Raw genomic sequence first — 288358 nt, forward strand, 5'->3', positions numbered from 1 at the left:
TAAACTCTGTCTCCTTACCTAGGCCTATGGTACAGTTCACTAGACTGAGATAGATGGTTTTGAATTAAAATAGCAGTGATTTTGAATCATAATGAAAACATTGCATTTCTTTTCAAGGTAAAGCATTTAAAGAAAGTTTAAATGTTAACCTGGTTTGTTTTGAACTAAGGACAGATCTCCTCCAGTGAACAAACTTAGTGTTCGTGTTCTCTGTCATTGCAAAAAGGCTTAGAGACAATGTTGGAGGTTTGCATTTACTACTAGGAATCACACAGGACTCTGGATACTGACACTGTCGGTTAGGAGTCAGGTCATCTTCCTGGAAGTGTACATGGCTGGGGCTGAAGAGATGGCTCAGAAGTTAAGAGCATTTGCTGTCCTTCCAGAGGACACAGTTCAGCTCCAAGGATGGAAGTTGGACAGGTCACCAGCAGCTGTAACTCCAGCTTCAAGAGATCTAATACTCTTGGTGGGGCAAGCTCTCTCATTCCCTGCCCCTCCCAACATCTTGCCACAAGAAACCATATCTTACTGCACCTTCAGTGGTCAGCCTCCAGACTTGTAAGCAGTAAATATCGGTCATTTGTGAACTCCTAGTTGAAGTGTTTTATTATACTTGACTACATGAAGACCACAATTACTCCAACAATGCAAGAAAGTGTGGGTTTAGATTCAAAATGAATTCCAAGGCAATTCCTTATAAAGGGAGTAAAGAGTCATCATGGATACTAGTAAATATAAACTTATCCAAAGGCAACTTTAGCTATAATCACTAATATATGGCAATAAAGAAATAAATAAATATACTCCGCAGATTGAATTATATATTTTACTATACTGCTTTGAGAACAGGGCAGGTGACATGGACAGAAGCAAAGGGAGGGACTTGAGAGGAGCTGGGGCGGGGGGAAGAAAGGGAGAAAATTAGGTCATTATATTTTAATTAAAAAGATATATAAAAATATGATGTGACATTTCTGTATCCCTGAATTTCAGCTCAAATTCAAAGGTATAATGCATCAGAAGCCAGACCTAAATCTGTGCAGTCACCTTCCACTGCGCTCTGAACTCTCAATTCTTATCAGCCAATAATTATCATTGAAATCAGGAAAGAAGTTGAACCCTGTGTTTCTGTAAAACGTGAGCTGAAATAAAGATCTGGAACATCTCAGAAAGAGTTGATAAAATGTTCATAGCAACGAGTGCTTTTAAGCAAAGTTTATCAGGTTTCATCTACTGCAGATATTTTTTTTTAATTCTTGCTAAATGGAAAAACTGCCAAAACAAGCCTATCCATACTAAAGCCCCTGCAGACTCTCTCTCAGCCACTTAGAGTCTACGCAGAGACAAACCGTGTGAGTGGACATGAGCCTATGTGTTGTGTGTGGCTCGGAGTCTATTCGTTTGACACTTCTTGAACCATCTATAAAAAACCTAAGGGGCTGTGAGACTTAGAAAACTAACGTAATCCAAAAAAGCAAAGGGCGGAGGCAACTGAAAAACTCTAAGTTGTTCAAAAAACTATCTTGGATCAATGCGAGAGGAAAATCTGAGAACATTTTCTTTAAAAGAAATAAATAAAAGGAAACAGAGCATGGCAACTTCAGAGCTCGATTTGTGCCTAACTCTTTGTGTGGGATTTTTTTTTCATTCCAACTTGTACCTCCCAGGACAAGCAAAACAGCAATCTCTAAATCATGTTCATCCTCTGAGAATAATATGTAATAAACAGCCCTCCTTAAGGAGATATGTAGGCCAAGGCCAAACAAATTGTATATCTCTCGTTCTTCAAATCTAGAATGTTTAACAGATACTATCTAATGAAAACAAACACTAACCAGCCACTTTGCTAGGAAAAGAGGATGAGGAAGAGGAACCCAAGGCTTGGGGAATAGAGAGGGAACAGAGATGTTCACAGCCACTGCTCAGTGCATGCCTTTTATGTACAGTTCTTTTTCTTCCTGTAACATTGTCTACTTGGCGCCATTTCCTCTGCACACTCTGACTCACTCACAGGGTAAGTTTGGGCACCAGCTCCTCACAGCTGAAGCATTAGCCTAGAAAAATGGTCACACCCCTGATTTTCGTGGTAAATATGGTATCTGAGAGACACATCGTAATGTTCTCTTTTCAGATGATTCTGCGTCTTTAGATGCCCAAATAGACTGGGAATTGATCGCTCTGTCTTAGAAAGGTCCACCTCTCTAGAACGACAATCTTTCACACGTGACTGTGCCACTTCCGTGTCTTTTATAAGCTTCCTCCGAGTAATTTCAGAGCCAGAGAAGGTGGGACATGTCACTACTGCTGTTCTATGCTCTGGGGGGAAAAAAAGAAGACAGAACAAATGAGGAGCACTATTCTTGAGCCCTGGTGTTCACAGCAGGCACTCTGCGCTTCTCTGGAAACGCACCAGAGGCTGTGAAGTGCACGGAAAACAGTGAAATGCCTGGCTGTTCTCTGAAGAGAACAGAGGTGTCTCTCCGGGACCATCACTACACCTGTTACGTTTCACTGAACATTCAATCTGCACATCCCTCAGCCACCAACACCTGGGATCTGGCTGGCATAACCGCAAGTGAGCTGGGTGTGCCTGGCACACGGGATACGTCGGTTTCTGCTATGGAGCCCTTGTAAATCTCTCTTAAGTTTTCTATGTATAACCGAATTGTGTCTATGTTCGAAGTATCCAAACACACTTGTTTTCTCCCTCCCTCTCTCCCTCCCTCTCTCCCTCCCTCTCTCTCTCTCTCTCTCTCTCTCTCTCTCTCTCTCTCTCTCTCTCACACACACACACACACACACACACACACACACATTTCTAAAAGCTATTTGGCAAGGCATTTTGTTTTTAACATTTGCGAAGTGCAGCCTAACAGTGGTCTTCCTGAAAGGCTGCCTGAAAGTGATCGCTTTCCTGTACTTTTCTAGGACAAATTTATTTTCCCTATATGCTTTTGTTGGCTAGCAGCTCTGGCATGACCTGACCGACAATATGAGCCAGGAGATCTGAATTTGGGGAAAACGCATGGCTCTCAAGCCTTGGCACGGTAACGGGTAAGAACACACCAACACCATGCATTCAAGCGGAAACCTGTGTGTCGGATCTGCTCGGCCCACCAAAGAGCCTCGCTGACATCAGGCAAAGAAACCAGTGGAGCAAGGGGGAAGAAACAACCAGCCAAGATCTTCAGTGGGAAGACAATGAAATAATTGCTCCGAGTGTTTCTTAGCATAGTGAGGTGATCAACAGACGAGACGGCGCAGGCTTTGCTGTTCTCACAATCGCTGCTCAGTACACAGTCCCATAAAGGTCCCGTCTGATGCCTTTCCTCTGCGCTACGGGGAAGGGAGCTGTGTGTGGTCTGTCATAGAAATCTGATTTGGGTATCAGCATTTGGAATTGATCTTTCAATCTAGTCCTGCCAAGTTCACTCACAGGCAATGCATAAAAGACTTTAAGATACTACACCCTGGTTCAGGGTTTCCTTATGCTTTTTCCACTCACAAGCCCTTTTCTCCCAAAAAACTGTTTGTAAAATGAATATACAAATCAAATAGAAATGTCTTTTTAAAAAATAATAATTCACCTGAAGGTGGAGAGATATGCAGACAAAAAGGGACGTATTCTGGACGTGACACAGGCATCACACTCACAGACTCACTGCATTCGCCATCATCTGCGTGAGATTTGGCCCGTCAACATTCACCACAGATGGAGAAGGGGCCAGGAGGTCTCTGTCCCTTCATACAGGTCTGTAGGCTGGCAATGCTTGCCTGCCGGGAGAGGGTCGTTTCCTTCAGTGGTGTAGCTCTGATCAGCTGCCTGTCCTCCAGTAAACAGCCTCCCAACCATGCAAGCAACTCTAATAAAAGCCAGGGAAGCTGGGGTGGGGAGTGGGGGAGCCACTTGTTGAGAAAAGTGGGGGTTTCAGCAGGAGAGGGGGTAGAAAAAGATAGAAGAAGATGGTGAAAACACAACAAAAATTCATCATTTGCATTAAACCATCAGGAATTTAAAAGCCTTAGTTTTTCATACTAATGAGATGAAGCTGCTTAGTTAATTTGTACAGATAACTAAATGTTCACTGGATATTCAGTACTACAGGGTGTAGAACCATCTTTCAGAGCTGATATTTTTTATTTTAGCATCATCGATGCTGGGAATGAGGCTTTGCATAAACACATAGTACAAAACGGCAGAATTTTATTTAAGGACATTTAGGTTTTTGCTGGGAATTCTACCCTAAGACAAAACTGAAATTCACTAAACAATGTTTTGTGAAACTCAAGTAAATCAGCCATTCAAGCCACAATATTTTAAATCAGACACTCAGATATCTTTAGCAAAGAGTTATCATCTAAGTTTACTCAAAACTATCATTTTGCCGTAGCTTCTATCCCCAAAGATAAGTAACTCTTGATGTTAGAATGCTTAAGATATTTTAATTGAAATGATTAGTTTCCGTTTTTATTGTTGTGGGTTTGTAACCCCAAACAAAACTGTATGTGTAATATGGACTAAATTCAACATTGCCAGTAGGCATGCACTCTTTTTACCTTTAAGATCATTTAATGTTATATATTTTCTTACAGCGTCTGGATAAGGGCCATATACTGCATTAAATTTTTGTAAAATGTGTGAAAAAATAAATCAAACACTCCTCCTAAATGCAGTCCAAATATATACAAATTGATACACAGGACTGACAGTAGGAAAGATGTTAAAAATCATTTTTCATGTACATAAACCATTGTGTGTCAATAAGAGCAGAAATCCTTGCATATGCCAAAAAATACTGAAATACATAATATAGAATGCTCTTACATCTGAGTAGAGGTGTTTGAAGCAGCATTCTCCACTCTCTTAAAAGGAGTGACTGTAGCAAGCCATGAAAGGATGAGGGCAGTTGTTCTAACACCAAAAGAAATGAAATATCAAATACAAAATAAGAAATGAGGACATAAAACCAATCAGAATAGAGGATCCAGCAGTTTTTGCTATTTGGAGAGAACATCAGTCCTTTTAGGGGGACAATGGTTAAATGTTGGCTACCTTTTTTTTTTTTACTGGAGACAACTATTTTTAAATTTTTGTTATAAAATAGTATAGTGTTGTATTTTAAAGCATGGGAAATTTGAAAAGGATTCAACCCCAACCTGGAAGCAGGCACTGCATAGGCCATCAGCACTTTCACCAACCTGGAAGTAGGCACTGCATAGGCCATCAGCACTTTCACCAACCTGGAAGCAGGCACTGCATAGGCCATCAGCACTTTCACCAACCTGGAAGTAGGCCCTGCATAGGCCATCAGCACTTTCACTAACCTGGAAGCAGGCACTGCATAGGCCATGTGAACAAACTCCCTGAGGCTCCACTGAAATGACGCTGTGCTGGGTGGATATTCCCACTACCAGTAGAAATTTTGGAGGCAAAACACAAGCAGCCATGCATTTTTATTGACTCACTAGTTCTTTAGTTTGTAAACACCATAGAAAATATGAAGTATATCCACATAAGTCGTGAATAGTCCTCTAGAATATCCAAAGTAGCTCCTGCTGACCCCCGTTTGGAAAGGAAGTCACACAGACATCATGCACGTAACTTCTGTAGTTTCCCATTCATCAGAGCCCCTGAGCACCATGCTGGCTCAGGAAACAATGAATCATATTGTGAAATCTTCCCCCAAGGTAGCTGTGGGCAAGGAAGGCAAAAGTCCACTGATAATGATCCATTTGAGTTTAGCATTCATGCCTTGCCACGGTTACTCATCTGCTGTCAAGTTCACACTCTCCCCACTAGAACAATCTCTATTGTACATGTTATCGTGAAGCCAGGCACTAGTCTGCCTGAGAGGTAGCACTTACACAGATTCCTGAAATATAACATGGCCATTTTTGTCACTACACTTGACACATTGTAAACACATCCTCTCTTGTCCTCCGCCATGAATCCAAATGAGTCTCCATGGCACCTAAAGCCAAGGTTCCTCTCTGTTTTTTAAATTGTGTCCTCAATGTCAGACACACAGTGGTGACCAATAACCTCTGTTGACTAATTAGATTGATGCACCAAAAAAAAATGTAGCTAGAATGGGATAAGTGAGTGGAGTGTGGGAGAAAAGATTCTTAGCAGTGCTTATGCATGGCCAACCACACTTACTGTATTTCATCAAAGAAGTGTCACTTCCCACTTTCCATGATTTGTCAGAGGCAGCATCGTGAACAGAGACAGACCATGCTCAGCGAATGGTGCAGGGCCTTCCCGTGTCGTTCAAGAACACTTACAGTTGGCACCATAAACAACCCGGGTGTCTGTATAAGGAAGATGCTTAAGAAGGCCAATTACTTTGCCTCCCCAAAGAGATATGAGTGGGCACTTGGATGGTCTCCCCTGATAACTTCTGAGATTCTTGACTGTCTCCAAAAACAGCATTCCAGGCATTTAGAAGGCAGGTTTGAGGCCGCAAAGACATCATTGAACTGGATGATCGACACGGATGCTGAATTGAGAAGGCAATTATTAACAATAAACCATCAGCTTGGAGAAACATCCCACACCCTGTCACACACCATGTTTTTAATGTCTTCCACCGTTCAAAATAAAATATTACAAATGCACAGCTCAGTCTGTGTGAGTGTCTGTGTTCTGTTGCTTGTGTTCTGTTAAGAGGAATAAATCCCAAAGGACTTTGGTAAAACTGACAAAAGTCCTACAGGATGAGATGAACTATGTAAACATTTACAAGAGCTTTGATTTTGAATGTGGTTTGTCCTCCTTGAAATTCACGTTGAAATTTAATCCCCATTAGATGATATAAAGAGGTACAACCATTTTCATATATTAATTAATTTATTTGTCCAAGTAATGCACTAAACGGTAGGCAGGTCATCACCAAAGCAGGTCTGTTCGACAAGGCAGTTTGGCTAGGATCCCACACAACGACTGTCTCTCCTCACGTGATGTCTTGCACCACCTGGGGACTGCCGTCAAGAAAGTCACCCCAGAGGTGACCGAGGTGACCCTTCCAAACCTCAGCAGAACTATGGCCAAAACCACGCCCTTCCATTGTAACTTGAGTAACCTGTGGCATTGCTGTTATCACTCAAAACTGGATGAAGATTAAGCCTTAATAAATAATTCACGTGTAGAGTCAAGGACAGCTGTGCAATAAACATGACATAAAAAAGATCTGGTGTCTGAGGAGTGAGGCTTAACTGCAAGGGGCTGACCAAGCAACTTAATGCTCTAAGCTAGTGGATCTTAATCAGGGATGGTTTGTGCCATAGGGCACAATTGGTGACATCTGGAGACTTTGTTGTTGTTTTGTTTTGTTTTGTTTTGTTTTGTTTTGTTTTTCCAGACAGGATTTCTCTGTGTAGTCTTGGCTTTTCTAGACTCACTTTGTAGGCCAGGCTGGCCTTGAACTCACAACAGTCAGCCTGCCTCTGCCTCCCAAGTGCTGGGATTAAAGGTGTGCACCACCACACCCGGTAACTGCCACTGCTGACAGCTAGGGGACAGGGTTGCTGCTGAATGGCCTGCATACAACAGACGCCCCACAACAAGGAATTATCTGGTTCAAATTCTCAATACTGCCTAGGCTGAGAAACAAATCCAAACATTATCTGATATAGGAATTTATTAAAAGGCATGATGAAGAAGCATTGAAAGTTTCCTCTCAGCTACACATGGACCAAGAGGGTATTAAAATGTTGTGTTCTGTCTAGAGCAGTGGCCTTAGCATGTACAAGTATGTAGTAACAGGGTCTTTAGGAGCCTCCAGCTGTCAAGAATCATCTGTTTTTATCTCTGAAGATCTGGACGCCATGGCTTGTTCTAAAGCTGAATTCCATGTCTTGGGATAATGTCAAGAAATTTTAGATTCCTGGGGGGAGGGGTTGTTTTAATGTATTAGAGATACATCCTCTAATAAACAGATAAGGGAAAAAAACCGAATAACATTACATGGGATGTTCTGCAGTCAGTTTCATTACGCGCTAACAGAAAATCTCTGAAAGTTAAAACACAGAGATGAATATCAAATACACTTAAAAAACACAGACCCCACAAAGCTTTCCACGAATGAGCCAAGGCTCTTAACATTACCGACGTCAAGCTATCCCAGAGGTCCAACATGTTTTTAAAAATACGCGTTTTCTAGTTAGAGAAGTGATAGGACAAGAAGAGAGAAAGATTCCAAAGCAAACAAACAAGGCTTAAGTCACTTTAGAGCAGACGAGCGTTCAGAGCGTGAATGTGGTTCTGTGCGAGGCTGGACGTGAGTGTGCGAGAGTGAGGATGACAAGCAGGCTTCTGTGGGGAGGCGAGCCTGTTTCCTGAGGCTACGCACAATAAAAGGACAAGATGGGGACCATTTTGTGTGGTCCTGTTCATATTTCCACTGAAGAGGCAAGGTTCTGATGCCCAGATGCTTTGCTGCCAAATATGAAAAACTGTGACTCTAAGCATATATGTTGCTTATTATTTAAATTTCAAAACAAGTAGTACATTCAGAATAAAAACCACATACTGGTAATTTTTTTTAAGTACGCCCTCTGTACAGACAGAGCTTCAGTCTAAACAGTCTCTAAATGCTCTTTGATGAAAACATTTAATTAAGAATATTTTAACTCGTTAACCAATCCTATTTCATAAACGCATTAAACTCCACTTCCGTAGTATGTAGGCCGATAACAGGGCACAATGTGTACTATTGTCATGTCATAGGATCTGGGGATGTAGAATGTTTTAGGAAACCTAAGGGTGGGGGTGGGAACCTTTTTAGCCTCTCAGCCAACTTATTTCAGCCTCTTCACCAACAAAATCTTTTCCCAGAAATATCAATATAAAATTAAGGATCTTCTCAGAATTTCTATCCCTGAGCACTGGAAAGAAGCAAGATCCAGCTACGTCAGCCGTCGGGTCACTGGGAATTACTCGTGCTCAGCATACTGCTAAATCACTACCACACTCTGTTCTGGAAAACTCTTCAAACATGGCAGCCTCCCATCTCCTCATGTGGGACTCCCCAGGAGAGAAATGTCAGATTCTATCGTTTTACCCTTTCTGGGGTTTGGATTGGTTTGGGTTGGGTTGGTTTGGGTTGGTTTGGTTTGGGTTGGGTTGGTTTGGGTTGGGTTGGGTTAGGTTGGGTTGCATTGGGTTGGGCTTGGTTTTTTCAAAACAGGGACTCTCTGTAGCCCTGGCTGTCTTGAAACCGCTTTGTAGACCAGGCTGTCCTCAAACTCAAAACGATCGGCCTGCCTCTGCCTCCCAAGTGCTGGGATTAAAGGCATGCACCCGTGTTTTTAAACTTTTTTGGGGCCCCCTTTCCACCCATGCTGCATTTTTTGTCTGTTTTTCAAGATAGGGTTTCTCTGTGTAGTCCTGGCCGTCCTTAAACTCACTCTATAGACCAGGCTAGCCTCTAACTCGCAGAGATCTGCCTGCCTCTGTGTCCCGAGTGCTGGGTTTAAACGTGTATATAGCCGCCATCTGGCCCATGCTACACTCTTACTTTCGTCAAACAGATCTTTTTACTCTTGAAATCTTTCTTCCAAAGATAAGCACCCCACAGTCTACCGCAGGCTGGAGAGCTAGGAAAGCCAGTGGTTTAACTTAATCCAAGTCCGAGTGCTTGAGAAGCAGCGTCCAGGTTGATGGGGTTAAGTACCAGTGCGCCTCTAAAGGCACAAAGCCAGAGGCGCCAGGGTTTAGGAGTAAGAGAAGCTATCCCACCATCCCATCTCGAACGAAATCACTGATTTGCACTTCTCTTTACTTTTCATTGTAACCCCTCAGTGGACCGGATGACACCCATCTCTATGTAGGAGGGTAATGTCCTTCCTGGTCTACTAATTCAAGTGCTAATGTGTCTCGGAGACACACTTACAAATAACGGGCTTGTGAGTATCCTAGACAGGACCACCTAAGAGTGTTTGATTCCCAGCTTCTGGTGCCGGTTTTTTTGTTTTGTTTTGTTTTGTTTGAGAGATGGCTGAAACTTTGGGGAGATGGAGTCTAGCTAGAGCACGTGGGTCACTGGGGCTATGGCATTGAAGGTCATTTGCGGCCCACAGTCTTTGCTTTGTGCTTCATACGCATGAAGAGAAGAAACTCCTCCACGCATTCACTGTCTCTCTCCTACCTAAGAGCACAGGGCCCAGTGTGCTTGGCTCCTGCTGCCCAAGTGCACAGAGCCAAGGGAGCGTGATCTGCGCTCTCTGAACCAGGAACTAAAATAATTGCTTCTTTGAGTTGTTCTCTTGGGCATTTTGTCCGCAGCTATGCACAAGGAACTGCTATAAATATTTTACCGGTTGCTTGAGCATCCCCCAGCCTAATCAAACTTATACATAAAATTAACTGTTGCGCTCACCCACTGAGTGTTGTATTTCAAATAACTGTGTTTCTAGGCTTTCTCTGCTATTTTTTTATATCTACCCTTTCTTCCCCCTACGATGCCTTCTTTTTATCTTTATTCCTTATTTTATGTTCTTTTTTAAAACCTGATAATATCGCTTTACTTAATGTTTTGTTGACTCAACATTAAGTGTTGACCTATTTTTCCTTTTATTAAAAATAGATTTTTTTTCTCCTTACATAATATCCTGATTACAGCTCCTCTCCCCTCTCCCCGTTCCAGTTCCTCCCTTCACCTCCCCTCCTATCTGGACTCAGCTTCGCTTTGGGCTGTTTCACTTATTTTAAAGTGCCAGTGGGTAGTTCTGTTTCCTTACCATTACACAATTTAAAAAAAAAAAAAGATTCCAACCAGCGCACTGGAATGACACAGGACATGGTCTCTCACTTCCACGTATATCTAGACAAAACAGTTACTTCCAACGAGAGCAAATAGTGAGTTAATTAAGAATGGTAAATCTAGAAGCCTTAAGAACTAAGGTGCCACCCAGGGACTGTGATTGTAGGAATCACTGTGAGACACGCCCAGTCATGGCTCACATCACAGCCCTGGCACTCAGTGCCTTGACTTGGAGACAGATTTGTTGCTGATTGAATTAGTAAGTCAGAGCCCAGGCCACTCTGAAGCGGAGTGAGACCTTACGTGTATATCTAAACCGACAAACCCAATAAATTCTACGTTTTGGTTCTTTCACTTGGGTTTCATGTTTGTTTTCCGGTTTGGCAGTGCGTTCGTTCTAGCCAAATGCTGAGCTTTTGCTTTTTTCTTTTCTTTTCTTTTCTTTTTTCTTTTTTTTCTTTTTCTTTTTCTTTTTAACTTCAGGAGACTGGATGCTCTGCTTGCGTGTATGTGTAGGCATCACTCACATGTCTAGAGCCCAAGAAGGTCTGATCCCAGGAAGAAAACTGTCTGTCATGATTTGCTATTGTTGGCTCTGGGTACTTCCTGTATGACGTTTGCTACAGTGAAGTTACTTCCTTCTATAATTAGCACGAGTGTTTTATCATGAAAGTGTGTTGAGTTGTATCAAGTGGTTATTTTCCGGATCACTTAAGATAATTGTGGGGGTTTTTTCTTTCATCTATTCATGTAGTGTATTACAGTAAATGACTTTTATAGTGTGAGTCATATCTGTATTCTAGAAATAAGTATTATTTGGTCATGGGGTATGATCTTTCTAATATGGTTTTAATACCAATTATCCATATGGGACACTGACTTTTCTTTTCTTTTCTTGTACTATTTTTTTCCTTTGTTATCAGGGTAATGCTGGCCTCCAAGGCTGAATTAGGGTCTGAAGTGATGGATCAGCAGTTAAGAGTGCTTGCTGGTCTTCCAGAGACCTCAAGGTTTGTTGCTAGCACACACACACCAGGTAACTCACAACTACCTGTAAGTCCACCTCCAGGGCTACAACAGCCTCTTCTCACCTGGGCATGTAGTATACACAGACACATAAATAAAAATAAAAACAAACACTTTAAAGGAACTTAGGCATCTTCCTTCAATACTTGTTAGGTTTGAGGGCTGGTGTGAGTTCATCCCAGGTCTTAACAGAACTCACTAGGGAAACTACTGGGTCTAGAGTTTTTTTCTGCAGGGAGTTTTTATTACCGATTCAATCTCCTTATTGTTTCTAAGTCTATTCAGATATTCTGTCTTTCTGATGCAGTCTCGGTAGGTTTTCTTGTTTCTAAGAATTTGTTCATTTCATCTAAATAATCCTATCTGTTGTCAAAAAGTCATTCATAAAATTGTCCTATAATCATGTTTTGTTTCTACAGAGCCCATGCCGATGTCCCTGCTTTTATTTCTGATAATAATTTGAATCTCTCTATTTCCTTAGTCAATCTGACAAAATATTAATCAATTTTACTGAACATTAGGGAGAACTGGTTTTAGTTTGGTTTGGTCCTTCCTGAAACAAACTGCAATTTACTATCCACGTCTCCTAACCTCATTACTATATCATACAAACATTATTCATTATTTTTTCAAGATTTTGTGATCCAATATACAGAGGAAAATGGAAAGAATGAAATTCTGGAATTAGAGAAAAATAGTTAGATGCATGTGCACCCTGGACTCAGCGGAGTGAAATTTCACCCTACATCATGGGACAGAACACACGTGGGATGGAATGCACTGACTCAGTCCATGGTTCATCCATCTAGCCAAACATATAATCACTGTCTACCGTTATTCCCCCAAGTGATGCCCTACATATAGAACGTACACAATGATGATTAAAACTAAGTCTTGTGCAGGCGCAATGGCTCAGCCAACAGAAGCTCTTCAGGTCCAGCACCCTGAGCTATCTACCCCCAGATCCACAACAGAAGGGCACGACAACTCCAGAAAGTTGTCCCCTGGCTGCCACACACATGGTGGCATACATAGCTCTAATCTCACATACACACAATAATAGTAGCAGTAGTAGTAGTAGTAGCAGCAGTAGTAATTATTATTATTAGAATTATTTATATTGTTTAATTATTATAATTATAAATAAGTGATTAAGACATTTTAAAGCCACTTTCTCATGAAGATTACATACAGGTAGATGAAAAAAAAAGCAGCCATGACAGATAAGTCATATACTTTGTTCAGAGGTGGCAGAAACTATGAAGAAAATATAGTGAGGAAGAGAACAAGGAATGACAGGGTTGGAAGCGTGACACTGGTGCTCATGGAGTGTCAGGAAGGTCCCCAAACCAGTGCAGCGAGAGGCCTGTGATAATGAAACACAGTCCATCCATGAGGGAGTGAAGCCTCCTGTTCCATCATTTCGTAGAAAACGCCGAGTCTGCGGCCACACTACTCTGAACACACCCGCTCTCGTCACATGCAGTGTGGAAATTACGCTTTCTTCACCCGAAGGTTCTTTTGATCTTTTTTCCTTATTAAATGAAAATATACCAAAATCTTGTGCCTGTCGCTTACTGTATCAAGACCTCATATATATATATATATATATATATATTATTTTTTTTTTTTTTTTAAAAGGAGGAAAGAGAAACCCTGACTAAACACCCATAGCCTTCCCTTAAAGCTGGGTGCAATTATTGAAGTGATTCTTTAAAGGACTTGTTAAAATGCCAAAAGAGTGCCACAGAAAACACGTCAAATAAAGATTTAAGTTTTCGTTATGAAAAAAAAAGTGTTTAACGAGGGTTTATGGGGTCTTATAAAAACACCTTAACACCTTGCAGGCCTAAGGAGAAAGAGCTCTATTTAAGTGTCACACACCAACACCAGACCACCCAATGCTGGTGTCTAGAAGCCTCAAACAGGCCCATCCTTGGGAGCCTATGTGCAGGCCCTTAAGTTTATGGTCATTTTAATTGTATTTGGGTTATTACCTCATGCCCCAGAAAACACCTACACTATTTAATAAAAATGAGTGGAGAACACTGTTCTAGTTCAAGTATGTATTAACCAAAATCATAAAGTAAGTATGTTTCACCATAAATTAACTGGGTGTTTAGTGTTTTGCCTTCAAGTTGTATTTATTTTCTTCTAACATGGTATGGTTCAGTCTGTGCCAGATCCATGGTCTCTGACCTCTCCTTGAGGCAGCCTCTGCTATCTCTAGCATGTACACCCACACACACCTGCCCCACGTTACAAGGTGCAGGTGGTTAAGCTGGTTAGCTCCGCATATACTCTGCCTGATAGCTACAAAAGATCACTAGGGTTGAAAAGCAAACACACCTTAAGGAAAAAAAAAAAAAAAAAGAAAACAAGCAAAAATAATCCCTGGAGTTTTGCAGTCTTTTGCAGTGTGACTACACTGCAATTACTTCCCTTTACAGTTCGGATCAGAATGTTCGCATCTTTTACCATAAACAAAAGGAAAATATTGAACAATGAAAAATCCTCCTTACCTCTGTATTGGTGTGTAGTCTAGACAACAGATTATGAATTCTTGGCTTAAAAAAAAAAAAAGACAAGCAAGTAAAATTTAGAGTCACTGATCACGGCCCTTACATAGCTCCTCTGATTGCCGAGTTGGTCAGCTGCTCCCATTTCTGTGTCGTTGCAGCATCTGTTAGCCATGGCGCCTGAACACCTCCACCCACCACCTCGTCACGCCTAAAGAGCTCTTGCCAGAATCCTTCTAGAGTCCTAGTTTCCAGAACTATCGACCTCTTCTTCAGGGCTCCCCACCTCGGTCAGTACTGTCATCAGTGCTGGTGCTAGGGACCCAGATGCCACCGGTGGTGCTTCCTTTCCTTTGCTCCCCCATAGGGCAGGCAACTCAAGGCAAGCAAGCCAGCGTGGTACTTTAAAAATGAAAAGAAAGACAGTGTCAAGCATGAGAGCGTAGGGAAAGTAAATTTCACGAGAAAAATACACGATCACAGAAGTCCTGGAAAGGATGCTATTGTGCCCAACACAGTAGCCTCCCCCCCCCCCTGAATACTAACAGGACAGAAATAACAATTACTAATAGCCCAAACAGCCGGCAAAAACGTAAGAAACAGCAAATTCTTTCAATAATAGTTTAAACACAAATAGCCCCAACTCACCAATTAGAAGATGCAAACTTCACGTTCCATATCCCCCCACTGCAGGGAGTCTCAGCTGGGTCATCCCATAGACTTCCAGGAGCCTCCCGTGTCCCAGAGATGCTCCCACTGATTTCCACCCACTTTCCTGGTCCCCACCCCCACCCCACACCCACTGTCGCCAACCCAGTTTCCCTCTCCCACCCAGTTCCCTTCCCCTTTCTACTTCAGGTGTCTAGTTTATTCCCCCTTCTGAGTGAGATGCAAGCATCCTCCCTTGGGCCCTCTTTGTTACTTAGCTTCTTTGGGTCTGTACACTGCAGCATGGTTGGTTATTCTGTACTGTATGGCTAATATCCACTTATAAGTGAGCATATACCACGTTTATCTTTCTGGGTTACTTCACTCAGGATCATATTTTTCTAGTTGCATTCGTTTGCCTGCAAATTGCATGGTGTCTGTTTTTAATAGCTGAGTAGTATTCCATTGTGTAAATGTACCACAGTTTCTTTATTCATTCTTTGGATGATAGACATCTAGGTTGTTTCTAGTTTCTAGTGGGACTTCCAGTGGAGGGAGGGGGACACCAACCCACCCATAAAACCTTTGACTCAAAATCTGCCCTGCCTATAAGAATAAAGGATAAAAGATAAAGATGAAGCAGAGATTGAGGGAACGGCCAACCAATGATTGGTCCAACTTGAGACCCACCCCTTGGGAGAGAGGCAACCCCTGACACTATTAATGACACTATTAATGATATTGTGCTTACAGACAGGAGCCTAGAAGAGTTGTTCTCTGAGAGGTTCCACCCAGCAGTGGTTTGAAACAGATGCTGAGACTCACAGTCAAACATTAGGCAGAAATCAATGAGTCTGGTGGAAGATTCCGGGGAAGGATTGAGGAAGCCAGAGAAGTCAAGGACACCACAAGAAGCCTGGTCATCATGTATGTCCCCTAACGATGGAAACATGGACTGTCTCTGACTCTGTTCCCTGCCTCTGAGCCCCCTTTCCCCTATCTGGTCTGCCTTGTCTTGCCTCAGTGGGAGATGTGCTTAGTCCTGACGCAACTTGATGTGCCAGATTGGGTTGGTAACCATGGGGTTCTCCCCTTCTCTGAGGAGAAGGGAAACGGGGGGGGGGGGGGGGGGAAGCATGGAGTAGGATTAGGGGGAGAGGAAAGGAGGGGCTGGCATCACACTGTAAAGATAATAAATTAATCCATGAAGAAAAAAGATGTAACGTAAATGACAGGGATTTTAAAATAAGCTTGAGCTCTCTGCTGTCTCCCAGAAACTTACGTTAATGGCAAATACACTCACTGTCCAGTCATTGAGAGCCAAAGGGAGCTTTCCACCAAGCCGTGGAAGCCGTAAGTGAGCTGCAATGGCTCTTCTCACAACTAATTAAGTAGACATCAAACGGAAACTAGTCACACAAATACAGAAAACCTTTGAATGTTAAAAAAAGAAAACAGTTATTTAAAAGATATAGCAATTGAAATAAATGTATATATATATATATATATATATATATATATATTTCATACCTACATATGTATGCACATATCAAATGACGGGGTGCCAAGCCTAAGCGTGAGACGTCAGGCAGGTCCTGATATAATAATAGTGGGAGCCTTTAACCCGATTCTCACCTTTAGATATGAAACCAGGAATCAGTAAAGAAACTTCACAATTAAGCCCTCTCTCAGACCATTATATTTAATGGCCATATGCTGAATATCCCATCTGCCAGATAACAAATATAAATTCTTCTCCATGTCCCATGGAATACCCTCAAAACTCAATAACATTATAGGCCACAATGCCTATATGGTTACAAATGAAAATTTAAAATAACTTGCTTGAGCCCTGTGAGACTATGGTGAAATGAAACTTGAAATCTAGAGCAAAAGAAAACACAGAGACCACATGAATGTCAGATACAAAAATATAATTTTGACAAATAGGGAGGAAACATTACAATTCCTAGAACGTAATGAAAATGAGAGAACAATGTACCAGACACTTTTGGATACAGCTAATAAAGGTGTAAAAAGGAGGAAATGTTTACATTAAAAACACAGAAAAAGTCAGGCATGATGGTATGCGCCTTTAATCCCAGCACTCAGCAGGCAGAGGCAGATGGCTTTCTGTGAGTTAGAGGCCAGCTGGACCTATATAGCAAGTTCCAGGCCGGCTAAGGCTCTAATATAGCAAGACCTTGTTTCAAAAAAGACAATGAAACCTCAGAGAGGACAGGTGAGATAAAGCAGTGAGTAAAAATGTCTGCCACCAAGCCTGACAACCTGGGTTTGATCCCTGAGATCCATGTGCACACTGTGGCACACACATACACACATACACACACACACATACACACACAGAGACATACACACACGGAGACAGACAGACAGACAGACAGACAGACACAGAGACAGAGACACAGAGAGAGACAGAGACAGAGAGAGAGAGAGAGAGAGAGAGAGAGAGAGAGAGAGAGAGAGAGAGAATAAATAATATGTAATATAAAAGAAAACTAAGAACTTGTCCATCTGCGCCTTCAGATTTCAGGTTCCTAATAAGAAGGAGGAGGAGGAAGAGGAAGAGGAAGAAGAGAAGAAGAAGGAGGAGGGGGAGGAGGAGGAGGAGGGAAGGAAGAAGAAGAAGAAGAAGAAGAAGAAGGAGAAGGAGAAGGAGAAGGAGAAGGAGAAGAAGAAGAAGTCAGAGAGAACTTAATCATACAACCCAATGAAGCACCTCAAATCTCTAAAAAAAAAAAAAAAGTAGGAAGCCAAACCCCAAATATATCAGAAAGCAACTAATAATAAAGATTACTGCAGAACAGGCACAGCACACACCTAAGCCAGATGGGGTCCCACAGCTGAGAGGGAAAGTGAACTCACGCCTCCATCCACATCCTAGAAACTATCACCAATTGATAAGCACTCACAGAGGAAAAACTGGTTTTCTCCAGCAGAGTCTCACTGGGTGTACAAACCACGCTTAAGGGCAGGCCCAGCAGTAGATGCCCAATAGAAAATAAGCTCAGTGGTATTATTGGAGGTTTGTTGTCTCACAATGCTTTGGGCATTTTTTTCAGCCTTACAGATGTTTTGCTTATATTTTATGGTTTTCTGATTATTTTTGTTTTTATAGGTTTTCTGTGTGTGAGACTGTGGAAATCTCAGCATCTGCATGTGTTTTTGTGCCTTCTCTTTGGCTCCTTCCTTTTTCCGTGTTTTTTTTTTAAATCTCATTTTATTTTAGATACCCATATTTATGCTAATGAGAGGGAACAAGAATGTAGGTTTGGGTGGGTGGGGAGGATCTGAGAAGATTTAGGGGAGGAGGGATTGAAACCAGAATATATTGTATGAAAAAAAACGATTTTCAATTATTAAAAGGGTTATTGCAGAGAATAACCGGATAGAGACTAAAAGAATATTTGCAATCAAGCAAATATTTCATTCTTTGAAGTGATAAATGGGCTGGACAAACCCTAACTCAAGCTAATTAAGAGAAAAGAGAGGAAAGAACCAACTTAATACAACCAGGGATGAAAGGGGAGTTGTTACCACAGAGTCCTGTGAAATCCCAAGGCTCGTTAGAGAACGCTTTCAACACATAATCTAAAAAGTTGGAGAATGGAGAGGAATGGATTAACTCCTAAACACATGTGACCTGCTGAAACCAGACCCAGAAGACAGAAACGCAGCAAGTAATAAGGCTGAGCAGTACGTAAAATATCTCCCCACAGAGGAAAATCCAGCACAGAAGGGTTCACTGGTAAATTCTACAAATCTTTAGGGAAGACCTAACATCAATACTTCTTAAATTGTTCTGCAAACTAAAAAGGGAAGAAATGCTATGAACTGCATTTTACAAAGCCCCTTGTGTCTAGATATCAAAAACAGATAAAGACACTGTAAAGGGGGAAACAAACCTACAGATGAATTTTCCTGATTAATGCATATGCAAAAATTCTCAACAACAAAAATGAACAGAGAAAAGACTCTTTGTCTTCATTTTAGGGGCTAATAGAAAAATGAACAAAAATTAAACAGTTAAATTATATAATGAGTATTGGAAAATACAGAAATAATACATAACCAACTAGTCAGTTAGATAATAGCTCAAAGCCAATATCAAGACGGAAGTCAAATTAAAGGTGACACACATCTTCAATCGCAGCACATGGAAAGAAAAGGCAGGCAGGTAGGAAAGTTTCTGTGAGTTAAAGGCCAGCCTGGTCTACATAGTAAATAAAAATTATTTTTAAGTAATATATATATTTAAAAGAATGAATTAAGCTGAATGTGGTTGGCGCATTCCTTTAATCGCAGCACTGTGGAGGGAGAGACAAAAGGATCTCTCTGTGTCCGTGGCCAGCACGTTCTACACAGAGATTTCCCGGCCAGCCGGAACCACATAATGAAACCATGACTCAAACACAAACAAGCAAAAAAGAATGTGATACCGAAGTAAGTTACTGGTGACACTCATATACGATTCTTTTTGTCAACACAGTGTTATTCCTCTCTAAAGCACTATCTACATTATCGACTGTGTCTTGGGGGAAACTCAAAGAGCTTTTACACAGCGCACTGACAGTGGAGCGCTCTGAATGACCAGAGCGTGCTAGAGGAACAAGAAACCTCTGCATACAATACCACGCTTTGAAATACTGTAGGATGGTTTCTGCGGGGGGCCATGGGCTGATACAAATGAACTTAGCGTATGGCAGTGACGATACAGGACGGCTGACAAGAAGGAGGAGGACAAGGGGACAGGCCACTGATGGCTGAGGGAGAGGGCGCTGGGGTTTAAACTCTGATAGGCGAGTGGGAGAGGAGAAGCATGCTAAAGAGACTGACATTTTAAAGTTTAGGGCTTGGTAGCTACGCTTGAGAAATAAGAATGGAGCCACAGATGCTTAGCTATCTTCAAAGTCAGCAGCATCTTGATAGGAAGGAGGAAGTTGAGAGGGACAGATGACGAGCCCAATTTTGGCCATGTTGAACTTTAAGTAATGATGGAACAGTTGGAGATACGAAGACGGAACTCGGAATTAGAGAGCCAAGCTGGAAGTACATTTGTGTCACCCGCGAAATGTCAGCTGCTGAGATCACTGGCACGCGTGAACTCTTAGGTAGAGAAATAGCAACAAGGAAAAATCACAGGAACAGGGCTGCAGAGCGGGGGGGAAAGATGGAAAATGCATGCACGTGTGTCTGGGCTGACTATTAGCAGAAGACAGGCCAGCTTTAGCCTGACAGCTCTGACAGGCAACTTTGGGATGACACCTGCTCACGAAGTTGTGCAATCTCTGAGAACGGGCATGGCTATACGTGGGCTGCAGTGCCCGTGACTTCTACATGACTCTGTAGCTATTAGTTAAGGGGATGTAGGTCTGGCACGAGCAAACCTTAGTGACAGTCCCCTACCTCTTTGTCCCGTATTTAATAATCACAATGAAAAGACATTAACAACTTGGTATCCCACCCAAGGGGGAGTCAACCCTCTGTCTTTTCTAAAATTACTGACACTTCATTTCAAAGGCTTAAGGCACCTAGGATCGGTTTTCATTTCTACAAACAAAAGACACATACCACAAATGTGAGTGATCGCTATTGGTGCTTCCCAAACTTTGATGCGGATATTAATCACACAGGAATTTTGTTAAATGCTGTGCTGGGTAGTTTTATGTCAACTTAACATAAGCTAAAGTCATTAGAGAGGAGGGAGCCTCAACAGAGAAAACGCCTCCAATAGACAAACCCGTAAGGTGTTTTCTTAATCATAGGTTGAGAGGGGCTCAGCCCGTTACAAGTGGTGAGCTGGTGGTTCTGGGTTCTACAAGAAAACAAGATGAAAAAGCCAGGGAGAGCAAACCAGTCAGCAGCACCCCTCCATGGCCCCTGCATTAGTTCCTGCCTCCAGGTCCCAGGCCTGTTTGACTTCCTGTCCTGGCTCCCTTCAAGGATGGGCTAGAAGTTGGAAGTGTACACCAAATAAACCCTTTCCTCCTCAACTTCCTTTTTGGTTGTGGTGTTTCATCGCAGCAATAGAAACTTTATGACAACTGTAGATTCAAATTCATTAAGTACTGCCTGGAGCCTGGTCCACAGTCTTACCTCCCAACTGTTGTTTTGTTTCTTTAGCTAGCTCTAAGCTGATGCCTCTGGGGCTGGTCAGTGGACAAAGCCCCCACTGCCTCCATCACAGCAGGGCAAAGTGCGATGTTGTACTTGTAGCTACAGAAGATTCTGTGGCAAGCGAGGCAAATAAACTCGCCAGCTCAAGACAGCCTGGCAACACTGCAGGACTCTATCTCAGAAACAGAACGCAGCTGTGAGGTAAGTTTGTGGAGACGCAGCCTGTGTAACTTCCTGAGCAAGAGGATCAGGGTAAAAAAGATAGACTACAGGAAGAGTCCTAAGACTGGAGAAAGAGCTGGAAAGCGTGGAGAGTGATCAAGACACAAAAAGGTGATACAGATGAAAGAAAAAGCCTATTCCAAGCCCAGCTTTTCAGGAAAGCCAGATACCCGCTGGAGACAACAGACTGGCAGTCCAAGCAAAAACAGAAGCAGCCTTGTCCCTTCTGTTGTCCACAACCAAAAGACAGGCTCTCTAGGGATGTCACGGACACTAATACTCCATACCAGCAAGGTTACATAGGTGTCTGTGCATCAGCCAGGGAGCCTTCCAAGTAACTATACTCAGCGGAGCAACCGGCCATGCCCGAGAAACATTTCCCACTCCCTACTTGTTGGTCATGAGGAAACTCCAAATGCACCAACGTAATTTTGCATATGATTTTGCTGTGCTGAAAACATAGCAGCAATAACTGAAGAGGTGAGATGTACTCATTTTCACATTACAGATTAAACATTGTTCGTGAAATATCTTTAGGATCGTGTTTACTTATTTGTAAAATGATTGAACAACTTGCAATTACAATTGTGGGTAAATGTTGCCACCACCCAAAAGGTCGGGGACCTATGAAGGTGTCTGCACATGAGAACTTATAAGTGCTACTTTGGCGCTTTTAAAACAATCATGGGCCGGGCGGTGGTGGTCCACGCCTTTAATCCCAGCACTCGGGAGGCAGAGGCAGGCGGATCGATGTGAGTTTGAGGCCAGCCTGGTCTACAAAGCAAGTCCAGGACAGCCAAGGCTACACAGAGAAACCCTGTCTTGAAAAACCAACCAACCAAACAAACAAACAAAGCAATCATGGATAAGTTGCCTTCCCTAGTAACTTATTCCATATTCTCCCTTGAGGTTTATTATATCAAAGACAACTTCACCACAATGGCTTATCTGGGTTTTCCTCCGTGAATTCCATGAACAGACGATGTTGTTTCTCTTGCTTTTTCCCTGAATGTCTACTTCAAGGACTAGCTGACAGGAGTGACCATAAGCCTGAGCTGAACTATAGAGATTGCCAAAACTAGCTGCGCCGTGCCACTGTGACCCTTCAGCACCGCCTTTCCAGTGCTCTGCGGCTCTTGATATCCTGGAAACGCCATTTTGGATAAAAGTATGTACGATGGGCACCATTAAGAATAATCTTGAGCTCCTTTGAGTGCATGATAGCAGGAAAATGTGGACGAGGCGACTATTTTAAGGACAGCCTACCTTCCCCCGATGTCAAGCAGTCTCACGACATACAGGAGTGCGAAGATTGTCAACCCTCACCTTGGTGACACTCAGAAGCCCTGAAGCTCTCAGTACAAGGAGCAAGAGCAGCAGCTCAGAACAGTGTGGACAATGGAGAAACAACAGAAGCACCAGAGAAAACTCTAGAACCTCAAAGGCAAATAGTGAAGGCATCGTTTATGCTTGTGGTGGGGCATAAGCCGAGTTAGAATAGCACACCCCTTCCCCAGGGGGAAAAAAAAAACTACCTCAGAGGTCCCATAGGTCTCGTGAAGGACATTATATAAAATGTAAACAGCAGTTTCTCTTGTTGCTTCGTAGAATCTATGCCATAGATTAAAAAAAAAATGTGTCAAGCATCCAACAGAAGACGGTGGCTTAAAAAAAAAAAACCTGCAGCAAAGGGTACAGTGAGGATGCCGAACAGATACAAAAACGTATTCGAACACGTGAGATGAGGAGACCAGGAAAAATGTCCTGTCTGGCTCAAAGAAAACATGCAAACGTGTGCGATTCATATCAAGTAAAAGGATAATAAGACGAATGCCACCCACAGATAAAACCAAGTTCCCCACACGGCAGAGAAGAGGAGATAAAAATCGCCGCTTAGACCAGGCACATGCACGCAGTTGCCGCTTAGCTCCAGTTATAAACACTTATCTTACAACTCAAAATGGCACACAAAGCTAAGATCGGCTACGAGCCTGCACGCGCATGCGCTCTATGTTCCACGGTTCTCCAGCGAGACACATCGATTTTTCCTGGAATTTACCTCATCCTCAGTGAGACCCCCATCCGCAGTGTCTTAGGCTGGTCACGCTTTGACAAGTAAACTGCTGTGATCCTATAATTGAACACTGCTATCTGAGAGGCCGGTATTCCACGTCGCTCATTAAAAAGCAACTCCGAGCAGAGCTGATTTAATATTTTTAGAATTCCTACACACCTGGCATTCTTTACCCCTGGGCAGAAACAGGACACAGAAAATCACATCATTTCACCCCCCAAAGAAATATGGACTTTGTTCAAAAAGCCAAATGAGTATTGAATTGAGACTCCTGGGTTCTTTGGCCTAAAGTGGGAAGATGCTGTCAGGCCTGGGAAGCCCAGAAACCTGGTGTGATTCCTCTTCGCGATGGCTCATGCACCTTTTCTTCACTTTGCCCACAGGACGGATGGAAAGTCTTGTGCTCGCAAATGAAAGCCTCCACGCACAGGCAGAGAGCAGTGGGTAACTGAACTTTTCTTCCTTCCGGGCACGCTTGCGGGACACAAGGAGTGACCTCTCGCCTTGCCTATCCTCCTCAGGCACCACTGTGGTGGTCCTAGTCCAGCAGGCTGGAGGCTTTGTTTGCTGAGCGGAATTTGTTCTGAGTTGAGTATCTATTCTCTGTGCTCTCTCCAAGAGCGCCAGTTCCACACTCTCCTATGGAGGGGAGGCCGAGGCCACGCCTCTCCGCGGAATGCCTCTGCTATCTCTTTTCCTGTTCTCAACAGCTGACAGCTTTATTCAGAATCTAAAGAATCATGTAACCCTAAACAAGCAGGCTGGGAAAGGGATTAGGGATCCCTCCTGGACCAGGAGGAGGGGCGGATCCTAGGCACTCCAAACACTGCTACCACGGAATGCTTGCTTGGCCCATAAAAACCATGAATATCTTTCAGGCTTTTGGTGGAATGTTTGGGTTTTTTTGTTGTTGTTGTTTTGTTTTTTTTTTAATTCCACGATGGGCCCAATGGAGAAGTTAGATGCAAAATCCACATTCAAACAGCTGAATGAGCCAGCCTGTTGTGTGGGGTTACTTAGTATTGCTCCTTTAAATGCTGGAGAGAGAATGTCTGTCAAATACAATGGTCTCACTGTAGCTTGGTTGATGGTAAACTGTTCTGACAGTAAGTAGGCACCAGGTTCAGCTGCTCTGAAAGGAAAATCTTGCTTGTCTCCATAAAACCTTGTCATCAGCATAGAGAAAGGCTCTCCTGTTCACTAAGCCAGGAGGCATTCTTCCCGTTTTTTGTCTGAACAGTAGTATCAAGTTATTTCTGCATTCCCTACGATGTCAAATTAGAATGCTGCTTTTCTTATATTTAGAATTAGAATACCGCTCTGCCCCAGGAGAAACTCATAGTAAATACCAGGGTTGTAGAGCTAGATTTGTAGATTCATTCCGCAAAATAAAAAAAAAATAATAATAAAACGTTTACCAAATGTCTCATCTACGAAGTGGAGAGATACAGAAGTAAGACGCCGTCTCCGTCCAGGAAGAACGTACAGTGCAACGGATACAGGCCTGGCTGAAGGCACAGATGAGCACTGTAACGCCTCACAATGCTAGCACATGGCTGGTGTTATAGTCTGATGTCTAGAGCTGATCTGGATAGAAATAAAACATTGATGGTAGTAGAATGTCACACAGCTATATGGATGAACTAGCTATCGATCTGACCAGAAAATCAAGTTGGGACTGGAGAGGTAGCCTCCCAGTGAAAAGCACATATTTCCCTTACAGAAAAGGGCAACTCACATCAACCTGTAGCTTCTGCTCCAGGGGATCTGATGCCGTTATCTGCTTCCAGCAGCTGCACTTATGTGCAACACACACACACACACACACACACACACACACACACACACTCATAAAATTAATCATTTTCAAGTAGAAAATAAAGTCATTTTCCCCTTGATCTGTTTTAGTTGAAAATAACAATCCATGCTTTTTGTTATAAATTATTCATATCCCATCCCTTTTTTGTTATTGTTAATTGTTTTGTTCTAAATAAAGAAAATGATGGTTAGATTATGTGTGCTCATTCTCCATGTAGATATATATTTATCCGAGAAAAGGAGTTTCCTGAGGAGTGATTAACATCAGAACACAACACTGTGATAACGTGAAGCTCATGCTCACAAACAATGCAGTTCAGTTGCTTTAAAAGTCTACTATTCTGGTTCCGTGGGTCCTGGGGAGTCACTGTTCTGAACAGAAAAGGGGGAGGTAGGCAGGTGCCTCTTCGTGCGTGGGTTTCACTTTTGAGGCAGAACCTGGAGCTCTGGAACGTGGAGAGAGATGAGACAGTACCAAATAAATATACCAGGATTTGTGGTTGTAGAGGTCCTCAAGTGTGAGCACTGACTCAGCAGAGAGGGGGTTTTAGTGCACATTAGACTTCTAGTCCTTTTTTTTTTCCTGAGACAGAAACTCAGAGAAGGACAAGAACGAGAGCCAGTGCGTCTCTGGTTGATGCTCTCGGGATCTGTTCGCAGTCTGGGAGGTGGCTGTAGACCTCTCTCAGGAGGCACAGGAATGTACAGGTTGTGCTCAGAGGGCACTGTTCGTGGGTGTGATGTGGGAGAGTTACAATAATCTATTATTTGTGGGACATTCCTCTGACTTGGATCGCGAGGACCGCCCTCCCCCCAAAACTACCAGGAGTCCGAAGTCATATGTAAGATCAAAGAGCCTTTATTCCAGCACTCTGAGGTTGGCCGCTCAAACAAAATGGCGACGACTCCAAGGGGAATTTGCCGGCCTCTTTTAATGGCCAGACAGGGGAGTTCCAAGGTGGGTTAGGTAATCTTTACTTCTATTGGCAGAGATCAGGAGCAAGAGTAAAAGTACATTTGGGATTGGTTAGGGCTCTGGTCTGGCATTAGGGCTCTCTGAGCTGGTTCAAACCGGCCTAAACTGCTAGGTGTTCTTGAGGCTACTGTGACTCTGGTCAGGAGTTAGAAAGTTATTCAAACTGGTAGCTAGGCAACCCTACCTTTCCCAGGCCAGGCGTCCTGGCGGCTCCATTGGCTATCCGAAGCAAGTGTTGTGGCAATTTCTCAGGAACCCCCAAGACCACCAGGAAAACAAAAGTTCTGCAAGCACACGAAGATCTTTATTTACAGCTCGAGCTCGGCGGCAACCGTCACCAACGCAGTGGTATCCAGAGGCAACCCTGTGCTCTGGTCTGAGGGTATTTTATAGGTCTCTTTTTCCCCCAGCATCCCTGAGGCAACTTGGCAAATGCTTACGGGTTAGGATACAGAAAGGAGTCTTTCCATTCATCGTGATAGGTTATGAGAGGGTGCCAAAACCATAGCGGGTCTGACCTTCTCTGTTCTTTCTCTGGGCCAGTTCCCTGGCAACCTTATCTCCTGTAGGAGGAAGGGAAGGTGGCTACATGACTCAGGCTTAGGGGCCCTTCTAGCTGGTCACTTTGCAACTCTATCCCCAGTGGGCTAGAAGGAATGTGGCAAGGTCAGTCCTCCCTACAGCTGCGCCTCGGCCTTTAAGCCTATTTCTTAATACCTTGCCTCAGTGGCCCTGAGATATGGGTTCTAATTCTTTCTGGTCTCTCACAGTCAAGACACTCCAGCACCTCATGGCTCCGGGTATCCCATGCCAGGCTTCATCTGATGACGTCCCAAAGCCATGTGGTGCTCAGTGCACAGGTGACAGACACCACAGCTGAGGTGGTGCCCCTCCGGCTCTCTCCGTCACCCTTGCATTCCCAAGAAGGCACTACCAGAACCCAAGTCCCAGCTAGAGCACTTGCATTGCATTGAGAAACTTGGAGAAGAGCATCAGCGGGAATGGCTGTGTCTCTGGTAATGTGTCCTGGAGCATCGGTAATTTTTGTTATCAGAACCTTTCAAAAATTATTTGAAAGTAGATTCAAAATGGCAGCAGCTACTGTCACCATATACAGCAGGTCCTAGGTCCCCCTGGAGGCTTGGGCCAGGGTATCACACATAGAGCCACACTGCTGCAGCTCACCCTGTTAGCCTCAGGCACAATGGTCATGCCTGGTGAACTGGCCTTTGTCAACCACATAGAAATGTGCAGCGGCCTGGAGATCTCTCTGATTCTGCCCCTTGATGCCCTGCCAGCCAAAAGATCACCCTGACTCTGGGTAGCAACAGGATATCTCAGAGGCCATATCCCTCAGAGGCCGTAACATAATGCAGAAATGCATTTCAGTCCAACTTTACAAGTCCCCAGAGTCTCAGCCCTGTTTAAAAGCCTAAAGCCCAAAGTCTCTTCTAAGACTTGAGGCAATCTCTTAATTGTAACCCCCTATAAAATCAAAATAAAAAAGGAAATCATATACTTCCTACATACAATGACGCAGGATATGCATTACCATTCCAAAAGGGAGGAAATGGAGCAGAATGAAAAATACCAGACCAAAGCAAGACTGGAAACCAGCCAGGCAAATTCCAAACTCTGCATCTCCATGACTGATGTCAAAATGCTCTTCTGATCTTCAGTTCAGCTTTGTTCACTGCAGCACACTTCTTCTTGCTCTTGGGCTGGTTCACTCCCTGTTAGTAGCTTTCCTCAGCAGGTATCCCACAGCTCTGGCATCTCCAACATTTTGTGTCCCGTCCAGCAGGACCAGTAATTACGGGGTCGCGAGGGGAGCCATACCTGAAAAGATGGGACGAGAAGGAAGGAGACGAGACCAAGTAGAACTCCTATCAAGGTCTGTTTATTGAATCAAAAGCAAAAGCTTATATGGGGTGGAAGCAGGAGCCAAGCAGTAGGGGGTCTGAGAATGTCTCCAGGTGATCTCAGCAGGGGAACATCCTGTGGTTCATCTTGAAACAATTCCTATCTTACTTTAGCTAACTATCTCTTGGAAAGTCCCGAGCCAACCCGGCTAAACAACATCTGCAGAGGTCGAAAGGAGGAGGTTATGCAGAGGCTGAAATGAGGAAGTTATGCAGAGGCTGAAATAAGGAAGTTATGCAGAGGCTGAAATGAGGAAGTTTAGCTTTGGAATGGGGCATCAGAATTTTGCCTCAGCCAGTAGATTCTTTTAGCCTTGAATGACCCTGGGCTGGCTCCGGACAATTTTGGGGTCACCAAGGCAATCCAGGGTTCACCTTTACAGCTTCACATAATGACCTCTCTGTGCCTCCATGCAGGGGCACCCCTGACACATGCCTCACCTATGTTGCTTTCCTTAGTCATGGAGGGAGACTCTACAACCCTTTCTGTTAGCAATCAGGCACCTCCACAGCTAGCCTCAGGAACTTGGTGACAGGAGGACATGTCATCACCAGCCATCAAGATGCAACACATTTCCAACTACCTGCGACATGTCCTCTCACTGCGCATGTGCTGGGTCATCTTATAAAAGGACTTGTTCCTTTCCCTGCCTCCTCTCTCTTCTTCTTCCATTTTCTCTCTCCCCTTCTCTCCCCCCCCCCTCTCTTTCTCCCCCTCATGGCTCACTCAAACCCCAACTCTCCTCTCCCCTTCCCTTCCCTCAAATAAACCTCTTTGAACCAGATCTGTTATGTGGCATCATCTCTATTTATATATTATAACATTAGTGGTGTGAAACTTGGAGGGGTGGGCTCCTGTTGCCTTGGCACACTGGAAATCCCTTACCCACCCTGCTGCCCACAACAGATTTGCCTTCTGTCCAACCAATAAATAACCACTCCATCCAACACCAACGAATTGATCAGTAGGTTTTCCCTACTGCTATATGAATGATGCAACCCTGGTTCAAAGTATTCTTTATATGATGGTGAACTTTCAAAGTTACAAAGGGCTAGTTAAATTTAAAGTATATGTCTAACTAGTAATGTCTTTACTAGTTCTTGGATGCATGAATGAATGAACGCTGTTTCTCCTGTGGCCAGCAGCCTCTGCTCTGGGTTCACCTCCAGGTTTCCTGGCCAATGGATATGACATGATAAATTCAAGTATAATTTTAAAGTTATTTTATAATGTTCTGCTGTATTGCTGATTCTCTGAAAATGGTTGATTTCAAAGTTACTTTTAAATTGGTTTGTGTTAATTCTAGAGATATCTGTTTGTTTACAATGTTAGAGCTTAGTTATTATGCTCTACTTCCATTCTCAAGGGGTTTAAAAATTGCTGCCTTAAAATATGCTTAGCCTAGTTTTTCTGATGTTACTAACCTATAATATGGCTTTAGATTTCTATAAGTTATAGACTTTTTATAAACTAAATCAAAAAGGAAACTGCTATGCTCTCACTTTTTAAGGTTCTAGTTTAACAGGGATAAAACCTAAAGTCCTAGTCTTTAATGATTAAGAAATGAAAGTTAATAGTCAGCCATCCTAAAATGATCAAATCCTTTAACCATCTTCAAATGATCAAACCCTTTAGCGTGTTCAGAAATACATTTGCAGTCAGGCTAAGAACCATGTTTTGAAATTAAACAGATAGTAACTAAAAACAAGCAAAGCTTGTCTAATTAGATCTAATTGAGATGGTGTGGGAAGGATTGTAAACTTTGTGAAAACAGTCTTGGCGGGCTTTGCCCTTGGACACACCACAGATACTCCCTGAGATTAACCTTGAGATAGACTGGGTGGAGCCATCCTCAGCCTAAAATTCAGGAAGCAGACCTGGGGACTTCACCTGGACTATTGTGTTTCTAATCGACCCTCAATGGGAGAGGGAGACCGCCCCTTGCACGTGACAGGCAGGCGGAGAGGACAGAGAGAGGAGCAGGTTCAAACCGGGATTGAGCACACATGGATTGAAAAGAAGATCAGCTAACAGGCCAGACCTGTGCACAGGCCAGAGACACCTAGGGACCGGTCCCATGGAATGGATACTGGAAGGTTCACTCTTGTTTCCCTTTAACCTTTTTCCCCTTTTGTGTAAGCTGGTTGAGTTGTATAATAAAGTTTAATTGTTAAGAAATGGAGCCAACAAGATGGCCATGCTCTTCAAACACTTATCTACAGAATATGGCATAATTATAGATCATAACATTCTATTTCATGTTTGCAGGATGTAGTAGCAGATAACTAAAAACAAAGATTAACTCAGCTATAGTAGGCTTCAAGCTGGTAAAAAAAATCTGCTAAATAGTAATATATATATATATGCTTATTATGACATTCAGAGACTCCCAAATCCTAACAGTAGCTCCCCCAAGGTCTCAAGAAGATCTGGGCATGACAGATGACTTCAGCCCTGGACTGTGGTACCCTAACCTCTGGGCAAGGGTACCCCCAACAGCCTCGCCTACTGCTGAGGCCCAGCCTGAACTATGGACAAACTGGACACCCAGACACGTTGCTGAAAATGAGGTGAGATCAGTATCTCCCATGTTCTCTTCCACAGAAAAAGCCTCCTGTCTTCTGTGCCTGATGGCCAGACTGTCTCTGCCCATGTTGCCATGGAAACCACAGGAGCCTAGGACAACTGTCTAACTAGTGAACTATGTACTGACTAGTCATCTCTGGCATTTTTATTGATACACAGATTCATTCAGGTTACAATTTACCCTCAGGTCTCTGATCACACTGACTGTTAAGCTAATGGTAGCTTGACAGCTAGAGAACAGGCAATTAGCTCCTTACCCCATGGTAATCTACCATGTTAGTTCATTAGTCAACTCAATAGCTAGTTAAAACTACTAGCTGCGAGAGCTCTTATTTAAAAGGCAAATAGGTTTGCCTTACTCACAGACTTCATGGTAAAGATAAACAGGCTTCAGATGCCTTCTTAGTCTTCTTTGTGTTTAGAAACCAGGCCTTAAGCCTCATTCTCCTTGAGATGCTACCACTAGGTCTAGACGCAGTCCACCTTGTTACTTGGCTCAAAAAGCAGGTCTCATATGTAACTTTTTACCATTCCTTTAGCTAAAGGACAGTGACTCCTCCCAGCAGTCTCTCCTATGTCTTATGGTAAATAGAAAAGAACTCCTAAGAATACAGATGGTTAAATTAAGAAGATGTAAGAAAGTATTTTAGGGTCTAAGAATATGTTTTAATGTTAACAAACACAAAAGCCTAGGTCATTATAAGAAGGTGATGCTTCAGATTCCTTTCTCTTGCTATGCTAACACTGTTCAGAGATTTGACATTAATCAGTGGAACTCTGATTTATTAATATAACTCTGGTATAAAAACATTCCACTGTATGATCCATTACCATAGTTACAAGCTTAATATTTTTAATTTTACTTGGTTTGCCTTTTAGGCATAGACTTAAAAGTATTTCTCATCGTGCTAGACCTACATATATCCGGTCTTCTGGATTGAGGGAGGAAGTCCTTCTTCCATGATGTATAATCATACTGAAAATCAAGATCAAGTGAGGATTTGCCCTTTCCACTTCATAGAAGGCTTCTGCGTTCCCTGAGCTCGCCTTAAAGAGTGTTTATGCTATTAGCGAAAATATGTGTGTCTACTTCCTTTTTCCACACTGTGTATTTCACTGCAGATTGCAAACAATGGTTATGCTAACATGACTAAAGTTTATCTCCTTAGTAAATTCAAAAAGTGTTCTTGTAAGCTTCAGGAGGTCCACCTAAATCCAACTCTCAAATCAAATGGACTCCAGATAAGTACAGTCAATGAACAGCCTAGGTTTCACACCTATTGCCTATTTCAGAGGGTGGGATTCCTCCCTTTTTTTCCCCAGTGTTGGACCTCCCCTCTCCTAACTACCAAAACCATGGATCCAAAAGTTTCAAATGTGAACCTAAAAACTTTTTTTCCCCCTATTTAACTTTGTCTTCTGTCCATTCCCCCTCATTATTGCTCCATCTTTATCCCTGCACATCTTGTAGAGAGGACAAATTTTGAATCGAAAGTTTTGTGGGTGGGTTAGTGTCCCCCCCCCCACCTTCCACTGAGAGTCCTGCCTGGCTACAGGAGGTGGCCACTTCAGGCTTCGTCTCTCCTGCTGCTAGCAGTCTCATCTATGGACACTCGCATCAACTCCTGGGAGCCTCCCTATTGGGCCATTCCTATTCAAACCACTGCAGGAATGTAAATCTGGGAGAAATGAGAAGCAAGTGTGATTGGGATGCATTGTATGAAATTCACAAATAACCAATAAAATATTATGTTGAAAAAATTATATAATTTAAAGTAAATCTACAGCTTTGTGTTAGGCCAAATTCACATATTACCACTTGTGGTCTCTGGACCACATGTTGGACATGTATGCAAGTGATAATAAAAAGGTTACTACACCCCTTTTTAGCTGAAGTCAAGTGCATTCATGGTCATATGTGTTTGTTTCTTTTTAATATTATTTATTTATTTATTTACTTATTATGTATACAGCACTCTGCCTGTGTGTACATCTGAGGGCATCAGATCACACTATAGATGGTTGTAAGCCACCATGTGGTGGCTGGGAATTGAACTCAGGACCTCTGGAAGAGCCGTCAGTACTCTTATCCCCTAAGCCATCTTTCCAGGCCTCCATATGTGTTTCTTTATAAAGCTTTACAACAGAATATTGAGCAGTATAAGTCTGTTCTTAACCCTCTATTTCTCCCGACTCCATCTCTGCCACAATCCCCAAGTTACTTGCTTTTTAGTTCTTCCTTTGCTCCAGCTGAATCTTCTTCATCTCTCCTGCATCTCTCCCTGTGTCTTAATGCTTTGCTTGATCCCCTACTTCCTCTTCTAACTCCTCCTCCCCTGACTGACAGGAAGTTCAGCCCTAGTCCCTCCCCTGCTCAGTGACTGGCTGTAAGCTGCTTTATTGGCATGCAAGGGAACAATTGCAGAGGAGTTTATACAACATTGAGACAGGAGATTCTCAGAACAAGACTTGCAACTAGATATGGGGGTACAGAGATCAGGATTTGAATTATACAATAACCTTATTGCAACATATATGGCTATAGAATAGATCTTCTTTTAGTAGGTGATTTCAACTCTCATAACACAAAATTGACTGTGTGACTCTAGACCTCAAGCAAACATCTTGTAACATTGATGTCCATTACTAATCTACTGTACTGTAAAACCAGGAGATCAGGGCTTGTGGAAGGAAGTCGATTTAATCACAGTTGCATCTAAAACTAGAAGGAAAAAAATTCTCATGGCCTTTCTACCTTGCCACAGTAGTACAACAATTTATAGAAAGAAAGAAAAGCAGGGAAGGACATAGAACAAAGTCAGGAAACACACATGTAGTTGTCTGAACCTGAAAGTAAATCCTTCTTCCAGAAGACAAGTACCAAGGTTTCCAGCAGTGGCGCCTTCCTAACTCCAAGCATGGAGTTTCCTTGAGAAATTATTCTTAAGGCCCCATTACACTGGAGGTCATCTTAAGAGAAGCCTTTCACAAACTGCTCTGCAGGCTTTGGTGTTTCTAAAACCTATGTTATTTGGGGTTCTTAAGCCTCTCTCTCCCTCCTCCACCCCAGTCCTTTCCAATATCCCAACACCACATAGGAGAAAAAGAAGGCTAGTGAGAAGAAGGGGCGTAGTTCTCTTTGGCTGCTTCCTGTTGTTTAGGGTCATCATTGGGTTCTTTGGGGAAATACTGATCTCCATCATCAGCATAATCAGCCAGCAATAGTAAACACAGCAACAGCCTTCTCTTCCTCTTCCAAGTTTCTCCTCCAAGTCCTCCTTTCCCTCTCTCTCTCTCTCTCTCTCTCTCTCTCTCTCTCTCTCTCTCCCTCCCTCTCTCCCTCCCTCCCTCCCTCCCACCTTTCATATTTTTTTCCAACTGGCAAAGACCATGCCTCCATACAGGCATTTTCCTGTTGACAAAGATCACTCACCCTCTCATGAGGGTGTTACCAATGTGGACAAACTAGAGCAGCCCCCATACCTGACACCTCGAATTAAATTTTTAAAAAAATGTTACATAACATGACTGTGTTTTTAAAGAAACCAAAAGTTTCATAACACCACTCATCCCTACAACTGTGTTCATTATCAGTCTTTACATTCAGCTTCCAATTCTTCAGTGAATCAGTTATAGCCACCACTTCACATTCCCAAAGATAAGTGAGTTACAAAAGGATTCCCAGCGTCACTTGTGTTGGTTTGTTCTGATTGTCATTTTGACAAAATTCACAATCACCATGCCTATGAGGTAATTTCTTAGTGAGGTTGAATAACTAGGGAAGAGTCCATCTTCAAAGGCCCCAATCTGTGTAAATGAAAATGTATTTGAAAGCAGAGAGCCCGGTCTGAGAATACAGCTGAAGGTATTCCCTAATCCTTGAAAGCAACTGCCCAGGAAACAATTTCTCTAGGGTTAGCACACAGAAACTGATGCAGCTATTGTCCAAGGGGGACAGCCTACACCTTGAGCTGGCAGCAGAACTTGGCAACCATGTGGCATTGGTTTTAAAGGCATGAAAGCTGTAAGATTGAGGATGTATAGAGCCTTGTCCCAACATTTCTAAGAGCAGCTATAAATAGACTATTTGTGGTAGGGTCAGAGTCCCTGCAAAGAGAAACCCCACAAGACCACTGTGTGTGATACTACTGTGAGGGTTAAGTCTAAGTTGCATCAGAGACCTCAGGATGCTGGAGATGCCAGAACCATGAGACATCTGCCAAGGAAAACTCCAGGCATACAGTAGGCCTTGCCCAAGAAAACAGATCTGTGTGGTGTTGCAAAGCTGCAGGTAGAGCTACCACAGACTTTGGAACCCAGATGATTCTACCACAAGTCCCAGATGTGGGACATGAAGTTGCAGGATTTTGGTCTTGGTTTTTTTCAGATCATTCCTTGCTGTGCTCTGCTTTGCTATTTTCTACCCTTTTAGAATGAGATTATTTAGTTTGTACCATTGCATCATAAAATAGGCAGTTTATCTTATAATGTTAACAGGGCTCATGCTTAATTTTCTTAAAACAGTTAAATTCTGGAAGAGCCTTGGGAAGTTTGAACAATGTTGGAATTATTAAGGATTGTGGGGACTTCTGATATTTGGCTGAATGCATTTTTCATTGTTGTATGATCATGAGACTTTCAGACAAAGGATAATAGGTCTATCTTTAAAATTATGTTTGGGTGTCAAGTTGATAAGGGATGGGCTTGTGACAGGTTTCAGAATCACCCAGAAGATGTGCCTATAAGCACACCCTAAGGAATTAACTAGATTAGATCAGCCTCTGGGACCATGAGGAATTATCTTGATTAAGTTAAATAAAGTTGGAAAATTCACCCTACCTGTGGGCAGCACCACTCCTGTGGCCTGAGCTCCTAAACAAAATAAAAAGGAGAAAGCAAGCTGAGCACAAGCACTCATTGCAGTCTTCGTCCTGGCTGTCTGTGCAGTGTGACAGCTGCTTCAAGCACTTTCCCCACCACAACGGACTGTTGCACCTTCAAACTGTGAGCCAAACTGTGAACCATAAGTTGTTTTGTCAGGTTGGCCACCTGCTATTCCAGCTAAACCATCCACAGAGCTGATTTGCAAAGTCCACAGATTGCAGTTTTTACCTCTCAGAAGTATTTCTTGAGCAAGATGAAATATAAAATATCAACATGAGAAATTCACATTTTAAAAAAACAGTGTAAAGTCTTCTTTATAAAAGAGCTTCTCAACTAGTACACTAAAATTCCACATTAGGATCCCAGTGTGTACTCCCATTTAACCTCAGCAGTTGAAAGGCAGAGATATATGGATCTTTGAGAGTTCAAGGCCAGAGAGCAAAGTGAGCTCCAAGTCAGTGAAGGTTACAGAGAAAGACCCAGTCAAACAGAATTAATTAATTAATTAATTAAAATTCAGCATTATATTTGCCTCATTTTACCTCAACCTCTGACTTTGGCCAATTGGTTTCTTTGTACCTAGGTTTTCTCATGCACTAGAAGGTAATAAAAACCAATTCATTATTCGGTACTTACAAGAATAACTATATTCTTATATTTGATATAAGTCTCTTTGCTATGTATGATAAAGTCAACACAAGAAGCTGTTACTTCACATTTTCAGGCAATAATTTCTTCACTTCTGAAATGAAGTTTAGGTTAAATAATCTTCTGGGCTTGGTGTGATGTTAAAACTCTAGAGCCATGTTCTACTGCTCCAGTGAGAAGTATGTTCAGAAGAGTGAGTGAAAGAGCACAGGACACATGTGAATAACAGAGCAAATATCTCTGAGACAAGAAAACTTCAAAGGAGCTTGCCTGTGGTGATCATGTTCTTTGTGACCTATAATCAATCCAGAAACAAAGTCTGGAGTTAATGCAGTCAGAACCATGACAAAACAGGCATGCTGGCAGAGGGAATCAAAGAATATTGTAGAAAACCTTGCTGGGTTTCTCCACTTTGCTTTATTAAAATCAGTAAAAAAAAAAAAAAAAAAGTAAAAGTAAACTTCCTAAGAAACTTTTAAATTGCATTTAATAATAAAATGTCAAAGGAGAAACAGCATTAGGCACCCATTGTCCTCCACCCTAAGGAGGCCCGCAGGGACACTGGAGCAGCGCTCTCTCTCTCTGCTCAGAGATTGTTCTGCCTGTTCCCCAGCTGCCTGGCCCACCTGAGTCACTAACAGTGGGCCAACAGAGACTGTGAAGTCAGCAGAGGTGAGTAGGGCATGGGACCAAAGCCCCATTGTCTATACCTACCCCCAGACTTCCTCTGACCATCAGAGAACACCACACCTGCTAGCACCAGACATTACAATGGGAAGAGGTCAGCATGAGAACACAAGCAACAATTCCCAGGCCAATTTGACATCACCAGAAACCAGCAGTCCTACCACAGCAAGCCCTGGAAATTCTTTTCCACACAATGCATAAAAGAAAGATTTCAAGCCTGAGGTTATGAAAATGATAGAGGCCTTAAAGGAGAAAAATAAATCCCTCAACCTAGAACAGGAATATACAAAGAAAGAGGTGAAAGAATTGAACAAATCACTTAAAGAAATTAGTGAAAGGCACAAAACTACAATCAAACAGGAGAAGGAAATGAATAAAATGATTCAAGACCTACACATGGGGATAAAAGCAATGAAGAAAACACCATCTGAGACAATCCTGGGAATGGAAAACCTAGGGAGGAGGACCAGAACTACAGACACAAGCATCACCAACAGAATATAAGAGATGGAAGAGAGAATCTCAGGGGTAGAAGATATGACTGAAGAAACAGCATTAAGCATTTCCGTAGGCCACTCATCATTCTTGGGGTGGTTAAAAGCTTCATCTTCTGGCATACTTGAAGCAGGCATGAATCATTTTAATGGCATATTTACTGAATCAGTTAATCAGGTACTTTGGGGTAAAGAGATCAAGTGTATCCCTATGGAAGCAGAGAAATCCAACTAAAAGCAGTGTGTGATGCCTCTCACAGGCTGGGGTCTGTGGCTATTGGACAGCTTCCTAATGATCTCAACTTGTTCGATTCTAATTTGTCACCAAGCATTCTTAATCTGAACCTCAGACACATCACTCATACCTTCAATCCACACCTGCACAGAAAGTGGTGGGTTAACAAGCTGCCATAAACCTGCCATAGCTTGTTTTTCATGAGCTTTCTTTCTTTCGCCAGCTTCCAAAACAATCCAGCCAAAAACACAGGGATCAATAGAATCACTCTAAATTAAGACCAATTTCCATAGCTGACCCCTCAATCTATCCATCCACACATAGCTTCTAGGTCTTGGCTGACAAACAGGCTCTCAGTTTATTGTCAGGTAAAGAAAGAGATTAAATGTTTTTGAAGATGGGTCTCTATTGATGTCTTTTTGTGGAAGTGGGGGAAAAAGTTAAAACTTTGAAGGACTCTGAATTAAGCCAAATTTTCAAGTATCCTTCAAGCTAATTTTGTTTTTAACGCCCCCTCATCAACACACACACACACACACACACACACACATACACACACACACACACAATCATTTACAGTATAATAAAAATTAAAGGTAGTTGTTCTAGCCTAACTCCTTTACGATGGTATTTTTAAATGGAGAGCAAAAGTGGCTAGTACTCTGGGAAAGTCATAAACAAAAAGAAAATAAAAATAATTTAGAAAGGAATGGATTTTAATGATCTATTGCCACGTAGATGTGTATATTTTTAGCCTGTCTCTGTAAGTGTAAATATTAAGTCAGCCTTGTAGTGTTATAACCTAGCTTTCAGGTTCTCTAGGGAAGATATGTACACCTGAGATATCTGAAAATGCTCAGAACAAATGAAGATTAAAGAACACCCATGGCCAAAGTAGCCATCTCTGCAGGGATGGGAGGCAACAGTATCTTTCTGTGCTGAGATCAACATCTGCAGATGCCCTAAAGATGAAGACACTCATATGCTATGCCTCCCTTGAAAGTAACTTCTGTTGTGACCTAGGATCATAGCCAGTCGAACACCAAATACCCAAACCCAAATATACTCTTGAAGCCTGAGTCATAGACACCTCATGCTTGCTTGCGTTTGAGACTCAGTGGCCATATCCTGTGGGTTTGTTCTACAGTCTTTAGAGCATCACTGCTATAGCCCATTCCCACCGAGGGCCTGGAAAATGAGTTTTCTCTGAGTATGTCTGCTTGCACTGTAGACTCTCATTCCACAGCTGTTCTACTCTAGCATCTGAGCCACTTTCAGGTGTTAGCAAATAAGCCCACTCTAGACTCTCAGAGCTGCCAAAGCTCCATTCGTACCTGTGCTCCATCTCCTGAGTCGAATTGCTCCACAAGCAGCCATGTCTTCTTTATAGAGCATACCAGTCAGGAACAGAGGTGCTCATGGCCCAGGTACAGGATTACTACCTTGGACTCCTGTGTGGTGGTTTGAATAGGCATGGCCCCCACAGATTCATGTGTTTGAATGCTTAGCCATGGGGAGTAGTACTAGTAGGCCTTGTTAAAGGAAGTGTGTCACTGTGGGGTCAGGCTTTGAGGTCTAAGATGCTCAAAGCATGTCCAGTGTGGTACCCAGTGTCCTTCTGCTGCCTGTAAATCAAGATGTGGAACTCTCAGCTCCTTCTCCAGCCTTATGTCTGCCTGCCTGCCTGCCATCATACTTCCCTTCATACTGATAATGGACTAAACCTCTGAAACTGTAAGCCAGCCCGAATTAAATGCTGTGGCCATGGTGTCTCTTCATGACAATAAAACCTTAACTAAGACACCTTGGGATGCTGTTGCTGCCACATAGGCTCAAACTTCTCACTGTGTCTCTGCAGCCACTCCACAGACATTATATATTATATATTACACAAAGCCAGACAAAGGATCAAAATGGATTATATATTATATTATATATTACACAAAGCCAGACGAAGGATCAAAATGGATTCTCTCAACTAGAACTTCCTCAGTAGGAGATTAAGTCAAAAGAAACCCGGCAGTCTTTCCTACCCCAAATACCAACACCTTTTACCACTGAGACTGTCACTCACACCCTCAAACACTAAGGATACTTGCTTCCTGGGCCTACACTAAGGACAGCTGCCAGAGATGCATGAAAATGGAATGCTTTGCCATCACTGAAAACAGAACTATATGGCTCACCCAAACCAGTAGCATGGTACTCAGCTGTATGGGAAGGTGTTTCCATTCCAAAACCAGCTCGCAAATCCTGGGAGAGTCCACTGTCCCAGAACATGCACAAATGTCAACACAAAGGAGTAAGAAATATGAAAGATAGAGGAAATGACAAAAGCCAGGAACACAGTTTTTTAGTACCTAAAAATAAATAAGTGAATAAAGATTATAAACTGACTAAAAACAGAACTCAAAAGGTGTTTCAAAAAAGCTCAGCTCAGCAAGCTTCAAGAGAACAGAGAAATAACCCAATGAAATCAGGAAAACAATACATAAACAAAATGAAAAGTTTAACAAGTAGACTGGAATAATAAAAAAGAGCTAATCCAAACTGTGAGGGAAAGAGCACAATGGATGACCTAGAAAATGCAATAGAGAATGCCAGCAGCAGAAATGACCCAACAACAGAAAAACATATGTGAACTCAAAAAAAAGCTATTTGAAAAAAATTAAATAAACTCAGAGAAGAAAGGGAAAAGGCATTAAAAGGAATGAAGGCAAACCTTGGATTAATGGAATTGCATCATTCATATTATATGCGTTTAAGGAAGGCATAGAGGGGAAAGAGGCGTGGCTTGATGGATAAAGTGCTGGCTGGGCAAGCATAAGGACCTGAGTTTGAATCCCAGGTACCTGTAAAATACTCTGGGCATGGAAACTTGTGTTTGTGATCCCAAGCCCTGGGAGGAAGAGACAGGAGCATCCTGGGGGCTTGCTGGCCAGACAGGCTAGTCGGTTGGTGCGCTCTCTCAGAAAAAGGATGGAGAGCAATGGAGCAAGATATTTGACATGTTTAGCCTCGTGTACATTTACAGACATGTGTACATATGCAAAACACACCACACACACACACACACACACACACACACACACACACACACACACCAAGCAAAGGGGTGAGAAAAAATAGGTGAATACTCCCTAAACCTAAACCTAGCTGTACAGAAAGCTCAAAGTTCCCCAGTAATAAGACTACATAACATATTATAGCCAATCTGTCAAAAACTAAAGACAATGATAAAATCTGGGAAGCAACACAAGAAGAAAAGTCTTTATATACAAAGAAACCATAAGATTATCAACAGGCTTCTCAAGAGTCACCTCTCAGACTAGGAGAGAATGAAATATGTTCAAAGCACTAGGTTGTTAAGGGATGCACAGGTGGAAAAGTAGTAAATTGTGTTCTTTAAAAAAACTAAAATGAAGGAGTGGACACATAGAAATGATCAGCAAGAAAATAAAACTCATTGTGACTAAAAATTGGACCTGAGTTCATAAGGCCTCAGCCATACACAAGGAGATACAGGCAACTAAACAGTGCTGAGAGTGAGAAAACTGTCTTCGCCAGGGAGGAAGGAACACACCAATTGGTTATGCAAAAGTGAATGGTCAGCCCTGAAAGCATACACACGTGTGTTCTGAGAAGTCTGCAAGTGCTGGTTTCAGCTCACATTGCCTCTTGGAACCCATGCGTTTCATGCTGCCCATCTGTCCTGTGCCAGGCAGCTGGTGAACAGAACTCTATCAAATTGATTTTCCAAGATGCAGTGGACTGATGCCCTAAACAGCCACCACCTACATGTTACTAGCAAGTTGCTGTGAAGATCTTGCCATTAACTCCTGATTCTGCCTTTTTGTAACATTGTTTGTTAGAGCGAAAGCAGGTTGTTGAGGAAGGGGGCAGGAGTTGACAGATACCACTGTGTTTTGCATGCTCAGATTAGCAGCATGGTCACCAAAGTCTACCTGATTAAATTTTAATCCCTGGTGCACGGGGAGGGAGGGTTGAACTTGGCCAAAAATCCTTTCTGCAACTATTGAAATGACCCAGTGATTCTGTCCTTGCATCCATTGTGCTGTCTTACATTTATTGACTGTGTTACATTCATTGACTTTATATGTTGAAACATCCTAAATCCCAGGAATAAAATCAAAATATTTCCTGATATGTGATCACAATGTGTTCCTGGATTCTCTATTAGAATTGTATTGAGCATTTGTGCATCTGTGTTCATCATGGATATCATCTATAGTTTTCTTTCCTTCTTCCTTTCTTTTTCTTTTGTTATATCATTTTTCATCTTGGGTACCCAGGTAGTTACTGGCTTTTAAGACTTGAAATTATGAAACTACTAGAAGAAAACAGGCAAAACATTTCAAGAGATCAGTGTAGATAATGACTTCCTAAAAAGGATTCCATGTGAGCTAGAGAAATGGCTCAGGATTTAAAAGGGAGCCATGTTACCCCTGCTACTCAGTTTATCCTTGTAAACAGAATGGCCACATTGTCCAATAACATTAACTCTGGATAAACATGCTGGTGTAGTTTAAATCTGAACTGTCCTCAACCATCTCAGATCACACACTCAGTCCCAAGCCTGTGGTGATAATTTACTTTAATTAATCAATTAATTAATTATTTATTTATTAATTTTTCAAGTTGGGGGTCTCACTATGTAGCTCTGGCTATGGAACTCGCTCTATAGCACAGGCTAGCCTTGAAGTCATGGAGATCTGCCTGCCTCTGGCCTTCTGAGCGCTGGGAAGAAAGGCATGCACCACTATGCCAGGCTTTGTGGTGCTATTTTAAAGGCTGTGAAGCCTTTAGTGGGTGAGGCCTGGTTGGAAGAAGTAGGTTGTCACAGATGAGTCTTGATCTGTTCTGTTTCCAGTCTGCATCTCTGATCCATCACCTGGGACATGTCAAACACCTCTGCCACATGCTTCCACCACATAGAGGACATTATCCTGAAAGAATGAAGCCAGGCACAAAAAGAAAAACACCTGCCTGATCTCCCTTACTTGTGGAATTATAAACAGCTAAGCCCATTGAGGCAGTGTAATACTTAACAGGGACAGACAGTTTGTGAAGAAGGGAAGATGTTAATCAGAGAAAACAAAGCTTTGCTCGAACAGGAAGGATAAGCTCTAGAGTTCTATTGTAGGTAACTATATTAATAACAATGCTATGTAATACTTAAAAACAAGGAAAGGGGAGTTCTAAGACAGTGGTGCCCAATGTGTACCATATATGAGTAGCAGAAGTTCAGAGACTGAGGACCAAGTGAGTGACCTGACTGCTGACTCCAGCATGCCAGCGTCTGTGTTTCCCAGACAGGAGGAGACACCTCAGGGGTTGGGGATATGCAGTTCCAGGCCCCCCATGGTTGTCTCCCAGGTAGCCCGATGCCTTCAGGCATGGCTCCCAAGTTCCAGAAACACACAGCTCCAGCATCCAGACCCCAGACCCCAGAGTCCTCCTGCCTCCTTGAGGAAAACTCTTGGATACCAGAGATAGGATCCCACCCTCCAGTCCACAGTTCTACTGGTATCCCTGCAGAGACTAGCTGGACAATAGGAGTATACAGGATTCCTGCTCCAAGATGGCAGTGTCCAGACTGTGCTGCTAATTCCAAAGCACCAGTGTCCATTCATGTTCCCCCAGAGTGAGGAGAGACTCCCAGCTACCATATACACACACTGCTTCCTCCAACTTCCCAACTCCCCCCACCAATACTCCTCAAACTATTCCACAAAATAGAAACAGAAGGAACATTACCAAAATCATTCTATGAAGCCACAGTCACCCTGATACCTAAAGCACACAAAGACTCAACAAAGAAAGATAATTTCAGACAAATTTCACTCGTGAGCATTGATGCAAAACTGCTCAATAAAATATTGGCAAACGTATCAAAAAGATCATCCATCATAACCAAGCAGACTTCATCCCAGGGATTCAGGGATGGTTCAATGTAGCCCACCATATAAACAAACTGAAAGAAAACACCCATATGACCATCTCATTAGATGCAGAAAAAGCCTTTGACTTAATCCAACACATGTTGATGATAAAAATCTTGGAGAGATCAGAGATACAAGGCCCATATCTATTAAAGGCTATACACAACAAACCAGTAACCACATCAAATTAAATAGAAAGAAACTTAAAGCAATTCTACTAAAATCAGGGACAAGACAAGGAAGCCCACTCTCTCTATAGCTCTTCAATATAGTACTTGAAGTTCTATCTAGAGCAATAAGACAAAGGAAATCAAGGGCATTCAAATTGGAAAGGAAAAAGTCAAAGTATTGCTCTTCACAGATGATATGATGGTATATATAAATAACCCTGAAAACTCCACCAGAGAATTCCTACAGCTGATAAACACCTTCACCAAAGTGGCCGGATACAAGATTAATTAAAAAATTAATAACTCCTGCATACAAATGACAAATGGGATGAGAAAGAAATTAAGGAAACTATGCCCTTCACAATAGCCACAAACAACATTATGTATCTTAGTGTATCTCTAACCAAGCAAATCAAAAACCTGTATGATAAGAACTTCAAATCTCTGAGGAAAGAAACTGAAGAAGATATTAGAAGATGGGAAGATGCCCCATGCTCACGCATCGGTAGCATTAACATAGTAAAAATTGCCATCTTGCCAAAAGCAATCTAGATTCAATGCAATCCTCATTAAAATACCAACACAATTCTTTATAGACCTTGAAAGAACAGTTCTAGACTTCAGTGAGGAAAGGAAAACAGAATAGCTAAAACAATCCTGTACAATAAAAGAACTTCTGAAGGTATCTCTATCCATGACTTCAAGCTATACTATAAAATAATAGTCATTTAAAAACTGCATGCTACTGGCATAGAAACAGACTGGTTGATCAATGGAATCAAGTCAAAGACCCAGAAAAAACACCACACACCTATGGACACCTGATTTTTGACAAAGGAATCAAAACCAAACAATGAAAATAAATAAAGCATCTTCAACAAATGGTGCTGGTCTAACTGGATGTCTACATGTATAAAATGCAAATAGATCTATATTCATCACCCTGCACAAAACTCAAGTCCAAGTGAATCAAAGACCTCAACATAAACCAGACACACTAAATCAATTAGAAGATAAATTGGGGAAGAGCTTTAAACTCATTGGCACAGGAGACAACTTCCTAAACAGAACACCAATAGCTCAGGCTAATTTCAACAATTAATAAACGGAATGTCATGAAACTGAAAAGCTTCTGTAAGGCAAAGGATATTGCCTATAGAATGAAATGACAGTCTACAGACTGGGAAAAGATCTTCACCAATCCTACATCTAACAAAGGGCTAATATCCAAAATATATATAAAGAACTCAAAAAATAAATACCAACAAACAAAATAATACAATTTAAAAATTGGGTACACAGCTAAAAAGAGAATTCTCAACAGAGGAATCATGAATGGCCAAGACACACTTAAAGAAATGCTCAACAGCCTTAGTCATCAGGGAAATGCAAATCAAAATGACTCTGAGATTCCATCTTACTGTGAGAATGGCTAAGATCAAAAACCCAAGTGACAGCACAAGTTGGCAAGGATGTGGAGTAAGGGGAACACTCTTCCATTGCTGGTGGGAGTGCAAACTTGTACAACTACTTTGGAAATCAATCCGGCACTTTCTCAGAAAATTTGGGAATATCGCTACCTCAAGACCCAGCTATAACACTCCTGGGAACATACCCTAAAGATGCTCTACCATACAACAAAAAACATTTGCTCAACTATGTTCATAGCAGCTCTATTTGTAATAGTCATGTATGCATAAGGTTACTGTGTAGTTTAAAATGCTGATTTCTGTACACCCTCCTCCATGTCTGGTTGCAAGCTTTGATCTGAAAATTTACTGTCTAAATATCATGTAAACTCTGATCCCCAATTTTCCCCCTGATATGTCAGTAAAGCAGCTTATAGCCAATCGATGAGCAGGTGGGAGAATAAGGCTGGACTTCCTGTCAGCCAGTGAAGGAGAAGTTAGAAGACAAAGTAGGGGTTTCAGCAAGGATTCAGCCAAGGGTAGAAGCCCAAGAAAGATCAGGAAGAAGAAGCTGGAGCTAAGGAAAGCTACAAATTGCAAGTATTTTTCTATGTTTGTAGGGAGTAAGACAAAAATAGCATAGAGGATTAAGAATAGACTTAAACTGCTCAAGATTGTGTTGTGAAGGTTTGTATTATAAAAGAGTCTCAGTTAGTTGTGTGATTGCCTGGTTAAGAAATAGGCTAAGAGAAACAAACGTTGTTTCATAAAAATAACTTCAACATAGCCGGAATCTGGAAATAGCTTAGATATCCATCAACCAAAGAATGGATTAAGAAACTGTGGTACAATTGCACAGTGGAATCCTACTATTAGAAGCAAGGAAGTCATGAAACTTGCAGGCAAGTGGATGGAACTAGAAAAGATCATCCTGAGTGAGGTAACCCAGATCCAGAAAGTCACACTGGATATGTACTCATTTATAAGTGGATTTTAGCCATATAGGACAGAATAACCATACTACAGTGCACAGACCCAAAGAAACTAAGTAACAAGGAGGACCCAAGGGAGGATGCTTAATTCTCACTCAGAAGGGAAAATGGAAGAGACAGAGGTAGTGGACGAAGAAAGGGAACAAGGGAGGAGAGGGAGCACAGAGAGAAATGAGGGTAGAGATCAGACCTTGGGAGAGCAAGGGGCAGGGGACAGAAGGCCTGCAGAGAAAGAGAAACTACAGCTGGAGGCATCTCTGGGACAAGCTGGAGACCTAAGTCAGGGTATGCTTCTGGGAGGACATGAGGGGGACTGTAGCTGAGACTCCTAGTAGCAGGGACCATGGAGACTGAAGAGGACGCCATCTAACTAGACAAGACTCCTAGTGGAGGGAGGAGAACACCAACCCACCCACAAAAACCATTGACCCAAAAATTATCCTGACTACAAGATGTGCAGGGATGAAGATAGAGGAAACAGAGCAGAGATTGAGGGAACGTCCAACCAATACCTGGCCCAACCCAAGAACTACGTACATGGAAGAGAAACAACCCCTGACACTAGTAACAATACCCTGCTATGCTTGCAGAAGGGAGCCTAGCAGAGTTGTCTTCTGAGAGGCTTCACCCAGCAACAGTGCAAAACAGATGCTGAGACTCACAGCCAAACATTGGGCAAATCATATGGGAGCCTAGTAGAGAAGTGAGGGGAAAGAGAAAAGGACCTGGAGGTGACAGGAGCTCCACAAGAAGGACCAGCAGAGCCAACTAACCAGGGCCCAGAGGGGATTGTGGAGACTGAAGCACCAACCAAGGGCCATGTGTGGTCTCCCGGATGGGACTGCCTTGCCAGGCCACAGGGGAAAAGGAAGAACTCAATCCTGATGTGACTTGATGAGCTAAGGTAGGTGGGTAGAGGGCTCCCTTTTCTGGGGAATAAGGGAGGGGAGAGGGGTCAAGAAGGAGGGAGGATGGGACTGGGAGGTGAGGAGGGAAGGGGCTACAACCAGCACGTAAAATGAACTAATTAATTTAAATTTTTTTAATCAGAAAGAGTAGATTTTAAATGTTATCACCACAAAAAAAATCATAGCTATGTGAAGTGAAGGCTATGCTAATTAGACTTCCTCATTACAATGTAAACAAGTATAAAACTAAAGGATAGAAAATTATTTTAAAAAATTAAAATGTAACATGTGTTTGTCAATTTCTTTGCTAACGCTATTAAAACTATAATGTATTCAGCTTAATTGGTGAGCACAGCATATAAGTGTAACTATCATTATTTTGGTGCAAATGACAGAAAGATTAACTTTCCGGAGTAACATTTAGAAACATTACGTTTCCTAACTGTTGGCATAGGAAGACAAAATATAGAATAAAAACCAACTGCTCATTCTGCCTCATCCCACAATGAGGCATAGAAACAGGTCCAGTCTATAACTGCAAAGTCGGGCAAAGGAGAGGCAGTATTGGCAAAATTCAGCTTTATACTAGGAGTCTAATTTATTATTATTATTATTATTATTATTATTATTATTATTATTATTATTATTATTATTATTATGTATACAGTGTTCTGCCTGCATGTACACCTGCAGGCCAGAAGAGGGTGCCATATCACACTATAGATGGTTGTGAACCACCATGTGGTTGCAGGGAATTGAACTCAGGACCTCTGGAAGAGCAGTCAGTGCTCTTAACCACTGAGCCATCTCTCCAGCCCAGGAATCTAATTTAAGCCACAAAGAGAGGCTAGTTTTAGCAAAGTCAGACAGGCAGCTGAGCATCGTCCCCAACAAGGAGCTCACTCACATGCCGTAGTCTAGGGTCAAAGCCGTGACTTCCAAATTACACAAGTGGTCTTTGTTCTGTTGGTAGTTTAATTGTGACCACCAGTTTATCACAGACCCACTTGTAAAAGAGCTTACGTTCGCCACCTTCAGCCAGCTTATTCCACATTCTTTTCCCTCTGACTTCAGAGGCTACGTTTTTACTTCAAATACCTCACCTTTAAAAACACCTGATAGGCTATTAAAGATCAGTGAAGAGCAACAGGAGTGTTTCATAGCTAGCATTTTATTGTTGTTAGAAAAAAATCCCCAGTCCATTTTTCTCTACTATACTTTAAGCCCATTTGGGAAGAGCAGTTGGTGCTGGAATTTTTTTATTTGGCTTTTCTCAAGACTACCTGCCAGTCATAAAAAAAAAAAAAAAAAAAAAAAAAAAAGTGTCCCCAGCTGGGCCCATAGTTAATTAACTGGTCATTGCAGACTCCACCTGTGAAGGGTTAATATAAAACACCTTTTATTTCCCTTTCTGCTTGTGACCTAAGTTATTTGGTGTCTCTGTTAAGCCTGATCTTGACCTAAGTCTCGTAAAAATAAACACATCGGTGCGAGAGTTCACAGCCTTCAGAAACTACCAGTGCCTATTAGGGGCTACAGTAGGCTTGAGTCACAGAATTTAAAGTGCACCAAAGTCCCTGGGAGGAAGTCATCTGAAGTGCACATAGCCCAGACAGAACCTACGAATGACGATGGCATTTAATTAACTTTTATAATTAAGAATCTAATTCCACGTCATGATGGAATATTCTCTGCAGCAAAAAAAAAAAAAAAAATCTTTCCTCAGTGATGAGGGCTTTGTCTCCTTCCTTTGCACTCTGCTCCTTCACTCCTCGAGACCCTAAACATGCTCATGGAGAGAAAGCAGAGTCAGTTAACAGAAGCAGTTTATTAGGCTTCGATTGTCACAATTGATCATAGTCCCAACAATCCTATAAAGTTTCCAAGAGCCATATCATATATGTAAAAAAGCCAAAAATACATATGATAATTAAAATGTTTTTCACTGCCATATAGCTAAGGAATATGGTAAAGTATATAACTGACTCTAGGAGCCCAAGTTCCTGGGTAATTTATCACTTGAGCTTTCAGCCTCATCTCTACCACAGAGAAGATACTTGTTCATTGACCTGGTGCCCCTGCTCTCGACTCTTAAGTGTCGAGACATGACTATTCTCCAGAAAGTACTCCACAACACACATGGAAAGTATTTTCAAAGAAATTCGTATTAGATGGCTTTCGTCTTTCAGAATGACTTCTGCACAGTTTCTAGCTCATACCAGAAACCTAAGATGAAGAGTAGCAGACAGCCGGCTAAGAAAACAGAAAGCTCCAAATGTCACCTCAGACAAAGCAGGAGGAAAAATCTCAATATTTCTAAGACAGTCTAAGAGAGAGAGAGAGAGAGAGAGAGAGAGAGACACTATTTCCATAGGATTCAACCTAAATTTAAGTACTAATGTTAAAACTACAAAGCAGATAAATATTCATGAAGCCACAGAGCTATTTATTGGCCACCCTGGGGCGCTTGTCCTCAGCTTGGCTTCTTCTTGCATCTTTACAATGTTTTCGGACACCTGTGAAATTCTGGAGGAGGAAAAAGAAAACATCTGCTCACACCATACATGCCTGTGGGATTTACGGGTCAGCTTTGTTGCGAGGGTGAGGTGTAGTAGGACCCAGAGGGTGCCTAGGCAATAGGGCATCAGACTGAAGATCGATCTAATTGATGTGTTATTAGCTCGGCTGTGATTTATTACTCATATAATAGACTACCTCTACATGTCTAAGTGGTTCGTAAGCAAGGCTGAAGTAGTTAGAAAGTAGAAACCAGAGCTCAAGATGAAGTTTGGAAATAATGTTTAATTTCTCTAAGAAATGCTGGGGAGGTGATCCCTCGAGCTTTAGCAATTAGGTTAAAACACGTTGACTTAGTTTAAATAGGATTTCTATTGAACTAATCATGCTTCTCGTTTGCTAAGAAGTCAGAGAGAAAAGTGAAATTGGCATTTTCTCTTCACCGCATTCATCACTGAATCCTTCCATTCTTAGCTCACCTCTCCCTCCATCCTCTTCCCTACCTCATCTGAAAAGCAAGTAGAAAGGAATGTGCCCTGGCTAACTTTCCTTCCTTCCCTCTTTCTTTCTTTCTTTCTTTCATAGCCCTATTTTGCACTAGCTCCCCTAACAATAGTGAGAGAGAATGAAGGTTTCATTTGATTGGTGGGTCAAAGGTGAGGCTTCCAGGACAAAGATTTTTCTTTTAATAGTCTTTGGTATGACAGAAAACATAAAACCACATACCTAGCTTATCCCACACGCCATCAGCCTCTGCGGATATTCTGTACAGTAGCCTCGGGCAGCTCTCTCCGTACTCTGCCTCCAAACAGTCCTCTGTCCTAATGGCGTGGCTTGCTTTTAAAAAAAAAAATGCTCCTCTATTCCTTATATTGTTGCCATATCTACCTTTTATAAACAGGTTCATTTAAATCTTATGACTCAATACACCTAATTAAATCTTTGATGTCCAGTAATATTAAGTTGTTGTTACATGGTGTTTAATAGTGCTACTGAGATAGAGACACGGAGAGACAGAGAGAGAGAGAGAGAGAGAGAGAGAGAGAGAGAGAGAGAGAGAGAGAGAGAATAGATAAAAACCAGACATGTTGGCACCCACTTGTCACCCTAACCCTCAGGAGGCTGAGGCTTCCACTGGAGCACGGGTTCAAGGTCAGTCTGGGACACATACCAAATAGTCTTCAACAATGAGATAGATGGGCTTGCCAGAGAGAGCAAGGGCAACGGAGGTGAAGGAAAGCCTCCTTCTGTGCCTATTTATACGTGCTGCCATCCGAGGATGCTGCCATCCTGACAGTGGGTCTCCTGTTTATACGTGCGGCCATCCGAGGATACTGCCATCCCGACAGTGGGTCTCCGTGCTTCGGATGACCTCGCAGGAGTGCCCAGCAGCTTGCCAGATGCAGTTGACAAGGCTAATTAGTTATCTCAGTAGTTGTATGTTCTATTTTCTCCATCTCAAAGAGAGGCTAGTGAGAAAGCCTGCACTATAGGAGAGAGAGAGGCTAGTGAGAAAGCCTGCACTATAGGAATGTTGCAAAGATGAAGTCAGGTACTGTGTTCATCAAATGCTGGCACAAAAGGGGCAGTTTAATAATATGAACCAGTTTCGACACTGGAAACACGAAAGACAGTCTATGCAGAGAACAAAGGCTACAAGGACCCCAGGCCATCTAAATGACAGTCGGTCCTTCCTCCTCCTTCCTTCCAGGATTAAAAGACACAAGTGGATAGAATCTCTGGACTGCAACTTGTATTTGAAATATACAAGGAAAACTTGCAGAGAACTTCCTTGTCGAAATGCCTAAAGAAACCTTTCTCCAAAAAGAAGGTGGCTCAGATCCAGCCTGCTGCTGACATGGTATGGGTCTCTGTAAAATGGCAGTGTGCGCGCTGGTGTGGAGTTGTCTCTGTAACATGACAGTGCGTGTGCTGGTGAGGGGTTGTCTCTGTAAGGTGACAGTGCGCGCGCTGGTGTGGGGTTGTCTGTAATGTGATAGTGCATGCGCTGGTGTGGGGTTGTCTCTGTAACACGACAGTGCGCATGCTGGCTCTGCTTGCCTTTGTGCTCATTTCTGATGTTGTCTGTGTGCACAGGAAACAGAATCTCATACAGAAAGAACCAACCTAAGTGGCAGGAAAGAGAACGCTGCAAGTACGGAAAACCTGGGTTCAGGTCCCCAGCAGCCAAGTAAAAGGCAGCCACTAGCTGTGTATGACTGCAATCCCAGAAATGGGGAAGGCCTCAAAAGTAAGGTGTAATAAGGCATCCAACGTGAGCCTCTGGCCTGCACATGCATTAATGCACAACCACATGCACACACCAACGCAAGCAAACAAATGAAGACACAAAATAAAAGTATTTTTTATTTCACAGATAGACGTGACACATGAGATATGCTCCGTTCACACGTATACACACGAAGACAAAAAAAGACAGTGCTGGTTAAATGGCTCTGCAGTCAAGAGCACTGCCTGTTCTTGCGGTGTTACCTTGGTTTGATTCCCAGCATCCACATGATTACCCACAACCATTCAGTTCCAGGGAATTCGATGCCCTACTTGGACTCCTTAAGCACTCCATACTGTATATACACACATACAGGCAACACACATGCACACAAAATAAATCTTGCTTTTTAAAGAAATTTGTTAGGTCAGACATGACAGGGTGTGTCTATAACACCAGCACTGGGAAGGGAGATCCAGGTGGCGCTCTGTGGCTTGAGGCCAACCTGGTTGACAACAGGGGGTTTCCAGCCAGTGATGGTGAGACCCTGCCTTGGAAGAAAAAAGAAATAGAAAGTGTCATTTCACTCAACATGTAAGCAACCCCTCTGTGCTGAAGCTGCGGAACAGCTTGCTTGATGGTGATTTCCTTAACAACTTAGATAATGCGGTATCTGGGGCATCTTCTAAATGCCGAGCACACAACGAGCCCATGAGTGTACGGTACTCTGCTCCCGAGAGTAAAACACTTCCATGTAACTGAAGCTCCCTAATGAGCTCATTTCCCCCACTCTCGCCCCTGGGCCGCAGGTAATCAGTACCTGCATTTCGCGTTATTTATTCACGTGGGATGCATTCTTCAAGGCGACTTTCTCAAGTTAAAAGGGCCAGGCTTCTATCAATCTTTGGAGTTAATTATTCCCTTTGTGCCTCTGAGGAGAATTTATGATGTGGTGAGGTTTAATGATATCAGAACTAAGTATGTGGTTTTTATTAAATTAAAAGAAAGGGAAAATACTATTTTAAGGCCGTATAGCAACTATAAAATCGAATGTTCTTTTTAAAAGTTAAGAGAGGATATTTAAAAACATGTTAAGAAAACCTTTTATAGATAAAGGAAGAATTCAAGATTTGGCTTTCAACAATATGAAAAGTCCATTAAAAACCCTGCATGTAATAAGCTCGAAATGCTGAGGGGGAAATTGCACCAATGCAACAAATGCCCAGCTGGGGTCCTATTAAAAAAATTCTCCAGATGCCAGGACTAATGAAGGAACCGAATCTGGGTTAGGAAGTGAGGCGGCCTCTGGGTTGGCTTCATCGTGGGCATGAGAAACCGTCACGAGATGACTTTAGTTTCAAAGGGAATACACAGGGAAGCCAGCTCCGGCACGGTGGCAAATCCCATCGAAGACCCCAGCATGAAGCTACAAGGGTGAAGTCTCAGTTAGGGCCAACGTGCTCAGTAGCATAAGAAAATGGCAGACAGTAGAGACACTCAGTTGTCTATGCTTGGGCGTTAGAATAAATCTTGAGGATTCAAAGTGTGGGACCGAGTCTATCTCGAGTGTGGTCTGAGATGACATGCTAAAGAAATATAAAAGAGCCCCAGAGAGTGTACCTAGAAGTAAATTCAGAACTACTCTGGAATTTTTACTACTACTTTTTACTTTTAATTCTGTTTTTATGTTTGTGTACATTTGTGGATGGTGTGTTGTGCTGGCGCGCATGCGCAGATCGGAGGAAAGCTTTGTGGAGCTGATCCTCTCCCTCCACCCTTAAATGGCTTCTAGGTATTGGATTCAGGCCATCAAGCTTACACTGTGAGGGTGAGTCCCCTTTACCTGCTGAGCCATCTTGCCAACCCTGGAAGAACATAACTAACCCGAGCTGCTACAGATTTGACACACAGCCTTGCTGAACGCAAGTTCACAGTCCATGCTAACTGGACACAGCAGCCAAAAGCAGCAGACTGAAACACACATAATAAAACTGTCTGACGAATACTAGCAATAATTATGGCTGAGAGAATTATCACACATTTAAGTAATTAGTCTAAAATCCCCCCCAAAGATTTTAAATAACCACCGCAAATTCTGTATTCCTTAGTATATATAAAAGTGAAAAATGAGCAAATAACTAGTAGGGAAAGATAAATAACCCCACAGTGAGGAGAGATCAGGAAGAGGAAACACTGGATCACTCGCGGCAGCTTACGTCAGCACCCTGTAATAATATAAATCTGTGAGTATAGCTAACAGCTCTTACAGGAGAATGCCTCTGCTGGAAATCCCGTGTAATGAGGGTCATTTCTCAGCACTGCCTATGAAGACAGAATCGTACAGCAAGCTCTAGTATCGCAGGACGTAAAGCAGAGAGGCTCTCAACCCGTGGCTCACGACCTCTTTGGCAAACCTCTGTAGGCTCTGTTTCTTAACAATTAAACTTTATTATACAACCCAACTAGCTTACACAAGAGGGAAAAAAGATTAAAGGGACAAAAGAGTGAACCTTCCTGTATCCGTTCCACAGGACGGGTCCTTAGGTGTCTCTGGCCTGTGTGCTGGTCCAGCCTGTTCACTGATCCACGTGCTCTCAAGCCTGGTCTCAACCTGTTGTTCTCTCCTCCCTGCCTGCCTGTGTCACGTGGGAAGGGCGGCCTCCTTCTCCCACTGAGGGTCAATTAGAAAAACAATAGTCCAGGTGGGGTCCCCAGGTCTGCTTCCTGAATTCCAGGCCCAGGATGGCTCCACTCAGTCTATCACAAGGGTTTATCCATGGGGTGCCCAAGGGTAAAGCCCACCAAGATTGCTTTTACCTGTGACAAAACTTACAGTCTTTCCCACAAACCTCATTTTGATCCACATCACTTGCAAATTTACAGTTACGAAGCTACAACAAAATAATTTTATGAGGGGGTGGGGTCCCCACAGCATGAAGAACTGTATTCATGAATTGCAGCATTTGGAAGGTTGAGAGCCACTGCTCTAGAGGGGAGGGTGCAGTGTACACATGAGAGATCACATTAGGATCTGAAAGCACAAACTTGTAGCAAGTAAAAGAGTGAGAAAAGAACTTAACATTCAACCACTAGTCAAAAAGTTAAAGTAGTTTTGTTAAACCAGATAAAGGTAATTTTGTGGCAGAAAACACTACTAAACACAAATAACTAGGCTTCAAGAGAAGTCATTTCATAAATAAAGGCTTTATACTTCCTAGTATGATCCACCAGAAAGACATTATATGTATGTGCTTATGAAAAGTGACATAATTAAAAGGAAAACCAGACAAGTCCACATTGTGTGCAAGATTTTCACACAACTTTCTTATTAACTCAGAAAAAGCAGGAAAAAATCAGCAGGACATAACACAAATACACCTGACCTAATTAACATAATACGCCTGACTTAATTAACATAAAATACACTTGACCTAATTAACATAAAATACACCTGACCTAATTAATATAGATATAATACACTTGATCTAATTAACATATATTGAACATTGTCCAAACCTACAAGCTAAACATCACAATAATCTGATTGAGAATGGCTCCGAAATAGGGCTGAGGAGATGGCTTGGCAGGTAAGAACACAGGCACCTGGATGTCGCCACATGTTTCTGTAAGGCCAGCACTATGGAGAACAGAGGCAGCAGGCTGTCTAGAGCTGGCTGGCCACTAGAAGATTAGTGCAAGAGCGTGTGTCAGAGAACAAAGTGAGAGTGCTAGAGCAGAATAACTGGTGTCCTTCACTGGCCTGGAAATTCATGCAGCCTATACTACACAAGCATGTGTGCACACACACAGTAGGTACATAGATAGGTAGGTAGGTAGATAGATAGACAGACAGACAGACAGACAGACAGACAGACAGATAATAGATAGATTTTTAGGCTAAATATGAAACCTTTCCAAAATACCTGAATAACAGTCACTCAAAATGGTGGACTCTCCAAAGGTTTCCCACTGAAATCAGAAACAAGAATGGCTTCTCTCGGCAGTTAGGGCATCTAGACTCAGACTAAAGAACCTACTAAATACAATAAGGAACTAGAAGAAATAAAAGGGATAAGAAAGAAACTAAGTACCCACAACAGTGTCACCATGAAATTCAACCCCTGTCAGCACAGATGGGTTCTAAACACAAATCTGCTCGGCCACGCAAGGCTTTCAGAAGATAAATGGGAGGCCATCTCCACGGTGTTTGCTTAGAAAGGATATCCCACGCCACAAAAACAACAGTGCTGAAAAAACAAGAAGACTAAATTACCTGATTATAGGCTAAGTTAGAAAAGCTGTGATGTCCAAGTCAGTCCCCGCTCTCCACATAACTGTGGAGAATGTCCTGTCCATTGGCTAGATCAGAGTAGGGGTTCGATGTTTACTACTTGTATTGTCCTTGGTTAGTGCAAAGAAAGAATAAGCAGGCTACCAAGATGAGACTTGATAGCCTAGGACCATATAGAAGGGGAGGAGGTCCCCCTCAGTCACAGTCATAGGGGAGGGGAAGAGGGTGAAAGTGGGAGGGAGGGAGGGAGGAATGGGAGGATACAAGGGATGGGATAACAATTAAGTTGTAATCTGAATAAAGTAATTAAATAAAAAAAGGAAGGCTGTGATGTACAAAGTTGAGACAATTTTGGTTCAATTTACCAGACTTTTGAAAGTTCTGCTAGTAACAGAAACTAAATAGCCAATTCCTAGAAACAAATCTACAAAACAGACAGAAGATGCATCCTGAGCCATAGGACTTCACAAAAAACATTAGCAATTCAAACACATAATTTTCTTTGAAGAGAAGAGTCCCTTAAAAATTCTCCTGAAATGATGCGCAGAATCAAAGTAATGCCAACGCAATTTCTATCAGTGTTTGTGTCTGTTGAAAAGCTGACATTAAGAGTCCTAGGGTGTGCCGGGCGGTGGTGGCACACGCCTTTAATCCCAGCACTCAGGAGGCAGAGGCAGGTGGATCACTGTGAGTTCGAGGCCAGCCTGGTCTACAAAGGGAGTCCAGGACAGCCGAGGCTAACACAGAGAAACCCTGTCTCGAAAAACCAAAAAAAAAAAAAAAAAAGAGTCCTAGGGTGATATCTGACCACTTCCCTTTGGAGGGGAGGCCTGGTGGCACTCAGAGAAAGAATAGAAAGGCTACCAAGATGAGACTTGATAGGCTGTGACCATATGGTGGGGGAGGAGGGTCCCTTCTGTCACAGACCTTGGGGAGGGGTGAAAGAGGGAGGGAGGGAGGAACGGGAGGATACAAGTGAGGGGAAAACAATTGAGATGTAATCTGAATACATTAATTAAATTAAAAAAAGAAATCATAATATATGCCTTCAAAATTAAAAAAAAAAAAAAAGAAAGAAAGAAAGTCGGGAATTACTGAGACGCTGCTTACAGAAGGAACAAGGCAAGAAACTATGACCTGCCTGGCATTAAAATGTATTAGCAGCCAGCACCATCTCAGCCAGACCAGTGACAGACCAAAATGAACAACGTGGGTTGCTCACATCCACACCCCATGTCTACAGATACTTGATTTCGGATGAAAGTGGCATTACAGACAGAGCACGAGGAAAACAATCTTCAGAACCCAGCCCTGGAGCCAGTCAGAGGGTTCGGCGGGGTAAAGCACTTGCTGCCACACCTGAGGACCTAAGTTTGAGGCCCAGGATCCACAAGGCACAAGAGGAGAACCGACTCCTGCAAGCCCTTCTCAGACTGCCACACATGCACAGGGACATGCATGAGCCCTACCACCACACATGCATGCATTCACATACACGCACTAAAGGAATGAGTGCAATAAAATTTTAACCGCATTGAATGTTTTTAATTGCACTGGGTCAATTAGATATCTTGGTAGGGAGAAAACCTTGAAAGTCAACCCCTATCAACATAGGTGGGTGCTAAGCACAAATCTGCCCAGCCACACAAAGCTTTAAGAAGATAAACAGAAGGGCGCCTCCATGGTGTTTGGTTGGAAAGGATATGGTACCCCACAAAACCAGTTTTTATAAATAAATACTGATTACACTACAAATAAGTGCATTCACCTTGATAGCATATAACTAACATAAAAACAAGGTATGTTCAAGATATATATTTTTTCTTATGCATTTTTGAAATGATTGCTACAACTCAGCTAATTAACATATCATCTGTGAGTGTGTGTGTGCTGGTTTAAGGTCTCTCCTTGGAACTCACATCAGTCTGTGTGCATCCCTGCTCAGGGTCGATGCTAAACATAACCATACACTTGCTCATACACACATACATTGACAAACCTGGCCAAGAATTTCAGCGAGTGGGCTTAAGTGTCCACATAATTCCAATAGTGCTGAGTTACTGTACATACGTGGAAGATTTATACATGGGGTAGGGAACATGAGTCAGTGGGTAAGAGTGATTGCCAAGCAAGCATGAGGATCAGAGTTCAAATTCCCAGCATCCCCATAAAGAGCCAGACGTGGCTGCACATACCTGTAACCCCAGTAATGGAGGGCAGAGACGGGCAGGTCTGAGAACTCCGTCGATAGCCAGCCTAGCCAAAACTATGGACTTCAGGGCAAAAGGGTAGAGAGTAATAGAGGAAGACACTGGACATCTTCCTCTGGCTTTTTCATGTACACACAGCAGCATGCACATTCGCATGCATATGTCACATGCTGTACACAACACACAAAGCATACATAAAACACACTTACGCTATATTATAGTCACTAGATATACAAAGAGCGTACACAATCTGTTACTGTTACTGAAACCCCAAAGCTGTGCTCACACTAGAGCTTCGTTCCTGCCTCAGCTGCCATCCTATGTAAAGGGCCTTTGGGGAAAAAAAAAATCACACTTTTCGAAATCTTCCCATCTTTAAAGAAAATATTCTATTCTGCATCCAAAAAGAGAGAGACATAAATTGGACCAGTTGTACTTCTACTCAGGATGACTCTGTTGCATCATCCAGCATGATGTCACCCAAAAACAAATACTTTTGTGATAACCTCAGGAGAGACTTACTTTCTCACCCTCCTGCTGTTGTCTGAATATTTTCTAAGAATTCCACTTACTCTCCAAACCTCTGGAATGAAGAAGGGGCCTGGAACCGTCGATGAGACTTGGGTGGGTCTTTCTGTGACTCCAGAAGCATCATCCTCAGGGAAACGCCCTTTGGAAGGGCGTAGATCCCCACCCACTTCTTTATCCCTGAGTCTTCTCACGTTCTTCTCCACGGCCCAGCCACAGATATCGTATACACAGGAAATATTTACTACACGCTTTGATTTACACAAAAGTCACTGGCTCGAAAACAAAGCTTTTGTTCCAAAGTCTCCTTCAGAGCTCATGATGGAAGTGTGTTTGGACTACTCAGATTCATAACAAAGAAATGTGAAAACATGAATTGGTACACATGCAGACAGACATGACTTGCAGAAGGGTGTGGCTATAAGATCATAGTCTCTATTCTCCCAGCATCCTTATGTCTATTATTCGTGTACTCATGTTAACACCCTGATATACCATAGTCTGAATGTTCTTTCCAAGGCACTGTGTGTTCTGCTTTCTACCCCTAAAACAGACTCCAATTTCAATGCCTTCCCTCTACCTAACCTTTTATATTGTTCCAGAACTACAGAGTGAGTTCAGGAAGCTTCCTCCCTACTCCTATTGATTCCCAACTGAAAGAAAGCTCAGTTTCTTTACCTGAGCCACTCACTAACTCTCTGTTCCATCACTGAGAAGGTAAAGTTATGATTTGCATGTGCAGAAGGAATACTGCCTCAGATCCTCTTTCCATCTGAGGAAATCATCTATGCCATGAGGCTGAGAGTCACGAGGCTGAGAATCTTAACTTGGCTAAGATTTATAAACACATGCACCCAATTGTTATGCCAGGGAGGTAGGTGATATGTTGGATTTCACTTCCATATGCATTTTGTTTTGCTTCCCAGCATTCATTGAACCTCATATTTAAGGAGTGGGGCTCCAATTCTGTGGTAGAGCACTCTTCTAACGTGATACAACAAAACAACTTGTACAGAAAAGGATCCAGTCAGTACAGTAAGCATAAAGACCCAAGTTCTGTCCCTAGCAGCCACAAGGAGGAGGAAAAAAGGAAGATGGAGGGGGAGGTGAAGAAAGAAGCCAGGAGGAGGAAGAAAAAAGGAAGGAGAAGGAGAAAGGGGAGGAGGAGGAAAAAAGAGGAAGAGAAGGAGGAGGAGGAAGGGGGAGGAGGAGGTGGAGGAGGAGGAGGAGGAGGAGGAGGAAGAAGAAGAAGAAGAAGAAGAAGAAGAAGAAGAAGAAGAAGAAGAAGAAGAAGAAGAAGAAGAAGAAGAAGTCATTATCAGTATCCCACTACCCAGCCTGGAGAAGTAGAGACAGGAAACTTCATGAGGCTTGTTGGCCAGGCAGTGTAGCCAATCAGTGAACTCGAGATTCAGTAAGCATCTTGCCTCAAAAAATAAAAAATAAAAATAATTAAGGAAAATACGTAACATCAGTCTCTGGCCCTAATTGCCTTACACCCCCCCCACACACACACACACACATACACACGGCCTCTTTATACACAACTAAATACATAATCCCTAAGTCTTACCTATGTGTCTTACTAACTCAGCGGGCCTTGGTGGTATGTCCCTCCCTATTTAAATACCATAGTGCTCATTATCTATTTCATTATCACCTTATCCAACTTTTAAATGCTGCTGTGTGTTCTGAGCCAGTGCCATGCTTTCTACTTCAACGTACTCTACCTAGGACTAAAGGCATCTGGTGCTAGTGTTCTTCTCTTCCTGGGAGCTGTATGTAATACAACTGATCACAGAGTTCTAAGCATCCTATCCAACAGGGAGGAGCTGAGTTTGTGTACTAATTAAAAATTAAGGCTTTTGTAGTATTTATCTTTTATTAAATCTGCTATGTATTGCTTTCTAGGTATAAAAAAGCTTCATATACCAAACTCTCTTTTCATTGGTACAACTTTTAGAATTAATGCTACCTTTATTAGATATATCTAGACTAGGTATATCTGTTGGAAAAATAGTTATGGAGAAATTATGTGCTATTATTGCTGCCACTATTCATGATCAAAAAATTACAAAGTACTCAAAGTAGTTGGAAAGAACAGCACCAAGAAGAGACCAGTTTGGAACAAGGTAATCCTATGAACTCCCAAAGGCCAAGAAAGAATAGAAACAGGAGTAAGTGACCGCCATCAGCTTCAGGCTTCAGACCAGAGTCAAGATTAAGGATGGATCCAACAGAGCTGGTTTAGACCTACAGCTCCATAAAGAATGTGCTGGTGCTATCCTTATTTCTGAGAACAGTTTTATAGAATGTACCAACTGGGCTGGGAGGCAGGTGTAGCTCAGTTGAGAGAGCAATGGCCCAGTACACAGGAAAGCCTTGGCCCAATCTCAAGCATCCCATGAACTAGCTGTAGTGGTGCATGCCAGACTCCATGCACTCAGGATGCTCAGGATGTGCAGGCAGGAGGATCAGGAGTTCAAGGTCACCCTCAAATACATAGTGTAAAACAAACAAACAAAAAAACAGGAAAGGTGTCAGGTGAGGGTGTTCAGCTTGCACCCCCACAATTACCGAAATCTTTAGGGATTTAAGTTTCTTACATAAAGTAGTATAGTACTGGCATATAACATACACATGTATGTGTAGCCAGCGTTTGCTAATTTGTGGGTTCTTCTTTCTACCACCCTTCTCACCTCTTTTCTTTTTCCCTTTCAACTCCCTAACACTGGATATGAGAGAAAAAAGGATAGAAAGAAAAGGAAAGAGATTGCTGAATAAACTTAGGGGTCAGAAAAGGAGCGATGTTACCCTGAGACTACTTCCTGCTGATTAGGGGCATCGAGCTCCTTGGGGCCAGTTTGACCTTCACTGTTACCAACAACAACCGTCAGCCAACTAACAACACACTCCTGCATGACCACCAACCACCAGCCCTGCGTCTTGGAGTCCCAGCACTTATACACATCCTCTGAAGAGTCGCCAGAACTCCAGATGTCACACACTTGCAGAGACTATCTATCTGTAGCTGTCAAAAACCATGCCTCTGCTAGCGCACTAGGAAAATCATAGTCAGCTGCTGCAGAGCAGCCCCGTATCACTACACCTGGGATTGGAATGAAAACATTTACAGTATTTCTGTTTTTTAAAGAAAGCAAAATTCCAAAATTCTCACGACATGTGTGTACTTTAAATGACCTCTAACTTACATTTACAATGCCTAACTCTACGTAAATGCTTTGAAAATAGCTATATTATTTAGACAATAGTGACAAGAGAAGAGTCTAGCTACCTAAACAAGACCTCAGCAATGACATCAACCAAAGACTATGAAAAAAAAAAACTAGCAGGATGGGAAATAGTTGGGAAGAAAGTGAATTCAAGAGGGGTGGGGAGGAGGAGAGTATAGTGTGATGAATGTGATCACAACACATTGTAAAAGCTCATTGAAAATATTTTAAAAATTAATAATAGGGGCTGGAGAGATGGCTCAGAGGTTAAGGGCACTGACTGTTCTTCCAGAGGTCCTGAGTTCAAATCCCAGCAACCACATAGTGGCTGACAACCATCACATATAATGTGATCTAATGCCCTCTTCTGGCCTGCAGATGAACATGGAGGCAGAGCACTATATACTTAATACATACATACATACATACATACATACATACATACATACATACATACATACATTGAAAAATAAAATAAAAAATAATAAAGGCCAAAACATTGGAGTTACAAATGCAACCCTTTTCTTGCTTGCTTTTTTTCTGAGACAAGATTTCTTTGTGTAATCCATGGCTGTCCCGGAGCTCACTCCATAAGCAGAGTGGCTTCAAACTCAGAGGCCCATCTGCCTCGGCCTCCAGAGTGCTGAGATTAAAGGCATGGGCCACAAGACTGGCTTGCAAAACTTTTCTTCCACGTGACCTATTTTCCTTCTGTTTACTGTGTTTGTGAACACAGACAGCTTGTGGGCATCAGTTCTCTCCTTCTACCGTGTGGTTCCTGAGGACTGAAGTCAGGGGTGAAGCCATCTCATGAACCTCCAGATGTGGAACTTGCTCTCTGCAGCTGGCTGAGTGGCTGATGTGGAAGCTAAGAAACACAGTCTGACTGCATATGAGATGACAGAACCCACACACTTTAGGTAACTATAAGGCCACATACACGCTGCTGACTTAGTGCTTCTTTTCCTGTCTTTACTCTTAATTCATGGCATTTATTTTATTGTTGATATATATTTCTTAATATCAATTCAATCTAAATAGAGTAATTTCTGTGTGTATGATTTCAGAGCTGACTGTTTAGTAGTAATTAACCAATTGGTGGGCTCATACCTGGGAAAGCATGTAGTTATCTGTCTATAGTTGAGGCCCCATAAATTTTCCCCTTCCATGTTAGAGTGTCTGTTGGTGTCATCCTTGTTCGGGTCTTATTTAGGCAGGCATGTTGATGAATCTTTACGTGTATAGCTTCTCTGTCATTTCTAGGACATAAAAATCTCATAGCTAACTTCTCGTTCTTCTTTCTGCCTCTATGATCCTTGAGTTTTTATACAGTTGTGTTGTAGATGAATCAGTTGGGGTTGAGTACTACATGGTCACTTGTCCATTTTGATTGGCTGTGGTTTTCTGTAATAATCACATTCGTTGCAAGGAGACATTTCTCTAATGAGGATTGAGACATGTACTCATCTGTGGGTATAAGAATAAATATTTAGAATATAGTTAGGGATTGTGCTGGTTTTGTAAAGTGATGGTAGTAGGTATTCCTCCCAAGATTAATGACGTCACTGGTTCTGGAGAGTGAGCTGTTGACACTAGTTTTTTTTTAGTCTATTTTATTTGTGGTACTTACTGCCTTTGCCTCCCTTTCCACCTTTCTAATAACCCAACACTAGGTATGAAAGGTTAGTGGAGAGAGAGGTGTAGACCTCTTCTCCTGACTATTTAGGGTCAACTGAAGCCCTCGCTCCCCCCAACCCCCCTGAGCTCCTGTATTTATATCCCTCAGAGTCCTCAGATTTAAACTAACTGTAGCTGGCAAAGGCCACACCCCTCTTCATGCTCCATGAGGCAGGCCATTACCAGCTGGCAAAGACCATGCCCTATACAAGGAAATTATCAGCTGTTGGACAAACTAAAGCCCAAACTAAAATCCCACGCTTGAGATTAAAACAAAAACATGTTTACATAACTGAGTTTTTAAAGAAACCAAAACTTACATGAGTTAGCTATGTTTCAGGTGCCAGATGTGATTTCACTGTTGAGAGGACCTTAAGTCCAGTTAGAGAACTGTTGGTTACCACCAAGATATGTATGCCACTTTTACAGCATTAGAGAAATCATGCCATACTGGTCATTGTTTTAGTTCATAGGCACCATATCTGGGTAGGACTGGTTGCTTCCCTCACTTGGAAGCTTGCCTGGTACCTTCTGATACCATGGAATCCAGTCCTTAGGGAAGAGGCTCAATCCTCCATGTCCTGTGTCCAAAGAGTATAGTTGTCATCAGCAATAAGTATTGACCTTCAACCTCTGGGAAGAAACCAAGGGCAATGGCAACAGCCTATGTTTGGGAGTCTCTTGTACAAGCCTGACCAATAGCTCAATGGGAGACATTCCATGCTTGATTTGAGGATTTTTCTTAGTCTATAGCTCTTGGGGAAAGCAATGTCAGCCTACCTAGATTTTAAAAAAGTTTTTTTATTTAACATTTTACTAGTTATTTGCATGCGTGTACTGTATGTAATTTGAAGTAGCTATATATATGATTCCTAGTGACTTTTCAGACATCCTTACGGTTGTTTTGTCCTTCTCTTTCTTCTTATTAATCTCCATCTTCCTCCCTTCCCAGTACTTGTCCTAGTCTGTTCTGACTCTCACAGTCCCTTTTTACTTTTGCGGTTTCTGCACTGACTCCAGACTATACAGTCAACCCTGCAAATCCAGGCCTAGGAACTGAGGATGAGACAAGATGCAATGTTTGTCTCTCTGCCTCTGGGTTGCTTCACTCAAAACATCTTTGCCTTCCATCCATTTGCCTAAAATTTTCATGATCTCAATTTTCTTTACAGCAGAATAGTATTCTACAGTGTCTATGTGCTACATGCTCATTATCCATTCATCAGCTGAGGCACATTTAGGTTACTCCCACTTCCTAACTTTTGTGAATAGAGCACCAAAGAACATGGCTGAGCAGATACATGTAGAGCAGGATGTTGTGTCCTTTGGACATGTGTCAAAAGGTAGTAGAGTGGGGTCATCTGGTAGGTTCTTCCTCAAGGGTTCTCCACACAACTTGCAATCCCACCAATAGTGGGTGAGGGTTCCCTCTTCCCCACATTCTCTCCGGCATTTGTTACTGGCTGTTTTGTTGATCTTTGCCATTTTGATTGGGGTAGGATAAACTCTCGAAGTTGTTTTGATTTGCATATCCCTGATTACTAGAGACAACGAACAAGTTTTTGAGATATTTCTTAGCCGTTTTTTATTTCTTCTTTTGCATAATCTGTTCAGATGCAAAGCTCCCTTTTTTTTGAGTACGTTGTTTGGGTTTTTTTTGACTATGTTTTTTGTGAGACTGATCCTTTGTCAGAAGTATGGTTGTCTGTGGGAAGCCATGCCAAATTCTGCTAAGTCCCATCCTTAGGCTGCATGCTGTGACCTTCCAGCTGCTGATCTCTGCTGCAGGAGGTCTTTGTGCTCCAGGCCATCATTGGACTATTTACCTTTGAAAGAAGTAGGGAAGTCCTTACTGAGAAACACCTGGAGGGTTAAGAAAGTTCTTACAGAGAGCTATTCAGGCTGCTGTGTTCTTCTTGCCTTGGGAGCTAGGGAGAGAGGGATCAGATTAGATTCTATTGACCTTACTATATAAAGTCTTACTCGTCTGCATTAAAGGGAATCTTGATCAGAAATTTCCTGACTTGATTCGTTATTTCTTGTGTCTCTGTATCCTACTTTCAATCCCCACTCCCTCTTTCAGGTGAACCCTGATTGGATTTTTCCAGCGGGCCAGGACCTGACAGTTGTCAATGATTCTTATCCATTCTGTGAGCTTCCTCTTCAGTGGTTTATTTAACTGTACTGATGCTTTTTGGTTTACAAGGTAACATTTATCAATTGTTGGCCTAAATGTCTGGGCAAATGGAGTCCTATTCAGAAATCCTTTTCTTATACCTATATCACGTAGAATAATACCACCTGTGTTTTCTTCTAGCAGTATCAGATTTCAACATTGAAGTCTTTGACCCATTTGGACTTAGTTCCTGTGATAAATGCAGATCTAATTTACTCTTCTACATGTGGATATCCAGGTTTCTCAGCGACATTTGTTGCAGATGCTGTATTTTCTCCAGTACATGCTCTTGGCATCTTTTTGTTTGGTTTGGTTTGGTTTCTGGTTATTTTCAAGACAGGGTTTCTCTGTGTATCCTTGGCAGTCCTGGACTCACTTTGTAGGCCAGGCTGGCCTCAAACTCACAGAGATCCACTCTGCCTCCTGAGTGCTGGGATTATAGGTGTGTGCCACCACACCCGAAATGGCTGAAGTTACAAACATGAAGTACTCACATTTGGGTCTTTGATTTTGTTCCATTGTTCTATGTGTCTGATTTGTGCCAGTACCATACTGTTTTTATTACTATGGCTCTGTAATGTACACTGAGGTCTGGAATGGTAGACTGGAGGACATTTTTCAGTGCCTTCCTGGTGATGATAATACTGCTGCCCTCTTGGACTATGCATAAAGAATACGGGGTCTGAGACCCACAGGATGGGAGAGAATCAACCCGACACTGTTAACGGTACCCTGCTGTGCTTGCAGACAGAAGCCTAGCATAGTTGTCCTCCGAGAGGCTCCATCCAGCAGCCAACAGAAACAGATGCTGAGACTCAGAGCCAAGCAACGAGCGAAATTCAGGGAGTCTTGTGGTAAAACATGGTGAAGGACAGAAGAACGTGGAGGTGACAGGAGCTCCAGAAGAAGACCAACAGAGCCAACTAACCAGGACCCAGAAGGGCTTGCGGAGACTGAAGTACCAACCAAGGACCATGCATGGACTAGGACCTAGGGCCTCTACAAAGATGGAGCCAGTGGGCAGCTTGGGTTCTGTGTGGGTTCCCTAGTAGGGGGAGTGGAAGCTATCTCTGACATGGACTCTGTTGACTGCTTTTTGGTCACTTCTGCCTGGCAGTGTGCCTCACCAGGCCACAGGGAAAGAGGATGCACTGAGTCCTGATGCCACTTGATAAGCTGGGGTGGGCTGGGGGTGGGTGGCTCCCCTTCTCTGAGGAGAAAGGGGCATACGGGAAAGAGGGAGAGAGCGTGGGACCAGGAGGAGAGGAGGGAAGGGCATACGATCAGGATGTAAAGTGATTAACAATAAATAAAATTTTAAGAAAACAATACTGGATTTGTTTGTTCTTCCTTTCGTTTCTCAAGAAGCAATGTGCTGATCCCCAAGTCCTGAGAATTGTAATAAAAAATTACAAAAATGAATAAAATTAATTCGAAAGTAATATAGGCAGTTAAATGCTCAAATGATACCTAAACAACACGGCTGAGCAAGGACAATACCAACAGACATGCTATGTGGAAGGGGAAAAAAAAACCAACGAGGCCCACTCAGACAACAAAGTACAGGCAGCTAAGGGATGCCCAGAGTAGTAAGTAGTCTGTCACCAGCATTTGCTACTTTGTGGGTTCCGTTTTCTCTCTTCCACCCTTCTCCATTCCTATTAGTGTTCTAACACTACATAGGAGAGGGAAAAAGGATAGGAGAAAGGGGCGTCATCTTCCTCAGACGACTTCCTGGGATAGGAGAAAGGGGCGTCATCTTCCTCAGACGACTTCCTGCTGATTAGGGGCCTCGAGTTCACCAGGGCAAGTTTGAACTTCACCATCAGGATATCTACTTTCTTCCTGTTGTTTCTTTGCACACAACCACTTGACAAACAGCAATCAACAGCATCCAACCACCAACCAGCCACCTTTCGGGGCCTCAGCATCTAAACACCCTCTGAAAAGGCCCCAAAATTCCAATCACGCACTCATAGAAACTATCTGCAGCTGGCAGAACCATGCGCCTGCCAGAGCATGAGGCAAGTCATAGTCACCTACTGAGAAGCAGGCCCATATCGCCACACTTGGGAATAACATGCAAACAAATCCCCATAACATTTTTGTGCTTTTTTAAAGAAACCAAAAATCACACAACTCTCCCCTAGGAAGGAACTCTCTAATTGGTTATCCAATACCGAGAGGGTATACACGATACCATGCACATAGCCAGAACATGAAATACTGAACAGATACAGCAGGTTGCATCTATAGTTTTATGTTCATATGTAGTGATAGCAGGGAAGAAAAAGTAAGGAGTTGGAAGACGAAAAGGTGGGGGGAAATGCTTAATTATATTTTATTTTTAAATGTTAATATCATAAAGTTAAATTAACATAGTACTAATGGACTAAACAAGGCTAAGGAAATCAGCATAAAATAAAATAAACACAGAGGATTAAATTTAGACAAGCAAAGCCTTCCCGGCAATGCCCTAAGTAATACATACCAGTTAGAACAGTGGCAATATTATGTCATTAAACCATGAAAGGTTAAGAGAGTTATGTGATTTTTTTAAGTGTATTTATATGCTTGAATAAAAGAAAGTCTGAGAATAATGAAAAGTTCATTACATAAAAGACAAAGAGGAGAAACATGTGGCCTTAAGGTAGTGGCTCTTAACCTGTGGGTTGCAACCCCCTTTGGGGGCCACATATCAGATATCCTGTGTATCAGATACTTACATTATTATTTATAACAGTAGCAAAATTACAGTTAGGAAGCAGCAGCGAAATCATTTTATGGTTGGGGGTTACAGCATGAGGAACTATTAAGGTTGAGAACCACTGCCTTAAAGGGACCCGAGAGGTAAAATTTATAGTTAAAATGGAATTAATAAAAATATTTCTAGATGGTTATATGGATACTCTAAATAACTTCATCTGATAAACTAAAGCCAGTGGTCAGTCTTCTCGCAAGTGATCTAGGAGAATGTGGAAGAGATGAATGAAAGGCAATAACCAATGTGGAGAAAGGATCTGGGTGACCCAGGGCTACTAAGGACAGATAAAAGACAGAATCCAAAGTACACCCAGCTACCTGGAGCAGCTCAAAGTGCCAATAAAATAAATTATAAATGTTGGGAATTATAAAGGCTGGTAAACTTGAGTTGCCTAGATGAAAGCAATTAATGAAAAAGTTTTTTTTTGTTTCCTGAGATAGGTTCTCACTGTGCAGCACTGGATGGTCTGGGGTCTGGAACTTACTTTGTTGACCAGGCTAGCCTCGAACTTGCAGAGATTAGCTTTGCCTCTGCTTCTGAAGTGCTGGTACTGTATGACTACACCCCCATAAACTGCTAGCAAACTTAATTTTTTAAAGAACAGTACAATCTCTTTCCTTTATAGAGATTGGTAAACACCTGTTTGTATGCTTATTAATACCTGGATGGCGTGTCATCCGTTTACCAAGCTACCATGTGAGTCTTACAGATATCAACAACTGAGAGTCAGCTGGCTGAGCTCTACTCTAGCCTTCTGGACCCTCCACTTCTTGGTAAGGGCTCAGTGTTTTGATACTGCTGTAGAAACAACAGGAAACGATCTGTTAGAAGTCTGGATCTCCCACTACAGACGCGTGCCAGGGTAAGAAAAAGAAGTAGCCTACAAAACAGTCTGCAGAATTCGTTCTGAGACCACAGGGAGAGAACAGTAATTTGCTCTCAACATTGGCGAAGTGAATGCACAGTAGAAGGTTTTATGGCAACTGAGAACCACCTCAGAGGAAAGCTAAGGCTGTAATCACTGTAATTTTGACTAAGATGCTAAATACTGCAGCCTGAATAAGAGTCATGTTAAATAAAACAGCTTTTCCGTAAATAAAATTCTCCTCAGAAAGTTTCACAAGTTTGCATACTTGGAAAACAGTAAGTTGGTTGGGCTCAGCAGAGAAGACAAACAGTAATGAAGGCAGCCGTGAAATAAAGTGAGGGTACTTCGGAAACGAGACTCCTTAGTAGTAGAACTTTTCAATGTGAAAATTACAGTGGGTTTTCATTATTTTTATGGTTTCTAATATACTTTTCTAATTAATGAGACTTTAAATTCTTTGTGTGTGAATAGAGTCCATGCCCCAACTCTTCACAACCCTCCTCCCTCAAGGCTTTTTGGGCACAAGTGTGTGAATAGAAACAGAACCAACAAAATGGTAGACCAAGCTCGGAGAGCCTGAAGGCTGGTGCGCTGGAACTGATTGTCCCAATTCTGTGTCCAGGGAGTGACAGGGATGTGGATGCAGAGCGAAATCCTGACCTAAGAGATGTCCACATACAACCAAGCCACGGAAGTTATATTCCCTAATAGTTTAGTGTAATATACTCAGATTTTTATTTTAAAGTGCTAAATTTAAAATTACCAAAGTACCACTTTGTTACTTTAAACTTTAAACTTAAATTGGTTACAATTTTCTAAAACACTAGATAGATGTACTTAAATAAGTATGTGTGTATACATATTTCTTTACTTAAAATAGTACAAATGGCTAAGAGAAGAGACGGTATGCAGGCTAAAATCACTTTTAAAGATCTTCATTTTAATTGTTTAACGCTTTAAAACAAGAATAAATGTAACAATATGTCTCTTGGATCAGAATACACAAACCACACTTCCAATTACTTACTCATATAAAAAAACAATGATAGTTTCAATTCAAGAACAAATTTGAAAAGTCAAATGCTAGCCAGTATCACAGAGTGTCTCTTTCCAAACCCTGCCTCCTCCACAGCGTCTCTCTTGGCTTCACCTCTGTCTTTCTTCCAGGGTAAGAAGTAAATTTTCCAGTCTTTTTCATGGATCAGAGATCACATCCTTTTCTGGGTTCTGACTTGGTTGGTCAGGAACCTGCTGTTGTCCCAGGCAGACTGCAAGAAACTAAAAAACAAGGTATCTACCAGCCTCACCCTGGTTTCCTTATGCCAAGTCTAGGCAGACAAAAAGATCAGTCAGTTACACCAACTTCCTTTCAGAGCTGTGTTCTGTGATAAATCAAAGTTGAAATTCCACATTTTAAATTTTTCTTGTGACATTTTCTCTGATTTTCCAAGTGTCGCATACTCTAGATTACATGGGAATACAACCATACCTAGAAACTGCCAAGGGATCGGTGACACTCCTGCCTTGTTCTGACTGTCCAATGGCTTCTCAAACATACAAACATACATACATACAAACTGCTAAGGGAGCGGCAACGCTCCTGCCTTGTTCTGACTGTCCAATGGCTTCTCCACTCTCGGCATGCTCAGATTTCTACTCTTAGGACTACATAATAAGAGATATTATTACTTCATCTTTTAGGTGATTCCTAAAGTAGAGTGAGCTATTCCTATTCCCTCTCAGGTTTTTTTTTTTGTTTTGTTTTTAGAGACAGGGTTTCTCTGTGTAGCCTTGGCTGTTCTGAACTCGCTTTGCAGACCAGGCTGGCCTCGAACTCAGAGATCCACCTGCCTCTGCCTCCCAAGTGCTGGGATTAAAGATGCGCACCACCACGCCCCACTTCCCTCTCAGCTTTAGTAACATACAATTCACATACAAGAAGCTGTACAAATGAGGAGCATGTAGTTTGATGGGGTTGGGCCTGTGTGTACACATGTGAAGCCTTGTCACATGGGGTGCTTTTCCACCACTCACCTAAGCAGTCCACCTTTCTTCTGCCCGTTCCCTAGGCTATAGCATCACTGCTGTATTTTCTAGAATTTTATTTTAAAAAGAGAGAGCCACACGTACGCACTCTCTTGAACTTCTCTCTTCACGTGATTATGTTGAAAAGTGCTCATAGTGTTACACATGGTCTGCTCCTTACTGCTGAGCAGTCACCACATTAAATAGCTGGGCGGCAATTTCTGTGCATGCTGTCCTACTGATGCAGAGGTTTGAGACTTGAAGTACTGATTGAGCACCCTTAGTCCCAATATTGAAAATCTGGAACAATCTGAAACTTCCTGAGTACTCCACACCTGACTCATGTGATAAGGCACCCTACAAATACTACATAAAAATACTATGTAAAGTGTACACAAAACCATGTGCTACGTTGGGAAATCTCAGGTTTTATCCCCTAAAATGTCTTATGTGTAAGTGAATTATCATTTATCACATAATATCAAAATTATCCCCTAAAGTCTACACTTCCAAATCATTTCTGGTCCTAAGCATTATAAAGGCTATTGAACCTGTATTAGAAATGAAGCTTCAAAGAGCACACCCACGTGACCCTCACACTTTCTTCCCTTGGGAAAAGGTTAGGACACGGGAACAGAGTGACTGTAAATGGCAGAGCGGATGACAGTGGAATCCTTTGCTTGTTTTCAGTCAACTCATTTCTTTCTGCATATATATATATATATATATATATATATATATATATATCCTAAGGAGCTGGAGAGATGGCTCAGTGGTTAAAAGCACTGGCTGCTCTTCCAAAGGACCTGGGTTCAATTCCCAGCACCCACAATGCAGCTCATCCAGTCCAAGGGATCTGACACCCTCATACCAATGCACTTAAGATAATAATTTAAGTACATAGAGAGATAGATAAATAGATATAGATATAGATAGATATAGATCCATGCACACAACACTAAATCTAGAAGTGCTGGAACTTACGACTCTAGTCCAGTCAGAAACACAGCACAATGTGTTATAAACTAGTCAATATTCATTGTTAAGCCATGTTCTACAGAAAAACACTATTTCGTTTGTGAAATTCTCATAGGAAATACTTTCTGTGGAAGATGTTACAATGCCAGACATAAATTGAAATTCTTCTTATAGGTATTACATAGACAGAGATAAAATTAGCTTCCAGTCTCTTCAAGACAGGGTCTCATGTATAGACCAAGCTAGACAGGAACTCATACCCCTCAGCCTCCAGAGAGCTAGTACACAGGCGTGGGCCAGACGACGGAAACAGAGTGGGTCACAGCCAACATTTAGTGCCAGTTTATTTTCATAATACATAAAATTACATTAAAAACAATAAATTTCCTCTAAAATATTAATCTTTTACTACTGAAAATTACATATACACTAAGAAAACAGTTTTGTTCTCAAACATCCAACAACCATTATATGAAATAACCACCAAGCTGGTAAAAAAATTATGTACATATTGAAATTTTCAGTTTAACTAGTTTTCTTTTAATATAAAGAAAAAGGCAAGATTGGTTTCAAATTAATTTTTACCAATATAAAATATATGAGCTTTATTATATAAAAACAGACATGACCCAAAAGTTATTTATCTAAATTAAATTATTTTTAAATGTATATAAAATTGTAAAGTGGCATACTTTTCACTAAAGATACTTGCTACAATATGCAATGATAGGATAAAACAAATGTCTTTTCACTTCTGTCCCATTTTAAAGTCACCGTATTGAACGATACATCATGAAATCGATGGTTGTGCATCTAGGGAACTTCCCAATGGAGCTCTCCTCCACAGGGGTGTATATTTTAATCTGTCTCATGTGGGTATCTCTTCCGTTCTGGTGATTGGCTAGAACAGCAATCTGTATCATGAATGTGCGAGTTGGCTTCTTATGATTGTCAGTTAGAGGAACGTGAATCCATCCACTTGGTTCCACCAATTCAAGTTGCTGAGAAGGAAAAAAATCCAATTATGTTTTCACTCCATAAAAATACGTTTACAATAAACACATTCTAAAATTATACTTAAAATTCTGCCCACTGAGACAATAATAATACCTACAAATAACAATAACTACCTTGCTTGGCCTACTAACCCATGGCTTCTCAAACTTGTGAACCTTTACGTGACCCTGAGCACATAGATAAAAAGATAAAAATTATCACTTTTATAACTCAAAACCAGAAGAGGTAATTTTCATTCTTATATAATTGTCCTACTTTTCTTTGTTTAAAAAAATAAACACTTTCAAAAATTCTTAAAATGATTTATTTTTATTTTATGCATATTAGTGTTCCACCTGCTTATATATGTGTGAAGGTGTGAGACCCCTGGCACTGGAGGTGTGAGCTGCCATGTGGGTGCTGGGGATTGAACCCAGGGCCTCTGGAAGAGCAGCCAGGGCTCTTAACCACTGAGTCACCACTCTAGACCCTGTCCTACTTTTCTTGGTAAGAAATTTATAAGTTATAAAGATACTATATATTTCATTACTATCAAGTAAATGGGATCCTTCCTGGTTCAAAGTTCTTTTTCTTTCAACGTGTTGGGTGTGACCTAAAAAAGAAAAGGAAAACTTCCCTTTTCTCAAGGTTTGCTTCCTTCAGATACCCTTTTGCAGATTCCCCTCTTCTCTCCAGGACTTGCCTGTATATCCCTAAACAATTTGCCTGTTGCAGTCCTTAAAGCTCTGTCCTAAAACAAACCACAATTCCATAATACAGTCAGGATCCCTCACATCCCATAAAAGCCAGGCACTGTCTGTAACCCCAATGCTAAGGGCACTCCAGGTTCAGTGAGACCTTGTCTCAAAAAAATAAAAAAATAAAATAAAATAAAATTAGAAAACAATCCAAGAAGACCTGCAACATCACCATCTGGCACACCTGTGCACAGGCATATACACACATACCATACACATACACACACAACTACTCTAAAAAAACAATGACGCTCCAGGGATGGTTAACCAATAGCTTTCTGACTGGACTTGAGCCCCAGCTATCATGGGGAAACTTGTGCCTGTTAGTGTGAACTTGGTCAAGAACCTATCAGTGGGAAGGCACAGGCCTCATAGGGAACCCGTTCGCTAAATGGACATGTTATCAAGCTGCCATGCAAAGGCTAACGTTTATACCCACAGATCTGCACCGTTCTCAGCCCTGGTCAGAGACGTATCTTACTACAAATGGGCAATGGTTGATTCAAAGTCCCACAGCTGGTCAAAAAGCCAAATATCTACCTCATCCCCTCCAAGGTTTGGAGGACATCTCGGAGGAAGACAGAAAGGACATTAAAAGCTGGAGACAGAGAGGTACGCTGTGAAGTCCAGTGGCCATGACCCAGCTAGTGTACTCATGAACTCACAGCAGCTACAGCTGCCCACACGAGACCTGCACAAGACTGAGCCTGGAAACACTCCAGGAGTGGGAGAGGGGCTCAGGAGGCCCCACCATCCTCGAGGAACTGCTGGCAGATGGCGGGGTGGGGGGAGGTAATCATTTTCCTTAGAGGTAGGTGTAGCACTAATAAATTGTCCTTAATCTACAAACAACCTCTCACCCATGCTCATATAAGCAACCATAATTAAACGCAGACATGACGATGTGAGTGTTAAAAACTAACTAAAGGCAGACATGAAAGTAGAGGACTGTGCCAAGGAGGAGGGAAGGGGCTGGAGGATGGTGAGGGCAGTAACTCAAGTGTCCACTATACACGGATGACACTGACAAAGAGGAGCAACCCTCAGGCTGTGCTGTTATAGTAAGCATATGTCCAAGGAATACACAGATAGCTACTCCATTCGACAGCTAGATACTTTCCGAGTATGGCAGTGCACATCCCATCACTTGGGAGGCAGAGGCAGACAGATCTCTGATTTCAAGGCTATCCTAATCAACAGAGCAAGTTCGCTGTTACAATGTTCATAGAAACACTGTATATAATTGTTTGAGCACACACTGGTGGTCAAATAGATAAATAGTAGTGTGGTAACAACGTGGGACACTACACAGCAGCAAGGAGGGAACCTGTACTCATCTATATTGAGGACTACAACGAATATGATAGTCAGAGAACCTGCACAAGACTGTACATAACATATTCTTCCTCTATGAGCAAACAAAGAAAACGCAAACAAAAACGATGACAGGAACTGTACTAAGCTTCAGACTTTAGAAATTATGTAGAGGGCTGGGTGTGGTGGCGCACGCCTTTAATCCCAGCACCCGGGAGGCAGAGGCAGGCGGATCTCTGTGAGTTTGAGGCCAGCCTGGTCTACAAAGCGAGTCCACGACAGCCAAGGCTACACAGAGAAACCTTGTCTCAAAAAAACCAAAAAACAAACAAACAAAAAAATTATGTAGAGGATGTTTTTAGGAATTTTCTTTAACTGGTTATTATTACAAAGAACACTTTCTGTGAAAATTCAGTAAGCTCTTCACTTTGGTGTGTAGATACTTGTATCAGTATTAAAAACAACAAAAATTGTTTCTTTTCTTTAAAATGACCCAGATCTGCAAGTAGACATTCTTTTCCTCTTGCTCCAGATTCAACTGAAGTAACAACTGAGGCATTGGGGGTGGAGGTGGGGGTGGGGACCGCAAACCCATAAAAGCAAGGGAGATGGACAAACAGACAAAAGCCGATATAGGTAGGAAGCCGAAAGAGGCCACTGAGACAACTAGGGTCCAGCCCAGTTCCACCCACTGTACCACTGCACATGGGGGTTGAAAGATGAGGCAAGAGGGCTAGAGGCCAATAAGAAGCACGGTAAGTGAAATCAGGTATCTCTGACTCTGAAGTGAAGGCAGCTCTGAAGGCATGAATACCAAGTTGGAATAAAATGAAACCAACAGGCAAGCAATAAAACTGACCAGGCAGGAGTCAACATGAGAAGCGGTGTCCCGCTCCTGGCCGAGCGGGTCCTCCCTACTCTTACACAGCCACGGCATTTTATGCTGAGAACCTGGAGAAGGTGGACGGCTAAAGAAGGCAAACCAGGAAAAGATGGCAGCACCGCCCGCTCCAATAGTAGGGCCCTCTGCACCCTTCTTCGTCTTGCTCAGCTCTAAGAACAGCAACTTCTAGATAGATCCCTTTGTATCTTCCTACAGATCCTTCCACCCGGCCTGCCAGGCACCCAAATCAGATAAAGAACCATCTCTGAGCAAAATGAGAAGTCCATACATCAAGACCCATAGAAAATGACATGTAAATGTCCTGAATGTACCAGATCCATGTGGAATGACTGATCACTTTATCCTGGGCGCTATTCAAATTGATTGACCTATATTGATAAAAATAAAAAGAAACGCAAGCAGTTGGTATTCTAGTGGAGTAAGACAAAACAACCCAAATACATGGTTATCAAGCATATTAAATAATAAAAACAGCATGGGAGAAAATAAAGAGAAAAAGGCAAAGCAGAGGCATACAGATGCAGTACTAAATAAGGCGAGCACTCTGCACCTCGTAAGGGAACCGTGAGTAAGTAAAGGCTTGAAGGGCGTGACTGTCACACTTGGTCACACAATCTCAAGACCCACTGCGCAATGACCTCTATCATGAACACAAATTACCAAACTAAACTCTAAGAACAGAATGCTCTTCTCTTAAAACCAAAGAACAGAAAGAGACCCTAGAAACTAAAAAGCACACACAAAGATTAAAAGTTCTTTAAGAAATAGAAATTAAATTAATGGCTTGAAAAACAAAGGGAAATAAGAAAACAGGAATCAATGCATAAAGTATCATAATTTAAAATGTCAGCCTGAGTGTACAGGTAGAGCAGGTTTGCAGCTTCCAAAATGAGAAAATGACAAAGACAGTTTTCTACCTGAATAGTCACCCAACACTCTCTATAACATTGGAGTGTCATCTTCAGCCTTCTAGCCCAATATATCTGACGGACATATTTGTGAGGCAGAAACTATTGAAGACTTGCTTACCCTGTCTTGGCAGAGTTTGGCTATTGACTCTGCCTGCATCCAAGCTTGCCCATTTTTAGGCAGAATTCTGTGGTAGAAACGAGGATATTTTGCCCAGTAGCCTGTTTGTCACATTTCATCTTCTCATTTGGGAAGCTGCTAACCTGCACTCCCTGTATACTCGGGTAATTAATTTATTCCTTCTCAAGTCTCTGATGAGTTGAAGACCAGATAGTTTAGTTTTACAATTAAGCTTAGTTGTCTAGGGGTTAAGATGTTTTTAGGTCTAGATAGCTGTTTTAAGTTGATAATGATGTGATGATAGATATTGATTTACATTCAGAATTTTAGGCTCACCAAGATAGGAAAGATGTTTTCTTTAAGGCTGCCAAGTACAAATAGCCAAAACACTATGAATGTAACATACATATATATATATATATATATATATATATATATAATTCCTGATTGTTTCATGGTTCTTGCTATAGGTAGTGTACATATATATGTATATGTAAAAAATATTTAATAAAAAAAGAAAAACAAAAAAAATGTCAGCCCGACTTCTTGAGAACAAAACAAAAAGGAAAGTATCAAAGCACATACATGAGCATGTCACAGGGCTACAAGACAGATGTTCCCAAAGCGATAGGGACCAACAGTGGTAAGGAAAAGCACCGTAAGAGCTCAACGCACCAAGCATTAAGAAATTGTAAATGCGTTTAGAGAGAAAATAGGTCACATGTAAGTATCAGAAATCAAAAGTGGTATTATATTTCTCAACATTTACACAGAAAACTATGAGGTGGTGGAGACTGTGTTTAAAATAATGAAGGAAAATCATTTCCAAACTAGAATTCCATATCCAGCCAAATCATCCCTCAAGGGTGAGATTACAATAAAGTTTTCAGTCATGCAAGGTTTCAAGAATTTACCTCCCATGTGGAGGATGAATTCCGCCCAAAAGGGAAGCAAGACAAGAAAAATGAGGACCTGGGATCCAGAAATAAGGATCTACAAAAAGAAGAAGTGACAGAAAGTCCTCAGATGATGTTGGAGGCAAAACAGATAACAGAGCAATGCACATCTGAAAAGCAGACACAAAATCTGGATTTCAATTCAAGAAAAGTGCGAGAAGATGAGGTCAGAGCCTGGGAGGCAGTGAGAGCTGCCAGAGGGCGGTGCGGGCCTGAGCCCAGGGGAAGGCAGGCTGGCAGGCCGTCTGAATGTGCAGTAGGCTGCAGTGTAATTAGAGCAAACACTGAGCGGGAGGCACGCCTCCTTTAGCACCTGCTACACTCGGTCACCGGCTAGAAGCCAAATACGAGAGGGACACCCTCAGAAGAAACGGGACACCTGGCTCCTAACAGCAGTGCTGGGGCTATGGATCTGTTACTGCCTGTGTCAGATCTGAGAGCACCATTCTCATGGTCACCTGCAATATGTTAACGTGGGTAATCCACAGCACATTTTCAGGGTCTCCTTCTCCACATTGTTTCAGTAGGTTGTATAGAAGAGACATTTTCATCCAAAAGTCAGGGGATGAGGCAGGCGCGGAGCTCTGTGCCCACGGTTCCATCTACTAAGCAGCCTGGGCTGTGATGACCACGAGACAGGCCCAGGAGTTCTAGAGCAGCCAGGGCCACATAGAAGCAAGCAAGCAGAAAAATAACTGCTGTAAGGGGCCAGGAGTACAGCCCAGTGCTGGAACATGCTGGAGAGCCCTGTGGGTTTGAGTCCAGCACCTCCAACGGGGCAAAGTGGAGAGCAGATGACGGCTGCAGTCACTGAAGTCCAGGAGGAAGAGAAGACCTGACCATCGGGTTCCCCTGGGCAGCACCCCAGCCTGCAGTCGCCATTTCTTCTGCAGCGAGTACATGTCCAAACTCAGAACATCTGAGAAGAAGGGTACCAGCTGCCTCTGTAGGATACTCACATAGCAGGTTGGCTATGAGAGCGAGCAGAGTCTGGGTCCCTTCCAGAGGTTCTAGCTCATGCTCCTGGACTGCAGGCTTCCTGCTCTCTAGCCCTTTAACCACTTTTACACTTCTGTCCCCTGCAGGAAACCATCTCCTATGTGAGCAGGGCACAAGATCCCTGTGATAAATTCCTCAGTACATACTCCCTTGTACAGACATGCTGACACAGCGGCTGAGCTGGTGGTCCAGGAACTAAGCATGGCTATATCAAGGGATGCTTTACTGAAGCTACAGATACATTTATATACCTCATACATTCATAAGTAACCTTTTTTTAAAAACATGTTTTTTTTAACTAGGGTAGGAAAAGAAGACTAGTATTAAATTCAAGAAAAACAAAATAGTGCTCAAAAATGAAATTTAAGCATAGAACATATATAAACAATACAATAATAAAATGTACATGATTTCAGTAAATATCACAAAAAAACTATACCAGGAAAATGAAGAGATTTATATGAGGGAAAAAAATGACACTGAAGAGCTAAATCCTGATTAAGGACATCATAGCATCACACCTTTAAATACAAACACACATTACGGAACTGTGGACATCTGAAAGGGACTGAGGAGAAAAGGCAGTGGACTGACTCAGGGAAATAAGAGAGACATTCACCAAGCAGGGCTGAGCCCCTTAAAGCGTTCTCACTTTATGATTTCCTATTTTCGGGGTACTTACTCTATCAGACTTTCTTTTTAAAAGCAAATGGATGATAGTTCACCCTTACAGCAGCTCTATGAGGTCTAGTATTTATTTTGATTAATTTTACTTTTAAGTGTATGGATATTCTGCCTACTTGGGATGTCTGGGTACCACATGCATCCCTGGTGCCCACGGAAGCCAGAAGAGGGTGTTAGGTTCCCTGGGACTGGACTTAAAGGTGGTTGTGAGCTGTGATGTGGGTGCTGGGAATCAAATCCAGGTCTTCTGAAAAGCAACCAGTGCTCTTAATTGCTGACACATCTCCAGTCCCAGTACACTATTTTATATTTTGGTTGTGAGCCTGGCCTTTAACAGCTGAGCCATCTCTCCAGCCCCAGTACACTACTTTAATCTTCACCTTATATGCAAAGGAAACATTAGCAGTGGCATCTTACTGGGTACAAACCACACTTAAGGAAAGGCTCGGTGCCCAGTAGTAGATGGAAAACACAAAATAAACTCTGGTGATCTTGGAGTGTTTGCAGATCGCTTCTAGGTTAGAGAGGGCACTTGTGTGCGCTTCCACTTTCAGCACTGGCTTAGACCTGTGCAGGCCCTGTGCGTGCTGGCAGTCTCTGAGTTCAGGTGTGCGTCAGTCCTGCTGTATCTAGAAGGCCTTGGTTCCTTGGTGCCTTTCACCCCCACTGGCTCCTACAATCTTTCTGCTTCCATATCAGCAGAGTTCTCTGAGCCATGAGGGGAGGGACTTGATGCAGGTATCTCATTCAGGATTGGGGTGCCAAGGTCTCTCCTTCTCTGCACATTGTCCAGCTGTCGGTCTCTGTACTTGCTCTAGCTACTAAGGAGGAAGCTTCTCTGATGGCGGCTGAGCCAGACACTGATCTGATTCCCAGGCTGGTGTCTATACGATACTTTTAAAGCCATTCAGTGCTGTCACAGTGCGCCATACACTTGATTCAGCCACGCTACCACATCTCTGACTTACAGCTGAAAACTTTGTAGTTCAAATCAGGTGCACAATTTGTCTCAAGATCATCTATGTAGTAAAAGCTAAGCCAGGATATGTGTGTGTACACACGCGCTTACGCACATGTGGGTGCCAGAGATAGATGTCAGCTGTTGTCCTCCACTGCCCTCCATATATTCTTCTTAATTTATTTTTATATGTGTGAATGCGTGCTCTGCCTTTACGTATGTGTACCACATGGGTGCCTGGTGCCCAGACAGGCCTAAAGAGAGCACTGAATCCCCTGGAACTGAAGCACAAATGGTTGTAAACCACCACGTAGGTACAGAAAGCTGAATCCAGATCGTGTGTTAACTGCTGAGTCATCTCGCCAGCTCCTCCCTTATTTTTTGAGAGGGTCTCTTACTGAATGTAATGCCAGTTCAGCTGGACCAATCAGCTGGCCAGTGAGCTCCAGAGACTGGTCTGTCTCCTCTCCAACCACCACCCACGCCTGCACCCAACTTTTTCAGGATGCTAGGAACCCAACCTCAGGCCCTTGTGCTTTTGAGACAGTTATTCACTGAGCCAGCTCCCTATGCCAATGTCAAAATCTCAAAGTGCTTGTACCTCCAAACTTCTCAACATGACAAAAGAAATAAAATAACATTAAACCATGTCTTTCTAGCATAAGAATAAGACAACACATTCAGAAGATGAACAAGAACAAACTCAAAAGGCCATAACCCTACCCAGGCTTTTAAGGAGATTGGGGAGTCTCATGAGGTGCCCTTAGCCTCTGTGCATAGAGCTGGGCCAGGGCAAAAGACAAGCAGCACAGTTCTAAATATCTGAACGAAAGCATCTCTGAGTAGCATCAGTAACAACTGAAACAGCATCTCCAACACAATTTTCTTATAACATTTCTGATTTCCATTAGCCCTATAATTGATATGACCAATGTCTTTTATAAAAATACAAAAGCATAAAACACCCAACCCATAGCTTGCTTTCAAAAGTGTTGCACCAAATTTAGGTTATCTGATTAAGAATAAAGTGACAGGACACAAAGTGAGTGTTTTGGAGTGAGATACAGCAACTTTTACTTTGTATACATGTTAAAATCACTGGGCTAACTCTAATGCTTAGGGCTTGGCTATCATTTCCCTCCATCTTGATGTGAGCTGCCATCTTTCTGAGAAAAATGTTAACTTGTTTCCTAAAACTGCAACCACTGCCAACTATGCAGAAAAAGCAAAGGCATTTTTTGTTCTATTCACAAGCACCAACAAACAGCCCAGTGGGGAGATGGCAGTGTGCCAGGCTGCCCTGTGAGCAATTAGGCTTCATGGCAATCACGAGACTCAGACCCGGAGGCCCTTAGAAAACTAGCATGTTGAGGACGGGGTGCTCTCACTTGTCCCCAGAAGCCATACGTGAGATATGTTTTGCTTAGATGGCAATCTTTTCCATCCTCTGGACTGAAAAAAAAAAAAAAAAAAAAAGATTGTGACAACTTGTAAGTAATTAATTGAGTGTGACACATGGGAGATTAAAAAAAAAAGCATCACTGTCTACCAGATCTACTGACTAAAATTTAATAGCCTGTCTTTGAAATATCATAATCTTGCTCTAATAATCTGTATTAATAATTAAAAGGTACATAAAACTATCATAAAATGCAAAAGTTCATTTTAATTGATCAAGAAACAAAGATAAATTAGCCTTACATGATCTTTATGAGAAGCAAGTGAAATGTTAACTCACATGTACTCTTTTATTAACTTCTACAGTGGAAAGTTTCTAAGAAAAAAACAAATGGTAAATGACATACCTATAGGCAACTACTACCTACCCTTTCCATCTTACCAAATTGAATTCCCTATCACCGAGCGATGTTCTGAGTCTGAGGTGAAGGTCTGCCTGTCCATCCACAGGGCTACATCTGGTGACTCTGCCGCCTGAGTGTGACACAGCCTCACGTGTAACATAGGTACAGAAAGGAAGAAGTGGAGGAGCTCAAGGATGAAAATTACTCTTTGGGTCCATAAATATACTTCCTAACGTGCCTCTAGCCTTAGGAAGTAAGTGTTTAGAACAGTGGTTCTCAAGCTGTGGTCTTAACCCCTCTGGGGGTTTTTATATCCTGCATACCAGATATTTACATTATGATTCGTAACAGTAGCAAAATTATAGTTATGAAATAGCAACAAAATCATTTTATGGTTGGAATCACCACAACATGAGGAACTATATTAAAGGGTCACAAAATTATAAAGGCTAAGAACCACTGATTTAGAGTCAGCTGAAAACACACTTAGGAATCTGAATTTTGGGTTCCATTGGAAATGGCTGATCGATACAGAAAAAAAAAATCTGAATTTTAGGTAAACATAGGATATTTGAGATATTATTATATGTATCTAGTCAAAAGATCTCACTTTATAATAAAATAAAATTTAAAGGTGAAAGTTAATATTCACTCTTTCTCCATGCGTCTCCAACAAAAGGTCATAATTTCTCACCTATGAATTTTTAAAATTTCATTTAAAGTTGTTCATTATTTTACAGTATACATATATAAAAAAGCTCTTATTTTATGCTTTTTATTGTGCCGGCGACAACAGCTTTGACACCTTGTCCTATAAACAGCAGCCCTTGCAAACTGAAAATCCAAGAACCATCAAATGTTTTCACTACATCCAGAAAACACAAAGTTTTTATTCCAAGAGAGTTTTCAGGGGGAAGCTGTGTGAACAGCAGACACTGACGCCTGCACCAGCATCCTGCAGACGCCCAGCAGGCAGCTCTCCCATTTTGTTGGCTCATGTTGTAGAGGTGCTGGCACAATGGGGTTCAATGCCGTAATTGTGGTTTTCCCTGTATATCTTTAACATAACAGGTGAAGACAAAAGCTAAGCGCAAAAACAACAATATAAAATGTTTTAATTCTTTTCAAACAATGTAATTTATAACTACTACACAAATAGGGAAGAAACATTGGGGGGGCAGGGGGGGGAGAGCAATGTTCCAAAGGTCCAGTTTACAAGGACCTCACACTAAGGTTTTTTTTTTTGTTTTTGCCTCTGCAACTCTTACTAGAAACCGTATTATTTGTTAAAAATGCACCAGCTGCCAAGAGCTATGGTCCATCTAAAGCAAAGCTCCTAAGATGGAAATAGAGTGCTAATACAAAAAAAAAAAAAAAAAAAAAAAGAAAGAAAGAAAAAAAGAAAAAGAAAAGAAAAAAAAAGCAGGATTCTGTACACAAATTTCTGTAAAATCTATTAAAAATAAAGTGAAATTTTATTTTGCTCTATCTTTTTGCCTAAAAATGTATAATAATAGATAAAACATTAGACCATATACTACTGTATTAAAACAATCAGAAGTAATGAGATTTCCAACTTTCTAATTAAACCTTTTCTGTAAGTTATTGGGAATTCAGCACTAGCCTTGGTTCACATGATGGAACAATGGGAAAATTTTCCGAATGGTTGAACACTAACCCTGACAAGTGTGGAGAGCCAACTACAATACATTATATGGTAGCATAACCTGCCACCCACGTTGCTGAGAGAACAGCTTTCAGACACATGCACTGAGCTGTAAAACCACAAAATCCCTTATTACTCATTGTCTTCCTTACTCTAGGTGAAATATACCATCAATTCTTTCCATTATAAATCTTTGTCTCTCACTGTTTTTTGAAATCCATTTATAATGTGGCGGATGTCTTTTTAAAGGGAGAAGATACAGTGGCTTTCATTTCCCTGGAGTGTTACAAATAAGGACTGATGTGGGACAGTATCTGATACTGTCTTAGGGATCCATGCTATTGAAAATGGATAGATAAAACTCCATTTCTTTACCTTTCAAAAGAGAGCTCATTACAATATTAACACCAGTAACTAACGTGGACACAGCAGTACAGTGTGCGCACACACACAACTCTTTCAGAAATTCAAAGACACTAGTACTTAACTACTTTTTAGAGACTCAAAATGATTAAAATAATTGTTTAAAATATGCTTCCTATAACTTTTTTGCCTGATTTATTTCCCTCCCAATGCACCTCATGTTCTCTATTCCTGCCCACCATGACCCTTGTGCACCGACAGCCTGCTAACTGAACCACAGCACTCTGGGAGTTATGGGATGGTAGCAGTTTCCTCATTTACAAGGTTGTTGGTAAAGAGGATTTTATTTATACGTATTCCTATTATAATGGCAAGATCAATTAGTTATTCAAGTGGGCCTGTTCCTAAGCTACAAACTCAGAAAATAATTGTTGCCATCCAAGGAGAGTTTCTCTTAACAATCGATAGCTACTTAAGTTGCTCCAAGTTGACCATGCATTATGTGACAGAAACTCCAGCACAGACCCACACACACACGGGTTCCAACGTTCTCATCAAGATTTCTCCCCAATGGAAGAAAGTGCTGCTGAAACGTTCTATGAAAACAAGTGTGTGCTATGCTTCAAATATTGACAAACCTTCTAAATTATACAGCATCATTTATATTTTTAAAGCACATAAGAGCATATTTATTATAGGACAGACAATATGAACTAGTACATCAAATATGACTACAAGTCGCACATAGCTAGTAAGTGGAAAAATTAAGACTTGAAACCAGTTCTGCCTACTTCATGCAAAGCATCAGAAGGCCTAAAGCGTGTAAGATCACCCTTGATCATCTGCCGCTGTCATGTGCACAGCGCTAACGCCATCCTAGAAAAGAATTATACTCAATTATCAGTGAGGAACACTTGGAGGAGTAAGTGATGATTAAGTAAGGGTGTATATTACACTTTAAACTCACACGGCTAAATCAACCTCAAACTTGTATTAACGGTGAATAAATACTACCACTTTTTATATCACTTTCATATCACAGATATGAATGTGCATGTTATGTCCCCCCCAACACTTGCACCCATGCAAGCGTGGGCACGCACACATAACACACACACACACACACACACACGCTCACACTCATCAGTTTCTAAGGCAGTTTCCAGACCACAAGAACATGAAAAGCTGTATTAATGCCTCTAATTCCAAGGTGTCAATTTCTTTCCAAGACTGATTTTTTTAGTGGTCAAAACTGTTCTCTGGCTTTGTTTTATAATTTGTTAAACAATGTTAAAGAGGCATGCCCTGAGCACTCCTAAAACTCAAGACTCTGCCAGCTTCTCTACCTTCAAAATGCTAACTTGACTCTCTTGGCTTTGCTCACTGTTTAACAGAAAAGTTTAAGAAATTAAACGTGCGAGTAGGATAGACAAAGCATTTCTGAACCTTTTTGCATGGTTATGTCTTGATAGTTAAAATGCACATAAATCACCTCTTTTAAAAGAAAGTTTCCTCCAGGCATGGTGGTGCAGCCTTTAATCCCACCACTCCGGAGGCAAAGGAAAATGCATCTCTGAGTTCAAGACCAGCCTGGTCTACAGAGTGAGTTCCTGGACAGGACAGCCAAGGTTACAGAGAAACCTTGTCTTGAAAAACAAAATAAAAACCAACAAAAACAGCCATTGGTGCCCGTAGGTCCCTTATTCTATTATTTTACTGCTGTAAATTTTGCATTACCAAGTAAAAGGGAAAGGAAAAGTACAAGCGCACAGAGGTAAAACCCAAAGTTGTCCATACTGCTAAGTCAGCTTTATTCTAAAGTGACACTAATAAAAATAAAATGTAAAACATGAAACACCTGGAGAACCAAGAACAAAACTCAAAAGCAAGAGTTACCCCACCAGAGGAACATCAATGTTTTGACCTAATGACTCAAACCAGGCTCTATTCGATTTTGTGTTCACAACTAGCTAGCATGAAAAGGATTTAAGTGACTAAACTGTTTATATAAAACAGTAATCACTAATAGTGTGGTTTCAATTGATTAATCTGTACTATCCAAAACCAACAGAACCTTCATTTGCATAAGAAGCCGATGAGCCATTGGGGATGAACATCAAAGTGAGAAATAGTAAGGATTTTATAAGTCAACAACTGGCACTTCAAGGTTGGATCCGCAGGGAGCCCGACAAGCTACTTTCAATTAATCAGGCCTTAATACAGGTAGGGCATTTTCACTCAGCTCTGTGCAGCCTCAGGCAGCCACGTAAGAGTAGGGCTAGAGCAGCCGCCAACACAAAGCCAAAGGGAGGAGCCGAGGAGGCCGTGAGCCTAACCACTACGCCCCGTCACGTGTCCACTGCTGCCCAGTTCATGGTGGATGGCCACACAGCTATTAAAGGGTAGGGATACTGGGTTTTAAAGGACTGACAATTAGAAAGGACAGAGGTACACTTGCACATCACACAATAAAGAAGTGCTAATGCCAAGATTCCAGCTCTCATCTGAGGCTCCAAACCTCAAGCAGCATGTGCAAAGACGATCTAGAAACCTGCTCCTTTCTCTGGCTTGGGTTTCATCCTTCTGTCCTACTCGAGAAACATTTAAATCCCAGATTGCAGATTATGAAACAGACTGAATTTCCCCCCATCAGCCAAGGTTGAGAACTTGGAGTTCAATGGCAAGTACACTGTGACCAAGGGGAAAATCAGTGAGTTTCACAGGACGACAACAGCTCAGGTTAAATGGGGTTCACTGAGTCATGGGAATTCCATGCTACTCAATTCCCAATCTGTCTTAAGCAATTTCTTCCCAACACAAGGCAATTCTTCATGCAAAAGAAATACTCTAAAGCCAGGAACACCCCTCAAAGTCACACTACTAGACTCAGAGAAACAGTAACATGATTTTTGAAATAATTAATGAGACTAATGTTTCCCAACAAGATTTTAGCAACTAACTGCACATAGCTTCTGTATGATCCCATCCTTTTATGATCTTAAACATGAAACAGTTCCTCCCTAAATACTGAAGTCAAGGCTTTCTTCTCATTCTTCAATCTGTGCTTACTCTCCAAGATGCCTTCCTTTCACAGAACCAGAGTTCTCACCTTAGGCCATGATAAGATGTAAATTAAGAGTCCTCTAGGCTCCCCCAAGTACACTTGCTTCACTTTATCATTATTGTCTCTAAGATTACAAAGTTCTATCAAAAGGTGAGGTCAGAGGGCAGATTATTTAAGGACTAATCTGTCTTTAATCCTGTTCTTCACCAAAGCTGAACAGATGCCTCAGTGCTATTTTTAAATTAAATATCAAGAGACATTGCAGTAAGGAAAAAAATATCTAAAATATTAACTGAGTGTAGTAACTAAGACAGCTACTTAGCCATAATGGAAGCTAACAAATACATTCTCTCTCTCTCTCTCTCTCTCTCTCTCTCTCTCTCTCTCTCTCTCTCTCTCTATCTCTCTCTCTCTCTCTCTCTCTCTCTCTCACACACACACACACACACACACACACACATTATTTAATAGGTCACAAATTTGTGCCTCGAAATGAAAACAATATCATTCCTGGTTCTGAGAGTACAGAAATTCTACTGACAGACTAGCTTCCTAAGCCCCTATTAAGCTCACTTAATCACATATGCTAATTTTAGTATAGAAACAACGGTTATACCATCTACTGGGGCTAAGAAAGTTGGCATACTTCCCTTTCTCCTACACTTTGTACACCTATAGATCAACAGTAAAGAGAAATCCTAGCAATTCTGTAAAATCAAATTTATGCAGTGCTGCAGTCAATACAGAATATTTATAATTGCAAAAGAACATGTACACTCTTTAGGCAGTTCTTCATTTTAAAAGAATAATAAAGTAGAGGAATTTTAACCCTTGCAGGAACACTCTACAGACTCAAGAATCGATGTTAAAGCTGTGGAACCACAGTTACTTCTCAGACGTCTTTAAACAATTCATAGACTCAGGAAAATAAAGCTTCAAGATTAAATTCTGAAGTTTCGCAATTAGACATAAAGTATGTATAATGTTCAATGAAAATATGGCTTATAGAGGTAATTCATGTTACTCATGTATCTCAAGGAATATGTCAAAAGCTAGAGTCATGTGTACAATTATTATTAAAAATAATGACACTATGTAAACAACACACACTAACTACCCAGATACAACATAAGTAAAATGAGAGGCAAGGACAACATCAGGAGCTTGAAGACTGTTCTACTCTGGGTTATTGTAATTTTTTAATTAAGTAATTTAATTTTAATTAAATTATTTAATAATAATCCATCTACTATTGGGTTAATTTAATCTAAATTGAAAAGTTGTGAGCTAAAGAATATATTATTTTAATGGGATATTTTAAAATATCAGGGTGAAATATTATTATATTTGAATATTACTAAATGTGAAATTAAAAAAAAAACTACCAATAAAACACTTGAACACTCCTATTTATCGCTGCTGTATTCACAACAGCAAGAAAACAGAACCAGTCTAGATACCCATCAGTGTGAATTGATGATGAAAATTGTATACAATGGAACTGTATTCAGTCATAAAGAAAAGATGTAATTCTCAGAAAAATAGATGGGTAAGAAAAGTATTAAGTGAGTGTGTTAACTAGTTTTATAATTTCATGCAAGCTACAGTCATCTGAGAAGAGGGAACCTCAATTAAGAAAATGCTTCCATAAGATCAGGCTGTAGGCAAGCCCATAGGGCATTTTCTTAATTAGTGCTCAATGGAGGAAGGGCCCGGCCCATTGTGGGTCGAGCCACCCCTGGACTGGTGGTCCTGGGCTCTATAAGAAAGCAGACTGAGCAATCCATGAGGAGCAAGCCAGTCAGCAGCATTCCTCCGCAGCCTCTACATCAGCTCCTGCCTCCTGGTTCCTGCCCCGTTTGAGTTCCTGTTCTGGCTTCCTTTGATGATGAGCAGTGCTGTGGAAGTGTAAGCCAATGGTCATGGTGTTTCATCGCAGCAACAGTAACACTAAAATAGCAAAGTAATTCCGACTCAGACAAGTATTGCCCCTCTCATGTGGAGCCTAGCTTTAAGTGTCTTATGAAGGTATGTGGGGATCGATGCCCAGAATAGGGAAGGCCACAGGGGGGGAACAAGAGGGGTTGTGGAACACACATGACATGAAGGCATGGAAGACAGCACTGAGGGTGAAAGGGGGTAGGAAAGAAATGTGTAGAAGAGAGAAGGATTAACAAAAACCAGTTATGTTGAAAATACCATAAAGAAACTTCATAGTTTGTATACTAATTAAAATTCAAAAAAAAAATAAATGTAAACACACATATACATGAAACTAGAGAGTAGAATGGTGGCTGCCAGGGTCAGAGGTGTAGGGGTTAGGAAGATGCTAGTGAAAGGACACAAAACGTCAGTGTCTTGGCGGAGGGGCTGGGCTGGTGCTATGTACTGTGATGCTAACTACTGGCCCTCAAGATCTGGTTGCTGCCCAGCCAAGTACAAGTACACCTGTCCTTGTTGTGTAAACCTTGTTCTATCTCTTTAAAGTTGGTTGGTTAATAAACAACGCTGAAGCTTGGGATTTGGCCGAGGAGAGAGAGGAGGGGTTTGAGGTTCACAGGCCTGGGGTCAGGGGACCATGAGGCAGGAAGACAGAGGAGACAGACAGGTACAGGACGAGGAAGGAAGAAGGAAGAAGGGCTCAGGATGGGCGAGCATAGAGAGAAGCACAGGGCCGATGGGCATGGACGGAGGAAAGCAGGCCAGATGAACACGTTAGCAAGTATTTTGGGAGCACGGATGGGAAGTCGCCCAGATAGGAATGATTAAAGCAGATGGCCTGGGATGGGGGCTGGGAAGCTTAGAGGGTTAATATCTGCCCAGGCCCACGTGAAATGAGGCTATTTTAAAATATAACAGGTGTCTGTGTTTTTATTGATTTTGATAATGGGTTAGATAATACCGCCATGATAATTATACGTATTTAATAATAAAACATTAGTTTTTATTTATTACAACGTGATGGTGACTATGAATAATAATATGTTCTATACTTAACAACTACTAAGACAGTAGCTTTGTTTGTTTGTTTGTTACATTTACTTACTTATTGTGTATGTGTGTGGTGGGAGGTGAGAGGTTTTGTGGCGGTCAGCTCTCTCCTTCTAACCATATGGGTCTCACGTATTGAACTCAGGTGCACAAGTTTGTTAGCAAGCACCCTCACCCGATGAGCCATCTCACTGGCCCACTAAAATGGTAGGTTTTAAGATGGTCTTAGTACAGAAGAAAGAATAAAAAAAAGAAGAAGAAGAAGAAGAAGAGGAGGAGAGGAGAAGGGGGAGGCAGAAGAGAAACAAAGAGATTGTTGGTTCAGTGCTTACTGGGCAACACAGGAACTGAGCTCCATCCACCAGGACTGACATAAAAAAGTTGGATGCGCTGACACATGCACTAGGGAGGTGGAGACAGGCAGATCATGGGTCCTACCAGCCTACATCTTAGCTTACTTGTCACCTCCAAGCCAGAGAGACCCTGTCTCAAAAAATAGGAGGCTAAGAGGAGAGCCACAACCTGGCACATGGCACGCAGAGTCTCAAGCAAAGCAGAGGAGGAGCACCAGCATTGTGCTGGCTTCTGTTGTGTCACCTTGACACAAGCTATGCCATTGGGATGAGGAAGCCTTCACTGAGCAGATGCCTCTATCACAATGCCTAAAAGCAAGTCTGTGACGCATTTTCTTACTGGTCAGTGTGGGAGAGCCCCGCCCACTGAGGGTAGTACCATCCCTGGGCAGGTAGTACTAGATTCCATAAGAAAGCAGGCTGAGCAGACCTCAAGGTCCCCCACCACAGGTGTGCCATGGCATGAAGTACTCTGTGTGTCGTCCCCTACTCCACTCCTCCCCGTCTTTCCCTCCCTCCCTCCCTCTCCACCCCTTTCCCTCACCTCTCAAATCTTCTCTAACTACTGTCTCTGTCTACCAGATTAAGCACCCAAATCAAAATTAGCTGTGACCCACTCTTAAGCTAATTAGAACACAAAATCTTCATTTTAAAAAGTGGCCACTGAGTTACTGTTTCTGTTCATACCTACAAACCCTAGTATGGCGACTTTTAATTCCTTTATGAAAGAGAAACAGTCACTGCCTTTTATCTACAGCCTTACATTCCAAGTTTTACTCTAACGTTCTCTTTCACTTTGAAAACTGAAGATCCAAAGAACCTTTATTCACCTAAACATGTGAAACAAGCTGAGGAAAAAAGAAAGGTGCCTGGGTGGACTCCCTTCAATTAACATAGACTACAAATGTCACAATGAGTAGGTCTGAACAGCAGTTGCTGTGGTTTCTTCAACTCACCTACGTACTCAGGAGGAGACTGAGACAAGAGAAGCCCATGTTCAAGGCCAGCCTGGGCTAAAATGTAAGTTGGAGGTAAGCCTGGAGAAGGAAGGAAGGAAGGGCGAGCCACCCATGGTGGCATACGCCTGTATCTCATCACTCAGGATGCTTAAGCTGGCGGACAGGGTTCAAGCCAAGCTGGACTGCTGAAATCTTGTGTCAATAAACAAAAAGCCCGAGTCACCACCCTCCTGAGGGTGAGGGGTTACTCTAGTACGGCTGTGTGTTAAAAGGTTTAGTCCCCAGTGGCACTATGGAGCGGGGATGGACACTGGGGGCCGGAGAGCTGGCTCAGCAGTTAAAAGAAATGGCTGCTCTTGCAGAGAGCCCAGGTTCAGCTCCCAGCACCCACATGATGGCTCGCAGCTCTATGTAACTGTGGTGCTAGGGATGCAAAGCCCTCTTTTTGGCCTCCATGGGACTCAGGTGCAAATGTGTTACACATACACACATGCAGGCAAAAACTCATACATATAAAATAAGAAAACATTTTTTTAAAAAACGAGGAGGTATGGCGGTGGTGGCTCTGCAGCAGTGAGGTGGCTCGGGGGTTAAGAGCACTTGCAGAGGCCTGAGGAGGGTGGCTCCTAGCACCCACGTTGGTTGGCTCACAACCTCCTGTAACTCCAGCTCCAGAGGACCTGACACCTTCCTGTGTGACCTCTGCAGGCAACTGCACTCAAGTGCACTTGCTTACACACTCACACATCTATCTTTGGAAAAAAGAAGCAGCTTTCAGGACTAGGCCGCAGGCAGCAGATGGAGGCAGGAAACTTCCGAGACAACAGCTGAACCAAGAGAATAAAAGTTACGCTTACAGCGTCCTTTGCCATGCTTCTGCTGCCATCACGGGCTGCTCAAGCACGCCAGGGCAAGCAACTACGAACTAAAGCTGAAACAGTGGGCGAAAGCAACCTACCTTCCCTTTGCTGGGTATGCCAGCCAGAGTGAGGCCAGTGCAACCACTACGCTGTGGCCGGCACTTCCATCCCATCTACTTTAATCACACTGATTTACAACCCCGGCAGAACAGAGGGGGCACTTCACCTCATCTCCTTCTTTGTTTTTTTCCTGCTTCCCTGATAGCTTAGGATGTGAAAGACTTCTTCATATATCTGTTAGATACTTGAATGTCTTTCTGTGTATTACTTTTGTTCTTCGAGCCTAGGCTGTTATGTAGGCCAGGCTGGCCTTGAACTCACTATGTAGCAGTGCAGTCTCAAACTCAACTTTCTCTCACCTCCATTTCCTCAGTGCTAGCATGACAGGTGTGCAGTTGTGTGTCTTCTTTTAAGAAATGTTCACTAAAGTGCACAGCCCAATTTAAAATTTTTAAATGGGCTGTAGTCTGTTTAGTTTTTGGTTTGAGGGTTGTTTTTTGTTGCGGGGGTCGGAGGGAGTCATAACTTCCTTAAAACAGTCTGAACACTAAATTTTCATCAGATTACAGACTGCAAGGATCTGTTCCATTTGTTCCCACTGTTCTTTAGGTGGCCTTTCCATTCTGGTGATTTCCCCTATTGTTATGGAGGAGCTTTTGAATCTAAAATAATCTTACTTGTCTAATTTTCCCATTGTTTCCTGGGCTTTGAGATTATTAACAACAACAAGAAAAAGCAAAAGAAACAAACAAAAAACTCTTGTTCTTGTCCATCCAACCAAAGGCATTTCCTGTGTTCCAGTTTCAAGTCCTACATGTAAACTCTGTGATTGTACAGATGCTTAAAGATAGGAAATGAGTTCTAATCCTCTGCACATAAAAACCTAATTTTCTCAGACCACTGACTAGAGAGACGTCTTTCTCCACTGTGTGTTCCAGGCACCTTTAACAAAGCCGGATATACACACATGGATGACTTCTAGGCTCTTTACCCTATTCTCCTGCTCAATGCCTATTTTTATACCAATATTACACTTATTCCTTTTTCATGAAAAGGTCATAGTGTTTCTTTTTTAAATGTATTAATTTTTTAAAAATATTTTTAAGACAGGTCCTGAAACAGGTCCTGTAGCTAGGCTGGACTTGAACTTGCATATAGCTAAGGTTTACTGTTTATATATACTGCTGAAGAGACTCTATATCAAACTGTTTAAAATAAAACTCATAAAGCTAGTGAAATCAATAGATACTACCTTGCAACTTCTTACTCTAACACCATATTAACAGAACTCTAACTATAATAGTAACTATTATCTTAACAGAAGAACTGATTTATTAAGCGCTCTGGCAAAGAACCACACGTAGGTCCACGTAGCTGTGCTACTGATGGAAGACAAGTGGAGACAAAGGCTTTCTCTCTCTCATACATGGAAGAAACAGAAAATAGCACAACAGCTCTCCAGGCGTTAAAAACTACTTGAAGACACCTCTTTAAGGGGGAAAAGAAAAAACAAAACATAATACCTGAAGCCAAAGATAAGGCTTAAAATTCTCTTATATGTTCAAAATTTCAGTCCAGAAATTTTAGAGACAAAATGCTAACAGTGAACCAAAGGGCAACTTCCAAATTTGCTGAAAGTGCCCTAGTTAATCTTAAGTTAGCAAGCTGTTTTTCTTTTCTTCTTTCTTTTCTTTTTGTTTGTTTTGGGGTTTGGTTTGGTTTTTATCTGGGCAGGGGGAGTTCGAAACAGGGTTTCTCTGTGTAGCCTTGGATATCCTGGAAACCTCTCTATAGAACAGGCTGGTATCAAACTCAAAGATCTGCCTGCCTCTGCCTCTGAGTGCTGGAAATAAACACATGTGCCACTACCACACAGATGCTAGAGTTTAGAAGCAGCTGTGAGAGCCTTCAAGATATGTGTAAGAAATTGCTTCTGTTTCATATTTAAGACAAGAAGTTCTACAACAGTTTTACAGAGACATAATTAGCAAACTGTTGAGTTCCAGTGGATGTTTTCTAAAAGGTTTAGTTCCATCAACTCTATAGTATTCTTTGTAACTTAAACAAACAAACAAAAATAACATTATTTTCCTTTCACAGAGAAAAACAAAAGTAAGCAAAAATATAATGTTAAAATATAAAAGATTTACTGGACAGTGGTGGCACACACTTTTAATGCCAGCACTCAGGAGGCAGAGGCAGAGATGGGTGGATCTCTGAATTTGAGGCCAGCCTGGTCTGCAGGTAGAATTTCAGGACAGCCAGGGCTACACTCAGCCTGGGAAACATTAAGCAACACTGCCTTTATTTGAAAGCTCTCCTGGAAACGCATTAATTCTGAAGGAAGGTAACACAGAGGAAACAACACAGCAGAAAAGAAGTTAAAACAAAGACTCTGAAGTGAAAATCCTTACTTCTGTCTATGCAATTTCGCTCATAAAATCTTATCAACACCTTATAAAATTGTCTTCAACATCACGTTACAAAATTTTAAAAATAGAACTAGTGGCATATATCTAAATAAAATGTTTTAGAAAAAAAAAGTTCTCAATTTTGCCTAAGTCAGGTTTATATCAATAGAAAGTCCTTTTTTTTTTTTTTAAGAAAGTTTTTTTTCCCCTCCTCAGTTATATAGGTTAAAACACACACTGTAGATCTGTGGAGATCTTTCTATAGAGTCCTCTGTGAGACAACAAAAATCTAGCTCTGCTCTGTAACTGAAATGAAGGAAAAACACAATGGAAAAGAAGCGTTTTAAGATACATAATGTAGCCATTTGTCCTTCCCACCTTCAATTCTTAAGTTACTAAGTTCAAGTCCTAAGAATCTAGAAAATAAATATGTAAACTGTTTTAAGTAAGCACATCCATAACTTCTAGAAAAAAGAAATAAACCCTACTTAACACTTCAATGTAAACTAGAGCCTCTCAAAGACAAGATTCCACAAAAAAATATTAAAAGATTTATTTAAATTTTCCATTCAGTTAAATCAGTCCCATAACTTATGAAAGGATGGCTCCAAAACTCTCATAGAAGTTCAGGGTTTTAATTACTTCTTAGTATCTAAATTCAAAGAAATCTCTCTTCTTAAATATAAGTCATGTAGTGAAGAAATGTTTTAAAAAATTATCTACTTCATCTCTCCTTAAAGACACAAAATACTATCTGATACTTCTTGAACATATAAAAGATAAAAGTAAATATAATAAAAGTTATATAAATGAAAATATCATTAGCTATAAAGGTACTAATTAAAAGAACATCCAAAATTTGTGATGCGTTAGAGAGAATGAAAAAAATCGTATATTAATTAAGTTATTCTGGAAAACAGTTTAGGTTGTCACTTAGCAATACTTAGGATTACTAGTCTCATGAGGCCATGTCATCACCACACACAAAAATATGCAAGAGACAACTTAAAAAACTACCTGTAAGACATTCTTTTCTACAGAGTTAATGTTTTAGTATTTAAATAACAAAAGCAAAGACTGGATAGTAAGTATACCTCAAGGTTTCTCCTATTAACTGCTCAACCCTTACTTTGTACTATCAAACTTAAACGAGAATACAAGACATCTTCATAAACACAGAGTTTTTTTTATAAGGATGTACATTTCCCAAAATGCATCAAAGGGTTTCTTAATGTGAATATATTCTAGAAAAAACTACAACTAAGGCTACAAGTGCGGCACCAGTTGAAGCATTCAGCTGACACTGGAAATAGAGCTAGAAAGTAAAAGCCAACAGTGACATCTAGTGGGCTTTGGAGCACATACGCCAGACCAAAGTGTTTCATGGCTTTTAGCTTCTCAGTACTAGCAGTTCATTTAGATAAACATGAACCATGGAACAAGCCATACAATTAAATGCTCCAAGTCTTCACAGCACAAGATGCTGACTAAGTGTACTCGGTACAACACTAAAAGGCTATCTACTCATCAAATGTAACTGATTTTAAATTTAAATTCAAGATGTTTTGAATAAAGAAACTTAGAGCAAATGGAAAAAATAGCTGATTTACTATTTATTTATTCAAGAACAGGAGGTGCATAATGATGCCAGACAACATTTCAAACAAACAAACAAACAAAACCCCATATTATTTACAATAATTTTTCAAAAACTAAAATTATTGTTCAAGAAAAATCGTTTAGGGGGCTGGAGAGATGGTTTCGCGGTTAAGAGCACTGGCTGCTCTTCTAGAGGTCCTGAGTTCAATTCCCAGCATCCGCATGGTGGCTCACAACCATCTATAGTAATGAGTCTGATGCCCTCTTCTGGTGTACAGGAGACAGAGCACTCATACATAAATAAACAAATCTTTTTTTTTTTTAATTCTTTAAAAGTAAAGTAAGATGGGGGAAAGCAGAACTCTGGTCCCCTTGATTTGATCATTGTCCCTTGGCGGAGAGGCCCTGTGGGCACACAGAGGAAGGGGAAGCAGGCTACCCAGATGAGACCTGATAGGCTGTGGTCAGACAGTGGGGGAGGAGGGCCCCTTCTGTCAGAGGTTTAGGGGAGGGGAATAGGGCGAAGAAGGGAGGGCGGAAACAGGAAAATAAGAGCAAGGGGGTTACAATCAGGATGTAATGTGAATAAATAATAATAATAATTTTTTAAAATGTATCTAATGGATTAGGCCATGAAGTTAAATTGAGGTGGTTATTTTCTCACATTTGTAAAACAAGTTTTTTTTTGGTTTGTTTTTGGTTTTTTGTTTGTTGTTATTGTTTGTTTGGTTGGTTGGTTTGGTTTGGTTTGGTTTTTCAAGACAGGGTTTCTTTGTGTAACAGCTCTGGCTGTCCTGGAACTCACTCTGTAGTCCAGCTTGGCCTTGAACTCACGGAGATCCACCTGCCTTTGCCTCCCAAGTGCTGGGATTAAAGGCGTGAGCCACCACCACCCGGTGTATAGCAAATTTTTAAGTGACTAATTTGCATTTGTATGTTCTTTAAAAATAAAACTTTAAAATATATTTTTTAAAAAGTAAAGTAACACCACTGTGATGGCATACATCTGTAATCTTAGCATGGGGTGGGTGGGTATGTGAGTTCAAGGTCAGCCTCAGCAACATGGGGAGTCCCTGCTTAAAAAAAAAAAAAAAAGAAGGAACAGTATACAAATACAAGAGGCCACATAGATGTCTCAAAAACCAAACAAATCTGACATCAGCAAGATTATAAAATGGGACTCTGCAATACCTGTGAATTAGACCAGCTCCCTATACCGGAACACAAAAATACCTTGGCAAAAGCTAGTAAGGAGTTCTACCTCAACTAGATATGCCGAGACAGGCTACATCCATAGGAGGCCTCCCCTTCTCTGAGGATGAAGGGAGGGGAGGGAGGGAGGATCATTCATGTCACTCTTCCCACAATCCCAAGCAGCACAGTGAGAAGAGACGTCCTCTACCTGGACACTTCCTCAGACCCCAGTGTGTAGCGCAATACAGGAAAGGCCAGCCTGGGGCAAGACGCCACAGCTCCTGACTATGCAACACCCATGGATGCTTTGCTCATCGAGCTTGTGTTATGTAAGGACGGAACCCAGGGTTCGGATCCGCTTGGCATCCTCTGGCTCTGGGACTTAGTCCCTAGGCTAGACCAGCCCTGACATCCCTGAGCTCTGTCCCAACAAGCTGGATCCCAGGGACAAAGGTGCCAGTCCTGCCCCAGCTTTATACCATCTTTCCCAATGTTCCATCCCTTAGCACAGCCCCTGCTGTCCCTGCTCTCAAGCAAAGGCTGTGGGGTGACACCCACAGACAAGCACACACCTTCCTTCATACCAGGCTAAGCCACAACCCACGATCAAGACCTGTCCTGAGCAGACTCCAATGTTGGTCTGGCAACCATAATGCCATGCCACAAACACCACATCTAGGAGCTGGCTTTTTGTTTGTTTTGTTTTTGAGACTAGCACTTTAAATCACAGGACACAAACAAATCTTGCAGAGTTAGCATGCAAGACTGCACCCACAAACCAATCCTACAAAGAATCTTATAGATTAGATTCTAGTGACCCTAGGGACTAGACTTAGCCAAGCACACCCAAGATCCAAGTCTACCCCAAACGATCTTGATATCAGTCCAACATCCAAAGACTGACGTTCCATAATCCTTGCTATAAATCCAGGTTTTAGGCGTATTCCTCTGACTTAGGATTCAGGTCTAACCCAGTGCCCTAGCATTGAGAAAACTCCCATGGCCTTTGGCTCTAAGTCTATTCCAATGGGCCTCGGCAACACGTCCTTCCCAGCGTCAGGTAGGCTCCAATGGGCCCAGGTAGCAGGCCCATCCTAACACATGGTAGGTTCCAAGATCTGCCCCATCAAATAAGAAGTCCTTACACACTCAGGATCAAGACTACCACACAGCTTTGTCAGCCCCTGTAGACACAGACTTCTGGCTGTCCTTCATAAAAACAAGCTCTGCTTCTGCTAAGACACCAGACTTACACACGAGCTCATCTACTGGCAGCAGGCCAGCCTACAGGGGACCCCAATGGCAAAACAGCTATGGAACACATCAGTTGTCCTTCCCAGAATCTCCAGGTGGGCTGGCTGATGGCAGGCTGGCTGATGGTGGGCTTTCCCAGACAGTCTTCCAAGACTAGCACAATTTCCTCCTTCAAGTACATAGTAAGATCAAGCCACAAGAATCAATAACAATGCATGAAATACTACCCAACCAAAGAACAAAATGAGGAAACGGAGTGCCCTAAACTGCCTGAAATTCAGACTGAATGCTTTAAGAAAACTCAAGAATGTCTCGAAAAACCAAAAAAAAAAAAAAAAAAAAAAAAGAAAAGAAAAGAAAACTCAAGAACCTTTATAAGAAAACAGAGTAATTTTTTTAAAGTACAAAAAATAACCAAAATAAAAAATTAAAGAAGTAGAAGGGAGTTTTAATGAAATAAATTCTATAGCCAAAAAAATACAATGAATAAAAATTTTAATGGATAAAAGCAGAAATAATCTAAAGAATCCATGAAGTTATACCACAAAAAGAAAACCATGAGCCAGATATGGTGGCGCATGCCTTTAATCCCAGCACTCAGGGAGGCAGAGGCAGGGGGATCGCTGTGAGATCAAGGCCAGCCTGGCCTACAAAGTGAGTCAAGAACAGGCAATAGTGTTACACAGACAAACCCTGCCTTGAAAAACGTAAAAAAAAAAAAAAGGAAAACCATGAAAAGTCCTGAAGAAACCTTTGCAAAATTTATGACATCATTAAATTAAAAAAAAAAAAAATGGAGCTTACAACAGGAGCTAAAGTGAAAAGACAAGTGAAAAGCTTATTTAAAGAACTAACAAAAGGTCAGAGACGGCTCAGCAGGCAACAGCGCTTGTCCTTCCAGAGGACCAGGGTTTAAATCCAGTGCCCCACAAGCCCTGTAACTCTATTTCCAGGAACCTAACACTCTCTTCTAGCTTCCGAAGGCTTCCCTGCACATGTGTGCACAAACTAACAATAATATAGACACATAACATATAAAGAAATAACTCATACTAAAAGCACGTCAATTGACAATTCTTAATATATAAGAGCAAAATTCCTTTCCAAATCTGGGGAAAAGACAGAAATCCAGGAACAAAAGAGCAAATATCCCTAACGAGACTTAATCCAAACAAGGTGACACCAACACTTTGCTGGGATGGCTTTTCAGTGATGCACCTGCTTTTGAGTTATATGCTTCTGAAGTAACCCCCAAAACTCAGTGATTCACTCAGCTAGACTTGGATGAAGTTGTTTCTTCAGTGTGTCCTCAGTGTCCTGGCTAGTTTTATGCCAACTTGACACAACTTGACACTAGAGTCATCAGAGAGGAGCGAGTTCAACTGAGACAATGCGTCCAAAAGCCCAGGTTGCAGACTGGCCTGAAGGACATACATTAGTGATGGATGGGGAGGGCTCAGCCAACGGTGGGTGGTGCCTGGGCTAGGGGTCCTGCGTTCTGTAAGAAGGCAGGCAGAGGAGCAGTCAGCAGCACCGCACGGGGTTAGCTCCTGCCTTCAGGTTCCTGCCCTGCCCTGAGTTCCTACCCTACTCTTAATGATGAGTTGTCACACTGAACTACAAGCACAATAAGCCCTTTACGTCCCAAGATGCTTTCGGTCATAGTGCGTCATGACAGCAATATTAACCCTAAGAAAAACACCTACCTGGTACGATCGGTCATTTGTTTCTCTTGTTTCCTCCCCCAAAACATAACAATTCTGTATTAAAAGGCATACACTTACTTAGTGGCACCAAAACAAAACATGAGGCTGTGAAGTAAAATTATGCAGTCAAGGTAAGTTATTAATTTACAATAAACAGCCCTTACAACCATAAAGTCTTTGATATAAACCTTGTGGTAATCACAAAGCTCTATGCAAAAGATAAAGACAAAGACCACTGGGAAAGTTAGCTAGGCACAAGATGGTGCAGAGGACCTAACGTGATTAGAAGGCAATGAAAAAATGGGAGCAGCAAATCCCAGCCTATTGATCAACACTGTGAATGCAGAGGACTAAATCCTTCAATCAAACACTGACGCAGAGTAAAGGCCCAACTGAGTACATGCTGCCTACAAGACACTGACATCATATTTAAGGACATATACAGACTCAAGAGGGAAGGGACTGGAAAAGACATTCCATGAAAGTAGACACTGAGAGAAAAGTTCCACACTTCAAAGGAGTGGAGGCCACACAAACATGCATTTGTTAAACCTCACCAAGTAATATACTTAATGTTTGTATAAAACTGTGTTTCCCTTAAAATGAACATTAAATACTGATAACTTACTAATAATGTATCATGCTCACATATTTAAAATAAATAAATATGTTACGGTAAACAATGGAATCTATCTCCAGCTGGAGATCTGACCTTGTCTCTCTTTTAAATTGTAACTACATTGTCCATGAGCTTTCATGTGTCCATTCTTTTTGTTTGTTTGTTTGTTTGTTTGTTTCCATTAATGGACTAAGAACCCCAAAAGGAGATCCTGATTTCCCAAGTATCTCATGGTGGCACCAGCAGGACTTGCCAAGATTTCTGGTAACACTTGTTTGCCTCTTAATTCTTTAATGAGAGCAGAAAACATGTTCCTGAACTCTAGGTGGCATCAGGGAACTATAACTTACTTTGATGAATTAAAAATGATTTCAATAAAGCAAATATTGTGGTACATTAAAGCATTCCACTTTCTTATACCTGAAAATTTTATAATAAAGCATTAGGGAAAAAATGGCAATTCAAAAGAATATAAATATTATATGCATCTATTATTTATAGAATGAGTTAAAGAAACACACATAAAAAAAAAACCAACTAAAAGACATACCCGAATTTCTTGAAGGTTGTGAAAATTATTTCCTACTCTGACTGAGATTTTGCTTGGAGTGTAGCTTTCATCAGATTTATAGTCTGCATAAATACATAACGTCTTCACTGTTGTTTTTCTTCTAAAAAAATAAAATAAAATAAAATAAAAACATGTGGTTTATCATATAAACAGATTATTGTCTAAGCATCTTCTCTTCTGATATTAAATCACAAAACAAAGCTGGGTGCCAGTGATATACACCTTTAATCCCAGCCTGGTCTACAGAGCAAGTTCCAGGACAGCCAGGGCTACACAGAGAGACCCTGTCTGGAAAATGAATCACAAGACAAGTATTTAAATCAATAATTTCCTTTCATTTCATTTCAACTTGCAGGTTAGACCATGTAAAACTGTAAGTACAAATAGAGAATGTTACGCATACCTCACTTACAACATGGCCAAGAACTAAATGTATATGAAGAAGCAATTAAGCCAAGTTAGGTACTTTCACATGCAAACAATCATGTCCATCCTTTTTATTTAGACATTAAATGAAGGAAGTGCTCTAACAAGCCTGGATTTCTTTACTAATTCATTACTTAATTCCTTATGTTAATATTTAAAAATACCTAGCTAAGTGAAAAATTGAACAATAAATACCTTAAAAATAAAAAGTATACCCTGCCACTAAATGTACCAAATAAAATTCTATTCTATCTCAAGATATTTAGATGTATATGTGTGAGTATATACATATACATATATAAGTATATACATACATATACACACACATATATATCCCTTGGGTATGTAATGGTTAGAATAAAAAAGGCCCCACAGGCTCATGTATTTGAATGATCAGTAATCAGGAAGTGGCACTACTTAGAGGAATTAGAAAGTGTGGCCTTGTTGGAGGAAGTTTGTCACTGAGAGTGGGCTTCAAGGTTTCATAAGTCCAAATCAGGTCCAACGTCTCTCTCTTCCTGCTACCTGTCGATCCAGATGTAGAGCTCTCAGCTCCTTCTCCAGCTGTGTCTGCCTGTGTGCCACCATGCTTCCCACCATGGTGACAATGGAGTGGCCCCCAACTAAATGCTCTCTTTTATGAGAGTTGCCTTAGTCCCAGTGCCTCTTCACAGCAATAGAGCTCTGACCAGGACAAGGGATAACAGAACATATATGGTAGGAAAGAAAGGAGGCAGGAGGAATATCAGAGGTAGAAAGGTAGGGATTGGGATTACGATGGTAGAAAGAGCTGGGCGTGGTGGCGCATGCCTTTAATCCCAGCACTTGGGAGGCAGAGGCAGGAGGATCACTGTGAGTTCAAGGCCAGCCTGGTCTACAAAGTGAGTCCAGGACAGCAAGACTACACAGAGAAACCCTGTCTGGAAAACCAAACAAACAAAAAAAAGATGGTAGGAAGAGGGTTAACCAAAATAAAGAACTATGAAAAGGCCGTATGGAAATCTACTATGTCATAAGCTAATTTTAAAAAATATAATTAAGGAGATGGAGAGATGGCTCAGCAGTTAAGATGGCTGCTACTTTTCTGGAGGACCAGGGTTCAATTCCCAGCACCCACATGGCAGCTCATAGCCATCTATAACTCCTGTTCCAGGGATTCCAAATCCTTCCTGACTTCTTCAGGCACCACGCACACAAGAGGTATACACACAAAGTGACATGCAAGCAAACATACACATAGAATAAAAATAAAACTTATATATAATTATATAACATTTAATATTATTTTATTATATAAATATTTTATTTAACAAATACTTATATAATATATATATATAACTTATATAACCAGTATTTATATAATTAACAAGTAAATATATAATTTAAAAGTAAAAGATTTTAGAGCTGAGGAACTGGAGTCAAGCAAGCGGCAGCCAAGATGGCAGCAGCTCCGATGGAAACAAATCCAACGGCGGCAGTTAGAAGGTCGCCCAACAAAGAACACCCTTGCTTGGCCCTGGTGAAACACTTTGAGGTGGACCGCAACCCTAGCGAGAGGACAACGAAGGAGCTGGCTGACAGGTTGAAACTGACGAAAAAGAAAGTTAAGGCTTGGTTCCATTATCGAAGGGGCTTGATGAAGTTCAGCCAGTTTTGCGAGTACAAGGAACCGAAGATGATGAGGGATTTTCCTGAAGTGAATAGACACACTAGATTAACCCTCTTGCTCTACCAATTCAGAAAGATGGAGCTCGCCCAGCAGCCCTCCCAAAAGGAGGAGCCCGGGCTCCCTGAAGCCTTGGATGCCCTGGAGAGGCTCAAACTCTCTTCTGGCTACCAGAGCAGAGATGGCAGGTCACAGAATTCCTGACTTCCTAGTGTTGGCTTCATGCTTTTGTTAAATGCTTTTCAACTTGCTTGGTGGGGGGCGGGGGTGGGGGCTGTTGAGTTTTTATGCCTGTTGATGGGAGATTGATAATAAAGCCTGCTACTCACAGAAACTTAAAAAAAAAAAAAGTAAAAGATTTTAAAAAGAGGTAGCTAAACAGGTACCCAACACTCCAGGAAGTCCTAATGCCCGGAGCCTGGGCTGGGCTACTGCCACAGTTGTTAGCGAAGGCCACAGAGCCACAATAACAACATGTGCTGCTGCCATCACTCGGCTGCCCACCAGAACTAGACAGGACCCTGCTGTTAAAGATACAGCGTATTCTAGTTGGTGGACATAGGGAACTCAAGCTGGAACCGAACTGGAAGGTTCCTGCCTGGCTATCTTTCAGAGCCAGAAGATGCCAGAAAGACTGCTGGGAAAGAAAAGTATTAAACAGTATACTAAAAACATTGGGCAGTAGCCCCTGGTTGTCCTGGAACTTGCTCTGTAGACCAGAGATCCACCTGCCACTGCCTCCTGAGTGCTGGGATTAAAGGCGAGCACCACCACCGTGCAGTGTTTTCAATTTTTAACTGGGCTATTTAAACATAAATTCAACAAAAATTGAAAAGCATCTACATTTAAAAATAATCATGCAGTTATATTGCCACAGTAGGTGAAAAGGCAGATTATAAAACAGTATTACAAAAGGATCACACTTGGGAATGACTGTTTAAGCACATTAACGTATGTTCTTGCCAAGAAAAGGGTACAGATAAACTGTACAAAAGTTACAAATATGACTATGTTGGGTGGGTAAAACTAAAGAAGATCTTAATTTTCTTCCTTATAATTTCTGTTATTTTCTGAATAATTTTTTTCGGGATGAACATGTGTCATTTGGACATCAGGAAAAAATGGATAATTTTAAAAACTGACCCTCCAAAAATATATAAAAGTCTACTAAAAAGGGCTTTACAGGTGTACACTGGTACCGCTAAGTAACACAGAGTTCCTTGAGCAAAATTTCCCTGTGTCAAAGGGCAGAGTACAAAATAGTAGGGTCTGTAGCTCTTCTCTGGAGAAACAAACTTACATACCTGAATTATTCATCGGAAAAGGGGCAACGATAAAGATTCCTCTTCAGAAAACACATAAAACCCTAATTATTCCGAAGTCTGACAGTATAGGTACCAGCGAGGCCAGAGCTACCAAACTGACTTCACAGTAATGCATCAAGGGGAAGCAAAGGATGCAGGGAAATTTTGGAAGGCTACTAAAGACCTTCTTGATGAGCCATAAGCAAGAAGTAAAGCTCTCCCTGCTATGATGGAAAGAGCAGAGACTGCAGAAACTAAAAGGAAGCAGCAAAAGAGGACATAAATGCTCAGTCTTTTCACAGAATACTGTGACTCCCAAGTTATGAAATTCAGGATAACTTCAAGGCCAAAAGCTACAGGACAACCAGGGTGAGTTTAGAAACAACCAATGAAAATAAAAACTAACATACAGCCAGAGAATACTTTCTGCCTGACCCAGAACTAATGCTTCACATGTATTCTCTCTTTGTCCTATCAACAGCTCACTACTTTCCTGGTGAGAGCACTAACACCGGGGTAAATGACCTAAGTAAAAAAGTTCATACATGTTCCCCTTGTACATAGAAAATCATGTCACTTCTCAAGTAAGATGAAATGTAAAAACCAAGTCACGGTGGAAGATGCCAGCATTACTCAAACCTTCACTCTATCCATGGTCACTACACTGAATCCCTACTGCATGCAAGGCACCCCACAAAGTTCAGATGTGTGTTTGTCTGCCTTCCTTTAGTTAATCACAACGGCCTTGCTTTAATTAACTGTGCTTAGTTGACTTAACAGCCACTGGCCGAGGCCAGTTCACAGCTATGAGTAAACACTGTTGGGTATCTACATTTGCGCTACACCATGGTTCTTTTCTTGAGGCCTATGTATCCCCAGAAATGACAGATGTAATTTATGCTATAGTTAGATGAGATTTGCAGAAGAAACCACTACTGCACCAAAAGTTTAAAACTGCTACTCTACGAGGTACAGCAAAAAAAATTTTAAACTACTAAATGTTGCCTCAAACTAATTCAAAAAGCAGTAATACTGCATAAAAATCATGTTGTTTCTCAAATAATGATACACATGGAAAGATAAAATAAACAGACTGAGTCATCGTGGAAGATACTAGAATTATTCAAACCATCACTCTAATTATGGTCGTTATATTGAGTGAACACCTACTGCATGCTGTACAACTCTGAGGAAACACTGATGAGGAAAAGGGGAGGAATTCTTCCCTGTCTCTGGCTGACATAAGTAATAACCCTGACTTCCCTGGTCCTCTGACCTATTAAACACTTTCTCCTGACAAACAGCTTTGGGCAAGAAGCTAGCATTTCCTTTGTTCCTTCACACCACAAATGTAATAAAAGCAAGCATATCTGGTTTAGCCACAAATGGATGAGTAAGTCTTTAATTCTAGGGTTCAATATTACCAAATACACTTACCTGGAGATTTAATGGAGTTAGTACACTTTTCATTAGCTTCTCAGCTTTAATAAGTGATATCCCACACCTCCTGACTCCTGAACAATTTTTCATCTGGTTAAGAATGTACAACATGCTAGGCAGTAGTGGCTCATGCCTTGAATCTCAGCTCTAAGAGGCAGAGGCAGGTGAATCTCTGTGAGTTCAAGTCCAGTCTGGCCTACAGAATGAGTTCCAGGACAGCCAAGGCTACACAGAGAAACCATGTCTTGAAAAACAAAACAAAAAAAAAGCTACCTTCTCTCATTACCTTTATCCCTTCTTCAAAATATGTAACTAAAAGATCCATGCTATCTCAAAGGTAGGTATGACTACATTGTAGACAGTAAAATCCAAAAATAAAAATAATCTTTAATCTTGCATTATAATGCAGCAATATTTAAAAGGAGATCTGGCCCTTTTATTCCCCTTTTCCATTCCTTCTTGCTGTCAGAGATATGGTAACTCAGGGGGGCTCCATAGGTGTCATAAGTTGACCCTAAAACTATAATCTAAGAGAAAAGAATGAGAAAGAGAAAGAGGCAAGTGGTCTAGATTCACAAATACAGAGAGGAACCATACCACTCACTCCTTAGCTTTCTCTTTCATGAAAACAGAAAAAATAAATGTCGATCTCATTGGAAACACTTGTCAAAGCCTGTGTACTAGAACTAGTTAACATACATTATTATGTCCTCTGCACAGATGAGAAAAGCTGGGTTGAGACCAAAATAAGCAAGAAGTCCTTATTTATAAATCTACTTAAAAAACAGTTAAAATTTAATCTAGGTCTATAACTACACTATATTAAAGTAAATAATTTCTAATGTACAATACTCAAAACACAAATAACTGTAAAATTCAGATTAATTTCACTCTTTTTTTTTTTTGGTTTTTCAAGACAGGGTTTCTCTGTGTAGCCTTGGCAGTCCTGGACTCACTTTGTAGACCAGGCTGGCCTCGAACTCACAGCAATCCGCCTGCCTCTGCCTCCCGAATGCTGGGATTATTAAAGGCATGCGCCACCACACCCGGCTAATTTCACTCTTACAACACTATATACTAGCATTAAATAACATAGAGCCCACACACTTGTCTAAAACAAAAGCAAACAGTTTATATTTACTCTTTGCTCCTAGGGCAATAGTTAAAATGTCCTTTTGTGAGTTTGTTTCCGATCATTATTAATTGAATGCTAAAATGAAACTTCCACTAAAAATGGGACAGACGAAAATTTAATATAAAATTTCAGCAGATACAGAATTAAAAGAAATACTCATTCCCATATTTTATGATTGCTTTTGCATTGAAATAAAAAGAACTGAGTATCTGCAACTATCTGCGAGAAGCACAGTGTTTTATGATTTTTTTCAGCACACAATATAAAATGTAATTCACAAAATAAATGCTAGTGTTACAACACAATTAAATTTGAATGTTCAATGGGTGTGGCGGCACACTCTTGTAATCAGGACACAGAGACAGGTGGATCTCTGTGAGTTCAAAGCCAGCCTGGTCTACAAAGTGAATCCAGACAGCCATGGCTACACAGAGAAACCCTGTCTTGAAAAAACACAAAACAAATTTGGATGTTCAATACTGAACTTTTAGGGTATCGTGCTTGTACTCTTAGGCCAGCAATTTATCAAGGTTTATAGGATGGACTTTCAAAAGCACAGCCTCTGAAATCAGAGAATTTATATGCAAATTGTAATTCTACAACTTACTAATATTATGTGACCCCTGACTCATTTATCTAAGTCTCTAATAACCTGTAAAGGTTAAATGAAATAAATAATGTAGCAGCTAATATTCTCATTGCTGTGACCAAATGCCTGACAAGAAGCAAAGGACGGGTTCCGACTCATGTTTCGAAGGCCCAGTCAGTCTCCCACGGAAGAGCACGAGTGCCAGTGCGAACAGCGCATGCCTATGGCGTCAGGAACATGAGGCTGCTGTGTGGAATCAGAAGCAAAGACCAGGAAGTCCTGTCACTCCTTTGGTTTGCTCCTTTTTCTCTTTTACTCAGTTTAGGTTCCAAGGCCATGGGAAGATGCCAACAGAATGCAGGATGACTCTTGCCTCTTCAAGTAAGCTCTTTTGGAAAGCCGCCCCAGACACTCCCAGGTATGTCTCCCAGTGAACTGTCTTAGGAAGGGTTAATATCACTGTGATGAAGCAACAGTCCTGTCATCCCAGCACTCAGGACACAGAGGCCAGTGGACCTGTGAGGAAAGAGCTTATTCTCTCACAATTCCATACAACAGTTCATCACCAAAAGCAGTGAGGGCAGGAACCTGGAGGGCAGGAACCTGGAGGGAGGGGCTGATGCAGAAGCCATAGGGGTGCTGCTTACTGGCTTGCTCCCCATCGCTCCCTAGTCTGCTTTCTTATAGAACTCAGGACCACCAGCCTCGGGATGGCACCACCCACAGTGGGCTGGGCCCTCCCCCATCAATCTCTAACTCAGAAATGCCCTACAGCCAGGTCTTTCTCAGTCGAGGTTCCCTTCTTTTAGATAATTCTAGCTTGTGTCAAGTTGACAAAAAACTATCCACCACTGGAACTCTAAACCCAATCAAGGTAACCATGGAGACTGTTTGGTGGAAGAAATGTCACTACACTGTAACATTCAAGGAGTGGCCCGTGCGTTGCTTCTTGCATTTGCCCACATTTGCGGTGAGAAAGCAGACAGATGTGGAAAAATGAAGTCTGGAGAGGAGAAGGATGTGAGCCCAGGTAAAGCTGCAGACAGAGTGCAGAGTTTGGCAGTTGTCTGAGTCACCTTCTATTGCTGTGAAGACACCATGGCCAAGGCAACACTTAGAGAAGGCGGCTTTTAATTGCAGGCTTAATTACAGTTTCAGAGTTGGTCCATAATTATCATGGCATCATGGGGCTGCAAGCTTACATCCTGATCTGTAGGCAGGCAGAGAGAAACTGAGGCCTACAGACTGGTCCTGGTGCAGGCTTCTGAAACCTCAAAGCCCGCCGCAATGCCCAGCTCTTCCAGCAAGTCCGTTCCTCCTCCAAACACACACCTCCTCATCCTTCCCAAACAGTTCTGCTAACCAAGGACCAAGCCTCCAAGCATGAGAGCCTATGGGGCTATTCTCACTCAAACCACCACAGCTAAGGGAGGAGCTTGAACAGCGTGAAAGTGGAGGGCAGGACAGGCTCAGATAAAGTAGCTGGAACTGTTAAGAGAATAGCACCATTAAGGGGAAACCTTGGAGCTGGGTGTGGTGGTGCATGCCTTTAACCCAATGCTCAGGAGGCCACCCTGGTCTATAAAGCAATCCATTTCTCTGCTCTGTTACACACAGAAACCCTGTCTCAAAAAACAAAACAACAAAAAAAAGTTAACTGCTACTGTTGGCACACAATGTGGGCAAATTCCTGCCTCTTACTTGCTTTTGTAATTTAACTGAGGGCACTAAATTCAGTCATTTACGCATTGGTATTTGGCTGTTTGGCTACTGTCACGGCAGAACTACATAGCTGAAATGAAGACCAGAGGAACCTCAGGATTCAAACATGCACTATCTACTTAAAAGAAGTTTGCTGATTTGTACCCTACAGCAGTAGAAGGAAGCGCTGACTAGTTTTCATAGGATCAATAAATCCAGAGCATTAGACAAACATACAGGTGTTTTCCTATCTCAAAAACAGTAACCATTTTGTTTTTTTGAGACAGGGTTATTTTTTCTCTGTGTAGCTTTGGCTACTCTGAACTGCCTTTGTAGAACAGACTGGCCTCAAACTCAGAGGTTGGCCTGCCTCTGCCTCCCTGAGTGCTCGGATTACAGGCCTGCACCACCATGCCCGGCAAATTTTAAAATTTAACATTAAGCTTAAAAGACTCAATGTGAAGGGTTTCTTGGTTTTTTGCTTTTTCAAAAGTTAAGCGCAAATATGAGAAGTTACATAAGTGTCATAAGAAATTTATAAGCACTATACTGGGTCACAAAATATATTTTCTGACTGTATCTCCTAAAATCAAGTCATATTATTTTAGGACTACTTATGTAAAATAGCATTAAAAATGTTTAAAGACTATAAAGAGACAACTTGGACCTGAGTTCAGATCCCTAGAGCACATATAAAAGGCCAGGCCTGCAGGAGGATCGCAGTAAGCAGCCATGGGGACGAGGCAGGAGGACCGGCACACGCAGGCAGATCCCTGAAGCTCAGTGGCCAGTGAGCTTAGCCAAAATGAAGACCTTCAGGTTCACTGAGAGACCCTGCTCATAACAATAAAGACACAAAGCAACCAAGGAAAGACATCCAACATCAACCATGGGCCTATCCATGTACGTGCAACTATGTGCATGTGCACCCCTACACACACACACACACACACACACACACACACACACACGGAAAACAGAAATGCATAAAGGGTAGGGGCACAAGACACACTGAAGCTGTTTGCAATCTGGATGGCCAAAAGATAATCTCTAAGATTTAATAGAGTCTAAAAGCAATTAAGTATATTTCATTTTCATTTCTATGTTTCCTTAAATTATATATAAATAGAATAGATTTCCTTGTCTACTTACAACCTACACTATATAAGAAAGTGGAAGCATTACCTGAACTGGATGTTCACTAAGTGGGGCTGGGAGCCGTCAGACTGCCAGTAAGTCTCTAGGTTGTCATCTCGCAACTGATCCACTCCAAACCCTGCAAACAGGGAAAACGGCAACACAGTTCCATGAAAGTTAAAACATAAAATCACCAGATATATTTGTCCACAACTCGATACAGAAGACAGAATATGAAACTCAGCCAGAATTCTATTCTCAAAACTCTTTTAACTCAAGACTAAATTGACATTTGTTTCTGAGACATTGCTTGTGAAAGTATAATGGAAAAATAACTAAGCATGCTCTCTTGAGGACTGACTGTCCTCCGCACACGGCGCTGGACCAGCAGCCTTCACGCTGACATCCTCACGAGCAGAGTGACTCATCAACTCCCACGCCGATGCCCCGTTACCACGTCTTTTCTAAGGCTTCCAACGCCATTATTATATCTGAGTTGTCTTAGTCAAAACAAGAGTTAAAACAATGGCAGGTCCGTTTTAACAGGTTTCACAGGTACTCAAATAAAAATATTACTCGGGGCTGAAGAGATGGCTCAGTGGTTAAGCGCACTGTCTGTTCTTCCAAAGGTCCTGAGTTCAATTCCCAGCAACCACATGGTGGTTCACAACCATCTACAATGAGGTCTGGTGCCCTCTTCTGGCCTGCAGACAAATATGCGGGCAGAATATGTATAAATTTTTTTTAAAAAAAGAATATTACTCAGAGAAGAAAGAAACTGTCCATATGTCTAGCAGTCTTCAGTGGTTCTTTTTTAAGGTTTTATTTTTATTTGTGTGTGTGTGTGTGTGTGTGTGTGTGTGTGTGTGTGTGTGTGTGTGTACATGTGCATGAGAGTGGGTGCAGAGACCAGAGGAGGGCACAGGATCCCCTGGGGCGGGAGTTAGAGGTGCTGTGAGCTGCACAGTGCGGAAGCTGGGAACTGAGCTCAGATCATCTGGAAGAGCAGCAAGTACTGCACAGCTGAGCTCGCTCCAACAGTGTTCCTACAGCTATTTACATTTCAACTAAATAAAATCAATGTGCTTCTCTTCTTGTACTTAAAATCCAAATTCTTTGTGTATGACTGTGGTATATGCAAGTGTTCCGTGTGCACGTATACATGTGTGCACGTATACATGTGTGCACGTATACATGTGTGCACGTGGAAACCAGAAGTCGACGTCAGGTGTCCTCCTCTATCACTCTCCACTTACTCTGTGTGTGTGTGTGTGTGTGTGTGTGTGTGTGTGTGTGTGTGTGTGCTATATGTGTCTGTTCATGTGGGTGTGTGCATGGGGGGATAGAGGGCGGGGCTGCACACAAGCGTGAGGAAGCCAGAGGTCAACGTCTATCGCTCTCTTCACCATCTTCTAAGGCAGTGTCTCTCTCTGACCCTGGAGCTCATCGATTCAGCAAGATTATCTGGCGAGCAAATGCCAGGCATCCTCTTATCTCTATGCTCCAAGGCGCAGGACTTCAGGCACCCTGCCACGCCAGCATTTTTACATGTGGGCTGGGGATCGAAAAGCCCTGCGGCAAAGAGGTAGATGGGCAGTTATAAGAGCATCCGCTGCAGCTGGGTGTGATGGTGCACCCCTTCAGTCCTGGCGCTCGGAAGGCAGGGGCAGGGGGATCTCTGTGAGTTCAAGACCACCCTCGTCTACAGAGAAATTCCTGGGCTACAAAGAGAAACCCACCCAAAACAGAAGAGGCATCAGATACTAGAGGAAGCAGAATAACGACAAATGGCATGAATGCACTGTGGGAGGCTATGGAAATGCTTTACATTTTATTATAATATGTTTACATGACTATATATTAAGAACTGTACATGTAAAAAAAGGTTTTATCGTATAGAAATTATACCCCAATAAAGTGTGCATTGAAAAAAAAGAGAATCAGGAGGAGAAACAACACTTGATTGGAAAAAATCTGTGAGATTCTAACTATATAAATAAGTTAAAATAAAATAAAATAAGTTTATTACAATTTAGGGTTCTTTACGATAAAGAACTTTTTCTCAGTTTGAGTCTTGAGATTGAAAATGCCTATGGAAGTGCTCTCCACACACTGACAAGCGAGTCCCCATTGCTGAAGACAGCACCTACACAACTCACTGAGGATGGGGATGTCAAGCCAGTGCCTACATAGAGCCTTCAGCCCTACATTCCAGCATCACTGCTATAGGAAAGTAATCTGCAAGGTCTCAAAAGAGAGATGCAAATACCAACCCAGCCACGAACCCTTTATGTAGAATGGTGTCCTGCCGGCTAGATATGCTAGGGCAATGATGGCACAAAGCTTGTAGGAGTAACCAACTGGTCAGTTGACCACACTTAAGGCGGAAGCCATGCCTGACACTGCTTAGATGACCAGGAACCTGAGACTAAAGAGGCCTAGGGGCTGAGGGTAAAACCAGGTTCATACTACTCTAAAAAACTGTAGTAATAAAGTGACTCCCGATGACATTCTGTATGCTCATAGATCAGTGCCTTGCTCAGCCATCATCAGAGAGGCCTCCTGCTGCAGCAGTTGAGAACAAATATAGAGCCCCACAGCCAGACATTATACAGAGAATAGGAGTCCTTGGAACACTCATTCCTAAATGGGATGTCTCCATTAACTCCCTCTCCTCAGAGAGCCCCATGGAATTAGAGGTAAAAAGAGTGTTAAGAGCCGGAAGGGTTCTGGGTGTGGTGGTACACGCCTGTAATCCCAGCACTCGGGAGGCAGAGGCAGGCGGATCTCTTTGAGTTTGAGGCCAGCCTGATCTACAAAGCTGTCCAGGATAGCCAAGGCTACACAGAGAAACACTGTCTCAAAAAAAAAACAAACAACACAACAACAACAAAATGAAAATAAAAGGGGATGGAGGACACAGAGAAAACAAAGCCTTCTAAATCACTATGAGCAAAGCTCATGGGAACTTGCAGAGGTGAAAGCAGCATGCACAGGCCCTCTGTGTTCATGCTATGGCTTCCGGGTCAGTGTCTTTATGGGATTCCTGAGAATGTGAAAAAGTGGGTCTCTGATTCCTGGGCATTCTTGTGGGCTCTCTTTCTTCTGGTTTGTTTGGGGTTTTTTTGTTTGTTTGGTTTGGTTTTTTTGTTTTATCTTAACCAACTTCAGTGTGATACTTTGTTATTTTTATCTTATTATACTTTGTTATTTTTTTTTAAAAGGGATGAGTGAGTGAATGAAAACCTAGCCACTGGGTAAAGTTTAACAACTGAATTGTCACGTGTACATGCTGGGAGAAGGAAAGTCAGTTTTCGCCAGTAGAGTGACATTGGTTATCAACCACTCCAGGACAGGCCTCGTGTTCAGGAGTTCACCAACATATAGTGGACTCCACGGTTTTTGTGTGTGCTTTTATTTGATTACAGTTTGGGGGCAAGGGGTTCTCTTTGGGTGTACTTTATTTTGTTTTCTTGGTTCAGGGAAGGTTTTGCTCTTGTACTGGTGTTTTGCTTGTTGCTTTTATAAAGAATTTAAGTTGAGTGGGTAGGGAGGAGGAGAGGATGTGACAGGGGGTGAGGGAGGGGAAAATATGTTCAAAATAGATTTAAATTTAAAAGCTGTTTTAAATAAGTAAAAGCATTTTTAAAAAGAGGAGTAAACAGGGCAGCAGAGGCGGAGGGAGCAGCTTAGCCTGTGCTGAGGTTGCTGTAATGAGTGGGTGACCTAATAAAGCTGGAATGGTCCTTGCTCTAAGGCAGCATCACACCTGCCTTTGTTGCTACTGTGACGCTGTGTTTTCAGGCAGACTTGTAGCATTTCACACAGCCTGGGCTTTTATAGCCTAAAAAGTATTTTGCTCTTCAGTTCCTTTACACTGTACTCGAAAGTATTTTTCACATTTAAAATCTCAACTTTTGCCATCTCAATATTTTAGTTGCTGCTTTAAAAATAATTTTACATTAATTTTTTTTAAATTACAGCAAAAAGGAAAAGTGCCTATCAAATTCTAGGTTAGGTAAATGGGGAAAAGATACACGTATAGCCTGCCCTGACACATCCTAGCAAAAGATGCGGACTCCAACAATAAAGAGAAAAATCTTAGATGTTTCCAGGAAGAACAGCAGCTTAAAATGTGAATTACACATCAACTACATAATAGTAGAGGTGGGATAGCACAGGAGAAATGTTACAAATCTAATACATACTAAAAATCTCATTGATATTAGTAATTTAGTTGGATAAAAATACGAAACAATTGAAAACCCAGTCCATGAGAACTGAACTATCAACACAAAAAGAACACGGAAGGCAGTCCAGTGCATAAGAAAAGTATAAGCAGGCCAGCCTTTAATCCCCTCACGTGGGAGGCAGAGGCTCTGAGTTCGAGGCCAGCCTGGTCTACTGAGCAAATTCCAGGATAGCCAGGGCTACACCGAGAAACCTTGTCTAAAAAACAAAAAACAAAAAAAGAAAGAAAGTTAGTTACAAGTAGTGATTCTCACAGCCTCAGGGGTTTTTGCTTACCTGGTTTGCAGGAAGACAGTGACCAAACAGCCTGGGACCCAATTTCCCTTACTGTTGCTGTCCTCTCCAACTGCTTAGGATCGGCACCGGGGGGTGTCTTGTTTGGTGTTGTCATTTTTAAATTATTCTATGGAAAAACAAGCAATATATATTACACCATGACTTGAGCTTTTTTTTTTTTTTTTTTTTTTTTGGCAAAACGTTAGAACAAAATTTCAGTGTGCAGCGTCGTGGCACATACCTTTAACCCTTGTGCTCAGGAGGCAGAGGCAGAAACACCAGGATCTGAGTTCGAGGCCAACCTGGTCTACACAGGGAGCCCCAGGACTATAGAGACCGACCCTGTCTCAAAAAATAAATTTTCAATGACAAAATAACCACTCACGTTCCCTTCATCTTTCATACCTCTTGTCAATCCTAGTAAACCTAAGAAAAACGTGGGGGTAAAAAAACTTCTTGAAGAGTCATGGATATGTTAAATTGCTTTGGTAACCATTATGGATACGCTACATGATTGTATTTTGGTTTTTTTTGTTTGTTTGTTTGTTTTTCGAGACAGGGTCTCTCTGTAGCCTTGGCTGTCCTGGACTCACTTTGTAAACCAGGTTGGCCTCGAACTCACAGCGATCCGCCCGCCTCTGCCTCCCGAGTGCTGGGATTAAAGGCGTGCGCCACCACGCCCGGCCGCTACATGATTGTAAAGTTTAAGCAAGACTGATAGAACTACCGATCGCCTCCTTGACACGCTATCCCTATAACCGCCACACAAACAATAATCATTTAAATAATCATTTAAGTAACCATAGAGACATTAATAAATCCCGTTAAAGCCTGAATGCCCTGCCATCAGGGATAAGGGGTTGGAGGATCGATCGGGCGCCCATCTCGACACTGGGACAAACTTCAAAGAACAGTCAAGTGGATAAAACAAAGGCTAGGAGAGGAACGGGTGCCTGGCAGTAAAGAATAAAGCTGCGGACTAGACTTGGGATCCCGCTGATACCGCTAGTCTTACCAAATCGGCTAAGGCTCCAGCCCAGGCTCACCAGGCCTGAGGAGAGAGCAACCGAGACAGAGAGGGGGACTCTTCTGCGCCCACTAAAAAACGGTTTTTTAAAGCCGCAGAAGAGCCGCGCTCTCACACACCTGGTCGGCCACAGCCCTGCTGCTCGGCGGCTGCTGCAGGTTCGCGCCGCTCCTCCCACTGCGGCTCGACGAGTCTAGAGGTTCCTTCCCTGAGCTGGCGTCGCGGCACAATGACGTCACTCGCGTCATCCCTCCCTCCCCCTCCACCCGGCGGCGCCGACCCTGCGCTCTGTCGCGCACGCGCACTGTGCCCTCATTGGCCTCGCGCGAGGCGGCGGCTGTGCACCGCCATCTTGGCCGGTGGCGGTAAGAACACGCCGTGTGCTGAGACCTGGCGGCTTGACGCTGCTTTGGCTGCTGCACGCCCCGCTGTGAGGGGACCCTTGTCTCCAGGTACGTGAGTTCGTGGGCGGGGAGGGAGGCCGCGGCGGGGAGGGGGAGTGTTGGCGTTCGGCGGCCGGCTGCCACCTTGGGAGGACTAGGTAGGGACGTTCTCAGAGCGCCCGTGGCTAGGCCTCGGTAGCGGGCACCGTGGCGCGTGGCAACCGGCTCCAGCTGCACATCTGGCTCTGCCCGGGGCGCTGCTCGCGCTTCCTTTCTGCCGTCCCGGCCTCGAGATTTCTATTCTCCAAACCCTGCCAGCTGCGACTTAGAATGGTCCCAGATGCCATGGCCTCACGGTCCACCCTCCACTGCCGCTTCTGCCCCCCACCCCCGTCCCCACCGGCACCCACCCTGGAGCGAACCCATCACCCTGCAGATCCCCCCGCCTCAGCTTCCTCTCAGTATCCATACGGCTGGCTGTGTTGCCATTCGGTAGTGGGGACTCGTGGCTTCTCTTGGACCTTCTGGTGTTTGCGGAGTGAGTCACGGCATCTTGCCGCCATGAGATCCGGTGCTCCTGGTCCACTCCCAGACTTTATAGAAGTGATGGGCAGACGTCGCTCCTCTTCTCTCTCTCTCTCTCTCTCTCTCTCTCGTAGTGCGACCGCGTGCTCGGTTATGGACTGGAATTAGCCCAAGTGAATTTCCGAGTTGAGTGCCTGTCGTCAGGATTTTGGAGGGGCACTTGGTAGCACTCCGCCCTCTTCCCATTAGTGACTCAATCTGGTGTTTTGTTTTGTTTTTCCGCTTATTACATCTTAAGCTTCTTGACATCAGGGATGGTGACTTTATTCAAAATATCTTTAGATAGCTTTTCTAGTAATCCATTGTAGGCGTTTAGTATTTGCTGCAAATGAATGATGGCCAAAGCTGAATTTCTACACCCCATGTGCTACATAAGTAGTTTTCTTTTTTGGTGGTAAAATTGGCAACTAAGGAATAACTGTCAAAACAGCTTTCATTGGCTCACCCTTTCTTCCAAGGGACTGCTATCTAGGGGATTAGGGTGGTAAACGTTTGTGTTGTAGCCAGTGGTCCTTCCTGTATTCTGAAAACGGTCTGTCTGTTGATAGTTAATGTATTCAGTATAATCAAAACGTGTGTGTGTGTGGTGTGTGTTTGTGTTTTAAACCAGTGTGTTTCATAAGATAGCTTAGATCACCTCTATAAACAAAACAACAAAAGCAAACAAAAATTTTGGAGAAGAACATTTCGGAGTTGCTGAAAGGAGCGTCATTAAAAATCAAAGCTATGTGCCTTTCCCAACTCATGCTTTATAAGGCTACTTTACAGGAAGCACAGGCCATATTATTTCCTGGGATCCTGCATGGCAGATGTTTCCCATGGGTAGTCTCACTAATGTTTTTGCACTCACCTGGAATAGTGACACGAGTCGTTGTTTTAATAGTACCTGTTTTGAACATCTGTCTTCAAATCTTCAATATCTTCAGATACTTTTTCTATTCCCAAAAGTTTTTGCTATAATCTTTCTCTTCAAGATTTTCTGTGCCAAGTTCTTCCTGTTGAAAAAAAAAGGAACTCCTTTTTTTCTAATTCTTGGAAATAATACGAAAGTTGAACAAATAAATAGTCTTTACCTATGTAACTTATACAAAAAAAATAGTTTTTATTAAATGTAAAATAATTTATCATTGTACTATATAAGTCAGCTTTATTAGCCACCTCTAAGATGTTTCTGTTCCCCATAAATAATTTTTATTTTGGACTCTTGTTGGGATTTTTGTTTTTTTGTTTATTCTTCTAACCTGAAAATTTAGATAGTGTTGGTGGCTTCACAAAAATAAAGACCAACATAAGCAATTTCATAGTGAAAGATTTATTTATCTCTAAGAAATTTATTCAGGTAATTTGTAGAAAATCATTTTTATTTTTTATTTATTTTTATATCGGAATGCATGGTGCCCACTTTAGTTGCTTATTTGCTAAAATAGTGAATTTCTTAGAAAATTACATGGTTCGGTTTGGGGTTTTAAGGTAAAGTAAAATTTAGTTTCTTTTAACTTAGGAGAACTGGATCCATTTTTAAAGATATGCCCTTGTTTGTCAGCACAGATCTATTACAGTTTTGGGGCTGGGGGTGTTTGTTTATTGTTTGTTTGTTTGTTCGTGTTTTTTGTTGGTGGTGGTGGTGTTTGGTTGATTGGTTTTGGTTTTGGTTTTTCAAGACAGGGTTTCTCTGTAGCCTTGGCTGTTCTGGAACTCTGCAGACCAGACTGGCCTCGAACTCACAAAGATCTGTCTGCCTCTGCCTCCCTAATGCTACGCTCAAAGGCGTGAACCACCATATCACCCAGCTAAGGTGTTTGTTTGTTTGTTTGTTTGTTTTTGTTTTAATTTATATAGCTTAACTCACCTCTACCAAAACAAATAGAGCATTTACCAGTTTGAAAGGAAGTGATGGGTAGTCAGTCTGTAATGGTGGAAATACTTGGGTCTGAAAGGAAAGGCTGGCTTTGGAGGAAGAGGACATAGTCTAGGACAACATTGGGAAGCAAGATTGCATATGTTCTTCCAAGTACTAATGGCTGCGTTCTCTGCACCTCACCAAAAAAGGCCAGCAAAACATCTTTGCAAATGGATAGTCTTGGCTTTTGTTGGTTTCTTCATTATTTATTGAAATAAACTAGAATATGACGGTACTGTTAGGATTTATTTACTCCCTTTAGTCACAGGAAGGGATTAATGTCAATACACTAAACCCAGTATTATAAAAGATTAAATTTGCTTTGATCTTAATTCTGTATAGATGTTATACTCAAGGCTTTAGAAAAGTCTTGAAAGCATAGTATATATGTATAGTACATTGCTACTACATAAAAGCCTGGGCGGTAGCATGACGGTCACAGCTCTAGCAAGCACTTGCCCCTTTCCATCAGTATAGTCATTTGGATAAGAAAATGAGTCAGTGATTTGTTTGGAGGACAAAAGAAAATCTCTAGAGACAGAGTATGTGTATGTTCATATGTAGTCTGTTTTAGAGGTTTATATTCATACTGTTGTATCAGTATTATTATTGAGGCCTTGTATAATTTTTTTAATGTGTTGTGTATAAGTTTTCTGTCCTTGCTGTTTTAATTTTCCTGATTATTTTTTCCCGAAAGAGCTTTTTAGCTTTGGTTTACATAACCTATTTTTACCCGAGAAATTGAATTGTATATATAAGTTTCAGAAGAATTAAAGTTTTTATATCAACTATTTTTATTATAAAAACTGAGAAAGCCTATTTTAGTTGGTTAGGTCCTTTGTGATTTAATGGTTTTGAGTACTTTCTTGTTCATATATATTAAGTATCTTTCTAGGTATTTTTTTTCTGGTATTTTAAGTGGCACCTATTTTTAAATCTAACTTCATTGTGTAAAATTTGGTTGATCCAACTGAATAGATTATTTTGCTATTCCTAATATATTTTTTTACTTTTCCAAATGAACATAGGAACTTTATGTGATTATTCGTGACTTCCTTTTATTTGTGCCCATAATTTTTTCTCCTTACAGTATATAAAATTTGCTATAATTTGTTCCTTTTTCTTTAATAGAAAAAACTGGATATTCTTCGTTACAATTATGGCAGACAAATTAACGAGAATTGCAATTGTCAACCATGACAAATGTAAACCTAAGAAGTGTCGACAGGAGTGCAAAAAGAGTTGCCCTGTGGTTCGAATGGGTAAGTGGGTCTGTAGGCTGTCTAAGGGTAAAGAGCAGCTGTAGGAAAGCAGACTGTGTGGCAGGCCCTGGCAGATGCTGTGCTCATCACTGTTAGTTTCCTTAAACTACAAGGTGAGAAATTTAGAATTCTAAACTCTGATTGGTTTGTGACTTTTGAAAGAAAGTATAGAATGTCATTGTTAAGACATTCACTAAGTGTAAGGTCAAACCAAAAGGTAACTACAATCCTTGCTATTCTACAAAATTCTGTAATTGAGTCACAGGGAAAAGAATCTTTACATAAGATGGAAGAAATTTAAGCTTAATGACAGTCATTTTGTGGTTTTGCTAGATTTCCAGGATTAAGTAAATCTAACAGTTCATAGGTGACAAATTTTGGTGGTCTTTTGGTGTTACATTACATGACTGTTGCCATATAGTGGTGACTTCCAGACTTACCAAGTTGGAAGACAAACTTCAGGTGTTATCATGAATGTCTTCCCATATTTTTTAGAAATTGAATTGTTGATTTCTCAAATACTGTGCTGAATTTTGACTGTGTACTAGTAAACTGCATAGCTTTTTGTAGTTTTGCTTACCTATCTGTCTATGGTGTGCCTTTCCATTTCTAAGACATATTTTCTTTTATGAGATAAAGAGTCGGTTAGTATATGCAGAACTCTAGGGTAGCAGCCAAAGCACCAACAACAAACTGAAGTTAGTCAACTTAAACATAACAGTGTTTCAAGGTCTATCGTATTTTACCAATATTAGATAAACAAAATATATTGGCCATTTGTTTATTGTCCAGTAAAAATACATAATTAATAATTAGGTATTTAATTCAGAATCTGTCCCACCAAGCACTGATTTAAGTCATTGTCCTTGAAACTTTGTGTGATACTTCAGAAACAGCATTTTCTGAGTAGCAATCTTAAAAGTATTCTAATAGATAAAGGAAATTATTTTTCTTTGCTAGGAAAATTATGCATAGAAGTAACACCCCAGAGCAAAATAGCATGGATTTCTGAAACTCTTTGTATTGGTTGTGGTATTTGTATTAAGGTAAGTGATGATGTTTCTTTGTCAAGTCAAAAATAAAACCTGAAATTTAAGTTGTTTTTTTTTTTTTAAGACAAAAGTATAGCACCAGTAAATTAAAAATACATTTAAGAAAGTAATATTCTTAGGACAATATTATCGCCTTTTTTTTTTTTTTAAGCTAATAAAACTACCCTGCCCATTCCGGAACTCACTTTGTAGACCAGGCTGGTCTAGAACTCAGAGATTTGCCTGACTCTGCACCCAAGTGCTGGGATTAAAGGTGTGTGCCACTACCACGCAGCTACTTTGTCACTTTATCTTGTGCGTGCGTGCACACATGCTAGTGTTTGGGTATGCCTGTCCCGCAGTGTGCACTTGGAGGTTGGAGAACAATATGTAGGTGGCAGTTCTTCCACACTGTGGGTTCCAGGGATCAAACCCATACTATCAGATTTGGTGGCAAGCACCTTTACCTGCTGTGCCATCTTGCTGGCCCCAAACCAAACTTAAATTATTTGGGAGTACCATTGAACTTTAAAGATGCTTTGCAAGACAGTAGAATTCGCTAAGCCCCTCTTGTTCTTTGGAGGACATCTAAGATAAAACGGGAAATGCTCAGTGTGTCGGGCGCTAAGTTAAGGCCAGCTTCTCTTGTTCTTGCTGGGGTGGGTAGTTCAGGGTTCTTACTCCTTGGAGATCATGCGTACTGTGAGGTCTATCGTAGAAATAGCTGGAAGTGAGCCTGGCAACGTGGTTGTTGAGATCAATGTCAGCCCCAGCATCAAAGATGAAATAGGGACTGTTGCTATTAAAGTCACTGGAGACAATTTAGTCCTCATTACAGCCCCAAATAGATGCCCTTTACACCTCCTTCCAGTGCCTGCTTCACTACCTTCTTGGTGTCATCATATTCATCAGCTTTCTCCAGGTGGCAAGTCAGGTCTACCATTGACACACTGGGAGTAGGACTATGGAAGGCCATGCCAGTGGGTCCTGTTCAACTCTGGGACCATCTTTCCCACAGCCTTGGTGGATCCAGTGGATGCAGAGATGATCTTCTGGGTAGCAAAGATGGCATAGACCCTCAATGATGCCAAATTTATCGTGGATGACCTTGGCCAGGGGGACTAAGCAGTTGGTGGTGAAGGAGACATTACTGGCGATCTTGAGTGAGTTACTCATCACAAGCATGGGGGACATCAGCAGACGTGGCAGAGGTGGTGACCTTTTCAGCTCCACCCTTTAAGTAGGCTCTAGCCTTCTCCATAATAATGAAGATGTCATTGGACCCTCGGCACCAGTGCCACCCTATTTGGTGTTGGTCGATCACACTCCTGGAACAAGGAGGTGGCCTTCATATCAATGACAAGTTTCCCAGCCCCAGCCTTTACTGTGCTAGAGAAATGCCATGGCTGTACTCAGACTGTAGTAGTGGATGACGTGTAGGTAGAGGAGATAGGGCCACTCAGAGCAGCAGTATCCATCGCCAGAGTTGAAGGCACCCAGTATGGCCACATTTGTTCATTCCAGCCTTCACCATCATGTTCAGGGACAAGGCTGGCACTGCATAAGAAGGTGCATCTGTCTCTGGACCTGGGAGGAGCAGGGAGCCCCAGACCACACCTTTATGAGGTTATGGGTCAGTGGGATGTCCTGGAGGAAAAAGGCGCTTTTCCAAGTCTGATGACCTGTGTTCACACTCGGGAATCCACTTAACTGTAGAGAACTAACTACACAAACTTGTCCTCTGACCTCCACGAAATGCACTGTGGCACACACACGCTATATGTTTGTTTGTTGGTTTTCTGAAACAGGGTTTCTTTGTATAGCCCTAGCTGTCCTGGAACTCACTCTATAGACCATGCTAGCCTTAAACTCACGGAGATTCATCTGTCTGCCTACCAAGTGCTGAGATTAAAGGCGTGTACCACCATACTTATCCCAAGTCTATTAAATTTTAAAATTTACCTCTCAAGTAGAAATACAACTTTTAAATAAACCTTAAATTTAATCTAAAAATGCCTTGTTGTATCTTTTTTTAATTTTAAATCTCTTAATATCCAATTTTTTTTAAACATTTATAAGAAAAAGTAAAATATCTTTTAGTTATTTCAATATATATGCATCTATTGTATTTATCCTAATAGTACAATTTTAAGCATCTTAAATTTCATTACATTGAATAATTGACTTTTGGCTTATGAATGCTAAATTTCCAACTTTAGCTTATAAGAGGAATTTAGCAATTGATCTGTAAAGTTCTTGTTTACAGATAATATAAAATGAAACTTGACCGGAATATATATACATGTCTATAAATTGTTCATATAAGTCCTGGGTATTTTATATTGGTTTTTGAAAGATGATTCAAGTATCCAGAAAATTACATGGATTCTGAAAATGTTTTCTCTTATTTTGGAAAGTATAAATAGGAAATATTACTCCTGGAAATTATTGGCTTAATCCTTAATCATGTACGCCTGCCTGTATGCTAGGTATTAGGGGGTCACTGTGAACATTACAGTATCATCTGTTTTTTGAGTTTTGGTTTGGGTTTTGGGTTTTTTGTTTGTTTGGGGTTTTTTTTGGTTTTTGGTTTGGTTTGGTTTTTTGTTTGTTTGTTTGTTTGTTTGTTTTTTATGCTGAGAGAAAATAATATCCCAAAATTTTAGATATGTATCTGAATGCCTAAAAACACTAATTATAATTAAATAAACTCTTGGTGCTTGGGGAGAAGGTAATATATGCATCCTGAATATTGAGTAATCTATATTATTTATGAATAGTGTATATTTCTTTTCCATGTCACATAACAGTTTAAAATTACCTGTAGCCTACTCGTAGACATTTTATATACATTAATGAAAACAGGAGAGTAGAAAACATAGTTATAAAAATTTAGCACTATGGATAGAGGACAGAAATTAGAAAACAAAATAATCTTTTTTTTTTTAATTTGTTAATGTTCTCAGTTTGAAATGAAGATTCACTGAGTTTTCTCTGAATCAGTTCTCTAATCTTACTGAACTCAATCGTTGTCTGTACTTTAGAGCTACTTCTCTAGCCACGTTACCATTACTTTTTTCTTCAGTGTGTGTGTGCATAGGGAGGCCAGAAGTCAAAAGTAAGGTATCTTTTCTTTTTTGATTTTTTTGAGACAGGGTTTCTCTGTGTAGCCCTGGCTATCCTGGACTCGCTTTGTAGACCAAGCTGGCCTCAAACTCAGAAATCTGCCTGGCTCTGCCTCCCTATTGCTGGGATTAAAGGCTTTAGCCACTACTGCCCAGCTCAGTATTATTTTATTTTAATATTTATTTACTTAAGAGAGGGTCTCTAACTAAACGTGGACCTCACTAATCCGGCCTGGACTGGCCGGCAAGTCCCTCGGACCCTCCTGTTTCCATCTCCAGCTCTGAGGTTTAGGAACCCACTGCCACACTTTGCTTTTTACATGAGTGCTGGACATGTATCCAAACTCAGTGGTAAAACTGAGTTTTTACCCAGCCCACACAGTGCCACCATTAATAATGGCTTTCTGATACTTGCCATTCTTGTTTCATGGACATTTATCTGTTGGTCAAATACTATATTGAGTAAGTCTTTCTATTGATGTTTTCTTTTTTTGATAATCATTTACTTAGCATTGAAGCATTTTTAATATGGAAGGATAAGTTAGACCCAACATGTAGGCTATCTGTTGGCAGGATAGAGGTACCCCTCTCCCCCAATTTATCCAGATGTAAGACTTTATCTAGTGTAAGAAAGAAGCAAACAAGGACAGCAATAATTGAAGGGAAAGAAAAATCTGCTATAGACAGAGTATAGGAAGTATCAAATAATAATTGTCTACGTTGTATTAGTCATGAAGAATAAGTTTGTTAATACAGCTGTAATGTTTAAGGAACTTGGTTTTTATTTTTCAGTAAATAAAATGAAAACTTATACTCAGAAGATTTTAATAAAATATTCTTAATATATTACTTTTATGAATTAATATGTGATACTTTATTTTAAATAACAGAAATGCCCCTTTGGCGCCTTATCAATTGTCAATTTGCCAAGCAATTTGGAAAAAGAAACAACACATCGATATTGTGCCAATGCCTTCAAGCTTCACAGGTATGTCCCTCTCTACCCCAGTCAGCGCAGATGCCCTTCAGAGTGCTCAGAGAACGGAGGGCGTGACATTTCAGTCTACCAAAGAGTAAAAGAGTATAATAAACTGCAGGATTGCATTTACGTGTTAGCAGTTGCTGGGCATGGTGGCACACGCCTTTAATCCCAGCCCTCGGGAGGCAGAGGCAGGAGGATTTCTCTGGGTTCAAGGCCAGCCTTGTCTGTATTGTGAGTTCTGTGCCCGTCAAGGTTACCTTAGTGATATCCTGTCTCAAAACAAACAAAAAAGTCACCAGTTTATCCTGGTTAATATTAGAATTAATATCTGAGGAACTTCAAAGCAACACTAAATGTCTAGCCTCTTAGCCCTGTTGAATCAGGTCATGAAGAAATAGAAGCTAGATTTCTGGAAGATTAAAATATTTCAAATTATTCTTAAATATGACCACAATTGACAGTCACCATTATTCATAATACCCTTATCCCCCAAATAATCTTAAAGACACTTGCTTTGATTTTATGTATTCACTAACCTTATGTCCCACTGGAAATGTTATACTGATTTGGGCCTCAGAGTAAGTCACTAGACCCTTAATAGCCTTTTGGTTTGATTTGTTTTTTCTTTTTCTTTTTCTTCTTCTTTTATGACAGTGTACCATTGGCTGGCCTGGAACTCACTGTATAGACCAGACTGACCATGAACTCAAGAGATCCTCCTGCCTCTGCCTTCTGAGTGCTGGGATTAAAGGCGTGTGCCACCACAGCCCAGCTTTAATGCTTATTTTTATCTGCTGAATATTTATATGCTGAATCTGAAACTCTAGGTTTCACAAATAAAATGATATTTTCACCCTGCCAGTTGTAAGAAGCCAACAGCAACAGGGAGAAAGTATACAGTTTGTAGCTGGTATGCTATTTCTCTCCTTGTAAGTAAGTGGCTGGCTAAATGGGGGAAAAAATGACACTTTTGGGTTATACCTGCTGTGAGATTTTTACCAGAGCAGTTTGTGCATTAAAGCTGAACCTTAACTGTAAAGAAAAATGTTATTTTAGATAAAGAATTTGGCAAATAGAATTTAAAGTATCATTTATTGTAGATATATTTCTACCAGTTAGTTTCTTTTGGCTGCTTTCTTCCCCATAATAGCCAGTAATGCTTAGCATATATTACTTAGCTCATGAATGGATATATATGACGTGCAAGTGCTTTAAAATACTTCGTTCTGCTATTGTGTGCCTTCTTCTGCCTAATACTAAGGGTTTTTTTCCCCCTGTATTGTAATAGATTGCCTATCCCTCGCCCAGGTGAAGTTTTGGGATTAGTTGGAACTAATGGTATTGGAAAGTCAACTGCATTAAAAATTTTAGCAGGAAAGCAAAAGCCAAACCTTGGAAAGTATGATGTATGTATTAAAGATTATGACAATTAATATGTCTGGGTGGTTTTGTTTTTTGAGGAGTGGGATGGGAATAATTTTTTTAATGTTCTTGTTTTTAAGTTAATTTGTGGAGTTTAGTTCCAAGATGTTATGTGGCCCAAGTATGGGTTTGGTTTATTTTCGTTTTTTAAGTCATGTTCTATAGCTTCAGAAGACCTTGAACTTAAAAGTCCTCTTGACAGCCTCCCAGGACTAGTAGGCACTACCATTCACAGGGTTCCTTCTTCTTGTAGTTATAATGTCTTTTTGGGTTTTAGGGTGGTGTGTGTGTGTGTGTGTGTGTGTGTGTGTGTGTGTGTGTGTGTGTGTGTGTGTGGTCTCATCCTTTCTGTTAGAGTTGCTTAACTGGAAATTCATAGTTCTCTTAATATTTGGAATTATTATGCCTGCATTTGAAACTAAGTCTACTTCCGATCTTAAAGTAGCAGTCCTCTATTTAAATATATGTTTAATTTTACTTAGGCTCCATTCCCTTTGTATTTTTAGCTTAAACTCAGATAACTATTATATATATTTCTAGGATCCTCCTGATTGGCAAGAGATTTTGACTTATTTCCGTGGATCTGAATTACAAAATTACTTCACCAAGATTCTAGAAGATGACCTAAAAGCCATTATAAAACCTCAATATGTAGACCAAATTCCCAAGGCTGCAAAGGTTAGTTTGTTTATAGAGAGAAGTTAAATATTATAGAAGTTATATATTGTAGATTATTGGTAGGAGGGGGAAAGTTTTACTTTGTGACTTTTTAATACCAAAGGAAAATAGTGATAATTTTCTGTTCTGACAGGGAACAGTAGGGTCTATTTTGGACCGAAAAGATGAAACAAAGACACAGGCAATTGTATGTCAGCAGCTTGGTAAGTATTTGAGTACATGCTTTCAATAAACTGCACTTGGTCATAACTCTCTTTATGTGGGTTGCTAAATTCATGAGGAAAGCTTTAGTAATGATTGTTAAACTACATAGTTCTAACTAGAATATCATTCAAACCCAAAGTAATGACATACAGCATGTGTATTTTTTCCAGAAGAGATGAAATGGAATTTATAACATTAAACACAATGCTTCTGATTATTCCTTGTAGATTTAACTCACCTTAAAGAACGAAATGTTGAAGATCTTTCAGGAGGAGAGTTGCAGAGATTTGCTTGTGCTGTCGTTTGCATACAAAAAGCTGATATGTAGGTTACACTTTTTGTTTATCTTAATCTTTGTGAGCTTGTATTTGTAATGCTGCTAATTCAGCAGTAATTTTGAATAATTAGTAAAGATATCTAAAGGTATGCTTTTGAGGTTATAAGTTAAAGCAGTTTGTTTCCATGACCCGTTTTCCCTGTTACCAGTCCCACAGTAGGGTTATCTTTGCTTTTATGAGTGGTAATTTATACTTTACAGAGTCTAATTTTTAAAACTTGAGCTCTGTATCATTAGGTCATTACATTAGGTCAGTAAGCTATCTAAATATACCTCAAATAAAAGATGGTCTTTAAACTTGTCAATATAAGAACGGCATGCTCTGTGAAGGAGAAATGGAATAAAAAGGGCAGCTCTCCTTCCTGCTCCCTAGTGTCTCCCTCCTGCCGGATACTATTGTTCCTGCTTTCCCGCGTTTCTTCTCTGGGTGTACAGTCAAGCCCCATCTTCTCCACCAAATACTCAGAGTCATTCTGTGCATGAGAAACAGTCTGCTTTAAAGCCTCTGGACTTGAGCCTATTAAGACAGTGGCTCTTTGGGGCCAGCAAGATGGCTTATCAGAGTAGGGGCGTGTCACAAAGGCCTCCACCTGAGTTCAATTCCCCAGACTCACAAGGTGGAAAGAGAGAATCAACTTAGGCAAGTTTTCCTTTGACCTCCTCATGCAGGCAGTGGCACTCCCAACACACACACAAAGTAAATACAGATTAAGAACAAGAAGAAAAGAGCTCTTCAAAGTACTTCAGACTGTATCAGAATATTTCATTAAAAGGCACTAATTAAAAGTCAGTCTAATCTTCAAAGCTCTCCTGAAATTGTAGGTATACATTTTTGCTTCTTGTAACTATTTTCTTCCTTCCTCATTACAAGTAGCATCCTCATTGGTGTATGAAATTTTTCATTCTGTCCTATCAGAAACACTGTGCTACTTTAATATATAAGATGGAATTATGCTATGTTATTCGAACTTAACATACTTGCTTTTTTTTCTCTTAGTTTTATGTTTGATGAACCTTCCAGTTACCTTGACGTCAAGCAGCGTTTAAAGGCCGCCATTACTATTCGGTCTCTAATAAATCCGGATAGGTAAGTAAGAGCCAGTCCATTTCTGTGTTCTGTTGAGGGAATTTTACAAGTGTTTAAAGATTAAACATTCGTGGTTTTCATCTTGATCATTTATAGCGACCACCAGAATTTTGCCTTCCTCTATCTTGGAACAAAGGTTTTTAGCATAAGAGTCACAGTCTCATTGAACAAAAGAGTTGTTAGCAGCTTTTGTCATGCAGGTATTGAGTGCAGTGATTTTTCAATTTTCCAAAGTTTCCTAACTCATCATTGCCCTCGATGCTCTGAGTCTTTAGATAGAAGTCACATTTGCAGTTGAAGGAGCTTATGATCTAAACGCTTGTTATTCAGTGATGCACTCTTGAAGCTTTTCCCCTACGGCATGTGGAAACAACAGTGCATTTGGGAGGGTATGCCCTCAACGCTGATTGTGAGCAATTCTCACAGGTAAAGAGGAGTATGATCTCAGCTCTCAGGAAGTACAAAAAACAGCTATCCCTAAGCTTAGTCAACACAGAGCAAGACAGCTGTATTAGAATTACATCTTGCATTCTGAAAGAGCCTCTAAAATATGGTGTAAGACGTTTTAAAGTATTAAAACTATAGGAATTTGATGCACAAATGTTCAAAAACCCAAACAAATCTAAAAGTTGAAAGAATAGAGGGCTGGGGGGAAGGCTCAATTTGTAATATGACTCCCATGCAACCTGAAGACTTGAGTTCCGTCTCAGAACCTGCACAGTGACAATGTGTGCCTGTAATCTCAGTGCTGGGGAAGCAGAGGCAAAAAGCTCCCTGGGGTGCCAGTCAGCCAGTCTAGCCAACCAGTGAGTTCCAGGTTCAGTGAACGATCCTGTCCCAAAAATGAGGTGGAGAAACAATTGAAAAAAAAAATAGGGATATTGGCCTTTGTCCTTCACGAGTGTGCACACATGTGTACATAGGCAAAGACATAGTTAGCAGATATAACTGAGAAAATGACACTGAAATATAAGGGAAGATTTGAACCACGGGGAGTGTGGGAAGAAGACTATTTGATAGTGTTTTAAGAGTCTAAAAACAGACAAGTAGGCAAGATGGCAGAACAGGTGAATTCACTTGCTGCATAAGTCTGGCAAACAGTTCAATCCCTAGAACCCACATAAAATTGCATGAAGAGAATCAGCTTCTTTTGGGGTATATGCCCAGGAGTGGTATAGCTGGGTCTTGAAGAAAAGCTATTTCCAATTTTTTGAGAAACCATCAAATTGATTTTCAAAATGGCTTATACAAATTTGCACTCCCACCAGCAGTGGAGGAGTGTTTATCTTGTTCCACATCTTCACTTGAGTATTTTTGGTTTGGTTTGGTTTGGTTTGGTTTTTCAAGACAGGGTTTCTCTATGTAGCCCTGGCTGTGCTGTAAGTCACTTTGTAGACCAGGCTGGCCTCAAACTTAGAGACCCACCTGCCTTTGCCTCCCAAATGCTGAAATTAAAGGTACTCACCACTACACCCAACTATGTACCTCATTTTTTAATTGGATCATTTGGTTTGTAGATGTCTAGTTTCTTGAGTTCTGTATATATTTTGGATATTAGCCGTCTGTCAGACGTGGAGTTGGTGAAGATCTCTTCCCATTCTGTAAGCTGCCGCTTTGTTCTTTTGACAGTGTCCTTTGTCTTAAGTAGCTTTTCAATTTCATAGGTCTCATTTATTGATTGTTGTTCTTAGTTCCTGTGCTGTTGATACTCTGTTGAGGAAGTGGTCTACTGTGGAAATGTGTTGAAGCCTATTCCCTGCTCTCTCCTCTGTTAGTTTCAGGGCATCTGGTTCTATGTTAAGGGCTTTGAAAATTCTTTTTCACATTGTGTATTTCTGACTTTATCAAAAATCAAGTGACTAGGCTGGGCGTGGTGCGCATGCCTTTAATTCCCGCACTCCGGAGGCAGAGGCAGGCGGATCACTGTGAGGTCAAAGCCAGCCTGGTTTACAAAGCAAGTCTAGGACGGTCAAGGCTACACAGAGAAACCCTTTCTCAAAAAAAGAGGGAAAAAAAGTCAGGTGACCATAAGTGAGTGGGTTTACATCTGGGTGTTTGGTTTGATTCCATTGATCAACCTGTCTGTTTTTATGTCAATACCATGCAGTTTCTATTACTATAGCTCTTGTAGTACAACTTGAAATCAGGGATGGTGATATCTCGGCATGGTATGGTTGTGGGTTTTTTGTTTTTCCATATGCAGTTGAGTATTTCCCCTATTGGTAGACTCTTAATTGTCCAAACAGGCATACTTTTTACTTCATAATACATCACTGGGCATTATAACACATACTTGAACAATATAAGAGAGTTTTTTGAGAAATAACAGTACAAAAACATAAAGCCTAGTATTTTAAGAACTTGACAGTATGGTAAAGAAAATAATAGATATGAGCAAGGCGTGGTGGTGCACGCCTTTAATCCCAGCACTTTGGAGGCAGAGACAGGTGGATCTCTGATTCGAGGCCAGCCTGGTCTACAAAGAGCCCAGGACAGCCAAGGCTACACAGGGAAACCCTGTCTCAAAAAACCAACAACAACAATAATTCATAGCCAACTGACTCACATTTCAGTATGTAGAAATTCAGGCAAGTCACTGGACAGCAAGACCTTCACCTTATACTAAGTTAAATGAAAGGATAGGAAGAGAAGGAAGATGTAATAGAAATGAACAGATCTTAAGAAAACTAATGACAAAAATAGACATTACAAGACTTAAGTATGAGAGAGAGGATAACACCTTAATGTAACAGTGATAGCACTTTAAGGCAAATTTAGTTAACCAGTCAGAAACAATAAGTAAAGCACGTTTGTGGATTGTGTACTGGTGAGTTAAAGTAATCCATGTTGATGACAGGTTGGTGGTAAGCAACTACAGAAAGAGTATCCGTTCTAAAGCTATCAAAGCATGCATTCAGTCAGTCTTGAATGCTTTAAACTTTTTGAAGATCATATCTTCCGGAAAGCAGTAAGAAATCCAAAATAATAGACTGGGACCTTTTTTGGTTTTGGTTTTCAAGGCAGGATTTCTCTGTGTAGCCTTGGCTGTCCTAGAACCAACTCTGTAGACAAGGCTGGCTGCAAACTCAGAGACTGGCCTGCCTCTGCCTCCCTGAGTGCTGGGGTTATAGGCATGCGATACCTAACCTGGCTGGAGCTTTTAATTGCATATATTACTTTACAGCACAGATTTCTTATTTGGGTACACAGATTGCTGTTTTCCTAAAACACCAGAACTTTTGACTTCTAAGTTAGTTCTATTTGAATTCAAGAAAGTCAAGTGATTTCTGAGAAGGGTGTTTCTAGAGTAAGAAACATTCATTTGCTTATTAGGAAAGGTAGTCTTATAGTGAGTAGGATTTGGAATAGAGTAAAATAGAAGCTGAGTGGGATTTTAGTAGGTGAAAATGTTGGCAGTTGACTGTTTAGGAAGGAATGGCCTTTAAACACAAAATAAAGAAATGCATTATTGAGGAAGACATCAATTTCTGGTTTTTCTGTATACAAATATAGTAATGGTAAGATAAGTGAAAATTTAAAAGCTCCTGAAAGTCTGAAAATTTCTTGTGAGAGATGATTCTATTTATACAAATGAGAACTTTATTTGGGCAGGAAGCTTATGCTTAAAGTTGGTATTTAAAGTATGTGGAAGATAAATGGGTGTGGGAATAGAGTACTGCATAAAAATCTCACGATACAGGATGTTCGATAGGTTATGATCTAGCAATAGCTTTTTAAAATCATCTCAGTGGAATCTAACCTTAGAGAAACATTGTAAATGTGAACATAAATAATGAGCTGTGGGGAAGGAGGGTGGGAACGGGAAGATAGGCTAGGGGATAACAATCTGGATGTAATGTGAGTACATTATAATTAGTAAAAAAGTCAATTAGAAATATTTTGTGGCTTACTGTGTTCTTTATACTTACAACCATAGGGAAAAAAATATATAAAGTCTTAGCTAATAATGTTATGTTAAATTTAAAAATAAAAGTCTGTTTTGCTTTTCAGATACATCATTGTGGTGGAGCATGATCTAAGTGTATTAGACTATCTCTCTGACTTCATCTGCTGTTTGTATGGTGTGCCAAGTGCTTATGGTGTTGTCACTATGCCCTTTAGTGTAAGAGAAGGTAACCGGAAACCCTCTTCATAATGCTGCATTCTCTAATGCCTAGAAATGGATTACATGAAAGCAGTACTGTGTGTGGCTCTAATACGTATGTGGAACTATAATTGTTGAGAACATAGTGTATTGTCTTTACAGTTACAGAAAAGGAGTTTTGTTGTTGTTGTTGTTGTTTGGGGTTTTTTGACAATTTTCTGCTGGGGTAATCTGTACATTTTGACTTATGTAGTATTTGTAACCTTTAAATTTATCTTTTAACAAGCCCAACACCTTTAGTAAAACTATTTAAATTCATCAGTGTCTATTTTAAGTTTATATTTCAAATTTATCTATAATCTATATCTTGTATTTGTGACACTTAGGCTCCATAAAAATCTAATAAAAATTAATGTTTTTAAATAAATAATTTTGAAAACAAATTTACATTGTATCACAGCCTTTTCAGGAATTGGCAGTTTCTATAATTTATAAAAAGTATATCGATAGTTTAGTATGTTGAGAAGGAATTTTTTTATAACTTTTCTACTTACATATTTAAAATAAATACCTATGTATTTTAAAAAAAACTTGGTGAGGTTGTCCCAGTTTTCTTTCTTTGGTTTTGTTCTTGTTGTTTGTTTCTTTTGGTTTTGGTGTTTCAAGACAGGGTTTCTCCATGTAAGCCCCGGCTGTCCTGGAACTCACTCTGTAGACCAGGCTGGTGTCAAACTCACTGAGATCTGCCTGCCTCTGCCTGCCAAATGCTGGGATTAAAGGTGTGTGCCATTACTGCACTTTCTTGCCAGTAGTCTTAAGAATTTTGTTTGTTTGTTTTTCAAGATAGGGTTTCTCTGTATCCTTGGCTAGCCTAGAATCACTTTGTAGATCAGCTGGCTTTGAACTCGCAGAGATCCACCTTCCTCTGCCTCCAGAGTGCTGGGATTAAAGGTGGGCACTACCACACCCTGCCTTAGATTTGTTTGTTTGTTTGTTTTAAATAAGGTTGAAACCTTCAAGATAGCTCAGTGGGTAACGACACTCGCTGCTAATCGTGAATGCCTACATTTAATCCCCAGGCCCCCACGTCATGGCAGGAGAGAATCCAATTCCAAAGTTATCCTCTTCCACACTTGTGTTTTGGCATCAAAAATAAATATTGAGAGTAGTGAGGGCCTGCCAGACAGCTCAGTGTTTGCTGTGCGCGCCTGATGACTTGAGTTTATTCAGTTAAGCCTTTGTAAAAGTAGATAGAGAACTGACTTTACAGAGTTGCACTCCAAAACACTTAAATTTTTAAGTGATACTTAAGTGTTGACTTTTGCTTATATGCAGGCTTAGTATTAACAGAGGTATAAAGTTTTCATGAGTTCCCAAAAAATCATTATACTCGTTATTTAAGATTTGTTTTATTTATATTTTCTTCAGATCTTTACTAATTTGTTGGCATTTTTTTCCCCAACAGGCATAAACATATTTTTGGATGGCTATGTTCCAACAGAAAACTTGAGGTTCAGGGACGCATCACTTGTGTTTAAGGTAGCTGAGACAGCAAATGAAGAAGAAGTGAAAAAGATGTGTATGTATAAATATCCTGGGATGAAGAAAAAGATGGGAGAATTCGAGTTAGCAATCGTAGCTGGAGAGTTTACAGATTCTGAAATCATGGTGATGCTGGGGGAAAATGGTAAGCCCGTATTTTATAAAGTGATGGTGAAAGCCAGCTCTATAAATTACTTGTGTTTGTGGAGATTGGACTCAGCTGGCGTCTGAGCGTGGATCCATAAAATTATTGTTTTAACTTCACATTTTTGTGGTATTTCCTAATTTAGTCTAGCTGTTGTTAAGCAGGTAATGTTTATTACTTCACTGAGCATGCATGCCTTTAATCCCAGCAATGGAGGCCAACGCAGGCAGATTTCTGTGAGTTCAAGGCCTAAGTCCAGGACAGCCAAGGCCACACAGAGAAACACTGTTTCAGGGGGAAATTCTTACTTCATTATTGCCACTAAAAATATGCAGTTTCTGCTCAGCTGGTTTTTCCATGGAATAAGGTAGTGAGGCATTCAGTCATTCTGCAAAAGGACTAGATGGAATAGACAGTTGTTAACTGAGATTTATGCCAGCTTTAAAAGATTTATTTGGGTGCCTGTAATTGGAGTTTTTCGTATTTGAAGTTCTGATGATAGTTTTATCACCAGTATTTTCGATATTAAGTTGTTAACTGTAACTATAAGATAAATCCGACTACTAAATACCTAGTATTGCTTTTATGAATTGAAGGCAATAGTTTATAGTGTGAAAAAAAATAGTTTATAATGTGGTCTTAGAGCTTATAAAACTGCAGAAGTTTTTTTGAGGAGTAGGGAGGTTTGAGACAGGGTCTCTGTGTAGCCTTGGCTGTCCTAGACTCGCTTTGTAGACCAGGCTGGCTTTGAACTCACAGAGATCAACCTGCCTCTGCCTCCCCGGTGCTGGGATTATAGGTGTGCGCCACCACCGCCCGACTAGAAGATTTTACGTGAGATTTGCAGTATATCAGGCTTCAGTAAACAGTCTGATTGGGTTACAATTTTTAGTACTAGCTGTGGGTAGTTTCTATCACAAAACAGCCTCTATTGCCCTTAACAAATTGATAACTAAGAAGTACACATTCTAAACTGTCAGACACCACGTATAGTGTAACCATTCATTAAAATGGACTGGCCTTACGCCTCCTAATAAGTTTAGGCTAATACGTGATAGGTAGGAGAGGATTGTTTTTCCTTCATAACTGTTCTATAATATCTTCAAGACAGATGTCTCAGATTTTAACAATTAGGAAGTTGTGTTTCACTTTGAAATGTGAAGGTTAATTTTGTTTTGTTGTTGTATTACCAGGTACAGGCAAAACCACATTTATCCGAATGCTTGCTGGGAGGCTGAAGCCTGACGAAGGAGGTACTGTTATAAGCATGGCCTTTTTTCTCTGTCCCACAAAGAAAACTTGAAAGGTCTGTGCAGTTTTTGTGTCATGCATACTTCTATTCTCTTGCAGGAGAAGTACCAGTTCTAAATGTCAGTTATAAGCCACAGAAAATCAGTCCCAAATCAACAGTGAGTCATCATTTTAATTTAGTTATTAAAATGTGTGTGCATATGTGCTTATACCGTTACATCTCCTGCTCTAGCTATGGGCGAGGGCATTAACTCAGTGGTACAGTATACGTTTGACTGAGTTTAGTCTCCTTCACATAACAAAAAAACTGAAATTCTTACCTATATTAGCGTCTAAACGAGCCACAGGCTGGCCCAGAATCTACTATAGGATACAAATACCTGAAATTCTCAACCTGCCTGCCTCTACTGCCCAGTACTGTTGTTCACTGGGTATATACTGCCACATCTGGCTCTGGAAGTAACTTTGAAATCTGTCAACCTTTTTTTACAAACCTAATGCAAGCCTTTGCCCAAAAGCAAGCATTCTTCCAAAGAAATACAGATGACCCCTACCACATGGAAAGATGTTTGGCATTCTTAGCTAGTAAGGATATGCAGATCAAACATGGGGAATTCCAATTTACAACCACAGCCAAAAGACCAGTACAAGTATTGGTGACAGTGTGAAGAGATTGGATGCTACCTGTTGCTGTTGGGAATATTCAAAAAACAAAAAACAAAACAAACCCTATAGCTACTGTGAAAGCCGCTCAGATGACTTCTGTAGCAGAGTAGTAAACACCAGCAGCTCCGCTCATTAGCGTATACTTCAGCAGTGTGTGCACTTCAGTCCCAGAACCTACACAGGTGTGTTCATAGCCACTGTATTCATCAGAGCCAAAAGGTAGAAAAAACCCAAATGTCTGTCAGCTGATGAATAATGTGGTTTTTAATGTATTTTTAGAAAATAAGGTTATTCAGCCCTAGGGAATGGTTTCTGGTATAAAACATGAAAATGTATTGAGCTGTTTTTGGCCGATGGGTGGGGAGGTGTTTTCAGTGTTTTTGAGTCAGCTTTTCTTTTTTCTCCTGTGTAGCCTTGGCTGTTCTGGACTTGCTTTGTAGACCAGGCTGGCCTCAAACGCACAGTGATCCGCCTGCCTCTGCCTCCCAGGTGCTGGGATTTAAGGGTGTGCGCCACCACGCCCGGCTCTCCATTGAGCTTCTTAATCACTGTGTTTAGCCCCGCTTCACTGGCCCTGCTACACGCTTCCGTTTACCCTCACTAGCACTTCACACAGTCTGTTTCAAGTTCTCACATTTAACTGTTTTAGGATTCAGCCAAGGATAAGGCGGTGCATTGTGTTGTAGCCTACAGATTATCCAAGCTACTTAATCCCACTTTGACATTTAGAGTTATTCCTGCTCTTCATTATTTTTCCCCTGAAACGCTCGTTTAAGTATTAAGATCATTGCCTTTTCACCTGTGTCCATGGTTGTTCTTAGCTTCAAAATCTTGAGTGAGATTTAAAACTAGAATGGGCCAGGAGTAGTGATGCAGGCGAGCCTTTTCCTGGCACTTGGAGGCAGCAGTGGTCAGGCAGCTCTCTGAGCTGGAGGCAGCTAGTTGGCTACAACGTGAGACCCTGTCTCAGAAGAAGGGAAAAAAATAAAATATAAATTGGTGGCAATTTCATTTCATTTTGGTCTGAAGTTTAGTACTAAAGTTCATAAACAGCCCGAGTGTGGTGGTGCACACCTATAATCCCAGCACTAGGGAGGCAGAGGCAGGTGGATTGCTATGAGTTCGAGGCCAGCCTGGTCTACAAAGCAGGTCCAGGACAGCCAAGGCTAACACAGAAAAATTCTATCTAAAAAAAAAAAATCATAAACAGAAAAGTTCTTTCCTGGTAATTTATCATTTAAATATTTTTTCCTTTAAAACCAGGGAAGTGTTCGCCAGTTACTGCATGAAAAGATCAGAGATGCTTACACTCACCCCCAGTTTGTAACGGATGTGATGAAACCACTGCAGATTGAAAACATCATCGACCAAGAGGTGCTGTGACCTACCATCCTTGCAGATCTGTGTGCACTGTGATTTCAGCCTTTGGCTGTCTTTACATGTTTTGCTGCACTTTTCCAATTAGGTGCAGACGTTGTCTGGTGGTGAACTTCAGCGAGTAGCTTTAGCTCTTTGTTTGGGCAAACCTGCTGACGTCTATTTAATTGATGAACCATCTGCATATTTGGATTCTGAGCAAAGATTAATGGCAGCTCGGGTGGTCAAACGGTAAATGTCTTATTTTCAGAATATCATTTTTGATTGTGTGTACTAGCATACAAATGTGCTTAATAAAACATTGACCGTTTTGTGACTTCAAAACTATGAGAGGTTTGCAAATTTTTGTGTTCCAGTTTCATTCTCCATGCCAAGAAGACAGCTTTTGTCGTAGAACATGACTTCATCATGGCTACCTACCTAGCGGATCGCGTCATCGTTTTTGATGGTGTTCCATCTAAGAACACAGTTGCAAACAGGTAAAAAATGCTTTGTAAAATGTCCAGAAGTAAAATTCAAGTTCTAACAATTGGAAAATTATCACATTCTACATTTCCAGTAAAATCATAAAAACTAAGGTCCTATCGCTTTCTTCTTTGAAGGGGGTAGCTGCTAAGTCAGTTTCTTATTCAGTGACCCCTGCCCCCCAGGTAGTTCTTAGACAATACTGCATGGGGCCTTATAGCAGTTTACAGGCTAGTATACAATACTTGACCCAGTTAGATAATCCTACAGAGCCTTAGACCTTAACTTTTCTTCCAGCTTAACTTTGTCCAGTTGAGTATTTGTATTTCAAAAAAAGTTTTTATAATTCTTAGAAACATAATTTTTGTGTAGAATAAAATCCAAAGAATTACTGACATGCCAAATGCATGACACTAACCCAGTAACCGTTTTCTTTTGGTTTTTTATGATTTATTTGTTTTTATGTGCATTGATGGGGCTTTGCTTTTGCCTGCATGTCTGTCTGTGTGAGGGTGTCAGGTCCCCTGGAACTGGAGTTACAGGCAGGTGTGAGCCGCCGTGTGTGTGCTAGGGACTGAACCTGGGTCTTTGGAAGAGCTGCCAGTGCTCTAACCACCGAGCCATCTCTCCAGCCCCCAACCCACAGCGTAGTCAATGTAGTATTTTAACCTTCTCTTCTAGACTCTGTAGGAAAACCAAAAATTCATCTGTCTCTGAGACATTATTTGACCGTTAGTGCTAAACCTACATTAAGTTGTACCTTATAACATCACCAATACACAAACACATTCTGGACCCATAAATCTGCTATCTTATGCAAGTCTCACACGATACTTTTTGATGTTAATAAGGAGGGTCAAGTTGCTATTTGAATACTTCTTTCAAGAAATAGAAGTACCAGCTAGGCATGGTGTTGCACAACTTTAGTACCAGCATGAGAGGCAGAGGCAAGTGGACTTCTGTAAGATTAAGGACAGCCTGGCCTAAGTAGTATATTGCAGGACATCAGCTCTCTTTAGTAAGACCCTCTCTCAAAGGAAGAAACAAAACAAAACAAACAAAAGACAGCACCATGCATCCCAAAATTCCTTTGTTTTCCTATTAAATTCTATCATCAATTAGTGAGAATATATAACTTTCAGGAAATTTCTTAGATATCTAAAACTGATTTCTTCACTAATGATCTTTTCTTGTTATTTAGACAATGTAAAAATTAATGGGGGCGGAGTACAGAGAGATGGTTCAAGTGATGCATCTGCCTGTTCTTTCATAGGACCCAGGTTCATTTCCCAGCACCTACCTGGTGGTTCATAACTGTCTCTACCTCTCTTTAAAAAAAAATATCTTGGCTATAAAAGATGAAAGCACAGAAGGCTTTAATGGAAACTTCCTCTTAGTGACCGGTACTTCCAGGGCCATGGCAATAAACCAGTGTAGACTGCTTCCCTAACATAGTGCAGGGCCTTGCTTTCTATCTGTGCTTCTGGGGAAAAAATCAGTAAATACTGTCTCAATGTTTTTTCAATATCGGAAATATAGATCATATTTCTGCTTGTTTTGTACAGAAATGTGACCAATCAAATGCTGTGTAATAGTGTTAGCCTTAGTGCTTGAGAGGAAGAGGCAATGGCGATTCTTGATACTTAACAATCTAATGAAAACTACTTGTTTTTCCCCCTAGTCCTCAAACGCTTTTGGCTGGCATGAACAAATTTTTGTCTCAGCTCGAAATTACATTCAGAAGAGACCCCAACAATTACAGACCACGAATAAATAAACTTAATTCAATCAAGGTATGTGGATAACTCCTACCATAATAGACATCGTCTTCTTAAAAAATTGATGCCACATCTTGTTCTCAGTTTGGGCTGTGTTTTCCTTTTTAAGTTTTTATACTCCTGTTGCAAGGCAACAACTGTACTGTGTCTGGTGTTCTTACTCATTAATCTATGGTAAGTGCCACTTAGAGCTGTCTTGAAATCTGGCACATGTGGTGGCCCACACCTTAATCCCAGCACTTGGGAGGCAGAGGCAGGCGATCGCTGTGAGTCTGGGGCCAGCCTGGTCTATGTAATGAGTTCCAGGACAGCCAGGGGCAGTGGGGCCTTGTCTCTAAGGGCACAAAACTTGTTGCCAAAACTTTACTGTGTACTATTGAAAATGAATTTATGGAATTTTGTTAAAGTAGTTTTTGAGAATACTTTTAACCAATTTCTTTGGTTTTGTTTACGATAGTTAAAATATTCTCGTTTACTTATTAAGCCACCTCTGCATACTAAGTCATTGGTGGCCATAGAGCATAACCCTGAGGAGCTGAGCTGAGCTGCTGCTGACCACCCTAGGGACGGTTTTGAGAAAGTCTATAAGTATAAAGCACTTTATCTAATAAGCAGTTTTCAGGCTGACAGTATGCTGACAGGAGCTTAAAAGTGGACAAACTTCCTAAATGTAAAGAAAGCATCTTACGTGGGGAGACCACGTTAGAGATGCTCTAGTAGCTAAGCACTGGGCGGTCACACTGCATAGATGCTATGGCTTCATCTGATTTGTGTCACTTCTCTTTTATTTTTTAGGATGTAGAACAAAAGAAGAGTGGAAACTACTTTTTCTTGGATGATTAGATTGAATTGGAGATTATCAATAAGCCATTTACTTACTGGGATTTTTATCATATAAAACTTTAATCAGGTTTTATGGCCCCACATACTCTGGAGCTTGAAGTATGATTTTCTTAATGTGACATCAAAAGCCAGTTGTCTTATAAATTGTTTAAGAACTATTCTGTGCGTACTGGACTAAAATGGAGACATTTCAAAAACATCAGTTACCTCCAGATTTTCGTGATCTGTAGGGAGATGTTCAATTGTGTATTGTATTTATGGACCAGATGCTTACTGGTGTTGCCCATCTTTAAAATCTAGGGTAAAATCTGTTCTTACCTGTTTGCTACGTGTACTAGTATAATGAAACTGCCCTCTTTTAAAAGCCAGGCAAAGACTGTACTGCTAAGGTTTGATAAATAAACATCAGGGTTATATTTGCTATTTGTTTTCAGACTGTGCACTATATCGGTGTGTAGCTTTCAAGGAACATTGCTATAAACACCATTGTTTAAAGACAGATGGTTATGACCAACTTAACACATTGTTTTTAATGGGTTTTTTGGTGCTTTTGAATATCTGTCAAAATTATTTCAGTAATCTAATTTAACTCTGGATTTTGTTTTGTTTTTTCAGTTTTTACATTATATAAGATTCTATAACATTGAAAGTAATGTTACTTTGTAAACATAAATTTAATCACTGATCAGGATGGGGGAGGCCTTTCTGAAGAGTATTTGCTGGGGAGATGGTTCAGGGAAGTGCAAGCTGTACACTTTGAGACACAGTAGGAATCTGGACTACCAGAGCTGGCAGGTAGGTCAGGCAGATCCCTAGAGCCAGCCTAACAGTCTGTGTGAGCGAAGGTCCTGTCTCAAAAAGTAATGGGGCAGCCGGGCAGTGGTGTTGCATGCCTTTAATCCCAGCACTGGGAAGGCAGAGGCAGGCAGATCTCTTTGTAAGTTCGAGGACAGCCTGGTCTACAAAGGGTGTCCAGGACAGCCAAGGCTACACAGAGAAACCCTGTCTCAAAAAAAAAAAAAAAAGTAGGCAGAATTGAGGAAGACACTTTATGTCAAACCTTTGGCCCTAACACACTGATGTGTACACATGTACACACACACACACAACCCTACAGATACAAAGTCTTTATAGTTGGTGCCTACGTATCTGGATGTTAGGGTTTGGTTTTAGTTTTATTTTGAGACAGAGTATCCTATAGCCCAAGCCTCAAAATTAAATATCAAGGACAACCTTGAATTTCTGAGCCGAGTAACCCAGGCTTGCATTATGCAGTACTGAGGTGCAAGCCCAGGGGTTTGTGCATGCTCGGCAAGCACCATAACAGCTGAGGGACATTCGCAGCCCTGATACAGACTACAGATATTTCTGTTGGGCAACCAAGGGCAACCTTAAACAACTTCTCCAGCTAGTGCAGGAAATAGCAATATAAAGTATCCATTGCTGCAGTACATACTCACTCATAGGCTTGGGTACAAAGGACAGTATTCAAGCCTTACTGATACACTGACCTGGAATTGTGAGGAAGGTGAATAATGGGGCAGGCAAGACTTAGAGCTTTTAATAATCTTAACTAATTTGCAAACAATGATAGTTTGTTTTGACTGGCCCCCATTAGGCCTTCTACAAATGAATTTATATGAATAAACCATAAATACATGTTGTAAAACAATGCAAATATACATAAGTATATGGAATAAAATTTTTCTCCCTTCATCACTCTGAGATTACCAGTGTTTGGTCATTCTTTCATACTCGTTATACACTTAATCTTGGTATGGGATTGTATTTTCATGCAAATGAAATTTGATTTTTTTGTTTGTTTGTTTGAGGCAGGTTTCTTTGTGTAGCCTGACTTTCCTGGAACTAGCTCTGTAGACCAGACTGACCTCAAACTCTGAGTGCCTCTGCCTCCCAAATGCTAGGATAAAAGGTGTGCACCAGAACTAAACAGAGAATTCTCAATAGAGGAATATCATGCTCAACCTCCTTAGTAATCAAGGAAATGCAAATCAAAACAACTCTGAGATTCCATCTTACACTCATCAGAATGGCTAAGATCAAAAAATCAAGTGACACCACATGCTGGCGAGGATGTGGAGAGAGAAGAAAAGTCCTTCATTGCTGGTGGGAATGCAAACTAGTACAGCCACTTTGGAAATCTATCTGGTGCTTTATCAGAAATCTGGGAATAGGGCTTCCTCAAGACCCAGCTATTCCACTCCTTGGAATATACCCAGAAGATGCTCCAGCACACAAGAAGATTTGCTCAACCATGTTCATAGCAGCCTTATTCATAATAGCCAGAACCTGGAAACAGCCTACATGTTCCTCAGTAGAAGAATGGATAAAGAAACTGTGGTACATTTACACTATGGAATACTACTCAGCTATTAAAAAAAGGAATTCCCAAAATTTGTGGACAATAGAAATGATCATAATGAGTGAGTTAACCCAGAAGCAGAGTCAAATGGTATATACTCACTTATATCTGGCCACTAGCCCAAGGGGCATGTCCCATGAAAGTCTTCACTCACCAGAAAAGTGGGTCAGATGGGAGGACATCCTATTGGGAGTCTAGGTGAGAGAAGCATAGGAGAATGGGGAAATAGAAGGATCCAGAGGGTCCTAGAAACCTACAAGAAGAACATTATGATGGGCAGATCTAGGCTCAGGGATCCTGCTCAAACTATGGCACCAGCGAAAGACAACACATGTGTAAACGTTGAACCCCTACCCAGATCCAGCCAATGGACAGGACGTTCTCTACAGTTGAGTGGAGAGTAGGACCAACTCCCCTGGATGGGGAGGCCTGGTGGAACTCAGAGGAAGGATAGCAGGCTACCAAGAAGAGATTTGATACCCTATGAGCATATACAGGGGGAGAAGGTCCCCCTCAGTCACAGACAGGGGAGGGGAGCAAGGGGAAAATGGGAAGTAGGAATGGGAAGATACAAGGTGTGGGATAACAATTGAGATGTAATATGAATAAATTAATAAAATATATTTTTTAAAAAGGTGTGCACCGCCACTGCCCATCCAAGTATTAAACTTTTACATAATAGGAAAGCCTATACTAACATGAGTTTGTCTATAAAATTAGTATTAACTATGCAAATTAAATCAATCCTACAATGAACATTTTGGTTATCAAAAATGATTAACTTTTTGTGGAGACACTAAGATATTAAAATATGTAAAGGGGACTATATAAGATTAATTTTAGGGAGGAAAACATAAGATTTTTGTTTTGTGTGCAGTGTTTTGCCTGCTCCTGTGTCTGTTAAGGGTACTAGATCCCTTGGGACTGGAGTTATAGACAGTTGGGAGCTCCCATGTGGGTACTAGAAACTGAACCCAAGTCCTCTGGGAAAGTAGCCAGTGTTCCTAACCATGAGCCTTCTTTCTAGCACTGAGCATCGCTTTTAATATTTTGAAATACTGTTTAGTTGTGGGGTTTCTGTGACCACTGTGGCCAGCAGAGTAACAGTTCATTCAACACGGTTCCTTCCATAGCTGGTGTTGATTCTAACACTGTAATGGAGTATAGGTTTTACATGCTAAAAGAATTGAAGGGTCTGGTGAGACGGGTGAGTGAATAGGAGAATCTGGCCTGCAAACTTAAGATGGGAGTTAGACCCCTGGGACAGCCATATATGTTGGTTTGCTGTGTTCTCAGCGTCTCAAAGAATAGAACCCCAGAGCTAGCTGGCTAGGTAGACTCGCCTGACCTAGTCCAGCATGAGATGCTCAGTCGTTTGAGGAAGACACTGATATCAACTTCTCACCTCCGTGTGCATGCAGACAGAAGGTTCCTTTTAAACTTCTAAATATTTACAGCCTACATGCCTGCAGTAGGCTGTGCATTGTCTGCTATTACTCTTAAAATTGTTTCCTCAGGGCTACATCTGAAAATTCTACCATTTCTCCCAAGACCTGCCCTCACCACCTCTTTTCCTAGCTAGTCTGTACATAGCCTGTGACCAGCCATAAATGATCTGAAACAATTATAATTCTTTCTTGCATAGTTCTGGCTGGCAAGTTGAGAGCTAAAGTCAACTTGCTATTTCTGGAAAACCTTTTCCTTTCCTTGGAAGCATATTCATACTATTCTTGTGTATGTGATGCACGCAGCAGTTTTGTGGCCACATAGAAGGGTACGGTCAGGAAAGTCTTAAGGGTGCTTCACTAACAACAGATACAGTATCAGCAGCCACTTGAGCATGACAGGGATCTGTGCCTCCCATCCTTCCACTTACCTCTTGCTAGGTGATACTGGCTTGAAGTGACTCCCCACCACCCCTCCCCCTTTTAAAACCTGGAACCTGTACCAAAAAGCTTTACTAGGAAATTTTCACCTTTAATGGGCTTTTTCTGGTTTTAAAGCAAATGTCATTTCTGCATCCAAACCTTACATGTACCCAGGTGCATGTCTCATGTCTGCAGATCACGATGCTGGCTGCTTTAGATGGAGAACTTTGCCTCTAAACCCTGTGAGACAACTCAAGGGATTGGATAAAAGCACTTACTGCTTTTCCAGAAGACCCACGTTTGGTTGCCAGCACCCACTACAGGCAGCTCACAACAGTCTCTAACTGCCTTTCAGGGAGTCTGTCATCCTCTTCGGGCCTCTGCAAGGACCCATCCCACACACACACACACAGATTTTACAAGAATCAAAAGCGACATTTATAGACCAGACTTCACATCTTAGGTTTGGCAATGGCTAAACTGGGGAACCCCACTGGCACACAACTGAAATGGGAATATTCCACTTCGTCACCATCTCATCTGGGCAGTTCAGTCAGTTCATTATCAGAAGACCCACATGGGTGGTGCTGAAGAGATGGCTCAGTAGCTTGAGTGCAAAGCCATATGGAAGCCTGCTATTGTAGATGCTTTCCAAAATATACACATTGAGAATTTAGATGGAGTTACCTTATAAGACAACGCCCAATTAGACATGACACTACGTAAACACCTCCGGGGCCAGGAAAAGTGCATATAGCTGTTGGCCAAAGGTGTCCTATAGATACCACTCCCAAACATCACAGGCTATTGCCAAGGCTTTGGCTACTCTCCACTTGAGAAAAAATCTAAAGCTCTGTTGCTGAAGACATCACCTATGTCATCAAACAAACAAACAGAACAGGTGCCCAATTAGCTTTACTCCCAGTGACTAGTGTTCAAGATGCTTTGAAAGGACCTCTGCACTACTAGAAAAGTAGTACCATCAAACTGCAAACCCTGAAGCCTCTGTGTGTATGTACACACATGCACGCACATGTTCATTCACATACATTTGAAGAAATGGGTGTGCATCCCACCACACATGTGGAGGTCAGGACAACTTTTGTGGAACTGTTTTTCTCACCATGCAAAGTCCAGGAATTGAACTCAGGTGGTAAGGCTTGCCAGCACGTATTATTTACCCACTAAGCAATCTCCAAAGCCTCAACCACATTTTGGGTATATTTAAGGTCCAGCCCATGAGCCTGAGTCTAGACAGATCATAGGCCCTAGGGAAAACTTGGTTGTTCTACAAAAGGAAAGTAGCAATAAAATAACTCTTAATGATATGATGTTATACTCACAGACCACTGCATTATTCAACCCCTCAGAGAAGCCTTTTTCTGTGGATGGCAATTACACAGACCCCGCACCTGGTCAATGTACACAGTGAAAGACTTTAAAGCACTTGGTCCTAAATGAAATGTCTTCATTAAAACCCTTCCCTCAAGGCTCTGAGATCTAAGCAGAAAAAAAATTTAAGGGGGATGAAAATTTGGTGGATGACTCTAAGAAAACTGTCTTCCAGATAAAAAGGGACTGAAAGACACATAAACTCAGCAACAGGAGACACAGGTTCACAACCAAATCCCCTCACTGAGAAGGGGAGGCGGACACAAGCCCCCACCCCAACCAAGAAGCTACTTGCAATTGACAGTGCTGGGACAAGTATAAACTGTCCTCTCAATAGAGCGCCACTGGTGTGCCAACCTCACGCCAGGGCAAAGCCATGTTGAGCAGAACAAAATGGACTTTTACAGTAAGGACATTCATGTGTTATTGGAGCCGCCGCCACCGCCCCACCCCCCACCCCGTGCCCATTTTTGTTTTAAAGAGCAAGAATTTGGGTGAGTAGGGAGGTGGAGTATCTTGGTAAATTTGGGGGGCGGGGGGGTTATACTGTATTAAAAAACACCTTATAAAAGTGCACACACAAGTGCATATTGGGGCAGGTGCATGCAGTGACCCACTTTAATTCCTTTAAGTCCTACACTGAGAAAGGAAATGCAGGTGAAACTGAGGTTCAGGACAGCCAGGGATATACAGTGAAACGGTCAAAAATTCAAAGTAACAACTGCATCCTGCCTTGCAGAGCTTTCTTCCCAGTGCCCATGGCAAGCTGCTTCACCTCCAGCTCCAGGGAATTCATCACCCAGGACCTCAGAGGGCACCTACACTCAAGCACAAACTCATTCGCACACAAGCTGCCTGTACTTGGATCACAGTCCATCAAGTATAAGCATCACTTTCAGTTCTACTTAAGAAACCAGTTTCCTTAGAAAGTTCCTAAGTGAAGCAATCTGACGTGACAGTATGATACATATGCAATTGAGACTTGTTTTTCAGGGCTGGGGACGTAATTTAGAGGTTGACATAAAACCTGCAGTCTGTACGCCACAGCCCAAGACTTCAAACAGTAACAGCTTTCAATGGATTTCAGTATACCTAATAACCTTATCTTAAATTGTTCAGTCTTTCTTTAGAAAATATATTCCTGATCTTTGGGGGTGTAACAAAGAAAACTAGAGAAGTCCCTTAACCTGTGACTGCCTATTTGCATCCGTGCTTCATTCCATGTGCTGAAAGGGATGGAGGAACATCCCCTGTAAAGCCGCTGCTCAGCTCCGTGGCTTGTCTACGCTTTGCAATGTACTAAAAGGAAACCAGCACCAATCCCATAGGCATAAACCCACTTTCAGCTGCCCCTACTGTAATTATCTTCCAGCATGAAAAAACCATGGAAACCATGCCGTTTTCAAGAGTTTACTAAGATTCATCCTCAGATTTACATGTGATATATTGGGTTACCCAAAGACCAAGGAATCCCAAGCAGAATCGACAGACAGAATTTAATATATGCACACGGTTGTATATATAATGCAGCATCACACCATGTAGGGCATTGACTTGTTTTATACATTCAGATCGTTTGAAACACTTCTTAAGGCTACGAAACAGAACATAGAAAAATAAACAGCAATATATTCAACACTTACAAAAGTGGTATGATAAAGAATATAAAGTACTATTTCCTTTCAACACTTCAAAAGATATGTATAGATATGTATATATGTTTTTACAGGTAACATCACAAATGATCACATCTTCACATGCTTATAAGTATTATTGTACTCAGTGTAAGGCTAGGATCATTTTTCATACGTAAGTTTTTTCTAGCTTTGTAACAATGCAATTTTTTAAACCATTCAAGTAAGTTCAACCCCGAAAAGCTGCTTCTCAGCATTAAGACATGCACCCACCCCTCCTACAGGATTTCCTAACTTGTAATTTTAGGGAAAGGGGAAATTTAAAAAATAAAAATTAAAAAAAGAAAAAGAAAAAGTCCCAATTATCGGGAAAGCCGATGGCTGACATTAAGTAGGAAAATCTTAGCTATTTCAAACTGATATACTCAAGTGAGCCATTATGAAGATTTTTTTTACAAGCAATTAGACATAAAAATAGGGAGCAAAATACAATAAACAGAAATAGTATAGCATCCTCTTCAGCTATACTAGAATGGATCTTGCTAAGTACCCTAAGTGGAAAGAAACTTCACCTCATCTAAGACTGAAGGTAAAATAAGTGAGGCAAAATAACTATTGCTAGTTTCCAGGATGGCTGAGTATTCTCTAAACCAGAAACGTTTAGAAAGAAACTGTATTGCACCAAGTCAGTCACACACAAGTTTGCAGTTCCCAGGCATTTTAGTTCACCCTTGGGCCGAACAGAAAACTACACTCCAAGAATAGCTTGCGTCACACCAACTGTCTCAACACTGTGCTGTGGAAAACCCACTCCTGTGAGGCTGAGGCAGGTATGAACCTTGCCATGAAACAGACTTCTAGGAACCATGAGGGCTTACAGCTGCCAGCATCCTGCTGCCAGGGGGCGCGTGGGGCAGGAATGGTAGATGCGTCTTGAGAGAAAATAACTTGAAGGGCAACAACACTGAAAGGAACAGGGCGGGGTCTATCCAACTACAGCACCTACACTAAAACAGAGGAGCTTTGGTCAGTGGAAGCGTTTGTTCAAAATGTATCCCATTGTGACCTTCCACCATCTCCAAATACGAAGGACATTTCAGCCATCATTTTCCTCTTTTCTCATGTAAAAAGAAGTCAAAATACACTGACAGTTCATGTAAAGGGAAAAGCTTGCTTGGCCCTAGTTTGACCTCAGGATAAGGCAGAATCCCCTGGATGAATACACTTAAGAACATAACTAAGAAAGAAAACTGACCTTCATATAGAAATTCATCATTTTAAAATTACCAAAGTCAGAGCTCTATTCCAGAGGTCACAAAGAAAGTACCACAGGCTAGAATTCTCTCATCACTGATCCATCACGTCCTAGAGGTCAGAAGTACATGCGTTTCCCTCAGGAGCTATGAAGTACTGTTACCTCACTCATTAAGGTAAGACAGAGTGACTGCAGAAAGCAAGCGCCAGGCTTTCTGTCCACTTTTTAAGCATTTCCCCAGTCAGTGTACACACACACACACACACAGAGAGAGAGAGAGAGAGAGAGAGAGAGAGAGAGAGAGAGAGAGAGAGAGAGAGAGAGAGAAAGGACACTGAAAACAGCTACTTCTCTGGGCTCCTGAGACCAAACATATCAAACTTCTAATCTGGTTTATTATATCAAAAGGTGATTTTCATATTGAAACTACTAAAGCCAATTCCACACAAAAAGCAGAGACTATACAGAGAAGATGCTCTACAGCTCTTATCCATAATTCAGCCACTAATGACACACTGGCAAAGCAGAAACTTTACAACCACTCTAGCTTAGAAGCAGACAACAAATTCCTTGCAATAGATTCTCAATTTTTTCTACACATCCCAGGCTAAAAAATTTTCTTACCTAGCACCATCATAATAAAATGTTATCTTTCAAAGTGCTCTCTAAAGCCCTACATTACAAAATTTTTAAATGCTTATCAGTACTCAAATCAGCAGTTACACAGACATGAGGGTAATTAAAACAGCACAGAGGTAAACACCATTACAGTACAGTGGAGCGTCACTGAGCCTAGCTGACAGCCAAACGTTCCCACAAGTTATCAGAGGACCCAGAAAACGTGTCTGCTTCAGTCTGTCAAATTCAAGTGAATTGTTATTTGCTTTTAAAAGTAATCTGCCCCCCAAAACAAAAGCCACATTTATTTCTGGTTAGGTATATTACACACAACATGCAAAGAAAACCACCACCATACTATTTGCATAGCACTCAAGCTGCCTGATTACAAGGTAATTGCAACATTTAAAAAAAAAAAGTAGATTTTTCACATTGATATGTACAAGTAAGAAATACAAAGCACAGTTAGTTTACGAAGTAACACAAATGGGTGAATACTGTGCTAACTCTTCTGAGTCCAATCTCCAAGTGAGAACAGTGCACCATGCAAGGGAGCGCTAGGGAATGCTGCGGACTGGAAGGGGCAGGAGCAGACACGGCACTGATGGGAACAGCTACAAAATGCGAAGCAAAACCACTTTCTAGCAGCATCCTCTAGCGAAGAACTAGAAGTCACAATCGCGTTCTTCTTATACAGTAATTCCAGCTATGACGAGTTAACATGCAACTGTAAAGTGATCGGCACACCCAGTGGTGCGGGGAGGAAGCGGAACGTTTACAGAGAAGCCTATCAGTTAAAAAGTTTAACATTTCTCACAAAATATTTAGAATCTGTCAGTGCATTAGTGTTAAAGTGGCATTAAAAAACTTGTGCAGTTTTAACAGATGCAGATTATTTTCAAAATGCATAGCATCTACACTCCTCTCGAGTAGGCACCATGACATGTCCAGCAGTGCTAGGTCTTGATGGAAACAGCCGGCTCCCCGGACTTCCTACTGTTCCTTAAACATCTATTGTATGCAATCTCAAGTTCAACAAATACTCACCAAAATTCAAAAATATACCCTATGGATATTAAAAGAACTATATACAATGATTCTAAGACACAGGTTAATAGGCTGCCTTGTGTGTAATAGTAAAGAGAAGACGTTATTCAAGTTTGACAGATACTGAGATGAAAGGCCTTTGGGTTGGAAGCATATTAAAAGACAACAGTGTTTTAGGCTGAGGATTGTTTGAGCCCAGTTTATGACTAAGGCATTGCTTAATAAAATATACATTTCTATTTGGTGCAATGTTATGTTTTGGACTCTATAGTGTGTTGAATGCTTTATTTTCTTGTCACGTTAATAAACACTAAAAAGCACACATTTCCAATATTTTAAATCAAACTTACACAAGGGAGAAAAAACACTATGTCTATGTTTTATATTGAGCTGTTTATAAAAAAATACTTAAGAGTCATGTTTACTTTTTATGGGGGCAGTAACCTAATAAACAGATTCTCAGTAAGAAAAACCACAATGTCAAAAATTCATCTGCCCCTTGAGCTCATGTCCAAAGTCTCATCAAAATAGGAATTAAGGGTAAAGGGGAGAGAGGAAATAGTTCCAATTTGGGCTTTTATTGTAATGGTTTAAAGCCTTCAGAAATACTCCACCTAAGGAAAGGGTTCCGCTCTACTGTACGGGCTACAACTAAGCATTAAGTGTGCTGTCCCCTGTGGCCATCTCCCATGCCTGACCTCCTCCTATCTCCCCTATATGGGCGTCCTCTAGCATTGCGATGGTACTGATAACCTTCATCCCGGCTTCTGGTAGGCTGCCCTTTCCAGGACTCCTCGCCTCGCACATGTTGATAGCCACCTCTCCCGGAAGAGCCCCAATCACTTTTGTACTTCCTACTTCCGTAAGTTTGATTATAAAACTGCTTGGATCTGCCACTTCTCAGAATATTAGACACTTCCTTCTCGTCTTCTGAACTTTCTTCTTTTGCTCTCTGCAGTCTATCCGCAGAGTTGGCCCCAGAGCTGAGCACATCAGCAGCAGTCTTGGGATCTTTCACTCTCTCGGGCTTTTCTTTCAGACTCTGACTGGTCCTCTTAGGCTCAAGTTCAGCAGACACAGTTTCTCGCTCTCTGTTTAGAATTTGAGTGGGGGGATGAGCCTTTCCTTCCACTCCAGGTGAGCCTGAAGGCAAAGCGATATCTGCCTTCCGCGTCTGGGATGACTGCTCCACACGGCCTTCATGCTTGCTGCTCACACTGCCTTCCGAGAGAGAATGTGCACCTTCGACTCTGCCTTCTGGAAACTCATCTACTGCTGAGACAGAATCGCACTCTTTAGACAGATCAAGATTTTCCAAGGGCAAATCCAATTCTCCTTTATCATCAGAAGGCAGGACAATATTTTGCCTCATCACAGGATTTTCTACAAATCCCTGAAAAGGATACCCATACCAAACATGAGGAAAGAAAGGAGGTGCGATGGGGACAGGACCTAAGAACGGGTTGGGCCCAAAGGACTGTTGTGGGTACACGTTCTTGCCACTTAGTGGCTCTTCATACTCAGCGTGAAGAAGTGGCCCAGGGTTCTCAGACTCCAGCTCAGGTTGGTAAGACAACTGTCCATGACCTTCAGACACCTGAGATGGAGGGATAACCAGAGGAGAAGAAAATGCAGGAGGTCCAATCTCGGCCTGTGGCATCTGACCATTAACAGTGGCTTCAGGGTGCATAGAGTAGTGGGCATCAGGACAAGGACAGTCACTTTCACTCTGAGCAGGAGGGGCTTCTTGGAACCAAGCATTCTGAGGATACACAGGAACAGGGACCTTTGGGTACATCCTGCAGGCTGCCACGTAGGCCTGGTGCAGAGGATACAGGTAAGAATGTGGGGCCCACATAGGACAGCTATATGCCTGAAAGGGGGGGAAAAAAGAAAAGAAAAAGAAAAAGAAAAAAATAAACAGAAATACGAGAGGTTAAAATGCTGTCTTTCTGAAAGTAATGAACTTAAGCTTAATGCTTGCAAGGACATATAATACTAGATCACAGTGACAACCAACATGACACGGGCTGGGACTGAGCCGTCGCTTTATGGCCCTGCCCCCTGGGTTCTGGCCTGATGCGGTACCAGGAAACACCATCTCAGCCACTTGGAGTTTAGCTAGACCACTCACATTCTGACTCTATTCTACCAAGGAAATGCTCAAAAAAGACTTGGTATAACAGGACTCTTCTAGAAGCCCTCTAAATACTCCAAAAGACAAGGGTTGGAAACAAAACGAAACAAAACACAAAAACCAAGACCCTATAACAAAGCATCAAGATAAAAAAGAAATACTTTGACTCCTTCCTAACGAGCTGCGTACATGAGTCCAGCATGGTCGAGGGAAGTGTAAGTCGGCAATGGATAAAGCACGTCACTTCCTGAAGCTGGCTACTAGATTGGGGCACTTGATATTTATTCCATGTTTGTAGAACTGACAGAATTCAAGTTAAAGACAGTAAAACACTGACATGAACAGAGAGTCCTGTGGCCTCTAAGAAAAGCTACTTTTCTGTTAACCACCCCCCCCCAAACCCTGCCACCAAAACCTCTCTACTGTGCTAGTGAACACTGTTGCCACCATGCAGAGCAATGCTTTCTACACTACTTCCTTCACTCCTCAACAGAGGCAGCTCTGAATAATAAATTGGAGGCTTCAGAGACACCAAAGGGCTTGCACAGGACCTAAATTTGCTAAAGCAGAACTTCAAACTAAGATCTTTCATCTTCCCCACTGAGAAGGTTCCCATCAACCAGAGCCCAGGAAACTGGTTTGCCCTTCATAGTTTACCCAAGGCCAAACCATTACTAATTAAAAGAAAAAGCAAGCAAAAACTAGAGCCTGTGCTGTAACTAAAGATAAAACATAGCATTTAGCAAACCTTAGATTACCAATTAAAAGTTAAATATTTTAAATTTTACTGTTTAGACAGTGATGGAAAGTTAACTTTAAAGGATAAAATATAAATACCTTTACACCAAGATTGAAGAAGAATCGAAGAATGTTCTTATCTGAAAATAAAATAGTATTTTACCAAAACTACACACTCAAAGCTTTCCTTTCCATCAACATCAATCACTACAGCTCTAACAGCAAGTTTTCCTGCCAGACTGTCTGTACAGTGAAACACTAAAATGGAAACATAACCAAACAGCAGGCTTTTACTGGAGGGTGACTGCACGTTTGCTGCATTTTCCTCTGCTTTAACAGCTAACTCTCCTGCATAAACAGCTAAATGTAATAGCTCAAATTTAGTTTATCTGATTAAAATTCAATCTGGGAGAAAACTCAAACACTATTTTTCATAAATTCTGTTGTGGTTTCAAAAATTACAAAATGAAAAAATAAGGGAAAACAGTAAGATTCCCATAAACAGAATCAGCTATTGGTAGTTCATACTTATAACCTAGAACCCAGGAGACTGAGGCAGAATATTAGTTCCAGGCAAGCCTGGCCTACATAAGGAGGAATTACCAACAAAATCAACAAAAGCTTAGAAATGATTTCTAAGATTTTCAAAGCCCTCAGTCACTTATGAAACACTAGATGGTTAACACAAAAACTCACTTTCTACAAAGATCAAACTAGAACAGGCCTGAACAATCAAATGATTAAATCTCTGCTCCTCACTGAGTGTGCCCTTCATATGGCTTAATAAAAACCAGACCGCTAGCAGAGCATGGTGAGGCACACCTTTAATCCCAGCACTCAAGTTGAGGAGGCAGACAGGGGATCACTGAGTTCGAGGCCAGCCTGGTCTACAAAGTGAGTCTAGGACAGCCATGACTACACAGAGAAACCTGTCTTGAAAAACAAAAACAAAAACCAAACAAAACAAAACAAAAAAACCAACCAGACCTCTGATGTCTACTTCTATCTTTCCATGTCTCACTAACTCTATCTATACTCAAGGGGAAAGTGTGACGTCAGCGAGGGCCTCACCTTTAGGTAGGTCCTCTCCAGTCTGACACAGTGAATAAGGTGGTGCAATGGCTCGCTCTCCCTTCTCACTACAAGGAAACCCAGGATAGAGTGGGTCTTGATAAAGGCTCATTGTCTGAGGCAAAGGCATCAAGGGCTGGTTAACTGCCGGAATTGACACAGGAACTGGAGAGGGTGTTAAATGCGCTTGTGACACGGCAGCTTCAGGTCCAGTGCTCTGTGTCACTGACAAAATGGGGATCTGAGCAGGGACACCTAAGAAAGACAGGGAAGAAACAAAAACTATTTTAAAAACTCAAAGATATTTTCATGTAGAAATAAAGTTTGTGTTAGATTTGTTAATTTAATACATTACACAACTTCTATGCCTTGTAAAGCAGTGCGCAGTTAAGTAACCTAAAATACTTTAGTAACAACCCTGGGAAGAAGCCGAGTCCACGTCTTCTAACTCTAGTTCCCATGGTGAAATGTTTAGGGCAAAGGCCCTTGTAAAGACTCTTAAAGGAGACGCGACAGCATAGCCTACGGAGGAGACAAGCTGCGCTATCAATAGGTACTGTGCCGCCAAACAAGCCATAGCTACCTGGTAAATGTCACACACTCAAGACTATAAAAGCATGCCCAGTGAGGACCGTGCATATGGCCTGCTCCTCCATCAAGGCTGGACTGTGGGCTCCACAGTCACGGGTCTGCTATAGGCAGATCTCACTCGAGAACTTGAAGCCTCTGATTTGAAAGGCTGCTTTAAATTTTTTTCCAAATCCTTCTCTAACCTGTTGGTCCAAAAGTTGTAGGTTCACTTGGCCAGGCTGGCACAGTGGCTGGTAGAGAAGGCACCGCAGGAGTGAGATGGACTTCTGGAGAGACTAGAAGGGGGGCTGGATTTGACAACGACATATGTTCTGCTGGCTTCTTCAAGAAGGAGAGGCAAAGAAAGAAAAAAAAATCATTTTGCTTTGATACAAGTGTTACTACAACTTTATCTTAGTCAAGTATAAAAGGGCCTACTATAAAATTAAGCATGTAATTGTTCGTGCCAGACTCAAGAGTTCACTCACCCGCCAAAAATACCATGTAATACATTTTACAATAATGAGACTGCCTGGTGCAAGCCATAGGCAGGTAGAAACAACAAGCTTTTAAAGGCTACTGAATAAAACCATAGAAATCCCCTTTAAAGTCCTTCCTTAGCTTTTTCTCCCCCAAGACAAAGATTTAGGTACATTCATTTTGCTAACACAAAGCACAGCAAGCAACTATCTGTTCTTACATTACACCAAGAACCAAAATGTCTGCTGATACTCAAGTGTGCATTTACTTGACAAGCTACTAGTCTTTTTATTCAATGCTTATGGAGTAATTCATTGGTGATGACGCAAGACAACTTCTAAAAATATTTTTATCATAGTAAAAGTTTTATCTTCTTTTTAACTGTCAAGCTGAACCAGCACAAAAATGGTAAAGAGGTGCCAAACATGAATGTCAACTGTAAACTCATTTTAAATCCGCTTCCAGGAATGGTCAGAGAACAGGTATAAAATGACATGACATTCCACAAATTTTTACAACATTCTAGACTAAATATAATTATTAAAAAACAAAACAAAACAAAAACAGAACACACCCATATTATGCCAGAATAAGATTTTCCACTTACAACACAGACATTTTCACAGAGTACAGAAACCCAGAGAAGGGAGCCCTGCACGCCAAGTGCAGTAACTTACTTGCTCTACTGGAGATGCGCACTCTACTTTCTTTGACTTGGACGGTGAGGAAACTCTTGCACATTTATCATCACTAATCTTTGAGAGCAAGAGAGTCACAGTGTCATTAAGAGGCATACTGTGGTTGCCTTTCTAATTCACCCCAAGAACCCACTCCCGTTTAATTTGGCCTAAATACGGCTCTGTCACACTACTGGGGAACTTTAATTTAGAGTGTAACAGTCTTCTTTACAAATGTCACTTCACAGAGTGATGAAAAATAAACGCTGAGACCCGGAGAGGTGGCACACGCCTTTACTCCCAGCACTTGGGAGGCTGAGGCAAGCAGGTCTCAGAGTTCAGCCAAGTCTACATATAGAAGCCCTGTCTTGATAAATAACAACAAAAAAAATAAATATCAAGTTTGCAACTATTTAGAGCATCCTAAAGTAGCCTGCGAAATTAACTAGAATTTTGTCAACAACTTCAAGCTTCATCCTATTTTCTGTTTTTCTGTTTCATCAGAAAACATCTAAGATACCTAAATGCTTTCGATGTCATCATCTAACGTCTTCCTCCTACATCATGGCAGCGGTAAAGAACAACAGGCAACTACCGTTTAAGACCCTGAGGACCGGTGGGCTGCCTCGGCGGCTAAGGGCCTGCCACCACGCCCAGTGACCTGAGCGCATCCTGGGACTCACATAGTGACTCATGCAAGTTGTCCTCTGCTCTCCACATACACACCACAGTGTGCACACGTGCGTGCATGCACACCAAATAGATGTTTTAAATATATCCCAAGTCCTTACCTCCAGTGTGCTTGGCTCGGGTTTTTTATCCATGTGAGTATGGCCGCGTAGGGAGTCTGCAACAGATCAAAAGTAAGAAAGGCAGATCAACCATCACTCTGTTTAAACACAGAAAAAGCAAACACTGCCTTAGGTCAAGTTAATGTTTCTCTCCAATGTCAAATATGTGACAGTAGAGGGACAGCCTAACAATTAAGTGTCCTCTCCTAACATATCAATCCTTATCTCTTATACACAGACCCCAGCTGGTGTCTGAAACTGTGGATGTACCTAATTTTATATTATGACTTTTCCCCTGTATATGTAAAATCATCAGAAACTAATATTGTAGTAAAAGAGAAATACAACTATAACTCCTTATAGACCTTACACTACCCTTTCATTTAAAGAAAGGACTCTAGGACTTGTCTTCGGGCTCCTCACTTGCCAGCATCACCACTCTGCACAATGAGAGCCTTACTACAACACAAGCAATACTACAGCCAGGCAGAGTGAGGTTCAAGCCAGCTACTAAGTAGGCAGGCAGCACATACAGTGTGGAAACACTGGCCGTTCACATGTATACATATAGGAAGGAGCAATACAAATCAAGACATCACAGTGTTACTCAGAACCGCACTCAGTTTGGGTCTTATGAAGTATTTCTGGAATTCCCCACTTAGTATTTCCAGCTCATAGGAAACACTGTGACTGGAACACTCAGCAGTGCCGGCATCTGCAGTGAGGAAGTGGGTACCTTTGTCCTTCCGCTCTTCTGCGTCTGCTCTCCGAATGCTTCCTTTCCTATCCCTTGCATGTGAATTCTTCCTCTGGACACACGAGTTGCTATTCTGAGAGGGTGACTGACTGACTGATGAGCTCTTTAAAATAAAGTCAAGACTTCGTATTAAAATTTTACAAACATGTATAAGAGTTCTACAAATAACTCATACTTCTCATCAAAAATCTCCAAACTCATAGCCTTGTATTTTTATCCTTTAGAATCTACTTAATATGTAGTTACGGATATCATCTACAGTCATACCCAATTATACCCACTACATTAATAATCTATTGCTGAGTTAAGTATCCGGTAATCAGACTTTCAGTCTAATTTAATTTCACTCTAATTTCAGTCTAAATTAATATTTCTTCATGTATCAATTTCAAGAAATCACACTGACCAAATTGTCAGCTTGAAATTGATATTCTTTGCACAAACAGTAATGTCTTCTTCTCTCCCAATGTGCCAATTAGCAGGCACCACTAAGATGACCCAGTCAAGAGCAAGCCACCTGGGCTCTGACTGGCGCATGCCACTGGCCAGACAGAGAGGTGAACTGTCACTGAAGGTTCTAGTTCTAGACTCCCGACGCAGCACTCTGAATCACAATTCTTCTATTCCAATTGCTAGTAAACAAATCTAAGCCACTATCAAATCCAACCAGATCAATCTAAATCTAAAATCTGGAAGTATGAAAGCCCAGTTTTAGCAAAAACAACAACAACAACAAAAATCACAACCTATGACCATATTCACAGTAGCACGAGGACAAAAGTTTATGCACACGGGTAATGATTAAAATCAGCCTATTATTGCATAAAAGCAATGAGAAAACAACAAATAATACATGAAGAGGATGTGCTTAGCACACAGACAGTGCCTAGCACGCAGGCGTGTCTGACTTGGGTACTTTATGCAATCTTCCCTAAACTGCAGGCTGAACAATTCTAGATAAACTCTCAAACTGAGCTTCTCTCTCACAAGCAAAATAACATGTGCATCTTTGATCTTGCACATGGCACAGCGGGGAGCCTTCAACAGCACTCAGCCTTTTTCAGTCATTGTTACCATTTTATATCATTTGCTAAGAGGTACAACAGGGTTCCTATGATAATCACTTAAGCGTCTCTTTGTCTGTCAGTGAAACCCCTCACCTACAAAGCAACGGTTTCCTTTCTGATTACCTCTCAAAGTTAAGAAAACACAGTGTAGTCATTCTTTTCATCAGAAGTATCCAGCACAGCTCAGTGACTGACATGTGGAGCAGGGCACATACATGTGTTTCTTGCTCAGGCCAACATGGTGAGCACACATCAAGTATAAAATGTTTAATAAACAGGGATCAACATTTCCCAACTACTCAGAAAAGCCTCATAAGTGGTTAACGGAATCCTAAGTCTCTGCACTGCAGTATTTACTTGCAGATACCAAGTCTCTCAGTCTCAAAGGAAACACTCAGCAGTTAGGTGAAGGAATCAACTCGCTTGTTTAACTATAAGCAGCTGTTTTGGTTGTTCACTAATCTCTCTGGACCCAGGATTAACTACATGTTCTACTTTTACTTTCCCTCCCTTCCTCCCTTTTCTTCTGGCACAGAATCTCACTATATTGTCAAGATGGCCTTGAGTTCAAGGACTCTCTAATTCTCAAGCAGCTGGGATTACAAGCACAAACCATCATCCCAAAGTCTATGTACTATTTAAAATATTTTCAATTTAAAAACTTAAGTTTGCTGGGCAGTAATAGGCACACCTTTAATCCTAGCACTCAGAAGGCAGAGGCAGGCAATCTCTGTGAATTCGAGCCAGCCTGGTCTACAGAGTGAGCTTTAGGAGACACACAAAGCTACACAGAGAAATGTCTCAAAAAAAAAAAAAAAGAAAAAGAAAAAGAAAAAAGAAAAGCTACATTAAGAAAGACTTCTATTTATTTATTTCTATTCTTTTCTTTTTTCCGAGACAGGGTTTCTCTGTGTAGCCTTGGCTGTCCTGGACTCGCTGTATAGACCAGGCTGGCCTCGAGCTCATAGTGACCGGCCTGCCTCTGCCTCAGCATGCTGGCACCACCGCACAGCAAGAAAGACTTCTAAACATTGACCTTTAAAACCTCCACATACGTACAGAAAGGGCCGGAAAAGCTTGCTCATCCCGGTTCTGAATCTCATACAGTAACCGAGACTCTTCAACAGCTTGCTTCTCTCTACGCTCTTCTGGGGAGAGGCCAAAATAGTAAGATTCACGACTCATGTGATCAAATTCCTCAGGTCTTTCACGATCAGGTTTTCTGTCAAATAAAGCAGTCTTTCAAGAAAATATATGGAGAACACAAATACAATAATCTATTCTGCAGTACAAAACAAGCTAACACTTTATAACTTAAGACAGCTGGCAAACAAGAAAATATACAGCATTCAAAGCTACTTTACAAAGTTAAGATAAAACTTACAATGGCACAAAATAAAATCCAAGTAATATACAACTCACTTCCTTCTACATGATACAGAACACCCCTCCCCAGAGCAGAAAAACAAGCACTATACATATTTTTTATGCCACGTTCTAATATTATCAAAAAATTTACTCAAAAGAAAGGAAAAGATAGATCACCAAATAAATGGCTTACGGCTTGCCACCAAACCTGAGCATCTGAGTTCAATCCCCAGAAGTCACATGGGTGAAGGACAGCCATGTTTTTTTTCTGATTCCACATGCACACCCGCACACAAGCTAATGTCAATTAATTAAAATGTAAAGGAAAAAAAGGGAAAGCATTCTGACTTTCTGTTCTAAGAATAATGGCCACGTGAGACAAAGACCATCCTCCCTGTACTGTGAGAAAGAAACAGGGAACAATGAGATATGCACGGCTGGATGATTGGCTTCCATTGCTGCCTCAATGTAACTCTGCTCAAAGAGAAACTGTAAGAGTCAATAATGTATTTAGTCACAACTCTAAGATCTATATACAGCATGCAGCCATTAAAAGCAGTATCAAGTACTGGAGAGGTAGCTTAGCAGTTAAGATCCCTGACTACAAGGCAAAGGACCCAGGATTTGATTCCTAGTACTCACATGCCAGCTCACAACCACCGTAACTCTAGGTCCAGGAAATACAATGTCTTCTCGTCTGGCCTCCTCAGGCACTAGGCACACAGACACACAGACACACGGACACACACACACACACGGGTAAAACACTCACATCAACGAAATAAAAACGAACATTGTTTGAATAGCAGTATGACTACTATTTCTCTCATTTCTTTCAGCTGTATAAGCAAGAAATCAAAATTAAAATTCAAAACTTAAAGGGAAGAAAAGCTGTCAAAGCACAAATAAATATAATCTTACAAAATCCTGGACTACTTTGGTACCACTATTTTAACTCTGAAATAAAAGCCACTAATGTCCTCAGGTAGCCTAGCTTAGGTATTAAATCCAAGGGGCAAACAAATGACCCTCAGGCCCTCAGACCAGCTCTTCTCAACACCAGTGGGGTAAAAGACTCTGAAGAGGATTTCGCAAACTGTCAGGCATCTGGAAAATTCCAACCAACTTCAGCTGAGGAGTAATCACACGGACAGGATGGCCTGCTCTCTGCCTAGACATCACTGTCATTGCCCAATGGGCCCATGAACAAAGTGGCCATGGTGACAGAGATGGGGTTTATTTGTGAGCTAGACAGCATGGACTGCCGCTCACCAAGGCTACCGTTACCCTGGCTACAGCTGCTGCTAAGCGTCAGATCTGCCAACAGCATAGACCAACACTGAGCCCCAGATATGGCACATTTCCCCAGTGTGACCAATGACCCGGTGGCAGGTTGACAACAATGAACCACTTTCTCTGTGAAAAGCGTAACGTTTTGTCCTTACTGGAATAGATACTTATTCTGGTTATAGATATGCCTTTCCTGAATGTCCAAAACCCATCATCCATGGACTTAGAGATCGCCTTACCCACTGTTCATGGCATTGCACACAGTATTATTTCTAACCTCAGAACTCATCTCACAGCCAGAAGTTCAAAAATGGGCCCGTAGTCATGGACTCCACTGGTCTTACCATGTTCCCAACCATTATGAAGCAGCTAGCATGAAAGATGCAATGGCCTTTTCAAGACACGGTTACAGTGCTAATTACGTGGCAGCAGCCCAAGGGCTGGGGCAGAGTTCTCCTAGGCAGTATATGCCTCAAATACATGGTACGGTTTCTTCCACAGCCAGGCTCCACAAGTCCAGGAAACAAGGGGTGAAAAGGGGAATGGTTCCACTCACCATCACCCCTAGTGACCCACTAGGAAAATATTTGTTTCCTGTCCCTGCGACCTTAAGTTCTCGTGGCCTAGAAGTTTTGGTTCTGGAGAGGAGTGGGGGAAGCACACCTGCCAGGACACGGAGCAAACATTCCACTGAACTAGACGCTACTTCCCCTTGGCCACTTTGGGCTTCTACTGCTCTTAAGCCAACAGCTTAAGACAGGAAGAACAGTGTTAGGAGGGGTGATTAGTACAGATTACCACGGCACAACTAGACTGCTTCTCCACAATGGAGGTAAAATTATGTCTGTGTGCAGGAGATCCTTTAGGGCATTCTCAGTGCTACCACCAGTGACCAGTGGTTAGTGCCAACCTCATCCAGGCAGGATGACAAAGGAGACAAGCCCATCAAGAATGGAGGTATGAGCCACTCCTCTAGGAGAGAGAGCTAAAGCAGCTAAGTGCTTGCTGAAGCTAGAAGACATCAGGATGGGCAGCAGAGGACACAGCTGTCCACACCAGCTAAGGCCCCATGACCAGGTGCAGAAACAAGGATTATAACTGACATGAATGTTTCTGTGATAATTTGTTAAGAAAGTCTTCTTTCCTCGATTTCTTTATTATGTAATATAACTTCAATTAAGATACTATCGTGGTTATATTTAAGTTTGAGATACAATTATATTCCCCAAGAGACACTGCCACTTATTCAAAATTTATAATTCATTTGGTTGTATGAGAGACTGTTAGAATAATGACCAATTTAAATATATAATGTACTTGCACTGGTACACAAGATAGTTATATCTTATTAGGTGCAATTATGACCAATTAGTATTCAATTGGAAAACAACTAAGTATAACATAAAGAGATATGACTGTGTGTCAAGGGCTGGATTTGTGATAGCTACTCTTGGTTGTCAACGTGACTACATCTTAAATTAACTAAAATCCAACTGGCTAGGCATACCTGTGAGGGATTTTTCTTTATTAAATCCAGATCTCTGCAGCAGAAAGAAACACCTTTAATCCAGTTCTTTTGACGAGGAAAAACTCAGCAGACAGACCATCCTTCTGCTAGCAGCCTAGGTAAAGGCTGTAAAGGAAAGCAAGCGTGCTCTGCGCCTGCCTGCTCTCCCCCTCTAACTGGCAAACCCACTCTTTTTACTGGCATTAGAACCTAATTCATTGGGATCCCTGCATATACTAATGATCAGATGAGACATCCGGCCTCACGGACTGAACAGCTACTAGAACCTTGAATCTTCTGTTGGTAAATAGCCACTGTTTGACTCCGTGCACCACAGCCTATAAGCCACTCTAATTAATACTGGAGGTAGATTGGATGGATGGATAGATGGATGGATGAAAGGATGAAAGGAAGACAGATAGACAGAATAATTAGCACATGTTATGGATTGAAAACTCTTCTCTCCAAAGGATATGCTCAGACACACAACCCTCAGAATATGTGCATATACAGTTTGGAACAAGGGTCTGTTAAGACATCATCAAACAGACGAGACCAACAGGAACAGGGTGGGGACCTAACACAGTCTACCTGGTGTTCTTGAAGAAGAGCACAAAGACGCACATGGAGAACAGAATGTGTCACCTATAAGCAAGGGACTCAAAAAACACAGGCAAAACCAGGATGGAACCAAGGAACAGATTCTCACATAAAGCCTTACAACACTGGGAGTGGCAATAAATTCATCTTAACTGTGATTAACTTCAGAACAGTCAGGGAATAACTGTTGCTTTAAGATGACTAGTTTCTGGTACACTCTAATAACAACTCTTAAGAAACTGACATAGCATTGTTAAATCAGCCTAAAGATCCACCCAGCTGTCCTAAATGTATCTTTAACCCAAGGTAAGGCTATATTCTCAAAAAAGAGAACGCTCACAAGCAAGACATAAGGGACCTAAAGACAAAGACTTAGCTGAGAAAATTATGTTTGAGTTTTTCTGGAAAATCCTAAAATTAACTTTATCTGGCCCTATTTAGAAGTCTTTCTTATGCCCCGGAGACCATTAAGCACAGGTAAGCACATAGCTAGATAAGGCCAGTAATCCAGGAATCTTCTTGGGGTGTCTGCTCCTGAGCCAACTCAAACAGCCTAACTGCTGCAGGGTAAGTAGAGACAACTGACAAACCCTGACTGGCCAGGAGAATGGGTTACAGATTTCAGGACTCTCTTATAATAGCTTAGGGCTCTCTGGAAGTGTAGTTTAAAGAAGGGGGTCATACAGGGTACACCCCTGTTACGATGGACTAATATAAACGTTTCTGGCTTTTAGACAAACAGTAAAAGTTGTAAGGCATTAATATTTGCTATTCATAATAAGACCAGTTTAGATATTTTCTGTTTGTCTGGAGTGTCTTTAAACTGCCAACAACCTAAAATCAGTCAGCCATATAATAGATGTATATGCTTTCAAACATACACTCTTTAGATTCTTTAAATTTGAATTATAGAGCAGATAATAAAAATAAAATCTGTTCTGTTTGCATTTCCTAATTGTGACTGAACCCTGGACATGTAATGAAAAATCAAGCACATAATCTGTACCATTCAGATAATTAGTCTGTTTTTGTTCTGTGAAAACTGTATAAAGAAGCACCTGGTTGGGGGGGACGGTGCTGGGGGGAGGGGGCGCTGGAGAGATGGCTCAGAAGTTAATGGCACTGTCTGCTCTTCCAAAGGTCCTGAGTTCAATTCCCAGCAACCACATGGCAGCTCATAACCATCTATAATGAGATCTGGTGCCCTCTTCTGGCCTGCCAGTGAATATACAGGCAGAACACTGTATACATAATAAATCAATCCTAAAAAAGGTGGTCTCGTTGCTACTCTTTATTTGCCTCAACCACCCCACCACCCACCCTCAGCAGCTGCTGGTAGAAGGCCATTCCAAAGATGGCGTGAGTTTCCTGTTACTGAGACCATAGATGCTTCCCCTGCTGGGGCCTGGTCAAATTACATACCCTTCCAAAGATGTGTTCACAGCATTAGCAGAGTAAGGAATTTTATAGTGTTGTTTACATCAAAACTAGAGACTTTTACACTTCAGGCTTTTCAGGCACTGTGAGCCAACACTACTCAGATTCCTTTGTATCACTGCAACTTTACTTTTAAATTTTGTATTTCTGTACAACATAAAAAAATTTAAAAATAACAACATGAATGCATTGGGAAGGATTTAAGAGGCGAATTGGATAGGGACAAATTGAAATAAAAAAAGTGTTTTAGAGTATTTCTTCTGGCCAAGGAACGCAAACAAAAATTGCAAGTTTCTCAAATTCCCTTCAAGGCTGGAAGGGATTAAACCAGCAGTGCAGTCAAGTAGGACTAAGATTATCTCATCTAAAGCTATTTTTAGTGCAGCCTTAAGACTCTCTTACATCAGAGTGTGCACCATGCAGTGGGAAGCAGAGTCTTCCCAGCACAGCCTTCTCTGTGGTTATGCTTTGGTGCTGTTCACAGTGCCAGCCGGATGTATGCTTCTCCCTCAGGATGTCCGTGGTAACTTCTCACTCCCTAGGACAGTCTTCTTAAGCTCAGAATGAAAACTGCTCTGGTTGAAGATCCCAAGTCTTACAAAAAATAGCCTTAGGTTTAAATCTTTAGAGGCTAATGGCTGCTGTTAATTAAGTAGTTTTGTTTTCAGTTCTGCGTTTGCCATTGGTCTAATACGATTGATCAGACTGAGAGTCGCGAGCGCCTGCCCTCTACTGAAGGCATATTTTGCAGTGTTCCAAGCTCCGATGAATAATTAGGAGTGGGTGGTTCTCATGTCAGTTTGACATCTGACTTAGAGCTGTCTGTGTCTGGGGCCTTCTGGGCTATCAAGTGTGGTAGAAGTGCACTGACATGCCAGTGCCACGGCTAGTCAACTGCAGAGCACGACCCCAGGAAAACACCCCGTGTCACATATGGCACTTGACAGCAAATAGTTCTTTATGCATTTCTTCTCTACAATTCCATTACAACTAAAAGCTATAATATGGTCCTGCACACTATGCTAAATGTAGCCACACTTTTTTTTTTCACTTTACAATGCTTCTTCTCCTGCTCAAAACTATATTGCCCTAAAGGAAATGCAGCCTAAAATGTATGTTAATGGAAAAATCTAGAAACTACTGGAAACGGACTGATTACTTTCTAGAAAATGACAGAAGTCCCCGATGGCTCCCAGTCTGATGCATCCACCCACGACAACATCCCAGAAACAAGCTGGCAAATGAAGCATCTTAAGACAGATGGCAAACCCATCAAGAAAAGCCCCAAGAAGAGTAAGGTGATGACGTGCCTAACTCATCAAGCCTCAGCTTGGGAAAACAACAAGGACACTACACTATTGACCCAAAAGTGATACTATTATGCTTACGGATTTTTTTCTCTGTTTAGCTCTGGCTATCCTGGACTCACTTTGTAGACCAGGCTGGCCTCGAACTCACAGCGCTCCACCTACCTCTGCCTCCCGAGTGCTGGGATTAAAGGCGTGTGCCACTATACCCAGCGACTGTGTGCTATTTTGTCGCGCTAAATACTGTTTTACCCTTTAGGGAGCAGCTGTCTAAACAAACTACTGGATACAAATATGCAGTCAGAAGAACAGGGGCTATTTTGGTTAGACTACTCCAATGATCAATCCAAATGCAATATAGATTTTAGCATAATTATGTACTGTTCAGAGTTGTATGAAGATGAAAAGAGCACCTTATGTACTGCACCTAGACTAGCTCTCTGGTGCCAATAGCTTAGAAAGTAACCTGTGCCTTCATTTGACACATGGTAGTCAACAAGAAGAAGGGACCCATCTATTCCTGAGGGCTATAAAGGTTTCTGTGGGATAAACCGTATTTCACCCATTTTGCTATGTAAATCTTTGCTTTCCCAGGAAGGTGTGATGCTTCCTTCCTTCTAGTGGATCCTGTCAAGGCTGCAGGCACAACAGCCCCAGGAATAGGAATAGGATACAAAAAAAGGTCTCAAGAATGGCCTGCAAGCTAGTAAAACTACCTATATTACAGTAAAAATATTACCAGAAATTTATCAAGAGATGGGTGAACTGCGGAAGTTCTATGTTGGAGTTCGGTCTGCTGCTCTATGTATACAAATGCTAAATTCTGAGCTTTGAGATCTGGTTCAATGTTGTATGAAGTCTGCTCTCCAGCTACCTGATTGGCTAATAAAAAAGCTAGACAGTCTGTAGCTGGGCAGAAGAGGGCTTTGGTACCCGGGCTCAAGGGTCTCAGGTAGGGACCACGAGGAGGGAGAGAAAAGATGATGATGCAGAGAAAGGACATGGCCTGATGGAGCAGATGTAAGACAGGACCAAGATCAGCAAGTAACTTGGGACTTGGAACTGGGAAGTAGCTAAACTAACTTAGAGGATTAATATAAATCACATCTGCCCAATTACTGAGCCTAAAGCTTACTACATGTCTAATAAATCTCTGTGTCTTTTATTTGGGAGCCAGAGAGGGTAGACAGAAGCCCTTCCATTAATAAATTTTCTAAAATAGTTATACTAAATACTACTACAGATTATTTGTTGCTCAAGCATAATCTTGATTGGCAATAATTTCTTGGCATGTGTTGCTTTAACATGTAGAATTTTTTCTCATACAATGGTCAAATTAATGATCAGCATAAAGAGATCAACAAAATCTCTCAAGTGACCTTTGAGTGGCCATCGTGGCTTGAGATGGCCTGGTTCTCTGTCCTGAGTCCTCTGTTGGCTATTCTTCCTCTGTTACACATATCTGTATCAGCTGGACTAGTCATGCAAGCAATGTATTCACCCATGGCCTCCATTACAACCACAATTAGATGCAGAAAGCACAGAGGTCCTTGTGATCACAGATAAGTACTAAGGGGGTGAGGAATGTTAAGCACAGGACTTTCCTTTCAAAGGGAGGGATGGGAACAGATGTGGTCAATAGCCTGGTGACCTCTGTGCCATCTGTGAGGTTGACACCAAACAGGATCCTTCCCCAAACCCTCATTGTGAGCTTGTCAATGTACAGAACCCATCTTTATGAAGTGTGGCATGTACTTTACAAAGCATTTTGATGTAGTCAGTTCTCAAGTTTTATTGTGCCTGTAAGATTGAGTTATTTATCACGAGGAAATCTTTTACCAAATTGCTTAACTATGCCTAGAATAAACTGCTTGGGGTCAGACTCTCAAAGTGTGACCAACCAACACCAGCTTTTGAGTCATTTTAAATCAAACTACTTTCTCGCCTTCTGCAGATTGCGTTCTGCTTGCTGTAGTGGCTGACAGAGCTATCAGAAAGTTTATCATCAATTGAAACAAGTATTTAAAAATAAAGGCTTATTTTTTTCTGGTATTTTGGGGAGTTCTGTCAATAATACTTTCAACATTACGTTGTGAACAAGAAGTTGTAACTAAAAACAGCACATGCAACAAAGTGTCTCGTGACTTCTGCTTCTCTTCAGCTGAGGAAGATACCTGATCTGTGAGGGTGTCCTGCTGAGAGCCTTGTGCTCACTGGAGGGTTTCTGAGACTGGGGCCCTGAAGAATGACTAGAGAACCCATGCTGCCTTGCACCTGAAGGATGCTGCAGTCGAGGAGGTAGTGCAGACGGGGCCTTTATCGGCTTGCTTAGATTCTTTGGCCCTCTGTAATCAGTATCTGTGGACAACAGAAAAGGATCTCACAATTTTCTCTGACATAAAAAACCTCCCAAGTACTAACATCATAATCTTAAAGAAATAAAAACTTTGATGTGAACTTACCTGAATGGAAATTCTGTCCAGAATTAGGCTTTTTCATTTTCTTTCCTGATACCGTGTTCCAGCTTTCTGGGGGAGGTGGCTTGAGGTTCTTAGGTATATGTCTTCAAAACAAACAAAGTGTTTATTAGTAACTTCACATAATCTCAGTAAGAACTAAAGCACGCACTAAGACACAATTGGAAAGACGGATGGCTCAGTGGTTAAGACCACTGGCTGTTGTCCTAGAGGACCTAGGTCTAACTCAGCACCACATGGTGGCTCACAGAGACTCTAATGACCTCTTCTGACCTCCTCAGGCACTAGACATGCATGCACTGCACTTAACATGCAGCCAAAACACTCATACAATAAGTAAATCTAAAAGAATCATTTTACAAAAACACTAAAACAAGTATCTTGCATAGATGCTCTGTTGTCAGCTTACTTTTAGCAGGCATGCTGACACACACCTTTAATCTTTGAGTTCAGAGGCCAGACTGTTCTATAAAGTGAATGCTAGGACAGCCAGGGCTGCAGAGAAACCTTGTCTCCAAAAAACCAAAATAAATAATTCAATAAAAACAGAATGGCTAGCTTTAATTCTTTATTTTTCCCCTTCTGGGACAGCGTCTCACTTTGTAGCTTTGGCTAGCCTGAAACTCACTCTAGAGAGTAGACAGATGCTCCTGCCCCTGTATCACAAGTGCTGGATTAAAGGCATGTAGCACCACACCTTTAGTTCCTACATTAAAAGCAAATGAGAAAAAGTACGTATAGATGTAATTCAATGAACACTTGCTTATTAACATGTGCATGGCACTGGGTTCAATCCCCAGCACCATTTTTTTAAAAAAAGTTTTAAATAAAGCATTAGAACTGAAGTACAAGGATTTAGCAATCCAAATCATATTTCATAACTTTAAAGATGGGATAATATAAGGCCTTAAACATAATCTAAGTATATAAGGAACAATTGCTTTTTTGCTGTTTTTCTATCTAATGGCACTATAGTAAAGGCAACAAGAAAAGAATTTTACTGTTAGACATACTTGTATAATATAGTATATAGTATGTATATATAGTATGTATATAGTATGTAACACAGTATAATGTCCAGGCTTGACATTCAATTTTTTTTTCTATAAAGGATAGGGAGAAAGGCAGGTGTGGCGGCACACACCTTTAATCCCAGCACTTGGGGGACAGAGGCAGGACTTTTGTGAGTTTGAATACAGCTTGATGTACACGGTGAATTCTAAGGCAGCAAGGTTTATGTGAGACCTGCCTCAATCATCGATGGATGGATGGATGAATGGAAGCTGAAACAGCACACCCTTAACCCAGCAGGCAGAGGCAGAGTCTGTTTCTGTGAGGCCAACCTGATCTACATAGACACTTTCAAGGCAGCCACTGTCACATAGTGAGATGTTACCTCAAAATACAAAAATTGGTTAAAATTATTACATAAGGGCTGGGTGTGTGCACAACTAATCCCAGCACTGTGGAGTCAGAGGCAAGAGGCTCTCTGAGTCTGAGGCCAGCCTGGTCTACATAGTGAGCATTAGGATAGCTCAGAGAAACGTTGATAAATTCTGCCTCAAAAAAAATCAAAAGTAGTAATAGAGAAGAAATAATTTGAGTTTCTAAAAGTATAATTCAGTGCACCACACACCTTACAGTCATACAGTCATGCATACTTAGATTCATTTTCTTAGTAAGTATTATGGTCTGAGTTATTACATTTTCCCCTAGCAAAGGTGGCAGTAACTCAAAAAAAAGGGGGGCGGGGGAGACACTAAAATGACATGGCACTAAGTCAGCAGTATCTTTCTATTCTACCTAACAGTACGGACATTTTTGAAACAAGGCCTCACTCTGCAGCCCTAGTTCGCTTGAACTCACTATTTAGACCAGGTAGCCTGAGAAATCTGCCTGGGGCTGCCTCCTGCGTAGTGGGGTCTGAGACATACAACACCACATCGATAGTTAACTGATTGCAGGTAACTCAGCACTAAGAGAATAAAAAGAAATACAGTGCCTGCTCTCCAAGTCCCCACTTCATAATCTCAGCAACTTCCAACTGTTTCTGTAAAGAATGTATTTTAAACTGTAGGTGTTAAAACTAGCATTTTGTAAAGTATACCAGGACTAAAATATTCTATTTACTCACACTACTTTTCTTTTTCTGTGTGTGCACGCATGCACGCACTACATGTGCTTCTGCCACATTTTTTAAGGCATAGTCTCTCAATGAACCTGAAGCCCGTTTTATACAGGCCAGGGGAGCACCAGGGATCCACCTATTTCTGATTCCAACACCGGTATGGCAGGCACATACAGCCATGCCTGGCTTTTATGTAGATGTTGGAGATTCAAATTCAGTTCCTGGTTTTTTGTTTGTTTGTTATGATTTTGGGTGGGGGTGAAATGGGGTCTGTGTCGCCCTGGCTGGCTGTCCTGAGCCTTTATGTACCAGGCTGGGCCTGAACTCAGGACATCTGCCTGCATGCACTACCATGCTCAGCTTCAATCAGTCCCTTTGCAGGCAAGCCAACTCTGCAATCCCTCACAATTTTTCTAAAGATCTAACCATACTTAAGTTTTTACACATAAGTAATACATTTTATTGCATTTATAAATACACAGGCATTTAGAAAATTTCTAACAGGTTAAATCTATGAGGTAGCAAAGAATACGTACTTTTTTCCCATGTCTTCAGACAAAACTGGTCCATTCTCAGAGTGAACCCCATGACTGTCCATATTAGAAAATTTTCCATTATGATCTAATCTAACCTGTTCAACACCAGAAGGGGGGAAAAAAATCAGACACTTGATAATGTAAACATTTAGCAGAAAAAAAACAAAATAAGCACAAAAAAAGGGGGGTTACAACAGAATCTGTCTCCCTAAGGTACAATACCTCTGTACCTAAGAGAAAGACTGTTTATTCAGTCAAAATCTTTTGAACTGTTCCAAAAAAACGTCAAGAAGCAATAGTACAATCTACCAACCTGCAAACAATGCATCAACAGCTGTCAACCCATCCTGGCTTTCAAACTCCAGATGTGGCTTTTCCACTGACTAGCACCACCTTGGGCAAGTTACTATTGTGTTTGTTCATATGCAAATTGGAGCTGGCAACAGTAATTAATACAACAGAGAGTGCCTGGGGATGCAGTGCAGATATATATATCACACAGAGGGCAGCAGTCTACACAGATGCTACTCTACAAATAAAGGACTATTACTGCTTCTATCTTTCCATTTTTATACTAAAAACATATAATACTGATGACTTTTTTGCTCCTTAGAGAGCCAACTTCAGGCTGGAGAGATGGGTCAGAGGTTAAGAGCACTGCCCGCTACTCAGGAGGTGTTGAGCTCAACTCCCAGCAGCCACGTGGTGGCTCACAACCATCTGTAATGTGGCCTGCAGGTGCGCACGTAGCCAGAGCACTGTATACATAATAAATAAATCAACCTTAAAAAAAAAAAAAAAAAGGAAGAAAGAAAGAGAGCAAACTAAGCCACACAGCGGCACATGCCTGTAATACTGGCACTCAGGAGGCAGAGGCAGGCAGATCTCTGAGTTTGAGGACAGCCTGGTCTACAAAGCAAATCCAAGACAGGTAGGGCTACACAGAGAAACCCTGGCTCAAAAAACCAGAGAGACAAAGAGAACGTGAGCAACAGACTGCTCACCTCTTCAGAAGCCTCACTGTTCCTTACCTTTCTGGCTGAGGGCCAGTGGTATAAATGGTGGCATGGGTAAGAATGCCTGGAAGTTTCTTCTAAGCAAACTGCACACACTAACCTGTGCACTGGCCAATGGCTGCGTCAGGTAAGATAGCAGCAGAAAACACAGCTCTGAGCTGACACCTCATTCCTCACTAATCACAACAGGGCATTGCTTTTGTTTGTTTAGAGACAGGGATTTTCTGTGTAGCCTTAGCTGACCTGTACTCACTTTGTAGACCAGCTGACCTTGAACTCACAGAGAACTGCCTGCCTCTGCTGGGATTAAAGGTGTATGCCACCAGGCTCAACTGGCGTTGCTTAAGAATGTTTTTGTAGTGGTGTGCACGCCTGTAATCCCAGCACTCAGGAGGCAGAAGCAGGAGGATCACTGTGAGTTTGAGGCCATCCTGGTCTACAAAGCGAGTCCAGAACAGCCAAGATAACGCAGAGAAACACTATCTCAAAAACAAACAAACAAACAAACAAACCAGAAACAAATAATAATAACAATAAAGTAATAAAATAATTGTTTAAGTTTTCTAGGTTTCACATGTGAGTTTCTGCTACCTGAGGAATGCTAGATCCTGGCATGCAAATGCCAGAATCCTTGGAGTTGGGACACACTGCGTTAAGCCTCCTCATCTGGGTATAAACTCAGATTCTCTGAAAGAGCAGCAAGAACTCTCATCTGCTGAGCCACGTTGCCATGATTTGCTTTGCTTTTGATACAAGGTCTCACTATGTAATCCTAGCTGACCTGGAACTTAATATGAAAACCAGACACTAGCCTTGAACACACAGAATCCAACTTGCCTTGTCTCCCAAGTGCTGAGGTCAAAGGTGTACACCACCACATGCAAATCAACTAGTCTTTTATTTACTATCAAACTTTAAAGTATATCCTGCATACTTGAGTAAACAAGTAGCCTGTTTATAATTTCAGTTGCTTAAGACTTCAATTAAACTGTATTCAAATAAAATGAACAAAGATCCAGAATTGAGAAGGAAGAGGAAGGCGGATCTGTGACTTCCAGGCCAGCCAGGACTACACAGTGAGACAATGTTCAATAACAAAAGAAGCAAATAGCAAAAGCACTGTGGCTATACAAACATACAAATTTCAGCATTAAGATGATTCTGCTTGTAACTTACGTGTATTTTGGATAAAATGTATTTAGAATGTGCTACCATAAATGAATTCTAAAGTCCAAATTATAAGCAGTCAAATTTTCCTTTGGAAAGTATCAGAACATAAGATTCAGTCAGGTACAGTCATTTCTCTTTTAGCAGAAATCACTTACGTGGGATTTATCTCCAACTTCATACTGTAAACCAGCAGCAATGGAATAATCTCGTTTTTGTTGTGCTATTAGATTAAGAAAAAATACATTGTAAATAATTCATTATCTTCAAGTGCGACATGGCAATTTTCCAGAAGATTTAGGTTTAACTCACCTTGTTTAGACTTCAACCAGATTTCATACTCCACATTTCTATAGACTGCTGGGTTAAGCGACTTCAGAACCTTCCTGGACAAAGGAAGGCCAGCTGAGCTCCCATTGTTCTTTGGGTTCTAAGTAAACAAGGTCAGAAATCCAATCAACACAGAAATGCTCTTAAAACAATGCTTCAAATATGCACAAAAGCAAAACAATGGGGAAAAAACTTAAAAATAAATTAGGAAGCAGCAAATCAATTTCTTACAAAAAAATTCTACAGAAAATAACCATAATTATCAGTTTCTTTACACATTAAAGAGTAAGTTAAAAGTACCTCATTGCCCGAGGGTTTAAATCCATTCACATCAGTGGCAGCAGGACTTTTACCCCTATAAAGGAACAGAACCATAATTAGGAAATGAAAATGTATTTGCAAGTAGTCAACTTTTTGTTTTGTTTTGTTTTTCAAGATAGGGACTCTGTACCCTTGGCTGTCCTGGCCTCTCTTTGTAGACCAGGCTGGCCTCAAACTCACAGCAACCGCCTGCCTCTGCCTCCCAAGTACTGGGATTAAAGGTGTGCCACCACGCCCAGTGCATGTAGTTAACTTTTAACCTCAGCTAAAACACTCAAGTCAGCTACCTGCTAAAAAAACATGAGGCTCCAATAACACCAATAAAGTTTTAGCATATGTAAGTATATATTATACATATAGATGAAGTATATGTATACATATATTTTTAAACAATCAGACTTACTACTAGCAATTCTTACTGATTTAGTAAACAACAAAAAAGGAAACAAAAAGGGGGGCAGGATGCAGTATTTGAGTGGCTAAAATAGCAATTTACAAAAGATTCAACATTAAAATTTTCAATAAGTATCAAAGTTTTTTAAAGAACTATTACAACCAAATTATAGTATTTATAATTTTAAAAAAGCCCAAAACCCAGTTGTTAAAATGTCTAGATTCATAACTAGCCCTTTTCTTTAAAAAAAAAAAATCCCCATCTTGAGTCAATCCAAGAACCGTCACCAGCCCACTGTGCGCTCATTACTCTACAGCTGAGGGCCTCCTACGTGCTGCGCACGGATTATCAGTAGACTAGCTGGGGGTAAGCAGTAAAAGAGAAACTGCTCACACTAGGAAAGGTAAACACAAACTAGACAAGTAATCAGTACAGTAAGAACTACCTGCCCGGCTGGCATGGTGTCCCCAACTCCCTTAATCTCAGAACTCAAATTCGAGGCCAGCTTGGTCTACAAAGTGAGTCCAGGACAGGCAGAGCTCTGTTAACAGAGAAACCCTAGTCTTGAAAACAAACAAACAAACAAAAAACCTACTAAATCCTATGGCAAACAAAAGGTAGCAAGCACAGCAGTGTAAAATAAAACAACACAAGCCTGGAGTGGTCACCGCAGTCGAACAGGTAGGCAGTTCTCTGTGAGTTGGAGGCCAGCAGGGCTACACAGAAAAACCTTGTCTTGAAAAAACAAACAAGAAGAAAAGATAACACAAGGTGGTAGTAGAAAAGGCCTTGCTGAGATGCCCTTGACTAAAGAAAGGTAAGAAGACAGTACATCATATCTAGTATTCCAGATGAAGACATACAAAAGACCCACCGAGCTGGCTAACAGGCTGCTGTGAGTCAAGATGTTAGAGGTTCTTCTTTAGCCCCTACAGTATCTTATCTCTCGATCCTAAAACTCCGCCTTAAGAAATTTGTATCTAAGCCAGGCATGGTGGTGCACGCCTTTAATCCCAGTACTCCAGGAGGCGGAGGCACAGATCACAGATGGCTTTGAGTTTGTGTCCAGGACAACCAATGCTACACAGAGAAACCCTGCCCCCCACAAAAGGGGGGGAGGGAGAGGGGATGGGGGGAGAGACAGAGAGAGAGAGAGAGAACTGTATCTAGACTAGGTGGAGATGGTATACATCTTCAATCTCAGCACTTGGGAGACAGAGGCAGGCAGAGGTTTTGAGTTTGAGGCCATACAGAGTGAGTTCCAGGGCAGACAAGGTAGACAGAGAAACCTGTCTTTAAAAAAAAAAATCTACATCTAGATTTCAAAATTACCTCCAAATATTCACTTAAAGGGAGCTAGAGCCTGGAGTCTAGACCGGAAAAAAATTCCCTCACCATTCCAAGCAGACTCTAGACCCACCAATATGAATGTAAAAATAATCCAAGAACATAGTATATACATCTTCCCCCCTAATTAGCACATTAAACTATCTATCCTTGACACGGTTATACAGTGTTCCCTCTTAAAACGCCAACATGACAGCCGGACAGTGGTGGTCACGCCTTTAATCCCAGCACTACGGAGACAGAGGCAGGTGGATCTTTGTGAGTTCGAGGCCAGCCTGGTCCAGGACAGTTAAGGCTACACAGAGAAACCTGTCTCAGAAAAGAAGAAAAAAAAAAAAAGGACACACAAGATGCTTGCCAGGTGGTGGTGGCGCACGCCTTTAATTCCAGCAAGTGGATCTCTGTGAGTTCCAGGCCAGCCTGGTCTACAAAGCAAGTCTAGGACAGTCGGGGCTACACAGAGAAACCCTGTCTCAAAAGTAATTTAAAAAAACAAAAAAGGGTTTTTCCCTCCTCCTAGTACAGAAGGCTCACCCCCATGGCCTCCCACATGCTAAGCAAGCACTCGATCTCTAAGCCTTATATATATCCAGCTAAGTCAATTTTACTGTCATGGAAAGGTGAACAGTGTAAAAGGGAAACCAAGCACAACGACGCACATGTCCATAACACAGCAAATGTCTACAGCATTCAAGAGACAAGTTTGAAGACCCATCCATGCCAAGCATGAACAGCATAGCCACCACCTCAATGTCTCTGCTTACTAATATCTGGATCGGGTTTTATGTCTGAAAAGAAGAGAACAATCTCTATGCATAATTAGTCAGCATAAGCTAGGACAAAATTCACAACATCAACCACTGTGAAGCATAAAAAAATGATCAGAAGATGTTAATTCAACAAATTTCTAGAACAGAGTGAGACTTTCTCTGGGACCACCATAAAATTGATAAAGACAGGGGCTTATTATTACTTATTATAGCTTAGGCCTTGGCTTGGGCTACCTCCCAGCTAGCTCATCTAACTTTCTATCCACCACCGGACACCTGGCCTGTTACCTCTTTCTCATTCAGCCCCACAGGCAAACACCCCACCCTACCTCATCAGACCCTCTCTGAGCCCAGATATCCCACCTTTTGTCTCCTGCTTAGATATTGGCCATCAGCTCTTTAATAAGCTGATCAAAAGGTGTTTGTTTACAACGTAAGATGCAGGTGCTGAGCCGCAAGAATAATAATCCCAAAATCCAGACAGTACTCAGCTCTCTTTGGGCATAGAACTAACAACTCAATATACAGAGACGACCTTCCCAGAGTGCTAGACTGGCCCAGCACTAGAAGCCAGGCCTGATGGCACACAAGCCTAACCCTAAGCACTTGGAAGGTGGAGACAACAGGACACCAGGAGAGTAAGCCATTCTTAGTTCAGTGAGCTCCGGCAATACCTAGACTCTGCCTCAGAAGACTAACCAAGGCTGCAGAGATGGTCCAGTGGTTCTAAGATCCCATACTGTTCTTGCAGAGGATCTAAGTTCAGTTCCCAGAACCTAGTCAGGAGGCTCACAAGGTCCTTTACTCTAGCAACAAAGAAGCTGCCACCTCCCCTCAAAGTGCCTGCACTCATTCACATGTACTACGAAACTGTGCTTAGTGTCCACAAGTATGCCTGGATGTCCGGGCCTGAGCATCTGAACCTGTCTGAACTACCTCAGTGACTCTAAAAGGTGTGTCTGCCTGTAGCCTTGAAGGACTGTCCCACAGAACACCACACTGAAGCACTCATTCTAAAAAGAGGTGGCAGAAGCAAAGGAAGAAAAGTATAAAAAGATCAGGAAGATCAAGATCAAAACATTGTTCCAACACTAGATGTGCAAACAAGTCAACTTCATAGTTCTACAATGCATATACACTGGTCAAATCTATTCTACATATTTATCAATTACATACATATAAATTCCCATTAAACAAAGTCAACTCTCAAGGTTACCCCCATTAAAAAAAATTAGGTCAAACTCATAGCAACAATAAAGAAACATTACTGTGTATCAGTGTTTTATGAATATACACCTTAACACATGAAAATGTTCCTTGGGTGACACTAGAAAGAAACTTTAGGATTGAAATGTATTCTTACTTGCAGCTGTCGTCCTCAGAATCTGATATGTCACTGTTGCTTTCAGCCACTTCAGAGGTTTCTAGGCCCACCATGATTTTACTAACATCAGTTTTAAATACCTTCTCATAGAGCAATTCATAAAGGAGAGCTGCAATTAAAGAAGCACAGTACACAACATTATAGGCATGTTTAGAAAACAGGAAAAGTACCACTCAGGCTTCTGAAATTTTCAGTAGGTGTATACAAGCTCTTACAGTCAAAAGCCCCATTTAACCTAGAAACAACAGGAACCTTTTTCTGTTTAGATTAAGTCGGGAAAACACAATTAAAGTAGATCATATCTAGGAAGCAAACATGACAGGAAAAGTGAAAAACGCATAGTGAGCAACTACTTGATTCTACTAACACTAAAGCTTTTGGTATCCTCACATTTAAAATGTCAGCTCATATTTTCAGTCTACAGGCTTTGGGACATCACACAAGAGACCTAGCCCAAAGGTTCTGGATGGAAAAACTTAAGCATCATTAAGTTTGCAGAGAAGAGAAATGCAGAACAGCACAGTATACTAGCTGCTTCCATCCCAGCACTCTGGAAGAAGCAGGCAGATGTCTGTGAGCTGAAGGTTATCCTAGTCCACAAAGTGAGTCCAGGACAACCAAGGCTACACAGAGAAACTGAGCCCAGGGAGGAAAAGGAAGGTTCTAAAAGCCAGTCGGTGGTGCCACATGCCTTTACACCCAGCACTTGGGAAGCAAAGGTGGGGATCTCTGGGTTCATGGCCAGCCTGGTCTACAGAGCTAGTGTATCTAAAAACAGGGAAATACAGTTCACACACACACAAAAAAATAATAATAATTAATTAATTTGTTAAAAAGTACACCAAAAATTCAAACCCAGGGGAGGAGTTGTAAAAACCCATGCTTTATTACAATGAACTTCCTGAAATTAAGTGCACTAAGAATGCATGCTTGGCCTCTAAATGAACCCCCACAGTCCTCTCTAGGGTTCCAGCTGAGAGGGCAAGTCTCAGACTCACCCAGTCAACACAGGGAAGGCAAGTTATGTCTCTTCGGGACATAGCCAAAAGATGGCCAAATATCACACCACAAAAACATCACATATGCTTTTAAAATGTTTACTACTGGAGCGTGTTTATACACGCCTTTAATTGCAGGGAGACAGAGATAGATCTTGTGAGTTTGAGGCCAGCCTGGTCTACAAAGTTGAGTCTAGGCTAGCCAAAGCTACACAGAGAAACCCTGTCTCAAAGAAAAAAAATAAAATAAAATAAAATAAAATAAAATAAAGGTTTACTACTCTTTTACTGGTCACATAAGACTAGTGAAAAAAGCCAGGAGTGCTGGTGCATGCCTAATGCCAGTTCTTGAGAGGCAGAGGCAACTGCTGCAGAGTTCAAGACAAGGTCTACGTAGGAAGTTCATGGACAGTCAAGGTTACACGGTGAGACCCTGTCCCCAAAAACAGGAAGAAATAAAAAAGAAAAAAGCAATTATATGTGCAACACTACTATTCATATGAGGAAAAAGGAGTTCAAAGCAGAATGGGCCATTTTATTTCTCTGCTCCTAAAACAGTATTCCCATTAATGTGGAGAGGTGGAGAATCCAGCTAACCACGAAGTATGTAGAAAAACCTGTAGAAACTAGATGTCACCATGAGGTAACAAATGTTACTGACATCTACTGGGAAACCCTGCGATGCACAGGGAAACATCCCATCAGAAGAATCTGGCCCAAAATCTCAGTAGTGTCAAGGGTAGGAAACCCTCCCTTTAAACAAAATACAACTAAATGCTGCATTTGTTCAATCCCTTGACAAATGGATACAAATCCTTACTAAGTCTGTGTGGCTTAGGCTGTGACTCCTGTGTGGATGAACAAGGGATGATACTTACACTGACACACAGCAGACGTATCTTTATAAGTTATAGGATAGACAATATCATAATGATTTCCATTCGAAAAACACAGCAACACCTAAAGGGAAGTAAGCAAGACTTCTGTCAGTCACAGTTAATACTCACAAAGTCAACTGTTTCCAAAGCTTCTGAACCACACCTTTAGAAACAACGCAGCTCCAACGTTGTCAAACTACAGTCCAGCGCAGCATGCTGAAAAGCCACACTAAGCTGAGTTCTCTCTTAGGATTTGTTTGTTTTTTGAGCCAGTCTCGTGTATCCTAGGCTGGCCTCAAACTCCCTATATGGTGGAAACTGGCCTTGAAAGTCCTATCCTCCGGTGCTCACCTCTGCAGTGCTGGGTTAGAGGTAAGCACTGCCATGCCCATTCTGAAAATGTTTTTAGTATGGAAAAAAAACAAAAACAAAAACAAAAACAAAAAACAAAAAACCCAAGACACAGTAAGTAGTCACAAGTGGTTGCAAATATCTGTAATCCTAGCATTTAGGGAGGCTGAGGCAGGAAGATCTACGTAAAGAAACTATCTCAAAAAACTAAAACAGATATGTAATTTGACTACTTAAAGGAAGTCTAACTGTTGAGATACTTCAATGACTAAAAGCACTTACTGCTCTCACAGAACCACAGTGTGTCTCCCAGCCCCCACGTCTGGCAGCTCACAACCACAGGTAACTCTAGCTCCACGGGTCTGAGCTCTGGCCTCTGGGCCGTCTGTACTTACACACACACACAGTTCCAGAGGCTCGACCCTCTTCAGGTCTCCTAGGGTACTGTACGCACAATGTGCAAAGACATACATGCAGGCAAACATACTCATCATACCCATGAAATAAATACTAACAGCATTTTTCTTTTAAAAAAAAAAAAAAAAAACAACCTAGGGTTTAAGAATTTGGGCTCAGCTTGTACCTTACAACAAGACTTTGGAGAGAAAGAGGGGAAGGAGGGAGAAAGGGGTAAAGAAAAAGAAAGGAGGAAAGATGGGAGGGGGAGGGGAAGTGATAAATAAGGGGAAGGGAAAGGGAAGGGGAAGGAAACCATCCTAAAGGCATCCTAATGCTAACTTTTATGAGACAGAATCAAAGATAAGCTTTTCCTGCCTGTCAGCTGTAAGTATTTTCAAAGTAACCGATTACCACTACACAAGACATTTACATGACAGTTTAAACATGCCACAGCCCACAACAGTCTCCATCCTGAAAGGACAGATAGCATACCACTCACTTCCTCTCTCTCTCTTACACACAAGCAGCACACAATGTCCTTCGCCGCGGCCTGCATCATTCCACTAAGGTAAAATTCTCTTACAGTGAATCAGCTGGGTTTTTTCTTTCTACGCTTCATAAAACTTTTCCGCTGTTTCCACCTTATGACCACAATGATTCAGTGACACTCTGGCTACTAAAATTACCTTTCAATAGGAAACAGAACACTAGTGTATCTGTACACAAGCAGAGGACTTTCACAAGCTATTTAACTACTTCATGATGTGATCAACATGTTGATGATTAACCTAACTTTAAAAAAACAAGGGGCTGGAGAGATGGCTCAGCAGTTAAGAGCACTGATTGTTCTTCCAGAGGACCTAGGTTCAATTCCCAGCACCCACATGGCAGCTCACAACTGTGACTCCAAGACCTGACACCTTCATACAGACATACATTCAGGCAGAAAGAGTTTAACTTTCATATAGTAACATTTCAGGGTCATTTAAAATTATAGCTTAGGAGGTCAAAGTAGCAACTAAGCAGCTCTTTACTTTAAATATATTTTAATAATTCAAAGAATTCTTACCTTCTCAGGAAAATTATTTTCAGTTACTTGTGAAGGAGAAACATTTGGCTCCTGGTATATTACAAAATCTTTCCTGAAAATAAAATTCAGATATTACTTCTAAGAGAATTTATTTTATGAATTGAAATTAATCATTTATCTGTATATTAGGTAGTGTGTTTTAGGCACTGAAGATAGAAAGTGAAATAACTATACTATAAAATACTAGAAGTATGTTTTCTAAAAAATTAAAATTTCAAAATAATTCTTATGTAAGATACACAACATAGATAACTTCAGAGATAATTCTACAAGGAAACCATGTTCTCACAGAAACTGCAGCAATGAGGAAGAACGGCACTCAAGTTCTTCCCTGAGGCCACTCAGTGTTACTGGCCCTGAGAGTAAGGCCTTTCTCTAAAAAAAAACTGATATGCAATAGCTTTTAGGGCATAGTCTATTTTTTTTCTGTGCCGTTTTTCAAAAATCCCTCAAGAATTAAAACATTTCATTTAAACATTGATATCTAACCATCAAGCTCTCTTTTTTTTGCGGGGGGGGGGGGTGGGGGGTGGGGGGTGGGGGGGGTAGGGGAAGGGTTCAAGATAGGGTTTCTCTGTGTAGCCTTGGCTGTCCTGGAACTCTCTGTAGACCAGGCTGGCTTTGAATTCACAGAGATCCCCCTGCCTCGGCCTCCAGAGTGCTGGGATTAAAGGCGTGCACCACTACGCCCAGCCTCAAGCTCCAACCTTAGAGAAGGTCTTTCACAACTGAGGTATAAAACACCTCTGAACTTTAACATTTTTAGTTCAATGTAATATACTAATTTTCCAGTTATTTTACTTTTATTGTTTTACTTAGGAGTTCTGTGGTTTACCTGTACATAAGAGAAAGGGCACTTATTTCCACTTGTCCTACCCATTCCTGTATTGAGAAAAAAAAAAGATGGCATGTAAATATCTTAATTTTTACAACATACATTATACACTTTATAACCCATCTCCTTTTTTTGTTTTTGAAACAGACTTTCTCTGTGTAGTCCTGGCTGTGCTAGACACTCCTTGTAGACCAGGCTGGCCTTGAACTCAGAGACCTACCTGCCTGCACCTCCTGAGTGCTGGGATTAAAGGTGTGTGCCACCACCAGCCAGCCATAACACCCTTTATACAGTACACCATTAACATATTATTAAATCGGCTAAGAAAACAGAGTTAGAGAGATGGCTCAATGAATAACCATCTTGTTGCTAATGCAAAGGACCCAAGCCCTGGTTCCTGGGACCCAGAAGGCAGCTAACAATTGTCCAGGCCTCCAGTTCCAGAGGGTCTTCCCTGTTCTGGTACAGTTCTACCCTGATGGGATGTTTTTATGTCCACAAAACACAAAGGTATTGATGCAACGTATTTGTCACAGTATTAAAAAAAAAAAAGGAAAGGTCCCAAGAACCTCAAGTAATAAATTTTGATTTGTCCACTCTGTAGAACATGCTGCATGTACTGCAAAGAAGGAAGTGTCCACACAGGAAGCAATGTGAAAGATCACTGGAGTCTAGTAAGTTACAACATGAAATCAAAATAGCCATATTTTTTAATAAGAAAGCTATATATTTGTATACATGTGTGCATAAAAAGAACTGTAAGGGTGTGTTATGGTTTGGGGTGCTCATGTTTTTTAACACTTGGTCCCCAGCTGGTGATGATGTTTCAGGAGTTGTAGACCCTAGTTGGTCAAAGTCGGCAGGAGGAGGCAGGCCTGGTCCATCACTGCTTCCGGGTCCTATAAGCTGTGAGCAAGCAGCTGCTACACACTCACTACCACAAAGTCACCTCAGGCCTTAAACAAATCCCTCTTCCCTTAATATTGTCATAGCTACAAGAAAACCATAAATTCACAACAGAGACAGGAAATTCAAGACAAAATCCAAATCCTTGCACCTATATTTAACATCTTATAATGTAGAAATTTGCCCGAGGTTGCTTGTAAAAGTAATAGTCTTAATATTAAGAGTCACTGTGAACGCACTGTGACAAACTGCTTGCTACAACTTCCAACACACAAAGGAGCACACAGATGAGCAGCTTAGACAGCGCCGAGGCTTCAGGAACAGACTATGTTTCACTAGCTCCTCCACATTGGCCTTGGTTTTCAAGACGATCTAGGTGCCACATACTAACGCGGACTTCTTGAACTAGGCCCTGGCCTACTAATAACAGCCTGAGGGCTAGTGGGCTTCTCACACATCCTCCCATGTGATGCCCTCTTATGCAATATGGGCTATACTGAATCTAAGACTGTAAATGGGCTGGAGAGAGGGCTCAGCCATTGAGAGCACTTGCTGCTCTTGCAGCAGACCCAGAACACATACACAGTGGAATATATATATATATATATATATATATATATATATATATATATATATATATGCAATTAGATCATTAACATCAAAAAATCTTTAGAAAAAAAATAGCCTGCCTGTTAAGAATAGCCTTTCTTATACGTAACCTTCCAAATAAATTCTACTCTAATCTGAATAAGTAAACAACTGCCATCGCAAAATATTATCTCCTTCCTTAACTAAAAATCAACCATCAAATGTAAACCTTTATTTCTCAGAAGAAAATAAGTGAGCCAGGTGGTGGTAATGTAGGCTCTTAATCCAAGGACTCGGGAGGCAGAGGCAAGGGATCTCTATGAATTCCAAGCAGCCTGGTCTACAGAGAGTCCCAGGACAACCAAGGCTACACAGAGAAACTCTGTCTTGAAAAAAACAAAAGAAAACGAGCTGGGGCCGGGCAGTGTGGCGCACACCCTCAGCACTTGGGAGGCAGAGGCAGGCAGATCTCCATGAGTTTGAGGGACTACAGGGAGCTCCAGGACAGCCAGAGCTGTTACAGAGAAACCCTGTGTGTGTGTGGGGGGGGGGGGGGCACACACCTTTAATCCCAGCATTTGGGAGGTAGAGGTAGGTGAATTTCTGAGTTCAAGGCCAGCCAGGGCTACACAAAAAAACCCTGTCTCAAAAAACAAAACAAAACAAAGGTTCAGTGATTAAAAGCACTGCAGAGGACCCAGATTCAATTTCCAGTACCCACATGGCAGCTGACACCTGTCTGAAAACTCTAAAATCTGACACCTTCACACAAACATACAAGGAGGCAAAACATCAGTGCACAGAAAACTAGGGGAGGGGTGGGTTCCCAGTACCTAGCACAGTGAGCACAGTAACTGCTACATTTAACTGTGTATCTCAAAATACTAACAGACACAACTGCAACGGTTCCCAAACCCAAGACATGGTGACTGAAGAGACAGGCCAGGCCACCAGATGTGATCATCACACCTTATATCCACACACCTACAGAAAGGTGCGGTAATGCCTCAAAAACATGGACAAATGTTGTATATCATATAAAAATATTTTCGTGCCAGGAGTGGTGGCGCACGCCTTTACTCCCAGCACTTGGGAGGCAGAAGCAGGTGGGTCACTGTGAGTCTGAGGCCAGCCTGGTCTACCAATCGAGTCCAGGACAGCCCAGGCTACACAGAGAGACCCTGTCTGGGGGGGGGGGGGGGCAGGGGGAGAACACAACACCAACACTTCCCCCACTTCCCCCCCCCACTTCCCCCCCCCCCCCCCCCCCCCCCCCGCTATTTAAAAAGAAATGTGCCTGGCCTCAGGCAGCACAAGCTGTTTCCAGCTCGGCATGTCGATGGCACTCTGAAAGCCGGAGAAAGGAGAGCACTGAGTTCAAAGCCAGCCTGTGCTGTACAGTGACTGCAAGGCCTCCAGAGGAAAAGACGAGGCGGAGGACTGCGCTCACTGATACAGTCCTTGTCTGACAATATGCACAAGGTGCTGGGCTCAGTGCTCAGGATGCAAAACAAACATTTTATACACCACGTTTTTAATCCATGCATCTGGGCAACAAAAACACTGGGCACTACTTTGGCTTCTAGGTAGTACCACTGAATGCAACATACAGAACTCTTAAGATCAAAGCGATGAATCCAACTAGAGAGAAAACAGATGAATACAGACAAAACGTTGAACAGGGTAGGTGCAATTCTCATTTCTTACCTCAAAACCCTTATATGTCCTTCTCATGATAGACAGGCAGACTTCAAGGCCTTAGCGACTTATGTGGGATGGGAGCCAGAGAATCAACATTTATACCACACAACAACTAATTCATGGGCACAGTCTCCCCTCCAACTTATTTTGATACTTCACTTATCTATTTATCTATCTATCTACATTTTTTTTTGAGACAGGATTTTTCTTGTAGTCCTGGCTGTCCTAGACTCACTCTATAGATCAGGTTGTCCTCAAATAGACCCACCTACGAGTGCTGGGATTGAAGGCATGCGCCACCATGTCTGGCCTATCTACATTTTTCCAGAAAGGGTTTCCTCTGTGTAGCTTTGGCTGTTCTGGAACTCTCTATAGACCAGGCTGGTCAGAGATCTGCCTGCTAGGATTGGAGGTGTGCACCACCACGCCTGTGCTGGGATTGAAGGTGTGCACCACCACGCCTGTGCTGGGATTGAAGGTGTGCACCACCACGCCTGTGCTGGGATTGAAGGTGTGTACCAGGTCCAGCTTTCCCCACTGCTTCTTACTGTCTTCTCCATGCTCCAGCAGAGTGACTGTCCTCTCCCTCTGCCTTCCTCACGTTTTTCCTGATTAGGCACCCTTCATCTGAACACTGCTTGACTGAGCGACTCTCACAGCCCTGTCGGTCTGAGGCCTATTAACAGTTACTCTATCTGTACTTCTAACACACGCACTTTCCTAGTTTATATTTGCCTTCCTGCCTATTAAAGAGACATTCCAGTTATCTGAATCTCTGGTAAGGTTTTTTGTTTTGTTTTTCGAGACAGGGTTTCTCTGTGTAGCCTTGGCTGTCCTGGACTCACTTTGTAGACCAGGCTGGCCTTGAGCTCACAGTGATCCTCCTGCCTCTGCCTCCCGAGTGCTGGGATTAAAGACATGCGCCATCACACCAGACTTACCCAAATATCTTTGATTAAACACTGCACAAAGGGTACAGTCACTCCAACTATCATACACTACAGACTTTCCATCAATAAGTTTTAATATGTTTGGATATACATTAGCAGAAATTCGATTACTACATACCTGTGGATTTTCCAAACGTTTTAAATATTCTTCAAATGGCCCTTCTATAAACTGCAAGAAAAACAAATCATTAGGGGCCTAGAAGTGGTTCAGCTCGTAAAAACACTTCTTGCTTTTGCAGAAGACCTGGTTTCCGTCCCCAGCACTCACACCGTGCAGTACATACCACCTGTAACTCTCGCTCCAGATGACCTGACGCCAACTCCTGGCTAACATACCTGTACATGTTATACATACACACACGTGCGCAAATATACAGTTTTTTAAAATCTTTTTTCAAAACTTCTATCAGAAACCCTACCTAAGCCAAGTGTGGTCGTGCACGCCTTTAATCCTAGCACTTAGGAGGCAGAGGCAGGTAGATCGCTGTGAGTTCAAGGCCAGCCTGGTCTACAAAGATAGTTCAGACAGCCAAGGCTACACAGAGAAACCTTGTCTCCAGGAAAAAACAAAAACAAAAAACAAAAAACAAAAACCAGAGGCTATTGCCACTGCTCTTCATTGCCCACCAAAATCAGGAGGCAAGACCTACTGCTGTATACACCAGAAATGCTGAATGAAGCACACAAAGACACCGCGCTCAAACTGGCTGGGAAACTTCCTCCCTGCTGGCTAGCTTTCATGAGGCCAGAAGATGTTACTTACGTAGGCTGCTGGGGGAGAAAAAACTACGGTCTTACCTAGCCCTGAACCCTGGCAGGCAAGAGACTAGCCGCTGGTCCAACAGAGGCATGGCTGTTTGGGAACAGCCAAGTGCTCTTTGATTAAATGAGAACTACCCCACCAGAGGGATTTATTCCTTCTGAACAAAAATTCATGGCTGGGGAAGTCACAGGTCCCACAATGACCCTACAGGTGTTGGTTTGGCTAGACAGACATGTATCCAACTGCCTTATAAATCCTGTGTCTTTACCTATGTATATGTGTTGTCAACATGGGTCAGAGAAGCTTCTCTATGCAGTGGACAGAGATGGACAGACACATAACTGGTGCAAGTGACAAGAGTAAGTGTGAGTGGTCTACCCTAAACGTGACTCCACACCAACCTCCCCCAAGCTCAGGGGACGCCCTGTCACACAGCAAAGAACGGGGCTGGAAGGATGAAGAGCAGCATATGATATACTGTCTTCTAGACACAACACAGATCTTTGCACTCCTAAACTGTGGTTACTCACACAACTGACATCGTCACACTCCAGCATGGATAGAAGAAGGGCTCACAAGACCCTACTCTACTGAGGAGCTACGCAATGAGTCTAGCCTGTGGGCTGGAGAGATGGCACAGTGGTTAAGAGCACTGCCTGTTATTCCAGAGGTCCTGAGTTCAATTCCCAGTAACTACATGGTGGCTCACAACCAACTGTAATGTGATCTAATGCCCTCTTCTGACATACAGGTATACATGCATGAACACTGTATACATAAATAATCTTTAAAAAAAAAAAAAGTCTAGCCTAAGAAATAGTAACTAGAGTCTTACTAGAGTCTTTCCAATGGTCAAAACGGACAAAATGTAAATCCAAGTAAAGACACCATTAAATCTAAGGTAAAATTTACCTCTTCAAATTTCTCTCTGTTCTCTCGAAGGTAGCGAATACAGGCCATCCTAACTTCCACATGCCGAGACTGAGAGTGCAACACCTAAAACAAAACGGCAACGCATTAAGTATGTTGTTAAAAACAAACTTAAGTTACAAACTAATGCCAATTTTACCCCCAAAGTGATGTGACAACCAATAGTTAAGCCTGTCCTCTCCCTTTCTGTAACTTATTATCTTCTCTCATTCTGACCTCTCTGAGCACTAGAACATGACACATTGGTGGTTTGAGCAGGAACAATACCCACAGGCGCATATATTTGAGTGCTTAGTGGCCAGGAAGTAAAGTTATTTAAAAGGACCAGGACAAGGAGTGTGGCCTTGCTGGAGGAGCTAGCACTGAGGGTCGGCTTTGAGGTTTGAAAAGCCTGTGCTAGGCCCCACACTGCGTGTTCCCAAGCCCAGATCAAGATGGAGCTTTCAGCTCCGGCTCCAGTGCCTCCCCACCACAATCATGCACTGAAGAACCCTCTGAAACTGCCAGCAAGCCCCCAACTGAACACTTTTTTTCATTAGAGTTCCCTGGGCATGATGTCTCTTCACAGCATTATAGTGACTAAGACATATAAAAACAATATTCACTGGGCGGTGGTGGCCCACAGCTTTAATCCCAGCACTCAGGAGGCAGAGGCAGGCGGATCGCTGTGGGTTCAAGGCCAGCCTGGTCTACAAAGTGAGTCTAGGACAGCCAAGGCTACACAGAGAAACCCTGTCTCGAAAAACCAAAGATTAAAAATTAACAATATTCTGTAAGCTTAATGTCTTGTTGTTGTTATTGGTGCTGTTGTTGTTGTTTTCAAGACAGGGCTTCTCTGTGTCACCCTTACTATCCCAAAATTTGTTCTGTAGACTAGGCTGGCCTTAAACTCAGAGATCAGCCTGCCTCTGCTCCCAAGTCCTAGGATTAAAGGCATCCGACCATCACAGCATCCAGCCTGCCAATGTCATTCTATAAAGTATTTGTCACCATTTCTCCTAAAATCACTCCTTTGAGGACACAGTTATACTCCTAAGAAGCTCTCCTCTGTTGCAGGCCTTCTACAATTAACTTTGTTCCTCATAAAGCAGACTGAAATGCTACGGAACGCTGGGGCTCATCCTATGCTTGTTAATAGACTAAGAGCCAGGCACTCAAAGTCAGTACAAGCAACTGAGTGAGAACCTCTCTCAAAATAAAAAACTGCAAACCAGTTAGTTGGGGCTGGGTGTGGTGGTACACACCTCTAGTCCTAGCTAGCACTTGGGAGGCAGAGGCAACAGATCTCTGAGTTCAAGGCCAGCCTAGACTACAGCCCTAGTTCTAGGACAGCCAGGGCTACCCAGCAAATTCCTGCCTTGAAAACCCAAAACAGAAAAAAGAAAAGAGCCCTAAGGCGGTGGCACAGGCCTTTAATCCCCGAATTTGGGAGGCAGAGTAAGTTAGAGGCCAGCCTGATCTAGAGAGCGAGTTCCAGGACAGTCAGAGCTACACAAGGAAACCCTGTTTCAAAAAAACAAACAAACAAGAAAGAAAATGAAGAAGAAGAAAAAAAAGCATTGGGACTATCACTCAACGAAAGATTGCCCAGCACATACTTAGCCCTAGTTCAATCCTCAATACCACAAGGGAAAAAGTTATTTTCATCAATAACAGCCTTATTTGAAAAAGTAAACCTGTTGGGCGTGGTGGCGCACACCTGTAATCCCAGCACTCAGGGAGGCAGAGGCAGGTGAATCTCTGAGTTCAAGGTCAGCTTGGTCTACAATGGCAGTTCAGGACAGCCAAGGCTATCCTGTCTGAAAAGAAAAATAAAAAAGAAAGAAAAGAAAATGTAAGCCTACCATGGTTTCAAAATAATTATGTGTAACTTTGCTTATCAAACTTACAATATTCAAAATACCCAAATGAGCAGCCATGCTCAACTGAGTGATGTCATCCCAAGAGCTAGAGCATTTATTCTTACATGCAAACCCAGGGCTAGCAAGATGGCTCAACTGGTAAAGGCCCTTGCTGAGTTTGATCCCACAAACTATCTGTCTGACTTCCACACATATGCAGTGGTGTACTCAAAGACAGACAGACAGCAGACACACACACACACAAATAAAAGCAAACAAAAATAATAAAGTATGTTCAATCTCTCATCTGTTAACTCCCTAAACAAGCAGTTCAACAACAACGAAAAGAACGGACTCACTGCAATTTTATCAAAATTTGTGCTCTGAAAAGAAGCAAAATAAATTTCTTATCAAATGTTAATCCCCAATGCTCTCACCATGTTTAAAGAAAATAAAGTAAAACTCAGTTTGTATAAATAGGTATCTTTTGTTGTTGTTGTTGTTGTTGTTTGTTTTTGGTTTTTCCAGACAGGGTTTCTCTGTGTAGCCTTGGCTGTCCTGGACCCACTTTGTAGACCAGGCTGGCCTCGAACTCACAGCGATCCGCCTGCCTCCGCCTCCCGAGTGCTGGGACTAAAGGCGTGTGCCACCACGCCCGGCATAAATAGGTATCTTAAATGAAGATATTCCCAGTATTCCAACATTCAAGGTTAAAACCCACAACCCCACACCATCACTCATACACTTGAAATAAGCATCACGTCAGCAATGAAGGCTGCTTGTAAATTTATAGTAGGATGTAGCTGTAAGGATTACAACTCCAACTAGGTCTCCCTAATGTTAAACTGTCAGGAGAAGAGAGGCTCCAGCTGCACACCTCACACCTCCCTTGACAACAGCCAAGGCTCACTTCCACTGACAGCCAGTATGCTCTAATACGCCAGAAGGCAGAAGACGCACTCCTTGAGGTCAGCTTTTCAATCCAACAGCTGTTTTTCGTTCTAACTAGACAAACTTTCCTTAAACTAGGTGAACCTTCCTTACTGCTTCAGCCTTAACCAGTCCAAGCTTCCTGCATGGCAAGAACCATCCACATATTTTTAAAAGCACCAACAGTTTGCCATTTCAACATACCACATTTGGCAACCTATCTTACCCAGCAGCTACATCAGACACTGTTATGAATCAAGCATTATTAATATGAGTGAGCCACAATGTCACCTGATAGGGCTTTCCTACCATCAGCAGAGCGCCTCGCTGTTAAAGCCACTCACCTAACAACAGGTGGCAGACAGATATTAGTAAAGCTTGTTTGTCATCAGTAACAATGTCAGGAATATCTAACTTTTTTTTTCTCCTTTTAACAAAGACTTCAGAACATGGCATCTCTCTGAACCTGCTGCCCAGATGCAAAACTCTCATCAACGTCCATAAAGTGTAGGACACTGGTAAATTACTAAGCCAACCAATGCAAGAAAAGCAAGGCTGAGATAACAACTCAAGTAGTAAACCACTCAACTCCCTGAACACTCACAATCCAAATGGCCTGGTATGTTGCTGCATGAAAACAGGCTGAAGGTGGAGAGGCTGAGACAAGGCAGCGATCAACACTGGGAAGGGCTGAGAACTGTTTTAGCACGCCCTCTAAGAGTGCCCTATTTTTAGCTGCAAGGCTAGGAGCTGATTCAGGTCAGGCTTCCTGCAGGCCCAAATCCACAAGTGTAAAAGAAAGGAAAGAGTCTATCTCAATCAGGTAATCTGAAGGGGAAAAGCTACTCCCAAGTGAAGTCTCTTCCCTGTCTCTTAAGACTGCTATGTAGCTGACTCTTTAAAAATATCTACTGTAATTTTTACCAAGAAAGAAAATCCCCCAAAACCCCTCTCTACATATTTGTGGAAGTCAGTGGAAGTTGGCAGTGCATTCTTTCTCATCATTTCTTAGTCCGTATCTACAGGATAACTGAGCTTCCCCCAGATCTAGGCTCAATACATTAAAAATAAACCCCCACATTTGTGAAGGTTAGTTCCTTTATGACTAAGCTAAATCCCATGGCAAAACAGGGGCTTACCCACATCAATAAGTTCTACGTGCAACTAGATCTTGCCCACTGCGCACACAGCGAGCCCCCTGTAAGCCTCAGTCCTATGCCCCAAGGATCCATGGCACACCTCACAGACACACCACACCGCTCTGCTCCTGTTTAACTAGGAACTGGATAAATCGGCTGCAAACGTCAGCCTCTGCCTCCTTCTACACAGTCTTGCTAAAGCTAACACTGTGTAAACAGGCAGTGTGGGATGACTTCACTTCCCCAGCTCTGCGAAGGCTGAGACAAGGAAACAATCTTCTCCATCTGGAAAATTCACGAATGGAGCAGACTGTTTACCTCCTAACCGTAAGGACTGGGGTGAAAACACCCCACCCACGTTGGAGCTTCCTAATTTTCTGAAAAATTAGAGATGTCTATTGAGCTCAACATGGTAGGCTGATTTGAGAGGTATTACAATGTTTCAATGAATACTACAGTGCAAGGGTCTCTCGTGTTAATGTTCTACATTTACACATCTTTGGAAAATACAGACCTTAAAAGCTGATTAATGCACAAAAGTGGGGGGGGGACGAATAAATAAAACCACAAAAACTCCAGTTTAAGCCAAAGGAAAGCAAATTGTAAATGGTATGAAATACACAAGGCTGTAATGTTTAATTCAACTACTTCAGCAGCTAGTTTTCAAATATAGGATGGTTTTTGGTGACCCCACACCTACAACATCTGGTTACGTAACATGGGGGGGCACCCTTAAAAAAAAAAACTTGAGTATTCCTCCCACTCAAGAATGCTATCTCCACTTCTCTTTGATAAATCTATATCCACTCTGTATTGGTAAGAAGAAAACCGGACATGTGCCTACGTTGAAAATCCCCCCCCCCAAGGTTAATACCATCCTATTTAATAAAGGACTTTTAGAAGAGTAAATTCTTTAGTACACCTTGCCGGATTCCCACATGCTATATAGCGTGGGACCTACTCAGAAAAGTCACTGAGAAGGAGGGAGGTTGCTTTCCTTAAACAGCCCCGTTGGCCTCCTGCTTCGCGAGACACCACCGGTGAGACTGACTACCCCACATTCCAAAGTCCAGCAGCAGAGAAAAAAAAAAAAATGTGGTCCACACCAGCACCACGGGGCGCAGCACCTCCTCTAGTCAACATGGTGTTCAACGCGGAGTGCGAACGCGGGGCTGCTAGAAACCGGGCGCAGGGGAACGCGGAACACAGCTCAGAAACAGCATGTCGCCGGGTGCGCTGGCAAGCCACGCCGCCAGCAGGCCCGCCCGAGAGATGTCCTCACTCCGTCCCCGTGCCGGCGTTACAATGGGCCGCTGTGACGACAGCGAGCCACGCGCGGTCCCGCCGGAGGCGGCCAGGCAGCTGCGGGTGGGGTTGTCGCACCCAGCCCCGCGCCCGCCCCGGTCGGGCCCCGGGTCCTTTTTTTTTTTTTTTTTTTTTTTTTACCTGCTCGGCCACCGCCCGGAACAAACACGACCCGTCCTTGGCGACCAGTTTCCGATACAAGCCCAGTTTGTGCAGATAGACGTCCATGGGCGTCGCATCCTCGAGCGGCCCCACGCCGCCCTGGTCCCCGCCGTCGGGAGCGCCGACGGCTGCCTCCATGTTGCCGGTCGGCTGCAGCGTGCGCGGCGCGGACTAGCCCCACATGGCCGCCGCGCCGCCGGCTGTTCGACGCCCGGGCCTGAGGCAGGTTGCGGCTCGGGCTCTTCCGACGCGGACACGGCGAGCGGCGGCAGGAAGCGGCGACAGTGGCCCGAGGCGGCGGCGGCGGCCCTTGCTCACCGGGAGCATAGGGGAGCCCTGCCTAGTGCACCGCCATCCGCACGCGGCCGCCTCCGCGGAGGGACGCGCGCCCGCGAATTACAGAAAAGCCCGGGGGGTCGCCGCCCCCACAAGTTTCCGGGTCCCGACCGGTGTCGGGCGAGAAGCCCCGCCGGGGCGCGCGCGCTCTGCCGGGCCGGCTGAGGCTGAAGCGAGGCCTGCGTCTCCCCTCCCCGCGCGCGCGCGCGCGTTCTCTCTCCACGCCGAGGACCGAGGGAACCCGGAGAGAAAGCCGAGGCCTCTCGGTTTTGCTTCCCCTCCCCTCCCCTCCAACCACCACCACCACCACCACCTCGCGGGAGGGCGCCTGACGGGGGCGGGGAAACGGGAAAGGGGCGCCCCAGCGGTAGGGCAGCAACCTCGCAGCCTAGAATTTGTTTTCGCTTTCAGCCCGCAGCGCTGAGGATGACGGGAGTTGTAGTTTGAGCAACGGCAGGAAGTGGGCGGCAGAGGGAGGGGACGCCTGGGCCGGCTAACCCGGAGGGGGAAAGAGGTGGGCCCCCCCTCCCAAAAGGCTAACGGACTACAAATCCCGACAACGCCGGCGGGGCCGAACCTAAGGAGCTGACTTCGCGCTTCCCAGGCCGCGGCCGCGAGCAGGCCGGAGGGTTGTCTGTCGCCTACGCCGGCCGGCGACCTGCGCACGCCGCCCCGCCCTCCCCAGCGAGCCTCCCGCCCTAAGCGCGGCAGGGCGGCGGAAAGCGCGCGGCGTGCGTGGAGTTGCTAGGGACACGGTGGCAGTGCCGCGGGCCCTTTGTGTATTCCAAACAGAGGGCGCACCTGTCTGCACCCCACCCCGGGCCTGTGCTCCTGGCGTTTCCTTTTAGAGGTGGCTCGCCACCGTGAGCGGGCGGAAAACCCGGCTAATTGGCGGAGGCTCTTGGAACTGCCAGCCTGAGGCTGACCCATTCTGACCCCCCCCCCCCCCCCCGGTCGAGCGCCGAGAGCTGATGGCTTTTAGAAATTGGGACAGCTCACACTCTGTGAGGAGGCACGCCTTTGCCAAAGGCATGCCTGCTCTTTCTGTCACCGCAGCTGCGCCCCGCCACACAAAGAGCTGTCACTGTTAGAAGAAACTTTTTTTAAGTTCGGAGACGTGCTACGTGTAATCCGAGCTGAGCTAGAGGCTTCTTTCTCCTTACCCTCCAAAGTTACATGAGAAACAGGCGGCCCGGTTGGGTTTTAGAATCCGGAACTTACTCAACATCCTTTTGAGAGACCAGAATTTTCTTTTACTAGCGTACAATAGCATCTGGTATCCTTTAAGTTATTAAAACTTAGGTCTTGAGGTCATGCTGAAAGGAAAAAAGTGGTAAATTACCTTGGGTTTAAGGTGGGGGCAGCTGTGGGAATGGGGCCAAGATAAGCCAACGGGTAGGATCCCAACAAGTTCCTGAAAACGTAAATTATTAACATCTAAATGTTCCCGTAATTGGGCTATTTTTATAAAATATATTGTGAGCTTAATGAAAAACACGTTCTTGCCCCAATTTTAAAATTTTTACTTGTAGAGGGAAACGCTTTGAGAACTCTAGGAGTTTTGTTTTTGTTTAACTGGTTTAGACTGGCTTTGAACTTGCCGTATAGCCAAGGATGACCTCCTGGTCATCTTGCTCCCACCACCCTCCCCCAATACTCTGATTACTGGTATGCCACCACATCCTGTTTATGCTGGGAATGAAACTCAGGGCTTGATGCATGCTTAGCAAGCATTCCACCGGCTAAGGTCCAAAACTATAGTCTGCCCTTACAGACCCGCAGGGCTTTTTTAGTAATATATGAACTAATGCTTAAATAAAACTTTTAAAATGAGTAGATGTTATATGATCAATTTATTAACCGACCAAGTATGCACAGAGGAGGTCATGACTTTCGACTTACATGGCCCTTCAATAAGGACTTCTGGGACTAACTTCATATTCCATATATATTTGTGAGGCGTATGTATGTATAAGATTGCATTGCTCACCCGGTGCGGTGGCACATGCTTGTAATCCCAGGACCCAGGAGGCAGGCAGATCACTGTGAGACAGCGCTTCTCTGTGTAGCCCCAGCTGGCATAGGACTTGTGATGTAGTCCAAGTTGGCCTTGAATTCGCAGAGATCAGCCTATGTCATGCCTCCTTGGTGTTGGCTGGGATCAAAGCTGTGCACCACCTGGCCCGGCCCGATTGTTTTGTTTTTAATTGGGAGGTTGGCACATCATATCCCAGTATGGGAGAGTTTTCCCAGCCTACGATTAGATAGTATGCTAAACAGCCTTTAAGATAACCCACAAGGATCCCAGGCCATATTTTCATACATTTCTCTAATGGCATTTGTTTTGTGGGAATATTAGCCTAAATTCCCCCCCCCCAAAAAAAGAAAAAAAAGTTCACCACATCCCCTGGATGGGGAGGCCTGGTGGCACTCAGAGGAAGGATAGCAGGCTACCAAGCAGAGGATATAAGGGATGGGATAACAATTGCGATGTAATATGAATAAATTAATAAAATATATTTTTAAAAAATAGTTCAAACTGACGTCTGAGGTTAGGTGATGTGGATGTGCATTTTGCTCTGTTGGCATGCTCCCCTCCCCCACTCCCCCTCTTCCCCTCCGTCCACTGGTGCAAGCCGCCTGCACTGTTTACAGACAGAGGTTCCTTTAGCGAGGAGCTCGCGGCTCTCCATGGGGTTGAACGCAAACCCCTCACTAGCCAAGCTCAAACCTGCATAGCCCTCAACAGTCGAAGCTCTGAGAGTCTAAACAAGATGTTTCTTATCAAACAGCTTCATTTTGCAGCAGACCGAGGCTGCTGTAGAACGTGCAGCTGGACAAAACTGAGGCAGGTGCCGCTTAACAATACCGATGTCCTGTCTGTACTCAGCTCTCTGCTGGCACAGAAATCAGCATTTGAAAGATGTAATCTTTACACGGTGCACAAAAAGATCACCCCAACCAGACCTTATCTCAAAAACAAAAGTATCAACAAATCAATAGTCAGGCACTGACTCCAGTAGGGAACTCTGTGTGTGTGTGTGTATGTGTGTGTGTGTGTGTGTAATGTATACATAAAAGCATCCTATCATCTTGTTATATGTATCTTGATTATATAAATAATTATCATCTTGATTGGCTTGTCCCTTTGTTAATGCAGTCACTTTATCTTTTCTGACTAATTGACTTGAGATCTACTTTATCACCTATCAGAATGGCTAGGCCAGCTTGGTTTTGGTTTGTTTGGGTTTTTTTTTTCTTCTTCTTCTTTTTGTTTTTTTTTTGGGGGGGGCGTTGAAACAGGGTTTCTCTGTGTAGTCTTGGACTCGCTTTGTAGACCAGGCTGGCCTTGAATTCACAGCGATCCACCTGCCTCTGCCTCCCCAGTGCTGGGATCAAAGGCATGCGCCACCACGCCCGGCCAAAACGCCTTTTTAAAGGTCTTTAAAAATTGGTTTCAGGAGACTTCAGCAGAGATTACTGCCTTTCTAGAGGTTAAGATATCCATACACATAACATTGGTTTTTATCGCCACATAGCATTTTGTTTTGTTTACTATGAAATTTTCAGTAATTGAATAGCACTGGGCATGTTTGCACATCCCTCTAATTAGTATTAGGGAGGAGGAGTCAGGAAGACAGAGTTGAGGCCCAGCCTAAGCTCCATAACATTCAAGCTTTGGCTACAGGAGTTCCTGTTTAAAAACAAAACCAAGGGGCTGGAGAGATGGCTCAGAGGATAAGAACACTGCCTGTTCTTCCAAAGGTCCTGAGTTCAATTCCCAACAACCACATGGTGGCTCACAACCATCTATAATGAGGTCTGGTGCCCTCTTCTGGTGTGCAGGTGTACATTCAAGCAAAACACTATACTTAATAAGTAAATAAATCTTTAAAAACAAAACAAAACAAAACCAAGTGAGCTGGGCGTGGTGGCACATGCCTTTAATCCCAAAACTAGGGAGGCAGAGGCAGGCAGAGGCAGGCAGACTGCTGTGAGTTCCAGGCCAGCCTGGTCTACAAAATGAGTCCAGGCCACAGAGAAACCAACCCTGTTTCAAAAAACCAAAAACCAAAACAAAACCAAGTAATGGAATCCTAGTAAAAATGTACATTGAGCCAGGGTTCAGTGGCTAAAGGTGTTAGCTACACAGTCCTGACAACCTGACTCTCACACAAAGTCAAATGAGGTTGCACACACTTGTAATCCCAGATTACAAGGGCTGTAATCCCAGCACTGTTAAGAAGGCAGACAGTTCTAAAGACATAGCAGCTACAGAAATAAAAATATACCCTGCCTCAATGAGGTGAGAATCAAGTTGCCAAAGTTGTCCTCTGACCCCAACATGCTCCAAATATACATGCACACACATAGTATTTTTTTAACGCCTCAAAAATAAATTTTCAATTTGTGAACATATTTTTCTTTTGTTTCTGTTTGTTTGTTTTCATTTCGTTACACAGTATTTTTTTAATGTATTTTGTGAAGGCCTGCGTTGCCCAAATCAAAAATGTTAAAGCTATTGGCTGTCCTTTTCTGCTCACATTTAGCCTCCTCTCCATGGTGATGCTACTGGAATCTATGTCTTCCCATTGGCTCCCTGCCCTCCTCCAGTTTAACCCACGTGACCCGCACAGAGTGTAGAGGCAGCCAGAGCCCCTCGCAGACAACATGAGGCACTCTCAAAGGTGAGAATGGGTGACACCAACCAGAGGGACGAAAACAGAGAGAGTCGACAGACAGTGTAGGGCAGAGAGGCCATTGTGTAAGGCATATTCTCAAGGGCTGAGAGCAGGCCGTGACTAAAGGGACTGTTGTGTGTGTTGACTAATATGTCACACACACACACAGTGCAGTGACCACAAGTGAAAAATGTTTTGTTGTTTCTAGTCAAAGGTAGTTAGCTAGGCAAGGACTCAGTGTTTCCTATGCTTTTAATTGCAGCACTCATGGAGGCAGAGGCAGGCAGATGTTTGTGAGTTCAAGGCCAGGACAGCTAAGGCTACACTGAGAAACCCTGTCTCAAAAAAAACAGAAACAAAAATAAACAAACCAGAAAACAAGCAAACACAATGAGCAAGTTTTTATCACAGTGTGAATGTTGGGTTTCAGACCCAGGATGAGCAGCTGAGGTGCGTATTTAACACACCAAGTGGGCCTGGCCTACAGGTTCTCCCAGCATTCCTCTCTCCCTCCCTCCCTTCTTCCCTCCCCTTCTCTCTCCCTTCCTCCTTCATTCCCTTCCCCCTCCCTCTCCTTCCCTCTATCCCTCCCTCCTTTCTCTCCCTCCCTCTCTTCTTCTTCTTCTCTCTCTCTCTCTCTCTCTCTCTCTCTCTCTCTCTCCTCTCTGTCTCTGTTTCTCTCTGTCTCTGTCTCTCTCTCTCTCCGTGCTTGTGCACTTTCTTTCTCTTCCCCCTTTTCTCTGTCACACTCCCCATGGCGACTCCCCTGGCCTCCTTCCCTGGCACTAGTGAACCCACCCAAGGGTTGCACCCGATAAACCTGCCTTTATGCTTTAGCCAGACTTGAATTGGCTCATTTTTGTCGGTGGAGAAAACCTACTAGTGAAGTAAACAACACTCACCAATGGGGTGAGACACGGTCACACCCAGGTCAGAAGAAGAAAGCCGAGCACCATGAAGGTCCAGTGTGTTGACAGAAAGAGTTGTCTTCCCAAGCTCCGTTTTAGCTTTGTGTCTTCCACATGGCGCCAGACAAGGCTCTCAGGTCACCTTGAGCAGGAGTGACAGACAGTTGTGGGCTACCTGACCCGGTGCTGGGAGCCAAGCTCAGGCCCTTTGGAGGACCAGTACACAGGCTTGACCACTGAGCCATCCCTCCAGCTCCAAGTTATGTAGTTATGTTTGTTTACCCACCTACCAGCTAATGGATATGAGGATGGCCCCACCATTTTAGGAGAAACAATATCGTGCCATGATGTATTCAATATCTTGATTTTGGTAATGGTTTCCTGAGTAGTTATACCAAAATATCAAATTGTGTGCTTTGAGCAGTATAGCTTATTCAGCACCAATTATGCCATAAAATTTGTAAAAATTCTTTCATGCAAGTTAAAAATGTTTCTTCAGAGTGTTGTGTTCCATCTCCATTGGGTGTGGTGGGCTTTTAATCCCAGCACTCTGGGAGTCAGAGGCAAGCAGATTCCTGTGAGTTTGAGGCCAGCCTGGTGTACAAAGTGAGTTCCAGAACAGCCAAGGCTGTTAAACAGCGAAATCCTATCTTGAAACAAAACAAAACAAAACAAACAACAACAACAACAACAACAACAAAGTATTGTGTTCCACAATTATGCTAGCTTAAAAGTTTATGCTAGATTTTGGCATATTTTATTAATAATACCTTCTTTTTTAACATACAATAATTGATATCTGCTAAAACTTGGTCTGAAATAGTCGCCAAAGACCAGTATATTCAAGACTTGTTACTTGGCCTCTGGTGTGTATAGGGAGGATGGTGGACTCTTTAAGAGGCAGGCCCTGATGGAGGACGTGTGACCATGGGACACACCTCCCTCTCTCTCCTTTTGCTTACTGGGTACTGAGAGCAGGCAATCTCTGAGTTCAAGGCCACTTATGCTGCCATATGCCCTCTGCTGCTGTCATCTTGCCACATGACTCCAGCTAATGGGGCCAATCAAGCACAGACTGAGAACCCTGACACGATGAATCAAAACTTAATCTTTTCTCTTTTAATCTTTAATTTTGAGAATGGCAAACATGTATGTTATTAAACATGATCATATTTGCTCTCCATTTGCCTCTTTCAACACCTTCCTGTTCTGGGCTCACAACTCTCCCCGTCTCTCTGCTCTCCCCCACCCCCTCCTCTCTGCCCTCCCCCCACCCCCTCCTCTCTGCTCTCCCCCACCCCCTCCTCTCTGCTCTCCCCCACCCCCTCCTCTCTGCTCTCCCCCACCCCCTCCTCTCTGCCCTCCCCCCACCCCCTCCTCTCTGCTCTCCCCCACCCCCTCCTCTCTGCCCTCCCCCCACCCCCTCCTCTCTGCTCTCCCCCACCCCCTCCTCTCTGCCCTCCCCCCACCCCCTCCTCTCTGCTCTCCCCCACCCCCTCCTCTCTGCCCTCCCCCCACCCCCTCCTCTCTGCTCTCCCCCACCCCCTCCTCTCTGCTCTCCCCACCCCCTCCTCTCTGCTCTCCCCACCCCCTCCTCTCTGCTCTCCCCCACCCCCTCCTCTCTGCTCTCCCCCACCCCCTCCTCTCTGCCCTCCCCCCACCCCCTCCTCTCTGCTCTCCCCCACCCCCTCCTCTCTGCCCTCCCCCCACCCCCTCCTCTCTGCTCTCCCCCACCCCCTCCTCTCTGCCCTCCCCCCACCCCCTCCTCTCTGCCCTCCCCCCACCCCCTCCTCTCTGCCCTCCCCCACCCCCTCCTCTCTGCTCTCCCCACCCCCTCCTCTCTGCTCTCCCCACCCCCTCCTCTCTGCTCTCCCCCACCCCCTCCTCTCTGCTCTCCCCCACCCCCTCCTCTCTGCCCTCCCCCCACCCCCTCCTCTCTGCTCTCCCCCACCCCCTCCTCTCTGCCCTCCCCCCACCCCCTCCTCTCTGCTCTCCCCCACCCCCTCCTCTCTGCTCTCCCCACCCCCTCCTCTCTGCTCTCCCCACCCCCTCCTCTCTGCTCTCCCCCACCCCCTCCTCTCTGCTCTCCCCCACCCCCTCCTCTCTGCTCTCCCCCCACCCCCTCCTCTCTGCTCTCCCCACCCCCTCCTCTCTGCTCTCCCCACCCCCTCCTCTCTGCTCTCCCCCACCCCCTCCTCTCTGCTCTCCCCCCACCCCCTCCTCTCTGCTCTCCCCCACCCCCTTCTCTCTGCTCTCCCCCACCCCCTCCTCTCTGCTCTCCCCCACCCCCTCCTCTCTGCTCTCCCCCCACCCCCTCCTCTCTGCTCTCCCCACCCCCTCCTCTCTGCTCTCCCCACCCCCTCCTCTCTGCTCTCCCCCACCCCCTCCTCTCTGCTCTCCCCCACCCCCTCCTCTCTGCTCTCCCCCACCCCCTTCTCTCTGCTCTCCCCCACCCCCTTCTCTCTGCTCTCCCCCACCCCCTTCTCTCTGCTCTCCCCCCACCCCCTCCTCTCTGCTCTCCCCCACCCCCTCCTCTCTGCTCTCCCCACCCCCTCCTCTCTGCTCTCCCCCACCCCCTCCTCTCTGCTCTCCCCCCACCCCCTCCTCTCTGCTCTCCCCCACCCCCTTCTCTCTGCTCTCCCCCACCCCCTTCTCTCTGCTCTCCCCCACCCCCTTCTCTCTGCTCTCCCCCCACCCCCTCCTCTCTGCTCTCCCCACCCCCTCCTCTCTGCTCTCCCCCCACCCCCTCCTCTCTGCTCTCCCCCACCCCCTCCTCTCTGCTCTCCCCACCCCCTCCTCTCTGCTCTCCCCCACCCCCTCCTCTCTGCTCTCCCCCCACCCCCTCCTCTCTGCTCTCCCCACCCCCTCCTCTCTGCTCTCCCCACCCCCTCCTCTCTGCTCTCCCCACCCCCTCCTCTCTGCTCTCCCCCCACCCCCTCCTCTCTGCTCTCCCCACCCCCTCCTCTCTGCTCTCCCCACCCCCTTCTCTCTGCTCTCCCCCACCCCCTCCTCTCTGCTCTCCCCACCCCCTCCTCTCTGCTCTCCCCCCACCCCCTCCTCTCTGCTCTCCCCACCCCCTCCTCTCTGCTCTCCCCACCCCCTCCTCTCTGCTCTCCCCACCCCCTCCTCTCTGCTCTCCCCCCACCCCCTCCTCTCTGCTCTCCCCACCCCCTCCTCTCTGCTCTCCCCACCCCCTCCTCTCTGCTCTCCCCCCACCCCCTTCTCTCTGCTCTCCCCCCACCCCCTTCTCTCTGCTCTCCCCCACCCCCTCCTCTCTGCTCTCCCCCACCCCCTCCTCTCTGCTCTCCCCCACCCCCTCCTCTCTGCTCTCCCCCACCCCCTTCTCTCTGCTCTCCCCCCACCCCCTCCTCTCTGCTCTCCCCCCACCCCCTTCTCTCTGCTCTCCCCCACCCCCTTCTCTCTGCTCTCCCCCCACCCCCTCCTCTCTGCTCTCCCCCCACCCCCTTCTCTCTGCTCTCCCCCACCCCCTCCTCTCTGCTCTCCCCCACCCCCTCCTCTCTGCTCTCCCCACCCCCTTCTCTCTGCTCTCCCCCCACCCCCTCCTCTCTGCTCTCCCCCCACCCCCTCCTCTCTGCTCTCCCCCCACCCCCTCCTCTCTGCTCTCCCCCCACCCCCTCCTCTCTGCTCTCCCCCACCCCCTCCTCTCTGCTCTCCCCCACCCCCTCCTCTCTGCTCTCCCCCACCCCCTCCTCTCTGCTCTCCCCCACCCCCTCCTCTCTGCTCTCCCCACCCCCTTCTCTCTGCTCTCCCCACCCCCTTCTCTCTGCTCTCCCCCCACCCCCTTCTCTCTGCTCTCCCCCACCCCCTCCTCTCTGCTCTCCCCCACCCCCTTCTCTCTGCTCTCCCCACCCCCTCCTCTCTGCTCTCCCCCACCCCCTCCTCTCTGCTCTCCCCCACCCCCTCCTCTCTGCTCTCCCCCACCCCCTCCTCTCTGCTCTCCCCCACCCCCTCCTCTCTGCTCTCCCCACCCCCTTCTCTCTGCTCTCCCCCACCCCCTTCTCTCTGCTCTCCCCCACCCCCTCCTCTCTGCTCTCCCCCCACCCCCTCCTCTCTGCTCTCCCCACCCCCTTCTCTCTGCTCTCCCCCCACCCCCTCCTCTCTGCTCTCCCCCCACCCCCTCCTCTCTGCTCTCCCCCACCCCCTCCTCTCTGCTCTCCCCCACCCCCTCCTCTCTGCTCTCCCCCACCCCCTCCTCTCTGCTCTCCCCACCCCCTTCTCTCTGCTCTCCCCACCCCCTTCTCTCTGCTCTCCCCCCACCCCCTTCTCTCTGCTCTCCCCCACCCCCTCCTCTCTGCTCTCCCCACCCCCTTCTCTCTGCTCTCCCCCACCCCCTCCTCTCTGCTCTCCCCCCACCCCTTCCTCTCTGCTCTCCCCACCCCCTTCTCTCTGCTCTCCCCCCACCCCCTTCTCTCTGCTCTCCCCCACCCCCTCCTCTCTGCTCTCCCCACCCCCTTCTCTCTGCTCTCCCCCACCCCCTCCTCTCTGCTCTCCCCCACCCCCTTCTCTCTGCTCTCCCCCCACCCCCTCCTCTCTGCTCTCCCCCACCCCCTTCTCTCTGCTCTCCCCACCCCCTCCTCTCTGCTCTCCCCACCCCCTTCTCTCTGCTCTCCCCCCACCCCCTTCTCTCTGCTCTCCCCCACCCCCTCCTCTCTGCTCTCCCCCACCCCCTCCTCTCTGCTCTCCCCCCACCCCCTTCTCTCTGCTCTCCCCCACCCCCTTCTCTCTGCTCTCCCCCACCCCCTTCTCTCTGCTCTCCCCCACCCCCTCCTCTCTGCTCTCCCCCACCCCCTTCTCTCTGCTCTCCCCCACCCCCTCCTCTCTGCTCTCCCCCACCCCCTCCTCTCTGCTCTCCCCACCCCCTCCTCTCTGCTCTCCCCCACCCCCTTCTCTCTGCTCTCCCCCACCCCCTTCTCTCTGCTCTCCCCCACCCCCTCCTCTCTGCTCTCCCCACCCCCTCCTCTCTGCTCTCCCCCCACCCCCTCCTCTCTGCTCTCCCCCACCCCCTCCTCTCTGCTCTCCCCCACCCCCTCCTCTCTGCTCTCCCCACCTCCTCCTCTCTGCTCTCCCCACCCCCTTCTCTCTGCTCTCCCCCCACCCCCTCCTCTCTGCTCTCCCCCACCCCCTCCTCTCTGCTCTCCCCCCACCCCCTCCTCTCTGCTCTCCCCACCCCCTCATCTCTGCTCTCCCCCCACCCCCTTCTCTCTGCTCTCCCCCACCCCCTCCTCTCTGCTCTCCCCCCACCCCCTTCTCTCTGCTCTCCCCACCCCCTCCTCTCTGCTCTCCCCCCACCCCTTTCTCTCTGCTCTCCCCCCACCCCCTCCTCTCTGCTCTCCCCACCCCCTTCTCTCTGCTCTCCCCCCACCCCCTCCTCTCTGCTCTCCCCACCCCCTCCTCTCTGCTCTCCCCCACCCCCTCCTCTCTGCTCTCCCCCACCCCCTCCTCTCTGCTCTCCCCCACCCCCTCCTCTCTGCTCTCCCCCCACCCCCTTCTCTCTGCTCTCCCCCACCCCCTCCTCTCTGCTCTCCCCCCACCCCCTTCTCTCTGCTCTCCCCCACCCCCTTCTCTCTGCTCTCCCCCCACCCCCTCCTCTCTGCTCTCCCCACCCCCTCCTCTCTGCTCTCCCCCCACCCCCTCCTCTCTGCTCTCCCCCACCCCCTCCTCTCTGCTCTCCCCCCACCCCCTCCTCTCTGCTCTCCCCCACCCCCTCCTCTCTGCTCTCCCCCACCCCCTCCTCTCTGCTCTCCCCCACCCCCTCCTCTCTGCTCTCCCCCACCCCCTCCTCTCTGCTCTCCCCACCTCCTCCTCTCTGCTCTCCCCACCCCCTTCTCTCTGCTCTCCCCCACCCCCTCCTCTCTGCTCTCCCCACCCCCTTCTCTCTGCTCTCCCCCACCCCCTCCTCTCTGCTCTCCCCCACCCCCTCCTCTCTGCTCTCCCCACCTCCTCCTCTCTGCTCTCCCCCACCCCCTCCTCTCTGCTCTCCCCCCACCCCCTCCTCTCTGCTCTCCCCACCCCCTCCTCTCTGCTCTCCCCCACCCCCTCCTCTCTGCTCTCCCCCACCCCCTCCTCTCTGCTCTCCCCCCACCCCCTCCTCTCTGCTCTCCCCACCCCCTCCTCTCTGCTCTCCCCCACCCCCTCCTCTCTGCTCTCCCCCCACCCCCTCCTCTCTGCTCTCCCCACCTCCTCCTCTCTGCTCTCCCCCACCTCCTCCTCTCTGCTCTCCCCACCTCCTCCTCTCTGCTCTCCCCACCTCCTCCTCTCTGCTCTCCCCCACCCCCTCCTCTCTGCTCTCCCCACCCCCTTTTCTCTGCTCTCCCCCACCCCCTCCTCTCTGCTCTCCCCCCACCCCCTCCTCTCTGCTCTCCCCACCCCCTCCTCTCTGCTCTCCCCCACCCCCTCCTCTCTGCTCTCCCCCCACCTCCTCCTCTCTGCTCTCCCCACCCCCTCCTCTCTGCTCTCCCCCCACCCCCTCCTCTCTGCTCTCCCCCCACCCCCTCCTCTCTGCTCTCCCCACCCCCTTCTCTCTGCTCTCCCCCACCCCCTCCTCTCTGCTCTCCCCCACCCCCTCCTCTCTGCTCTCCCCCACCCCCTTCTCTCTGCTCTGTTGCTTGATATCTAAACTACTCTCCCCTGCTTCCCCTCTTGCATAGATCTAGGCACGTCCAGGCTGCTTTCCTTTCTCCATGCTCTGGACTCTTCTAGATGCCCTCAGATGTTTCCTCTCTCATCCCTGATTCCCCAAGAAAGCCCCCCAACCCCCCAACCCCCCCACCCCACCTACCCCCGCAATGGAGCAGTCATGTCTACAGTTTCTTTACTGCCACACCCACCCCACACAATCTGTTGTCCTGACTTCCCTCAAGTGGTGGGCTGGAACACGAAAAACCAAATAAACCCATTTCTGCCCAAGCTGCTTTTGGCCTTGGTGTTTTATCCCAGCCACAGTCACCTACTTAGAACAGAAATCATGGTGGGCCCAGCATGACACAAGAAGTCCATTGCAGCTTTCTGGGGATAGCTTAGGATCCCCACTACACTCAAGGCTGCTCCTGATAACCAGAACCCAGCGACATCACTCACTCATATAACCAGACACAGTCCTAGAACCCCACAACACCTACAGGACAGCATATGAGCAGAGACCCAGAGCAATGCCCTGCTCTGCACATCTGGAGAGACACCACCTTGATCTGCCCTGCAGCTGGAGAGTCTCCCCCAGGATCCTGACAAATCAGAGACTTCTGTAAGTGACTGGACCTGACCCTCAGCTAAGATACTTCACACAGGCGAGCAGCCTTGGGGAGATGGGCTAGGGCCGTAGTTAGGAATTTAGAGTGTGGTGACCCTCAGCACAGTAAGAGAGAACCTTTGTTACACTAACTGCACATAGCTACTTCTTGCTTGCAACATATGGTGTGATGGAGGGCCTGAAAAGAAGGAGACAGACCCTTTGATTCCTTAGGACAAAGCGAGTTTCTGGCTCTAAAAGGTTTTTAGAGGGCGTGGGCAAGCTTCATATCATGTGGCTTAGCCTCGCCTACATGTCAGGGGGCACGGAGGTAGGGCTAGAAGCTTAACTTGCAGTTGCCAGGAGGAAAAAGGGGCTACAAGGCCACAGTCAGGCTCACCAACCCTGTATCTAGAAAGGAAGAGATTGCTGGGCTCAAGCACGGCCTGACTTCTGGGAGAAAGAGTGGCAGGTAGACGGGCGGTGACTGAACAGAAGGCAGGCTCTTCACGTAAAGCACTTATTTTTATAGATTTTTTAAAAATTCTTTGTCATTGTAGTTGGTTTTTTGACACAGGGTTTCTCTGTGTAGGCTTGGCTGTCCTGGACTTGCTTTGTAGACCAGGCTGGCCTCGAACTCACAGCGATCCACTTGCCTCTGTCTCCCAAGTGCTGGGATCAAAGGTGTGTGCCACCACGCTTGGCCTTAAAATTATTTTTTAAAAGGAGTGCTCTCTAATAGGAGACTTTCTGGTAAAGAACAAACTACGTTCTACTTCCTTAAATGTTCCTCTACGTGGGCCTATCAATCACCAGAATAGGAACACTGTTAAATAAACAAAATCCTAAAGCTTATCAAGGGTTACTATAACATTTTATAAAACACAAACTATACTATGAACTTTTATATAAAAAATTTGGGCCATGCTTGGTGGCACATGCATTTAATCCCAGAACTCAGTAGACAGAGGCAGGTGGATTTTTGTGAGTCTAAGGCCAGCCTGTTCTATAAGGGCCACAGAGAAACTCTGTCTCAAAAAAATAAAACGAAAGCCAGGCATGGTGGTGCACGCCTTTAATGCCAGTACTAGGGAGGCAGAGGCAGGTGGATCACTGTGAGTTCAAGGCCAGACTGGTCTACAAAGAGAGTCCAGGATAGCCAAGGCTACACAGAGAGACCCTGTCTTGAAAAACAAAAACAAAATAAGAAAATTGTGCATTTTTTGCTTTAAAAAGATGAAGAGGTTTTTGTTTTTCATTTTAAAAAACAACATGGAAAGACAAAATAAGCCTGGTGTCATAGCACATGCCTTTAATCCCAGCACTTGGGAGGCAGAGGCAGTTGGATCACTGTGAGTTCTAGGCCAGGCTGGTTTACAAAGTGAGTCCAGGACTGCCAAGGCTATACATAGAAACTGTCTCAAAAAAACCAAAAATAAAAAACAATAAAATAAATAAAAAACAAAATAAAAGCTGAAAGTGAGTGGATCCTATTATTTGCCTTTGGATAGTCTCATGAGACTTAGTTTTATAAACCAAGTAACATTTCCTTGTGCCAACATCTGTTGTTTCCAATTAATTCAGTTGTTTGTTTCATTTCTGTCAATTAGCAAAAACAGTTAACATGTTTCCACTGATAAGGTTGCTAATAGTATCAGTTTACCTTGGATTATTTTGTACAGTAAATATCCACAGCTTTATAAATACAGGTTTAGTCCCCAACCACTCTTTTTCAATATAACTTCTCTACCATGATCTTAGACGTAAAAATAGATAGTTAACATGCTGGGGGAGGGGAACCCACATAATGCCAGTAGAGTGAGAAAAAACAGAGCAGGGCCCGAACTTTCTACTCCTTTTCATGTTTTCTTTCCAGTTCTTTGTAACAAACATTCCAGAGAAGAAGGCATTTGTGTCGACACTCTGGAGACTATAAAAAACAAGGTGTTTTTCCTGCCTGTTTAAAGCCTGCGCTAGGGTCAGCAAGATGGCTTAGTGGATAAAGGCGCTTGTGACAGAAGCTTGATGACCAGAGTTCAATCCTCTGAGCACACATAAAGGTGAGAGGGGAGAATCAACTCCACATATGTGCACCATGGTATGTGTACCTCTACACACCGCGCGCGTGCGCGCACACGCATGCACACACACACACACACACACACAAACACACACACACACACCCCTAAAATAAAATTAAGGTATTAATGTAAGCACAGATGTAAGGCCACAAAGATGTGGTTGTAAAAGGTAATTAAAATTTATATTACATTAGTTTGGGTTTTAAAAAGCACAGTGAAGCCGGGCGTGGTGGCGCACGCCTTTAATCCCAGCACTCGGGAGGCAGAGGCAGGCGGATCGCTGTGAGTTCGAGGCCAGCCTGGTCTACAAAGCGAGCCTAGGACAGCCAAGGCTACACAGAGAAACCTTGTCTCAAAAAACAAAAAAGAAAGAAAGAAAGAAAGAAAGAAAGAAAGAAAGAAAGAAATTCCTGAAAGGGAATGAACTAGGGAGTAGTGCTTGAGCATTTGCCTAGGAATGTCACAGACACATCATGGAAAGTCAGTGCCTGGTGCCCAAAAGTACCAGGTAAGGGGTCTAAAGATTAATATGGTGCCTCACGAACCAGTCAGTTCCCAGCCTGCGCAATGGGCGATGCCATGTCCCTCACACACTCACTTGGGCTTGCACGCCGGCGTGCACCCAGTGTACAGCTGACTTACTGTGGAGCTCACATCACGCTTTATCCCCTTTATCCCCAGCACTCGGGAGGTAGAGGCAGGCAGATCTCTGTGAGTTCGAGGCCAGCCTGGTCTACAGAGCAAGTTCCAAAACAGCTTGAGCTACACTGAGAAAACCCCCCACCCCGAGACACTCAAAGATGAATAAATAAGACTGATGGATGAAATGTCTTTAAGATAAATATTTAAGATAATTCTATAAACACTCTGAGCTATTCGCTACATCTTTACCTCTCTGATTCAAATCCACCCACCTTCCAAGGCTTGTCCAATAATAAAGCTGGGTACGATGTTCAATTTGGTCAGTAGTCAGTATACGAGACGCTCTGGAATGTACCTCACTAAACTTCTCTACCCTTGGTGAACCAAGTCTGTGCTATTTCCACTGGAGTCTGGAAGTCAGCGATACTACGGGTTCTCTTGTCTCAGCTGGGACAGCGGGTGCTGGCTGCTCACTAAGTCTGCTGTTTGCGTATCCTTTGGAGAGTCTTTATCTCTGGCTGTCCAACCCCCTAGTCTGCTATTTTCTGGCATAGTTGACAATTCTGTGTATTGAACTTTGTCCACATTGTTGTGTCTATCTCTAGAGACTGGCACCTCGCCAAGATGCTCCTTGGCCTTTTCTTTCTCCACCCAACCGTATTTTTTTTTTTTTTTTGAGACAGGATCTCACACACAAGACACAGGGGGTGGGCCTCCCAACCCAGTACGTAGACAAGGAGGGTTACAGGTGTGCACCACGGAGTTCACGCAGACGGTGTTGGAGATGGGACCTAGACTGCATGCTAGATTAGCATTGTACTAACAGAGTTACATTCACAGTCCCGTTATCGGATAGGCATTGCTGCCTCCTGTGTGTTACTGTTACCCAGGTAACTGTCGAGCATCCTCGGCTCTGTCCATCCTTCGTGATGCTCACCATTACGGGAGAACTCATCCGTTCCTTTGAAGGGACGGCTCCTCTCTGATGCCCACCTGCTGATCCTAGAGACAGTTTCTACCTTGTCTCCAAGGACAAAGATGGAACTGCAACTGGAGTTCCTGGAAAGGATGAGGAGACGCTGAGGAGACACTTCAGGCCCTTACTTTGGCCATCACGTTATTGAAACAATGGACACCAAGAAACTGGAATTCCCCCAGGAATTTCATGTCGGGGGGAGGGGGGGAAATAACAAGGCTAGGGCCTAGGTCAGCCAGAGGACAAACTGCTCTCTGAGGAACAGGTGCAACTTGTCAGACTGCCTTGCAGGAGAGACAGGAGCGGCGACAATGGTGGGTCAGTGATGGGCACCAGGACTAGGTAATTATGCAGAACTCTGGCCAGACTCTTGGACCTAAACCCAGTGCCACGACCCCAGATGGACTCGAGTGGGAAATCACTAGATCTCTTTGCCCCACCTCTTCCCAAATGAACAAATCTCCTTCTGCTTTTTGCTATTGGACAGGGTGGCTGGCGTTGGACTGGGTGTCAGGCCAGGGTCTGACCCTTACTAATGCCAATAACAAGATAATCATGTTCCGTCCACAAGAAAAGCCATACTACCACACTGTCTCAAGACAAACAAACAAACAAACCAAAAGGAAAAAAAAATGACATTGAAATACTAACTAACAACAAGAGGAAAAAGAAATAACCTTAAAAAACGTGAATGTCTGGTTTTCACTGTGAAAGGCACAATGTGCCTCTGGCTCTTCTAAAAGTTTAGTTGCTGGTTTTTGGTTTTTGTAGCTGTCTTGGCAGGAGTGCAGGAGTTTTTCTTTTGTTTTGTTTTTGTTTTGAGACAGGGTTTCTCTGTGTAGCCTTGGCTGTCCTGGACTCAATTTGTAGGCCAGGCTGGCCTCAAACTCACAGCGATCCGCCTGCCTCTGCCTCCCGAGTGCTGGGATTAAAGGCCCTCTGATAGTTTGTCATACCACTGGGTAGGACAGAGTTTGCCAGCACAATGATGTGGGTGGCACCGTACCTTGACCAGGGCGCTTACCTGTGCATCTCTTTTGCTCTCTGTTTCAACATAAGCTTATGTTAGGAACATGAAGATGGCCCTGGGCAGTGGCTACTGAGCCTCTTTCTTCCTCTTCCCAGTGTGAACACAGCACGCAGCTCTTTCTTCTCTTTCTGCATTGCTTTATGTCCTGTTTGTTTAAACTGGCCCCTTGAGGATCCAGGGCTGAGCCTGGCTTGGTCAGGGCTGCCAGCCCCATCTCTGGTCCTAACAACTGGTGACACTTGCAGTTCTTGCACTTTCAACTCGGAATCTCAAAGTCTTCCCTTTCCCCCAGACCACTGGCTACTTCCTACTTCCGTTCTTCATTCTTCAGCATGTGTTAGCTGTGCTAATCATTTCCTACTATATATACAGTGCTTGGCTCCTGTGGCACATGGGTATTCTTGCCAATTACAGGAATATCTTCACACTAGAGCCATGAGTCTGCAAACGGTGGAGTGTTAGGAGCTAGACACGCATTAGGGGGTCGGCACTGCAGAGGGTTGGCCACCGCCCTCGGGATCAGGTTTGGGCCTCCACTTCCTATTTCCCTGGTAACACTCAAGAAGACAGGTGTCACAATCACTGCTCCTTAGTCATAAACTCCCATGTGAAAAGAAGAAGGTGGTGATGGCAAGGCGCAGTTGAGGCCCATTAAAGGAAAGCTAGTTCTCTGCCCCTTCCCTGAGGTGTTAATCCAATCCGGGCCTGCCCATCACTTAGCCGGGAGGCAACTCCTCAGGAAATCAGACTCATCGGAAGATACATTAAGGAAAAGGGAAGAATAAGGACCCATAAATGATACAATGTACTTACTTACACACCCCAGGTTTACACACCCCAGGTGCCCCTCCTTCGGTGCAGCCTCCCGTAGATCTTAGCTGCTAAGCCTACCTGCTTTTTGAGATCTAACTCAGAAAGCATAACTTTTCTTCTGCCCTCTTCCTATCTCTTCCTCAGATACTGGCCAAGCCCTCTGCCTGCCCTGACACTGGCCGTTCTCCCTCTCTGAGACTGTTTCCCCCCCATCGCCCATCCCCCACCCCCCCAACCCCATGCAGCTGTTTGTCTGCTTCCTTTGCAGACCGTGCCTGCTTTCCTAGACCATGATTTAGAAGGCATGGCTTGCTCGTTGTCCTCTTACTCATCCCCATCCTCCCCAGCAGCTGCCAAGATTTACAACTTGCCTGCCATGTTGTTGTTCCTCCTGAACACTGGTGGAATAGTCTGTAGCTTCCTCTTAAACCAATTTTAGACTTCTCTCAGCAGCATCACCAACCCTGAAAAGGCTACTCGGACAGTCTGGTGACATGTGTACAGTACATTGGAAAAGGCCTCTTACGGTATATCAAACATATTTCTATCTCTAGATTTAAGAAATTATTTAGAAATAATAACCATGAAGTGCTCTGTACTCTCTCTCCCTCCCTCCCTCCCTCCCTCCCTCCCTCCTTCTCTCTCTCCCACTCTTCCTCTCTCTACTGTCTCTCCCTTCCTCCCTCCCCCTCTCTCTGTGTCTCTTTTTCTGTGTCTCTCTATCTCTGTTTCTCTGTCTGTCTCTCTCTCTTTCAAGATAAGGTTTTACGGTGTAGCCCTGGCTGGCTAGAAACTTTCTGTGTAGACCAGGCCTACCTTGACCTCATAGAGTGGCACCTGCCTCTGCATGCTGACTACTAGAATTAAAAGCATCTGCCACCATGTCCCATTCTAATCTCTTTTGATTTTTTTCACCTCTATTATAGCCTCTCATCTCCCTCTCCTGCTGATCTGAGCAACAAATCTCCTCTTTGTGTGTGTGTGTGTGTGTGTGTGTGTGTGTGTGTGTGTGTGTGTGTGTGTGAGAGAGAGAGAGAGAGAGAGAGAGAGAGAGAGAGAGAGAGATGTTGAGTTTAATTAAGTTTGCTTGCACCAGCAGGGAAAGGGGTTATTTATTAGCAGGTTGACAATTTACCTGTGTCTACCCCACTGGAAAGAAATCACACACACACACATACACACACACACACACACACACACACACACATACACACACACACACCCCATCCCCAGCCAAGGATTCTCGTGGAGGCCTGGGTCCTTGGGAACATGTTCACCATTGATTATGTCAATAAGAGTCATCTTGTGCACATCACCACGGCTACAATGGCCAGGCGGGGTGGAGAAGAGCCGGAAAAGAGCGGTGCACAGCACTCTTCTCTCATCTTCACCTCTTGCCTTCTTTCTGTCTCCTTTTATGTGAGCCCTGGAGGGGCTGAGCACACCACTGCCCCTTATTCAGCGCTTAGCCGAGTTCTGAGTCTGTGCAGTCACTGCTGCTCACTGCACCCAGAACCTTCTTTGTCCAGGGCTGAGCAGCACTAATCCATGGGTGTAAACAGAAATACTTAGAAGGCAATTTGACACCGAGTCCATTTAGCAAAACAGTACAGGAAGGTTCCCCACCGGAGGCCTCCCTGCCTACAGATGCCAAAGCCAGGTTTGCTGGACCAGGCATGAATGCCCTCGTGTGGGGCAGCCTCAAAAGCAAGGAGAATACAGCTGAAATTCCCTAAGGTTGTTTTGTTTACTGTAACAGTCTTTTGTCCTAAGCTACTTTGAAAGCCTATTTGCTGAAGGTGTTATTACTAGTTTTGTTTTGTTTTTGCTTTTTGAGAAAAAGAGTTTCTCTATGTAGCCCTGGCCATCCTGGAACTCACAGAGTTCTGCCTGCCTCTGCTTCCTGAGTGCTGGGATTAAAGGTGTGGACCACCAATTGGCTATACCAGCCTGGCTATTACTGGTTTTGGGGGGTTTGTTTGTTTGTTTGCTTGCTTGCTTGCTTGCTTGCTCGAGACAACAGGGTTTCTCTGTATGTAGCCCTGGCTGTCCTAGACTTGTTTTGTAGATCAGGCTAGCCTCGAACTCACAGTGATCTGCCTGCCTCTGCCTCCCGAGTGCTGGGATTAAAGGCGTTTGCCACCATACCTGGCTGCTCTTACCAGTTTTAAAAGTGATTGTTATGTTTGAAAACAATTCATTTTCTATAGTTTGAATTTCAGCTCCATGTGGGTGTACTGACTGACTACATAAAGAGGAGGTGTCTCTGGGGTTGTGTTTCAAATGTTACAACAGGTGAAAAATCACAATTTACATCAGTCAAATTTTGGTTCTCAAGCACAGCAAATAACAGATGTATGCTATTGCCACATAATTGACTCCTTTCCTTTTTCTCTTTCCTTCTTCTCTTAACAGAAATTATTGAGTCATCCACAGTTCAAAGATAAATTTTGTACAGTAACAGCAAATAGATCCAGATGTGGTGGGGCATGCCTTTAATCCCACTCAGGAGGCAAAGGCAGATCTGACTTTAAGGATAGCCTGATCTACATAGTGCATAGTGAGTGCTAGGCCAGCCAGGGCTACATAGTGAAATCCTGTCAGGAAAAAACAAAACCAAAACCAAAACCAAAACCAGACTGTGTTGAGCCAGGAGGTGGTGGCTCAAGCCTTTAATCCCAGCACTTGGGAGGCAGAGGCAGGAGGCTCTCTGAGTTTGAGGCCAGCCTGGTCTACAGAGTGAGTTCCAGGACAGCCAAGGGAGAGAATCACTGTCTAGAAAAATAAACAAACAAACAAAAACAAAAAAACAAAAAGAAGAAGAAGAAGAAGAAGAAGAAGAAGAAGAAGAAGAAGAAGAAGAAGGAACAAAGAAAGGAAATAAAACAGAATAAATACATTAGAATCCAGACTACACTGCTGCTCAGACTACAGTGCTTGCAGCAGCCCCTCCCCCTCACAGATCTTGACCCGCAGCTATTGGGAGCCTCTGTGTGAATCCCCAGCCAACAGGCCTTCAGATCCTTGGGTTTCTCAGTGCGGGAAGAGCATTTGCAGATTCCATCATATTTGCCCTTCACTCCTTTCCTTGTTGCCTGCTGCGGAGTCTGAAAGGCCAGGGGGCAGGCTCAGCTGTGAACCTGTCCCCCCTTCCTCTCAGAGAACTATAAGAGGAGACCCACCTCAGCCATGGGGGCCTGATTCCTCTTCAGAGCCCCCACCAGCCTGCCCAGGCATTAGTAAACTCTTCTAATAGACTTCTTACCCCCACAATCTGTCCCTCTGGAGACCAACATCTAAGACCTTTCCGAGCATGAAAACCTCCGTCTGAAAAGCGCTATAAACCCATTCAACTAAGCCAGATCTCACTTAGCATCCAGTCTGAGTTTAGAATCAATGCTGTGGAAGAAGGTGAGTGAGGGAACAATCTAAACTCCTAGCACCATTGTATTTCCAACCCTTTCCTATTGTTTGGCCCACAGTTCACTTCTAGATGGACACGTATATACAAGCAGGGTACTCAGCATTGTCAGCAAATACATTAATCGTTAAAGGAATACTTTTGGCAAATGGGTGTATTTTTACATATGGATTCCCATGTCACAGGAGCAGGACATACATACTTCTGATACACACACACACATATGTGTATATTGTGTGTGTGTGTATACATATATATAGTGTATATTGCATATATTGTGGATATATGTGTTGTGTGTGTCTGTGTGTTGGGGGGGGTATGCACACATGGTGTGTGAAGGCCAAAGGTTGATGTTGGGTGTCTTCTAGCTCTTATTTCTTGAGACATGGTCTCTCACTGAACCTGGAACTTTCTGACTGGCTTGTCAGCAAGCCTGAAAGATCCTCCTGTCTTTATTTCCCCAGCACTGGGGGTACAGGTAGGCACCACCTGCTGGCCTGGGTGCTGCGATTCTAAAGACTCAGGTCTTTATGCTTGTGAGGCAAGCATTTTACCCACTGAGCCACCTCCCGGGCCCACCCCTTGTGTTTGAATGAGATGTCCCTCACATTTCTGGGTTTCTGGATAATAAGGTCCAATAAGAATAATTTAAGCGATGACAGCATAGAGTGTACATTTGTTTACATTGGCTTGATGAGATTTTCCAGTAGGTCAGTTGAATTCACTTTTCCTGATTGCCAGTTGGTGACACTGTTTGCATAGGTTTAGGAGGGGTGGCCTTGCTAAAGGAAGCTGTGTCAGTTGGGGCAGGCTTTGGGCTGTGTCCAGAACATTCTCTCTGATACCTGTTTGTGGTTCAAGAAGTGATTTCTCAGGCCTCAGCTGTTGCTGCCACCATGTCTGCTGTCAGTGTTCAGGGGCCCTAACCCTCTGGAACTATAAGCCTAAAATAGACTGGCCATGGTTTTCCCCCAGCAAGAGAGAAGGAACTAAGACATGCCCCCACCCCACCCAGCCCACCCCCTCTTTGAGTGATGACAGAAAAGAATGTATATGTGTTTATTTTGGCTTGGTGAGATTTTCCAGGTCAGTTGAATTCATTTTTCCTGATTACTAATGAAATAAAAAAGAAAATAATACTAGACAGATACATCCCTCCCTTTGGAAAATAGTTTGTTACAAAACAGCCATAAAATAAACTAAAACACACACACACACACACACACACACACACACACACACACACTTAAGATACAAAGTGTCAAGCTGAGCTTGGTGGCACACACCTTTAATCTCAGCAACTGGGAGGCAAAGGCAGACAGATCGCTGTGAGTTCCAGGCCAGTCTGGTCTACAAAGTGAGTCCAGGACAGCCGAGGCTACACAGAGAGACCCTGTCTTGAAACTCCATCCCCTCAAAAAAAAAAAAGATACAAAGCGTCATGCCAAGTTCTGTACTTAAGGAACAAGCTAGAGACTGAAGGCAAACTCCCAATACCTCACGTCCTTCCTACACCTTCTGTGTACTTTGCAAGAAGGAAAACAAATTAGAGTCTCTTTGACAAAGGGAATAAGTGGAGACAGCCTCAGACACCAGTGAACAAACCTCAAACATGCACGAATGCTAAGCTGAGCAACCCCAAAGAGCCTGCAGCGGAGTGGGGTACCACTGTGTTCCCTCACAGCGCTTCCTGATCTCTTTCCTATTTAAAACATGGAGTGGGAAGGATGTTTTAATCCCGAGATTTTACTCTTGTAACCTTGAGGCTTCAAAGTAGGTAAGTGTTGTCATGGAGATGAAACAAAACCTCTCTGAGGTCTCCTTCTTCATGGAGTATATGACTAGAAAAAGTGATGCGGAGTTCCAAGGATGCCTAGGTGCAGTTAGGAATGCTTGGACTTGCTGAGTCTGTAATTAGTTCTCAAAAAAACTTTTAAAAGCCGGGCGTGGTGGCGCACGCCTTTAATCCCAGTACTCGGGAGGCAGAGGCAGGCGGATCGCTGTGAGTTCGAGGCCAGCCTGGTCTACAAAGTGAGTCCAGGGAAGCCAAGGCTACACAGAGAAACCCTGTCTCAAAAAACCAAAAAAAAAAAAAAAAAACTTTTAAAAAAATGTTCAGATAGCCAGGCGTGGTGGTGCATGCCTTTAATCCCAGCACTTGGGAGGCAGAGATAGGCGGATCGTTGTAAGTTTCAGGCCAGCCTCATCTGCAAAATGAGTCCAGGACAGCCAAGGCTACACAGAGAAACCCTGTCTCACAAAACCAAAAAAAAAAAGTTCAGATATACTGTTTATCAGAGAATAAAACGGTTTAGTTTCTAATGAGAAAAATTTATGAATCACCATCAAACAGATAAACATAACACTGCAGATTTTCTTAGACTTCATCCTATAGATAGGTATAATGCACACACACACTAGTGATGTGCACGTGAGGTTATTTAGTTATAATATTTGTAATGGCAAGACATTAAAATTTTAAGTTTTTCTTACATTTACTCATGCTTGTTTATGTGTGTACAATGAGCCATGGTGCTCGAGTGGAGGTCAGAGGACAATCCACAGACATGGGCTCTCCCCTTTCACTGTGTGTGCGCTGAAGAGCAAACTCAGGCTTCCAGGTGTGATGAATAACTTGATGTCAACTTGCTGCATCTTGGGAGAGGGACTGTCAACTGAGGACTCGCTCCATCAGCTTGGTCCACGGAAGTTCTGTGGGCATCTCCTTAATTGTTAATTGATGTAGGAGGACCCAGCAGGTGTGACAGGTCTGTCTAAGAAAGACAGATAAGCAGGTGTGGTGGTACACACCTTTATTTAAGCTTTTATTGTTTAGTTTTTCGAGACAGTGTTTCCCTGTGTAGCCCTGGCTGTCATGGACTTGCTTTGTAGACCAGGCTGGCCTTGAACTCACAGAGCTCTGCCTGCCTCTCACAGGTGTGCACTGCCACATTCGACTTATTTAAGCTTTTAATCTCAATGTTCAGGAGGCAGAAGCACATAGATCTATTATATAGAGCAACCCTGTCTTGAAAAACCAACTAACCAACAAACCAACCAACCAACCAACCAACCAACCAAACAACCATCAGGAGCAAGTTAGTAAGCGGCATTCCTCTGCGGTCTCCACTTCAGTCTCTGCCTGGACTTCTTTCCTGGGCTTCCCTAGGTGTGAACTGTAACGCGCAAGCTACACAAATACTTTCTGGCCTCAAGTTGGTGTTGGTCAGTGTTTCATCACACCAGTAGAGAAGCAAACTTGGACACCAGGGTTGGTGGCAAATGTCTTTATCCAGTGAGTCATCTTGCTGACCCCATGTCTTAGTTACTTTTCTATTGGTGTGAAGAGACACCATGACAAATGTAACTTACTTTAAAAAGCATTTTATTGGGGGCTTGTTCATGGCTTCAGAGGGTTAGTCAATTATCATCATGGCAGAGAGCATGGCACCAGGCATCAACACACTGGAGCAGTAGATGGGAGATTACATCTTATTCATAGGGAGCAGAGAGAGGGACAGAGACAGAGACAGAGACACAGAGACAGACAGAGAGAGAGAGCGCACCTGGTATAGACTTTGAAACCTCAGAGCTCCCAGTGATCTCTCTCCTCCAACAAGGCCACACCTCCTAATCCTAAACAGTTCACCCTCTGGGAACCGAACATTCAAATATTTGAGCTTATAAAGTCATTCTCATTCAAACTATCATACTCCAAGTTTTGTTTTTTCTTCTATTTTATTTTATTTTATTTTATTTTTGGAGAGTTTCTCTTTGTAGACCAGGCTAGCCTTGAACCCAGAGATCCACTTGCCTCTACTTCCACAATGCCGGGGGTAAAGGCACCACTGCCCAGCCCAGTTTTCTATTAATAAGGGACAGGTTAAATAAAGTATAGAATACGATGGGCTATATAAAGGATGGAATACTGTGGCCATTTGTTTCTCATATATAAGGCATGATGTTATATTCATAGTGAAAGACAAGCGTACAGGATGACGTGTACTGTCCTTCGGGAGGATGTGTTGTAGGGTACTCAGGTTTGCTTTGTGTGGGGTGGAAATACATCACTGTTATTTGGAGCTGGGAGGGGCTCTTTTTAGTGTTTGTATTTTACTGCCTGCTTTTTAATATTTTTAAATGCACTACTAAAAATGAGTGAGATGAAATATAACAAGAAGCCCGATCTAGATGTTGGGGTCCACCCTGCTGTAAGGTACTTCATACTGAATCAAACAGCAGCTTCGGGTTGTGCCTTGTGCTGGATGATTCACTCCATTTTACAAATTGTAGAGGGATGAGGGAAACCAGGAATGTTAAGCACTCAGACTTGTCTCTTCAACAGAAGGAATGTGTATACCTGCTTTCTACCCAGAAGGCTGGGAGTGCAGGTTATTAATAGCCTGGTGATCTGTGCTATCTGTAGGGCCAAGCCACCAACCAACTGCCCCCCCTCCCCAGACTATTAGGTTTATTCCAGACTCTCTTTCTTTCCCTAGATCTTCAGCTTTGTTTCTCAGTCAATAGAACTCATCCTTATGGGAGATGCCACATGCACTTTATGGCCTGGTGACCTCTATGCTGTTGCAGTCAGAGATCACACCAGATCTTAGGCCTTTACCCTGTAGAAGCCATCTCTGTGGTACAGGTCACAGGTACTTTGCAAAAGACTATTGATGTACTCATGTGTAAGCTCTATTGTGTACATGGGATTGAGATAACGTTACCGGGCAACTTTCCCCCAAAATCGTGCCGCACTTAAATATGTCTGAAAAGAACCTGCCTGCCTGGTGTCAGACTCTGGAAGTTGTAACCAACACTAGCTAACTAAGTCATGTTGAGCTGGATTTCCTTTTTGCCTCACACGGCCTGTTACTCTGCCAGCCACAGCGTTTGCAGAGACGCCCACCACAAATTGCCAATTGGTTCCACTTTACACACAAATACAAGTCACTTTGAACGAGAAGCTTGCTGGTCTCCAGCAGCAATCTAACTGGGTTTTCCGTTCACTCAGTGACTCTCTTTGTATTCATATGCCAGCTCTGCCTCTGCCTCCAGTAAGGCCTCTTTGAACAACAACAATGAAAACAACAAAACACATTCATGTGTGTGTGTGTGTGTGTGTGTGTGTGTGTGTGTTGTGTGACACCATTCTTTGGACTCAAATGCAGCTGCGTCAGCCAGAGTGGACCCCCGCATGGGAGACGGCTAGTGAAGGAGGAGCCCTGGAGCTCAGGGTTTGACTTGTAGGTAACTCAACAGGTCAGAGAACAAAGCCAGCAGCGTGACTGGCCTGTACCTCATGCAGGAAACTCAGCTGGTTCCTCTCTTCCAGGCAGTTAGGCTGGTCGGAGCCGTGTGTAGGCCACTTGGCTGAGTTGCCTCTTCCAGGAAGCCATGCTGGCCAGAGAGGGCCTTGCAACAGTTTTAACTGCCTAGGTAACTTTGGGCAAGAAAGGCTCTAGTTCTTCTGGTCCGATTCAGGATTTTCCTGGGGCTTTGAGGTTTTTTTTCCCTTTTTTTATTTCCTGCATCTTAATGAGTTTCCTGTAGGACATAATGTTTTACCTCCCTTTGGACTGTCCAAGATAGAAAAATTGTCTCGTGTAGGACTTGACTACATTGCAGAGTGCTCCGGCTCAGAGACCAAATGGGGGACTCCATTGTCTCCTCCCACCATGGGGATCCGGGAATTGAACTCTGGTCATCAGGCTTGGCAGCAGGCTTCCTTTACCCACACAGCCACCTAGGTGGTTCTCTCTGTAGCCTCTTTTAAGCGTTTGTAGACATTCTGTGTGAAGTATAACGTGTGGTCTGAGAGTTAATAGTAGTAATTAGGATTGGAACAAAAGACAGTGTGTTTGCCTATGACTGCACACATTATCCAGGGAAATCAGAATCACCTGATTAATTGCAGCTTCTGAACTCATTGCTGATAAATTCTGGGTTTTTTGTTTGTTTGTTTGTTTTAATTTTGTTTATGTTATTTGTACAGTATTCTGCCCACATGTGTGTCCACATGCCAGAAGAGGGCATCAGATCACATTATAGATGGCTGTGAGCCACCAGGTGGTTGCTGGGGATTGAACTCAGGACCTCTGGAAGAGCAACAAGTGTTCTTAACCTCTGAGCCATCTCCGCAGGCCCAGTTCTGGTGTTCTTAAAGGCATACGCATGCTTGTTCGTGCCTCTGACATAGTGCACACATCACACAGGCGAGCAAGGCTGATCACGGTCCCAGTGATGCCTTTATGAGTTTTATCCTCACTCCAGAGCATCCATCTCCATGTTTCATCTTGTATAAAAAACGATTTTCGAGGCCAGGCACACCCGTCACACAAGGGGAGCAACGGCAGGAGGATCAGAAGTTCAAAGCCAGCTTCAGGCCATCGTAAGTTTAAAGGCATTCTGGGATACATGCCAAAAAACCAAACCCAACCAAACCCAGGCTTTTTACCACAGCAAAGGGGATTTAAAGACTACATTGCAGTAGTAATGGCTCAGTGGTCACACACTATGTTGTCAAGTGGCTCCGTGACATGTGTGGCAGCTCTTTACATATATGTTCTCACTAGTCCTCACAATTTCATATTATTATCTCATGTTACAGAGAGAGACTCAAGATAGCGTGGCTGGGGACCAGACCCAGGACACTCAGGTCTCATGACTTGTGTTTAATTACTGTCGTTCAGCTGGTCTCTTTTTCCTTTTGGTAAATGCTGTGCCGGAGTTCTTCAAGGACCTTTGGCTGAACACTCTAATTGGATAAATGAGGGTAAACGTGTCTGTATTATTTGATGACTGGTTATCTCATTTGATTAGTGAAAAATGTTTCGAGTGAAGAGGCCAAATGCATTGGCCACAGTCTTGCATTCCAATGCGGTGTAATCTCGAAGCCATCTGGTCAGTCACAAGTTATTAAATATGGTTTGTAACTAAATAAAAACCTCCAACAAGAGTAGAATTAACCATCAGGGGGGAAAACATCGCCGTCTTCTTTGGTGGCACAGTTTCCAGAGCCAGGTGTGAAAACATTAGCTTTGGGCTATGTGCAGATTCAAAACTTTTTAGGTTCTCTGAACTTGAGTCTTGAGAAGCTCAAGTTTTACTTAGTCTTCTCGGGACTCAACTTTGACTTCCTGTTGTGGTGGTTGTTGCTTTGGGATGGGACTTCTCTGTGTTGCGACTAGCTGTCCTGGAACTAGACTAGGCTGGCCTCGAACTCAGAGTTAAGAGGGGCCTGCTTTGTCTCCCAAATGCTGAGATTAAAGGCATCCACCACCACACCTGGCTCAAAAGGATTGATTTATTTACTTATTTACTTACTTACTTACTCACTTACCTATTTATTTGTTTGTTTGTGTTTGGATGTTTTGCCTGAGCACCATTTGCATGCAGTGCCTGCAGAGGCCAAAAGAGGGCATCAAATTCCCTGAGATGGTTGTGAACTGCCATTTAGGTGCTGGGAATCCCGGTCCTGGTCAGTCAGTGTACTATTAACCCCGAGCCATCTCTTCAGCACTTTCAATTTTGACTTTTTTTTTTTTTTCCGAGACAAGGCTTCTGTGTGTAGCTTTGTCTGCCCTGGAGCTCACTCTGTGGACCAGGCTGGCCTCGAACTCAAAGAGATCTGCCTGCCTCCACATCCCAAAAGCTGGGAGTAAAGATGTGCACCACCACTGCCCGGCTCAATTTTGAATTTTAAAGAGTAAAGATATCTGAAAAGCATCAAATGCTTGGGACTGGACAGTGCTGAGCAGCTAAATATAAACAAACAGCTCCATCTGAATTACCTGTAATTTATTTTTGGTTTTTGAGCTTCATGCAGCCCAGGATGTGTAGAGGAATTTTAACTCAGAACATGGCTCTTTTGGCAAGAGATCATATCCAAAGACCTTCTAGGTCTGTGTGATCTGGTTGAAATACAGATATGCCTTTAATCCCAGGACACAGAAGCAAGCAGATCTCTGAGTTCAAGACCAGCCTAGTATAGACCAAGTTCCAAGTAGAGAAAAGCTTAGGTCCAGGCATAGTGGTCCATGCCTTTAATCCCAGAACTCTGGAGACAGAGGCATGCAGATCTCTAAGTTCTAGTCAGTTCTGTTCAGTCAGTTCAATTGAAATAGTGAGTTGAGAGGCAGTTTTTACCAGGAGAGTTTTCCAGAAAGAGGCTGAAGAGAGATCAAGCTAGACATGGGTGAAGACAGAACAAGCCAGAGGATGAAAAGGAGCCAGAAGATTAGAACAAACTGCTAAAGTTAGTATGAAGCCAAGCAAAGCAAAAAGTCAGAAACTGAGAAAAGCACTTAGAATCTGCTTAAAGAGGAGTTTGAGCCAGAATAGCTGAGGTGAACCAGCCAGCCAGAGTTCAGAAAGAGCTAGAAAGGGTGAGCTTATTCTACAGTAAGTCTCAGAGGCTGAAAATACTCTAGGCCTAGATTTACTGAGGCTAGAAGCTTCCAGGACCAGGCCTAGGTTAGCAGACAGAGGCTGTAAGCTTCCGAGCTGACAATCATACCAGGAGAATAAAAGTTACTTTAACAAGAATGTCTTCAAACTCTATGAGTAATCAAGATCGGCCTTCAACTACTGGTTTTCTCTCTGTAGCCACTTTCTGTTTCCAGCCTGATGTGACTAGTAGTAGACCTTCTGGGCGCAACATTCTTCTGTGGGAACAAAGTCTTTTATGTTTTATTTTTAATTGTATTTAAAACTGTATGTATATGTGTGTGCCTGTGTGTGTGTGCCTCTGTGTGTGTGTGTGTGTGTGTGTGTGTGTGTGTGTGTGTGTGTGTGTGTATTTGGGTACATGGTCATGGTTGCAGCACCCATGCAAGCCAGAACAGGGTGTCAGATCCCCTTTCCCCTTGGAGCTGAGTTACAGTTGTCAGCTGACCTACATGGGTCCTGAGAACTGAAGTCTGGTCCTCTGCAAAAGCAGTATCTACTTTTTTTCATTGTATTGGTTTTTTTTGTTTCTGTTTTGTTTTGTTTTTGAGACAGGGTTTCTCTTGTAGTACTAGCTGTCCTGGAGTCATTTTTGTAGGCCATGTTGGTCTTCAACTCAAGAGATCTGCCTGCCTCTGCCTCCTAAGAGCTGAGAGTAAAGGTATGCACTACCACCTCCTGGCTCCATACAGTCCTCCCCCCACCCCCCACCCCCAACAGGATTTCACTATGTAGCTCTGGGATTAAAGGCATGGGCCACCATGCCTGGCACAGTATCTACTTTTTAAAAAAATGAACATATTTATTTTTATTTTATGAGCACTGATTGGTGTTTTGCCTGCATGGATGTCTGTGTGAGAGTGTCAGCTACTCTGAAACTGCAGTTAACAGACAGTTGTGAGCTGCCACATAGATGCTGGTAATTGAGCCCCAGATCCTATAGAAGAGCAGCCAGTGCTCTTAACCACTGAGCCATCTGTCCTGCCCAACAGTATCCATTCTTAACTGCTGGGCCAGCTCTCCAGCCCCAAGAGAACAAAGTCCTGAGTATAGTTCAAGAATGGGACACAAAACCTCTGAGTCGTGGCTATTGATTATGAGCATTAGAAATGCCATCCTCGTTTTTTTGTCCGTAGGGCTATCCCGCTTTTTATATTCATGGCAGAGAGAGAGAGAGAGCTCCACACACTGAGGGCCATTTTAGAGAGCTGCAGCCTCCAGCACAGATGTCAGTGCCATACTTAGTTTTCAGGAAGCTATTCCTCCATTCTGTTAGGCCAGTTGCTTCTGAGTGATGATTTATGTAGTGATACTAGTGAGTCCCATTACTATAAGAAACTGCTCCTTTTTTCTCTCATATAAACTTGTTTCCAAAAGTAATATTTTGTATGGAATGCCAGGCTATGGAGTAAGGCCTTTCCTGAGCCTACAGGTGGAGCTGGGAGGTGCGCTGCAGAACTGGAACTAGGCACAGCTGGAACTAGGCAGCTGGAACACACAGCTGGAACTACACAGCTGGGATGCACAGCTGGAACTACACAGCTGGAGCATGCAACCACTGTGTTCTGTAATGGAAGGACCTCAGCATCGCCTGTCTGCTTTCCATTAGTGTGAGTGCTTGGCCTCTCATCCCAGAAACAACCTGTGCCGGTGGCTTAGCATGGCTTTTTGCAGTTGGCAGGTTGGGCCCTCAGCAATGGCTGTAGGCAGATAGCTTGCTTTGGGAAGTCCTGTCACTGAGTTCAGTTATAGACTCCATCTTTGTGACTACGGTGATTGTTTATGCCATCAGTCACCTTGATGGAGGAGAAAAGGCTGAGCAAAATATCACCTTTTTGTTCCACTCCCTCTGCCTTATCAATCCCATGTGAGGATTCAGCAGGTGCCAAAAATGTCCTCTCCAACTATCCCCCAGGCAGAGGGAGGGGATGAGAATGCAGTCCTTCCCAGTCACTCTTGTGATCTGACCTCCTTAGGCGACCATCACACTGAACAGTGCACGGGTGGTGGGTGGGGTAGTGGGGGGGTGGGGGGTGGGGTAGGGGCACACGATTGCTCAGGTCTCCTGGCGTTAGTCTCAAGCCAGGGTGAGGCAGGGTAGAAAGGGGGGGGGAGGAATTAAAGGACAAGGAAATAAGCCGTTCATTCTAGGGAATGGTTTATGTTTCTTGCCAGCTGAGAGTCAAGAACTTTGACACAAGCGGAGGGGAAAAAAGAAAAATGAAAAAGTAAGTAGTTTCTGTTGCAGGATATTTGATCACACTGTGAGCCTCCAGATTGTGTTGTTTCCTAGAAAAAAAAACTTGTTTCTTGTTGTGGTGTGGCTCATCCCTAGTGCACACCTCTAATCTAAGAGCTTTCTGCTTGAGTATTGTAAAGAGGATTTAATAAAGTTAGTGCTGAGCTAAGAGGTGGAATAAGGTACCAGCTGACAAGGAGTGAACGTAAGAAAATAACCCTAGAGAGAGGGAGGAAGTCTGGAGGAGGATGGAGAGATGCACAGGAAGTAGAAGGGAGGGACATTTAGTTTGAGAGATTTTTTGGAGACAATGTGGGAAAGGAGGCTTCCTTTTCCTTTTCCTTTGGGACATTAGGTGAGGAGGAAGGTCAGCTAGGTGCTTTCACCCCAGCATCTGACTCCCTCTTTATTGGAAAAATCAAACAACTTTGCCTGCACAGACACAATACCATTTTTTCTTTCCTGAGAGGTATCTCAAATAACAATATTAAAACAGCATAAAGCCAGAATGGATTTGGCCTTCAAATTTAACCTCACTGGGACACCTCTCCCAGTGTGAACCTGGGCAGTGGACCTCATAAACTAGCATTCAATTGCATTTGCAAAACAAAATGCTTGTTAAAAAAAAGAAAAATAGGTAAACTGGTTTATATGTTTTGTCCTTATTTTTTGTTTGTTTGGTTTTGGGTTTTTTTCCCACTTTTTTTTGGGGGGGTGGGGTGGGGATGGTTTCCTGGACTTGCTTTGTAGACCAGGCTGGCCTCAAACTCACAACAATCCTCCTACCTCTGTCTCCTGAGTGCTGGGGTTAAAGCCTGTGCCACCACACCTGGCCCTTTTTTTCAATTTTGTTTTCACCTGTTTATTTATGTTCATTTTATGTGAATGGGTGTCTTGTTGGCATGTGTGTCTGTGCACCACGTGCATTCATGGAAGCCAGGTGAGGGCATGAAGTTCCCCAAGAACTGGAGTTAGAGATGGTTGTAAGCCACTAGGTGGTTCTGGGAATTGAACCAGGGTCTTCTCCAAGAGCAATAAGCACTCTTAACAGCTGAGCCATCTCTCCAGCTCCTTTGTTTTGTTTTCATAAACAGGCCTTGTTACATAACCTAGGCTGGTCTGGAACTTACAATGACTCTCCTCTTGCTTAGCCTTCCCTGTGCTGGAATTATACTGTGTGCCACACCCAAGCCTAATTTATACATACTTTTTGTTTTGTTTTGTTTTGTTTTGTTTTTGCGAGACAGGGTTTCTTGGTGTAGCCCTGGCTGTCCTGGAACTCACTTTGTAGACCAGGCTGGCCTTGAAACTTTCAGAGATCCACCTGCCTCTGCCTCTCGAGTTCTGGAATTAAAGGCGTGCGCCACCACACCCAGCTTCTAAGTAATTTTAAAACCTTGAGTAATCTTTGGAACTGGCTATAAATTACATCCTTTTAGCAATGTAACTTTAAAAGCCACAAAAATCATATTGTAGCAATTGTTAAGATATTTAGCTCCTACCAAGTGTTGTGGCATATGCTTTTAATCCCAGTACTTATGAGACAGAGGCAGATATTGGATCTTGGAGTTAGAGGCCAGCCTGTTCTACAAAGTGAGTTTTAGGCCAGCCAGGGCTACACAGAGAAATCCTATCTGGAAAAAGCAGCAAGCAAACAAAATAACTAGCTCCCCTTCTTAAGAAAGCCATACCCATCAGCACATTTAATAGTCCTAACTTGGTTTCATACTGACTGCTCTTGGAATGTTTTTCTGTAGTTCATCTACCGCTGCCAGAATAGAACTCCTTGGTCTCCCTCTCTGTCTCCCGCTGCCAGTGGCAACAGGAAAAACAGTTTATTCGTCTATAAGTCATGTCATGTTATTAAGGGTAAACACAACCTGGGGGTAGCTGGAGAGATCATTTAAATTTTATTGTTGGGTTTCTGTACCCAGGAAAAAGCAGCTGAGGTGCCTATTTAAGATATCAAAGCTGACCTGGCCTCCAGATTCTCCCAGCATCCCTCAGTCCCTACGTGTTACAAGGCATGGCTGGTATACCCTGCCCTCTACCCTGACCGCTCCAGGCCAGAGGCTGGGCTTCCCCTCCACCAGAGGCACCTCCTTATCCAAGGCAGACATTTTGGTCTCTTTCTCTCTGCATTTCTCTCTTTTGCACACACATGCTCTCTTCCCCCTCCCACCCACCCCCTCCTCGCCCCACCCCCTCCCCCAACCCCTTGTCTACATGGCAATTTCCCTGGACCTCTTTCTTCAGTGAACCAGCCCAAGACCTGCCCCCAATAAACACGCCTTTGTACTTTTAATTCGGCTTGAAGTGGCTTATCTCGTAGGCGGAGAAAACCTATTATTTACTTCCTTTGTTAAGGGCACATTACAATTCTACTCACAATGTAGAAAACTCACACAGACAGAGTAGTGTGAGAGCATGGGGTTTTTAATAAACCTCAATGCCCAAATACATTTTAAATAGAAGGCTTTTACCAAAACCCACCCCTACCACCACCACCACCACCCCCCAAATCTTGAAAAAACCTCCTCCTCTCCCTCTTTCTTTTTTTAAATTTTTTTATTTTTTTGGTTTTTTGAGACAGGGTTTCTCTATGTATCCTTGGCTGTCCTGGACTCGCTTTGTAGACCAGGCTGGCCTCAAACTCACAGAGATCTGTCTGCCTCTGCCTCCCGAGTGCTGGGATTAAAGGCGTGCGCCACCACACCCAGCCCTCTTTCTTTTTTGCTTCCTTCCTTCCTTTCTGCCTTCCTTCCTTCTTTCTTTCTTCTGTCCTTCCTTTTTTCTTTCTTCCTTTCTTCTTTTCTTCCTTCCTTCCATATTTTCCTTCTTTCCTTTCTTCCTTCCTTTCTTTTGCATCCCAGGCTGATATCAAAGTCATTGCGTAGCCAAGGATGTGTTGGAACTTCTGATGCTCCCATCTCCACCTTCTGAGAGTGGGCTCTACACCACACCGCTGGTTTATATGGTGCTGGGTACCAACCCAGGGCTCCATGCATGCTAGATAAGTATTCTATCAATTGAACCACATCCTTGTCCTCTTTTTAAAAAAAATTTATTTATTTTTATTTTATGTCCATTGGTGTTTTGGGTGCATGTATGTCTGTGTGAGGGTGTCAGATTCTGGAGTTACAGACAGTTATAAGCTGCCATGTGGGTGCTGGGAATTGAACTCAGGACCTCTGGAAGAGCAGTTGGTGCTTTTAACTGCTAAGCCATCTCTCCAGCGGCCCCCCTTCTGATTTATTTCATTATGTATTTATGTGTCCAGGGTGGGGTGGTATGTGCACATGAATGCAGTGCCTGCAGGAGAAGGCATCAAAGTTACGGACCATGAGCATGTGGCCATGAGGGCCGGCCTGACGGAGCAGAAGCAGCCCAGGCAGGAACAATTATGGCAAGTAGCTTGATGTGTGTAGCTGGGAAATAGCAAAATAGCTTAAAGGATTGATATCTGCCTAGTTGCTGTGCTTTAAAGCTTATATCAATCCAAGAGGCCTCTGCCTTGGTCATTTGGGAACTGGCTAGGGTAGAGAAGCCCTCTAGAGTCTAACGATCCCTTCCAAAACATGTTTGGTTTTTTGTTAGCTGGGATCAGTATTATCCGAATGGCTCCTCAGGCTACTAAAGGGCTGCATACGTTTCTTTGCTGCCACCACCAATAACAGCCCGGCCCACACTTTGACATTTTAACATATTTTCAACAGATTTTTTTTTTAGTAAGTTAAGGCAAAATGTAGTATTTCAATAAGAAAACCTTGTGATAGGTATTCAAATTCTTTCAACTCTTCTTTTTTTTTTCTTTCAACTCTTACAATCCAAAAAATGTTTAAAATCTGGATGCACATTTTGCCACTTAGTAGTAAAAGACACTTATGCAATGTGTGTAAAACAGAAAACGCCTCTGTATCTCTTAATGAAGCATGCTGTTGTTCTTCATAAATAAGCATGTTATGATTGTACTGTACAAATGTGCATGGCTCGATATAATTTTATAGTTCCCCATTATAGATTTGTGGGCAACTTCCCTGGGTGATTTTCTTGTGCTTGATTCTCTGGATGCATTTTGGATAGAGTTCTAGATAAAGGATTAATCAGTCCACAGATGGAAACATCTGGGGTAGAGGAGATGGCAGAGAGGATAAAGGACTTAGGGCCCAGGAGTGAGGCTGCAGCTTGGACCAACAGCACCCATGGGCACTGCTGGGCAGGCTGGAGGCTGCAGCTTGGACCAACAGCACCCACGGGCACTGCCGGGTGGGCTGGAGGCTGCAGCTTGGACCAACAGCACCCACGGGCACTGCCGGGTGGGCTGGAGGCTGCAGCTTGGACCAACAGCACCCACGGGCACTGCCGGGTGGGCTGGAGGCTGCTTGCAAGCCCAGCACTCAGGAAGCAGAAGCATTGTTAGCAAGGTGGCTAACTAGACTGGGATCAGCAAGCGCCAGGCTCTGAGAGAGATTCTGTTTCACCAAAGTGGAGAGGGATGAAGGAAGCTATCAAATGGCAGCTCCAAGCTGACATACGCATGCACACAGACACAAGCAAAGCAGACAAGCAGCATGCACACCACAAACATACACATGCAAAAAAAAAAAAAAGATACAAGCCTAAGATTCTCTTTTGTCACATTATTTTCCAGAAATTCTGCATCACCTTTTCTTTCCACTAACTCATCCTTTCCCACCAGTTGGGATGGTTTTGACATTTTGCATTATGATTACACACACACACACACACACACACACACACACACACACACCAGAACATTTGTTGTGTTAGCGATCTTAAGGTGTGCTATTCTGTGACGTCTAAGTACATTCACAGTGCTCTGAGATCACCGCCACCGTCCGTTTCCTGAGCCCTTTAATGGTCCTAAACTGCAACCATTAAATGCTTTTCCTCCCCCTTCCTGGACACCATTCATTCTGTGTCCTCTAAAACCCATTTGCTCTATGTATCTAAGTGGAATCATATACTATTTGTCTTCTTGTAGCCTCCTCTTTTTTTTTTTGACAGTATAATGTCTTCCAGTTTCACTTATATCGTAGCACACATTAGAATTTTCTTCTTTTAAAATCCCCCCTTCTCTCTCTCTCTCTCTCTCTCTCTCTCTCTCTCTCTCTCTCTCTCTCTCTGTATGTTTTGCAGGGTTTTTTCTTCCCAACTCCAAGTTCCTGGAATAACGGTTCATGGAGACTCAAAATATTATTTACCAATACTTCAGCCATATAGCTAGGCCCTTCTCTGACTAGCTCATGACACAAAATAATCCATTTGACTAATCTACATTTTGCCACGTGGCTGGTTACCTCTGCCCAGGTACCGTGCGTCTGTCCACCTCACATCTTGCAGGCTGAACCCCATGCCCATCTCTATTCCAGAATCCTTTTTGCCTAAGGGATGTCCCACCTCCTATTTCCTGCTTAAGCTGTAGGCCATCAGATTTATTATTGACAGGTGAAGCTTCCATACAGATACGAGATATTCTCTCAGCGTGTGTGTGTGTGTGTGTGTGTGTGTGTGTGTGTGTGTGTGTGTGAGAACATGCATCTATAGATCTGGAAATAGAGGTTGATATTGGGAGTCTTCCTCTATGACGTGTTGAAGTCAATGTTGGGAGACTTCTTCTACTGAATTCCACAGTATTGTACTGTTTGAGACAAGGTTTCACTCTGTAGCCTAGGTTGTCCTGAACTTGCTTTGTAGCCCAGGCTGATCTCACACTCACAGAGGCCTGCGTCATGAGTGCTGGGATTAAAGGCATGTGCTAACACGGCTAGCTTCCTTGTTTCTTCGAGACAGGATCTCTCACTGGAGATGAAGTTCCTGTCTGGGCTAAACTTGCTAGTCAGTAATCCCTAGGACTACCCACTAGTCTCCGAACCCCCAATTCTGGGGTTACAAGTGGACAACACCATGCCCAGCTTTTCACATAGGTTTTGGGGATTCAAACTTAGGGCTTCATGCTTGTACAACAAGAGCCCACTAAGCCACTTTGCCCAGCCCAGTCTCCTTCCTCTTTCCAGCTGGATACAGCTCACTGCCTGGGCATGTGTACCACACTTTATCCACTCATCAGTCAATGCACACTTGAGCCCCATCTATATTTTGGCTCTCTAGCACTGATGGTTTGCTTTTGTTTCAGTTTGTTTTGGTTTTTTGTTTGTTTGTCTGTTTGTTTTTTTGAGACTTGGTTTCTCCGTGTAACAGCCCTGGCTGCCCTGGACTCACTTTGTAGACCAGGCTGGCCTTGAACTCACAGAGACCTGCCTGCCTCTGCCTCCCTGAATGCTGGGATTATAGGCAAGTGCCACTGTGTTCGGCTAGCACTGAGGACTTTTAAATACATAATATTTTGTTAATTTTTTTGGAGTTTCATAAATGTTATTTGATCACATTTACCCTCCACTCCTTCCTATAATTCTTCTCAGATCCACCCACCTCCTTCCCACCCACTCCCAACCTTATGTCTCCTTTTACGTTTTTTTTCTTAATAATCCGTTGAATCTAATTTGTGCTGCTCATATATACTCATGGTCATGAGGCCAGTCATTGGAGCATGGTGGATCGAAGGGGCCACATGCTTAAAGAAAACTGACTTCCCCTCCCTCAGGAGCCATCAATTTCCAATAAACCCTCAGCTAGGTGTAAGGGCTCATGAGCCCCCTCCCTCCTCCATGTCCAGCATTGATGCTTCCCTATGGAGTTTTACATATTTGATTTTTTTTTTAGGGTGCTGGAGAGTTGGCTCAGCAGTTAATAGTACTTGTTACAGGACCCAGGTTCAGTTCCCAATACCCACATGATGGCTTTTAACTATAATTTGTTGTAATGCTGAACAAAGACACTTGCAGAGGTGAGTGAAATGTCCCCTCTACCCTTGGAAGGGTCTAGTAGGATGTGTTTTTTTTCTCCCAGACCCAAGCTCCCTGAGTAATCACTTATGAGACTCAGGATATATTTACAAATTCCTAGGCCGTATAGCTAGGCTCTTCTCTGACTAGCTCATAACATAGCCCATTTATACTAATCTACATTCTGCCACATGGCTGGTTACCTTTGCTCAAGTACCATGTGTCTGTCCTCCTCACCTCTTCCTGGGAGAATCTTCCCTCCCTGGCTCTATCCCAGAATCCTTGCTGCCTGCTGGTTGTCCCACCTTCTCTTCTACCGTTTCCTATAGGCTGTAGGTTTTTGTTTTGTTTTGTTTTAATTGACAGGCATACAATACACAATACACAAGATAGTCTCTCTATAGAAAGGTTCACAAGAATGAAGTTATGGTAGCAGATTAGGTAGGAGAAAAGACACACACATTTATAATGTTCATGGGAGTGGTTTGACAGCACCGAGGAATCAGACAGAAAGTGTGAGATTAAAGAAAGGTTAAGTGGAAGCTACGCCTGGTGGCACACACCCTTAATCACAGCACCCCAGGAGATAGAGGCTGGCAGATGTCTGTGAGTTCAAGACCAGCCTAGTCTACATAGTGAGTTCCAGGCCAACCAGAGCAACACAGTGAGACTCTGACTCAAAGAAACAAATAGACCCAAATAAACAAAAAGAAGGTTAAATTAGACCATGAGGAGAGGGAAGCAGCGATGGGGACAATTTTAGAAAGATGGCTCAGAGGTTAAGAGCACCGCCTGCTCTTCCAAAGGTTCTGAGTTCAATTCCCAGCAACCACAAAGTGGCTCACAACCATCTAGAATGTTATCTGATGCCCTCTTCTGGTGTGCAGGTGTACATGCATTGCATACATAAGAATAAATAAATCTTTACAAAAAAGAAAGATAGTATGTTGTGTTTCGAGTGGCTTAAATGTAGCCAGAAAAAAACAGACAGCGGCCTGGGACAATGGTTTCCCAGGCTCTGGATATGGTGCTTGAGTTTCAGAATTTCTTCTTCTTCTTCTTCTTCTTCTTCTTCTTCTTCTTCTTCTTCTTCTTCTTCTTCTTCTTCTTCTTCTTCTTCATCTTCATCTTTTGTTTGTTTTTTTGTTTGTTTTGTTTTGTTTTCAAGACAGGGTTTCTCTGTGTAGCCCTGGACTCACTTTTTAGACCAGGCTGGCCTCGAACTCACAGCGATCCACAGAATTTCTTATGATAGGAGTCGAATCCTTGCTGCTTAATGAAGTTTCAGTGAGAATACGGAAGGCTCTCTTTGCCTCTAGCGCGCCACCGACGATCCTAGGTCGGTTTGGGCCACCGTCCCACCCTTTCCGGTATTGTGAGAACAAACCATACCCAAAGTCTCCACTTCTGCCAGGGTGTCCCTGATGCTAAAATCAACATCTTTTTTTTTTTTTCAGTTTTTTTGGGACAACCTTGGCTGTCCTGGACTAACTTTGTAGACCAGGCTGGCCTAAAATCAGCATCTTTGATGTGGGGCAGAAGAAGGCAAAGGCTGATGAATTCCCACTTTACATCATGTCAGGTGAGTAAGAGCAACTCTCTTCTGAAGCGCTGGAGGCTGCCCGCATTTGTGCCAACAAATCCGTAGTAAAGAGTTACAGCAAGGATGGCTTTCTCATTGGAGTGAGGCTCCACCCTTCCTGTGTCATCCGAATCAACAAGATGTTGTCCTGTGCTGGGGCTGACAGGCTCCAGGCAGGTATGCATGGCGCCTTTGGGAAGCCCCAGGGTACAGTGGCCAGGGTTCACATTGGTCGGGTCATCACGTCCATCTGCACTGAGCTGCGGAAAAAGGAGCATGTGACTGAGGCTCTGAGTAGAGCCAAGTTCAAGTTCCCTGGCCGCCAGAAGAGCCTCATCTCAAAGAAGTGGGGCTGCGCAAGTTTAATGCAGATGGATTTGAAGATGGGGTTGCTGAGAAGCGCTCACTCCTGATGGCTGTGGGGTCAAATATACCCCCAACTGCGGTCCCTCGGACGAGTGGAGAGCCCCGCATTCCTGAGGAGGCCTCCCACTGTGATGCCTTTCTGCACCCTACCAAATCATGTTCAGTACTAAATCTCGCATACAGAAAAAAAAAAAAGACTGAAGGCAATTGTACTCGGCTTAGGGCATAGCTCATCAAGTAGATATGGGAATTTTCAGAAAGTCGCTCTCCAGACTGGCTTGGAGGGCAGCAGGGGCGGGGATGCTAGGGGAAGTCAGAAGAAGCTTGCATTTAAGCAGCTTCCAAAGATCTTTCAGCATATCAATGCCATTCTTTTATTTTTTGTTTTGTTTTGTTTTGTTTTGTTTTGTTTTGTTTTGTTTTGAGACAGGGTTTCTCTGTGTAGACTTGGCTGTCCTGGACTCACTTTGTAAACCAGGCTGGCCACAAACTCACAGAGATCCACCTGCCTCTGCCTCTCAAGTGCTGGGATTAAAGGCGCTCGCCACCGTGCCTGGCTTGTCAATACCAGTCTTTAAGGTGTGATTTTGTAGATGCCAACAATGCTCTCACATGGGTGCATAAGCACGCATGCATGCACTCGCACACACACACACACACACACACACACACACACACACACACACACACACATACACACACATCCCTCTTGAAGACTTTTATTTTAGTGCTGCTTATGCCAGGCTTGTTGCCAATGACATTAACTTTTTAATAATATTGATATGTCAATTGGTTCTATTGCTATGATCAAACTTGGCTGAGAAAGGGTTTATTTGGCTTACATGTGCTACACGGTCTGTCACCAAGAGAAGTCTAGGCAGGAACCCAGGGCAGGATCCTGGAGGCAGGAGCTGATAGGGAGGTGTGGAGGAGTGCTGCTTACTGGCTTGCTACTCATAACTTGCTCAGTTTGTTTTCTTGGACCAACCAGGACCACCTGCCCAGGGGTGACACTGTCCACAGTGTGCTTGGTCCTTCCATATCAATCAATCAAAAAAAAAAAAATGAGTTACAGTCATGCCTACAGGCCAATCTGGTGGAGACATTTTTGTCATTTATGATAGGATATGAATTAAGGCTCCATCTCCCCCAGATGACTCTAGCTTGAGTCAAGTTAACAAAAAGCTAGCACAATAGATGTATGGAATTAATTCAGAAATACATTGAGCCAAACACATATTTTCATATCCAAACTGAAAAGTTCTTTCTTCTTTTTTGTGCAGTTTGCCACCATTGCCTTTAGGTGGCATTAAATCCTTGGGCAAATTAGATCCTCAGAGACACTGAGACTACTTACTGTCCACCCACGTGTGGTAAGACTTCAGAGCTCTTTCATGTGTGTAAGGAATATCTGAGACACATTTTTCTGTATCGACAGACATCAGAATTTACAGTTCTGCTCAGCATAACGGAAGCCGAGGCTACACGGCATGAGGTATGTGGGAGAGTTGCCAACTTTAGGATTCTGAGATTTGGATGCTGCCGTCAGACAGCAGTGTCTGTGTTCTTTTGGTTGGAAGACTTCCTTTTCCTTTCTTTTCCTCCTTCCCCTCTTCCCTTCCCTTCCCTTCTTTTTCTTTTCTCCCCTTCTTCCTTTCTTCTTCCCTCCAGTGAACTAAACTTCCTGGAGAGACCCACACCTTCCATCGAGCCTTCTGCAAGATTGATTGACGAGGAGAGAATGGAACATTGCAAGTCCAGAGCCAAATTACCTTGGGTCATCTTTAGCCTGCTTGGGTCATCTTTAGCCTCCTTGGGTCATCTTTAGCCTCCTTAACGTGAGTATTGACTTTGTGTGTGACCTAACATCTTGTGACCATTACGTAAATCCTTTGGAATGTACCCTAGCTGTCTCTAACCGAAAAGCTAAGAATGTCATCAGATAGCATCTGTGGCCAATTGCTGAGAAGTCCCTGCTTTTTCCGTGACCTGCCTTCCTGATGTTTCAGCTGATGTATTTGAAAAGTGTCTTGATTTATTATTTTCTTTGTTCTGTTACTATAAAACTTAATTCAATGGTAACCATCTTGGAACATAGACTTTACAATAGCTTAAATCTCTGTTTCCAGGCCATGGTCACTCATGTTTGGCTCTGGAATAAACTATCTCTTGTCTCATTTGAGGTAAGAGTTTTTCACGTGAGCTTTTCCTTCCTTCTTCCTCCTTGCCTCCCTCCCTTACTCCCACCTCCCTCTCTCCTTCCTTCCTTTTCATTTACAATCTGCTTTGGTCCCTTTAAAAATGCCTCGCTCTCAGGTGGGCCGTGATGGTGCACTCCTTTAAATCTCAGCACTTGGGTGGCAGAGGCAGGCAGATTTCTGAGTTCAAGGCCAGCCTGGTCTACAGAGGGAGTTTCAGGACAGCCAAGGCTACACAGAGAAACTTTGTCTCAACCCCTCCCCCGTTCCCCACAAAGATGCTTCACTTTCAGGGACACAGGGTTCTGACCGCAGTGGACGAGCCGTGCTGCTGTGGTTTTAGCTGAGGATATAGAGGTCATGGTCTCAGTGTTGGTGACTGTGGCTTAGCCTCCTCCATCCGTTTTGGAGTCGCCTGGCTCCCAGAGCGGCTTCGTGTAGCCATGAGACCACATTCTCTTACAAACGAGACAGAAGAGCCCCGAAAGCAGGAAGAAAACTCTGCAACTCACTCCATCACTTTCCCACACGGAACAGGGAGGGGAGTCTTTCCCTCGGGCAAATGGCTCTGTCAATCTCAGCTCTTCAAAAATCATTAGCCCCGCCCCTAAATATTAATACCCAACATACTGTGACTGTGTGATCAATGACAAATAAGGTGTATGTGCTAGCATTTTGAATTTTTTTTCACAGAAAATTGTGTTCCTATAGTGTCTGGGGTGGGGCTAACAAATTTTTGAAAGCCTTACATTCAAATGATATTTATAAGAACCCATACTACCAATAAGCATGGCGATTTCCATTTTGTTGGCCCAGAATGGGAAGTTCAGAGCTCTTAAACAAAAGAAAAAAACTATTCCTAACTCCACAACTAGTGAATGACACAACCAAGATCATGGCTCCTCTGTACATAAAATGGAAACAGGAAGTGTTCAGTCAAGTCTGGAAAACATTTGGTTGCTTACCCCAAATTAATGTCTTTTGAGTCTGGTCGAATTCCCACACCTTTTATCTCCTTAACACTCTCAAATGGCATATGAATTTTAGCCATTAATAATCAATCTCCTGTGCCGTATTTTTTAATATTTATTTATCTATTTATTACATACACAATGTTCTGCCTCCATATACACCTGTACATCAGAAGAGGGCACTAGATCTCATTACAGATGGTTGTGAGGTACCATGTGGTTGCTGGGAATTGAACTCAGGACCCCTGGAAGAACAGACAGTGCTCTTAACCGCTGAGCCATCTCTCCAGCCCCTCCTTTGCCATATTTTATGTACATAAGTACCTGTGTCTACCTGTGCGTACGTATGCACAAGGAGGCCAGAGGTGAGCCTCTGGCTTTGCTCCTCAGGGGTTGTTCTCCTTGGTTTTGGAGACAGTGTCTCCCATTGAATCTGGAGCCTGAGAATTCGGCCACGCTGGCTGGCCAGCAAGCATCAGGATGCTCCTTTCCCCACCTTCCCAGCTCTGGGATCCCAGGAACGAGGTGCCGTGGGGCCTGCCTGACTTTTTACATAGCTCTTGGGGAATCAAACTCAGGACCTTGGGCTTGTGTGGGCAGCATATCACCATGCAAGAGGTCCTGCCAGCCTCCTTTTCTACATGTACACCCAAAATGTAACAGCTTTATTTATTTATTTAAGATTTTCTTTTTGTTTGTTTTGTTTTGTTTAGTTGTTTCTCTATGTAGCCCTGGCTGCCCTGGAACTTGCTCTGTAAACCAGGCTGGCCTTGAACTCAACGATTCGTCTGCCACTGCCTCCTGTATGCTGGGATTAAAGGCATGCACCATCACTGCTGGGGAATTTTGAATGATTTTTATAATGAATTTGTATTTAGTTTATTTGGGGCTGATCAAGGGAAGGGGTGACCAAGAGAAGTGACAAACAAGTTACTGGGTAGTGTCCGGCTGGAGTGACCCACCACAGACCTGCACCATCAGCCCTCCATGACAAATATTTAAAACATATTTTTATTCATTTTTAGTGTATGTGTATGAGCGTTTTTACTTGAATGTATGTATGTGTACTGTGTGTGTGTGCTTAGCTTGGTGCCCATGGAAGGCAGAAACTAAAATTCACAGACAATTATAAGTTTCCCCGTGGGTGCTGGGAACCAAACCCAGGTCCTCTGCAAGAGCAGCAAGTGCTGTTACAGGTCTGAGTCATCGATCCAGCCCACACCATGTGGCTTTTTTGTTTTTGTTTTTGTTTTTGACACAAGGTTTGAGACAAGCCCTGGCTGACCTGAACTTATTCTGAAGACTAGAGTGGCCTCGAACTCTCACAGAGATCTGCCTGTCTTTGCCTCCCTTGTGGGATATGCCACCTGGCTGATGACAGGTTTTGTTTGTTTATTTGTTTGTTTTTTGAGAAAGGGTTTCTCTGTGTAGCCTTGACTACCCTGGACTCGCTTTGTAGACCAGGCTGGCCTCGAACTCACAGTGACCCACCTGTCCCTGCCTTCCGAGTGCTGGGATTAAATGTGTGTGCCACCATGTCCAGCTAATGACATATTTTTAAAGTGAACATTGGACAAGTTTTGGGACCATCTTTACACCTCTGGAGTTATTACAAAATCAAGGTAGTGAAAAACAGCTAAACCCCTCACAAGTCGTGCCCAGAGGTGATGATCTATTTCTTCTTTCTTCCACCCACACAACCCATCCCTCATCTGCTCCCAGTCACATTAGTTCTAGAGTTTTCTGTAAACAGGATCAGGCAGAGAACCCACTTCTCTTTCGGCTTCTTTGGCTCAGCACAGCACAGCACTCCTTTGTGTTGTGGGGTTGTGCACCGCTGCATCGACAGACCATGACTTGTTTACCTGTTCTTTCATTGATGGGTATATGGATTACCCCCAGTTAGGAGCGATGCCATTTTTTAAAATTAATTTATTCATATTACATCTCAGTTGTTAGCCCATCCCATGTATCCTCCCATTCCTCCCTTCCTCCCACTTCCCCCCTACTCCCCTCCCCTCCCCTAAGTCTGTGTCTGAGGGGGACCTCCTCCCCCTGAATATGCTCATACTGTATCAAGTCTCTCCTTGGTGACCTATTATCTTTCCTCTGAGTGCCACCAGGCATCTCCATCCAAGGGACAGGTTCAAATATGGGGCACCAGAGTTTGTGTGAAAGTTAGATCTCCTTCTCCACTCAACAGTGGAGAATGTTCATCGGCTAGTCCGGGTAGGGGTTCGAGGTTTACTGCCTATTTTTTCCTTGGCTGTTGCCACAGTTTGCGGAGGACCCCAGGGCCCAGACTCGCCTGTAGTTTTCCAGGACCCGCTGGATCCTTCTATTTCCTCTTTCTCCCAGGCTTCTCACACCTAAAGTTTCAATAGGATGTCCTCCCCTCTTACCCACTATCCTGGTAGGTACAGTTTTTCATGCTGGTGAGGGTGTGGAGAAAGAGGAACACTCCTGCATTGCTGGTGGGAATGCAAACTAGTACAACCACTTTGGAAAGCTATCTGGTGCTTTCTCAGAAAAAATGGGAATAGGGCTTCCTCAAGACCCAGCTATTCCACTCCTTGGAATATACCCAGAGGATGCACTACCACACAACAGGGACATATGCTCAACCATGTTCATAGCTGCCTTATTCATAATAGGCAGAACTTGGAAACAACCTACGTGTCCCTCAATAGAAGAATGGATAAAGAAACTGTGGTACATTTACACTATGGAATACTACTCAGCTATTACAAACAAGGAATTTCCAAAATTTGTGGACAAATGGATTGAACTAGAAATTGTCATAATGAGAGAGTTCACACAGAAGCAAAAAGAGCTAAATGGTATATACTCACTTATATCGAGACACTAGTCCAAGGGGTATGTCCCCATGAGCGATGCCACCACCAGTCTTCTAACCCTGGCTGACACGTTATATGGCGAAGCCCCATCAGTATTAACCATTCTAAACAGCATACTGTGGTAGTATCATTGTGGCCTTAATTTCCATTTTTTCAAACGATAGAGCATCATTTCATATTTGACATTCATTTGTTCAAATCTTTTGCCAATTAAAAACTGCTGTATAGCCAGGTGTGGTGGCACACGCCTTTAATCCCAGCACTCGGGAGGCAGAGGCAGGTGGATCGCTGTGAGTTCGAGGCCAGCCTGGTCTACAAAGCAAGTCCAGGTCAGCCAAGGCTACACAGAGAAACCCTGTCTCAAAAAACAAAAAAACAAACAAACAAAAAACTTAAAAAAAAAAAAACCCAAAACACACACACACACACACACACACACACACACACACACACACACACACAAAAAACCAAACCAACCAAACAAACAAAAACTCTGCTGTATATATATAAATGAAAAGATAATACCAGCCTGGGCAGTGGCACAAGCCTTTATCCTCAGCACTCAGGAGGCAGAGGAAGGAGAATCCCTGATTTCAAGGCCAGCCTGGTCTACAGAGTGAGTTCTAGAACAGCCAACAACACACAGAGAAACCCAGTCTTGAAAAATAAAACAAAACAAAACATATATCTCTCAGCTAGTATATACACTGAAAATAATCTTGAGTTAAAGAAGTGATAAAAATCAAGGAGGACTTTGAATTTGGAGGCAATACATTTTAAAAAATTGTACTTACATTTAAATTTTTTTGTGTATATTGCTTGCGTGTATGCATGTGTACTACATGTGATGGTCAGAAGAGGACACCGGATTCCCTGGGACTGGAGGACACTGGAGTTACTGATGGATTGAGCCATGGTGTGTGTGCTGGAAATTGAACCTGTGTCCTCTGGAAGAGCAGTCAGTACTCCTAACCACTGAGCCATCCTCTCCAGTAATGCAATTAATGCGTTTCTTTTTTTTTTCCTTCATTCTTTTTTTTTTTTTGTTTGTTTGAGACAGGATCTCTCTGCATAGCCTTGGCTGTCCTGGAACTCACTCTGTAGACCAGGCTGATCTCAGACTCATAGAGATCTGCCTGCCTCTCCCTCCTGAATGCCGGGATTAAAGATATGTGCCACCACGGCCTGGCTCATGTAATGCATTTTTTAACATGTTTGATTTTTTGGGGGGTGGTGAGTAGACTTTCTTTACTTAAATTAAATATATTAACTAATTAATTTGTGTGTGTTTTTGTGCATGTGTGTGCAGGTGAGTGTGCCAGAGGCCAGAGGCCAAAGCTTGGTGTGTTCCTCCATCAGTATTCACCTCTACCTTGAGGCATTAGCTGGCCACGGAGCTCTCTTCTTCGCTACGCCAGAAGCCAGCTCACCCCAGCGATCCTCTTGTCTTGGCCCCACTGAGCCTTGGAGTTTAGGTATGTGCAGAACTCCTGGCTTGTCATAAGGCTGCTGGGATCTGATGTCTGGTCTTCATGATTGCGCAAGCGAGCATTCTTAACTGCTGAGCCATCTCTCCAACCGCTGCGTGACTTTTCTCATGAGAAAAAGTTTTGATCCTGCTTTCAAAATGGTCTTTACTGATTTGGTGGAAAGGATACAGGAGCCATGTCTAGAGGCGGCGTGGTGACTGGGGTTGCTACTTACTGCTCGCTCACTCCTCTCCATGCTCACTAGAGCCCAACGTGGGGGCAGCTGATGAAAGCAGGGGGAGTGTTAGAGGTCTTTGTCATGTGTGAGTGTGTGCGCGTGTCCGTGTGTGCGCACGTGTGTGTGTGTGTGTGTGTGTGTGTGTGTGTGTGTGTGTGTATGTGTGTGTATGTGTGTGAATGTGTGAGGGTATTTATGTGTGAATGTGTGAGTGCATATGTGTGAACATGTATGTCAGTGTGTGTACGTGCTAGTGTGTGAGTGTGTGTAAATGTGTGTGCATGTGTGCTGTATGAAGAGACTGAAGGGAAAGGCTGGAGCAGCTGTCTAGAGGGCAGATGATTTCTTCAGAGAGCGCAGAGGCTGAGAAGGCTGTCCTTGGGGAGGAGCTTTGGAAAGAAATACTACTGTTTATGTGGTCTCCAAAATCCCTGTTGAAACATAATTCCCCACTCAATGCCATTACCAGCTGGGCGTTTGAGCAGGAGATTAAGTCACAAGTAGCACCAGACACTTTGTAGAAGGCCTTAGCTCCCTGCGCTTTGCCCTTTCATTATGGCATCACAGTGGGGGTAGCATGTGGTCTCACTAGTCTCTGAACTCGGCACATTCTGTTGTTTATCTGTCATCCAATCTGTGGTATTCGTTATAGCAGCACAAGAACATTAGGATGGATTTAAAATGGGTTATTTGGGTAAAATTTGGGCAATAGAACTTTCTAGTTTTTTGTTTGTTTGTTTTGTTTTAAGAATGACAGGTAAACATGTTTTGAATCATTGCTATTCATGATGCTTTTTTTCCAGGGGTTGGGGAGGCGGATGTCTTGTGCAGCTTAGGTGTGCCTTGAACTCAGTGTGTAGCTGAAGATAACCTTCAACTTCTGATCCTCCTGCCTCCACACCCTAAAATGCTGGAGTTCTATGGATGTACCAGAACACCAGAAAGCCAAGTACTACATGGTTTACGTGGTACTGAGAATGGAACCCAGGGTTTCATGCATTTGAGACAAGCACTTTGTCAACTGAGCTACATTCTCAGCCCTCCCTGATGCTCTTTCAGTTGGTGTTTTGGGGGAGCCTTAGGTTGGTGACAGGGGAGAACAGGAAATCCAAGAAGGCTTGCTTTGCAGTATCCAGGTTACATGAAGCCATGAGACTGAGAGAGGGATGTGGCACAGAACAGATGAAAAACTTCGTCTTTTTTTTTTTTTTTTTAAGATTTATCATTTATTATGTATATAGTGTTCTGCCCGCATGTACACCTGCAGGCCAGAAGAGGGCACCAGATCTCATTGTTTTCTGTTCTTTTTTTATATTTTATTAATTTATTAATATTATATCTCAATTGTTAGCCCATCCCTTGTATCCTCCCATTCCTCCCTCCCTCCCACTTTCCCCCTACTCCCCTCCCCTATGTCTGTGACTGAAGGGGACCTCCTCCCCCTGTATATGTTCATAGGGTATGAAGTTTTTTCCTGGTAACCTGCTATCCTTCCTCTGAGTGACACCAGGCCTCCCCATTAAGGGGACATGGTCAAAAATGGGGCACCAGAGTTCACATGGAAGTCAGACCCCACTCTCCACTCAACGGTGGAGAATGTTCTGTCCATTGGCTAGATCTGGGTACAGGTTCGAAGTTTACTGCCTATATTGTCCTTGGCTGGTGCCATAGTTTGAGCAGGACCCCTGGGCCCAGATCTGTGGGCCATAATGTTCTTTTTGCAGGTTTCTAGGACCCTCTGGATCCTTCTATTTCCCCATTCTCCTCATGAGGCTGAGAAGCTTCTGTAAGGCAGGAGACACTGTCAACAGAACACAGCGATAGCCTACAGACTGGGAAAAGATCTTCACCAACCCTTCATTTGACAAAGGTCTAATATCCAAAATATATAAAGAACTCAAGAAATTAAACACCACCAAACCAAATAACCCAATTGAGAAATGGGGCTCAGAACTAAAGAGAGAATTCTCAACAGAGGAATATAAAAAGGCTGAGAAACACTTAAAGAAATGCTCGACCTCCTTAGTCATCAGGGAAATGCAAATCAAAACAACTCTGAGATGCCATCTTACATCCATCAGAATGGCTAAGATCAAAAATTCAAGTGACACCACTTGCTGGTGGGAATGCAAACTAGTACAACCACTTTGGAAATCTATCTGGCACTTTCTCAGAAAAAATGGGAATAGGGCTTCCTCAAGACCCAGCTATTCCACTCCTTGGAATATACCCAGAAAATGCTCCAGCACACAACAGGGACATATGCTCAACCATGTTCACAGCTGCCTTATTCATAATAGCCAGAACATGGAAACAGCCGAAGTGTCCCTCAGTAGAAGAATGGATAAAGAAACTGTGGTACATTTACACTATGGAATACTACTCAGCTATTAAAAACAAGGAATTCCCAAAATTTGTGGACAAATGGATTGAACTAGAAATTATCATAATGAGTGAGTTCACCCAGAAGCAAAAAGAGTCAAGTGGTATATATGTCTTCACGTATCAGGAAAGTAGACCAGACCTCATTGTTTTAACAGATATGGAGAAGACGGGTATTCGTCACTGAAGTATTAGAAGGAAGAGACTGTTTGCTGAGATGTGGTCAAGGGCAAGGAAATAGAAGTTGGTGCCATGGTGTGAAGAAGCCGTTGCCGTTGCCGGGAACCGGGAACCAGGGAACTGGCAAGGGCTGGAACAGTGAAGGGAGGTGGAGACCCACACCAGCTGCCGCACTCTGGCTCTGCAGAAAGTGAGCCAGACCCTGCTCCTGCCGCCTGGAAGCCACAGGCAGGGGCCAGACCCTGTGTATTCTGTGTAGCTTAGTCTCCACAGGTTGAAAGAAGCTAGCAGGATACTCAGTCCAGAGGGACACATCGAGATTGAGTCCTAACACAATCTTACTCTCCCAGACAGCAATCCCTTAAATGCTCTGAAGGAGAGATAAACCTGCTTTTTAGGATTCCAAGTGCGGGATTGGAATGGCCTCGTGAGAGAACAGGTGAGGTTAATCCACTAGAAGACCAACCACCTCTTGCGGGAGCTTGATTGTTGCCAGCTGAAAAGATCCCGTGAACAGACTCTGGGAGGAGATATATAAATGAGCCCAGAACTGGAGGCGGGGCTTTTTGGAGAATTGGGATCGTTCTGGCTGTTTATCGCTGCACTTCGAGATGCTCCTAGAGAGAACCGCTCGAGGGAAGGCTTCGGGGCTCTGGCTCCTGCTGAGGTTCTGGGTTCTGGTTACTCTAGGTTCCAGCAGAAGAAATCCTGCAGATTGTGCCAGGAGAATTATTCCTCGGAACTGATAACCTTCTGGTTTTGATATTGTATCTATTAATCCTTATTTCCTATTGTTTTGGTTAGTTGGGTTATAAGTGACATATGCTCGGTCACTAAGTTGTTAATAAAATATATTGGTTAAGAAAATTGAGCATACAGTGCTCCTTACCAGAAAGTTACAGGATGGCTGGAGAGAGATGCCTTTGTAGTTGAGAGCATGTATGGCTTTTGCAGGGGATCAGAGTTGGGTCCCATCCACACCAGGAGGCTCACAACCATCTGTAATTCCAGCTCTGCAGGATCCAATGCCCTCTTCTGGCCTCTACAGGCACCTGTCTAAACACACATAGCATATACATAGACACAGATCAGCAGACAGACAGACAGACAGACACACGCACGCACGCACGCACGCACACTCGGAAAGGCAGTGCAAAGATCAGCTCCACAGGGACTAAGTCTGATTCTATTGTGCCCACAGTCTAGCGGGGAATTCCAATGCTAAGTGTGAGCACACTTATAAAGTTGCTATAGGGGAAAGATCCATGATTCTCAAGAACCAATAGCAGAGGGCTATCTATGATCCTAAACCTCCACCGTTTTTTGTTTTGTTTTGTTTTTTGTTTTTTGAGACAGGGTCTCTCTGTGTTAGCCTTAGCTGTCCTAGACTCAATTTGTAGACCAGGTTGGGCTCGAACTCACAGCGATCCACCAGCCTCTGCCTCCCAAGTGCTGGGATTAAAGGCGTGCGCCACCATGCCCGGCCCAACCTCCACCGTTTTAACCCGACATCTTATGACTGACTAGGCTCTGGGCTGGGGATGCAGCTCAGTTGGCAGTGTTTGCCTACCCTTCCAGAACCTCATAAACCCAAAGTGGCGGCTCAGGGTGTAAGTCCAGCTCTCGGGAGGGAGGTGGAGGCAGGAAGATCAGACATTTAAAGTGACCTTTGGCTGCTTAGTAATTTCAAGGCCAGTCCGAGCTATGTGAAACCCTGTCTCAGAACAAACACCACCACCACCACCAAAACGGCTTGAAAAGGAGAGACTTAAGGGTGCTGATAGCGCATGTGTTGACACCTTTGTGATCGTAAACAGTGTTTTAGTCTCTTGACACAGACGATACAGAATGGAAAGGATTTGGGGGCCAAAGCCCTTATTGAAGGATAAATCTGAGATGTGCTGACAAGCGCTGCTAGTCCTTCAGACATGGAAAAGATCCTAGAAGCCAAAACCTCTATTAAATTTACTATCCTGAACTTCATGTGCTGTTAAAATTCCAAAAAAGACAACGATACTGTCCTAGTTAGATTATGAAAGTGAAATAGTTTAGACCAGTCCCAACATGCATTTTATCATGTACCTAATTCTTCAAACACCACTTTGAAGACAGTGTGGATAGTCAGCACATATCACACTTACTCATTGTGGTAAGATATTTAAAGTTTATTTATTGACAGGCATGATGGTGCACACCTTAAAAAATCTCAGCACTAAGAACACAGAGGCAGGAGGAGCTCTGTGAGTTTGAGGCCAGCCTGGTCTATATAGAAAGTTCCAGAACTGCCAGGTTTATATAGTGAGACCCTGTCTCACATACCAACCCCCCCCACCCCCAAGAAACCTCCACAACTTATTTTACTTCATGTACATGTATATATATATACACACACATACATACATGTACCAGGCATGTACCTGTTGATTGTGGAGGTCAGAAGAGAACCCCAAATCTCTCATAATTGGGGTTATATAACCCCGAGTCACCATATAGGTGCCGGGAACAAAACCCAGGCCCTCTGCAAGAATAACAAGTGCTCTTAGCCCCTGAGCTATCTCTCCATCCAATGTGCTGATAGCTTGATATATCTTTATAATTCCCAAAGGAATGGCATGGCATCGTGTAGCTTAAACCAGTCCTTACTGCATCTGGTAGTGGGTGACATATTCTTTCCTTGCTGTAACCTTTTCCCCTGTTCTTATTCTAATTTTTTTTTTCAGAAGACCAACTATTTTGGGCCAATTATTTCATTATTTTTCTTTCCTCGTTCTAATCTTTATTCCTCTGTGCTTAAAAAATATTATATTTTGCTGATTTTTCTTTGGTGTGTATACATGTGAGTAGGTGCAAGTGTGTTACAGCGTGCTTGTGGAAGTTCTAGGACAAGTTGTAGGTCTCCTTCCAGGCTGTGGGTCCTGGGGACTGAGCTTCCAGGCTTGAGAGTAAGCTCCTTTACCCACTGAGCCATCTGGCCAGCCCTCTCTGTCCTTGAATCCATAATTTCTTTCCTTTTGGAAGTCTAACCCTCTGTGAAGATGGCCACGCTTGGTTCTCCCAGCAGGGGTCACCACAGCGCCTTCCCAGGGAGCCATGCAGTTCAACCATGCATCGCCATTGGAGAGGAACCCTTTGGTCTTGCTGATAAATCTTTCAGGCTTAGATACTTAGATTGGAGCTGTGTCTGTTTTTTATCTAACATTAATTTAGTATTAACTTGAAACACTTTTTGAGTGAGTAAATTTCATTTTAAAATTATATTTGTGGGTTTATTTTTGGTCTATTTCTTACAGGAAAGGTGGCCATCAAGTTTCATCTCAGATGTCACAGATCAAATCTGAAAGCAGTATAGAGAACAGTAAAGATCTGACAACTGGTCTACCTTACAGTCTGTCATGGCTAAGTTATCTAGAGGCATCCTCCACATGTTTATGACAGGAGAAACATAGAAATGACATCTCCTCAACAAAGAAGCCCTTTCAGTGAACTTTCCTTAGAGGTCCGTCTTGTCCTTCCCCCTATGCCAACAGGCACTCCCATGTCTGCTTCATTGGTTTAATGACTAGAGCCGGCCGTGTGTTTATATCTTGTTCACGGAAGGATGGAACCGTGGCTTTAATTCCAGGCAGCGATATACTCAGCTAAACCACAACTTTTGATATTTGGGAAGGAGAGAGAAGAAGATAAACAAAAACAAAGGCAAGCACGTAGGGCTCTCTGACACAACGTCAGTATATAGTGGGTTCTACGTGAAAACGGCCTGCCCTGTGCTGAGCCTCCAGGGTGTTGGCTCTCTATGTGGATATTCCCTTGGTAACTCAAACCATAGAGGAAGAGAACACTGGCCCCAGTAATATGTCTCAGGGATGAACTGCTGATTGATTGGAACGAGCTAGGGAAAGAGTGACGAGTAAGAACGCAAGAACACTGAAAGAACTTTCTGCTTTTGGTAGAAAGAGAAGAACAGAGTGATGTGCAGTAGCTGGAAGAGGATTTGCACTCTAAGGAGTATTCTGTATGTAAAGTAAGGAAAATATCAGTCTGCTTGCGTAATCATGGCAATGGTCTAGGAGAGAAGAAAACCAGAGAACAGTGTGAGTAATTGCAAGAGGAAAGCCCGCAAGAATAAGGGGATAAATAGTGGTGGTGCACACCTTTAACCCCAGCATTTGAGAGGCAGAGGCAGAGGCAGAGGCAGAGGGAGGCAGATCTCTGTGAGTTGGAGGCCAGTCTGGTCTACAGAGTGAGTTCCAGGACATCCAGGGCTACACAGAGAAACCTTGTCTAAAATAAAAAAATAAATAAAATAAAATACAACAACAACAACAAAAAAAACGGAAGAAAGAGGGGATGACAATGCACAGAGAGAAGGGTGGCTTTTGTTGGTAACTGGAGAGACGGTGAAGCAGGTGGGTGCAACTTTTGGGCAGACATTTGTAGATGCACTTTTTAATCTATTTTATTTTTGTCTCTTAGACCTCTACCTCCCTTCCACCAATCCTTCAACACGAGGTAGGAGAGAGAGAAAGTTAGAAGGGACAGGGGATGTAGACCTTTTCAGACTTCGTTCTTTGCGGGCAATTCCCATTTCATAACAAGGATATCCAGCAGTCCACTGACCAGCAAACCAGCAAACAACAAAGGCAGCAGAAGGATGAACCAGCAGCCTCCTCCCTCCTCCAATATCTCTTCAAAGCATTCTTTTCTCTCTCTCACTGGGCTTTGATATTTATACCCTATCTGAGTCTCCAGAATTAAACTATCTGCAGCTGGTGAAGACCACGCTCCCAGAGGAGGCAATTATAGTTAGCAGTTATTGATAAACTGAGGCAGCCTCATATCCCAATTTGGGATTAGAACAAAAATATCTTTACATAACATATCTGGGTTTTTTTTTTAAAGGAACCAAACCTTCCAGTACAAACACTGAATTTCACTGAAGCTTTGTTAACTGACTCTGCTCATACAAATATTTCAAAATTATATATAAAATCAAACAAGACTATATATCAAAATCATAAGGAGAGAAGAATAAAGATACAGCTAGATTAAACGATAAAACAAATATCACCTCGATGTAAAACAGAGTAAAAAATGACTAAGCAAGGAGGCTAAGGTTACGGTTTATGGAAAAAGCAGAGAGCATGAGATACTGCCTGGGACTTGTAGCTCCTGGTGGACAGAGGGCGCTAGAATTGCCCCATGAGCATCTGAATCCAATCTTATAGCTAAAACATCCTTCCTTCTCAGTAGTGGAAGCTGAAGGGAAAACAACAACAACAACAACAAAAATGGCAACAGCATATGACAGCCCCTTGGAGATACAGCTTTGTAAGAAGCTGTGGCAATGCAAGGGGGCCGCAGATATAATCTCATAATAAAAAAATTTAGCCAAGCTCCTTAATTATTCTGTGAATGGGCCCATGGGAATCCTCAATATCACCTTGGGATGGGAATTCCAAGCCACTACCCTAGAACTGGCTTCTAATCAAGGATCTGCTGAGAGACAAGGATGACCCCAGCAGTGACAGCTCGAGGAAGGAACAGGAAGAAAAACACTAAAAGCTTGTGAACACATCAGCCTGAGGCCACACACACCAATTCAAGAGCAAATAGGTGAGTCCAGGGCTTAGGAAGGAACCTAACAAAATCAGTCATTAAAATATGAAATGGTGCCAGGTAAAATTTTGTCTCTGAAGCTGGTTGATAAGATTTTACTATAGTTGTGACTGAAAGGCTCAAGGAGATAAATGAGCAAAAGGACAAGATTATGGAAACAAGGATAATTTTTAAAAAAAATACTGGAGAGGAGACTCTACAGAATAAACATAAGCAAAAAGGAAACCTAAAACAGATGAAAAATCCTGTGAAAACGTAAACACTGAAATAGTGCTAAATTTGAAGTCTGATATAGTAGATCAAGTTCTCAAAACGTGGGAAGGCCCGCTGAGGATGCAGAACGACTTAGTTCTCGGAGGACCAGTGGCTCTGTCTCCTCACTGAGCCTTGAACCTTTCAATTTACGGAGCTGGAGAGATGGCTCAACGGTTACAACCACATCCTGCCTTTGCCCAGACACAAGTTTGGTTACCAGCACCCAAGCCAGTCAGCTCACAACTGCCTGTAACTCCAGCTCCTCAGGTCACTGTCCTTGTGTGCACGTACATCCCACCACTTTCATGCACATGCGCACTGTGCATGCAATGCACACACATACACACACAAAAGAAAAACTTTCAAATTAATATATTTCAGATCTTTATCAAGATAAATTAAGTTTATAGTCTAGTCTTCTAAAGGCTCACCTGTCTCCTTGGAGAAGCCTGCTTTTGAAAATCCCGTTTCTCCAAGATCACTGTTAGATGACACGAGAAAATGTTCTTTTTCTCTCATCACTTACGATGATGCTGATGATGACGACAGTAATGATCTACCCTGTGAGAATCCAGTATTATTCTGGTAACTGGAAACAAGGCATTTCTGTATGTCCAATCAGCCAGTTACTGTAGGTTCATTGTGTGTTATGGGAGAACCCGTATTCATATGGGTTTTTGTGGCTTGGATACAGCTCCCTCAAAGGCCCGCATGTCAAAGGCTTGGTCTCTAGTCAGAGATATTACTGGGAGATTATTGGGATATTATTAAGAGGTGGGGCCTACTAAGAGAAAGTTGGGCCAGTGGGGGTGTGTCTTCCAAGGTGATTTTTGACGCCTACGCCCTTTCTTTCTTCTGTTGCCTGCTGCTATGAGCCCGTGGTCCTGCCTTGCCTCAAGCTTCAGAGCAACCGGGTGAGCCAAAGCCCTGACTGAGATCTCCTAAACTGTGAGCCAAATAAGACTTTCCTTCCTACAAGTTGATTATCTCAGACACCTCAGCACAGTGACGGCAATCTAACACATGTATGTCTGCACACACCACTGACTTAACTACAAGGAAATACTCGATTCTCTCAACCAGGTTCAATCTGCTATTAAATACCATTGTGAACAGGGATTGAAGGAATTTCCTAAACCCTTGAACCTTTCTTCTTCCATCAAATAGAGATAACTCTTACCAGGTTATTCTGATAATGAAATATGAAGTATTTGAAGTGTTTGTATTAATGCCTCACAAGTGCTCACCGAATAGTAGATGATTCTATTGGTTTCTCCTAATTAAATTTCCAAGAAGCACTCCATACTGCCCTAGTCAGGGCTATGAAAGGGAAAGAGTTTAGAGTGGGCATAACACACACACATCTAGTCATGTTCCTGGTGCGTCAAATACCACTTTGCAGGCACTCTATGGCTAGTCAGCAAGTATCATACTTACTAATTGTAATAAAGTTATTATTTTATGTGTATGGGTGTTTTGCCTGCATGTATATCTGGGCACCATGGTCATGAGAGGTGGCAGTAGAGGTCAGAAGAGGACGTCAGATCACCGGGGCTAGAGTTACAGATGACCATGACCTACCATGTGGGTCATCTGCAAGAGCAACAGGTGCTCTTACCCTCTGGGCCATCTTTATAGTCCCTGTAATAATGAGTTTGATAGTTCCTTATAAAACAGTCACTTCACTTGGCCCTCACTGCATCGGGTGGTGTGTGACATCTCACCTCACTTTGATGAAGAAGATGCTTAGTGATGAGCTAAGGGATTTCATCCAAGCCGCATGGCTGGCTCATTTGTGTCCCTTCCCCTGTCCCGTCCTCCAGTATTGAGGACTGAACCCAGGGTCTTGAGCACGGGAGGCAACTGTTCTCGTCCAGCTAAATCACATGGTTTGTATAATGGGCAATCAAGTCAAAGCATAGATTTTTATTGTTTGTGGCTATTAGTGTCCCAGAGATTGGTGGAATTGTTGGCCAACTGTTACTTGTCCTAATTGTTTGTCCCAGGTGAAAGCAGTCTTGGTGGGCTTTGCCCCTCGGAAACACCACTGGATGCCCCATTGAGACTGACATTGTGGTAGACTGAGTGGAGCCATCCTGGGTCTGGAATTCAGGAAATGGACTGGGTCTATGGCCAGGCTGTGGTGCTTCTAATCAAACGTCGATGGGATGGGAGGAGGGATCCAGGGCGAGACTGGCCATTGCGCCCTAGAGAGAGACGCAGGAGGAGAGGAGAGGAGAGGGCTGAAGGTTTGGACCACGAGGGTGTGGATGGGATCTGTGTGCAGGCCCAGAGACACCAAGAGACCCTTTCTGTGGAACAGACACCGGAAGGTTTGTTTACTCTTGTTTCCCTTTAGCCCCTTTTTCCCCTCCTGTATAAGATAGTTGGGTTGTATAATAAAGTCTAATTGTTAAGAAATGGAGCCAACAGTTTTATTTTTCTTACCTACTATTAACATATCTAGGGAATAACCAGAACCCACAGTTACCGCCTTAGTCAATGGGCTACACGATGCATGCTTTTCCTTAAACACATGTTCGTCACTGTATCTTATTTTGACAAATTAATATTTTAAGCACACACCATCAGAGATAGCTCAGGGTGTGAACTGTCTGTGCATGCATGAGGACCTGAGCTCAGATCCACAAAACTCCTGTAAAAAGCTGTGTGCGGCAGCACACTCCTGTAACCCCAGCACTGGGAGGCAGAGACAAGAAGATGCAGGGACTCACTGTCAAGCTGTTTTAGCCCATCTGGGAGCTTCGGTCCAATGAGAGAGCCGGTCTAAACAAACAAGGGAAAAAGCCACTGAAGAATGCTGGAGAGATGGCTCAGTGGTTAAGAGCACTGGCTGCTCTTCCAGAGGACCCGGGTTCAATTCCCAGAACCCATACTGTAGCTTACAACTTTCTGTAACTCCAGTTCCAAGGGATTTGACTCCCTCTTCCGGCCTTCTCCGGGAACACATGCAGGAAAAACCAGTTGCACACAAAAAACAAAATAAAAATTACAAAAAAAAGAAGGCATCCAATGTTAACCTTTATCCTCCACGGGTGGAGAGATAAGTGAATGAACCTGCTCACGCATTTAGGTACCCCTACACAATAAGTGAATAATAAACAAAATTGATGTTCTCAATATGCCTTTTTACATTATACATGGCCTGCTAAAAGAAAACTGCAAATGTGTGTGTCTCTGTGTCTGTGTGGCTTTGTCAGGCAGAGTCTCATGCAGTCCAGGTTGACTTCAAGCTCATGCATCCAAAGATGGACTTGAGCATCTAATCCTCCTGCCTCCATCCTGCAAGTGCTGTGGTGTTTGGGATTGAACCCGTGGGACTTCATGGTAGATAACCAGACTCTACCAGCTGAGATGAACCCTTAGATTTTTAGCCTGTATTTCTAAAGCATCAAGACAGAAGTGCTTATTTTTTGCAGTGCTTGGGCTCAAATCTAGGTCCTGACACATTTTAGGGAAATACTCTACCACTGAGTTCTACCCGTAGCCTCAGTCTTACTTTATAAAAACAAAAGGTCACTGGGTGTGGTGGCGCACGCCTTTAATCCCAGCACTCAGGAGGCAGAGGCAGGTAGGTCACTGTGAGTTCGAGGCCAGCCTGGTCTACAAAGGGAGCCCCGGACAGCCAAGGCTACACAGAGAAACCCTGTCTCGAAAAACCAAAACCAAAACCAAACCAAACCAAAAAAATCAAAAGGTTGTTAATAAGGAGAGCTGCACCAGGGAGCAGGCGGTCACTCTGCCCTTCATGCCCGGCCACCACTCAAAGCACTGACACCTACGTCCACCACTGCTTGAGGCTCCGGTTCTGTGTTGCTGAGATTGCCAGGAAGCGTGGGAAAAGCCTATGTCTCTCTTCCTCTTCAAAATAATGGGCATAGCCATGCTTTCCTGCAGCTCTTAGCAGAAGTTTGGTAAGAAATGATGTCATCTAAGAGAGATGCCAGGACCTGGGGAAGCTGTGTAGGAGGCACACTCGCCCAAAGCACGCCTGCCACCGTTGCTTCTACAGGACGGCGTGGCAACCCAGGGCTTTGCACACGAGAGAAGGACTGCAACACTGAGCTATAACCCTGGATTATTTCTCTTTGTGTGCATGTGAGGTGAGGTATCACCACATAGCCCAGGCTGTCCGGGACAACCTTCAACATAGTTTGGTACACTGAGACAACTCTTGCAACTGTACGTACAACCGGCTTTCCAGATTCAGTGGAACCTGAGTGACATCTAACAGTTCCTTTTTCATTTCAAGTGAACGGAAGTCTCGCCTGCCTGTGTGTCCGGCCTGCTGGGATTATTTCTCTGAGCCACTGTGCCTGGGTAACCTAAATGTTGCTTATAGCACCACAAAATAATGATACTCATTTTCTCTTTCTCCTGCTTTCTCTATCTCGCTCCTGCTGCCTCCTTCTCTCTTTCCTCTGCCACTATCTAAACATTATTTCTGTTTGGGCAAAGATGTTTCCTTTTTGGCAAACGCCGGGCAACCATCACTTGAACAGAGGTCATGCTGGCTTTACTATCCCTCCCCCTGCCCCCGAGGGTATTCACGTGGTGGAAAGGGCTTACATCTTGGAGCACTTTGGATTTATCTCTGTCATTTACTGGTCCTTGGATTCCAGAGAGATCTATTGGCCTCCTCGAGCCTTAGCTTTTATCTACAAAGTGATGTAATTGCGGAGACAGAGTGAGACATTGTGCCAAAGCCACCCCGGTGTCAGCCCATTTGCTTACCTAGTAACGAGAGGAGAGTCCTACAGGGGCACTCTGCCCACTTCCTGGACTGAGAGCACACAGGCCATAACTCATCTTATTAAGAAGGGACCAAGGGTACAGTGCCAAAGACAGGCTCCGAGCTGATTGTGTCAAAGGACTGGAAAATGACAGCATACTCAGGTCAGGGAAGGGACACTCTCTTTGACTGAAACTTACTGGAAAGCACACTGGGTGGGACTAGCCAGCCACAGAAATCATTCCCAGAAGTAAGCCATGTGATATGAGGATGCTTTACTGATGGGATTAAGATGCTAAAATGTCATTGCGGACAAGCCAACCTAGAGTGTAATTAATAATGCCAGCGTTACCCTTAGAAATTGTAATGTTCTGTGGATGTCAACCGAGACGAAGGAAAGAGCGTGTATGTGTGGACACCCATGTTGGTCCTGGCAGCTTAGACACATTAACAAATTAAGCTCTCATGGTGACCTCCTGTAGTGGGTGTTAGCATTCATATGTGACGGCGGGAGGAAGTGGAGATGCCAATGGTTTTTATTCATTCAGCGTATGTCCTCAGGACTAACCCCTCAAGCTAATAGAAAGCTGGTGTAGTTCACATGGAGGCTGTAAGCCTAAGGTCATAGCACAGGAAACACAGCGGTTTTCATCTTCCCTTCGGTGGAGGAGTGGTACCCAGGGATAGAACCCGGAGGGTCATTCATACTAGGCAACATTCTCAGCTAAGCCTCATCTCAAGCCTAATGCCGTAGTGCTTATCTGATTCAATTATTTATTAGGGGTCATTGCTCCACTAGTACAACAGAAATGTACCCCTACACAGGTTGAATATTGTCCCCTCCTTCACACAGGTCACGGCTGTACGGATATATGGTTGACAGAGTCCCACAGGGTTCTGAAGCATTGGTAGCGTCAGCACAGGGTTGGAGAAAGTCTGGTCTCCACTGAGAGAGCTCAGGGGAAGCTCCTCCTTTGCCCAAGCACGTTGTCATGGAGATGGGTTGAATCCCATCTGTACAAGCCTCCCAATCTAGCTGCCTCTGCTACACGGAGGTCTTTCTATCTCAGCATTATGGGTTGAATGCGAGGGCCCTGGAGCCATCAGCTATAGCAGTTCAAGATTGAGTTTCTGTTGTCTGTCTAGGACTCCACTTACTCGCTGAGACAAAGTTTTCCTTTGCTTTCAGATTCCCTAATTCCATCTAGGGTTTAGTTCTTGATGACTTCCTGGTGGTCAGCTTGGAGGCAGGACTCAGTTTCCCTTCTTCCGGGTCACACTAGTGTCAGAGTACTGCCATTCTCTTCTTTGTTTTATTGTTTATTTGTTTCATTGTCGTCCTGGCCGTGGCTATGTAGACCAGGTTGGCCTCAAACTCTCAGAGATCCTCCTGCCTCTGCCTCCTGAGTGCTGGGATTAAAGACATGTACCATGCCTGGCTTCCTTCTTGTTCTTCTTGTTCTTGTTCTCCTAAAATAAAGCGTATTTGTTTTTATGTTTGTGTGTGTGGATATTTTGCCCCTGTGTGTCACAACATGCCTGCAGTGTGGAGAGAGGCCAGAAGAGGGCATCAGATACTCCCCCTCCCCCATAAAGAACTGGCGTTCCCTGTGATTACAGGCTGGGTTCTGGGGATTGAACCTGCATCCTCTGGAAGAGCAGGAAGTGTTTTTTAACAGCTGAGCCATCTCTCTGGTCTTTCTAACCATTTTTAAAAATTGCTTTATTTTAGTCTTTTATTGTTTTGAGACAAGGTCTCACTATTCTGGCTGTCCTGGAACTCACTAAGTAGACCAGACAGGTCTTGAAATAATAGAGATCTTCCTGCCTCTGCCTTCCAAGTGCTCGGATTAAAGGCATGTGCCAGTACACCTGAGTCCCATTTTCGTCTGTTACCAGATGTGAGGAAGGCCTTTCTAGCTAGTTCCTTAGGTAGATGGTGTGCATGTGCATGTGAGTGCATGCATGCGTGTGTCTGCACGTGTGCATGTGTGCCTGTGTGTGTTTACTGCTTTACAGCCCACTGTCACTCTACAGTGCTAGCTTTTGAAGGGAAAGCTGGGAATGGCTTCCTTGCCCTCCTTTACTGTTACCACGTACCTTCCTCGGGCCAGTGACCACCCAACGGCTCAGCTGTCTCAATAGAAAGAAATTCCGGGAAATAAATGGAAACTCATCGAGCGATGTGTTTATACAGATGACCCTGCATCTTTGATTAGTCTGAATGCAGTATGGAAATGTGAGTTCACAAGGCACTGAGAGCATCCTTGACCTTCCTTGGGTGGATTAGGACATGGTTTCTCTGTGAACATGATGTACAGGAAGCCAAATCCTAACGAGAAACACACTCTCACAGTCCACGGAGACAAGTGGATGGTGCTCACTCTGCCGTGGTCGGAGATGCTTTCTATCCCTACTTGGGAACGCTCTGACAGAGCGAGTCAAGTCTCTACCCTGGGTGAGGATATAGTCTATGCATCCAACCCTAGCTATCTTGTACTTCAATTTCCCCACGCCTCATTCCTTGACCCTGACACTAACCATCAGACTCCTTCACACGGAGCTCACTGGGCTTGTAGCCTCCACATTCTTAAAGCTGTTGTCCTTGTACGCCATCACAGAATACATAAAACTAGGGGATTTCTAGCTTATTTGTCTCATGGTTCCACAAACTGTGGACTTAAAGGTCAAGGGGACAGATTTGTAATTTGCTGTCTCCTTACTCAGTGAAGGCATTGAATGGTGAAAGCAAAGGAACAAGAAAGGGCCTAGATTCCTTCCTCCCAAACACACCTGTGAGTGAAATTCCTCTTCAGGCATGACGCTGATGGCTCTTAAGGACAGAACGCTCATGGCTTCATCCCTCTTAAAGGGCCCCACCTTTTCACAAAGTTGCACCATGGATTGGATTTCCATTTTTTTTAAAGATTTATTTATTATGTATACAGTGCACATCAGATTACATTATAGATGGTTGTGAGCCACCATGTGGTTGCTGGGAATTGAACTTAGGACCTCTGGAAGAGCAGTCAGTGCTCTTAACCTCTGAGCCATCTCCAGCCCCAAGGGTGTCATGTTCTTACTCACTGAGGACACACTGAAGACACAGCAGTTGTGTGTAAGACCCAGATCTGTTGCCAAGAGATTGGATCCAGTGTGGCCATGATCAGGTGGAGTGTGCCACAAATACTGGAATCTTGGCTTTATAGGCCTCCATTTCTGTTTTGTTTTAGCACTAAAATACATGAGTAATCAAATCAAAACAAAACACTATATGTGCACAAAAGGAAAAACACAGTCTAAAAAATTGAAGCCGTACTTTCAGGCTCATGTCTCAGAGGCAAGTATCATTTTCTTATAACGAGCAGAGAAAACCTCAAATCTTTCAAAACAATAGAGACTTATCTTCACACCGCCCTTTAATTTTTATGTTTAGAATCTATGACTATATACAGCACTCTAAATAGCATTTTAATTCACTAAGATCCCTAAGTTCTAAATATGGCTAGGGCTCTAACCTTTGCATTTGGACTGTTTCTATTGTTCTAGCATATATGTGTGTGTGTGTGTGTGTGTGTGTGTGTGTGTGTGTGTGTGTGTGTGTGTGTAGTCTCATTATGTAGATCAGGCTAGCCTTGAATGCACAGCTATCTGCCTGCTTTTGTGTTTTGAGGGCTGTGATTAAAGCATGCCATCATGGCCAGAAAAAAATAAATGTGTATGACACCGTAGATTTATTATTTATTATTTATTTTTTGAGACAGTGTCTTAGGTAGCCCAGGCTGCCCTCAGATTTGTTGTGTAGATGAGGATGACCTTGAACTTTCAATCCTCATGCCTCCACTTCATGAGTGGAAGGATCACAGGTGTGCATCCCTACGCTTAATCTATACAATGCCATAAATCCAACTCAGGACTTCATACACACTGGGCAGGCTGGACATTGACCAAACTGTACTCCCAGGCCCTAGAAGCTATTTTCAAAGGAGACGCTTCTTAGAAAGAACATGCGGGTTTTGGTTTGGTTTGGTTTGGCTCTGGCTTTTGGTTTTTCGAGATAGGGTTTCCCTGTGTAGCCCCTGGCTGTCCTGGAACTCACTCTATAGACCAGGCTGGCCTCAAACTGATCTGCCTGCCTCTGCTTCTGAGTGCTGAGATTAAAGGTGTGCACCACCACCTCTGGCTCAAAGGCTTTTCTAACACAGAAAGGAGATCCAGCGGTTTGAAAAGAACGCTCCAGTTTCTGATTTCTTATGCTGAAGAAGTTATGGGACAAAGCGGCCCTTGGCAGTGGGCTTTCTAAACTGCTGACCAAGAGAACCTGAAGACAGACTTCTCTCTGAGCAGCCGTCAACTGCTACAGCCACAGCAGCTCTGTAGCTAGAGGTGGAAGCTCATGGTGGAATGCTGATTGCCTTGGATCTTGTGCAGATCTTACGCAGGCACCCACAGCAGCTGTGAATTCATATTCATGAGTTCCACGGGCCTGTCCTATCCAGAGGCCCTGCTATTATTACACAGCAGTCCGCCCTGGCCTCTGACTCTTATTAAAGTTTGTGATAGCTTTAATGAAAATGGTCCCCATACTCATAGGGAGTCATTACTGAGGTGTTTAATTGGGGCTGGCTTACAGTTTCTGAGGTTCAGTCCATTATCCTCATGGTGGGAAGCATGGCAGCGTGCAGGCAGACATGGTGCTGGGGAAGGAGCTGAGAGTTCTACATCTTGATCCGAAGGCAGCAGAAGACTGTGTCCCACACTGGGTGGAGCTTGAGCATATAAGAGCTCCAAGCCCACCCCACAGTGACAACACTTCCTCCAACAAGGCCACACCTATTTCAACAAGGCCTCACCTCCTAATAGTGCTACTCCCTGTGGGCGAAGCAAACTCGTGAGTCTCTGAGTCTATTCAAACCAGCTCGCACTACAAGTCCAAATTATCTTCTCTTAAGTCACCTTGATCATGGTGTTTTATCACAGCAATGGCAAAGTAACCAATACTTTGTTAGGCTCTCACTATGCAGCTCTGGCTGGCCTGGAACTCGCTAGGTAGACCAAGCTGGCAGGGAGCTCACAGAGATGTACTTACCTCTGCCTCTCCAGGGCTGGGTGTGGTCCACCATGCTGGACCGAGGTGAGAGCTTTAAAACCTAGTGAGGACTCTTGCCCACCTCATGTACTCAATAGCTCTTGCACCTTGTGCCATGTTATGCTACAAGAAGGTCCTCGCTGGATGTAATCCATCCTTCCGAAGCCTGCTTCCGTCTCCTCCATTCTGTTAGTGTGTGTGGCATCTGAATGAGAAATGTCCCCACAGGAGAGTGTTTTTGAACATTTTGTAATCAGTTGCTGACACTGTTTGGGAAGGATATGGAGATTTTAGGAGGTGGAGCCTTGCTATAGAAAGCATGTCACCAGAGGCGGGCTTTGAGAGTTCATAGCCTCTATGCACTTTAGTTGCTCTCTCTTCTTCCTGGGGGTTTAACTGAGATGCGATGGCCCAGCTTCCGGTTCTGACTCACCTTCCGGCCTGGCTCAGCTTCTGGCTCTGGCTCGCCTTCTCTTTTGCTTCTCTTGTTGTGATGAATCTCCAATTGGAACCATGAACCCAAATGAAGTTTCTTCCTTAAATTCTTCTTAGTCATGCTGTTTTATGTAACTGTAACAGATAAGTAACTCATACTGTGTGATGTACCATAAAACAGAGCCCTGGATAGCCTTAAACTCCTTATGTAGTCCAGGCTGGCCTCAGACTCACGGAGAACAGCTTGCGTCTGCCTCGTGAGTGCCGGGGTTAGAGGCGTGTGTCGCCTTGCCCAGCTCAAAAGTAAGAGCCCTCTGAGAAGGCACTTTGCTGTGCTGTGCTGAGTAACTGGTGTATCTGGTTTTACTGCTCAGAATTTGCGTATCTGCTGGCTTCTTTATAACCTGTCCTGGGCCCTTGCAGACATCCTCAGGGCATTCTGAGCAGTGAGAACTTTCCAGTTCTGAGGGAAATGAAGCAGACAGCTCAAGCAGGCGAGCGAGATCAGCACTGGACACACCTACATGTGATTTGACTCACACATTTATTGGTCCTCCCAGTGTTTTTATTTTTTGACTTACTTGACAGCTTTAAGTGGAGATATTTCTTACAAAAATCTTGATCGCTGGCTTCTTCTTTTTTTTTTTCTTTTGGGGGGGTGGTGGGGGAGGCGTTGTTTGCTGACTTGGCAAGACTGAGTCTGTCTTCCCAAGAGGCTGCAGTTGGCTGGGGTTGAGTCGCAGCTGCCTTTTCCGCTGGAGCTGTGTGCCTCCTGCGTCCTCTCTCCACTCTGAAGCTGGGGAGCTTGAGGACACCCCGGCAGTAGACGTCTCAGTGTTATCAGGAGGCGGCCATAGCTTCCTGCAAGGCTCGGTGGGTGCCCGGAGCTGCCTGAGGAACCTTCAGTTTCTTCATCTGCTAAAAATCCTTCAGAATCTTTTTCCTTCTAGCCTGTTGGAAAAGGAAAGGATAAGACCAGGGCTTTAAATAAGGAAATGGCAAAAGGGAACTTATTTACACAAAGCTAAGATAGCACAACACCTTAAATGAAATGTTATCTCAACCGAGTTACTAAGCAACTTATTTCTCAGTCTCCTTTTTTATGTGACGAGAACAGCACCCAAGGCTCTGGGCATGTACGTAGCTCAGTGGGTAGAATGCCTGCTAACATGGACGAAGCTTCGGGCTCTATGCCAGCACTGAATAAATCGGGCCTGACGGCACAAGTCTGTAATTCAAGCACATGGGAGCAGGAAGCATAGGGTCAGAAGTTCAAAGTCAGCCTCAGTTACATAGGAAATTCCAGGCTAGCCTGGGCTACTTAAGACCCATCCCAAAGCAAAGAACCAAACCAAACCAAACCCTCAAGAAATGTTTCAAAGCGAGTCTTCTGCTTAAAGGAAGGACAGAGGGAGAAAGGGGCAGAAGGTTAGTCAGTCTTACAGTGAGATTCTTGGTTACCACAAACAGATGTAGATAGAGAAAAATGAGGACCGTATGGTGGGCTGGGTCAGAGACTCTGCTTCTCTGTGTGGTGGAGTTTGCAAGGTTACCCACTGAGAAAAACACCCACTTTGATGTGCACCTATATACGAATTTATGCCCTTTTAATGAATGAAGAGCTTTATGAAGTTCTTTTGAACCCGGAGGTAACAACAAATCAAACAGGGTTAAAAGATTTGGAGAAATGCCTCAGTGATGAAGATGACTTACTACTCTCGCAGAGGACCTGTGTCAGTTCCCAGCACCCACATGGCAGCTCTCAATAGCCGGTAACTCTGGCTCTAGGAGATAGGACAACCTTTTCTGGCCTCTGGGAGCTCCTGCACACACACAGTACACATATTAGCACTCAGGCACACACGCACACACATAAAATAAGCAAATCTAAAAAAAATGTTTAAAAAATAAAAACAAAAAAACACTCTCACACACAGAGACGCAGATATATACACAAGCACACACACAGGCACAGATGCACCCACAGACCCGGATACACACAGACACACACATACCCAGACACACACACAGATACACACTCATACACACAGACACAGATACACACACATGCAGATACATACACTGACACACACATACAGACATCCGACATCCAGACACAGACACACACACACACACACACACACACACACACACACACACAGACATAATCACACACACTTAGACTCACAAACACAGACACACACACAGACATAGATACACACACATACACACACACATACACATACACACACACTCACACATTAGGTTGACCAAGGGAAACATGAAAGTCTTCTAAAAGATGTTCATTAATTTCTGACTCAACTCAGGCTCTCAGGAAAGTGTGGTATAAGCTGCTGTGTATGCACGTCTACTGTAGCCCCACTGGCCAAAGCAAGTCACCCTGCCAAGTGCAGAGTGAGGTTGGGAGGGGACTTTCTAAAGGGTGGGGGTGTGATGAGGTGTGATTTCCCCACCAAGGGAACTGCTCTGGACTGGGTAAATAGAATCTGGGTCAGTATCTGGTCTGGAAAAATATAGTAAGTGATCCATATTAAAAATGGACTTCAATATTTCTATTCCTTCCATTACAAACATGCTTATGTTTTAAATGCAAGCAATGTAGAAATTACTAAGACAAGAGGAAAACAAAGCCAGGTTCAGCCCTTGCAGAAAGTTGAGGTCTTTAAAAACATCTGCTATTTCCTGTGCTGCTGACTTGCTCCTGTTTCAGAAGAGAGCGGAAGCAAAATTCAGTAGGAGGCTAAGGTTGTTAAGATATGTGAGCATTCTAAAGAAAATCCTGGTCTTTTACATAAAAGTTGCATGTGTGCGCGCATGCGTGTGTGTGTGTGCGTGTGCGTGTGTGTGTGTGTGTGTGTGTGTGTGTCTAATAGGGTTGTAGGTTTGTGCACACGAGTGCAGTGTCCATAGAATCCACAAGAGGGCATAAGATCCCCTGGAACTGGAGTCACAGGTCATTGTGACAGCCCAGCGTGGGTGTTGGGAACTGAGCTCTATAGAGCCATCTCTCCAGTCACCTGCTTTTGGTTTGATAAAAACGCACACATTTATGTATAAATATTTGTTACATATTGTGATATGTGTTTTTTTATTACATATGTAATAAACGCATGCCATATATCATAGTACTTTTTCCTTTTTTACAATAGGATCTATAAATTAATTTTATCCTAGCTTGAACTTGTGGCTTGATAGGTAGCCCAGATGAGTCATTCGAATGAAAAAAAAAAAAAGACATGATCTCATAAGTATTATTTTAAAAGTTTACTCCATTATTCAAAAGTTTTTATGCTCCTCGAGACATCTTTGCCTCCCAACGGCCATCTGAGGACAATGAGATGACGGCTGTGAGGGAGAGGGTAAGAGACGGTGCTGCTGGGAGAAAGGACCGAGGATTACATCTCACAGCAACGTGCTCCAGTCAAAGACGCAGCCCTCCCAGAACTCAGCTTTCCGACCGCAGCCGATCAGACAGTATATTAACTCTTTGTTTGGGCTGGGATGATCCCATGGCTCAGTTTTTATAGACCCATGGAAGCAGGAACACGGCTTAGCTTCCATCCGCCTCAGCAGCAAGTTTCCCTGTTGGCTGCAGGGGAAGGTAATGTACAGGAAAAGGTGACGTAATGGTTGCTTCACTTTCATTCTTCTCTCCCAAATGAATAACCGTCCACACCAGGGATGAGCTCACCCACTATTAGTGGAATAACATCTGGTGAGCTAGGGCCCCCAGCCGAGCATGCTGCTGGTTTGAAGCTATATTTAATCAGCAGAGACTCCATAACTCTTAGTTACATGGATCACATACGCATCCAAGCTACGTGGTGAACATCGTTTTAGAGGGTAGAGAAACACCCCTTAAAGTATTTTTAACACACAAGCCTCCTTTTCCTTATGAAGCAAGGAGACCCTAGGCTATTATTAGTGTGGGCCATCTTAGACACGCGGCGGATGTCCTGGGCCGCTTTGGCTGAAGCGCGGATGCTTGCCATAGCTGTCTAAGTTTCAATTTCGAATCACAGATAGGAATCTCTCTCCTTCAATTTCCCTTCCCATCCTTAGTTTCCAGGCAGGCCTGCCACGCTGACAACAGTGAATCCTGCAGAGTAATCTATCTAATAGATTTACCGTAAATGATGAATCATCTGGTATTTAAATCTAATGAGCAATGCTCTAAGTCAATTTGACTTAAAAAAAAATGCAACACAGCCAAGGTCATCAGTTAAATGTGCTAATGCAGAGCAATGTAGGGGCTCAGACACACCCACAGTCACAAAGCCGGAGTAGCTGTGATCTGAGGTGTGCCAGGGCCTGTGGGGGATTGCTCACTTAAATCCACGACCTTAAGGTGGGAGGCACAGTGGCACACGCCTTTAATCCCAGCACTCGGGAGGCAGAAGCAGGCGGATCTCTGTGAGCTTGAGGCCAGCCTGGTCTACAGAGTGAGTCTAGGACAGCCAGGGCTACATAGTGAGACCTTGTCTTGGATAAATAAGTAAGTAAGTAAGTAAGTAAACAAGCAAATAAACCCACGACATTTAGCAAAGAAGATAAGAGATTCATTTTATAATGACCAGGGACAGGCCTTCAATTTTAGGGTTCCCTCATTCCCCACCTGCCCCCCAAAATGTACTAGTGCTTTTTAAAATAAAGATGGCAGCAAGGTGTTCTTCCTAAAATGTAAAGCGTCAGTTGTAGTGCTAGCCTAGCTTAGCAGGCACAAGGGCCTGGGTTCAAGTCCCAGAGCCACAAAATGAATGAGTGACTGAGTGAAATACATCCATTGTGAAAATAACATTCATTTGTTGAAAAAAGAACTATAGAAACCACAATTAATTCACCATGATTTTAACCAAGCAGATCTCTTTGGCACAGGCTAATCTTATTTCTAACATTTATTTATTTATGTATGTGTATGCGCTTATGTGTGTGGGTGTGTGCATGACACAGAGCATGGCGGATGTCTGAGGATCATTTGCATGACTCCATTCTGTCTTGGTTGCAAGCCCCCCTATCTGCTGAGCTATCTTGTCAGCCAGGTTGGCTACTTTTAAACTGGAGTGCATGTAAGCATTTTCTCACTCATTAAATATCCCACAATGTCCTTCTAAGTTGCCATGCAATACATAACATGGGTGTATTGTAGTTTATGAAATCAGTTCCCTATTGAGCATAGAGTGTGCTTCTAATTCTTGCCACTATTAATAAAAGGGTATGTGTAGCTAAATCTTCACTCCCATAGATTATTTTTTCCTTAAGATTAAATTGTAGAAATAAAACTGGGTCAAAGTGTATGCATATATTAAAAAATTTTAGTACCTGTTGAGTATAGCTTTATGCATGTCTGAGAGGTTTTCCTTTTTCCTCCCCAGGAATGATAGTCTTAAATTAGAGATGTTAGCCAGGCGTGGTGGCACACACTTTTAATCCCAGCATTCAGGAGGTAGAGGCAGGCAGATCTCTGAGTTTGAGGCCAGCCTGGTCTACAAAGCAAGTCCAGGATAGCCAGGGCTATTAGAGAAACCCTGTCTCGAAAAACCAAAATCATAACAAAACAAAACAAGATTAGAGATGCTGTTGTAATTCCCCTGCCTTAGTTTACCTTTGGTTCCCTATCTCTGTGATAAGAGGGCTAGAGCAATGGGAAAACCGTGGTTATTCTGCTTCGTATATTTCCTCATGTTACAATAATCCCATGATCCAGGTGACATTTGGACCTCCTTGTAGCTGGAGGAGCCTGTTACCTCCAAAGTCCATGCTTGGCACTGGAGAGACGGCTCCATGCTTAAGAACACTGGCTGTTCTTGCAGAGCACCAAGGATTGGTTCACAGCACATGCATGGCAGCTGACTACTCTTTGTAGGTCCAGATCCAGAACAATCCATTTTCCACCCACAAAATGTGGGGACCCTGTAGGCACTCCAAGAATATATGGTAAGTGTGTGTGTGTGTGTGTGTGTGTGTAAGCAAGACATTCATACACATAAGTAAAGAACAATCTTTAAAAACTCTGAAGTCTATGTTTTACACTGACAATTTGTACCGTTTCTTCTAGACTGTCACTCACCCACTCACCTGCTTACCTACCCACTCACTCACTCACAATACACTGTGTAAGTGCCACTGTCCTAGGCACAGGAGAGTCAGTGGTGAACTAAACAAAACCCTCAGGCACTTCACGGTAGAGAAACAGAAAGCTGGTGTGTAACAGCCTCATGCAGCAATGAGTTCTGGGGAGAGAGCCCAAACAGGGGGGTGGGATGAGACTGGCGGCGTGCCACGTGAAACAGCTGTTCTGAGACAGCCTTTCTGAGCAGATGAGGCCATGAATCATCGAAGGACAGAAATGGAGAACAAACTGCCCTGGCTTAGAAGCCCAGAATAAAAGCTCAAACACCAGGGCATGCGCTGTGTGTGCAAGGAGCCCCACTGAGGTCATTGGGGCTGCAGCCCAGGTGAGCTTGTGTGAGCCTGGGAATCCTCCAGCATATTTTAGGGCAGGAAAGTCAGGGGCCAGACACAGGTAAGCACGGGAGGCATGCACTGGCTATTGGTGTTGGTGGCGCTGACATCACCTCCATCCTCCTATGGCAGAAAGGTGACGTGCCACGTGTCCCCTCAGTCTACTGGCTATAGGGAGCTAGAAGTTAAGCCATAACGTGAAAATGCTAACCCTTCAGTGCAGGTAAAACGGTCCAACAGGTGAAGACATTTGCCAGCAAACCTCATGACCTGAGTTTGAGTCCCAGAACCACACGGTCAAGGAGGGAGCCAATTCCCACAAATTGTTCTCTGACCGCCACATGGCACATCGTCGCCTGTGCTCACACTCTCTTTCTCACACACATCAATAAACACATTGGTAAGTAAGTAAAGAAATAAGTTGTAAATGCTAATCGTCCAGGGCCCAGGAAGGAGTTTGAGTGTAATTCTAAGCACAGAAGGGAAAATTCCACCCCATGGGCCACTGACTTGCCCTCCCCAGAGGAGGAATTGTGTCTGCTCCTTCATCACGGGGGCATAAAGGGAGTGAGACAAAAGATAGACCATTTGCTTGACAGGAATTATCTTACAACGCTGGGAAAACATTTCATTTCAAAGCCCCAAGTGAGGTAGTTATTAATCACATTAGAGGACAAACATCTAGCCAGAGACCAGCTGTTTCCTGATGTCATCTAGATTCTTAAAGCCTGCATGTGTTTTTTTTTTTTTTTTAACAGAAAGGACATTAGCTTCCTTTCTGTTCTTGCAAAAGTACCTTTTCAAATTTAATTTGAGATTCAATGAATTTGTTATGGCTTATCAAGATCTTAAATGCTCTCTCGCATGTGTCAGTGTGTGCCTTTGTGTGGTGCATTCCTTTGAGAACATGGGTATGCGTACTTATGCGTGCACTCCTGGAGGCCAGAATAGGACTTCAGGCCCCCTCACGAGGAGATGGTCTCTCACTGAATCATATGTTTCTGTTTTAGCTAGGTGACCCAGCCAGTGAGCTTCTGGGATCTGCCTGTCTCTGTCTCTCAGTGCTGGCATATGCAGCCATGCTCAGCTTTTGGTGTGGATACCAGGGATTCGAACACAGGTCTTCATGCTTACAAAGCAAGCAATGTTACCCATCCAGCCACCTTCTTGTCTTCTGCATTAGTAAGAATTTAAATGTGTAGACTTAGATTTTCCCAAAAACCTACTTTAGGGTCCTCAAACACTTCTACCTCCCTTCTAACCCGCTGATCAGAAGTAGGGGAGAAAGAGGGTTAATAGGAAAAGGGGGCTGTGGACTTTTTTAGATGTAGTTCCTTGGGGGAGATTCCACTCTTTGCTGTCGGGATGCCAGCAGTCCAGTCAAGCAGCAAACACCAAACAGCAACACAAACCAGTAGCAGAGACATGAGCCAACAGAAACAGCACAACACTGCTGAATCAGCACAAGTCAGTGGGTTGGGGAAGGGGGAGGGGAGATAGGGGGGAGGGAGAGGCGGAAGGGGGAGGGAGGCAGGGGAGGGGGAGGAGGGAGGGAGGAGCACCACAAGAAGCTCTCTGTGTCGTTTCTCTCTGTGAAGTGAGCTGTGGAAAAAGCAAGACCAGCAAAGCAACCTGAACTTTTGCAAGGTGCATCGATGCAAAAAATGAAGTCCCACCGTCTGTGGGCTTTTGTTCATCCCTTCTCAGAGCCCACACAAGGATGTTTTGCAATTGGCAAAAACCACACCGCTTGCATAAGACAGTCTTTTTTTTTCAGGGATGGGGAAAAAAAGCCTTTCCACATCTCACACTTGGGATTAAAACAAAAAGACACATTTGCATGACACAAATGAGTCATCAGAGAAACCAGAAACTTCCACTTCATGAACGTTCTTAGAAAACTGTTTCCAAGGATGTAGAAGTAACAGCACAGCTTGCTAGAGGTTACCTGCTGCAGGCACACTGGGTGTAACAATTTCCTCCCTTTCCTTTCCCTCCCTCTTTACCATCCCATTCTCTTCTGTTTCTTCCTTTTCTCTATCCTTCATCCCACTGCCCTTGCTTGTTCCTTCTCTCGTTTTCTGGGGACTGCATTCAGGGCTTATGCACTATAGGTAAGCTGGTTATAACATTCATTGAGATCTTTTATTGCTCCAGAGTAAGAATGTATGAAACAAACAAACAAACAAACAAAAACAAACAAACAAACAAAAACCCAGACAAAATAATGCATGAAACCTACTGAAAAAAAAAGTGTGTTTTTCCCCCAAGCATCTTCCAGTTTTATCATTAATTCATTCTGTGTATACTAATGGGCAGGAAGCATTCTTTGTTTGTTTGCTTGTTTGTTGTTTTGTTTTTCCAGAGGTTTTACTGTGTAGCGTTGGCTGTCCTGGACGTGATTTGATTTGTAGACCAAGCTGGCTTTGAACTCACAGAGATCCGCCTATCTCTGCCTCCCTGAGTGCTGGGATTATAGATGTGCACCACTGCGCCCAGCTCCGAAGGAGCATTCTTAGTAGCTGAAACTAGGGTCTGGAGAGATGGCTCAGCGGTTAAGAGCACTGTCTCCTCTTCCAGAGGTCCTGAGTTCAATTCCCAGAAACCACATGGTAGCTGACAACCATCTATAGTGTGATCTGATGCCCTCTTCTGGCTTTCAGGTGTACAGAGCACTCATATACACTAAGGAAGCCTCTGGAAGGTGCAGGTGTAGTGGGGCTGGCTGGGGACACGGCTTGCCTGGTAAAGCGCTTGCCTTGTAAGCACAATGACCTGAGTTTGATGTCCAGCGTCCACGAAGAAAAGCCAGAGATGTAGCAATGCCAGATTTAACAATCCCAGTGCGAGGGAGGCAAAGGCTGGAGGGTAGCTCACGTGGCCAGTCTAGCTGAGTGGGTTAGCTTCAGTGAGAGACCCTGTCTCTAACATAACTTGGAGAGTAATTGGGGAAGACACCTGATGTTTGGTTTGGTTTTTGTTTTTGTTTTTTGTTTGTTTGTTTTAAATTCTCATTGCATTCTTTTTTTAGAAAAAATATTTAATTTAATTTTAATTTTATGTGCATGTGTTGATGTAGGGGTGTCAGATCTTGGAGTTACAGACAGTTGTGAGCTGTCATGTGGGTACTGGGAATTGAACCAGTATCTTTTGGAAGAGCAGGCAGTACTCTTAACTGCTGAGCCATCTCTCCAGCCCCTGGTTTGGTTTTTGAAGCAGGGTTTCCTCATGTAGCTACGGCTGGTCTGAAACTCCCTATACAGATTAGGCTGGTCTCAAACTCACAGAGCTCCACCTGGTTCTGCCTCCCAAGTGCTGGGGTTAAAGGCGTGTGCCACTATGCCAGGCTTCAGGTATCAACTTCAGGCCTTCACATGCACATGCACACTCATTAATGAGTGCACACATGCCACACATGTACATACATACACATAGGCACACACAGAGAAGTTGAAGAAGTCCTCTTGTTTTTCCTCCTATTACTTTTGAAGTGTCTGTGATTGTATAAACTGCAGGCACGCAAGGTTTCTCTTTCCTGTTGGATGTTAGGAAGTTATGCAGCTCTTGGTCAAGACCTCACTCGGTTCTGAATCTCTTCATGTTCCTGAACGTGTGTGGAGCTGAAGTAGTTCCTTGTGGGACTTGGTCAGAGAGTGAGAACAGGGGGGGGGGGTGGGGTAGGGAGGGGGGAAGAAGATTACAGACATTCCTCGGTGCTCTTGGAGGAAAGTGCCAGGAGACAGCTGGTCGAAGGATCTTCCGTTCTGAGTCTCTCCAGGTCTGTGTGGGAGCATGCCCGGGTGGTGGCATGGATGGTCTGCACAGCGTGCTTGATGCTTTCAGATCAGTGCAAACCACACCCTAAACCACCACCACAGTGTTGTTAGTTTTATCACTTGGATAAGATCTGGTTTGACACACAATTTCTTGGTTTGCTCCATTAGCATTTTGCACCATGGACCAGAGGTTACTAGAGGTCACGTTCATAAGTGTGTCATAAGGATGTCTAAAGGCAAGTGTCATATGTAACTGGTTCAACATATAGGAGCTCGTGGGTCTCTCAGGGAGGACAGTCGTCCCTATAAAGCTCTATTCAACAACTGGATGAGTATGAACCTGTTTGGTTTATGGCATGCTAGCACATTAGAAGTCCTGTGTGGCTATGTATAGAGTAATTCCATACAAAGAGGGACTTCCAGACCACATATGCACACCTTTCTTATATTAATTGAAACAATAGTTTTTCCTATGTACCCCCTACTCCCTAGGGAAGCTTGTTTGTTCTGTATAGTGTGCACTAACGAGCCATTTTATTTACAGGAAAAGAAGCTCATCCCAATGTAGTTTAAGTCAAATTTGAGTTGATTGGAAGCGTGTTGGAAAACTCGGAGAACTGAAGGATGCTGTCTGGACCATAGCCGTCTCCCAGCCTCCATGGCTGGAACCTGGCGCTTGACACCATGTGTTTGCTTCCCAATCTCACCGCTGCTTTTCAGGCATTTGGTTTTGATTTTACAGGGAGGGAAATCTTGCTCTTCATGGAGAAAAATAGTTTTCTTTGACCTATAATTTCTTCATCTTTATAGGAAAAGTATCTTCTTTCAGCCAGATTTAGATATTTAAAATCCTGGGGCAGGCCTCTGTGTGGCTGGGCTTAAATCATGTTTCCAGACCTGAGTGAATTCCTGTGGGTAAGGCTAAATGCGCCGTGATGGGCTCGGACTGTGGGAGGAAGAATGGGCTGTCATGGACCACACCGGCATACCGGTTTGTAGAATAAAATATTTTTATTGTTGAGAATTTCATGTGCCCATATAATGTGTGTTGATCAAATATATCCCTCCCCATCTCCTCCTTTCTAATTCCTCTCCTATTCTCCATTTTTTTTCTCCCAATTTCTTGTACTCTGTTTTAAATGCAGAGTCCACCTGTTTTGTTTTGTTTTGTTTTGTTTTGTTTTTCAAGACAGTGTCTCTCTATGTAATAGCCTTGGCTGTCCTGGACTCACTTTGTAGACCAGGCTGGCCTCAAACTCACAGAGATCCGTCTGCCTCTGCCTCCCGAGTGCTGGGATTAAAGGCGTGCACTACCACTGCCCAGCGAGTGCACCTTGTGATGCCTATATATGTGGGGTGTTGAACCCTCTATGTGAGCGTGAGACAATATCCCTGAAGAAGATTAACTCTCCCTGAACTCAGCAGCCACCAGTGGCTAAGGGCTCCTCAGCTAGGCTGAGACGTCATGAGCCCCACTCTCATCCATGGTGGGATTTTGACTGGCTCAGTTTTGCTCAGTCTTATGCATGCAGTCACAACCTTTGTGGGTTCACATATGCAATGACCCTGTCATGACTGTCGAATACGGTTTTGTTGCAGACATCCACTACCCCTGGCTCTTGCAGTCTATCCACCCCCCCTCCCACGATGTCCTGTTTATGGCTGAGCACTAAAGTGTCTTACTTTGTCCATGTTGACTAGTTGTGGGTCTCTGTGATTAATCATAAGGTATTGTGAAGAGAAGACTCTCTGGTGAGCGTTGAGAGATGCACTAGTCTATGAGTATAAAGCTCTCACCAGAACATAGAGAGAGGGTTATTATTATGTGCATTAGTCAAATAACGGTACCAATCTCTCCCTCTAGTCTGTGACTTATCCAGCCATGCACCAGGCTTGAGTTATGCCTTATGGAGTAGTCCTTAAACCCAACAAGAAAGTGATTTCTTACTTCTATAACGTTTTTGACACTATTGCATGAGTAGGTATACATGGCACATTAGTTTTGCTGTTTCCTCTTACTGGCATGCTCCAGTCGCCCTCTCTGTAACCGAGATGCTACAGAGAGGGGGCCTATTCAGCAATTCCACCTGGCCAAAAGGAACAAGTTCGCATGTCTTCGTGTTTGCATAACTAATCCTGGCTGTTGACATAGATGGCTCATGTGCTTGGTGAGATGCTAGGGAAGATTTCATTGTTGAAGTTCATCTCTGAAGTACAGCTAGACTAGAAGTTAAATAAATAAATAAATAAATAAATAAATAAATAAATAAATAAATAAACTTCTGGCCATAATCTTGTAAAGTGATATTTCTACTGTGGGCAGGGGGAATTTAGACAGGTACCAGTCTAGTTGGGAAATGTGTGTCTTTACTACAAGGAGAAGGTTTTCCCATCTTTGAAACTATCGTTTATAGGATAAAGTGTTTGGGTCCCCTGGAACTGAAGCTACAAACAATGTTGAGCGGCCATTTTTTTTATCTGAAACACCCCAGAGGCAGATGACCGCACTAGTGAGACCTCCTGTTGCAGTGACAAACTACGTGACAAAAGCGACTTACAAGGCAGAAGAGTTTATTTCGGCTCATTGTTCCAGAAGTTACAGGCTCATGGCCAGTGGTGAGGCAGAACATCATGCTGGCTGTGTGAGGCTGCCGGTATCCATTGGAGGTAGGGGGCTATAGCTTTCAAGGGTACTCTCCAGTGACCTGCTTCCCCAAGGCAGACCCCACAAAGTTTCTTACCTCACCACTGGGGATCAAGTGGTCCGCACAGCTGAGGCCACTTAGAAACAGTTGTTTTTGGAGGTTGAGAAGTGAGAATAGGGCCATAAGGTAGGCATCGGTTCTAGGCTATACAGTTTGGTACTTTTTCTTCTCTTTTCTCTCTCTGCTCCTCGAAAGTTATTAAATAATTAATCCTTTCAAGATGCCCAGAGACAATCTACTTATATACTGACTATGCCTGTCATTACGTTTTATTGGCATAAGAAAAGCAGGATTTACTCCGGGTCACAATCTGAGGGCACAGTCGACCAGGAAAGCGGGGAGCTCGAGGCAGCTGGTCACATGATGTCTGTGGCAGTCACAAGTTACAGACAGGTGAATGCCAGCGTCCACCTCACTTTCCCTTTTCTTTAGTCCAGGATGTCAGCCAATGGGTGGACACCACCGATATTCAGGGCAGGGCTTCCTTCTGCAGTTACATTTTTCTGCAAACACCCTCATAGACCCACCCACAGGTGTGTTTCCATGGTGACTCTAAGTCCAGCCAGGCTGGCAGTGATGCTAACCCTCCTCCCCCCTGCCCCCCCCCCCCGGCCCCGCCCCTGCTCACTTCAAGGTAGGGGTGGTAAGTAAGATGATGCTTTGTGTCCTGTGCATGCTTACAACATGTCTTGAATTAACTTGAAAGTGACTTACCGAGTTGGCTTCCTTTTTTATTTAAAGCCTTAACATGTCTGCATTAAATCTTTGCAGACGTTACCATCTTATCTAGAATATTTTAACAATGTCTATTATCTTGAAATTATACTACACTGGACTTATTTCCTGCTGGGTTTCTCAAGGACCCAAGACCACAAAACTTTCAGATGAGAGAAAATCAAAAGGGTGCATTGTTTGGCTAGGAAGGGAAGAATCTCAATGGGACGTCTGCCCATCGATCATTGGGAGTGTCCTGGATGCCTTCAGCATGGTCGCAGCTTCCGCTGAGGAAGTCAGGATGTTTTAGGAAGAGAGCAATAGCTGGGTGAGGGAGAGTTGACCTTTCTCAACTCTCAACTCTCAAGTCTCAAGAGGAAGTGTCACTACTGAGAAATGGACCCTTAAATTCTTTTTTTTTCCTGCTTGACAACCTTCAACTCCAACGTTCTTCATCACTGCCTATGACTAAAGATGCCACAGCCATTAATCTAGAGAAGAATCTCAAGAGCTCTTTCATTGTGCCAGTTCCTATGAGCAATTTTGACTTTAAAGCAAATAGTTAAAGACAATTTATAATTAAAGTGTATTTATTTATTGCATGTATATGTATGTGGTATGTGTGTGCATAATGTATATTTATGTATATATGGGTAGATGTGTGTACATACACATAGAAGCCTGATATTTTTTATATCTAGAGTCTTCCTTAGTCATTTTCCATGTCATTCATTGAGTAAGAGTCTCTCAGTTGAACCCAGAATTCACCCATGAGGCTAGTCTAACTAGCCTGATTGTTCTGAGGGCACATAGATGGTGCCTGGCTGCCATATCCACCCAGCTCTGGCCTATGACGTACAGGGATGTGAACTCCCATCCTTATTCTTGCATGACAAGTACCACTGAACCATCTCCTAAGACCCTTGAGGACAATTTTTGAATGGTGAAAGGTAGTTGTAATATGAGAAATGAAATTAACATATTGCAAACGTCTGAGTTAGGGTTTCTATTGCTGTGATGAAACGCCATGACCAAAACTCAAGTTGGGGAGAAAAGGGCTTTTTTTTGGCTTATACTTCAAGATCATAGTCCATCATTGAAGGAAGCCAAGAAAGGAACTCACACACGGCAGGAATCTAGATGCAGGAGCTGATGCAAAGGCCATGGAGGGGTGCTGCTTACTCACTTGCTTCCCAGGGCTTGCTCAATCGGCTTTCTCTCTTTCTTTCTTTCTTTCTTTCTTTCTTTCTTTCTTTCTTTCTTTCTTTCTTTCGACCAGGCTGGCCTCAAAGTCATAGTGATCTGCCTGCCTCTGTCTACCAAGATGTGACCACCACGCTGGCTCAGCCTGCTTTCTTACAGAACTCAGGGCCACCAGCCCAGGCATGGTGCCATCTTACAATGGACTGGGCCTTCCCACATCAGCCACTAAGTAAGAAAATACCTTATAGATTGTCTATGGCCTCATCTTATAAAAACATTTTCTTTATTTTTTTTTAAAGATTTAAAACTTATTCATTCATTTATTTGTTCGTTTATTTCTTTTTCTTTCTTTCTTTCTTTCTTTTTTTTTTTTTTGGTTGTTTGAGACAGGGTTTCTCTGTGTAGCCTTAGCTGTCCTGGAGTCACTTTGTAGACCAGGCTGGCCTCGAACTCATGGCAATCCAAGGCATGTGCCACCACGCCAGGCTTATTTTGCATTTTCTTAATTGAGGTTCTCTCCTCTCAGATGACTTTAGCTTCTGTCAAGTTGATGTAAAAGTATCCAGCAGAGCAAAATAACCTGTATGACAATCACAGCTATTTTAAATGCTTTTATGTATGGAGGATAGTGTTGCAGCAATGGAGAGTTACATAAAGCACAGTTGCATTCTTTGAGGGCAGAGCTGGGTCAGCTGTAACAGAAACAGTAGAAACCTGCACATGAGTTCAGGGCGCAGCGTTCCATGTGCCTACAAAGGGCTCCAGGTCCCTTCTCTGTAACCCCGAGACACCCCCAAGGCAGTGAGTGTCTTTACTGGCTAGCTTACAATCACAGCTGTGTTTTCAGCTCAAAGATAGAGGACAGCGTGGAGGAATTTACCCAATGCTGTGTCATTTATTATTTTGGCCTGTGTATTTTTGATGTCTGTTGTCGTGTCATGTTGTTATACCCAACTGCAAAGAAGGCTGGGAAATGCAACCTAGTTGGGGGCCTCATATATGGAGCAAAGCAGGGAATGGATTTGGCTTGTGGTCTCTGACATGGGATCGCTCAGTCATTGAGAGCGATGCTTGGTGATTTGTAAGTGCCGTCTCATGTATTCCATATAAGTCCATAGCAAAGACCTTTCATTTAGACATAGTTGCTTTCCACTGAATTCACTGCCATCTAGCATGATGGCATTGCTTATCTTTAAATGTTTTAATGATGCACAGCCTGGAGACTTCACATAGGTTCCATTGTCTCTGACATCCCTTTGGGCTCCAATATATCACCTCCCCCTCATTTTCTACAAACAAAAAAGGAGGGTTATGTAGACCATTGCCTAGAATTGAGGCATAAGAGGGGGTGAGAGTCTAAAAGAACTTAAGAAAAAAATAATTGAGAAGTATTGGTTCACATACCATGGCATATATTTCATATATTTTTGCAACATATTTCCATCATTATCCAGTTTTAAAGTAAATCTACTTTCACATTAAGACATTTTAGTGCAGCTTTCTGCCATCCATGATCCCTTCACTGACCTCAACTACATGGTCCACATGTTCCAGTATGACTCTGCCCATGGCAGGGTCAACGACACAGTCAAGGCTGAGAACAGGAAGCTTGTCATCAATGGGAAGGCCATCAGCATCTTCCAGGAGCGAGATCCTGCCAACACCAAATGGGCTGATGCTGGTGCTGACTACGTTGTGGAGTCTACTGGTGTCTTCACCACCATGGAGGAGGCCGAGGCCTACTTGAAGGGTGGAGCCAAAAAGGTCATCATCTCCGCCCCTTCTGCTGATGCCCCCATGTTTGTGATGGGTGTGAACCACGAGAAGTGTGACAACTCACTCAGGACTGTCAGCAATGTTTCCTGCACCACCAACTGCTGAGCCCCCGGCTAAGGTCATCCATGACAACTTTGACATCATGGCAGGACTCATGACCACAGTCCATGCCATCACTACTACCCAGAAGACTGTGAGTGGACCCTCTGGAAAGCTGTGGTGTGATAGCTGTGTGGCTTCCCAGAACATCATCCCTGCATCCACTGGTGCTGCCAAGGCTGTGGGCAAGCTCATCCCAGAGCTGAATGGAAAGCTCACTGGCCTTCGATCTTCCTACCCCATTGTGCCAGTTGTGGCTCTGACATGCCAACTAGAGAAACCTGCCAAGTATGATGGCATCAAAGTGATAAAGCAGGCATCTGAGGGCATCCAGGGCTACACTGAGGACCAGGCTGTCTCTTGCGACTTTAACAGCAACTCCACTATTCCACCTTTGATGCTGGGCTGGCACTGCTCTCAATAACAACTTTGTAAAGCTCATTTCCTGGTATGACAATGAATTTGGTTACAGCAACAGGGTGGTGGACCTCATGGTCTACATGGCCTCCAAGGAGCAAGAAGCCCTGGACCACCCACCCCAGCAAGAACACTAGAGCAAGAGAGAGAGAAAGAGAGAGAGGCCCTCGGCTGCCGAGGAGTTCCTGTTCCAACCCAGCCCCTGACACTGACTGAGCATCTCCCTCACTGTTTCCATCCTAGATCACAGAATAATGGGAGGGGCCCACGGAGCCCTGCTCTCTTGAATGCCATCAATAAAGTTCACTGCACCCTACCCCCCAAATTTTAATGCTATAGCAGAAATTTGATCGGGATCAGAATTCAGCTACTTTGTTAAATGTATGAATATAGATTTTACTAGTAGCATCCATACTGCAGAATCATCTGTCACGTATCACTGCCTCCCCCCAATTTACCAGTTAACTAAATATATAAGTTTTAGTGTTATCGCTGGAAACCTGCTTTCCTAATGCACCACATTCTTAATTTTATTCCTTAATGTGTCTCTTTTACCCCTTTTCTCTTCTCTTCTCTCTCTCTCTCTCTCTCTCTCTGTCTCTCTGTACACATGTATGTTGCGGTGCAGCCATGTGCACACAGACAGGCTGAGGGTTAACTTCAGGTATCTTCCTTAGTCCCTCTTTGCCTTAGTTTTTGGGATAAGCTCTCTCACTGAACCTGGAGCACATGGATTTGACTAGACTACTGGGGAGTGAGTCCCTGGGATCTGCCTGACTCTACTCAACCCACAGAGCTTAGATTACAGGCAGGCTGTGCCGCACCCGGCTTTTAGTCGGGGGTGGGGGCTGCAGATCTTTAAGATCACTCAGCAAGCCATTTACCCACTGAGCCTCCTATCTTTCTTATGGCCAGCATCTCAGCTGACTCCTTGTTCTTTTTATTTATTTTAACATTTATTTACTTATTTATTTACTTATTTACTTATTTATTTATTTATTTATTTATTTATTTAGTGTGTGTGTGTGTGTGTGTGTGTGTGTGTGTGTGTGTGGGCAGAGGACAGTTCGTAGCTATTGGTTCTCCCATTCCACCATGTTGGTTCTCAGGGGTCAAGCTCAGATCACCAAGAGGGCATTGCAAAGGCCTTGGCCCACTGAGCCGTCTCGCTGGCCCTCGCTTCAGCACTGACGTCATTAGTACCTACATGATTTCACCTTGATGCTCTGTCCTTAAGTGAATCTCAGCAGTTGGTACCCTTTTAAATTCTCTATTTTCTACCTCTGTAGCTAAATTAGCACTAAGGATAGTGCCTTATTTATTTGGCTTCCAGCACCTTCGTTTAACCTGGCACAAGACTGGCACTGAATAAATATTTTGGGGAAGAAAAGGAAAGATGGATAATGTGGACTTAGCATTCAGCCCTCATTTGTTTTAAGAGCAAGTGAGGGGACACCACCTTACTCTAGGGACAGCATTTATGGAAGTGAGGTGCACCCTCCAGGCTTCTGGGACCAGCAGAGGCGAAGGCGGTGGTGTTGGGTCCTCGCGGCTGGAACATGAGCCACATGAGTCACAGCTGGTCCCTCGCAGTCTGTGACCTCCTCACAACGCCCTCCAGCTTCAGACACACTTCAGCCTTGGCTGCTGACAGCGCGTCCCCGGCTCCGCACCTGGCAGAGAGATAGCACCATAAAACCGAACATGATTGTGTTGGACAGGCACACCGCACTTCTGGGAAAGGCGGCACAAAGGCTGCGTTTGTAGTCCTACCCACCGAGGCATGCCTGGTGACTAATGAGGATGTATCTGGGATGGCTGTGAGTTGAAGGAAAGGGAAGGGACCTGCACTCAGCTGCTGGATCCATGGCCGCTGACCTTTTCCGATTCTGGCAGGCTTTGCTTTGAAAACAGTTTTGATCTTTAAATTAGGACTAGAAAAATCTTAGCTGAGCAGAGGGCCCCACCCGTCGCCACCACTCCCAAACTGGAGAATAATGGTCTCTGTCCCGAGGACATTACAGACTGTCTTCTAAGCAGACAGCTCCAACAGCTGACGGCCCTTCAAATTCTCAGAGCCAGCTCACAGAAATGACAACGTCAAGCAAGAAACGGACTCTGTGAATAAACAGCCTTAAACAAACCTGGGGCTCCGTTTTTCTCCCGTGTAAGTTCAAAGGCATGAATTCCAGCTGTTTCTGAGTTGTTTAGAACACCACCAGGGCCCTTTCCTATATGAATTGTTACCTGTTAAAAGAACTCTGGATCCTCGGGGCCCATGTAAAGATAAAAAAAACCATGCTGCATATCTCCTGGATACAGCAGCTTGCATTTATAATGCCAGTGTGTCTGCAATGTCAGGGATCAAGATGTACATATTAAGGCAAACCAATTGGATTTAACGATTGCTTCCATGTTTGAGCAATTCTGAAACAAACAAATCTGCCTTAAGAAACACCTGTGTGAGTTCAAGGCCAGCCTGGTTTACAGAGTGAGTTCCAGGACACCCCAGGCTACACAGAGAAAAAACAAAGAGAGAAGAGAAAAGAAACGCCTGTGTTCAGGGGTTGAGCGGGCACTAAGTTTTCAGATAGTCTGGTTAAGGATCAAGGATTGTCGTGGTGGAGGACACAGTGAGAGTATGTTTAGCTTTGTAAAGAGTGTTTACCTGCCTCCTCCCACAGTGTGTTTGTGTTAGCAGCAGCAGTGCGTGAGACGCTCCGTTCAGCGTTCGGTGGTGGCAGCGTTAGGTGTGGTAAGTTCCCTGTTGTTTTAATTTGCAATCTTCTGACCACGAAAGGCACAGGCCATGTGTACTTGCCTGTCATTCACGTGTCTTCTTTAGTGAGGTGTCTGCTAATGTGTTTTGGCTGCTTTCCCCATTTTTTGATAGGGTTGTTTACTTTCTCATTATCTAATTTTAAAGGGTTCTTTGAATGTTTTGAGCAACTGTCCTTCATCAAAAACATCTTTAGCAAACATTTTCTCTCCTTTCTTCCCCGTTGCCTTCCCTCCTCTGTCTCTCCGTCTCTCTGTGTCTGTCTCTGTACCTGGTCTCCTTTCTGGCTTCTTTAAAAGACTTTACAAGACATTCATTTTCTAGCAGCTTCTGCTTCCATTTGGCCTCATTAGCAAGGATGTTTGGCTACACATGATTTTAACTAAACATGTGTGTGGCACACATTACATCCGGGTTCTTTTTAGAAAAGATGAGGGAACATAGGTACTGAATTGTGTTTTATCCTGTTCTGGTTTGTACAAAATACCAGAGACTGTGTAACTTATCCATGACGAGAAGGTATTTCTCAGAGGTCTTCAAGCTGAGAAGCTCGTGACTGAGGCCTTGGCATGTGCATCCACCAGGAGGATCAACTTGTCTTCTGGTTGGTAGATGGAACTTTCTAGCTATGCTCCACAAGGCAGAAGAGACATGCTAGCTGTCTTGAACCTCTTCCATTTATTTTTCATTCACTTTTAAATATTATACATCACTGTACAAAACAATGGACTTGTTTTTTAAATTATTCTTATTATTGTTCTTCTTTTTCTTTATGATGATGATGATGATGATGATGATGATGATGATGTGTATGTTCCTGTATAGCATGTATCTGTATGAATGTGAGGCACACATACATGTGCCACGATACACATGTGCAGGTCAGAGGACAACTTTCTCTCTTTTCACCTATATGTGGGCTCTAGGGATAGAACTTGGGTTGACAGGCTTATCCTGCGAGCACTTTTACTCATGGAACCATCTCTCCAGCCCTGGAAAGTGAGGTGATTTTATGACTCAGGTATATAAAAATTGCAGGGGTTGAGACGATGGTTCAGTGGGAAAGGTGCCTGACACCAAGCCTAAGGACCTGAGTTTTAGCCCTAGCACCCACATGGTGAAAGGAGAGAAGTGACCCCTGCAAGTTGCCCTCTGACCTCCACGTGTGCTATGATGCACAGCTATATGCACATGAGACACCGGGAGATCAATTCCAGGCCCAGGTACAAAAACTGCAATGCGGAGTAAATGGCGATAGTCTTTTAGGTCTACGTAAATCTGTCATTCATATAAAACTACATGTGCTCATTTTACCAATAAAAATGACTCTCAATGTATCGCAGCAGTCATATGAAGAAATCTGACATAGTCACCAAGAGGACCAGGCTGTGGAGCCATGACTCCGGCCAGGAAATGAGCCGCTATCCTCAGGCGCTGCCTGTGGTTTACTGTTACTTGCAAGGCAGGCATTGTTTTTGAACCAATCTGTTGAAACTTGCATGGAAAACTTTGCTCCTCAATGCTATCTGTTCTGCTGCCCAGAGGAACCGCTCTCTGAGTCATCCCAGCCTGGGCCGACGGGCTGCTGAATTCAGCATCGCCTCAGAATGACGAGTTGCGAGACAACCAGCCAGAAACCAGAAGGAGGAGGCTCAGGAGTGGGTAATTGGCAGCTTGTCCTGAGACTCCCTCTCTGTGCCTGCTGCTCTCCCTCCCATCTGCCAGGGCAGGCCTGCAGCTTCCCTTGTATTCATTAGTAGACGGTATAGCTCAGTAAGTTGGCATTAGGAAGATACAAAGATGGAGACAGGCAAGAATCTCATTATAGTGTACACAGCCCCCTCTTTGGGGACAGCATTTTATCAATCTTTAATGTCTTGTGATGTATGCAGTTATTTGTGCTAAGGATTGAATCCCTGGCCCATCATAGCAAATATGGGGCACACCATTGGCACGCCCCCTCATTCCTCATTTATTCTTTATTATGTACAATTTCTAGTAGTCATACAAGTAGAGAGCAGCAGATTAACAATAATAATGAAATTTATAGTCTTTTGTTTTTTACCACTAGACTCTGAAAAAGCAAAGTCTTGAGCTTCTCATAAATACTGCAGTGCACATCTACCAACAAATAATTAGTCTTTTCCTTGACAGCTACTTTCCACAGTCCTGAAGGTGCAGTGTAGGCCACTGGGTTAGAAAGGGCATCAGAGGCATCAGTGGTCTTATCCAGCACTGATTCCTACATTCTAAATGACCAGCCCCAAGACAAGATGTGCCTACTTAGTGGCACCACTGTTCTGGGCGTACTAACGGCTCTTTGATTTTACTTGAGACCTGCTCCAAGGAAAGAATCCATCCTGAGTACTGCAAACCTGTTGTGTTGAGTTGTTTGTTTAAAGAAACTTCGTTGTGGGAAATGTCATAGGAGAGCAGAGGAGGCACTCATAGCTGTACACTGTGCTTAGAATAAGCAATGGGCACTTACGTTGTCTGGTCTAAGGCTCAAGGAACACCGTGGCAGAGGGGCCGGAAAGCCTGGAAGAGCTGGAAGACACAGAGAAGGACCGTGAAATGTGACCTCCTGCATGGGTCTCTGTACAACTGGCCAGTTAAAAGTCAGGCATGGAGGAAGTGGGGGCCAGGGACCCTAGTCTTCACTGCTGAATTCTTTGCTGCTGATAGGTTTAGGGAGAAAGGGCGTTATTGCATTTGTTTGTCACCCACTGACGACCCCACCAGACTCCAATGGCTAGGGTTCCACCAATGGCCATGGTTAAACTAAATAAGTCACAAAACTAAAAGTCTGGGAAAGACACGGGCAGTGGTTGGGAGAGGGCATGAGGAGGTGGGAAGAGAGGGTGTTTTAGTCGGGGTTTCTATCGCTGTGGTGAAACATCATGACCAAAAAGCAAGTTGTGGGGGAAAGGGTTTATTTGGCTTACGTTTCCAGATCACAGTCCATCATTGGAAGAAGGCAGGACAGGAGCTCAAACAGGGCAGGAACTTGGAGGCAGGAGCTGATGCAGAGGCCATGGAGGGGGTGCTGCTTACTGGCTTGCTCTTCGTGGCTTGCTCAGCCTACTTTCTTATAGAACTCGGGACCAGAAGTCCAGGGGTGGCAGCACTATAATAGGCAACTCCCTATTAATGACTAAGAAAATGCCTTACAGCCAGATCTTATGGAGAATTCTTCTCAGTTAAGGTTCCCTCCTTTCAGATGCCAATAGTTTGTGTGTCAAGTTGACTCAAAGGACTCGCCAGCACAGTCTGTGTGTGGGAATACTAGAATTAACAATATACATATATGACATTGTCAAGCAAAATACTCATTTAAAAAGTTCATTAAAAAAAAGAGGACTTGGAAACAATATCATAAACTTCCCCCAGATTAACTGCAATTTCTTAATGTTATCAAATAATCTGTTGTGAGGTGAGCCAACCATTGTCAGCATGGTAAAGTCATGATTTATTTTTTTATTGTTGGCTTGTTCAAATCACCGCACTGTATTTTAATCCACCAACAAGCAGTCTTTAACTGCTTAACTTCTCTGTTTGTTCTATTTTTTCCTTTCTTTTTCCTTTTGGATTATAACTCTTGAAGGAATTTTTTAAAGTTGAAATTTATCAACTCCTTTCACTTCATGATTTGACTAGACAACTTTTTTTTACCTTGTCTAGATAAATAAAATCAATTGCTGTCAATGACAAGTGAGGAAAACTCGCTATCTGATACAGACAAGGAATTGGAGTTTTTGGGTTTTTTCCCCCCTCTTTGCTTCCTTTCTTTTATGTGTTATATTAATTCATATCAAGCCCAGCAAGTCTTCCCTCCAAAATTTACCCAGAATCCAAATACTTCTCTCTGCCTACCCCTTCAACCTCTCTTGGGCCAGCCACTGGTCATCCTAGACTTTGGCTAT

At 43.3% G+C, this 288358-nt stretch overlaps 3 protein-coding genes, 2 long non-coding RNA genes and 2 pseudogenes across 13 annotated transcripts; 4 read left to right on the top strand and 3 right to left on the bottom strand.

Annotated features, from left to right (window-relative positions):
- Window positions 1–12964: 12964 nt before the first annotated feature.
- Window positions 12965–26517, bottom strand: LOC311583649. The gene is made up of 6 exons (XR_014774623.1): window positions 26372–26517; window positions 24812–24980; window positions 16242–16391; window positions 14598–14713; window positions 14315–14359; window positions 12965–13326 (listed from the first exon to the last, which is right to left on the bottom strand). It is a non-coding gene; the product is annotated as an uncharacterized lncRNA (long non-coding RNA).
- Window positions 26518–72902: 46385 nt separating this feature from the next.
- Window positions 72903–117955, bottom strand: ANAPC10 (anaphase promoting complex subunit 10). Of its 4 annotated transcripts, none has more exons than XM_084756792.1 (5): window positions 117725–117955; window positions 116579–116705; window positions 112100–112190; window positions 102633–102753; window positions 72903–73584 (listed from the first exon to the last, which is right to left on the bottom strand). In XM_084756792.1, exons 1-5 carry the CDS (start codon window positions 117851–117853, stop codon window positions 73354–73356), a joined length of 699 nt encoding a protein of 232 aa, XP_084612918.1. In that variant the 5' UTR covers window positions 117854–117955; the 3' UTR covers window positions 72903–73353. The 4 variants fall into 4 exon arrangements, with proteins under 4 accessions (XP_084612918.1, XP_084612919.1, XP_084612920.1 ...); XM_084756793.1 differs by having other exon boundaries at window positions 117594–117728; XM_084756794.1 differs by lacking the exon at window positions 117725–117955 and adding an exon at window positions 116820–116946.
- Window positions 117919–144498, top strand: ABCE1 (ATP binding cassette subfamily E member 1). The gene is made up of 18 exons (XM_084756791.1): window positions 117919–118057; window positions 121605–121735; window positions 122696–122781; window positions 126782–126879; window positions 128162–128279; window positions 128836–128973; window positions 129107–129176; window positions 129405–129501; window positions 130512–130601; window positions 134613–134734; window positions 136172–136393; window positions 137587–137646; window positions 137744–137802; window positions 139574–139684; window positions 139776–139918; window positions 140044–140166; window positions 141834–141945; window positions 142726–144498. The coding sequence occupies exons 2-18, from the start codon at window positions 121633–121635 to the stop codon at window positions 142771–142773; spliced, it is 1800 nt and encodes a 599-aa protein (XP_084612917.1). The 5' UTR covers window positions 117919–118057; window positions 121605–121632; the 3' UTR covers window positions 142774–144498.
- Window positions 144499–149812: 5314 nt separating this feature from the next.
- OTUD4 (OTU deubiquitinase 4) lies at window positions 149813–197433 on the bottom strand. 4 transcript variants are annotated; one of them, XM_084756188.1, is made up of 21 exons: window positions 197317–197433; window positions 191009–191092; window positions 189452–189502; window positions 185189–185235; window positions 184333–184405; window positions 182514–182595; window positions 180617–180746; window positions 176722–176776; window positions 176404–176521; window positions 176250–176314; window positions 173909–174003; window positions 171230–171330; window positions 170942–171125; window positions 162318–162480; window positions 160171–160294; window positions 159435–159490; window positions 158644–158721; window positions 157690–157828; window positions 156917–157171; window positions 155945–155985; window positions 149813–154843 (listed from the first exon to the last, which is right to left on the bottom strand). In XM_084756188.1, the coding sequence occupies exons 2-21, from the start codon at window positions 191054–191056 to the stop codon at window positions 153629–153631; spliced, it is 3120 nt and encodes a 1039-aa protein (XP_084612314.1). In that variant the 5' UTR covers window positions 191057–191092; window positions 197317–197433; the 3' UTR covers window positions 149813–153628. The 4 variants fall into 4 exon arrangements, with proteins under 4 accessions (XP_084612314.1, XP_084612311.1, XP_084612313.1 ...); XM_084756185.1 differs by lacking the exon at window positions 197317–197433 and adding an exon at window positions 196383–197202; XM_084756187.1 differs by lacking the exon at window positions 197317–197433 and adding an exon at window positions 196064–196250.
- Window positions 197434–233427: 35994 nt separating this feature from the next.
- LOC311582465 (large ribosomal subunit protein uL16-like) lies at window positions 233428–238208 on the top strand (annotated as a pseudogene). Its single transcript has 3 exons — window positions 233428–233591; window positions 237411–237515; window positions 237701–238208. The product of its transcript is annotated as a large ribosomal subunit protein uL16-like (transcript).
- Window positions 238209–239443: 1235 nt separating this feature from the next.
- On the top strand, window positions 239444–245510 carry LOC311583728. Its single transcript, XR_014774650.1, has 3 exons — window positions 239444–239534; window positions 239711–239877; window positions 245376–245510. It is a non-coding gene; the product is annotated as an uncharacterized lncRNA (long non-coding RNA).
- A 35390-nt stretch (window positions 245511–280900) lies between these two features.
- LOC311582466 (glyceraldehyde-3-phosphate dehydrogenase-like) lies at window positions 280901–281793 on the top strand (annotated as a pseudogene). Its single transcript has one exon. The product of its transcript is annotated as a glyceraldehyde-3-phosphate dehydrogenase-like (transcript).
- Window positions 281794–288358: the final 6565 nt, after the last annotated feature.

The sequence above is a fragment of the Acomys minous genome, assembly GCF_964271855.1.
Source record: "Acomys minous genome assembly, chromosome: 14".
NCBI lineage: Eukaryota > Metazoa > Chordata > Mammalia > Rodentia > Muridae > Acomys > Acomys minous.

Coding starts and splice junctions, on each gene's coding strand:
- ANAPC10 (XM_084756792.1), bottom strand. CDS start 117,853: ATGACGCGAGTGACGTCATTGTGCCGCGACGCCAGCTCAGGGAAGGAA. Junction 102,754..112,099: donor TTAGTGAACATCCAGTTCAG/GTAATGCTTCCA, acceptor TTATTTTTTTAG/AAGAAAAACAACAGTGAAGA. Junction 73,585..102,632: donor ACAACCTTCAAGAAATTCGG/GTATGTCTTTTA, acceptor TTTCCTTCTCAG/CAACTTGAATTGGTGGAACC.
- ABCE1 (XM_084756791.1), top strand. CDS start 121,633: ATGGCAGACAAATTAACGAGAATTGCAATTGTCAACCATGACAAATGT. Junction 122,782..126,781: donor GTTGTGGTATTTGTATTAAG/GTAAGTGATGAT, acceptor TTTAAATAACAG/AAATGCCCCTTTGGCGCCTT. Junction 140,167..141,833: donor AAGAACACAGTTGCAAACAG/GTAAAAAATGCT, acceptor TTTTCCCCCTAG/TCCTCAAACGCTTTTGGCTG.
- OTUD4 (XM_084756185.1), bottom strand. CDS start 196,541: ATGGAGGCAGCCGTCGGCGCTCCCGACGGCGGGGACCAGGGCGGCGTG. Junction 182,596..184,332: donor AAAATAATTTTCCTGAGAAG/GTAAGAATTCTT, acceptor ACTTCCCTTTAG/GTGTTGCTGTGTTTTTCGAA. Junction 176,777..180,616: donor TCTGAGGACGACAGCTGCAA/GTAAGAATACAT, acceptor GTTCCTTTATAG/GGGTAAAAGTCCTGCTGCCA.